Genomic DNA, 264,505 nt, shown 5'->3' with positions numbered 1-264,505 from the left:
CCCCTTCTTGATGAGGGCAGAAGGACAGCACCATATGTCCCTACCAAAGGACAGTGAGAAGATTGTCACGTGCAGACGTGACCTCAGCCCACTGGGCTCAGCGCATTCTGCTTCAGGGAGGATCTGTCACATGTGGACAAGTGCCTGCTATACTGGGCTTCTTCCCACCCAAGGAACTCAGGTCCAGGCAGACAACCTCTCAGCAGGGTCAGGACCTCCAAAGCCTGCGAAGCTGCTGCTCTGACCAGGCCAAGGAGGAGTCCTGCCCTAGGCTACTCCCAGGCCCTCCTCCCACGGCACACCTGTTACCCCCAGCCTCACCTGAAAGCTCTGAGACAAGCTCCTCTGCTCAGAACCAAGATCCTCAGTTACTCCAGCCTCTGCTCAATGCCGGAAGCAAGCAGGGATTCCAGAGTACGCACATGCCATAGTAGGGTCTGACTCCATTGATAACCCCTCTGAGCTGTCCTGGGCCCACTAGTCACACCTGAGCCTAGGCACATGCTATCCCATGGTATTGCACCTTCAGTGCCACCCACAGGAACCAGCTTTGGCCAACTCATGTGGAAAAGGGTTGTTGTAGGGACCAATCAAGGGCTCACTGGGTTATCAGGCTGGAGGACCAGGCTGGGAACTAGTAAGATCTTGGGGAGGGAGCATAACTGGATCTCACTAGGGGAAACTATGCCAGGACCTGCCACCTATGGATGGACACAGCTGGAGTCCTTCAGCCTGGCAGTCCTCAGTGCCTCTTCTGAAGCCTGGCCTCATCCCTGCACATTTGCAGTCCTGGGGGGAAGGGCCCACTGGACAAGCCTCACTAACAATGTCACTCTGGCCCAGGAGCTGGGAGAAGGATTAGCCCCATGTGGTCTCCCACGGTGGGAGGAGGTGGGCTCTCCCCTTCCCTGGGGGTTCTCCAGCATAGGAAGGGTGTTCAGATACTGGGCCTCCGGTGTGGCCCCCTTCACAACCCCTAGGGCTCCGCATTGCTCTGTGGACCACATTGTCAGGGTTGCAATCTCCCTAGCCCACCTGAAGGAAGGCAGGTCACTCTTAGGACTTGGTCAGCACCATACCTGCACACTGTCCTCTAGATGGTGATGGCTAGTGACCGTGTCTTGTCTAGTCCCAGACCTGAGTCCCTCCACCAAGCCAAGCAAAGTGTCTGCTGAGGTCCCATTATTTTGTGTTTCTGATTTTGTGTCGTATTTGGTAACTGGCTCACAGACTCGGGCCTCATTAATCTTTGACCCTCCAGCAATATGGCCACTCTCAGAGCCATCAAATGGGGGACTTCTATGAATCCCTATTAAATTGGGATCTACATAAAAATTCCTATCTATAAATCCCTATTAAACCCAAGATTCCCTATTAAAATAATTGTTGGCACTGAACAAGGACACAGCTCTGTCCCCAGAGAACCCTTGGCATAGTGTGGGCCAGGTGGGGCCTGGGTAACCTGGAGATGCAGCCTCTCAATGGCTGTGTTGGGGAGGTCAGAGGACCAATACTCCCTGGGCCAGGCAGGCCGGACTGCCCTCTCAGTCCCAGATCCAGTGGCATCTCTTCTCTACCCATGCTCGGGGCTGGTGGGAAAACTGGAGTATAGATGTCTACGCTCATTTTGCTCCCGGCCTCTGTTCCTGCTCAGTCAGCCTGCCTGCTCCATTCTCTCTAAGCACTGAACCTGAACTTGGAATGGGGTTAGCATACTCCCTCTGCCCTGGCTCCATCTTCCCCACAACACCATGAAGCCTCTGGAGGGCTGCAGGGGGGACAGTGAGGTGGCAGTGGAAGGGGGTTTTCCCCTTGGAATCTGTCCAGTCACCTGATGCTCCTTGGAGAAGCAGAGGCCCCCTTTCTGGCTTTTGGGCCTGGCCAGCTGGCTGCTCACCTTAGGGTGAGGAATTCTCCCCCAGAAGAGCGATCCAGTTACACATTCCTGAGGCCTGAGTCATGCCTGGTTCTTGTTTAGGCCTCAAGAATGTGTTTATGCTACAGGGCTGGAGGGAAACTAGGGTCCAGGAGGGACCGCACAAGCAGCCATTCACTCCATGTCTGGCTGGCCCCAAGCCAAGGCCCTGTCAAGGAGGAGAAGACCTAGGCTGTGACCTCTGGAGCCACCGAGATGCTGCTGGGAGGGAGTCATAGACCCAGTGAGGGGAAGGCCTGATCCAAGCTGGAACAGAGGCTTTGCATTTTGGGGAACTAGGTTTAATTTGCTCCCACAGGAGGAAAATGGACAGGGGCCAATCCAAGAGGGCCTCCCCTGCAGTGCCCTGGGAAGGAGGTTGCTCCATCTTTACTTCCTGACACAGAAGACAACCTCCCAGAGGATGCAGGTTGTTGAGGTCCTGGTGGCTCCCCATCCCCCTCTGAGAATAACTGTGAGCTGAGCACCCCACTCCACCCTGCTCAGGGCTTCTCTCCACAGTTCTTATTTATGTCCAGCATGGGCCACTGCTGTTGAAGAGAAAGCCCCACACTTGGCTGCCATCACTGAGACCATATTCAGGGTCAGGCCCTGCACTGGGCCCTTCACACAGGATGGCAATATGCCCTGGCTGGCTGTGACAATCCTGGGTTACTGGGGCAACTTTTCAATAGCCTCCTTTCCCTCCCCAAAGTGTCCCACTCTGGAAGGTAATTATATATTTGCCTTAACTTTATAGGTGGCTTGATTCTTCCCTGACCCACCCTGAACCACCGTTGCCCACACCCTGAGGCCTATTCCTGGACAGAAAAACTGTTGCTCAAGTCAGATTGACCATCAGTGTGTTTTCTTCGAAACTAGCTCTTTGTACCCACCTCCTCTTAAGTTGCCTACAAAAAACCCTTGCTCTCTGTCACCATGTGCCCTTCCCTCCTGATTGCTCAGGTCGGCTTTGCGCCCCTCTCCAAGGCTCAATAAAGTTTGTTTGGTCTGTTGAGGTTGGTCCTCTCCTTGGTCTGTTTCTGTACTCTTTCCACTTTTGGTCCTAACAGTAGGCGTTCTTAAATTGTTTCATTTTTAGGTCCAACACTGCCCTTCAAAAGAGGCGCTTTTAGTAACCCCATTTTACTATAAAGAAATGCAGTTTAAGCCCAGTGCAGTGGTATATGCCTGTAAGCCCAGCAACTCGGGAGGCTGAGGCAAGGAGGATTATAAGTTCAAAGTGAGCCTCAATGATTTAGCAAGGCCCTAAGTAACTTAGCAACACCCCATCTCAAAATAAAAAATATAAAGGTCTGAGGATGTGGCTCAGTGGTTGAGTGCCCCTGGGTTCAATCCCTGGTACAAAAAAAAAAAAAAAAATTAAAAGAAAGAAAGAAATGCAGCTTAGATAAGTAGCTTGACCAAGGTCACACAATGACAAGTGGCAGATCTAGAAACTGTCAAGAACTCAGCTCTTGACTCCAATGCTCCTTTGTAACCACAAAACCACACTTCCCGACCTAAGACCCTTCACTGATGCTTTGAAGAACCAAGAAATCGGAATCCCTAAATACCAGAAAAATAACAAAGTCCTGTTGTTAGCTCTTTCCCTAGCCCCACCCTGTGGCCATCTTTGCCTTTTTCCTTTTCCGAGGGACAGTGTGTGCAACGATGGTTTGTGCGTCAGCAGCAACAGCATTATCATGCGATGCAGAAGCACTGTGTTCCTACTCTGTGCCAGGCATGGCACAGGGTGTCATTATCTGATCCCCACACTTGCTCTGCAATATGGGTGTTAGGGTCTTCCTTTCACACACAGGAAACTCCTCCAGGTCAGGCAGCTGGGAGGAGGCAGGACTGGGGTTAGAACTCAGAGATCCCAACTGTGTGACATGGGGTCAGTGCACTGCCGTCAGCGCTCTGCTGGAACTGAGAGATGGAAAGCTGTCTGGACTCCAAGGGATTGGCTTCCCAGGGGTGGGGGAACAGCAGAGATGATTATGGCTAAATCCACAGGCCCCAGAGTATGTCCTCCTATCACGAAGCAGGATAGCTTGCCTTTTGAGCTGATCTGGGCCATATACAGGTGTTCTTCATCATGCAGACACATCACCGGGAAGAGACCTTGGATAATTTCTTCATTTCTTTGGTGGGAAAGATAGACATCTTTCAGAACAGACCATGACTGTCTTGGAGCTTCAGAAAGAGCCATTTCTGAATCTCACTTCCCCACTCCCGCCAGTTTCCCTGCCGGAGAGCATCCCAGTGGAAATGCCTCTTCCCACCCCACACCAACCTCTGGGGAGGAGGGACAGGGCAAACACATTCCAGCATTCCAGATGTTCCCGGGAAAATGGTATTTGGGAAAAGGATGTTTGTTCAAAATTTACCAAAAATAGAGATCCCAAGAAGAGGAAAAGGCTATCTCTAAACCCAGTTAGGAAGCCATCTCTCAGGAAGGACTTTGTAAGTCACAGACATGTCACAAAGCGATTGGCCAATCACTTTGACAATAAAAACATAAAGTTTTGGCAGGTGGACAACCACCAAACCCAAAACAAAAGTAAACCACATTCCAGCTGAGCTCGGTGGCACATGCCTGTAATTCCAGTGACACCTGAGGCTGAGGCAGGAGGATCACAAGTTCAAAGCCAGCCTTAGCAAGGCACTAAGCAATTCAATGACATCCTGTCTCTAGAAAAAAAAAATGTGGCTCAGAGGTTAAGTGCCCCTGGGTTCAATCCCTGATACGCCCCCCAAAAAAGAGAGAGAAACTAAACCACATTCTAGTCCATAAGGATAAAATGTAGAGATGTAGAGAGCTCCTAAAATAATTTTTCAATAAATTCATCAAAACCTTGCTAGAAAACAGATAAGGAAAGCAGATAATTGACCAAAAATAAATAAATAAACATGGACTGTAATGGCTTGTTTTGTTAATCTCTTGCAATGTTATGTAATGTTTTGTTTTTTGATAGTTATATAAATTATAATTTGAAAATATCATCATTTCCTTTCAGATAATAGGATTTGCTCCACTGGGGTTTTCCTAAGCTGGTGTAGATCCACATCACCAGCCCTATCCAAATGGGGCACGTAAGCCAGGGGCAACCCGTTTGGAAGCAATCTGGTAAAATGTATCTAGGATATTGAACTAAAAAATTCTTGGAATTTCCTTAAGGAAATACTTTCGAGATTTAGACAGAAAATTATGTACAGAGATGATCAACAAAGAGAATATTGAATAGCAAAAAAAAAAAAAAAAAAATGAAGCCCATGTTCTGAAATAACCACTTTACGGTACACCTGCATGATTACACAGCCATTTAAAATAGTATAGGAAAAAGAACTATAAAATATTAGTTGACAAAAGTAGGTTACAAAGCAATACGATCCTCAGTTTGTGATGTTTCCCCCTCTGACGACTCTGTTGGGCATGGAATCTGGCACCCACCAGCTGAACACAGTGCACCAGCACCTGTCACCAGGAAACCAGCTTGAGTTCTCCAAGGGGCCAGGGCTGTTAGACATCCCAAACTGGGGCCCATGCAACTCAAACTCAGTCCCCTGGGCACGTTTAGTTCCTGGGAAGACTGCTGGAAGCTGGAAGCTCTTCCTTGGGTCCCAGGGTCTTTTCTAAAGAACCTGCTCCACACCATGGTGAAGAGGGCAGGGAGGGCCACCAAGTGTCTGCTGAAGCTGGGATGGCCACCAGCACAAAAGCCTCTGCAGAGGTCCTCAGGGGCAGGAGGGGCTGGAGTGGAGACAGCAGGGCACACCCTGCACAGCCTCTCTGGGAAGATGTGGCCTCCTGCAGGACCAAAGCACAGCCTGACCACTGGCCAGTTCCGCAGAGCGGCACTGGTGGCTTCTTGCCCTGCTTGACCTAACAAGCTCTTCAGACCTTTTGACTGACGTGCAGCACAGTGCCTCTCAGCCCTGGTGTCACAGCCGAGTGGAGAGCTGCAGCTCCAAACCTCAGTTCTCGTGTCCCATGGAAGAAAATTCAAAGTCAGACACAAAACCCAAGCAAGAGAACTTTATTCTGAGTGAGAGTACAGTAAACTCAAGTGAAAAGCACTGTCCAGAGGGAGAACCACAAAGGAAACTGTGCTGCTTCTAAATATACTGCTGTCTGATGTTTGAACTCAGGGGTATGCGACCGCTGAGCCACATCCTCAGCCCTCTTTTGTATTTTATTTAGAGACAGGGTCTCACTGAGTTGCTAAGTGCCCCACTTTTGCTGAGGCTGGCTCTGAATTCCCAACCCTCCTGCCTCAGCCTCCTGAGCCGCTGGGATTACAGGTATGTGCCACTGCGCCTGGCTCTATTTGCTCTTTACTGAGGCCGGAGCCACCATCTATTGCCCTTAGGGCTCTGCAGCAGAATATGACCTTGGGAGATGGCGGAGGATCTGTGGGTCTCTGCATCACCCCCTTATTCCAGAAGCTTCTTGGTCTTTCCATCTCCCCAGTTGCTGCTCCCTTGATGTGGCTCAGTGGTTAAGTGCACCTGGGTTCAATCCCTGATACCTCCCCCCCCCCCGAAAAAAAGGAGAGAGAAACTAAACCACATTCTAGTCCATAAGGATAACATGTAGAGATATAGAGAGCTCCTAAAATAATTTTTCAATAAATCCATCAAAACCTTGCTAGAAAACAGATAAGAAAAGCAGATAATTGACCAAAACAAAGACCCTCAAGCCTGATCATGGTCGCCAGTCCCCAGAGATTCACTCACTGCTCAGAATCTGGGAGCCCAGAGTTGGAAGCTGCCAATGGTACATAGCAGAAGTGACTACACAGGGCTGCAAGGGGTCAGAGGACAGCAGGGCATCAGGCACCTGTGCAGAGCCTTTGCAGTCCTGTGTGATCACTTCCGAGAGTTCTGGGCAGCCAGCACAGCCAGGGGCTCCTCTCCACCTGGCTCATTAAACCTAAGGGCCTGGTCCTCAGTGCCAGTGTCCCCCACCCAGCTTCCTCACCCCTCCCAACTCCTTCCTCCTGCTCTCCAGGACTTTGGGGCTTGTCCTCTTGTTCCCACCAGCTCATTCCACGTGCGTCATAGCAACTTCCTGGAACTGTATCTGCCTCCAGGCCCCCACTTCTCCAAACAACAAGAAGAGGGGTCCTTTACCATGGAGTGTGCCCCTCCTCTGCTTAGTCCCGCCATAGGTCCACATCGGAATCAGTTTCCTAGGGTGGCCGATACAAATGACCACCAACCGTGTAACTGAAAACAACAGAAACGTCTTCCTCACAGCTCTGGAGTCTGAATCAGGGCACTGGCAGGACCATGCTCCCTGGGGGCTCTGAGTAGGGTGCTTCCTGCCGTGTTGGAGGAGAGTGGCAGGCATGGGGTGAGCTGGGATGGAAACCAGAGGTAGGCCTGGGAGCCCACAGCCTCTGCTCTGTCCCCAGGGTTCCACAGCTTGCTGGAGAGATTGCTAAACCATGGCGACATCTCTATTTGTCTGTTCAGACTCCTGGCATCCAATCCAGGCCAGGAGCAGGGGGCTATTTGGATCCTGGAACAACAACTGGGACAGGAAGACGGAGGAGCTGTCACAGCCCCAGGTTGAATGAGGACAGCACAGGAGTCAACAAGTCCTACTCACTTCAGGGAAGTATGTCCCTACGAGTGATCCTGCAGCCAAGAGGCACCCGTGGCCCAGTGAGCTGCCTGGGCTCATGCCTGGTTTGGGTACACAGGTCTGCATCACCCCAATTGCCCAGGCCACTCAAGTCAAGCAAATGAGATTTAGATGATTTAAAATCAGATATGGACGTGCACCACACCAGGAGTCCCTGTCTGTCTGGGAGGTGCTGCTGGGATTGTGGACTGAGGCCAAAGGCATTTGAATGCTCTGGTGTTTTTGTAGTTGCTGTTGTTGTTTCAAGGAAAACATACTCATGATTTGCTTGTGTAATTAAAACAAAACAAAACAAAAAGGTGTGTATGTGTTTTTTTTTTTTAACAGATCAGACTTAAAAAAAAACTTACTGCAAAAATACCAACTGTTTTTAAAGAGACTCCTTTTCAGAAGTGGGAGGTGGGGAGGAAAAGGGCCTGGTTTAGAATCTCAGGTGCTGAGTGCTCTGGAATCAGAGCCGGCTCTGGTGGGCCTCGGTTTCCCCATCTGACCACAGGGAGCAGGCCTGAGAGTCTCCGGGGTCAGAGCTTGTTTCAGGGACAGCATTCTCTGAGAGGTCCGAAAGGGCTTGGGCTAAGCATTTGGGAGTGGCTCCAGAGCCTTGGGGCTATAGCAGTCTCACCCTGGGAGCCTTCTGGGCCGGTCAGCTAAGTTACACCAGGCTCCAGAAGGTTGTGGGGCACCCCAGCCTTAGTACACTCAGACCGAATGCTGGCCGTGTTGCCTGATTAATCACTTCTCTCTCCATCTTTGGGACTGAACAGCCATGATCTGTGGGTTTCATTAAGACAGAGATGGTTTGGTTAGGGATATTGACTCAGTGACCCTGCCCCTGGCACCAATCACTATGACAACAGCTCAAAAGGGTCCCAAGGGCCTAAGAATCCTGCTTCCACTGAGGGCGAGGTTGGCTGAGGTCAGACAAGGAGGGATTAATAGAGCCTGTTCTCATTAAGCCACAAGGTGCCATTATTACAAGTGGCAATGGCCCTACCAGGAGATACATCATGCTTTCAAGTCACAGAGAACCCAGCAAACTAAAAGAATGGCCTTAGCATGACCCAAAAAGTCACCCTGGAGCCCAGAATCAGAAGAGGAGGAGAAAGAGTAGAAGGAACCCAACGTCCAACCCAAATGCTTCCTCTTAAACACAGTAAAACCGAGCAGTAACAGTTCAGTCTTCAAATGATGATGTCAATTATGTTTATTAAATTAAAATCCTTATGGTACATGGGAGTCCGTGTCTGCATTTTGTAAAAACAACAACAAAAAACCTCACATATATGTATATACAGGGAAAATTTAGAAGAAAATATTTCAAAAGGTTAGCCATAATTATCTTCACAAAGGGAGATTGTGTAAATTTTTTCTTTTGGTTTATCTGTATTTTCTATAATGAACAAGTATTTCTCTTTTATTTTTTTTTATTTTTATTTTTTGGTACCAGGGATTGAACTCAGGGGCACACGACCACTGAGCCACATCCCCAGTCCTATTTTGTTATTTACAACAAAGTCTCACTGAGTTGCTTAGCCCCTTGCTATTGCTGAGGCTGGCTTTGAACTCGTGGTCCTCCTGCCTCAGCCTCCCAAGCTGCTGGGATTACAGGCGTATGTCAGCACTCCAGGCTCTCTTGTTATTTCTAAAAACCTTAATTTCCTTAAAAACTGGTGCAGAGCATTAGAGGTCTGTCATTCTTTCCCTCTGGAATCAAACTTTGCTTAACAAAACCCACAAGAAGGCACTGTGAGTAAACCAAGGAAACCCAGGTCTGAGCCAGGGCTTCGGAGCCTAGGCGCTGGCAAGCTGAACTCCAGGGTGGGGAGGGCTCAAACGCATGGTGCCTGTGGGCTGGGGTTCATGCTTGATGCTTCCTCCAAGTCACATTAAAGACACATTGATGATGTCGCATTTTATCCTGATAGAACTGGGAGCCACTGAAGAGCTTCAAGAAAGGAAGTGAGGTACTCACATTTGTGTTTTCAGAGCATGCTAGGCTAGTGCTCTACCGCTGAGCCACAACCCCAGTCCTAATTAATTAATTTTATTTAAACTTTTGGTGTTGACGATTGAACCCAGGGCCTCACACAGGCTAAGCAGGTGCTCTTCCATTGAACTCCGCCTCCAGCCCCCTTTTATGTTTTTCAAATGATTATTACAACAAGAACAAGTTCATGTGTGACAAAAACTATTAGCAGGAAGAGAGTTGTGGATCCAGAAAAAAAAAAAAAAAAAGAGAGAGAGAGAAGAAAATTGGGCTGTGAAAAGATAGGGTATCAGGGACAAGATATGTGTGCTGTTTTCTAACTGATAAATCTAATGCATTTCCCTTTAAGAGGAGCCATGGGAGAAATTCATTTCTGGCCTCTGTGCTGGAGAAAGCCAAGCCTTCTCTAAATTACGGGGTGGTTTGCATGTCATGGGTCTGCGTATATCATAAATAACTGCATTCTCCTCTTTGCCTTGGCCCCTGGGAAACTCTATGTATGCAATTCTACAGATAAATTTACCCTTGGATTTGCCTTCAATGCATACTTCAATTTGTCCAGAATTCCTTACTTATAGTATTTTGCCTTATTTGAATTTTCAAAAGTGGCATCAAATTATTTTTGGAATGAAGTGAAATATAATGAAAGATTTTTTTTAAGTCTGGGCTTGAAAAAACAAAAACTCAACAGTTCTTGAGCAGTTTCTTAAATCCTTATGATTGCTCATTCAGTAGATTTTTAAAAAACCAAATGACTGTTTTGGTGTAGTCATAATTATCCATGTTAAATACTGATTGAAAAAACTGGGAAGTCTATGATACCAGAAGCACAAGCCACAAAAGAAAAACTAGATAAACTTCAGTTAAATTTAAAACTTTAGTGCTTAAATAGACACCATCAAGAATGTGAAAAAAAAAATGGTCCACACAATGGAAGAAAATATTTGCAAATCATGTATCTGATAAGGGACTTATATCTAGAATACATAAGGAACTCTTACAACTCATTAGTAAAAAGACAACCTCATTTAAAAATGGGCAAAAGATCTAAATAGACATTTCTCCAAAGAAGATATGCAAATATCTCATAAGCACAAGAAAAGATGCTAAAGAGTGTCATCAGGGAGATGTCACTCTGATAAACATGGCTCTGATTAAAAAGACAAAGATATACAGGAGGGGAAGAGACAGGGAGCTCCAGATTCTTCTGATGGGAATGTTCAATGGTGGAAAATGGCCTAGCAGTTCCTCAGAAAGTTAAGCACTCGATTATCACATGACCCAGCGACACTACTAGGTGCACCTAAGAGAAATGAAAACCTATGTCCACACAAAAAATCATACATGAATGTTCATAATAAAAGAGGTGGAATCAACCCAATGTCCATCAAGTAAGGGATGGATAAACAAAAACATGGTGCGCTCATACAATGGAAAATTTTTTGGCCCCAGAAAGGAATGAAGTACTGAGACACGGTACAACACGGATGAACCAGGAAGCATTAACAAGGTGAAATAGTCAGAACTGCCCAAAGGCCACACATTACATGTTGTGTTTATATGACATGCCCAGAGGGGAAGTAGAGACAGGTCTCTATTTAGGACTGAGGGGTGGGGATGGGAGCGTGATAGCTAAGAAGTGTGGAGCTCCTTTCTGAGATGATGAAAAAGTTCTAACACTGGTTGTGGTGGCGAATGTGTAACAACTCTATGGATATAGTAAAACCCACTGAATCGTACACTTTAAATGGGTGAATTGCAGGGTATGTGGACTTGATCTCAATAAGGCTATTTAAGAAATCAACTGTAAGTTTATCCTACTGACCCACCTGTAGACTGGGACAGGGACCCCAGGTCTTTGTGTTGTCACCAGGTGGTTCTAATTCCAGCACAGTGACTTCTCAGTTCTCCTCAGACAAGGCACTGCAACTTCCTGTGAGGGAGACAGTGACACCTGATGCACATCGGGCTGCATCAGGCCTGGAAGGTGCCAGAACTCGGCAGGTACTGGCTATGCCGCTTCCCAGAGGACCTGCTATGATTTGAATGTGTCCACAAAAATTCATCTGTGGGAAACTTAATTCCCAAAGTTACCCATTAGTTATTTTTGGATGGAGAGCCTTTGAGAGCTAATTAGGACTAGATTAGGTCTTGAGGGTGGGGCCACCATGATCCCATTAGTGGCTTTATAAGAAGAGAAATGACACCCAAGCCAGCACACTTGCTCTGTCTCGTCATGTGAAGCCATGTAGGATGCAGTAAGAGAGTCAGATGACAAGCACATGATAGCACTTGCTCTTGGACTTCCCAGCCTCCAGAACTGTGAGCCAAATGAATATCTATTCTTTTTAGAACACCCAGTCTCGGGTGTTTTGTTATAGCAACAGAAAATAGACTAAATGCTTCTAAGACCTTGCCCTCAGAATGTGTGAAACTTCCCAAATAAACAGGGCCTGCAGATTTCCTTTTATAGGGTCTAGTTAATGTTTAAATATTTAAATAAAAATTCATCAGACTTTTCAGGTCTGAGAACTTCAGAAAAGTTTCCAGAAGGCAAGAGATGTAGCATAACTAAGGGCACCTCTGTCCTTGTTCCATAGGGAGCCTTGGGGCTGGTCAGAGAGATGGCTGTCCTTGTGTTCATGGTCATTTAAGTTTGAGTCTCAACTGTAGACTCAGTAGCTTTTTTGTCCACACCTGAACCCTGCTTCTCAACACCTGTTTTAAGGACTTTCCAGGGACAGCTCTGTGACTGGAGTTTTGTCATAAAATATCAGCAAGTCAGTGGCAGGTCCTTTCACAGATGAGGCTGTGGAACATGCCCAAGGTCACTCAGAGAGGAAGCATGCTGGGATTCAGGCCTGGCCTATCTGAGCAGAAGCCCATATGTTCTTTTTCCCAGACCAGTTCCCCCAATTTCCCCACATCAGAAGCCAAGAAGGTCACAGAGGAGGACAGACACTGCTCCCAAGTCGGGATTTCCGGGCTGTTCTTGGGCCTCCCCTGGTTGTGCTACCTGCCCGCCAGCGCCCAGCACCCCATATGGTCTGTTGAGGGCCACAGCCCCTGAGTGCTGGGTTCTCTGCAGTCCAGCCTCCTGCATGTGACTCTCTCTTGTGAAGTCCCACAGGAGAACAGGAGAAAGAAGTACGGATGTTCCCAGTTCCAAGCTGCAGTCTCTCTCTCAGGAGGCCTCACGTTGCCAAGAAAGATGAAACAGATGTCTTGGCAGTAGCTTCACATGCTTCCTGCCAGGCCAGGGAGAACTTGCCTTTGGTTTAATGCAGCCAACACAGACAAGTCCCAGCCCACATTAGTTACAGGAAATGCGCGCGCGCGCGCGCACACACACACACACACACACACACACACACACACACACACGAGCCTCTTAAACCTGGGAGGCCTGCAGCTCCCAGTAGGCTCTCTTCACCAGGATTTTGACGTCAACTATAGAAACATGTTGCTTCTGCCTGCTTGCTTCATACCTCCAGACTCTGTGACCCCCTAATTTCCCAGGTAGGTCACCCCCTGCTCCACATCATGTACCACTCCATGGCCTCCTGGCCTGGCAGCAAGGTCACCTCCCTTTCTGGGCTTATTCTTATCATACCCTAGGTACTCACTTCTTTTTAGGAGGAGGGGTGATAAAATACACAAAATACAAAATGTACCATTTTAAAGTGTACCATCCAGTGGTGCTTAGTACGTTCCCAATGTCGCACAACCGTCATCATTATCCTCTTCCAGAACAACACGTCACCCAAGAGGAAAGCTTACACCCACCAAGTGGTCACTTCCCATTCCTCCCTCCCCAGTCCCTGGCAACCACTCAGCTGCTCTCTTTGTCTTTGAATTTGCCTTTCTGGATATTTCATGAGCCTGGGTAATGTATACTATGTGGTCTTTTGAAACTGGCTTCGCTTCTTTTGCTCAACTTCATGTTTTCAAGGTTCATCTATGTTGCTGCATGTACTGATACTTCGTGGGCTGGAATTCAAATACTTTATGGCCAGATAACATTCCATTGTATTCCACTCCACATTTTGTTTGTTCATCCATCAGCTGATGGACATCCGGGTAGTTGCCACCTTTTAGCTATGGTGCATAGTGCCATTATGAACATTTCTGCACAAGTTTTGTTCAAATGCCTGTCTTTAATTATTTTGGTAATATATACCTAAAAGTAGAATTCCTGGTCATGTGGTAATTCTGATTAACCTTTTGAGGAAATAAAGAACTATTTGCCATACTGACTGTATCATTTTACATGCCTACCAGCACTGTATGAGAGTTGCAACTTCTCTAAATCTTCACCAACATTTATTTTACTTTTAATTTTAGCCATCCTGGTAAAATGAGTGGTAGCTCATATGGGTTTTGATCTGTATTTTCCTGAGTCTAATGATATTCATTGAGCATACTTTCATGTTTGTGGTCTCTTTGTGTATCTTCTTTGTAAAAATGTCCATGTAAGTCCTTTACTCACTTTGTAATTGGATTATTTGTCTTGTTGAATTGTAAGAGACTACTTCGTATACATTGAATGGTCTTGGCGCCCTTGTTCAAAATCAAGTGCCATAGTTGTACCAGTTTGTGTCTAGACTCTCACATCCATTCCACTGACCTATGAGTCTAGTCTTGTGCCAATACCACACTGTTTTCATTACTATAACTTTGTAGTAGTGTTTGAAATTGTGATGTGTGAGTCCCCCAATCCCCCAACTTTGTTCTTTTCAAAGGCTGCTTGGCTATTCAGGGTCTCTTGAAATTCCATATGGATTTTGGCATCAGCTTTTCTGTTTTTAAAAAAAGTTCATTGGGATTTTGATAGAGATGGCACTGATCTGTGTATCCATTTGGGGATTATTACCATTATAATAATATGGAGTCTTTTAAAGCATGAACATGGGATGTCTTTTCATCTCCTTAGGTATTTTTTAGTTTCTTTCAACAGTGCATAAAACACTGTTGTCAGTGTACAAGTCTTTTACTTCCTTAGGTAAATTAATTTCTAAGCATTTTATTTTTTGGAGGCTATTATAAATGGAATGACTTTCTCAATTTCCTTTTCCCAATGTGTATGAAAATGCAACTGATTTTTTTCTGTGGCTATTGCACCCTTCAGTTTTTTTTTTTTAAATTCATGTATTAGGTAGAATAGTTGTGTGTGTGTGTGTGTGTGTGTGTGTGTGTGTGTGTGTGTGTTTCTTTAGGATTGTCTACATATGAGCTCTAGTCATCTGTAATTAGAGGTGGTTTTACTGATTCTCTTACGATCTCTCTGGATGCCGGTTTTCTTTCTTACTAGCTCTGGCTAGGATTCTAGTTAATGTCAAGTAGAACTAGGGAGCGTAGGCATTTGGATCTTTTGGTCCTAGTGTGGCAGTGCTCTCTTGCCTCTCATTGGCTCATCTCCCATGGTCCCGAGAGTCCAGGTCTTACCCTTGCCCACTCTTCTGCTCTAGGGAAACTATTCTCCAGCCTTTGCCACACCCACACCCTATAGTCCCCACTTCTGCCTCCTATTTCCCAGTTGAATTTCCTGTCTTTCTAGCTAAGAGTTTTTTTTTTTTTTAAATTGTAGTTGGACACAATACCTTTATTTATTTTTATGTGGTACTGAGGATCGAACCCAGGGCCTTGCATGTGCTGGGCGAGTGCTCTACCGCTGAGCCACAACCCCAGCCCCTAGCTAAGAGTTTTTTAAGGAGCCCCTGAGTTAATACTAGTCAGTCAGCCTGTCTCCCCCTTAGCCTCCTCTTTCAGCCCTCAGCGCCAAGGGGGCAGGTGTGCCTCTCATAAATTCTAGGGTCCTGAAGTTCTGGGGTCTATGTTTGGAAGCCTAGAAGATCAGGCTTGCTGAGAATAATTGGGTCTTGGCCTGCCTGGCACAGGAAAAACAAATCTCCATATATTGCCAGCTGATTGATTGGCAGGACCCCAGGAAAACTGATGGCCATCCAAGAAACACAGGTGTCCAGGGCACCTGGCTCCGTGGCAGGTGGAGCCTGCTGACAAGCCATGGAAACTCTTATTTGTGGGCAGACCTTCCACTCCTCCCCCCACCCTGCTGCCCGTGGCCCTGAGGCACCTCTGTGAAGGCAATGACTTGAGACACACAAACATGGGTTTGGAGCACAAGCCCAGAGTCAGAAGACAGAATGATCCAGGAGGTGAGCAGCATCCCCCTGCTCCCTGCAAAGCCAGGCATACAGTGAGGCTCAAGGCGAGGAGACTTCTCTGGGATCCTGCACCTCTGTGAGGCAAGGCCAGAGTCTGCCAGCACCCTCAGCCAAGACCAGCACCAAGTGACTCCCAGAAGGATTTGACAAAACCCTCACCACAGCAGGACAATTTAACATCCTCAGAAATGATATTAGGTGGACCCAAAGCAAGTAAGGAAAGAGAATTCTGAGACACATAGTCAATGACTTTGAAACTATATATATTCTCCAAATAAGGTGTATATATATAAAATATCCATGGAACATTTGTAACTCTTGGTGTGTGTGGGTATGTGTATGTGTGGTTGCAAAGAAAATTTTCAAATTAGAGAAAGTAAAAGTTATACATTCCCATCCTCAAACCATATAATTCAGTGAAACTAGAAATGAATTACAAAAAGGTAGCAATAATAGTGGGAAAACTCTGGGAACAAAGATACAAACATACAAACATCAGTTGTACTCTAAACAGATTCTGTTTTGAACAAGAAGTAAAAACTTCAAATTTAGGCTTCTTCTTTTTTTTTTTTTTTAAGGAAGGGATTTTTTTTTAAATATTTGTTTATTTTTTATTTATTTATTTATTTTTAATATTTTTATTTCTTAGTTCTCGGCAGACACAACATCTTTGTTGGTATGTGGTGCTGAGGATCGAACCCGGGCCGCACGCATGCAAGGTAAGCGCGCTACCGCTTGAGCCACATCCCCAGCCCAGGAAGGGATTTTTTTAACACCTTTATTCTATTTATCATTTGTAATGTGGTGCTGAGGATTGAACTCAGGGTCTCACATGTGCTAGGCAAGCGCTCTACTGCTGAGCTATCACCCCAGCCCCAAATTTAGGCTTCTTGAAAATTAATAAACATGAGAACACCACATGATAAAATGTATGGGAGATGGCCCAAACTGAGCTCAGAGGAAAATTTGTAGCCCAAAGTGTTTTCTAAAATTAAACAAAAAAAAAAAAAAAAAAAAAAAAGGAAAGCAAATAAAAATTTGATATGAGTCTAAAAAAATGACTAAAAACAATTAAAAGGAGAAACAAATTTGATACAGTTCAAAAGAGTAACATATTGAATTAGAAAAAAATAGTAAAATAGATCCTTAAAAACCAAGCTAGCATAGAGAGAAAGGATGGGAGAGAAGGGGAGGAGTAGGGAGGATAGGAAGGGCAGAAGAATAGAATAGACAATATGATTGATGAATGTACATTCCATGTATGTATTATATGTCAAAATACATTCTGCTGTTATGTATGACTAAATAAATAAATAAATAAATAAATAAATAAATAAATAAATAAATAAATAAAAGACTAAAAAAAAAAAAAACAAGCTAGCTTTTTACAAAGACCAGCAGCATACATTTCTCACAAATACGAGTAGTAATCAAGAGATGAACAAATAACAACCTTAGAAATGAAAACTGAACTGACACCACAGATATAAACAATTTTCAAAGTTACAAGAGAATAAGATATATATTTGAAATCTGGATATGGTGGACAATTTCCTTGAAAAATAAATGACCAAAATTAACTTGAAAAGAGTCAGAAAAACATGAATCTAATACCCACAGGAGAAGCAGATAATTATTGATGAACTAGGAAGGGGTACGGCAGAGTGATGGACAGGTAAAGAAAAGGACCAGAGTGAGGCCAGGCCTGGGGAGCTGACAGGGGACCTTGTCCATCACTTCCCATTTTTGCCAAGGTCCCTCTGTTGCCCTGATCTCCACATGAGCCCAGGTACCCCATTCTGGGATTGGGGCTCCCAGGTCTCCTCCTTAAACTTAGGACCCTGGAGCCTCAGGTCTAGGTCTTCCAAAGCTGAGCTCCAAACCATCAATGCCAGGGGAGGGGCGGGGGAAGGATACCAGGAACAGGTGGAGGCAACAGCAGGTGTGGAGTAGGGGTCAGGATATGGCCTGTGCAAAGTTCCTTGCCTGTAGCTGGCAGCATAGTCACCGTCCTTATGTAACCATGGGACAAAACAAAACAAAGCTAAACAAAACACTTTCCCCTTCTTGGGCCACTGCCAGCAACAAGAGGGTCACTGTCCTGGGAGACAGAGCCAGGGGACCTTTACACCAGGAAAGGACCCTGCCCACTGCTCTAGCACCCTGTGAGAGCCCCAGGGCCTCAGGGACATGACCCTCACTCTGCCTCCTGAGAGCCACGCAGCAGCACTTCCCCTGTCCCAACAAGCCAAGGACTGGCACTGTCTGATCCGGGGGGCCTGAGGGGAACCTCAGCAGGACTGTGACTTTAAAGCCCACTGCAGGGGCCCAGGTGGAGCAGGGGGTCTCCTCCCTGGAAGGCCCTGGAGCTTCCTGAGGGCTTTGGGGAGCACCCTGGGTGTGCTCAAGGCTGCTCTCATCTTCATCCCAAATAGGGAGAGAAGGAGGGTGGGCTGCCAACGGCTGGCTTTGCTCAGCTGCGTGTCTCCCACCTCTGAGAGGCCCTGCTACCCTGCCACACGTCCTCCCCACCTGCCGGCCCAGGATAACTTCGGGGAGAGGAAAGAAGGGAATCACACGGAGGAGAGAGGTGCTTTCAAGGAAACAAGGCCTTGAAAGGAACCTCCCTTCTGGGGACCTCCTTTCCTCCAAGGGTGCCCCCAACTCCTTCCTCCATTTGCCCATCTTCAGGTGAGGTTTAGCTTTCCAGGTGGGGAACACCGTGGAAGGTGGCGCAGGGCCAACATCTCAGAGAGTCGTCCGGGTTAGGGAGCATCCTCCATGACTTATTTTAAGTAGATTTTTTAAGAGCGATTTTAGAGTGATTTCCTCAGGAAAATTTAACACAAAGTGGAGAGTTCCTGTATCCTCCTGTCCCCCACACAGGTCTAGCCTCCTGACCACTGACACCATGCACCAGAGAAGTACAGACATTACTGCCAATGAACCTACGTGGCACCTCACTATCATCCAGCCCAGTCCACACCAGAGTCCACACCAGTGTACACTCTAGGGCTTGCACCAATGCAATGACACGTATCCACAGAGAATTAAACAGGCAGTTTCTCTGACCTGAAAATCGCGTCCTCTGCCTGCTCATCCCTCCGTCTCACACTTGGCTACCATTCATCTTTCTACTGTCTCTGTGGTTTTACCTTTTCCATGGAGTCATACCATCCCCGGCCTTTCAGACTGGATCTTTCACTGACTAATGTGCACTCAAGGGCCCTCAATAACGTTTCATGACCTCATAGCTCATTTCTGTACGATGCTTCATAGTGTCCCACTGTCCAGCTGTGTGACAGCTCATCCAGCCATTCCCCTCCTGATGGATATCCTAGTTGCTTCCAAGTGTGGGCAATTATGAAGAGCTCTGCTGTGAACATCCACAACTCCTTTGGGTAAACACCAAGGAGCATGATTTCTGGATCTTCTGATAAATGTTCAGCTTTGGACTGAGCTTCCTTTTTCAATGGCTTTATTGAGTTGTCATGTAAATGCAATAAAGTCTCCCATTTTCAGTGTGCAGGTGGTGAGTTGGGGTGAGTACCTGTGGTCACATTCACATCATGCTCTATGGGTCTAAAGGTTTCCTGCTGCTGTCAGTCCCCTCGAAGTGCCTGCTCTCTGTCACTACAGCTTTGCTTCTTCCGAATTCCATATAAATGGGAGCCTACAGTCATGGCGTGGGGTCTGGCTTCTTTGCCCCACAGGCTTTTCAGATCCGCTCATGCTGGAGCCACCGGAAGTCTCCCCTTTCCTTGCTGAGGAGCACAGCACCATACATGGAGGCTCAGGTCTGTCTGCTGACCCACTCAAGGCTGTTGGGGTGGCTTCCTCTGGGCGGAGGGAATTGCTTTGTGGGCGGTCCTCCTGGGAGGAAGGGGTGAGGGCTCATTCGGGCCACGGAGAGCGGGAGTGGATGGGGGAGCTCCACAGAAGGGGCAGCTCCTGCCTCCTCAGCCAGCCGCCTCCCGCCTCCCTCCGCCACCTCCCTCCCCGCCTGGCCAGTTGCTCCGAACAAAAGGTCAGGGCCCCTGAGAGGGAGGGCAGTGTGTTTATTTCCGCATCTCCATGGTGCGGGAAAACTGCAGTGTGGGGAGAGCTGGGGGAGCTCCCGTGCCACAGCCCGCTGCTGACTCACCAGGGACCCTCACCACAATGGCGCCTTCCGGCACGTTCCAGCTGCCTCCTCCTGGCCCCTCCAGGGCCCCTCTTCACTTCCCAGGCCCCCCCGGGCTCCAGGCTCCTCAGGTCGGGCCCCTTGTTGGTCTCAAATGGTGTTTTGGCATGTGCCATTTCCCATGTCCCCTCCCCACCATGAGGCAGCAGAAGAAGGGCCTGTTACCACCCCCCACTACCCCCCCCCCCGCAGATGGACTCAGAAAAACTGAGTGACTGGCAGAAAATGACCTCTCATGGGAGGTGACCCTCCTCTCACCTACATCCACCCTCCATGGCAACCCCATTGGTTTCCCTCTCCACCCCAAAGTCTGTCCCTCCCTCCAGAATTTCTCAGGCACCACAGGCAACGCAGTGACAACTAAACATAATTTTAATTATTGACATGTAATGTACACAATGCACCAGGTACTGATCAAAGAACTTTCCAAATATTAGCTTGCCTAATAGGCAAATACAATCATCATTCCCATTTTACAGGAATACCAAGGCACAGAGAGGTTAAGGAACTGGCCCAGGGTCACACTGCTAGGAGGCCAGAGAGACAAGAGTTGGCTCACACTTTTAGCCACTGCATTCTACTGCCCATGAATTTGTTTGGTTGTTTCTCTTCTAGTCACTATTTTTTTCTAATGGTTTTATTGAGGTATGATTTATATACCATAAGATTCACTTTTTTAAGTGTACAATTAAATCATGTCAGTAAACTTACAGAATTGTTTAACTCTCACAACTGTCCAATTTGAGAACATTTCCATGGCTCCAGGAAAGATCCTCTGTGGCCATCTGCAGTCACTGTTGGTCCTGACCCTCAGTCTGAGGCATCCACTAATCTATGTTCTGCCTTGAGATTTGCCATGGACATTCGTGGACGTGGAAACAATAAGTGGTCTCTGAGTCCGGCTTATTTATTTAGCATGATGCTTTGCTGCTCATTCACGCTGTAGGAGGTGTCACCTCTTCAGTCCTTTTTTATGGCCAAATGACATTACGCTGTATGAACAGACTGCATGGTGTCCCCACTCCCCAGCTGATGGACCTTTTCCATTATTTCCACTTTGGGGCGTGGTAGGTAATGCTGCTGTGAACATCTCTGTACAAGCCTCGTGTGGGCACATACTTCCCTTTCTTTCTGGGCACATGCCTACGAGTGGAGTTGCTGGGTTGTATGATAAATTTATATCCAGCTTTTATGATAAACTGCCTGACTTCTTTCCAAGGTGCTGCAGCATTTTCTATTCCCACACTCAGGGGCTTTGCAGCCTGGGAGGTCCAGATTCAAACTCAGAGGGGACCTCATGAGAGTCCCAGAACCAGCCTGGGGAATGTAGCACGGCTGTCATGGGGCGGGGTGGGGCAGTGCATCAAACTCAGACTCTGCTCATGGATGTCTGAGAAACAGGTGGACAAGGAATCTACTTTCTGACCTACAAAACTGCCCTCTGGGACCAGAGAATTCAGGGGAAGTCCACAAAGTGCCATTAAGGCAAAAGAAAAACAGAAGTGCACAGTGGAGATGTCAAGGGTCTGCTCTCCAGAGGCAGGAAACCAGCTGAGAATGCGGGGCATAGGAGTTGTCCGAGGCCCTCAGGCTCTGGAAGCTCTGGGTTCCTGCCTCAAGAAACTTTTCTGATCTCCTTGGAGGGCGGTGAGAGATGAGGAGATGCAGAGGGGAAGCCCCAGGAGCCAGCTGCCTGGAACAGCCATCAGGCCACGTGAGACCAAGTCTCTGGGTGGCAGATGCTACCTGCCAGGGAAGACCCTCCCTGAGCTGCGCTGCCCTCCAGAAAGGGAGGAACACTGCTGCCCACTGTTAGCATGACAGCCCCAAGTGAGTCACTGATGCCCCAGGGGGTGGGAGGTCTGAAGAACAGGGCCAGGACAAGGGGCTTCCTACAGGGACCAGCATGGAGGCCATGGCTTTGCAGGATAGAAGGGGCAGCTGCCTTCCTTGCCTTAATGCCAACCACTCAGGGCAGGAGGTGAATGTCCACCACTCAGGGCAGGAGGCGGACATGAATTTAAGGAGACACTCTTCAACCTGAGTGACTGGCAACTCAGGTTGAAGATGGTCTCTTCAAATTCATGTCCACCTGGAACCTGTGAAGGTCTTGTACGGAAACAGGTCTCTCAGATGTGAATAAGGTAGTAAGCTCTGGATTAGGACGGGTCCTGATCCAATGAGGGGAATTTGGACACAGAGGCAATGGAGAGCCCTGTATGAAGTCAGAGACACACAGGGAGTCTGTCACACAAAGATGGAGGTAGAGACTGGAATGATGTAGCTATAAGCCAAGGAATGCAAGGGTTGCCAGCAGCCACCAGAAGCCAGAAAGACACTCTGGAGACCGTGGCCCTGAGAACACCTTGATCTTAGAGGTCTAAACTCCACAACTGTGAAAGAACATTCCTGTTGTTTACAGCCACTCTGTTATGGCAGCCCTTGGACACTGGTGCAGAGACCAAAAGCTGGGCTCAGGCTGCTACAACAAACCATACCTGCTGCAGGCAGCAAAGAGGGAAGAACAGGGGGCAGGGAGGGTGCATGGAGGACAAGGTGCCTCTTTTACTTGTCTCTGGGCAGGAGGCCTGAAGAACAGAACTGAGACAAGGGCTCTGCATGGCTCCTGGCAGGACCAGCTGTAACGGTGGAGCTTCCATCTCTGTGTCCTCCGCCATGCCAGGAACAGGCACTGCAGACAGTACTTCTGTCAGTATCAACTGTCTGCACAGGCCTAGTCCTTCTCTGGCCAGAGCTGCAGCTGCCAGGCCCCTCACCACCCCCGCCCTGCTTGTGCGGTATGGTTTGTACCCTCATCCTTCTTCTCCCAGCAGCTGGTATGCACACCAACTGTGACTGCCACCATGATGAGGCTCTTTTTTTTTGGACCAGGGATTGAACCCAGGGGCATTTACCTACTGAGCCATACCCCTAGCCCTTTTTATGTTTTATTTTAAGACAGGGTCTTGCTAAGTTGCTTGGGACCTCAGGACCTCACTAATTTTCTGAGGCTGGCTTTGAACTTGTGATCCTCCTGCCTTAGCTTCCCGAGTCACTGGGATTACAGATATGCACCACCACACCCGGCAACATGGTGCTTCTTGACCAGGAGGGCTGTCATGCTTTTCTCTGCCTTCCTAGGCCTCTTCCTTCCTGATTCCCTGCTTGACAGGACACAGTTCCTGCACACAGTTGGTGCCCACTGAATACGGTTTGAGGATGAGGAACCATAACACAACTGGCCAGCAAGGCTGGAGGGAGTTACCCCATCTTTATTAACAATCTGTTCAGAGGCCATGCTCTGAGTTGGCAGAGATGCATCAGGCCTCTAAGTTGCCTTTAGAGTCCGCTTACCAAGCCTCATGCCGAGCCCATAATTCCCATGCCAGAAGCTGCAGCCTCATCCTGAGAATGATGTCAGTTCTCACCAGTGGCCAGAGCATGGACAACAGGAGCCAGAGGCCAGCACACTGGGCAGGTGGAGGTCTGCACACTGTTTTCACCATGTCATAGCACAACATCCAGCATAGAGATCAGGGGCACCAGGCTGGAGGTTGAGCTAAAGCTGACCAGCCTCTGGTCATTCACCCCGCAGCCAGCTTGTCCTGGGCAGAGGGTCCCTCTGTGAGGAGGGACCAGCCACTAAAACATTTTTTAGGCACGGATAGGATTTTATAGTCACATAAGTCCGGGTAAAGGTCCTTGCTTGGCACTAGGGAGTGAGGGGACTTCACATAGCCCAGCTGGGCTGGAACCCAGATAGCTCCATGGTGACTCAGCCTGACTGCCGCTTCACCAGGATGCTGTGGTCTCCAGGAGAACCAACAGCCATTTATGACCACTCACGTGCCCCTTGGGCAGCTTCCCCTAGCCACAACGGCACAGAGCAGAGGATGGTTTGAACCCGGGGAGTTTGCAGTGAGCAGGACCATTTAAAGCTGGAACTGAAAACTTAAAGGGGTCTGTGCCTTAACTGTGCCTGCTCTGGGTGGCCAGCAGTCTACACACACACACACACACACACACACACACACACAGCACGGGAAAGTGCCTGCTGTCCAGCCAAAGCCACTATTCAGGATGTGCTCGGCTGGGTAGCTGGTGAGCTAGAGAACTGACCATGACCTTCCATGCCAGTTAAATCCACATAACTCAGGTGTCAGCTGGGCATGGAGGAACAGGGCGCCCAAGAGTGACTTGGCTATCTTGCCTCACCTGGCATGAGGGCTCCAGCGGTAGGACAGCCCTCGGGGTACAATGGGTGAGCTGAGGTCTGGTCACATCAAATCAACATGGTCATGAGACTGGAGCTTAATGGGTGGGCATCTCCAGCAGAGCCCAGGACACTGGCCTGGCTAGGTCCAGCCTGAAGACTGGGACTTTCCAGAACTGGCCTGAACTCATGGCTTCCTGAGAGAAACAATGCAGGGGAAAGGGAGCAGCAGGCCCAGCCACAGATGGCACATCCGGTACACGGGCTTGCAATGGCCTTCCAAGTAAACAAATGACACTGTCCCCATTTCAGCCTCTCAGTTTCTCTTCCACGGTGAATTCAGCTGCATGCTCTGGGGCTGAGCAGTCCTCCTCAGAATGGCCTGATGGTCTGTGGGAACCCAGACTCCCAACTCAATCTCGGCTGCAAGAGCCAAGCTCAAGGTGTGGGGGAGGGAGGTAGCGATGTCAGCCCACAGACTGTCCTGTGTGTGGAGTCCCTGGCTCCCCGGGAACCCGTTTCCAGGTGTCCAGTGGGTGTCACCCTGCAGCGTCTGCTGTTGAACCTCTGGGTCTCAGGGATGAAGCAGCAGCCTAGAACCTGAGCTCTAGCAGGAGAGCAGAGGCCAGAAGGGCTGTGTGACATTAGATGGTCCCAGCTTAGGGCTCTGCTGTGTGGGGGTGGGAGGTGAGGCCTGGAGAAGGAAGGGCTCCTCTTTCTACACAGGTCTTGGATGATCAGTTACTGGCCTAATGTCCTCACTGGGCTTGCACCTCTGGGTCCTTTGCCTCAGTTTACACAATGGGAAAGAAACAGAATCTTCCTCTTCCTTTTGCCCTACCTTAAGAAGAGGCAGCTGGGAGGATGAGGCAGAGCAACAGAAGGTGTGGGGTCCCACGAGGGAAGCTCGCCTGGTTGTCTCTTGCCATGAGTAACCCCCACATGCATCTCCTGCACCCTGACACCCCCCGCCACCTCCCATCAGTCCAGGGATGGAAAGGGACATCACTGGCACATTCCAGAATGAGGCACGCACACAGACTTTACTGGATGACTGGATGTCACCCACTGGCTTTAGGTCTTAGATGTATGGTGAGAACAAGCCACAGCTGGAACAGCCATGTCTCAGGGACACAGACCTCTGTAGAAGCATCTAGAAAATTCCAGGCCACTGAGGAGGCAGGGCGTGCAGTGGGCAAACCCACACTAAAGTGTCTGGCCAGATTCTGTCAGAGGCCCAAACCAGTGGACTGGTCCAATGGCCACTTTGCCAGCTACATCCTCTGCTCCTACACTACCAGTCACCCAGAAAAGGGGGGCGGGGAGATGGGGAAGGCTAAGGAGTTGATAGCCAGGATGCAGAGGAGAGGGCAGGGTTGCGAAGAGCCCAAAGGAGGGCTGGGGCCAGTACTGGCTGGGCAGACTCTCAGAGGAAGACCTGGCTACATGGTCTCAGGTCCTCAGAAGGCCTTCCTTCACAGCCAGCAGAGACTGTGGGGTACAGGGCTGGGCACGAACAGGTGAAGTGTGGAGGGTTTGAATGCCAGATGGAGAGGGAAAGATGAGCCAGGGTGGAAGCTGTTCTACAGCCAGCTCCTAGTCCCTGAGGAGAGACGCCCCTCTGACCAGGCAAGGCAGAACTCTGCCCAGTACCACCTACATCTTCTCACTGGGTGTTGACCTGCTCAAGGGCAGGCAGCTGATGAGGGCTGTGGTAAGACATATGACAGACCAGGCCCAGGGCTCCCAACCCAGCCCTGTGGTTCCTGCACAGGGCAGGAGCTGTGGATACTGGTCACACAATGGCAAACAACTGGCCCACGTCACCTGGGGCCTCCCCTGGGCTGGCTCTTGGGCCTGATCAGGAAAGGGTCACAGGCCTAGTCCTGACCCCTTCCAATGCCTCTGCCAGGCAGGACAGCACCAAGAAACAACAGTGGTTGCGTTTTGTTAAAAACTATTTTGTTTCATTAAAAACTAGCTCTGAATATGGAGAATATACATCCAAGAAAGACAATCTAATATTATTTGCTCCATGAAGCAACATTCGCTGAGTCTCCTGGGTGCTGCATCTTACCCAGCACTGTGTGCCCCCCTGTGGGTTCTGCGGGGCTGGGAGAACTCTGAGGCACTGGCCTGCCCTGGAACAAGGCTCCTCCCTAGGTTGGTGATTCTACTGGTGAAAGGCCACTGAACAAGTCCAGATCCTGAGGATAGGCAAGGCCTTGGAGCAGAAGCCTGAGAGCATCATGTTCCTTGGAGAGCAGGAGACGGCACTGGGAAGAAAGCCAACTCAAGTCCCAAGATCATGCAGAGGTCTAGGGGGTGTTGGCTCTGTGCCCAGAGGCCCAAGGAGGTCACTGCTGGCTAGACCCTTCCTGGGAAAGGAAGTAGAAGGAAAACTTGGGATCCAGCAGTCTTCTATATCCCAGAGAAGCAGGCTGGGCCCAGCTGCTCCCCTTAGGGCTGGTAACTAGGAGGCTCATGAGAGACTCATCAGGGCACTCTGGACAGCAGGGCTCTTCTGCTCAGTGTCCCTCTCCAGGCCCTGGCATGCTAAGCAGAGACTCTTGGGTGGCCTGGCATGGGTGCTCCCTCATCTCAGCCTGGGCCCAGTCAGGCCAGGTCTTCCTTTTGAGGCTGGGCTGGCAGAGCCAGTGGGCACAGGTGGGTAGGAGGTTTCCCTGTCCCATGGAACACCTCCCGGGGTCCCCTCACCTTTCACCTTGTCCTTAGTGAGCCAAGCAGCTCCATGTTTAGTCTCCCTTCCACACCCAGCTAGACTGACACTGTGGGCTTCAATACCCATAGTCACTTCCAGCCTGTATTCTGCAGGGATTCCACATCAAGCCCACAGCCCAGGAGAAAAAAGAATGATGTGGTCCTGGGGCCCAAGCCTGCACCTGTCCCAAGGGTGTCCTGGCTCCACACACATACGCCTCCACAGAGGGTGTGCAGGGCCAGGCAGCATGGAGTGGGGTCAGAAGAGGCTGGGAGAGGTCTGGGAAGGTGTGTCATGGTCCCGAATGTACTGCAAGATGTCCATCTCATCCATGGCTTGGATCTGCTGCTGCTGCTTCTGCTGCCCCACCATGCTCTCAGTTGCACCTGCTCTGGGGGGCACAGGTGGCTTGCTGGGCAATGCCGGCTTTGCTGCCACTGGTGGCTTAGGCTTAAGCTGGGGCTTGGGTTTGGGCTCAGCCCCCAGCTTCAGAATCTGGTCCAAGTCCTCTTCAACTCTAGGGAACCAAAGGAGCAGCCCTGAGCATAACGACCCCCTGTGAAGGCGGCAAGACCCCCAGGCAGCACCTCTCCACACAAGGGCACTGGGCAGCTGCCCAACCAGCCCATGACAGGCCTGGCTCCCCATCCCACCCCACCCCAGGGAGAAGCCAAAGGGCAGTACTCTTCCCTCCACCCCATAGCACAGGGAGCAGAGCCAGTCCCCCAGACACCTCCAGAGAATGCTCTTCAGGTGACCTCTCTCTAAGCCTGCTGGCCTATTCAGGGGATTTTCCCTCCAATCCTTTAGAAATAACCGTCCACTGGCAAGCCCTGCTCTGGGACCAGCACTTCAGACACATTATCCCTTTTGTCCTCAAAACACCACTCCAGGGAGGTGCACCCATGTGTCCACCTTGTAGAGGGGAAGCTAGAACCCAGGGGGCGGAAGGCCCAGCTAAGAGGATGTATATCCTCACCAGGATTTGTGTAAGGATCAAACAAGACCTTAGAGACCAGCATGCAGCCAAACTAAGTTCACCCAGAGAAAGAATAAACTGAGGGGCCTGAAGCTGTGGTGATGTGGGGTCTGCCTGCCTCTCTGTGGGCCACACAGGTGCTGAACAGGCCCAGTGAGGGCCCACCAAGACTCACTCATGGCTCACACCTCTGACTGTCCACGGTAAAGTGACAGTCATGGAGGACCATCTCTAGGTATGAATGGCAGGGAAAAAGGCCATTGCCCACCTCTGCTCTGGGCCTGGTGCAGGCTCCTGCTGCTGGCTCTTGGGAAAGGAACTCAATTCCCAGAGGCCAGATATACAATGGAGGACTCACTCGACCTGCCACCCACCTAGCACCATGCTGGGTGCCTGTTATGGCCAGGCAATTCCACATGTATTCAATTGTTTAATAATGTCAAAACAGTGTCTGGTGGCAGATATTGGCCTTATTTTATAGACATGAAAACGTAGGTGCAGAGAAGCACAGGGCCCTGCCTTGGTCTGCATAGCTATCCTGAGGACAGAGAACACTTGGCCCACATGTGGCTGGCTCTCTTGGGGGCATTCACCTTCCTGGGGCACCTCTACATGGATGCCCCTTCTCCAGCTTCAGAAAGAAGCTGCTCCTGTGTCCAACAGTTATCTCCACAGGCATCTTCGACCATGTTGACTTGGGTGAGGGGGACATAGGCACGGAAGAAAAAGGACCTGGGGTGCAGGTGAAACTGGCCTCTCCAAGCTTTGGTTCTCTATCTATAAAACTGGACCAGCAGCACTGCCCGTCAGGGTTGCCAGCACTATGCACAGAGGTGCTGGCTCTGCAGCGGCCGCTATTCCTTGTCCTGTGGCTCCTTTGGCTGGTAGCCTCAGGCCACTCCACCCTCCTGGTCTTTGGCGGCCCCATCTGTAAAGTAGGAATGCTCTCACTCTGCCAGCCTCACCAGGATTTGTGTAAGGATCAAACAAAATCCAGATGGAAAGTGCTTTATAAATCTAAAAAATACTGCAGGTGCCAGTCGACATTCACTGGGCACTGAAGAGAGCAAGCACAAAGCACAAAGGAGCAATGCCTAGGTTCCTTCGCCAGGGCACCCTGAAAGCCAGTCCAACAGGATTCACCAATTGCAAACATCCTGATGTCACTGAAGGCTGGGAAGTGCGTGGCCAGAGCAGGTGAGGAAAGCTTCCCAGGAAAGGGAGCAGGGCAGGCCCAGCATGAGGGGAGTTAGGGAGGGGAATCCTGGAGAAGGGCGTAGCAGAGAGCAAAGGTCTGGAGGTGGAAACGAACTGGCAGAGGAGCCAAGTAGGCCGACAGCGGAGGTTTCTTGCCCTGAGCAGCATATCCCAACCACCGAACCAAGAGTATCATCTGCTCAGACACCAAATGGGTTGGGTAGGGGCAGGAGCAGAGCAGAGGTGCCTTGATTAGAACTCTCTGGCACTGTATGGCCTGGCAGAGCCTGTGTGAGGGTGGAGGTGGCTGGCACAGCATCCCCAGAGGGGCTGCCGGCCAGGAACCTGCCATCCACAGAGCTTCTGGGGGAGAACTCCTGCAATGGGCAGAGACCTCTGGGAGGTAATTCTGAGCTTGCCCCAGATGAACAAAAAGTATCCTTCTGGTCCAAACCCAGATGGACCCACTAATGCCTCTCTATAGAGAGCAGCTGCACAGGGTTCAGGGAGATTTTGGGAGGTGTCACGGTATGGCTGCTTCTGGAAGTTTAGCTCAGTTGTGCCCCAGCTCCCTCCAAGCCAAAGCCCCTCCTTGGCTCCCCAGCATCAGCCACTGGTTCCCTTTACATTCTCCAGTGGAGGCCAAGGGTAACCAGGAAAAGCTGAGAGTGACTGAATTATATTAAAATAGGGGTCTTTAGGAAAACGAAGCAGCAGTTAAAAGCCCATGTCACATTTCAGGCAAAGCAGCTGCTATAGAACTAGTCTGAAGCTGGATTTGCTCTGTAGTGGGAGGCCATACAAAGGTACTGTAGTCATTCTTGGGATACAAGTGGCTGCTTAGGCTCCCTCTTTCCAAGCACCCTATTTCCATGGGGGCTCCCCGAGACACACTTAGGAACAGGTCTCACTAACACGAGGTTCAGTCCCACTCTCTTCCAGACCCAGCTTTGGTGGGGTCTTCTAGTGTGGGGTGAGGAAGTCCTAAAGTCCCTGAAGAGGACAGAACTTGGCTAAAGATCAAAACCAGAGGCCAGCCCTGATGTGTCTGCAGAACCGGAGGAACATAGACTCCTCAGTGCCAAACCCTGCTCGTGTCCCACCCTGTGCTGCCTGGGGATGGCTGAAGCTCAGGCTGCTGACGAAATGAATGGAGGGGTGAGAGCATCAATGAAGGGATGAAGTGGGGAGGGAATGGCTGCTGGAGAGCTTTGTTCTATAAGAAAGTCTAATTACGCCTGAGTAGGAACACAGCAGACACAAGAAGAATGAAATATGGCTCTTGCTCTCAAGAAGCGAATTCTTCATTACCAGATGTTGTTAGAGTGAAGGGAGGATGCAGGGCTCACATGCTGTGAGCAGGGATTCCCAAGGTGCTCTGCAGGCTGCTAAGAGACATGAAGGAAGGGTCCCAGGGACCAATGAGAAACATGACATGTCTGCCCAGATGACAGGCCTGCAGGAGTCCTGCCTAGCATTGACATTTCCCCAAATCACGTAGCCACAGAACCTTCTGAAGGTAGCCTAATAACACTCCACTCTACCATGCTTTGCCAAAATTAGACTGGTAAATATGGATTTATTTATTATTTATTTAGGTACAGGGGATTAAACTCAGGGGCATTCAACCACTGAGCCACATCCCCAGCCCCATTTTGTATTTTATTTAGAGACAGGGTCTTGCTGAGTTGCTTAGCACCTCACTTTTTGCTAAGGTTAGCTTTGAATTCATAATCCTCCTGTCTCAGCCTCCGGAGCTACTGGGATTACAGGTATGTGCCACCATACCTGGCTAATAATGGATTTAGAATAAACTACACTGGAGAGGTCCCACAAGAACTGCCCCTCTGCAATATATTCAGCCTGGCCCTGCTGCTCCCTAGGATGATCCAGTATTGGCTTCCCCGCTGCCTCAGTTTCCTCCCTGATGAAATAACAGTTATCCTGGTTCCTTTCACCCTGCTGGAATGTTAGAAGCGAGGACACAGGATGAAAGTGAACAGATGTCAGGGGCCTTGGGGAAATGTAAACACAAGAAGGCATCGCAGTGACTCAGGCTTGGCGGGCACTTAGAGGGCTATCTAATAGCCTGGGGCTCCTAACAAGGGGTGCAGATGACAGCCTCCTGGGACTACATGCCTCGGTGCCACATAAACTGTTCCTAGAAAGAGGCATCTCAGCTTCCTGTAAATGGCCAAGCACACCCTATATCCTGGGGTGCAGATGAGGATACTTGCTCAAGTCTGAGCATGCTGAGAACATGGCTACAGAGGCCCAGGGAGAACCCACAGCTCCTGCAGGGAGGTGAGCACCCAGCCTCCAAGTGTTCAGAGTTCCGGATGGAGTGCAGGCCAGGACAGAGGCAGGCAGAAGCTGCAGCTTCAGACAAGTGACCTCTCCCATGCTTGTTTTTGTGTAAAATGCAAAGAACAGTAGCTGCTTTGGGGGCTGTTGTGAAGATTAAATAAGTTGTAGAGTCTCCTACACTGCCGGACACACAACAAGTGCTCAGGAAACAGCAGCCATCATCCCTCTGATGGGACCCTCCCAGGGGATGGGCCATTGTAGGTATATCTGAGCTCTTCTCCCTCTGGGAGAGACACATGCTATGAAGTATCAATTTTATTTGTTCCCAAACCCATCTATGCCAGTTACACTTGCTCTTGAGTTATGTAATTTAATTATCATTCTTTACACATAATGGGATGTATGTGTGAAAGGAAACTGACTGGCTGAACACTGAAGTTCCCTCACCAGCTGAGCTGCCCTGGATGCAAATCCCATCCCTGCCTCTTGGTTATTCCCAGCCCGAAGGCCTTGAATAGGCCAGGATCCCTCCCCTTGGAGGCCAAGGCTGGCGAACTTTCCCACCCTGGGAGAGGTCGCTGGCTCAGAGCTCAGAAAAACCCCTGGGACAATGGTACCTGAACAGCTCTTCAGATGCAGATCTGAGGCCCCGGCCTGATGTGGGCCCTCCATTTTCACAGGCGGCTGGCAGCAGTAAGGGGTCACCCAGGGGGACGGCCCCACCAAGGTCAGGGTCATCAAACAGCTTCAGGGCTGTGGGGAAGGCAGCAGCAGAGTGGTCAGAGCAGCTCTGGCTCATCTTTAGCTGCTGGGGACAGAGTAGAGACACTGCTCCAGCCTCCTAGCCACCCAGGTGAGTGAGCAAGGAAACTAGAGAAAAGGGAGCAGGTGCACGCAAAAGGGTGAGGACAGCAGCCTCTGTGGGCCTAGGACACCCATCTGTCTCTGCCCCACTCCAGTTTCTAGTCCTGACTGGCTTCCCGCTGCTCTAGGTGAAACTTCCTCTTGACTCACCAGTCACGGTCCCAGGTCCAATACAGCTGGACCCCTCGGCTCACCCCACAGTCACAGTGTCTTCCAATGAGCTAGGACTGAGTGGCACTGCCAGCCAGGGGCGCTTGCTGCCATGGGGTCCCTGAAAGTCACTGTCCTGCTGAAGTCCCTGTCTGCAGGAAGCCTGCCTCCCCATCTGGGCTGCTCTCGGCTGCCCTTTGGGAGTGTCAACCGTGGCTTCTACTTGGAATGCCTTTCCTTGGCAGTCTGGCTAACTCCAGCCGACATTCAGGACCCAGCCTGGCTACAGGCCAGGCTGGTCACACTGCCACCCAGGAAGTCTTGCCTGCTGTTCCACGGGAACCAGTGTTTCTGCTCAGCCCTGGTACAGGCTCATGCTACTCTGCAATAGTCAGGTAATGTCCTGTCTCCCTGTGGGACCCTGAGAATGTGGGGACCGGTCTTATTCCTCAGTGTGTTTGGGGTTTGGACATCAGTGGGTGCTCACCAAGTACTGTCTGAATCAATGGGTGACATCCACTCCCTCCCCCTGGAGGAGAGGTCAGACAGGGACAGGCAAAGTCCCTAGGCTGCCAGCTCTGCATCGACCCTTCCAGTGGGGTCTATGCAGGTGACACAAAATGTTAAAATTAAAATCATGGGCTGGGGATGTGGCTCTAGCAGTAGTGCGCTCGCCTGGCATGTGTGTGGCCTGGGTTCGATCCTCAGCACCACATACAAAGACGTTGTGTCCGCCGAAAACTGAAAAATAAACATTAAAAAAATTCTTTCTCTCTCTCTCTCTTAAAAATAAAAAATAAAAAAATAAAATCATACAGTGTCGCACACACGTCCAAGGTGGGCCAGCAACCACCTTCCAGCCTAAGGGTGCCTAGAGGCCCAGTGCCCACATCTGTCTGCAGAGACAATGAAGGCACTTTTTCTCCAAGCAACAAAGAAACCTATCATTGTCCTCTTCCTCTGTAGAATGTTTAGAATAATGTACAGCCCAAGAGTGTTCTGGATTGTAGGGACACCAGGTATGAGGGTGGATTTCTCAAGCAGAAAATCTCCATGAGCTGATCCTGTATTCCATTGGAAGAGGATAAAGGAGACTTACATCCCACTCACAAAGGATATTTGGGATAGAGGTCAGCCATCAAGCAGATACCGAGAGCAAAGGGAACTCACACTAGGGTTTTACTTACAGTCCTGGGGTGTGTTCTTCAAGGGGCTCCGAGGGGACAGTTTCCTGCTTGGGCCAAAGAGTTCCTCATCAGGGTCCACCTCCTCATCAAAGATGGTGAGCCGGGGTGAGGGCTTGGGCTTCACCGTCACCTGGGGGCCTTTCTTGGACTTCTTGGAGCTGGAGAATTGCAGACAATACACAAGGTAAGGACTAACTTGTGAGAGCCCCAATGGCCTCCTAGATGCACCTAGGCACTGGGCCCACAGTCTGAGACATACGGAGACACACCAGGCACTGGGCTTGCTGGAAGCTGAGGCCAGAAAAGACCAGGCCAGAAGGAAACCATGGGAATGCCAAAGCAGCCACGTCGAGCAATCCTGGCAGGCAGAGTAACTGAAGTGGCCTTTAAGTCAACAGACAGGTCCTCCTTCCCCAGGAGGGAGAAGTAGGCAGGCAGAGGGAGCTGGGAGGAGGCAGGTTTGCTTTACTATGATTGGACAACAAGTGGTGAGGCTCCTGCTACTGAAGCAGCCACACTTTGTGTTTGGTGTTGGGGACGGCAGGGAGAAACCAAGTGGCCATCTCAAGTAGATCCTGATGGTCAGATAGCTCCCAACTCTGAAGGCCCACTCGGGCCTCAGGCTGCTGCCTGCTCACAGGCCAGAGAACACGCTTTTGTTTCTGAGGTGGAGGCACCACTTGGGGACCAGGCCTAGAGAGTCATCCTCTATAGCCACCTGGAGATGGGTAAATATAGTATGAGACAGGGACCTGGGAGAGCAAAAAGCACCCTCAGAAAGCCTTTGTACCCCCGCCTCCATAAATGGGGTTCCAGCCACTATTCTAATGAATGCTGTGGTCCCACTGGACAGTCTTCTTCAGGAAGCACCTGAGACTCAGGGTCCCACATGGCTCTGCCCCCCTCAGGTCTGATTAAGCCTGGTTACTGATTGGCTGAGAAGGTCCCTCTAGGCCAACTTGTGGCAGGAGGGGCCCAGGATTTTCTGGGACATTGTAGTGCTTTATTTCTTGGTAAGAGGGATGGGCAGACATTCATGTGCTACATGCTCACAACTTATGCATGTCACCCACGTCATCCTAAGTGACACTAACAGTAAATAAACAAACTTGGTTCCATTTTAATGTTGACCCAAGCCCTTCGGCTGCTGCCCAACATAAGCCATTTTAAGATTTCGCAAACGAGAATGCACTTTTTACTGGAAACTGAAATCGTATGCGGCTATCTGCCTGGCGGGCAGTCCCACTGGACTGAGGTCACCCTCTGAGCTCAGGTTGGCAACACTATGTGGCAAAACTGTGCAGAGAGGCTGGCACTGCCCTAAACAGTGATGCAGACTAAACAGTGGCAGACAAAAATAACAGAACGCTACAGTGGCCAGGCACCGAGGTGACCATTCCCACGGTCGATTAGATAGTGATGGAGTGCAGGGACTCAGCCCAGGGTCTGTTTCAGAAAACCCCATCCTAGTCCCTGACTTTCTCATCCAGTATACAGGCCACTGGGGCATGCCTCCTCTCTGTGCCATCCGGAGGCCCTGTGGGGCTGGCACTGGGGGCGGGGGGAGGGACTCTCAATCCCAACAGCAAATACTTTCCAGAAACATGCTTTAGCTCCTCTTAAAACACGCAGTGGGAGGGCTCAGCTGCCCTTCATTCTCATCCATCAGGCACAGTCAGTGCAGTCTCACGACCCCTCAAAGTGGGTACCAATAGGGGCCAGGGACTCAAGGGAGATGGTCCCATCCCAGCCAAGATTCTGTGAGCAGAAATCCCAGGTGGAACCTGGAAACCAAGTTCAAGTTTCCTGTGGAATGAAATGGCTCTTCCCTGTCACCTCTGTCCCTTGATCACTCATTGCAACCATCCTTTGCTTGGTCTCTGTCCCTGGATCTGGTAGGGACTGCAGCAGTGAGACCCCCAGCCCAGCACACCTGCACCTGGTCAGGCAGTTCCAGAAGTGCAGCCTGAGTGTGCTGTGGCTGCAGCAGCAGCAGCTTCATGTTCCATGTTCCCCATGGCCCCTTCCCTGCTTCCTGGGATCAAACCTGCATCCTACGCAGCTAATGGCCCCATGGGGCAGGAACAGTGGTTTCCATCAACCAGCAATGGGAGAAAGCTCAGGGGTGTGGGTGTGTGTGTGTGTGTGTGTGTGTGTGTGTGTGTGTCTGTGTGCATGCACGCACGTGTGTCATGTCTGAAGTACTGAGAGAAGGAGCATTCTGGAAGTTCTCTGGAGAAGTCAGGTGGGTTTCAACAATTTCCTTCTCACACCTGTTTCTGGCCCTGTCAGCATGAACGACTTTCCTTCTAGGGGGTTTCCCTCTCAAACTGTTCACACCTGTGTCTTTCTCCCTAGAGACGTTTGTGAACTTTTGTTACCTAAGATAAGGCAAACAAACGGCGTGGGGGGCTGCTCAGTCAGGCACTCTGCCCCACCCCACCCATTGGGCTTCCTGTCCCCCAACACTTCAGACCCCACCAAGGGGAGACAAAGGGCATCAGGAAACATGAAGCTTTGGAGCCTAAAAGCCTCATGGTTCTGATTGGCTCTGGGGATGTAGCAGTGGGCCTGGTCCAGAGAGATGCTCAATGAATACTAGATGGAAGGGTGGATAGGTGGAAGGGGAGAAAGGGAGGGAGGAGGAGGCAGCTACCATCTGGGTGGTTGGACAGTTGACGGATGGAAGGAAGGAGGAGAGGAAAACAGGCAGGCAGACAGCACATCTCTAATTCAGACTTGTTTCTGCTTATTCCCCAGGGATGAGGGGAAAGCAAGTGAGGAGAGATGAGTTCCCAGCATCCATCTTAGCACTCATGTTTGGAAGGCCCCCCACTCCATTGCTTCCCTGAAGATCTCTTAGTCAACCAATGGGTCTTCCTGCCAGCCCGTCAGTCACCCTACCCATCAGCAACCTACCCCTCCCCTTGGAGAGCCTCCTATGACTAGCACTCACGCAGCACCTCCCTCATGCAGCCACCTGTGCTAGGCGATGTGGACAGACATGAATAAGACCTACCACTGTGCCCAGAAGCCCAGGGATGAGCACAGATACACTGATCACTACCAAACAGGGGATACAGTATGTCACAGCCAGAGCAGAGGGAGGAGGGGTTCTTGGAGGAGGCGGTAGAGAGGTGGGCAGTGACCTCAGAGCCACTGCAAGTCGCCCTGTGTCTGCAGGAGCCCAACTTGGACATGACCAGGAAGCCAGGTCTCTAAGTGACAAGGAACCCCTCAGGTTTGCAGCACAGCGAGGGGAAGGGCAGCAAGCCTGGTTCTTCATGGAGCCTTTGCTCATGACCCACAGAGAAAACAACCAGCCCGAGGTTGCAGAGCAGTGCGGGAGGCAGGCGAGGCCAGAGAGCTCCACAGGCCAAACATGACCACAGAGCGGATGGTGAACGTGAGCCTGTGCAGAGGGAGCTGTCTGTGCGGCTGCTGGGCCTTGCCCTCCCTGATGGCTGGCTGGGTCGGTAATTCCATCAGTGACGTGAGTCACTCAGTCTCTGAGCCCTTCCTTCTCTCACTCCCTGGTGATCTTCCCCCTCCTCTTCCTCCTCCTCCTCCACTCCTACATCAGTGTTCACCTAGCTGTTGGCAGATGCACCTCCCAGCACTGCAACACCACCCGGCAGCCCACCTGGCACTGACGGGCGACAAATCCCTCACTGATGTGACAAAGGATGCCTCTTCTCTTCCTTGACAGATTAGATTCTTGTCACCAGGGATGGGGCCCAGAGGCATCAAACAGAGAGGTCTTCAGAGAATGGGAGTGAAGCTCCTGGCATCCTGGTGAACATTCCCAGGTCACAGGGGCCACCGGAAAGACAGTCTGGCTGCGTACAAGGCACACAAGGCAGGCAGGGCTGCTGTGTAAGCACCTGTGTGTTGCACGCGCAGACGCCAGCTTTCCTGCTGTGTGCCTGACAGCAGACAGATGCCCAGCCCAGGCTGCAACCTGCAGGCAGGCGTGCAGTGCAGCACCCAGGAGTGAGGGGCAGCAGCTGCTGTGGCTGACAGCTCCAGAGCTCTGACTGGCCAAGAAGCGTCCTACTCCCTGTGGCTCAGGCACTTCTGTGATAGTGACTGACACATGAGAATGTCCTCCCCTCTGGTTACCCAGGGGGCCAGTGGCGCCATTCCAGATTCAGCCTCCTTACTTTGATGGACCAGTGCTGGGTACCAGCTGCCCAGGCCCCTGTACCAGGGAGTGGTAGAGGATCTTCCAGACAAAGCCAGCACAACTGGGTCCGAACAGAAGGAGACGAGTCCCTTCCACCGCCAGACCCACCACAGGGCCCTTACCTTCAAAGCCAGGATGATGCCTAACCATATAGGCAAATCAACCTCCTTTCCAATGATGCAAATTTTCTGCTTTAAAATAAAGAACTTCTCATATTTTCATCTTACACTCTGTTTTTGGCTTCATCGTGCTGGTGAAATGAACTTCTGCAATTCATTCTAGCCCAGCGCTATCTGCTGTGGCACCAGCACAAGGCATCCCTGGAGAGCAGTGTCAGGGAGCATCTCCCCACCCCACACACATACCTGATGGCCAGGACACCTCCCTGGGCTTTCTCAGGACTGGATGGGAGGATGAGCAGAGGTGAAAACATTGTGCCTCTGGCAGGGGACAGACAGCTCTGTGCAAATGCCATGGTGGTCAGTGCCTGGCAGGGTGGCAGTGCCCAACAGCTGGGCAGCAGGTGCACAGAGAGAGGAGGGGCTGAGGGGAGTCGGCACATCCTGAGGGGCCTGGGGGTTTCTGGCCTTTGCTGTGGGAGAAGCAGCCGAAGGGCTTGCAGGAGAACCTGTGTGTGACCCAGACCGGCACATAATGTGCTTTTTCATTTGTTAAAGGGAGCAACTGACACAGAAACACCTGGAGTTCATGTGCAGGTGAGCAGAGGGCTAGGCCAGAGGCCCCAGATCGCAGACTCTGCTTGACAATGTCCAGGTTCACTTACATTCTCCACCCAGCAGACTATGGTCTTGGCCATAACAGGGAAAAGGGTCTACTGCAGGGAGCCACCCTGGACACCATCATTGCTATGGTACCCAGGGTCATCCTTTCAATAACTAAAGTCTGACTTTCCAGATCCCTCCAGGGCTAATCCCTACCCTGGGGTACAGGGCCCCAGCAACAAGTCCCCCTTCTTGGGTTGTGGGTGATACCATTTCACCTTCTCTGCATAAGGACCAGCACTGTCCCTCACCCATCATACACCACCAGAAAACCAGGGTGTTTCTGCTGTGGGGGGCTCTGCAACCCTCTGCCCTAAGGCAAGCACTCAAATCATCCACAGAGATTGAGTTTACAAAGGGACAAAGGCCAAGCCACAAGTAAAAGTAGAACTCAGATTCACAGCCTGCAGCAGCCAGCCCAGGATGCCAAACCACAACTTCTGCAAGAGTCAAGTCTTGACCAATAATCGTCCACGTCCCTAAGTGTCACCTCCATTTCTAGTTCAGTAGGAGAAGCCAGAGAAAGCCAAACATGCTCCCCTAATCGATCAGGTAGGATGTAGGATGTCCTGCTTCTACTTCCTTATGTCAATAATCCCAGTGAGGGCACACAAAGCCTTCTTGTGTCCATGATGAAGCTGGCCACTCCCCTGCCAGCTTAAAGAGATTTTGGTAAATGCAGGTGATGGTGGCCAACTCCTCCCTGGCTACCATAAATTGAGCAAATACCCTATGCTGGCTCTCATTTGGGGGGCTCTTCATTTCTATCCGATGATAACCCTCCCCAAGCACCCAAAATGTGACATGATGTGGGCAGGGAGCTGGCTGCCCTGCTGTGCAGGATACCAATCACCCACATCATCAAAGTGCAGAGTGAACAGATGAGGGCTGAGAACTCGGTACCTGGCACAGATGGGGGTCTCAGTAAGGGATGAAGGAAAAAGTCCTGGGCCCACAGTCAGGGGACTCCCATCCTGCTCTCAGCCTGCTCCTGTGTGATCTTGGGAACCTCAGATTTAACGACTCTACCATGCTAAGAATGTTTCAACTTGGGTAGAGGCTCAGACAGGAGGATGGCAGACATGAATTCCAAGATCCCATACGGAAGGAGTGAAACACCATTAATGCCAGCAAGGCCCTTCTTCTCAGGTACAGAGGCTAGGATCCTGGCAATGCTGCCACCTCCAGGTATATGATGCACCTGGCAGTGGGCAAAGCCATGGCGAGTCACACAGTGCTGATAGGAAATGAGAAAGCTGCCTCCTGCACTGTACTGTTGTGAACACACACGCGGATCCCTTCAGAGTGAACCTGAGTAGTGATGCCATTTTACAAAGAACTTCCCTTTCATCCTTTAACCCCTGGCTTGGACTTCAGCCCAACTTTATAAAGATGAACCTGCAGTTCTGAGAAGGTCAGCCACCTGCCCAGTGCCTCCATCCAGCTGGGATTTGAACTTAGGACTGTCTGCTTCTAACCCGGTTTGGGGTTCACACATCCTGGGGTCCCAGTGTTCCCAGAGGCTTACAAACCATGCTCTAAGGAGCCCTGGCTTCTGCGAAGCTACCTAGGGCCACCTCTGAATGTGGGGCTGAGGCCCAAAGATCCAGCCCCCACTCCTGTCTGAACTGAAGCAATCCTACTTTGGTCTGTTTTATACATCAGGAGATTTCAGTAGGAGGCTTTCCTTGAACCATAGATTTTGCTACTGAAGCAAAAAAGGCAGAAACCACTGTTCCATCTGTGGTCCCCATGAGTCCCTTCATGCAGGCCAGACTGGGAGGAGTACTTGGACGGGAAATACAGTTCTGCAGTGGGGTCAGGCCAAAGAGGGCTGCATGTCCTACCACCATCTATCCTAGCTGGCGACCCAATTCTGGGTTCACAAAATCTGACTATTCCAATAACTTAAGAAAATGGCAAAGAAAGCATGCAAACACACAGAAGTACCTTTTCGAAATACGGGGACTACTCTGTGACCTTAGGGGTCTGTGGAAATAGAGAGAGCCACTGGAATTCTTTATTCTTATATAGGGGCACACAAGAGAAGGTTCCATGGAACATTCTATCCCCAAAAGGGCAAAGGGGTAGGATTACAAAGAAACAGGTGAGTACAATCAACCCACCAGGTAACACCTACTCCCGGAGCCATGCCTCATTATCTGAGGGGAGGTAAAGCCTAAATTATTGCGGGGAGCAATAATTGTTCAGTATCTCTTGCTCAGGACTTAAGGGCGTGTATTTCCAGAACGGCTCCCGAAAATCTCTTGCCTCCTGCATTCCTTACCTGCATGGGGTCTGGCCAGGGTACTGCCAGGTGCCATGGGGGCACAGTGCAAGCTAAGGTCCCACCAGCCCTGGCTCATGCCTCCCCTGCCCTGATAATCAAGGAAGAGCACAGGCAGAAGGGAAAATCCAAGAGGAGCACAAGGAGGTGAGGAGCAGAGTCAAGGAAGGGCTGCCCTGAACGTGGGACCCCTCCTAGGTACCCTGGGGGCTGCAGGCACTCAATGAGGTTGATTTCTGGGCTTCTGTAACATGAGCTCACAGAGGACTCACCTCAATGGCTGTTCTGCCCAGATCCCAGGGGGCTGAGAATCTACATCTCTAAGTAGCTCTAGGTTGGACATAGTCCCCAGCTGGCTATCTGTTCTAGAAGACCTGGATACCTGGGCTCAAGGCCCTAGTCCAGGAGAGATGGTAGCTATTTAGCAAGAGGCCCTCAAGGGAGACAGGTCCAGGGCCCCTCAGGGGGTAGGGCTAAGGCCATGTTGTCCTTAAAGTGGGGACACAGGAATCATGGCTCACTTTGGGGGTCCGCTTAAGTTCTGAATGCAGGGCCAGGAAATCTGTGACACTTACAGTATGCCAGGGGCATTCTAAACCAAATAGTCTTCCCAGAGCAGTGATTTCATCCTAATACAAGAAGTAAAATATTATTTTTATATTGAAACACCTGTAGTTATTTTATGAAAAATACAACAAAATCTCTATAAAAATTATGATGGAAAAGCACTCCAAAGAAACACGCAGTTTCACCACTGGAGGCCATAGCATGGGACCCCCACCTTGAGAGTCTTGGATGGCCTGGGGTTAGCTTGGTGGTATAGTGCTTGCCTAGCTAGCAAGCTCAAGAATCTGGGTTCCAGCCTTGCACCATAAAAAAAAAAAAAAAAAAAAAAAAAAAGTCTGGGAGGATATTTGCCTCTCAGGGTGTACAGAGGCAGCCTGACCCAAGAGCACCTGAATCCTCAGGGACCTAGGACCTGCAACAGGCTCCCTGTGACTGGGCACTGGGCTAGGAGAGATGGGAGGAAGCAGTCTTGCAGTGGGAGGGGTTTGTAAAAGCAGAGCCCCCCCACCAACCACAGAGGGAACTTAACTGTCAAAGAGCCCTTTGCTGGAGCCTCTTTGCTAAAGCTTTGGGGACCTTGAGCTGGACTCTGGACCTAGGGGAAATGCTTGAGCAGACACAGCTCTGTACATGCAAAACTTTCTCAAGCTACTACCTATCACAGCAAAAGCCCAGGAAGAGACCACAGCTTCTACCTGCAGGGTCTGGCAGTGTTCTACAGCACATGGCCTGAGGGACAAGCAGCACACAACTGGAAAAGTGGATTCACTGACCTGGAAAGACCTACACACACTGAAAAACCAAACTATGGAAAGGCACAGGTACCACCCCACTGCTGGGTAACAAGATGTGAATGCTCAGAAGTGTACACCTCCACAGGGAAGGACTTCTTCCTGTGTTCTCCATTTTTCTCTACTAGTTGCATCTTATTTGAGTCACAGTGAAAAATGTTCCTAGCAAGTTTTTCTAGTAGAATGCAGACCATAATGGCATAACTTCATTTTTCCTAGAACCATGAAGAAGCTAAACAGAGTGTTAAATATGAAAACTATGTTCGACATGGAGAGGCAATCAAAATAGACACTGAGTGCAAAAACAGAGTATAAAACGGCACGTGCTCCCTGTCTGTGGTTATGAGGGTGCACAGGGTCAGGGACGGAGAACTGTCCCAGGAAGAAAGGGCAGTGGTAGCGTCAGATGGGCTAGGGTGAGGGCTTTTTCTGTCCTACTGTCTCTCTAAAAGCACAATAACGCCCTTCTTCCTAATCAGAGGCAGGCTGAAAAGACAAAGAAAAGCACTTGTCAGACCCCAGCTTTGTGCTGGCGACTCCCACCCTCCCAGGCGGCTCTAGGTGGAGCCACAGCGCCCCACAGCGGCCTCGGCAGGGAAGGACCGAGGCCGGGTGCATGGAAACGTGGCTGCTTCAGGAAGGCAGAGCCAGGCCCAGATTGGAGCTTGGTTTGGGGTGTGGGCACAGCCTGGAGGCCAGGGCTGCTGTGTGTGCAAAGGAACTGAGGGCATAGCATAGAGAAAGATTTTTGTAGAACATAAGTTGCCTGCAAAGGACAGATTGTTCTCCACCAAAGGTGAGACAGGTAGCCCTCTAAGACCACCCACAGGAACCCCTGGGTGTCCACAAGAGGCACAGTGGGAAACCTAATCTCAAGGCTCAGTTCTGCCACATACCAGGCTCTTGTCAAATCCCTGATTAGCTCTGACCTCAATTTCCCTATTTGTGAAAGGGGACAATCCTAGGGCCCTACCTTCTAAGCATACCAACTAAAGACAAGACTATAGGTGGCCTCTTGTCCTGGCTCTACCATTTGTGGGCCTTATGAGTGTGGATGAGCAACTTGACTTTGAACTTCAGTTTCCTAATATGCAAAATGAAGTCAATGCCAGTATCAGCCTCCCAGAGCTCTACTTCCTGCACTGTGCCCAAGGCAGATCCTGACAGCAGTTTGATGCATCATGACCTTTTCAAAAACTGAAACAGAATAGGAACCATCAGAACACAATACCCTTAGTAAGGTTTCATATGAATTCTTCAAACTTTTGTTTCCATTTTATAAGAAATATGTATATCCTGGGTCATGACATACAACATCATTTTTTACTGGGGGCAAAAAGATTCAGAAAAGCTGACTCTAAGACAGGATGAGCTAATGCAAGCAAATGCTAACTAGCTCAGCTTTCAGCATTTAATAAGCTCCAAAAAATGTTACTTATTCTCGACAGAGGTGATAACACCAATTAGTGTCACAAGGTTCTTAAAGGAAAAACTGGCAGGAGAGGGGATTCCTCTTAGGTGCTAAGCTTTCCTAGGGTTTGAGAGCCAGGACCCTGGAATGCAGAGCTGGGGACAGGGGATTCTGGGCCTGCTGACACATCCCCCTAGTGAGCTGTTAATGGAGCAAGTAGGAAGTTCAAGGCAGCATTTACTAACCCCAAAGAGCATTTTCCTACCCAAAAAAGGAGCCTCTTTGCTAAGTGTGTCCTCCAGCCAAAGGCTGGCAGAAACCACAGTCTATCTCAGTTTGGCACTACATGTAGTTACTCAGAACAACAGAGAGTAAGTTCAAACAACGCCTTATCCATACCAAAATAGAGCCTAAGAAGGGCTTCTAGCTAGGCCAGGCTGATAAGCAGTGGCTATTATAGACTTCTGGCATAATCCACACTGCCCTGAACTTCCAGGACAAGGCTGGCTGGAGGGTCACTAAGGAGAGAGACCACTGCTTCTGCTGTGGCTTCCTGAGTACAGGGCGCTTTTCTAAGTGTGCATCCTCATGCTCCAGCAGCCCACTGCTCACACATCCCACTGGGGCAGAGGGGCAGAGTTATTAGGGGCTCATTCTCCATGCTGAGGTTGGATTTGCCTAAGTCTGATTTCTCCCTGGCTCTAGTTCCTTTCTGGAGCAGGTCCTAAAAGACAGGGCTCCCTCCTCTCCAGACTGAGGTCTTTAGTAAATCCCTAAGACATGCTCATCATGGACGGCAGAAGGGCACCCTGGTCTTGGATCTGATTCCACAGAAAGCGGGGGATGACAACAGCGAAGGCTAACGTCTACATGACTCATTTAATCTTCTTGAGAGCCCTGAGAGGTAGGGACTATCATGAGCCCCTTTTCACTGGGGAGAACTGAAGAGAAGAGGTAAATGGTCAGGGGCACATGTCTGGTAAGTGGCAAAGGCAGGATTTCAAGCCCTCCAGAGACCAGGACTTCAAACTCGGCTCCAACTCTGGTACCAGTCTTTGCCAGCTGCCCGACCTCAGGCAGCTCAGTTTCTTTAATCTCTATAATAGGATACTGCCAGCTGCTCACAAGGCAGGGAGACAATGAGACAAAGTACATGAAGTACAAAGTACAATGCCCAGCACATAGTAGGTCCTCAGAAAATGTGAATTTCACTTTGCTTGGACCAAAGAGAAAAAGCAAGAGCCGTGGGGGTAGCTGAGTGTCCTAGCTCCCAAGCCTCAGGAAGCCATCCCTCTGGTTGGGATGACCTGTGTCACCAGACAGGCCCTGGAGCAGATGTCTGAACAGTGTTCCCTCCCCCGACTCCCAGCATAGGACGATACATGTACTAGGGGCTCAGGAGCAGCTCGCTGATTGGCTGAAGGTAGTCAGAGGGCCAGGAAAGAAAAAGGGTCGCCTGGCTGGCCTGCCTCTTCATCTCCAGCCAGAGTGTGTGCACATGTGTGCGTGTGTGTGCTGGGGAAAAGGACACTGTCCACTGGCTGAGGCACCCATGTGCGCTCTATCTCCTACATCACACATAGCATTTGTGGTCACAAGTCCCCTCCAACCACACGATTCACAGGAACCTCCGCAGAGCCAAGGGCAATCCTCTGACTTCACAGATGGTGAGGAAGGCCCAGGGAGGTGCAGTCATAGCACCAGGCACTTGGCTAGAAGGAGAGCCCAGGCCCTGGTGGCAGGAGGCCGGGTCCAGCAGCCTGGGCTACCAAGCTGTCTTGGGGGCAGCTCGCCAGGCCTTGGTATAAAGGCAGGGGGCACCCAGTGACAAGGGGGTAGTAGGCAAGGGTACCTGAGCCTAGCCCCGAAGATGTGGGTGCATGAAGAGTGAGCAGAGAGTTCAGTGGACTAAACAAAGGGGAATGAAAGGAATGGAAGGAGACAGGAACAGCAAACAGTGGAATGAACCTGACATGACTTCCCTGTGTTCATATATGAATCCACCACAGTGAATGACCATCATGTACACCCACAAGACTGGGGCCCTAATTAGAATAAGATATACTCCATGTTTGTAAAAATATGTCAAAGTTGACTCAACTGCCATGTATAAATAAAAAGAAAGAAAAAAAGAAAAAAGGTGAACAGAGAGCCAGATCCCTGGAACATACTGGGCCAAGGCCCTGTGGCCCCCCAAGCCTGTGAGTGAGTGACCTGGGAAGCTCAGGGTCTTCTCAGACTCCAGAAAAGAGGGAGGGAATGGCTGTCTCCACCAAGCCTAGAACAAGCCAAGGGGGTCCTTCTGACAACAGGAGACTTACCGCATAATGCCCAACGGATCCAATGCCTCCTCCTCTTCCTCCTCCTCTTCCAAGGACTTTTCTGCATCCTTAAGGGCCAGGATGGGTGGGCCCTCACCTGCCACTAGGTCCTGCTGCTTGAAGAAATCAAAAGCTTCCTCATCGTCCCTTGGCTGACTGGCTGTGTCATCTAGAACAGAGGAATCTCTGCTGGCGAGACCTCCAGTCCCTGGGGATCTGGTGCCTGTGGGAGAAAGCAGAACAGGAGCTTGAAGCCCACCCCAGAGCTAGAGATCACTGCACTCCCTCATGCCAGGATCTGAGGCCTGGGGCATCCCACAGCTCCCTGGAACCAAGTTCCGTCTGAACAGAATGACGGGTCTATGTGGATGGGAGGCAGCAATCATCTGGGGGGCAATCAGGGGCCTACTGCAGCTCTCCAGGGATGCCTGGCATGGTACAGTCACAGGGGGAGCTTCAGAGCAAGACCAAGGTGGTGGTTCCTGAATAGCCCAAAGCCTGTCAGCAGGGCAGGACTGGCTGAGCCCACATCCCCTGGGCTGGGGTACGTTCCACCAGCCAGTGTATAGCATAGTTCTAGAACCATCTTGCAGTGTGGGACATGGCAAGGGGCTCTGCCAATCCAACCAGAGAGGCTTCACAGAGCTGGAGCAATCAGACTATGACCTCGATGAGCACAAAGAGTGAGCATGTAGAAGATTCCAGAACAAACAGTATCACTCCATTACAATCTGATTTAGATCTCAAAGTGTGGCCCATAGACAGGTGTCCAGGATGAGGGACATTCAGAAAGGGAGAGCAAACATCCTGAAACATCCACTGCAAGTTGGCACCCGGCAGCATCTGCGGGTGGCATTTGTGAAAGTACACGTCTGCGAAGGCTGGGAATAAAAAAGCTAGTCCTCCCCTGCGGAGAGTCTGAGAAGCGTGGGTCTGACTACTTTGTTTGTATCTATCTAAATAGTGACTGAGTAGTTTATCTTTCAGAGCCTTCACTTTTTAAAATATCTCCCTGTAGGTAAAAAAAAAAAAAAAAAAAGAGTATTTTTTAATGCCTATATAGGAGTGGTGATGATCATATTGTATATTCTGCTCTTTTCTTTAGACATCCAAAAGCCCATGTCCCTTCAATTTCATGTAACAAGCATCTGACATGTGAATACACAAACCCCGTGAGACATTATTTTACAGAAGAGGAACCAGGCACGGCAGCAAGGGAATTGGACCACCTATCCTATCTCTCCATAAGAGGGGTGGGGACACCTGAACCTCTCCTCCAGCTGCAGTCACCCCTCATACAGGCCAGGCGAGAAGAAAGGATTTTGGCTTTGGAGCAAATGGAGCAGGCAAAACCCCAGACCCTTGAGCAGGGCACAGAAATAGAATAGAAACCTGGGTTCTGCGACCCTGTCTTGTCTGAGTCCTTCTGTGCACTTGCTGGTTTTGCTTCTGTCCCTGACCCTTATTTTTTAAAAATTGGTTTATTTACTGTCGACCTTTTTTTGAAAAATTCCCTTGTGTCCTATGGAATTAGGAGACGTACCGTAGTTAAGCCACTGACCTGAAGAGGGATAGTCAGGTAAGAGGCCAGCCCTCCCAGTGGGCCTGCCCTGTCCTCAGGGATCAGGGAACAATTCCTGCCTTCAGGCCATGGGGTGGGAGCTGACAGGGTGTGCTGGGGTGGGGTATCATCTTAGCCACCACTTCCTGTGTGGTTGGTAGGCTCTGTTCTAAGTACTGTATGTGTTAGCCCACTCAACACATGACCACTTGTCAGCTGGTCACCTCCCCACCTTACAGATAAGAAAACTAAAAGGAGAGCGAAGGGCTGGGGCACAGACTGACAGTGCTCAAGGTCTCCTTGCTGAAGGCAAGGGTGCTGGGTCACAAGCCTCTCTGTGGGGGCAGAGGCAAAGAGGTAGTGTCCCAAGGGTCCTGCTCACCAGCCTAGCTGTGGAAGCACAGTTTACCCTCTATGTCACAGTCCCTAGGCCTGGCTGGCAGGAGGTGGAGGGTGTATGTATAGGGGTGTTCAGGGAGGAGCTGGCCAGGAAGCCTTGGGGGGCGCACTAGGGGAAACACACAGTGTGAGCTCATCCGGCACCCTGGCGGTCAGTCCCTCAAGAGCTGGCTCTCTTGTTCACCATTCAGTGAGATGTCAGTGAGGTCTACCCGCCTCAACAGCCTGGTCAAAGCTTCCAGGCTGGGGAGGGCAGCTGGGGACTGGTTCCTGCTCCGCCCAGGCAGCAAGGCCAGGTTCTGGGCCAGGGGGACTTCAGGAATGTTGGACAGAGCCTTAGGTACCTAAGAACTCTAGCAGCTCTGGGCTGCCTGCCAGCTGGGCATCCTTCGAGACGCAGCGCAGAATGTCATTGAACATGGCTGTCCTTTCCCGGATGTCAGATTCCCCAACAAATAGCACCTTTCTGGGCAGTGGTGGCAGGTTAGCCTCTGGATAACGACTGCTCAGTTTCTGGTAAAAATCCTCAATTTCACTGTACTTTTTGGAGACCTGGAATGAGAGGAGCATGAAGTTTCATGAGTGAAGAGCAGGAGGGGAGAGGTCTTCTTGCCCCCAAACCAGAGTCCCAAAAGGAGCGCGCCTGAGTACGCCTGGGGCAGGCCTGCCTGTCGCTCTCCCACAGCTTCCCCACCTCAGGCTCTGGTCCCTTAAGAAAATCCTAGAGGCCCAAAGGAAAGCTGCAGCCATGGTGGGATTCCAGGTACTGCAGCAGGTCTAAGTAAAGACAATTGATACAGGGACCCTTCCCCGGCCTGCAAGAGACCACTGCCTCCGCCTCATCCTGGGCTTTCTGTTGCATTAGCTGGTGATCTCAGCAGCTGGAAGACTGTCCGGTAATCTCCCAGAAACACCATGAGTCACCTTTTCTCAGCACAGATCTCTTGTTGGCTGTCTCTTGTACGTCAGCAGCAGCCTTCCCTTCCAGCAGGGCCAATCCTAAGCCACAGTGGAACCAGGCACTGCTGAAACAGGTTCTCGGCACCGCCATCAGGACCTCTCAGCTTGCCAGGACCTGAGTGAAGCTCTTGCTGAAGGTGGTCCCAAGTGCCATCTGAGTCCCTGAGGGTGGTGCTCAGCGTCCTGCAGGGCTCCAGGTTGACCACCTCTTCTTCCTCCTCAGCCTCTCCCTATTACTCCCAGGCAGCTTAATCATCTACTCATTCAATTATCAAGCTCTTGCTGTGTGTTTGCTCCACATGGAATATTCCAGCTGGCTCAGGTCTCATACGGGTGAACCGTTGCAGCATAGAGGGTGTGGTGCCATTGTTGTAGTCTGTACAGTCAAGTGTGAGCTACGAGAAAAGTCACCTGTCCTATGCCACAGCCTCTACCAACAGCCCCCACATTGCTGGATTCCTCAGTGCTTCCCAGAGGCTGGGACTGTCTCCCTGATGAGCCTGTAGCATGTGCACCCCTAGCCTTGGCCTGTCCCCTTAGCACTCTCTGGAACATGCTGGCAAGCAAGGGACAGGGACAATCCCATTCACTTGGGCTCAGGAGGTCTGGTGGTCCCCTGCACTGGATATGTCTGGGTCACTCAGCATCCTAGTTTTAAGATTCTAAATACCAGAGATGGCTGGGGGTTTCAGAACCTCCCAAGTGGGGAGTCACCTGGGATAGGTGTCAGCAGCTGTTAGTACAAAAATCTGGTTCTAGAGCTTTCCTGAGAATATCCTCTCAAAGAGTGACTGGCCCTGACCCACATTGTTTGGAGGAATTGGTGACTCCAGACAAGAAGGCAGAGAAGGCAGCAGTGGGGGCCGAGCGCCCCCTGCTGGCCCGAGTCCTCCATGTGGGCTGGGCCCACGGACCCACCAATCTAGAGAGCATGAGAGGATGGGAGTTCTAAGGATGAGCTCCCAGACCATCAAAGGCCCATAGCCATCAGTGACCTGCCCCAACCACAAAAGGAGAACAAGGGAGAGGAACTGAGAGCAGAGGGAGCTGAGACGAGAACTCATGTACGTGATGCACCCCGTGCACAGGCCATCACCGGGCAGATGGTAACAGAGCCCACGGCCCCTGAACCTGTGCACATGCCCGCACCATGCTTACACACAGGGGTTTGCCAACCCTTGAACATCCTACCAGTCCTGAAGGCTGGTTTTACTTCATGGTTAGCAATTAAACATATCTATACTTTAAAAAAAAAATGTGTCTTTTTAGGGAGTAGATGCTGAATGCTCATTAATTCTTTTATCTAAATCATGTAGCTCCAGAGAGATTTCAGGTTTGGGGCATGCAATTTTGGGCTACACCCCACCCCAGATCATCCCACAGGGAGGAAAGGAGTTCTGCTTTGCTTCTGCAGGTACTTCAAAATGTCTGAGAAGTACCTGCCAATGTGCTCTGGGACCATGCAGGGTATGAGCATCACTGGACAAAGTAGCACTGGTGTGGCATGTGGAATTGTTACAGACATCTTCACATACGCCCTGCATGTGAGGTGGGCCCGCAGCACAGGACAGAGCACAATGACCTGGTGCCTCTCAAGGGTTCCCACAGTGCAGCTGCTCCCTCCTGTCCAGCAACACAATCTCAAAATGTTCTCTCTTTCTGCTTTTGTCCCTGAAGATATGGGTGTGTTGAACCCCATCCTGAATAAAGCGTGATTACCAGGAGCTGAAAACAGCCCTGCAGAGCAGAGTCACTCTTGGAACAATGCAGACATAACCAGCAGTTCACATTCTACCTGGGTTCTCACCAAGAGTGGGTCTAAGCAGCAGTCACACGAAAAACAGCACTGCTATTTTAGGCTCTTCTCATGATGTTACTGAATGTTCCTTGAAGAAAGATTGTGCCATATATTTCTCTTAGAATTTGGTCTTTATAAATAGGTCTTCAAAGCTATAAAATTCGTTGTTTCCCTTTTTTCCTTGGCTGCCAGGAGATTCAGAACCAACTTGTGAGCAAGTCTGCAGCAGGTTGCTTCTCTCTGGACTGCAGGGCTCTAGCTCATTTTACCCTGTCCTAAAATCCTGTAGCCTATCTTTCCTGGTTGCCAGGTCCAGACCCTTTTTATAAGAGACCAAAGGGTAAAGAATAAACAAATGAACATGTGAATTCACCCCTTCTTGAAACTTTCTTCCCTTAGCTCTGATGACCCCACCAGAGTCTTTCAGTTTTGACTGTAGACTTTTCCCTCTCCTTGACTCTCCCTGACCTGTGGGGGTCCCCAGGATCTCTTCCTCAGCCTTTCTCTGCACCTTCCACTTCTCCTGTTCTCCATGCAACTTCATCTACTCCCAGACTTTTAACCTCACCTCCAAGTGGATGAATCTAAAACCTGCATCTTAGGCCCAACGATGGCCCAAGCTTGCGCTTCCTGTACCATCCAGGGAAGGAGCCTGGGTCTGTGCAGACAAAGCAGGACTGAAACCCTCCCCACCCCACTCCCCACTCTCACAGCCCCCCATGTCTCCCACCACTCTGTCCTCACAGTGATGCCCACACACGTGCAAGTTTGTCTCCCTAGACTGTGCACTTTTGATTCACCCTTGTGCCCACCTGTGACATAGCCTGGCACTCCAGCTCCAGAGCAAGAATTGGATGGAGAAGTGCCCACACCCCGATTCTACTTGCACCCTGGTGTTTCTGCCCATCTTGACTCTAGGTACCCTTGGAACATTCTGGCTATGGTCCCCTGCTTACCAAGAACTGGACAACATCCTCAGGCCTGTGCTTGGCTGATTTGAATGCAGCCAGCCGAGTCACCACCAAGATCTGGTACTCCACATGGCCGGACATCATCTTGCCCCGCACCTCCTGGTGCTGGGGCACGGTCAGGTCAAGGCCCGTGTGGACATTCTGGACTTGCCTACCAAAGGAAAAGAAGGCAAGCCAAGTTCAGTTTAAGTTAGCTACTTCTTCACCACTGAAATGCAGGCAGACCTGGCAATGGCCGGGGGGCCTGGGGGCCTGGCTGCTCCGCTGGCCACCTTCTGCAGTCACTGCTCCAGGCCACCTGCCATGCCACATACCAACTCCTCACACAGTCTGCTTCCCAGGACCAGGCCTGGTCCTGCCTCTGGTATAGACATTTGTTCCTAGCAGGAAACAGGGAAGGATTAGGCTCACAGAAAATCATGAAGAGTTAAGCATCTGACACACTCAGCATGTGCTGAACTTGAACAGATGGCATCCTGGAGCTCTGTGCAGACCAGGGAAGGAGCCTGGGTCTGTGAACCTGGACAGACTCATACCTCTTCCATCAGTGAGAAGGCAGGGGGGTGGCTACCATGCCTACCGAGCTGGGGAATGAGAGTGATGCTAAAGATGGCCAGTGAGGCACTGACCAGGCCAACCTCCACAGCTGGACAGCCAGGATCTCCCACTGGAGGCTGAGAAGGAACTAGCTAAACTACAGCTCTTGGAGAGTTTTCAATGGTATTGGGACACCAGGGTCTGTTTGGGAGCAAAGAAGCCACGAGGGTTCTCTCAAAGGGAGAACAGACATGAGGACATTCCTCATCCTGCAGACCTGTGTCACAGACCTGTGTAGACAAACGCACCCCACACAAACACCTCTGGCAGGTACACTCTTGCTGTGCACCAGGCAGGCCCTTCAGAATGTAGGCTGCGGCTCCAGGCCTGGACTGGTTTCTGGAGCTTAAACTGCTTGGTCTTGCCCTTCACTTCTGGAATTACTCCCCAGTCCATCAAACATCCATCCCCTGGGACTCGTTCCAAATGGATTCCTTGCGTCCCCACAGGGTAAACATGTTGGCCTTTTCACCAACACGAGGTAGCCATCAACAACTGGGAGACCAACTGTGATATGCTGCTCGTAGTGTGTGCATACCCAGTGACCATACCGATGGGCACACATGAAGAACACACTCATGTGCTGTGCACACGGATAAGCACAAGTCCCTCCTGAAGGCCCAGCTGACCTGACTCCGGGGAGGTGTCAAAGTGCAGTGAAGGCAGAGGGATGCTCTGAGAAAAACTGGCCACCAATCAGCCCTCTCCTTCTTTTGCCAGTGGTCAAATCACGGTGTCCTCTGCCTGACGCTGAGCAGACTATGTGTGCTCGTGGCATCTCTCTGCTACTGTCACAGGACAGGAAGGAAAGGAGACTGGAGGCTAAGGTGAGTGGGACAACAGCAGCGAGACCCCCAGCAGGTGAACTGTGCTAAGTCACTTCCACCTCCCATGGCCCCACAGTAGTGTGACTGCTCAAATACACCTTCAAGACAGGGAAATGGGAACCAAGGGAGGGGCGTGTGAGCTCTTGGTGGGTCCAGGCAGGGCCAGGGTTCAATCCTGAGAGTCGTACTAGAGCCTCCGTGGCCTCTTGGGGCATAATGAAGAAATGAGGCACCATTTCCTTAGGATCATGATGAAAAGGAAGCACAGGTGGATGGGAGGGACAAAGGGGAGGGTCTCACAGCTAGAAAGAAGACTGGAGGGGACCTCAGGACAAATCTCATCTCCCCTCCCTGCCCTCTAGTCCCCCAAATGCCAGAATCTCCCGTGGGCTGGGCTCCCTGGAAGTGTCCCAGGTCTGAGAGCACCAGGATGCCTGGCCCTCACTGGCTGAGCTTCCCACTCCACTGCTGGAATCCCTTCGCCCCAGGCCTCGGCTCCCCTGCCTTCTCACCTAGGGCTGACCTGGCCTAGAAAAAGACCATGTTTCCAGTTTTCTAGTTGTCTGACTCCTTTGCCCCGGTGCCCTGGAAGCTCAACGTGATTGGCACAAACATACTGCCTAGTCCTGCTTGAAACTCATGGCCACTAACTTCAAGCTGCAGCAGTGGCTCTGGTAATCCTACCTCACCTTATATGTAAGTTCTCAAAGTGTGGTTCCTGGACCAGCATCGGCATCACCTGAGAACTCGTGAGATAGGCATGTACAGGTTGCTGACTCAGGAGCCTGGGATGGGCCGGAGATCTTCCCTTGTTGAGAGCCTGATGCACCTGGGCGTAATTCACTCACTCTCCATTCCTATGCCCCAAGGAAAACTTTCTTTATATAGACCAGGCAGGAAATATTTCAGGCTTTTTAGGCCCCTTGATCTCAGCTGTAGTTGTTCAACTCTGCCTTTGGAGCATGAAAGTAGCTATAGACCACACCTTCACAAAGAGAATGTGTTCTCATAGAACCCTAAGTCACAAAAGCAAGTGTGAGCAGGACATGGCCCACAGACATAATGTGCCCCCCTGCATCCTAGACCAAGCTGCTCAAATTGGAATATGCCTGTAAGGCCCCTGGCGATGGTCTTAACATGCCAATTCTGAGTCCAAGCCCCTAGGGTGAACTCCAGCTGATGCTAATGCTGCTCTGTGCTGCTGCTCCAGGGACCAGCCCTTGAATAGCAAGACATTACGCCTAAATCCTCCTTCTGAGCAAACCCCCAACACCCACTACCCCCTGATGACGCTTGCTGTTTCCTACTACACTGAGGAAATGAAGCAATCAGAAGACCCACCACTGGGCCTGCTCCCTCTTGGGGCAATGGCCAACCTGGCAGCTCCTCCTAAGACAGGCCTCTCCACGGGCTGTGGACCTGGCCCACACCTACTCAGGAATGCGGCTTCTGCACTTGGCCCTCTTTTCTGCACCACAATGCTCTCTCCTTATGGGATCATCTGCTTGGCAGGCAGCCATACTCTTGCTTCCCCTATAACAAAAGTTGTCCTTTGACCCCGCTTTATTCTCCCTCCAGCTCTCTCTCCCCTTTCCAGCCAAACTCAAGAGAGTGACTTATATTCCCTCTCCTGTTTACCTTGAACCAATTCCAACAGAAATGTTGTCCTCATGATGTCCACCTGAACTGCCCTTGCCCACATCACTTGTGACCTCAGTGCTGTTATATTTGAAGGTGAGTTCTCACTTCAACTGGATGGTTCCACAGTGCCCTCCTTAGACCTCCTTCTTCCCAAGGTACCCTCCCAAGGCGATGTGACTAGGTTCAAGGCTTTAAATACCATTCAGAGCAATGACATCCAATTCCTTTCTACAATCCAAACTCTCCTTTCAAGGCCATCCTCCTTCCAACCACCTTCCTGACATCTTCACTTGACTGTCAACAAGCTCCTCAAAATTAACCTGCCAGGCAAGTGCTGATTCCCTCTACCCCTAAACCTGCCCCTGAGGTCTTCCCATCCAGTAAACAGCAACCTCATTCTCTCGGCATCTGAGGACAAAAGGTTTGCAGCTGGTCTTGCCTCCTCATTCTTGTCCTCCTCACACCACACACTGAATCATCAGCAAACCTGAAACAATCTCCTCGACACATCCAGAATCTACACGTCTCCACCCCAACATGCTGGACCAACCCAGCACCTGCTCTCCATGCATTCTTGGGGAAACTGCAGCGGATGCTAATGCTGTTCTGCAGCTGCCCACTGAAGGCTCTGCAGACCACATCAGCACAGCAGCCATGGGATCCCTGTGAACCAGGTCAGCTCACACTTGCATCCTATCAAGCTCAGAGTGAAGTCCCTGGCCTTTCCACCCACCTGTTCATCACATCACCTGCTCCCTGCACTCCAGCCACACTGGCCTCACAAGACTGGCTCCTCCGTCCTCTCTGCCTGAGTACCCACTTTGTCAAGATTTCTTTCCTATAGCTCTTTCACTCCGAGAGCCTAGCTGAGACCTACCCAGCTGTGTCTATCAGAAAGATGGCATTTGACCACACCAAATAAAAGAGCATTCATTCCTATCGCTGTCTACCCCATCATTTTATTTCCCTTCCCAGGCACGTCTCATCGCTGCCATATTCTGTATCTGCCTGTGGTTCACCTGCCCCCACTAAAGAACCATGGGCAGGACCTTGTTCTGTTCACCACTGTATCCTAGAATCTGGACAGGTCCCCGACACAGGACAGGCCCCCAGCACCTACTGGCTGAATTAATGCAAGGATGCACGTGGAGATGGTGGTGGGGGGAAGCTGGGCTGGGAACATGAGCTGCCCCCAAGGGAAAGGCCACCTTCATTGCTGGACTAAGGCATTTGGACATATTCTGCAGGCAAGTTCTTTGGGCCTGCCGGTACCTGCTGGAAGGAGGGAATGAGCAGGATTCTCCATCAGCAGCACCTCATGCCTGTTAACACACCATGTGTGTGGGGAGTGGAGAGTAGGCAGTGAGGAAAGCTCCCTTCCCAAGTACCCAGCCCCAAAGTCACACTCTATAAGTCTACACAGTGCAACTCAAGGAATCTGCTGATGTGCTCTTACCTGTTTCTCCAATTTGCAGAAAAGGAAACTGAGACTCAGAAAGAGGAGACTTTCTAGGCAATAGGGCAACCTCTTCTGCCAACCTAGATGCAACCTGCAGCCTCACTACCAAGCAGAGACCAACGGGTTCCAACCCCAAGGCTCACAGAAAGAATTCTATTCTTTTCAGACTTGAAGTCACGGGTAGCTTGGGTTACAGCTGGAATGTTAACGTTTGGATTGGGCCACACATTCATGTACATGACAAACTGCTCTCTTAGCCCAAGATTTTGTGTTACAGCACAGGTGTGGTATATATGAAAATCCCCAAGTGCATCACTGCGGCTCTTTAAAGGGGGGAAAGAGTAAAACCACGTTCCTCCCAGTCTTTCCAGGATCTATCCTGGCGGGTCCTCTAGGTCTGACCCAGGGTGGACTCATCAGAGGCCTCTGTTGCAACTTCACCCTGAGCTCCCTCCTTGGCAGCTGCTCCTAGTCTCTTCCACCGGGTTAGAGCGTTCCATGGCAACCGGCACGCACAGCTGTCCCAGCACCTGCCACCTGGTGCGGGTCTGTCCAGTAGGGCCCGGTGTCCAAGCCCAACCTGGCCCGCAGGGAGCGCCGGAAAGTGGGGAACTCGATCTTCAGGCCCCAAAGAAAAGAACCCAAGTGGGAAGAAAAGGGGAGCTCCTCTGGGGAGCCTGCACGGACCGGCAGGGCGCCGGCCTTCCTCTGGGTCTTGGGTGAATTCTTTACCCACTGGGTGCCTCAGTTTCCTCATCTGCAAAAAGGAGACACTCGATAGCACGCCACCTCTCACGCGCGGCGGCTGGGCCTGCAGGAACCGCCCGGGGCGCCGCGGTGGCGGCCTGCGCCTGCCCCTCCGCCCCGCGCACCCGGCTGGGCTCTGCGGGAGGCGCGGGACGGAGTCTGGCTCACCTGGAGGTGACGAGCACCGCCGGGGACTGCATGACTGCGGCGGCTGCGGGCGGGCGGGCGCGCGATCACGCGATCCGGCGGCGCCGACGTCGCTGCGTCCCCGCTCCGCGCTCCCGGCGCCGCGCCGCCTCTCCGCTGCCCCCTGGCGGCCGTGGCCAAGTTCGGTGGAGCCTCCGTGGCCCGGGGCCCGAAGCGATCTACCCTGCGACTCTGACTCCCGGGTCCTGCAACCACCTAGAAACACTTATCCCAGGGCCTGGCGTGGTGACATTTGATCGGTGCATTGTGTGGCGCTAATGCTTAGCCCCTGAAGAGACGGGACTGCTGTTTCTACTGCTGGCCCCTCTTTTTCCCTCCTGGTGTTAGGTATTCATTGAACCAGTCAACAGAAATCTACTGGGCTGGGACGTCCCGCTGTGGAGACCCGGGGCGGGGGGGGGGAGGGGGACGACTGCAGAGCCAACACCACGGTGGGTGTGTCACAGGCCTGCTGCCTCTTCCCTTTCCCTCCCTGTCCTGGAGGCGCTCTTCCTCCTACTGCCGGCTCACACCCTGTACCCACAGGCACTCTGTCGCACTGAGGAGCTTCAGAGAGACACTGTCTGGGGGTTAGCGGAGCCTGGGGAACCCGTAGCCTGACTCTCATGGCTGCCTTTAGGTCCCCAGCTGGGGGCCGGGGCAATGGGGTACCAGGAACAGTTTTCCTCAGAAGGTGGCTTAGGTGGCCTGCAGAAGGGAACAGACATACTGGGGTAGATTCACCTCTCCTGAGAAGCAGAAGTCCTGTTACCTGCCAAAGTGGCCCAGGAAGAGAATGGCTAATTCTGGAAGCAGGCTCAGGGGTAAAGTGCAAACCGAGGCCCTTATCCTGTTGCAGGTACAAAAGTCACAGAAGCTGGGGTTTAGCCATTCCAGAATTCACCATCGGGTGTCCTTGACCTAGCTGACAGACCACTACCATCCTGTCAACATCAATGTTATCTGTACTTTAGTAAAGAAATCCCACAGTAAAACATTTTGAAAAAATGACTTTTCCCAGTGTGTCTTTTGAATAAGGGTTCAAATGCCTTACTGTTTTTTTTTTTCCCCAGATTTGTTAACAGACAAGATAGCAATAATGGAGAGAAGGATGGTCAAGTAAATAAGAGTTCTGAGGGGGACCGGTGAGGCTGCAGGGAAGAGGCTAGAGGCTGGGGAGCCACAGCCTGCTGTCTGCTCATTGGCCTGTCTGCAAGGTAGTTTCGTGGCAGCGAATTGCCTCCATGTCTTATTTAAAATGACACACCCTCTTTTAGAGGAAGGGAGCTTGGGGCTTGGTAGAAAACAGCCTGGGCTTAGCATTCTGGGAATCTGGGTGTGGTGCCCACAGTGCAGCAATCACCACTGCATGTTTACCCAAGACACATGATGTGCTGGGGACTGAGAATCTGCAGTGAATAAGACACATTTTCTGGCTTCACAGGGCTTCTTTGCCTTCTTTCCTTGGGAAGGAAAAGGATCAGAAAAGGCTTTCTAAAGGAGCAAAATCCAAGAAGAAATAAAAATGGCAGGGCTTGTGTAGGGTTATCTACAAAGCCCTAGAGATAAGAAAGAATGTGTTAGGGAATGAGCAGAGGCGGCAAGAAGAGGCTGGGGCCTGGAGAGCCTGGTGCACCAGGTTTGAGGCTCTGCATGGATCCCGAGGCCAACACAAAGCCATCTGAGGGTGGCAGACATAGGAGTAGTCTGGCCAGCTAAGCTAAGGGTGGTGACTTGGAGCATGTTATGCTCAAGGTGAGAAGATAAGAAGAGCTGTAGAACAATCCAGACTGAAGATAGTGATGGCATGAGCTAGGGTGAGGGCTGCTCAGGAGGAGAAGAGGGGACAGGTTCTGGAGAAACCTAGAAGATGGAGTTGGTCAAGACCAGAAAATTAAATGGATAGGAGCCAGAGGAGTAGAGATGCACTATGGTTTGCTTCCTGGGAATGGCTGGACAGTGGTGTCATTCTCTGGGCAGGGCACTTGCCCAAGGAACATAATTATGGTAGATGATGAGTCTGTTTTGGACAAGTGGTGTTTGAGGGTCTGGCAATGTGGAAGTGATTGAGTTTATGGGTATAGGCCTCAGGAGGCAGAGCAGGGCTGGAGGTTCTGATGTGGGGGTCCTGGGTAGAAAGGAGTCTGGGGTTGGGATGAGCCCACTTAGTGAGAATCCATAAAGAGAAAGTTCAGAAGGGTCTAGGAAAGCAGAGGTAGAGACTGCAAAGGAGGGGACTCCCCATGGATGTGCAGCTGGTAGCATGTCCATCATCAATGCCTTGTGAATAAAGGAGGGGACTCACCCCTGGTCTGGTCTGAGTTTGCCAAGTGTGCAGGACGGGGGCCTACGCACACTGGTGCCTGCCAAGAATACAAGTCTTCCCATGAAAGTGACCCCATCCCTGATAGCAATCCCATTTTCTGCCTCCGTGGGTCCTGCCTGTCCCTGAGTGGCTCCAGTCCATAATTGTCTACAATGCATGGAATGTGGGCTCTAAATCTGATATTTTCTGCTTCCTGCTTGACTCGAGAAGGCCCTTCCATGGCTGCAGTTGTGATAACACAAACCACATTGCAAAAGATTTCCTCTTCCTCTCTTTCCCACTGCCCTGGGAGGAATGCTCCCCACTTGTCTCCACCAGGGGAAGTCACTGGCCTCAGAGTCAGTGTGGTCAGTAGAGATAACCACAGTAGTGGTGATCTGAACTCTGGCCATGCCAAGCACTGACATTGTCCTTGTTTAACGTGTGGTGGGTCTTCTTGGAGTCTGCTGATTTATTTCTGTTCCCTAATGTGATGCTTGAGAGGTTCTAGGGATCTAAGCACCTCCACACGGACCAGTGCCACCACCCTGCCTGTCACTCAGCCGTTACTCATGCCAGGCCTGGGGGCTGCAGAAAGAATTAGAGGCTTATCTAGGGGCGCTCTTAGATGACTCAGGGACAGTTGGAGATTTCAACAGAGAAGCAGACCCAGGGGACTGTGGGTGCCCTATGAAGATGGAGGGCACATAGTAACCTAGGTTTGGAGTACACGTGGAATTCTTCCAGCAGGCGGTAGTGTTAAATGCCAGTCATGAAAAGTGGGTGTTCTCTCTTTGAACCTTGGTTTTCTTCTTAAAGATTTGGGTACAACAGAAACTTTTAATTCATATCATTGCTGCAAATTAAGTGAGATCCAATGTGATTGAAATGAGGTGAAGTACGTGGCAGGCAGTGTCGATCAGCTATGCAAAAGCTACCTATAGTTGGCCTCCTTCCTCTTGCTTTTATAGCCGTAGATGCTGGAAAGGTAAAACACATTCCCTTTGTGATTAGAAAAGGCCATCTGATACATCTCCGGTATGTACGTAGAAGTCCCTGTGGAAGGTTTATCTTGCTAGGAGAAAACTCTTTGTCCCTTTCCTCTCTTCTCCCTGGAAAGAGGATTAATGCTGGATACAAAGCAGCCATCTTGGGAGCATGAGGCACAAACATGAGTTTGGAGTTTACACATTGAGGATAGAAGAGCCTAGAACCTGATGGCATATGAACTAGCATATCAGACCTGGACTCTTTCTCTAGACTTCTTACATGAGTATCTAAACACTCTAAGCAGGATTTCCTGTAGTGGATTCCTTGTTGATACAGTTGTGAAGTACTTTTATAACACCTGGCATAAAAACTGCTTCCTGTGGGGTAGGGATGATTGAGGAGGAGGAAGAGAAGAGATAAAGTGTGTTATAGGCAGTGGTGCAAAACCAGGTGTCTTGAGAGAGACAGAACATTTTGGGGACCTGGGGAGGAGGCCTACAGGGGGTCACTGGGAGAGCAAGTGGCAGAGGCCATCAGAAGCCTGTGATGGAAGGGCCTTCTGTGCTATGCAAAAATTTAATGGACTCACAGAACAAAGGGAAAAGCATGTTTCAGGAGGCGGACCGGGGCGTGATTAGCAACGGCAAATGCTCAGTCCATCAAGGAAGGTAAGAAGGTACCGAAGGAAATGCAGTTGGGTCGTAGTTAGAGTGGTCAGACAGACTTTATTCTGGACTATTGCATGAGAGACGGGGACCATAATACAGAACTGAACTCCACTCCTCATACAGCATGGGGGAGGAGTTATAGCCAACTAACAGGGTGGGAGCAGTGGATGGAAAATACCAAGAAACATCAGAAGTTCAGGGGATCCTGATTAAACCAAATTGACAGGATTCTTGCTGAAAACCAGCTGGGTGACGAGACATGACTTAGCAGGAACCTGGTTAGATGTGGAAAGTGGAGGTTCTTGCTAAACTCTCTTAACAGGGATCTTGCTAAAACTGGGTGTTATGGTTTGGACGGTAGGTGCTCCCCCACCCCCCACCCCCCAAATCTCCTGTGCTAATGCAGGAATGTTCAGGGTGAAATGACTAGATCATGAGAGCTGTGACCTAATCAGTGGACTATCCATTGGTGGATTAATAATTTGAAAGGACTGCTGTAGAGGAGGGCAAGGGTCGGCAGATGGGCTGTGCCTAGAGGATGTGGGTCACTGGAGCCGCGTCCCCTCCCTTCCCCTCTACTTCCTGGCCATTTTGAACAGAGCAGCTTCCCTCTGCCAGGGCCCTCCACCATGATGTTCCGCCTCAGATCGGCTCCAGAGCCATGGAGTCAGCAGACCATGGAACGAAACTCTGAAATTGTGAGCCCAAATAAAGTCTGTCTCCTCTACGTTGTTCTTGTCAGGTATTTTGGTCATAGTGACAAAAACCTAACACACACGTTGGGTTTTACAAAGAAGTACACAGATGGGCATAGGAGGTGGTTCTGGGTCCTAACTAAAGGCTGGTTAAGCTAAGAACCTTTATCAGAGAGAAGAGTCTCCTCTGGCCTGGAGGAGGTTGGAGTCCCTGTGGGTCAGGAGGAGACTGGAAAGGAGAGGGGAACACGGGAGCCAGGCACCCACTTCCACAAGCTGCACTCGGAGCCCAGGAGATAAACAGAGGCTTTGAAATGATAGAGGAAGAATCCATGCTCATGGTCGAAAATCTAGAAACTAGTTAGAGAGATAGATCACCTCTCAATGGCCATTAACATTCTGTCGTTACTTCCATCCTGACAGTTTTTCTCTGCCTGTACGTATGATGTATCTCTTCTTTTAAAGAATAATGAATCTTAGTGGATATGCTATTTTATAACTTCTTTTTAAATTTATTAACCTGTGAATGTCTTTCCATGTTCAATTACCTCCCAGACCATAATTTTATGGGTGCGGATACCATGATGGATTTACATAGTCCTTAAACAACATGTACACGAGGAGAAGGCTGCACATGTGTGCAGAGAGGAGCAGGGTGGCCTCTGAGATGCTGGGAGGAAGGCTTGGGGTACAAGTGCCGTTTGGAAGCCTGTTTTGTCAATCTTTGCACATCGTTAATGTTGAGTAGCACAAGGTCTGGGGAGGGGGAGACAAGAGACACGGGACACAGAGCTTCATTTCTTTGCATAGTAAAGTCCAAAATTTGGGGTTGACTGCTGCTAACTGCAGAGCTCAGGGAGAGGGGTGTGGCGGGAAGACAGACACCAGCGGCGGGAAGACTGAGGATCTCAATTCCTACTCTGCTCTGTAGTGCTCTCTCCCCCAGAGTGCTGGCTGGCACCTCTGGCCTGCAATGACCTGCTGTGACATAAAGAAGGAAATGGTGTCCAGTGTGGGGTGCAGCATGCCCAGAGCCCCACAGTCCCCGGAAGTGACAAAGTCAGCAGGGATCAGCACAGGCTCAGGACTTCTCAGGAATCATGCGTGGGCAGAGCCCTCAGCCCTGTAGTTCGGCGGCTGTGGAAGCTGCTCGGCTGTTTTCTACATACTTCCCCCCATGCTTCAGCAGCTCGGGTTCATTTCTAGAATCCTGTAAAAGGTGGTCAGTGAAAAATGATCTGTTGTTTTACAAGTACATTTATATCTTCACAAGTGAGGCTGAACATGTTTCCACCTGTTTGGTGGTCTTGTATTTTTTCTTTGTGATTCTCCTGATTTCCTTTGTATATTAAAAAAAAAATCGCCCATTTGCCTTTTTCTTGTTGATTTGTAAGAATGCTTTGCCTATGAAAGGTACTAACCTTTTGGGATAGATGCTATTTCATTTGTCTTTTCCCTCCCTTCAGTTTTCATCTTGAAAAGGTTCCAAACTCACAGAAAGCCCAAAGAGTTATCAGGAGACATCATTTTTATCTCACAGGTGGGGTCTCTGCTGAGAGTGGCCACAGGAAGTAGGTTAGGCAGCCCTTGGGGGTTGGGGACAAAGCAGCACTGGGCAGAACAATCACAGCAGAGGCAGCAGCCCACCACAGGGGCAGCTCTTGGGCTGGGGTGGCCCTTCTAGCTGGGTCTGAATTGGAACAAGGGTCAGCCTCTCAGCCCCCACATCACCAGTCACCACATGGGCTACTCTAGGAGGGCCTGCCTGGGGTTAGACAGCTAACCTCTGCTTTTGGAGGACTGAGTAGAACTGCAGGCCCTAAGTCCCTGGAGGTGGGGGCATCAGCACTTTGGTCCTGGAGCATCTCTTCCCTGGAGCCAGGAGCTGGGTTGCATACCACACGCACCCTGCACAGTCCTGCCCTGTCTGCTTTACCCCCACCCATCCAGTTTCTGCATTTTTTTTTTCCTGAAACATTGAAGAGTTAGTTGTAGACATGACACTTTGTTCTGAACACTTCAGCATGTACCTCCTTGGGAAAAGAGCATCTGCCTGCATAATCAACAAAAATGCCCATACTCTGAAAGGTGACATGGATACACTCTATCTAATGCTCACTAATACTGCACTTTCCCCAGCTGAACCAACAGTGTCTTTTATTTGTAATTCCATCCCCTCCCTTTTCACCCCTAATCAAAAATTTAATTGGAAGTTCTGCTTTTTACTTCATTATCATGTCCCTTTAGTCCTCTTTATTTTAATTCTGTTCCCCAGGCATTTTCATCTTTGATCACACTGACATCTCTGAAGAGTCCAAGTCTTCCGAGTGTGGACATTACCCTTGGTAGTTTTGATAATGAAATTATACTTAGAACTAAGTATTCCTTACCCAGTCTCAATAAATATTCACATATTTCCTTCAAATCTGCTCATCATAGTTTCATTTTCTGGGGTCATTTGATTCACTAGAAATTAAGTTTTGCTTAAAGTCATAAGGGTAAATGTTTTCCCTAAATAGTTAATCAAGTACACAGCATCATTCATCACTAACTTTTATTGAACAATTTGTTCTTTTCCTTCATGATGTTGTCACCAGTATTTCATTCTAAATACTTTCAACCATTTTTATGGGCTTCTGGATTTTCTATTCTTTTCTAGAATCTGTCATTTCTGTTTCATTTGTGTCGGGAAGAATGAGTTTAGTCTTAATTTTATCCTGAAAATGAAGACCTCCAAGAAGCATTTATTGTCTTACCATGTAAAACATGAGTCAAAGAACAAGGAAGAGAGGGATTCCTGAGGACATTTACGCACCACAGACACAGTGACTGGTGGACAGACAAGCCCCTTAGAGTGGCTTACCTTTGGTGCGGATGACTGAGAATCTGTCTCTTCCCCACCTTCTACTCTGCCCGGGCTGTGTTGGGCATCCTGCATCAGGGTATCTTTCCTCACCAGGCATGAAAATTTAAATCAATCTTATAGCAGGAAACAGTCATCCACTGTGAGGTTGTATCATAGTTTATTTTGTCCTTAGTGTATTAAATGCCATTTTGGTCATTTACCATTTTTGCTATTACCCCCAGTTTTTGAAAATCCTTATATATTTAAAATTCTTGACTTACTCAAGTAGATCTATAAATTGAATTAAATTTCTATAAGTGAAATTTCCAGGTCGAAGGATTTCCTTTTCTCAAACACTGATGCTGTCAAACTGCTGCACGTGTCTATGAATTTATGCTCCTGGTATAGAGAAGTGCCCATCTTCCCATCCACTCATCAATAAATAGGTCTTTTCTTTTTCAGTTTTGCCAACTTAAGAGGTAAACAAAGTGCTACCTCATAGTTCTTTTAGCATGCAGTTTACTGATAACTTCTTGGGTTTTGATTCTATTTCCCAGGGGTTTTATTAATTTCCAGATTTGTGTCCATGGCCATCAAGAGAGACATTTGGATTAGAGGCCTATAGCTCTTTATCCTAGACAGTAATGGAGTCTGGGAGGACAGAACCCTTAGGGTTGGGTCTGCTGACTAGGAAATTGCCAGAATTGTCATGTCCTGGGGTGAAGTCACAAGTCAGCACCCCCATCCTCTGCAAGGCAGCCTCAGAGACCACCTTCTATAGGCAAACTGTATGGATGACTTTGCCATGTGGGCCCAAAGACTTGAGACCGCCTGCCCAACTCGACTAGATCCAATAAGCCCTGTGATGCTCCTCTTCATACTCTGTTGCAGAACCCAAGAGACCTTTTGGTCCCAGTTGGTTGTGAGGTCTCATCCTGGATTTTCTGGTCCCTCCAACCGTGCTCCTGGCCTTGGCCTGTCAGACCCTATTTCCCCAGGCTGAAGATAGGTTGTCCCCTTAATCATTGTGCATCTAGAATAGAAACCCTGATATCTTTCCCTGGCCAAGGTCAATGGACTGGACATTCCAAAGTATTGCATACTCTGCTTTTATTCTTAAATTTAAAAAAAATCATGTGTGTCCATAAAGGTCTCCAAGAGACTTTAATGAAAACACAACTCCAGACTATTGAAAATATTGGTATTCATGATGGGCAAGTCCACAGAGGGGAGATGCCATAAAGACAGTGGCCATCAGAGGAGACCAGATGGGCAGATTATTAACTAGTCTTCTAATTATTAAACCAGGATTTACCCAGATAACAATAAAAGTCACCATTAAATGAGCTATTACATGTTTAGAGACTGAATTTCCTGTATTATTTGGCACACTCAATAAGCAGGCATTCCTGTTCTCACTCACAGATGTGAAGATGGGAGACACAGGTTAATTAGCTCCATCAAGATCACAAGCTAGTGCACAGCAAGGTGGTGCAGAAGCCCAGACTTCACCATGACCCCATGTAGTAGTCTTTTTCCTGACTTCGACACAGACATGTGGTTACCTCACTTCCCAGGATGCCTTGCAGCACCAGGTAGGCTTGATCACTGCAGAGTCCAGAGTGGGAGGCACTGGTAGAAACCAATCCAAGATCAGGGTTTTAGTAATCTCAGAGGCAGGGGGTTCGGCCACACAGTGATGCTGTTATGATCTGTGACCAGCAGGTGGCAGTGTCTGCCAGCCTGCTACCATATGTCCCTAAACCAAAGGCTCTGAGATGTCCCATGAAAGGCTCATGGGAAAGAATCTACCCTTCTCTTTTCTCTGTTGCCCTCCGTCCCCTTTACCCCCTTCCCATACCCAGTGGCCTGGGGGACAGGGCAGGCCACGCCCAGTGGCCTGGGGCCAGGGCTACACTGACCCTGGTGTGGATGCCAGAGCTGTTGCTGGGGGTAACCTGAGCAGTAGTAGCTATGAGTTGAGCATGAGAAATTCTTGGATCTTTCAGAAGCCCGGCCCTAGGAGCTGAGGCCCAGGCTGCTGGAATCTCATCTCTGTTGCTGCAGGTCTTTCTGGGGGAGATGTTTACAGCTTATCTCAGGACTGAGGACACTCTCATCTCAGCACTAAGGGGAGGCCAGCATCTCCAGATGCTGGGAAGGCAGGAAGATGCCTCTGTGGGTGATTGTTACCATTTTCCCTCTCTTACCCTCCCAGGAGACCTATCCCAGGGCCCTGGGTCCTCCCCTGCAACCCTCTCTCCAGCTGAGTCAGAAAGTTCAGAGGCTATGATGGGTCCAGACAGAGGACACATTCCTGGTCCCATCCTCACACTCTCTCCACCTTTTACTGGCAGGTTCTCAGTGAACATCTGATTGTTAGCCTCACGGTCCACATGGGGTCTAAAGCCAGGAAGGGTGAGGGACATGCCTTGGACAGAGTTTGAATTAAGATCTCTTGACTTTCCAGAGCATCATTTTTTATGTTCCAAGTTATTGCATGGCTGCAAGGGCACAAGCACCCCCAAGAGTGGACAGGGCAGAGGCTGACCCTCGTCATGCCTCATCTGTGGGAAACCCTGCACAGAAACCCTCTGGGGAGCAAGAAAGCAAAGGCCCAGCTCACAGCAGGGACCCTGATCCTAGATGGTTGTGATGCCAGATGACAGGCTGTTGGTCACTTTTCTTCATCAGGACTAAGCATCTTCATGTAGACAATGTGAGCTGCAGAATAGGTCAACTCTGAGGGACCTCTGCCTTTCTTGTCATCATACATAAGTTCCAGGTGAATGGGTGAGGCAGGACACCCTGTGCAAGGCAGAGCAGACTGCAGCTCGGGCTGCTCCCATACCCAAAGGTCACAGCGGATGGGGCTCTAACCGGCAGGATCCAAGACTAACCTCCCAAGTGGCATCAACTGTCGAGACATATGACTAACCAGTCAGGGTCACACTAGGTGAACTGGGCACAAAATTATGACACACACACAGAGAAATACCTTTTTTTTTGGGGGGGGGGGTTCTGTGATGGCCCTTCTGACCCAGCTCCCACAAAGGAGGCAAGGCAGACAAGAAAGATAGGGAACATGCCTCAAACCCGGGTTTTATTAATGGAGGAGCTAATCCAGGGAACATTCTATCCAAAAAAAAGGGCAAAAGGGTAGGATTACAACAAACAGGTGGGTGTAATTCAACCCCCTGGGGTGACGCCCACTCCCAGAGCTGCACCTTTCTGATCCCAGTGGAGGTAGGGTCCACTTGCGTTGCAGCATGCAATAGCAGTCCTGGACCTCTTTACTCAGGACTTAAAGGTGTGTGCATAGCCCCTGTTCAGGGCGCCTCCGATGCTGTGTAACTCTCCAGAGCAAAGATGCCTCTGAGAGATGTGACTCTTGCAGGTGCAGCCTAAGAACGGCCTCACATTCAGTGCTAGTCTTTTGATATGCAAAACAGCCTGCGTGGATATTTGTTATGATTCAGACACTTCGTGGAAAGTTGATCTAAACAACCCAAAAGATTCTTTCCCATCCTGGGATTCACACTGAACCAGGGACTTGGTGTTCAAAGAAAACCAACAGCTCCTGCAGGGAAAGGATGAGCAGTGAAGTGCTCCGAGGGAAGGACATGGGACCAGAGGTGCTCTGCACCTCAGTTAAGAAACCACACGCCAACCAGGTTGCTTTCCCTGGTCTGTTCTAGAGCCAATCTCACCTCTCCTCTCTGAAGGAGACCACTGGAGGCTGGGGTCTGTGGTTGGGGCTGCCTAAGGCAGATGAAGATCAACAGAACTTTCAGTCCCTGTGGGCTCCCCATCTTCTATGAACTCTGCACCTGCCATCTGCCTTTGGGCCACATTAACTCCTCTCCAGCAACTGCTGGGACAACCCAGAAAATGAGGATTTTCCCTTCCTAGAGTGCTTAGCATCAAGGAAACAACAACAACAACAACAAAAACCCAAAACAGACTGTTTTCCATGGCAGGTGTCATGAGCTCCCAGCTGACAGCAGTGGCAGAAAGGAGTCCCTTGGGGATACTTTCATAATCTTACCTGAACCAGAGAGTTCCTTTCTCTAAGAATCTTCTAGAGAGCCAGACATGGAAGGCAGGAACACTCGATCCACGGAGCTTGAGGGAAATGGTCAGCAGACCAAAGCTCTTCACAATCCTTTCCCATCAAAACAAAGAAAGTCCAGGGTTGGGCAGACTCCAGGCTCTGCCACTCACCAGATGACTGTGGACAAGGTGTTGAGCTTCTTGGTGACTCTTTCTCTATGAGATGGAAATGAGAATGCCTACCACACAGGATAGAGCAGCTGTGACAATGAAATAACAGGAGGTATATAAAACAATGGGCAGATAACAAAGAGCTGGTATCATTACTTAAGCAGGAGAAAAGGAAGCCAGGTATGGCCCAAATCTATGTCTCCCTCCTCTCTGGGCGCAGCTCCAGTGTGCTGCTCTCTGTTGATCAAAAACCTCCCCGGCCCTGGTTTCCCATCAAGTTACTTGGAACCACTTGACAGGATCTTCTACATTGGTGTGCTGCTCTCAGTCTCCTTGCCACCCTAAACTTCCATGAATTTGTCCTGTGCGTTGATGAATTCACAACACATGGAGTACCTGGTAATAAGAAGGAATGAATGGAGGGATGGGTGGATGAATGAATGGTTGATTTCCCTCAAGGTATGGCTCAAGAAACACAGGTGGGAGAGATTAAGTCTTGCTCCACACACAGCTGGTGGACTGGTTCCAGCAGCATCCACCGCCCATCTGTAGTCTGCTCCAAAGGTTTCCAGTGCATGGAACATGCTTCTTTCTCAGCCAGTCTCCCCTGGCTCTCAGAACAGCCTGGGGGTGGGGAACAAGGCTACTGAGCCTCTTCTGTGGCAGCCTGTTATCCCTAACCACACAAACTTTAAATTTTACAGATAAGGAAATTCAGCCTGAAAGAAGCTAAGTGGCCTGCTTCTACAGAGTACAGAAAGGGATGCCAACCCACCCCTATTTCCTGAGTACCAAAGTGAGCTCAGGGTAGGGTATCTTGTAATCAACAAGCATTTGTCACCCACTATGCCAAGATTGTGCCAGGACCCCCAATTTTCTCCTTTCTACAGCTGAGGAAATTGAAGCCAAGAACAAGGTGAGGGTCTTGCTGTTTAGAGAACAAAGCCAGATTTGGAACCAGGATTCACTGACCCCAGCTCAGAGCTTTGAGGATGTTTGCTCAAATAATAGTGGAGTTGATATGTATGATACTCAAAACCTCAATAGTAGCAGAAAGCAAGTGGAGAATCCAGCATTGGCCTTAGCAGCAAGACACCCTGCAGGTGTGTGTGTGTGTGTGTGTGTGTGTGTGTGAGAGAGAGAGAGAGAGAGAGAGAGAGAGAGAGAGAGAGAGAAAAGAATGGATTCTGCCAAAGAGTCTATGTGGGTTCCTGCACTGCTACATTCTACTGGCACTAAGAAAGGGACACCCATAAATACCTGTTGCCTACTCTCCAAGCTCAGTCCCAAGGGCATGGTGGACCTGGTGATCCCCACACCCACACCCATATTCTTAGATATTCACTTTTCAGCAGAAGGAAAACCTTCAAGTCCATTATGCTGATCTTGGCCAGAGGTCCTCCCTTCCCTGGGACCCTTTCACGCTAATATCAGGCATTTCTCTTCCTCCCATCAGATCAGCCTTGGGGTCTGCAACTATTGACTCTCCAAGTCCCAAACTGAGTGCTGAGTAGTTCAGAGGCCCAGGTTGAGCCGGTGGTACTGTGTCTCTGGCATGGTCTGGATGGCAGTGCCTGAAGAATTCCCTGTCGATGCAAAGGAACTCTGGAGTCTGGACAGCAGTTGGCCCAGGAGATGCCCTGGCTGGGTCTCTTCCATGGGGCAGAGTGGATGGCAGCCAGGCAAGCGTGGGATCCACGCTGCTTTTGCTGAGAAAGAGTCTTGATTACCCAGAGTTATTATGACGCACCACCCTGATCTAATTTCAAGTTCAGTAGCAATAACAATTTTTTTTAAATTTATTTTTATGTGGTGCTGAGGATCGAACCCAGTGCCTTGCACGTGCTAGGCCAGCGTTCTACCACTGAGCCAAAACCCCAGCCCAGTAGCAATAGTAATTTTAAAGGAAAAGGACCTTTTTGGGGGGATCTGTCCCGCCAAGGCCCTCTAGTCCACAATTCATCCAGCTGGACATCCCTGAACTGAGTATTCACCGCGGTGACCTCCCTTCTCTGTGCCTCCCCTCTTCAGGACCCAAGTGTCCTGCCACTCACACGAGTGAGCACTGGGTTTGGCCGTCACTAGGCACCCTCTCCACCCACCCCGGCTGCGTGCCATAGCAGCAGCAGGGAAATGAAGGTTCGGAGCACCACCCCAGTGCTCTGCGCTGCCTGCCCTCCCGGCTTCTGGCCGCGAGAGAACATACCCTTATAGAGTCTCCATTCCGGTCAGACCCTGAAGAAATGTGGCCGCCGGCTCCCCAGAAGGCGGGAGGAAGGTTGCCACTTGGAAGACTCCTTGCATAAGTCCCCGCATCACCGCCCCTCTCCCCGATGCCCCCGTAATTCCCTAAGTCCTGTAAGAGCTTGGCTCCCGCGTTAGCGCAAATTCAGTTCCCAAGATATTCCTTTCCGACGGTGCATGCCCATCTCATCTGTCTTTCTGGACTGTCCTAGTCACTCGCCTTCTCCTCCTCTCCTATAGGTAGGTCCCTTCCCTTGCCCTGGCCTCCGGCTCCGATTGTTGGGGCTATGGCAGGGTAGGGGGCAACTGAACCGGGGATCCAAAAGGAGCCTTTGCGGCTGCCCTGGGCGCCCTTGTGGCCTTTCTGTGAGCCTTGGCTACAGGGTTCGGCGCAAACTGGACGGGAGGGGCCGAACCCTTCCGCGGCCCCACCTCTGGCGTCCCGGGCACTCGCGGCTCACGGAATAGGAGTGGGGAGGGGGCGGGTGTTTCTCCGCGGAGAAGTGGGGAAGAATCTGGGACAGTTCGCGCCACGCCCATAGCCTGGAACCTAGGAGCGTGCGTTTGTCCGGGGCGCAGCACCCGCCGGGCAGAGTGGGGTCGTCTTGCAGTGGGGAGGAGAGGCGGGGCCCTGGGTAGTGGCGGGAGCCTGGGGCCGGTAACACTCATTTGGCGAGGGTGGTAGAGAAGCGCTGCGGTTGCGGGAGGTGGCTCCTGCCCTGGATCCACAATAGGCCCGAGTTGGGGGCGCAGCGCTGCCAGTAGAGTGTTCAGCAGGGGGCGCTGCTCCGGGCTTTGGGCGGGGGTGGGGTGGGAGAGGAGGGGGGGCCGCGGCTCGCCGCGCACACTTCCCCCATTATTAAACACTATGTTCAAAAGGCGCCGGGGGACTTCCCGGAGCCACGGAACCCGCGCCGCCCTCCCGACCGGCCCACGGAGTCCATGGACCTGAGCGCCGCCGCCGCACTGTGCCTCTGGCTGCTGAGTGCCTGCCGCCCCCGCGAAGGGCTGGAAGCGGCGGCTGTGCTGCGAGTGGCGGGGGCAGGGCAGACCTGGAGCCCGGGGGGCGGCGGCGCGGACGGACGGACCCTCGCCCCGGCCACGGGCGCCTCGGCTGTCCAGGCCGCGGTGGTTCCGGGGGCCCGAGCGGCGCGGCGCGCCGCGGGCTCCAGCTTCAGGAACGGCTCAGTGGTGCCGCACCACTTCATGATGTCGCTTTACAGGAGTCTGGCCGGGAGGGCTCCCGCTGGGGCAGCCTCCACCTGGGGCCACGACCATGCCGACACAATCACCGGCTTCGTAGACCTGGCGACCCAAGGTACTTACGCCTCTTCTGCGTCAGCCCATCCCGTGCGATCCTGGGCTGAGATCAACCCCGGAGCCATACTCCTGCTCCATTCCATGTGGGGCTGAGGTCCCGCAAGTCCCAGCTTCAGGTGTTAGAGAAAAACTTCGCTGCTGTGGTCAACGCACCCAAACCCGCTGCGTCTGGACTGTGGCGCGAGTCGCTGCAGCTGGTCAGGCCAGCCCCAGAGGGCTGAGCGGGTCCTTCTACTGAGCTGCACTGGCCTTGCCGGCTGGTAGGTCCCCTCGAAGAAAGCAGGCTGAGTCCAAGATCTGCTTCTTGGGGAAGGGTCTAGAGTGGCCTTGGCCAGGACACTTCGGAGAAGAAAGGGAAGGATTGGGACTTTGAGGCTACTGCCAAGAGGGACTGCGCAGCGATGACAGGGGTGGCTGCTTCCCTGGAGCAATCTGCAGCTCCCAATATCATTGGGGGTGCACAAATTCGAGGGTTCCATGGGCAGAGGCAGGTATCAAACTGGAGAGACTGGTGGCATATCCAGGTATGAGGAGGGCCTTTCAGCAGGCTGCATCTGGTGGTAGTGGTTCCAGTGTGGGAAGTGAGTATCTATAGGTGCCTGTGTTCTGTGCTGGGCCCTTGGGAGAGCCAGAGGTCCAGGACTCTGGTTGTGTTGGGAGGGAAGTCGTGCAGGAATGCAGGCCTCTCTGTCCAAGTGCCCCACCTTACCCTCTGCTGGGCCCTCCAAAGGTAAGTGGGTGAGATCGTGTGGTGGTTGCTGTTTGTCATCTGGATTTTATTAATCTCCATTGAAGTCATTAAAGTAGACAGATAGGGAAAATTTAACTAATTTCAGGCGGAAATGCAAGTAATTTTGGCTTTAATTCTGTCCAGCCAGAGACTTAGCAAGGAAGGCAGGAGGGAAAGGCAGGCAAATAGGACTGGATAAGGGCTGCTGTTCTGAGACTTGGGAGCCACTGACAGTCTGCACACCTTAGGCACAGATTGCTTTATTTTGGGTACCTGGAAATCCTGGGACAAAGTGACCCTATAGGTCCATTTGAACTGACAAGCTTTGGCTGAGAGCCTGACATAGCCTCTGCACTGGGTACTAGGATTGTAGGATAGAAAACCCCAGTCCTGGGGTACCAGGCGAGGAAGGCAATCACTCCCTCCTGAGGGGAGTGCCCAGGCTGCCGAAGAGGAGGCATTTTTAGGCCCTGAATGAGCAGAAGCACCAGACTTTCTAAAGTCAGGCTACCTCTACTCTGAAGTAGAGGGAGACAAATCCTTTCCTGGGAAGCTCTGCTTGGCTAGCAAGACCTGAGACCACCTCTTCTCTGCTTCAGGGGGAAATGCAGTGGCAGGGCTGGAAAAGTAGGGTGAGGCCAAGGGCTGCAGAGGAAACTCAGATCAATTATTCCGAAAGCCCTAGGGAGGAAGCAGGGGCTGGAGCTCCTGCCAGTGCCTTTTCTGCTCCTCTTTTTGTCTCCTTTACCTTAACTTGGAGCAGACTGCTTGAGGTCCCCAGAGACCAGGGACAACACCCCGAGTTTGGATTTAAGGCATCAGAGCCTGGTGGTGTTCATGGTTGATGAGCAAATTCCCAATAGTGGAGGGAGTCTGCAGTCTCTCCTAGTTTGGGGCAAAATGAAACCATATGATCCCCTTCAAAGAGAGCTCCTTATCCACTGCTTGGTGGAATTTAACCCCCACCCGAACCCAAAAAGAAAAAAGTGCCCATGACCAGAAATAAAATCCCAAGCCTAAGTCACAACACAGATAGAGAATAAACCTACTAAGGGTGCTCTTTGTGAAGATGGAACTCAGGGGGCCACTGCCCTAACTATAGCAAGGCTGTTCAGCTGCCCCCCAAATTTTGGAGAAGTTCCCTCTGCTTATTCCTTTGCTGCCTTTTGCCCTCCTTCAGAAGCTGCAGGAGCACTAGGAGGAACCAAGCCTAGGGTCCAGATGGTGATCAGCCGTGCGAGACCCTCCCTGGGAGAGCCTTTCTCTGGGCTTCGGTTAGTTCCCCCTTCGACCCAATGAGGAATTTGGACTAGAGGGTCTCTACCGCGGAGCTGCATGTTCCCCTGTTGGACCACTCGCAGAGCCTAGCCTGCATGGGAGACCGTGGTCGGCCGAGGTGTCCAGCCTGGGTTAGGGGTGAGAAGTAGCAGAAGAGGAAAGTGTTTTCAGGGGACTTGGAACTTTCTGTTTTCGCAGAGCCGGGATTTGCGGCTGTCCTGCGAGCTCAGCAGGGCTGTAAGGAGCAATTACCACACAGCGCAGGACCTCAGTAAGGAAAGCATGACTTCTAAGGAGCCCACCTTGCCTCCCGTTCCTTACTGCCCAGAAGTCTGGCCTCCAACCCTGTTACTACAAATCTATGACTTCAAGGCATGCTGCATAGCTGCTGTGGCCTTAAATCTTGGTTCTGGGTGCGGTGGCACGCTTCTGCCCACAAGGCTCAGTGATTATAAGGGTGTCCGTGGTTGTTCCAGCGGCCCTATGAACCAAAAACTCAGACAGGACCAAGGCTCGAAGCTCTGGGCCAGGCTGGACGCATTCCCGCTGGGGCCCAGTGCGGGGGCGGGCTCCGACTCCAAAGGGCCTTAATCCTGCTTCAAGGGCGGCGGCGCCAGGTGCAGTTCGGAGCCTCCGGGGCGGGGAGCAGGCTTCCTTCTCAATTCGCTCTGTTTCTGTCGGTACCCCTGCAGACGATTCGGCAGCCGAGACTGGTCAGAGCTTCCTGTTCGATGTGTCCAGCCTTCCAGATGCCGACGAGGTGGTGCGTGCCGAGCTCCGCGTGCTGCGCCGCGAATCTTCAGAGCCAGGCCTTGGCAGAGGGACTTCGCCGCCGCTGCTGCTTTTATCCACGTGTCCGGGAGCATCCCGTTCACCAAGCCAGCTGCACTCCCGTGCAGCTGAGCTCCTGGACGGCCGGCGGTGGGAGGTGTTCGACGTGGCTGACGCCGTGCGGCACCACCGCCAGGAGCCCCGCGCCACCCGCGCGCTCTGCCTCTTGCTCCGCGCAGTGGTCGGTCCCGCCCGGAGTCCAATGGCACTGCGGCTGCTGGGCTTCGGCTGGCGGGGCGGAGGCGGCGCTGCGGCTGAGGAGCGCGCGCTGCTAGTCGTCTCCTCCCGTACGCACAGGAAGGAGAGCCTGTTCCGAGAGATACGCGCCCAGGCCCGCGCACTCGGGGCCGCTCTGGTCGCAGAGTCGCCGCCCGACCCGGGACCCGGCAATGGGCCATCGAGGATAGTCATGGGCGGCCGCAGGCGGCGGCGGACGGCGCTGGCTGGGGCGCGGGCCGCGCAGGGCAGCGGCGGGGGCATGGGCCGGGGCCACGGGCGCAGGGGCCGGAGCCGTTGTAGCCGCAAACCGCTCCACGTGGATTTCAAGGAGCTAGGCTGGGATGACTGGATCATCGCGCCGCTGGACTACGAGGCTTACCATTGCGAGGGCGTTTGCGACTTCCCGCTGCGCTCGCACCTCGAGCCCACCAACCACGCCATCATTCAGACGCTGCTCAACTCCATGGCGCCAGACGCGGCGCCGGCTTCCTGCTGCGTGCCCGCACGCCTCAGCCCCATCAGCATCCTTTACATCGACGCCGCCAACAACGTGGTCTACAAGCAGTACGAGGACATGGTGGTGGAGGCCTGCGGCTGCAGGTAGCATGCGGCCCGGGGAAGGGGCAGACGCGCCGCCAAGGACTCCTGCTGAAGAGCAGCTTCGGGCCGGGTCTGTCACCGAGCCCGAGTGCGCGCCGGACTCTGACGCCGTGTCTACCTGAAGGAGCGCACAAGTTCACACTCAACACCCACACACTCCTTCACTCACGAACACATATGCAGTGCACAGCAGCATCCGAAAGCCTTGGGGAGAGGGAGACTGCCGCTACTGAATGTCACAGCCATGTGTAGTTTGTAAGCAGATCGCTGTAGCGCCCATTGTCCCCTTTTGGGAGAGGAGGGAGTTTGTGTTTATGTTTCGGTAATCCCCACTAAAACCCGGGTAGAAACGGGTTAAGACTGGGGGTTCCACAATGGACGGCCTAAAGGGGCACTGAGTGTTTTTGTCTTCTTTTTGTTTCTGGCCCTGTGGGGGGCGTGGCTCCGCTGGGTGGCTGTGTACCTGGTGTTGCACCCTGGGGCCCCCTGAAGGGTTGCGGATGCCCTTCCTAGAGGTTTGTGTTGCTTGAGGCCATTTACTCTCAGAAAGCACCGCTGCAAAAGGTATCCTCTCCCTTTAACTTTTAAAATTTAATGTGGCGGTGCCTCAGTTTTGAAAGGGCAGTTTTGTCTGAAAGAATGTGTGGTGGGAGCGGCCCAGATCCCTGCAAAGGTCAGCACCGCCCCCCCCTTTTTTTATCAATTCCAATTGAGTGTGATTTAGAAAGTGGAAAGACTTTTTCTCTTTGGGGGAAAATGAAACAGGGGAGAGGTTCTAAACTGCAAAGTTGAAGCCCATGTGACAATGGGAGGGGTGAGATGGGATGTGTCAGGTTTGGAGACTCTGCACCTACTCAGAAGGAGGCAGTAGCAGTGTCTTAGGGCCTTGAGAAAGCGGGGACAGCTGCTGCTCTTCCAAGAGACGTTCCAGGAGGGTTTCCTAAGAAGTTGGCGAAGATGTTGTCAGGGCTTGAGTTTCCTGGGGCCTGCTCTAGCGGAGGACGATGGTTTGTCTGCCAAGTAGGCGCAGCCCCCTTCAAATAGCATAACCAGAGTGGGCCGGGGTGTCCTGGCGCTTAATGATCCAGCCTGCGTGGACTTACACATGCTTTCTCGGTGTTGCTGAAGTTTTTGGCAGGGTGATAGTAATGGGAAGTGAAGCCACACAAAAGTGCTTTTGTCATATTTAAACTCACAGCCCAGACCTTCAGAGCAGGAGGAAGGTCACCTCCTCTGCTCCATGGTTGGTTCCCCTGTGGTTCCTTCTGGAAGGCAGGGCCCTGGTGTGGGCGGAGCAGAGGTGCCAGATTGTCTCCTGGTTCCTGAATTTTGCCTAGAAAAGTTATTGATGGTAGGATGTTTTTTTATGTAAAAGTGAGCTCCAACGTGCCAGCCTTCATTGTGTCTGTAATTTGTTCATGCCCAGAAGTTCTTTGTGTCTTTTTGTCAATGGTCAGGAGAGAAAGAGAAGCTGGCCTCCACTTGCCAGGGGCTCCCAGGGCTGCTTTGGAACACCTGGATTCCTCCTGATACTGTTGTTTAACGTTGTGCTGGCTTTCCTTTTTAGGGGCCTTGGTTAGGCATTAATTCTGCTCTTGTCTTGGATGCTCTTGTCCAGGAAAGTTTATATACATTTTAATTCTTAGTGGTTCTATTTTACTCTCTTGATGAAGAGGAAAGACTAACAAATTAGATATCACTGATTTAGTTAAAGGTCCCACCTGCATCTTTTTTATTCTGTAAAATTCCCCCCAAGGGGGAAAACCCACATATAACTTATTCTTAAAATTAAGATTGTTCCCCTCTTGCAATGTGAATTTACATGCTGCGACAGTGTGCATAGCCATAAATAACCAGAAAATACAGAGTTTCTTCAGATTAAAAAGAAAAAAAGTCAGAAGTGGCCACTCTGGTACAATCGTATTTTATCTTTTTGACTAGCAAATATGGTGCCCAGATTCATGGATTTTTTTCCAGGGAAACTTTCCTCTTTTGTTTTAAATGATAATTTTAATAGTGATTGCTCTTATATCTTTCATTATGAAGATTAAAAAATTGCACAAAAGTATAACAGGTTATAGTATTAGAAGATTTAGAAAGGAAGGTAATTAAAAAATCACATTTCAGTATTATTTTGAGGAAATTTTAGGGTGTTTAATATCTTTGGACAAAAGCAAACATTTTGATACTTTTTTTAGTGACTAGGGAAAAAAATCTTTGGGGTAAGAAATGTCTTAATGTAACCTGTGCTTTTTATGGTAGGGAAAAAGGTGTCCATCTCCTCTGTCTTCGTGCTGCTGACCTCCTTCTAACAGCATGTGTCTGGGGTGATGTAGGAAGTCAGTGTCTCCTTGGGTCTTTCCAGACTGCACCATGGGGAGAGGTGTTGTCCTTAGACAGCACAGTTCTTTCCATGACCTCTGAGGCCCCAGGGTGCTCCTTGGTTTACTGATAGAGGGAATGTCTGCTGGGTCTCTCCTGAAGCTCTGTGGAACCACCATGGTTCAGGGTGCCCACCAGTCTTCAGCTCTGCCCAGCCTTCTGTCTCCTCAGAGTCCATTCTCTAGAGGTTGTGTTTCCCTGTGTACAAATGACAGTAAAAGAGCCACCATATGTGGGGTGGTCAGTTTTCTGCTGCTAGGATGTGGTTAAATTAGCTTTGCCAAGATGTGGAGAAAAGCATTCTGTTAGTGCATTTGGGAGCACCCTGTGCCATCTGTCCTGTAGGTGGTGGGGAATAGGCTGGGTCACCAGCATAAAACCCAGTTGCTCTGCTTGAGTCCCCAGCTGGAATCTCCAGACATCACTGTGGGGAACTGGGATCAAGTGTGTCAGAACCATGAATGAAAGTTCTCCTCTCCATCTGAAGTCACCAAAGTGTCCTTACTAAAGTAAACAGAATTTTCCACTTTGTTGGGGAAAATTGTGCACTGCTAGTAGAGATCATTTGTGCAACTATTTCTTGTGGATGAACAGGGTCTGACATCCTTGCTCAGGGAGCCAGGGGTGCTGCTGCTGGGTCTGCCAAACACCAAGACAAGTCTGGTTTTTAAAACCAGAATTTTTGTATTAAGGGAGACCCCTGTATTGGCAGGTGAACACTTCCACTGCTGGTTTTATGGAATTCAGGCTTTCCAAGGGAGCTGCACTGGGTCTTGTGGAGGTGGCGGGCTTTGTGGTCTTAGCCTGGGGAAGCCAGGATAGAGCTGTGCTCATTTGTTACACAGGATAATTTCCTGGCATTTGAGTGCTTCAGAGGAAGAGAAAGAGAAGAGGTATAGATTGCATGAGGGTAAAAACCCCTGGAAGGCTTGTGAGGAGATTCTCCCCTGACAGAGCACATGGTGTACACAAGGGCAGAAGCTTGGCCTTGTGTCCTGAGGAGGGTTCTGTAACCCTGTGGAAGGAGCAGGGAGCAATCCAAGTCCTACAGGTTCTTATCCTGTCAGCAGTCTCACTCTACTCATAGCAGAAAATAACTGGGACCGATTTTCTTCTTAAAGCAGAGCAAAACTTAAAGGGAGCAAAACTGCAGCTTGTGCACAGAGCTCTCCCCTTGCTTGAGTCTGGTCTCCTGAAAACTGAGTGTAAGAAAGAAAAAGCTTTGCAGCTGTCCCAGGGCTTTGCTGGTTCTCCAGAGAACCCATCCCCTCCGGATACAGACCTCCCCCAATGGCTTAGGGCCAGATGGCCTAGGCAGGTGGACTGAGGGAACCAGGCTTTGAAAGCAGCAGTCTGTCCAGGGAGAGGAGGACCTGCTTTTGCCCCTCAGGAAGTGTCTGGATTGGGAAGGGAAGAGAGGACGTGGAGCAGTGAATCCAGCAGTTATAGAACTTTGGGAGTGAGTAGGAAGTCACCAGACCCCTGTGGGGGCCGGCATGTCCAAGTGGTGCTAGAGTCAGGGCCCACTATGGGCTTCTGCACCCCAGAAGTCAACTATCTCCCCAGTATGGCCTGTGTCTGCCTGATAGGAAGATACTCCAACACTAGGGATCTATAGGGTATCTCCTGAGAGGCCTGAGGCAAGTCATGGGCAGTCACCTCTGCTTGAGCTTCAACTTCTGCCCCTGAAAATGAGGACCTCTGGGCTGGAGATGTCGCCCAGTGGTAGAGTGCTTGCTTAGCACGTGTCAGGCCCTGGGAGGGTGGAGGAAGGACCTCTCCAGCCCAGAGAGCCTAGATTGTACGTCCAAAAATCCTATTCAGATGATTCCAAGGTATAGCAAATGCTAATACTCCTGGAAAAGGTTTCCTCCTGACCCCAATCATAGAGCCACATCTCACAAGTTTCACAGCTCTTCCTTGTGCCGGTGAGTGTATGCCCTCTTTCCCAACTCCTAGCCTCTGTGGGTACTTCACAGATGTTGCTTCAATTTCTACCTGGGGCAAAGCAGGTGCAGGGGAGGCCAGGACCTCAGGGTAGGGCCCGGCTTCCCCCAGACTGATAGCTTTCTTGTGCCCCCCTGGTTGAGGGGCACTGCTAACCCACTTGAATAGCACCTGTGCCACATAAGGTGGGTTGGATCACAGACAGAGAACTGGAAAAATGCTCCAACTAGCTATAGGTGCCTCTGTTGGGGGAGTAGAGGGAAGGGTTGGGGAGGGGGGAGAGGATGTGGACCAGTGAAACCAGTAGTGAAAAAACTTTAGGAGTGAGTGGAAAGTCACCATATCTATGTGTGGACTGGAATGTCCAAGTGCCAGAGTCAGTGACCATGGTGGGTGTGACAGCCCAAACAGATGCCTGGGACTGTCCTAGAGTCCCTGGGCAAGGCAATAGTCTTGTCTTGGGGTGGGCTGTTCCCTACCTGGCCCTACTCCATCTTCACACACCTCACTGTCATGCTTGTCTGCCTCTAAAGTCCCTCTTCATCTTTCTAGGGGAGTGACTCTGGGGGCAGGTGGCAGAAGACCTTTTCATGACCTGGAAGGTGGTGGTGGAGTTGAACTTGAGGAGCACTAGGAGGAAGGGAGGTGTCAGAAAGATGGTCTTTTTTTTTTTTTTTTTTTGGTCTTTCCACAATGTCAAAGTTTATTGAATAACAATTCACAAGGTACACCAATCAATTTCATCATCTTTAATTCACTGAATACTCATGGTTCACTTGGTGCCATGACCATGGAAATCATGGGTAAATGGTTCATTTTGAATTTTTCAGACACTCAGCCTTTTGCACTTGGAGTCACATAACCATTTATGTTGGAGCTAAGGTTTCTTCTGTTGCTGTTTGGGTCTTTGATCTGTGCCCAGAGCACAGAGCTGCATGAACAGTTCTCACATACAGTGAGAACTGGAGTGAGGTTCTGGTGAAGGAAGGCCATCTTCTTTCTCATGAGGGCCATCATCCCAACCTGAGGAATCACCTGCATGGACATAGACTTCAGAGAGAGAGTCTGGAAATTGGTCTTTTAAATCAGTGAGGTTGACTAAGGGCTGTGAACCCTGAGTGTCAGTCAGAGATGTGCTCTGTTCAAGATGCGCACGGGCCCAGCTTTACCAGTGCTCAACTGCTGCGGTGCTATGCTGAGACTTGGCAACCAGGCTTTCAGCCAGACAGAATTTGGGTTGGTGCATCATGGCAGCTACAGCAATTCTATCAGAGCAAGACAGCATGGGCAGTCGAGGGGTGTGAGGTCATTGAAAAAGTTAGTCTATTTTCAATACTTGCTTACCATTGCTGAAAAAGTTCAAATTCATGCTCAGAGTAGCAAACTCAGCCAGTGATCTGCTTCCTCCTGCCCTTGCAGACTTCGTTCAGCATCTGTGCATGGTGTGCTTGCCTCTGTGTGACAAAGAAAGGACTAGTTTCTCTCACATGCATCCCCTTCATTGGCAAGAGGGTTGCAGCTTCCACAGAAACTTCTGAGAGATGAGTTTCTGCACAAGCAGGTGAGTTTGTAGGTTGAAGGTGTAAGAAGCATATTTTGCTCTTGACAGGTAAACTTCCTTCTCTGATAGGGACTCTGGATTCAGAGAGAGCTGCCTGAGAGAAGTTGAGGTGCAGAAACTTTTTTTTTTTTCCCAAGGGATGCTGAACTAAGTTGTCTGGAAAAACAAGGAAAGGCTGGTGGTCAGGGGTGGTGCAGACCTTTGGGAGGAGGCTGACAGTTTTGCTTTTATCTTTGTTTCACCACCTTTGGAGTTGGCAGACAGGAGTGGGGCAGTGGTGGCAGGAGAAGTGGCCAGGCAGGTCATGGGCATGCAGCTGTCTTGGCAGTTTTGTCCACACTGCACCATTGGACCAGCAGTGGCAATAGTCACACTTAGTTCCTGGGTCTAGAGTTGGGTGAATGGCTTGTTCTTTCTGTAGGTCCCTGGACACTTGCCATAACCTAGAACCACCGCTGGCCATTTTGGGGGCTAAGATGTGCACATGGCTGACCCAGAGAGGACTTCTGGTAAGGCTTGTTTCTAAAAGTCATGCTGAATTAGAAGTAAACATAAGTGGATCAGATGCACACAGGCAAAATTCCCTTGAGGACACTCCCTGGGACACTGGATGGGGAGGGGCAGCCTAGACCAGTGAACTGCTTGATGGTAGTTGGTAGTAACAGGTTTGGGGAAGCCTGACAGCTCTTGGGTGCTCAAGCCAGCTATAGGCTGTCCTCACTGGGTTTCTCAGTGGGCCAAGTCTGAGAGGCAGTGCCAAGTATGTTGAAGACCTTTCCTTATGGCACTTTTTTTTTTTAATCCCTCAGTGTTTGAAGGCTGCCAAGGCCAGAAAATGGTGCTCTGTCCTGGGTTCCCCTTTGACTCTAGGTGAGCAGGCTGTCTCGGGAAAGGGGTGCCCTGTAAGCAGGGCTTATTTTCTAGCAACTTATGTTTCTGGATCAGGGCCTGTCAGCATTCTATTTAGAAAATGATGATCCAGTTGGGGGAGAAAGCAAGCTCAGGATGAAACGTGTTTCCTGGCTGGGAATTGGGCAAGTGTTCTAAGCCAGGAGCAGTGACTCTGGAGATGAGAATTGTTCTGGTCTTCTCCACCTAAGCACCCTTAGAGTGATTTTATTTTTTTATATTTCACTGTATATTGTAGTGCAAATAGCTTTTATATTTTCTTTGACAGAGAATTATAATTGAGTCACTTTAGGTCTTTTAGCTGGAAGGTTTTTTTTCCTCCCCAAATGAGAAGGTAATTTTTTTAAAAAGGATTAACACATCATCTGCCCTTTCAGTAGATGACAATTGTAGAGTCTGATAAGTTTGGATTTTTTTTGGTTTTGTTTTGTGCATAAAGAAGTAGATCCTTTCACTGTGAAGGTAGCTGCTCAAACTCTAGCACCTGCTTCCAGAGCAAAGCTGTCTAAGTAGGCTCTGAGTGGGCAGCAAAATTCTGCACATGCTGAGTGGCCTACAGCTTCAAAAGCAAATTTAATCAGATTCCAATACTGTGATTTGAAGGAAATGGCGAAACTTGAAGTGACGGTAATGCCATCAAGGCTCAACTACACTTCATTCCCTCCACAGCTAAAGACAAAATTAATTATTTTTAGGGCAAGTCCCTTTCATTTTGCAGTGATACCTACTGTTTTTCAGCTTGGCTTGGGAGATGGGGGAGGGGGGGTCTAAAAACCCATTTGATGCAAACTGAAATCTTCTTTGTTGGCAATCTTCCAGCTCTGGTTTGGCCAGAGCAGGACTCTGAGGCTTGCAGGCTGCAGCCTGGTGTCTCCCTGCTGCCCAGCCTGGCTATGTGGGCAGCACTCACTGGCATCATGAAATGCTGTCTGTGGCTAGGCCAGCTACAGGGAATCCTTCAAGGGCAAGTATAAACCATGTGTATATGTATTCTCAAATTTAAATAGATTGTACATATCAGAATGTAAATGACCTGTAAAACAGCACTCTATTTTTCTTGATTATTACATAGCAGTATATATTTGTTAAACATGCTCGTATACTTGTTATTAACCATTTGATATTTTGTACAGATAAGTTGATTAAATATTTTATTCATAAAACTGCTCATGACTGGTCTTTAGGGAACAGTGCTTTGTCTTTTGTTATTCAGCCTCTCTGTGTTAGTCTAGTTCTCCTCTGCATCTTAGGACAGCAGCCAAGCATCTGGGCAATAGGAATAACTGCTTTGAAACAGGAGCAGTTACAAGGTAAGCCTGATGCTGCTAGTTTTTATGCTGATCACTGCCCCTTGAAACACTAGGGTCTCAGATTTGAATGGGGAATGGGGAGCCTCAGACATGCAGCTGCTGCCCCCTGTGAAACTGCATAGGATACTGTGTGCAGCCCCACACTGCATGATGTCACTGCACAGGAGGGTAAAAAAATCAAGCTTGGTGCAGGCAGAAGAGGCCAAAATGCAGTGGAAGTTTTTCTCTTTCGGAAATGAGCATTATAATTTGCATACTGAGTATTCATTCCAAACCCAGTTGGAATGGGAAGCCTTTGGGTTTGCATACACTTCAGGCTGCTGTAGGAGTGATCTTACTCCAGAAAGTTGCCTCTGCAGGTTGCACGGTCATCTTCCAAAGTCCTATGGCATTAGGTCCAATGAGAGCAGCTTTCTCTGCAAGGCCAATGACATATTTCAGAGAAACCAATAAAGTCTTATAGCAAAATTGATAGGCCTCTTTGTGACAAGGACAGAGATGCTGTGTGTTCAGTGATGTCATCTTGCATCCCTAAGTATCTCTCCTAGCAGGGCAGGGTAGGACCACCTTGCAGCCTTCCCTGGTTATTCTGGTGCCACCCGGGATTTTTCCTACAGATGCAGGAGAAAGCTATTTCACCTGTTTCTTAAATGTTCCTGGGAGAGGATTAGTGACAGAGCTGCAGATATGGAAAGCTGCTAGGGACTTGCCCTCATTAAGGACTTGTTACCAGCATTACCTCTTGGGGGAGACAGGGAATCTGTCAGTGTGACCCACCTTTCTCTCAGCGTATGGCAGTACCTGTCCTCTCGGAATCCAGTGTTCCCAGTCATGTTAATGTAAATGTCTTGGTCATGAGAGTCTCTTCCTCTGCTGAGATGGATCGTGAAACCTGCTCTCTTCCTGCTCCCTAATTTCATTACTACTAAATGAAGGAGAATTTTTCTTTGGAGGAAAAATTGTATTCTCTTTTTAACTAAGTCATTTGGCAGGCACAATAAATATGTAAGCTCTGGACTCTGCCAAGGGTAAAGTCTCATCATCTTTTTTTTTTTTTTTAAATAACAGTCCTTGGTCAATTTTTCATTTTCTTACCTTTTAGTCTCCACTTGACTTACCTCAGCATTCTGTGTAGAGGCTTCCACATTCAGTAGAGAAGGGGAAATTACAGGAAAAGAGGAAAGCCACAGTGGCATCTAAACATTTATTTGACTTTCCAAACATGGATGAGAGTAAGTTTGAAAGGCTCTGTAATGACTGATGGCTAAGAGACAGCCTAAGACCGACTGCTTCCTTCCTGGCCCTGTTGTTCCAGCTCTGCCTCTGATGCCTCATTATTTCCAAGCAGGTCGAGGTGAAGATGCCTCCAACAGCTGCCCTACTGAGGGTGGTGCCTGATGTGGTTATGGATGCAAGGCTCTCCTGTGGCCTCTCAGAAGGAACAGTGATCTGGGCAGAAACGTGTCCACTGGGATGTGTCACCAGTGCTCAGCCATCAACTTTGGGGCTGTGGGCGTCTGTAGAGTCCTAATCACATGCAGGTGTGCAGCCCTTCGGCAGTGGCCAGTAGGAGGAAACCCAGATGTTCTGCAGAGCCTGAGCAGGGTGGATTTGCAGAGGCGGGATTCTAGTCCCTCTGTGAGGGAGGGAGACCCTGCAGGTGCACCCACACCCCCTGGCTGTAATGGACGCCCAGTCACAGGGTCACATTCCCATCCCAGGGAAGAGGAATGTTCCCATAGACTTACCAGCAAGGAAACCTGTCCCAATGTGGAGAGGTCAGCACAGGCCCTTTTGCCAGAATGTTTGAGGAATGCAACACAAAATGAGAATGCTCTACTATCCTCAAGCACGGTCTCGTGTAAAGTTGCTATAATTCCCACTTGGGGTGCTACATGGGGCCAGCGCTCAACAAATAATAAGCCACATATTTGGTAGTTGCTAATACCCAAACCCCAGAGATTTTCTAATCATAGAAGAATGAAAGTAATAATTGCAGTCATACTGCACAAGATGAATCCACCATGAGGTGTAGGAGCCGTGCTTTCTTGTAGCTCCTTGGTGCCAGGAAAGAAGCAGTTGATGTGCTTGGATCTGTTTTACCCAGTTGTGCATTGCTCTGCCATGGAAATGCTTACAGGATAAAAGAGCAAGTGCATATGTCCAACACTTGCCCTGACATACCCAGTTGGAGGATGAGGAGGCCCTGAAATGTGCTTTCCTGATAATCTGACCGACTGTGAGGATGCACATTTCTTCAGAATTTGCCTATTAGGCATGGCTGAAACTTTAAGAAATTTAGATATCCAAATTATACAGTATTCCACGTGGCAGGCTCTATTCTCTAAGCTATGCCAGTGCAGAGGTAGTTAAGACACCGTCCATCTTCTAGAACTCTCATTAGAAGGATAGAAAGGAATATAGGTGGTGGGGGCAACAAGCAGACCAATAACAACATCATTTCTGCAACAAAGAGGAGTGTTTCCATGGAGCCAGGGCCAGAGCATCCTGGAGGCTCAGAGGGAAGGAGGGACTGCTCGAGGAGGCTGGAGCAGTTGGTATTTTGGGCCAAGTCTCATGGGTGAGGTAAAAGTGGGCAAAATTGAAGCCAAGGCAGTGATTCCCAAGGTTAAAGAGCACAGCAGATGTGTAGAGGGGCCAACTAGTGACTGTATCTGGTGAGGAGCATCAGGTGCCAAGGATGCATGGCAGAGGTGCTGAGCCTGTGACCAGCCTCCTTTTTTTTTCTTAAACTTTTTTTTTTCATTGTAGATAGACACAATACCTTTATTTTATTTGTTTATTTATCTGTGGTTCTGAGGATTGAACCCAGGGCCTCGCACATGGGAGGCAAGTGCTTTACCACTGAGCCACAACCCCAGTCCCCAGTCTCCTCCTCTTAACCCATTGCTGGATGCAGTTTTTGCCTTGGAGACCCTTTGTTGCAGCTTTTATTCTTTTAAAATGGCTTAGTTGTTACCAACTACCTGCTTTTTACTTCCTCTGCCAACCAGGCTTTCACTTGCCCTTCACATGACTCCCTTTCCCATCCCTCCACTTTCTCGAGCTTCCCCTTGTGGCCTCCAGGAGGCAGCCCAATGCAGAGGAAAGAAGGGCATGAAGTGAAGGTTCTGGAGTAGAGGCCTGAATTGGAATCCCAGAGCTCACCCACCAGCTGCCAGATCCTGAGCAAGGCACTTACCTTTGCACCTCAGGAGTGATCCGGAAACTGAGCACAGTCAGAGCATCCCACTGCAACAGTACAGGGATTCTTGATCTGGATTTGCTTTCCTCTATTCCAAACCCATCCAAGTTCTACCTTTTCTGGGAGTAGGGACAGCCTCTTCCCTCTCTCCCTAGGAGATTTCTCTTTATAAAACTGTGGCAACTGGGGGACTCTTGGGCCCTTGCCATGCTCTGAGACATCACCAGTAGTCTCACCAGGCATCATACTCAGGGACACCAAGCTTGCTCTGGAGATGTCTTTGTTATGGTTGGAGAGGCCAAACCCATGTCCACAGCCACTCTCCACCTAGCCAATGCGATCACTTACCTACATTTGCTTGGGGCACTGTCAGGAATCTCAGTCCTCTTGGGAAGCAATCAGAAGGACACCTAGACACTTCTGTCCTTGCCCCTCCTTCAGGAAAGCTTTGTTCAAAGCCTCAGAGATAAATCTGTCAGACAGTATACTTAGTCCCTGCCTCTGACCTCTCCTTCAGCCCTACCTCTAAGGGAAGGAGCAGCCCAAGTATGTCCTTACCTCTTTTCTCCTGCAAGAGAAGACGGCAAAAAAGAGAATGTCTCATGCTATCTAAGAAATGCTTTGCACCTTTTCTAAGTCAACTGTGAGAGCATCCTGGGCTATGTGGGGAGGCTGAGTGGCCTGAGGTCAGAAAGCAGAGCCAGGTGAGCAAGTGTCACCCCAATGGATGAGCCAAAAATGCTAAAACTACAAGAATCAAGTTACAGACTGGGAAAAACAGCCGAGACTGAGCTAGCATGGGGTCTTCCACTGCACTGAAGACAGGTTAGAGGAAAACAAGTTTATCATCCTTTCCCATTAGGTACAATTTCATAGAGTATCCACCATAAGCTGGCAAGGGGCCAAATGTCACATGCATGACCTCATTTTGTCCCCATTAAAAACAAAACAAAAATCTTCCCCCAAATGAAAACCTCAGATAAGTATTCATATTATCCCAGTTTCAGATGAGGAACTGGGGTTGGGGGATGGTTGGGGAGGTGTGAAGTCTTATGTAGCATCTAAGACCTAATAAACGACAGATTTGAGCCTAGGTCCCCATTTACTGTCATGAAGAAATTTGCTTTCTGGAAAATAAACAATGAGAGACAGATGCAGGAGAGAACATGTTGGTTTTTTTAAAAAAAATAATAACTGTTTTTATAAATTCAAAATCCACGTCAAAATTCCAAAATGAATTTCTAAGTAGAGAGAAAACATTATTTTCCCTTGAACCATTTGAGAGCTTACGGACATGGTACTCCATGGCCCCCAGATACTTCACTGAGTCCTCATTCTCTGACTTCTGCACAATATAATCACTGAAATTGGAAAAAAATTAATCATTATTTTACTTCCAGCTAATAATCTTCAGACCATGTTCAAGTTGTACAAATTGTCCCAGTATTTTATAATAAAAACATTCAATACAGACTCAGGTGTCGTGTCAGGTTATGTCTCTTTTAGTCTCTTATAGTCTGAGATTGCTTTTGTTTTAATATAATGTATGATGAAGAAAAATCAAGGCTTTTGAGGTCACTGGCTCTTCAGGCATTGAGTACAGAAGCGATGGCCAGAGGCTCTGGCAGTCTTGGACATAGGCCATTGGAGCTGCAGGGGACTGCCTCTGGAGCTTCTCTCATGACACTGTAAGTCAAGGCTCCAGCTGACACTTTTCATTCAGTATTTAGACAGCTTAGCTTTCTAAGAAGATTTCTGTTTTATTTATTTATTTTTGGTCCCACTTTACAACTGAGCTACATCCCCAGCCCCTTATTATTTTTTATTTTGAGACAGGGTCTCATTAAATTGCTTAGGGACTTGCTAACTTGCTGAGGCTGGCCTCAAACCTACAATCCTCCTGCTTTAGTCTCTCAAGTTGCTGGAATTACAGATTTGCACCAACACACCTGGCAGATGGTAAATCTTTGACAAAGATCATCCCTGTGGCTGCCTGAAACATATAGGCATAACTTCTAAAAAGGGGATTACATCCACTGTTGATTGATTTTTGTCTTCTATGTAATTCCTAATGAAAGACAGTGGACTTTATAATCCCCTGGAATCTGATTCTTCCTTCTTTAAAAGAAGCAACAAGAAAGTGGTTTTTTACTTTAATAATGAGACTTCAATCCCAATGTAACTTGGGCAAACTTCTTAAACTGTATACTCTCTCCCCAACACAGAAATCAGGCCAGACAAGGTCACAAAAACATTTATTTTGAAAATTCATTGGTGTTTAGATGATAAGCAGGAATTAAGAGCCCATATCTCTTTAAGCTCTAAAAATTAAAAATTATACAATTTTGTATGAGTAGACGTCTGAAATACAGGGTATTTAAAAAAAAAAAGGTGTGGATGTTACTTTTTAATACAGTAGGTCTGATTTACCAGTTCTTGTTTATGTGCAGTGATTTAGTGCTATTAGGGACCTACTGTATATAGGACTCAGAGCCACAAGTCCTAGCTTCTAATGTCAGCTTTCCAGAAGGCCCCATGCAGATGCTGATGAGGACTTGTGTGGAGCCCTGTGCCCACAGCAGGTGTATCTAAGGACTCTTCTCCTTGCAGTAATAACACTCCTTGTGTGGAGCTTGGATTTCCCCCCCTGCATCATTTGCTCCATTTGCTCTGATGCAGAAGCCAGGCCAAAGGACAGTAACTCATTCAACACTCACCACAGGGCTGGCAGCACACTGGAGCTGGATCTTTTATTAGGGGGCCTTAGGTTTTGAGAGGAAGGAGAGTTATCTCATTGTCCTTAAAGCATGATAATGCCCAGAGGGCTTTCCTTTAGAAGAAAACTGGAATGTTTCTGATTTGTCATCAACTGTCACTGCAACTGTGGGATTTCTTGGCTCCTAAGGTCTCAGGATACAGTTCTCAGCCAGAGAACCTGCTTCTGTCTACCAGACCTCCATGTGTCCAGAAAAGTTGAAATCACATAATTTAATGGCTTACTTTGGTTTGTTAGCAAAATAACCTATTCCCAACAAATAATGTTAATGCAAATGGAGAACCAATTTATGCTAATACTATACTCAGAATTTTAAAATGCCTTCCCCCAAATTATTTACTAGGAGATTTTCACAGAATTCACAGTAGTTAAGACCCTTATTCTCACGAATGGCTAGTGAAGTACTTGGCTCACTGTTGGTCTTCAACATAGAAGGAGCAACTGTACATGGGCCCATACAGATCTGACTGGGACAGTCCAGAGCCTCCCCTTGCTGGCTTAGGAGGTGAGGGGACTGCAGGGGGATCATCACCTGGAAAGTTAAGGCTCCACACACAGCTTGCTGGCTGCCCTGTGACAAGAGGTAGAGTTGGGATTCTTCAACGACTTTTCATCTGTTTAGTTGACCAGAATAATGTGGTGAACTTTATTCTTGGTCTAATGCAGGCAGATCACGATGTCACCCTAATGATCTCAGGTGAGACCTGTGCTAAGGTAGACTGGGCTCACTCTCACCTTCCATCCATGTTCACTGCAAATATCCACTGCTTATCACTTCCTGCATCCTTGTTGTGAACTCGTACACTTCACATAACTGGCCACACTCTTCATATTCACTGGTCTCTTCTATATTCTCACAATCACTTATTTATTTTCATTTCAGTATGTCTCTTACATTTTCATTTAAGTATTTCATAATTTCCTCCAGAAAAACCTGTTCTACAAGATAACTTAATTAAAGTCACCTAAATTTAGATTTTTCTTTTGTCTGCAAGAATCCCGCTGACTAAAATACATCACATGGTGCCACTGGACTCTTATGCAAAGGGGAGTCCTTGTGTGGATCACGGTGTTCCAGAGTCTTGGAAAGTGTACCATCGATGCTATGGAATGATTCACCACGTGTTCACTTCAGCTTTTAGACAGGGAGCTGGGAGTTTTTAAGCCAAGAAGTTCTCACTTTTTTCTTTTTAACATTAAAGATCAAAAGTAATATTTAATCTTTTAAGCATAGTTAATCTACTGCCTCCATGATCTGGCTGTAGGTGCTTGTTTCCTGCATAGTGTTTATATTTTGAACAGATTATCTTTCAGCCAGTTAGCAACCATGTCAGCTATTTCCTGGCTAAAATGGAGGATAAAAGCATGAGGTATTTTTTTCTCACAGAGTCGAATATCTCCTTCTGGAAAATCTTTCTTGATGTCTTCATAGTACTTTATTGGACACCAGCGATCTGTGGCACCATAGTAAAATGTAAGCTGAAAGACAAGATAGCATCCAGTGTTAGGAAAACTTTTCTACCCAACACAGATGTGACACAGGACAGTTTTACTCTATCAACCCTAATCTGAATATGGGACATGTGAGACTGCTTTTATGGAAGTGCTGGTCTTCACTCATTCTGTAGTATACCAGAGGGTAAATTATTAGCAACCAACTCTTAAGGAGCAGACTTACTTTGAATCCCTTCACAGAGATTTTTCTGGTTGTCACTTGGGCTCCAGTTTTGAATGCTGCAGAGGACCTGTGGCTTATACATTTACTACTTAATTTACTATTCACACTCTCACTTTAACCAGTTCTGTGCAATCCAAAACCCCTAAAAAGAAAACTTGTTTTCCCCTGTCAATTGGCAGGATATGAATTTCTTTTGCTTCCTAGAGAATAGGAGAGCCGAGCAGTTGCCTGGTTCTTCCTCCTGGCTTCTAATAGCTCTAAGAGCTCATTCTTATTGTTCTAGACTTGCCACTACTGTGGCTAGTCATGGAAGCATACATTTCCCAGGATCTCTCAGCAATCACTCTGTTATAGCTTCATCTTGAAAAACTGCTAAAAGTACAAGCTGTCCACCTACCAACATGGCTAAAAACTTCAGGTTCTCTCTAGATCACCTTCTACCTTTACTACCAGGAAGTCTTGAAAACTATAGTCAGGAAACAGCATACATGGTAGTCACATGCAGGATTGTTCAGCGTATCCCCAGAGCATGACACTGTGAAGTCTAAAAGTCCAGACGTGGGTTGGTGCCGAGCAGGTGTGCTCTGGTGGATGCCTTTGAATGAAGATGCCGAGTATGGAAAAAGCCACACTGAGACCCTCCCACTAGTACATGCTTCTCGGGAGAGTCCTTTAAAAACTGTAAGATGGAAGAGGAAGCCAGAGGAAAGCAAGGTAGAAAAGACCTCTCCTCACAAAGTTCCCTTGACAAGAACATCACTCTACACCTCCTGTTGCTTTCTAATTGGCATTTTGGGGACAATTTCCATGAAGAAGCTAATATTTTCAGTGAGACAATTAAAACTTGAACTATTCCCATCAAGATACACCTTGATGAGCCATCAGCCCTTCTCTCTTGCATAGGGTGCTGTATAGTTGAGTGGGGTTATAAGCATGGATTATAGGGACCCTACACCCATACCTCAGGGTGTCAAGAAACAAACCACATCCATGGGGCCTATAGTGTCCATGGCAGGTTATGAAAAGTGTTGTCAGTGTTTAATACAGGTAATAGTGAAGATTCTAGACTCCCCCATGTTCACCTGAATTTCCTTCTCCATTCTCCACGGCTGATAACTGTTTAGAGTGGGCTCTGTTTAGTTAAATCCCTAATTGATGGAGGGGTTAAGGTTTTTTAATTTTTTTTTTTTTTTTACTAAGAGGGGGGGGGAGAGAGAGAGAGAGAGAGAGAGAGAGAGAGAGAGAGAGAATTTTAATATTTATTTTTTAGTTCTCCGCAGACACAACATCTTCGTTTTGCATGTGGTGCTGAGGATCAAACCCGGGCTGCACGCATGCCAGGCAATCGCGCTACCGCTTGAGCCACATCCCCAGCCCAAAAAAATTTGTTTTGTTTTGTTTCAAAAGTTCTTCAGGCTAAATTCGCTGAAGGGCTCTCTATGAAAATCTTGGCTTACAAGTAAAACACGTGGTTATCTAATGCCTTTAAAAACACTGGCTCGAGATACTTCCTGTTCCTTATAGATTGTAAATCACGAGCCATAGATCTGCCCAGCAACTCTACACTGTAACCCTAAACAGGAAAATGAAAAAGTATGGAGTGTGTGGAGGCAGTGGTGGGGGATGGGGAAGGACAGGTGAAGTAGAAGGGAAGGGAACGAACTGGAAACCAGGACACAGTGGCTAAGAGTGCACACGGTTACCCTACAGGCATTTAAACATGAACAGCTGGTGGAAACTGAGGCTGATACAGAGACCCTGTGCTGCGTGCTTTCCTTATATTGCCTCTTTGCACCCTTTCAACAGTGCTCTGAGGGTGGTATCTTATCCCTATTTTACAGAAAAGGAAACTGAGGCTTAGTGGGATTAACTTGCTCAAGTTCAAGCAATGAATGAGCTATAAAGTTGGGTTATAAAACACACAGCCTGAAGACTGGGAGGTCCTAAACTGGCTATGAAAACTAATGAGTGTAATAATTGCTGACAGGAGCAAACCCATCTACCTGTCCTTTAAGCCTTCTCAACACCTGTGTAGCTCCTTTCCGTGGGCACTGAGTGTCATGGTGCCACATGTCACAGGGTAATAACAGCTATAAAAATACTGCAATTGTTAACTAAGAATCTTAGACTATTAGCAGGATATTTATATTCAAAGGTTTAGAACATTAATTATTTCCTATGGTTTATTTCTCCTTAGCATTTGTTTCAATACTCATGAGAGTTGATAAAATACATATTATTGAAATAGAGATTTGTTCCCAAATTGTTGTCATGTTAAGTAAGTAATTTTTTTCTACTAACACAAAATTTAATTTTCTCAGTTCTTCTAGATTTTGGTTTCCCAGGACTGTACTTTTGCTGTTCTTCTTGTGTTTTCTACAGGAAAGTAAAATTATGGTTACTACAGTCTCTGAGCTCTTAGATGTATTTTCCTTTAACGCCTCCTTCTCCTCCTGTAAGTTGCTAACCTCTTGCCATGTAGAAGCAACATTTTTTCCATCTCAGGTTTTGTTTTTGTTTGTTTATTTTGGTCTATGAACTTTTGGTCAGTGAACTGCTAAAGATGACAGATTCAAAATTTCACAAAAATGACTCATTCCACATTTGGTACTGGGCTAAGTGGCTGAAATTTAGAAGTGAGGGACACAGAAGCTCAAAGACCAGGGGAGAGAACAGGTCTGTACCAATGGGCCCTCCAATACAACAGGCAGACAAGAGGCAGGGACAAAGCAGGAAAAAGGAATTCTGCCCCAAGGAAGTCGCAAAACCTTGAATACGTACTTGGAGTTACTGACTTTCATGCGTTACTAATAGAGAATTTAATACTAATAGAACAAAGAAATATTAGAAACCATAGTATGATTTGGCTAGTAACTAACAAAATCCATTCAATGACATATTAACACCTTAACATATTAACAATGAAAAAAGTCACACCAAAATCTCTCTCTGTTCAACAGGCTAATGGGGCCATAGTTCTTATAGGAATGGCAAGTCCAATAAAAGGATAGTTTTTCAAAGTTTAATAAGTGTGTGTGTGTGAACACATTTTTTTTTCTTTTTTTAACCTTGTGGATAAACTGAATTTTAGAAGCTTTGTAGATCATAATTCACCATGTAGCCAAATTTGGCATAAACTAAGCTTCACTCCTTCAGTCTTTGGCAGTTTGTTCCATGATTCAGCATAGATTGGAGCAGAGTGGGAAGTGGCATTTCTGGAGTGAAAGTACTGCTCATAATGCTCTTATATCACAGTACAGTGAGATAATTTTATTTACACTAGGGTAGAGTGATTTGTGAAACTAGTCAGTCATTATGTGGGACAGGGAGAGGGCATGGTGGGCCGGTGCGGTGTTAAGACCTGGGCTAGGGCCATACCCACCCAGACTGGAACCTTGGTTCTGCATTAATTACCACTGTGAACTTGAACTAGTTGCTCAGCCTACCTGTCCTTTTGTTCATCTGTAAAGTGGGGATTAAAACAGCTACCTTGTGGGCTAGTGGTGAGATCGGGAGACTAAACACAGGAAGAGGTTTACACACAGTAGGCACTATTAAAGGGTGGCTGCATGACAGATGAGGACAAAGGGACCTTCCAGACACAGACTGTGTGCTGGTGGGGTGGGGCAGGGAATCTGTTTACATTCTGCTCCATACTGGGAACTGTATCATGATTTTCAATTAGTCTTTGAGAAAATATATTTTCTTCTGATAAGCTACTTTTGACATAAGGCAGGCTCAGAAAAACAAATATTAAATATTTTCTAAACCTAAAGCAAAAGTGTGTGTGTGTGTGTGTGTGTGTGTGTGTGTGTGTGTATTTCCAGAAATTATGAAGAAAGAGATTGAATGGAAGATTAGTCATCAACCTAATAAACAGAGAGTACATTCCGTGTCCTCACACTGACACTAAGACTCGGCTCATGGAGTAGATTCTTTAAATCTATTTAAAAAAATAAAACCGACATTTCCTTGTAAGTAAGATCTTGCACCCAGGTATAGTGTCAATTGGGTATCTTTGGTTGCAAATCTTCCAAAGTGTAGGAAGGCACCTGCACGCCTGAGCTGCATAAGACACCCTTTCTGGCACACTATAAGGATCTGTAGCTCCCAGGGTGCTGAGTTAGCAGGCTGCTGCTAGGGTCATGTGTTGATTTCTTTAGAGTGTCTTGAGCTACCATGTGTAGGGTGGGATAAACAGCTGGTTGGCTCTGGCAAAAGTGATCAGAGGATGTTGCAGATGCTCCGTGAGAAGCGTGGTCTCCTTTCTCTGACTTTGAGAGGTCAAGAAAAAGGATTTTATTCTACCTTCTCCGCTTTTACTTTCCTTCTCTGGAATAGCTCCCACAAGACCAAGCTTTTTGTTTGTTTTTTAAAGAAGCAAAAGGTCAAATACAAAGCAGCTAGTTGCTTACCAAGGCATGAACACATATCAGGAGGCCTATGTTAGTCAGCTTCCTATCACTGTAACAAAACCCAAGATAACCAACTTATAAAGAGAAAAGGTTTATTGTGGCTGACAGTTTCTAGTCCACCATCAATTGGTCCTGTTGCTTTGGGCCTGTGATAGGCAGCATATCATGGCAGGGATCATGTGGTAAAGGAAGCTGACCACCTCATGGCAGCTGGGAAGTGAAGAGATAGGAAGGGGCTAGATTCTCAGTATTGTCTGGGAGGGCATACCACCCCATGATCTAAGATCTCCTGGTAGGCCCCATCTTTTATTTAAAGTTCTGTCACCTCCTAATTGCACCAATGTGGGGACCAAGCCTTTAACACATGGGGTTTGGAGGAACTTCTAGGCCCAAACTAAGGCAGACCCCTATTTCCCAGCTAGATCTCTGTCCTGCCTTCACTCCCTGTTTTCATCCCTTCCAGCTTTCCAGGCTGGAAGGTACTGACTCTAGGTCTTCCAGTGTAGAGAGAATAGGCTGGATGACGGCAGCAGGCTTCTGCTTCCATTTCCCACTAGAACACAAGACAATCAGGCCTTGACCTTGTGACATTAAATGAAACCTATTCTGTAGCACAAGCATCTCCTTTATTTCTTCTTACCTCTTCAGGAACACAAGTAGCTATAATGCTTTACAATTTCACTGTGGTCTTTCTGAACAAGAAAGGAAAATTATTAAGGACATTTAATTTTCAATTTAACTAATTTTCTTTCTTCCTTTTATCCCTACCTGATTCAGTTACCATTTTTGAGAAAATAAGAATTAAAATCTCAAAGAAGAGAGAGGGGAAAACATAACCCTTCCCAGTCATGGAAGCCTGCTTCCCTCTGCAGGCACTAGGGAACAGGGGAACAGAGGTCCCATTAGGGCCCTGCCTGGACCACCTTGTGGTGGCTCTGGTGACCAGAGGATGACACAGATGCTCAGTGAGGAGCTCTGTCTCCTCTGCTTGACTTTGAGAGGTCGAGGGAAATGATGCCATTCCCACCTTCTCCACATTTCCAAAGGCATGCAGAGCGAGGCTCCTTCCCTCTTGTTTGGCTACTGTGAATAGGGCCAGAAATCACTTCCCCTTGTCAAGGAAGTCATGGAGCCACTTAGTGATATTAGCTTTACCATATCCTTACCTGAGACTAAAGCTGATCCAAGGTGTCTACTCACCTCTGCCGAGGCAACTGAGTACAAAGTATTGGGAGTCAAAAATGAATCCTCCTGTATTTCTGTTCCTCACTGGTTATATGCCTCAGGAAAGTGGTAGATGTGCTGGAATGTTCTACTTAACTAACTGAGAAATCACTCAGTTCAGCTCATCAAGTTCTCTGCATTAGGGTACTGGGCTGAGTGCTACTGTGTTTCTTCTTGTCAAGGTTCCTGTAGACAGCTCCCTTAGGTATTGAAGTGGGAGCAGTGGCTATGAAACAGAATGAGACTGGGCATTCCAGGGTCTCTTGGCCAATTCTTAACATCACTCACATCTTTCATTACACAATGAAAATATCTGGGAAGGGAGTATGTATGGGAAGGAAAAGTTCAGCAACTAGTCTTTTTCTAAAGTACTCATAGGTATACACAGGCTATAACTTAATAGAAAATAACAAACATTCATTAAGTACTTATTATGTGCCAGATACTAAGTCTGAATTACAGTATTAAATGATTTTATTGATGGAAAAATGAGGGAAAGTGAGGTTCAGTAACTTAAGCAAGCTCTCATAACTGAGTGGCAGAGCTGGAGTTTGAGTCTAGGTTGTGGCACTGAGGACTCTCATGGACTCTGCTCTCCAACACACTTACCTCCTTTCACGCAGGCTCCCCTGGAGTGCTCAAGGGTATGTTAATACAGTTGTCTCAAATGAAGCTCTCAAGGTCAAAATGATCAAGATAAAAACAAACCTATCTGCTTCCAGGATGATTATAACATTCTGGACAGGCTTCAAATTAAACAGGCAGAACTAACACAATCTGTTTCAGACTAAGGCTTGGCGGAAAGGCAGTCCTGGTTAGCGGGTCCACGGAACACTTCCTATGCTCCACCAAGCAGGACACGTGCATGTCAGAAGGATTTGCATGGCCATTCTGTAAGCAATGGCATGCAGGTTCTTCCCAAAGGCAGCATGCACCTCTGGCTAAGGAGGATGGGGAGAGAACCACTATAGAGGGCTCCTGTTTCTGAGGACACTTTACCCTTTCCTAGGCTACACTGTGGCTCTGGCTTGGCACTCTGGGGCAGGGGCCGCACTTCCTTGAAGGTAGCCCCTCCACCTCTTCTCACCTTCATGCAAAAGCTACACCCCATGTGTCCTCTTGAAGAAAAATTTCAGACTCCTATGCAGTGACAGTGATGCTCAGATTCAGTCTGGAAGTAGCACACACCAGCTGTTTCCATAAGCCTGGGCCAAAGATGGTCACGGCAGTTTAGAATTTCCCTCCTAAGTGAGTTTTAAATGAAAACTTAAGTTTATGACTAAGTACTAAAAATGCACTTTTCTCGGAAGGAGACATGTATCCCTTTTGGTTTATAACAATGACAGAACAAGGGAATGCTGACCTCCTAGTTGTCTTGGACACACTAGGTGCCTTATAAAGGAGAGTAGGCCCCAGAGGCTCTCAGACACATGGGGATTAGAGTGGTGAAAATGTACAGTTGATTCTCTTCCCTTGGTTTATTCCATCTTGGTTCTCTCATCTACGTTCCTTCTCCCTCCATTCCCATCTTATTCGTTGGCTCCTCTTACCCCCAAACCATATGTTGGGTTCCCCAAGGATCAGTCTTTTGATCTTGTCTCTCCCTACAATGCATATTTCCATCTTGTCTCTCCCTACAATGCACATTTCCATGCTCATGGCTTCATCTAAAGGCTTAACATGTCCAAATCTAAATCCAGCCCAGGCTCCTCTTTTTAGCTTCATTCCATATACCCAGCTATCTGCAGACATGTATTCACTTGGCTGGACTATGATCTCAAACCCAAGCACCAAATTAATTACTCTCAACCACCTCCCACAACTCGGGGCTGCTTCTTCTGTGTTCCTTCGTTATTGCCCAATCCAGACACAAAGAAATAATCTTAGATTCCTCTGTCACATTCTGTTTTAATTAAGTGACTTTGATTCTACCTCCTAAATCTTTCTATCCCTAAACTCACTGCCTTCATTCTTGTAAAAGCCTTGTAAATAGTCTTCCCACCTCCAATTTCATTATTTCCCAATATTTTGCCACACGTTTTCCCCCAAATACTCTTACTCATTTGTTCATCTCACCACATCCTGAGGGCTAACTAACATGCACTGGCTGTTCATAGCTGATACATTTCTGATTGGTAAGGGACTATGTCATGTAGTTGTCAAATATTCAGAATATTACCCTGATTGTTACTTCCTTGCTTGAACCCTCCAATGGCTCCCCAACAACTTGATCTCTTTAGTGCAGTACATCATGCCTTGTTCTCAGACCAGTGCTAAGTCACCATGTCATGCCACCTAACCTTTTCTAGTTTCTCCAATGCAGGGCTTCTTCACCTGGGGTCTACAGACCTACGTATGTCCATGACTTGTGGGTCAGGATCATGTAAACTTGAGGAAAAATTATATCTTAATTTTAATTAAACTTTACCATTTGGCATTTCCCTTAGTTACAAATAGAAGCAACAAACTGGTATTAGTAATGCCTATATTTAGTAACCTATAAAAATTTTGGATATTTTAAAATCACAGTAAACTTGTAGATAACTAAGAATTTAATTAAACTTTTCAGTACAAATTTGCCACAGCAATTCTATTATATTTTGTTATTCAATGTGTTAATAAATATGCACACATTACTATATCACAGATCAGTTTTTAAAATATTTTGATAATTATATTTTGGTATAATTGTCTTCTTTTGTAACCTCCTGTATTTATTTTATGTCCTTAAAAACATTATTCTTAGAAGAGGTTCATATATTTTATGTGAGAGAGCCAAAGAGATCATTGTTACAAAAAATTTTAGAATCTATACTCCAAAGGATTCCCAATTGATGTCTCACACCATCCATCTCCATCCATCTATGTAGCATATGTTTATTGATTTTTTTTTAAAATCAAGTACTATGAATCCCAAAATGAGGATAACATAGTTCCTAACCTCAAGGTGAAAGACAGAGGACCATTTAAATACTGTCTGACAAATGCAATATTATCAATTTATATATGTAGCCATGAGAGTCAAAGGGAAGACCATCTTACCAAAACCAGGGCTGGGGAAGGCCTCTTGGAGATGACAATGTAGCCAAGTTATTTATTATGATTATTATTTGTTCTTTTTAGATATACATGACAGTAGAGTGTACTTTGGCCTACTGAACATATATGGAATATAACTTATTCTAGTTAGAATCCTATTCTTGTGGTTATATGTGATGTGGAGTTACTCTAGTCGTCTATTCATATACAAGAAGAGGAAGGTTATGTCCAATTAATTCTACTGGCTTTTCTAATTTCCCTCTTCCTCCCTCCCCTTTGTTTCCCTTTGTCTAATTTAATGGACTTTTATTTTTCCCCTCCCCATGTGGAACCAAGTTTTAAAGTACAAGCAGGATTTAGTCAGGTGAATACATAACAATCCATGATGCCATAAACCATGGTATACTCTTCTGGAAACAACTATAAGTATGATATATTGGCTTCAGGAAAGGAAAGTAAGTATTGAGCACTGAAGCACTGCAAATAAACAAAATTGTCCGATAATGGGTATAAAGTATGTAGACCTTAGAAGGAAGAAAATCGGCTCAGTAGATTTTTTTGGAATTAAAAAGGCCAGTTTTTCTCAAGAATATAAAAATCCCTCTTCATGAGGACAATAAAAATCCAGTGTTGCAAAATTTGAATTTATAACCAACGCCCGCTGATTATGGCATGCCAGTTTTCTATTGAAGGAGGAGAAAGAATCAGAAAGCCACCTGCATGATACAGTAGAGACACTGTACCTTTCTAACTTTCCTGTGGCTTTCTGGCTATGTGGCACAAAGTTACATATTTCCAAACTATTTTTAGTTGAATAACTGAGATATATGGAATGATTTTTGCAACAATGTGTGGCTCAAAACCTCTTCCCATTGGATATCCCTGGATACGTATGAAGTTCCTAAATGCCTTTGTTTGGGTGGAAATGAGATAGCATATCTTTTCACCAGAATACCTAAAATTGGGATATTTCAAATCTCAGGTGTTGGTTTTCAAGTTTGACTAATTATCAGGGTGTTTGGAAGGCAGGAGGCAACGCCTACTCTCTTCCTGGAACTATGCATCCTGTTAACTTTCCTTATTTCTCAAGCATACCGGGACATGTTATGTTGATTTGACTTTTATCAATATTAAATTACAGCATGCTTCCTCTTTTTCATTACAGAAACAAAAAAAAAATCGCAATAAACTTCCTGTGTCTTTGTACCAAGTTTCGCTCAGAAATTGGAATTATATTATTTGAGTGGAGAGCTCAAATTTAGCTCCCAGAAAGCATAATTAATGAATTGCAAGGTAGTTGTGAATCATTAAACTAAACAATGCTCTGTTTCCCCAAATTCTACAAATGCATTTAACACCGCCTTAGAAACAAAAGTATTCTCTGGAGTTGGAAAAGTGTATTTCTGTATTGTGTGTTAGCACTAACCTTGAAATGTTATCTACCATTATACCCCCGTATTTCTCCCATAACAGTTTCAGTAAACTTACATCCCTGACACAGTTACCATGAACAGACCTCTATCTGGGAATGATTACACATGCATATGGATTTAACTTAACACAGGAATAAGTTAGCACCTTTCTTTGACCTCTTTCTGAGCACAACATACAAAGAGAATCCAGAACTGATGAATATCTTATAGCAGCTGGCTTCCACAGGTGGTAAGACAAGCTCTGACACAGGATGGGTCTAGTCATTTGGCAAGTGTGAGGTTTGGAAGTGAGCATCTGCCAGTCTTGTTATTAAGTGGGAGTCGAATTGTTTTTATGAACTTCCAACCTGGAGAACTTAAATGTATTTTTGAAGCAGGCTCACTTACAATTTAGCTGAAAAATAAAATACTGTTTTCTTATATTTTTGCATTCCTCAATGACTGGAAGTAGTTATATAGGGTTCTCCTGAGGGCCCCAACTTCTCCATTTGATTAGTGAAGGCTTGCTTCTGGTTCAAACTTTCTCTCTCTAGACAACTGCTACTTAAGAAATACAATGACCACTATGTCCATAAGACAAACCCAGATTGTCTTCTCTATGAGTGAATATTTTCACTATTCTGAAAATATTTTTTAAAGAATATCTTCATTCTAGCTCTAGGAAATTACATTGGGAGGTTAAAGAAATATGGGGGAAGACTGTAGGCAAGTGTAGGCCAAATATCTCTGTTTATGAAGAGACTCTAAACTCAGCAGAGTATCTAAAATTTGACTTGCAGGGTCTGGACCCAATAAGAGATGGCCATTCAGCAGAGAGTATTTTAGTGCTCCCAGCAGATGCCATTATTTGGCACCAACTGTAAAGCTCTAGATTAGTGCTGACAACAAAAGATAAAGCAAGGCACATATGCAATTTAAAAGATTTCTAATAACTGTGTTAAAAAAGTATAAAGGAATGGATAGAATTTTATTTTAATCTAGTATATCTAAAATATTATCATTTCAACATGTAATCCATATAAAATATTAGTGAAATATTTTCTTTTTTCAAGTAATAAGTATTGAAATTCAATGTGTTTGTTACTCTTACAGCACATCTCAACTCTGACTAGTCACAAAAAACCACATGTGGTATATAGCTATCATAAACAGCATACCTCTGGGCTACAGGGCTACAGGTGTTGCTTACTTGCTAAGCCTGCACGAAGCCCTGGGTTTGATCCTCAGCACTGTGGACAATACAAAAATAAAGTGCAGATGTATTCTATTCAGGATGGACAGACAGACAAATGTTGCCATAGTAGTGCTACAGCCACATACATTCAAGGATATTGAGACATTCTAAACCAGGGTGATCTTCTAGTTTTAGAGACTAGTGTTTCAAAATGTGTGCAAGAGTCTAGTATTTTCAGGAATAATTTGCAAATGCTGAATATTTTAGAAAACTATTTTTTTGTGCCAGAATGAGACCATCTACTGTAATGTGCTGAAGAACCTGAAAGACAGGCTTACTGGTCACTGGATGACGTGTCACATTAGTTTTTTTTTCCAGTTTTATTATGCTTCAACATAACTCATTTATTCCATAAATATTATTGAAACTTCTCAGTTCATTGTTAAAACAGAAAAATATTGATTATAAAAGTAGATTCAACAAAAACAGGTAGCAAAATATATTTAAATAACTATGCAATCAGCTTTACTTACTCTGTGCAACTCTCAAGGATAACATCAACTTGAACTAGAAGTAGGACTCTGTCTGAATCTACAAACTCTCAAGGTTTTGCAGATTCTTCCCAATTCTAACCTTTCGTGATCAGCCATAAAGTAATTACCTTAGGTAAATGTTCCTTTATGATTTCATCATCTCTCTTCACCACCTGCATCATTTCTTGGCCTCCAAGGTAGGCAGCATTAGCTACATTTATAAAATAAAAAAGTCAAACACTTAGAATATGGAGAGCAACACAAATATCAAATTAATTTTAATCAATTCATCTACCTCCCTTTTTTATAAACCAAATGTGCTATCTGATGTGACATACTTGTGAGTCTAAGAGAGGCACATGAGACAAGTGACATGCAGAGTCTCTGGAAACAAGAGCACATGCTTCTAAAGAACCTTCTCTTAACCCTGCTTGGATTCTCAAAAGTAAAGTTTAGTTGTCCAACAGTTTAATATTAGATATCACAATAGACACATGTAATTGTACCTGACAATTTGCACTATTGTGATTTAAGGACCAGAAGCACAAATTGTTACAGATAAATCCTGTACACCAGGGAAACTGCATATGATAACTAACATGAAATGGTGATTTTTTTTTTAAAGGAAAAAAACTAAAAAAGAATGCTCATTTTTAAAGATAGACTTATAGGATCTCTAAGAGTATTCAATGAGGATACATTCCATTATACTGGTTGAAAAAGCAGCAAAATAACCCTCACTTTCAAGATGTCTTTGACATCTGTTCTCCTGTCTTTAAATATCTGCAATTACTGATGAGAAGTTCAGTGTCAGTTTGATTCGCTTTTCTTTGAAGGTATTTGCATGTGTGTGTGTGTGTGTGTGCGCGCGCGTGCGCACACAACTCTGAAGTGTTTAAGACCTTCTGCATATCAGTCATGAAAGATTCTCAATCTTTATGATGATGTATCATGATGTGGGTCATTTTCAATTTACTGCAAACTTCAGTGTTATTGATAAGTGTTTCCTCTTAGTTTTCATTTTTCTCACTTACTTGCTCTTCTCTTTCCTGTTTTAATACATAACTTTTGTTGCTGTTCTATAATTGGTTCTTCACCTCACTTTCATCTTTTGCCCTTTCTAATGAAGTTTTAATTTGGACAATGTGTGTGCTGTGCAAGACAGCAGGATTGGGGTGACTGATGATGAATCTGTTTGCAGAGGCCTTCTCAGGCTCATCTTCCTTCTCGCACTTGAACTTCTGAGTCTCAACTTGAGGGAGACAGGCTCTTTTGTAACTGTGTAGACCATCTTCTCAGCCAGTGCTATACAGTGTATTTCACATGATGAATGATAGAGATGTTCTGTACCTGCTGCTTATTACATGTGGCTGCTGCACTTCAAATGTGGCTAGTGGGACAAAGAACTATATTTCTAATGTAATTATAATTAATTTTACCTTCAACAGCTGCATTTGACAGTGGCTTCTGTACTAGACAGCAGGGCTGTGAGTGCTTGTTCCCTATACTTTGCTTCATCAGCCTCTCCTACTCTTGCTCACTCTCTTTCATAAATTCACTGAAATTTCTTGTTAGCTAAGGACTTCCCTGTCATTCTCTTATCATCCTCAAGGATTCCTTTGATATAATTTTTATCAAATGAAGGCAAGTATTTGTGATTAATTGGCTTTTCTTCAAAGAGAAGTCTTTGCTTTTTCTAAAGTAATAAATCACTTTTTTAAGAAATAATTTATTAACTTCTTTAATTCCCACAGTGATCCTAAAAACATCTACATGATATTAATTATTGGGTTAGCCAGTTTCTTTGTTCACAATGGGGCACTTACTATGTCTTAAGTACAGGAGACGAAAAGAGATAATCCCTATCCCAAAGAATTTACACGTAAGTGGTTTTTATTTATTTTATGCCATGTGTTTAATAGCAAGCTGCTTCCTCCATTTAAACATCTTAAATATAGCCATTATATAATTCCTAAAGTGAGATTTTAATCATTCTTGTCCATCTGTGATATTAGCATAAATACACATAGGGGTAAATAGTCTCCATTTCCTTGGCCTAATCTAAATCAAGACAGGCTGTTTAGTCACAGATTTACAGTAAGGATGTGTAATGCAAGACTCTAAAGTCCTACTTCCAAAGTCGGTACTCCACATTACTGTAATATAATCCAAGGAATTGATAATAACCAAATAAAACAATAGGTTAATAAATTATGGTCCATCCCCCTCAATTAATTCAACACATAACTTACTAAAAATTATGCTAAAGAATATATAATGTCAAATACATATTTAAGTATAACAGTAGTTGGAAAAAAGCAGATTACAAACTGATAAAGTATGATCCTATTGTAAATAAAAGACAGATATGTGGTACAGATATATGAAATGATGAACAATAAAATAATAATAGTGGTTCTTTCTAGTTGATGGAATCCATGTTCTCCCTTTTCTTCTCCCTCTCCTCCCTCCCTTCCAACTGGTAATGGTATTCTTCCTGCAAATACAAGATCTATAATGCATCTATTCAGGAAAAGTATTTACTTGTGTTCTTCTTCTAGCCTTGACATTTTTTTATTAGTTCTATTCAGTTATACATGACAGCAGAAAGATATTCAATTCATTGTACACAAATGGAGCAGAATTTTTCACTTCTCTGGTTGAGCATGAAGTAGAGTCACACAATTCATGCACTCATACATGTACCTAGAGTAATGATGTCTGTCTCATTTTGAGAGTGCAGGTTTTGTCCCTGGATATGAGATACCCTGTTCATTCACAGGTGGGTAGAAAGCTTTCCCTTATAGATGCAATCAGAATGATGAGCTTCTTTCCTGTTAACAGCAGGCCCTGCTGTACAGCAATCCACTTTCCAGCTCTCCTGTGTAATGTGGCTATCATTGAGTGTGACATAGATAGGCTAGTCTCAGCTAAGATTCTCATTTTTCGACACAATGTTAGAAAGACACTTATCTGCAGTGAAGGCCCCATTTATCCAAGATAGGTGGATATAACTCATTCCCCTACCTTCCCTGCAGATATAGTGGGTCTGATTTCTTTTTTGTTACCAAGGGGCTGAGTCCCATATTACAAGAAGTGAAAGCACAATACTTTCTTATATGTGACAGAAGAACCTTAGGAGCAGTCCTAATTAGTCCAAGAGTGACTTATATAGTACACCTTTTCTTCTAGGTAGAAGTTCCTCATTGCAATTCTGGGTGCTTGAAATTCAACACAAAACACTCTGACCATGAGCAAAATGTTACTCTGTAATTATAAACGGTAGATTTACTTTTACCTTTCCAGATCCATTACAGAAATTCCAGTTGACCAGTGATGTTCATAATCAAATCAATTGGTTTCATATATATATATATATATATATATATATATATATAATACGAAGTATAAAATGTAGAGTAACATACCCTTCCTATAAAAATGTCTTTTTTTAGCCTTCCTATAAAAATGCCAATATAGATAGTATAGAACCTACAAAAGAATTATATTACAAAAGCTAAATCCTAAATCAACTGTGTTAAATTTGGTACTTGTTTCCCTTTGGGGGGATGTCCTATGGTAACGGAGGCCTTCAATTTACATTCTAACTAGGTAAGTAGCAATGAGTACTTACATCAGACACTCTCCAACTTTTAGTAAGGCCACATTCATTTAAAGCACTGAGGGCTATAAATGCAATGGAAAGGTCACCTGGGAACTGTTAGGTAATGCCAGATAAGGTTCTGATGTGGGGTGTGGGAAGCTTAACTTTGGTGCATGGCTGCCATGTGAGATGCCTCCAAGGCCCCACATCTATATATTTGAAGTGTACTGTGTTATAGCATTAAATGTGTGGTTTTAATACCTCATACTTGGCATTTTTAAAATAAATTTTTGTAAGTCAAGAAATAATTAAACTTCAATCACTGTTAGTAAAAGATTTCTGATTTTAAGCTGTTTATAAAACATAATCTTCCTCATAAAATTTGAGATATGTTTTAAGTTTCTATGAAACAAAAGTGTCTTCAGAGATGAAAAAGTGGAATCTGTTAATGAAGATTGCTGAATTTTAGATAGAAGCCATGCTGTTGCTTCCAAAAATCTCAACTGAATTGTAATCTCAAATGGAAATGACCCCAGCTTGGCACAATGGTACACACCTATAATCCCAGAGGCCTGGGAGGCTGAGGCAGGAGGATTGCAAGTTCAAAGCCAAATTAGCAAGGCCCTAAGCAATTTAGTGGGACCTTCTCTCTAAATAAAATATTTTTAAAAGGGCTGGGATATGGCTCAGTGGTTAAGTGATTAAACATCCCCAGTACCAAAAAAAAAAAAAAAAAAAAAAAAGCGGGGGGGGGGGGGGGGGAGGGGAAGAATGACCTCACATAGTTCCTCCATTTCTGAACAAAATGGAGTGATAGAAAATGGATTTGATTTCCTCTCTAAAACTAGAGCAACAAATAAAATATATGAAGAAGAAAAGATTTTCAAGACACTGGATATTGGGCAAAGAACCTAGAGAAAACTGAAAATGATGAGGTGACTGTTATAATCATCTTAGCTTGTTGTTTGTGTTGAAAAGTCTTCAGGCTGCAGTACAGGAAGGAGGAATACATGCAAAATTTGGTAATCTCCCCAAGTTGAGGAGAGCATGAGTCTTTTTTTTTATATTCTACATTTTATGATGCACTGACATCTTGGTGGCCTTGCTGACCAGGGGGAGATTACCTCTCTCAGGGATAGTTAGTTCTTTGATTTCCCTGCGAACTTGCCTTTCACATGCAAGCCAACCAATCCAAAGTCCATACTCCTTGTTACTTAGAAAACAAGCCAGCAAGTCAGTGTTTTCCCTGTTCTAAATAACCCCAGGGCCAAGTACCAGACAATTAGGGACTATCTCAAAAGTCTAGAGCTTGGCAAAATTATTCAAATTAGCTATCTTAAACTTGCCTCACCCACTCCTTTTCTTGGAACCCCTAGGCCATGTTCACCTATGTTCCTTCTGCTTTCTGACCCAATGAGGTGCTTACCTGTCTAACCCTGCCTCATGTAGCATGTCCCCCTGCTCTCCTGAAAACTGTAAGTAACTAGCTTCTCTTTCAACACAGTTTGTTTTCATGTCTGTCACTTAAACATACCTGATTAAAACAAATTCCAGGTACATTTTAAAACAAGGAGACAGGACTGACAGTCTAGGGAGGTGAATGCTTTGGTTTTTGACAAGGCAAAATAGTGGGAGGAGAGATCTACCATGAATGAGGAAAGCTCCAGAGATCTGCAGAGGGTTACCATTTAGTTTCAGCTAAGTTTTGATCAATATAATCATATGAGAAATAACCAGAAACTGGGGGAAGCATATGTTGATCAGTATTACCTTTAATAGTCCCAAACTGGAAATGACCCAAACACCATCAACACACAATAAATACACTGAAGTGTAATTCAACCAATGGCAAAGTACAGTATAATTAAATGAAAAAACCACAGGCAACAAAACAGGTGTACATCACACTCTGCTGCATGAAAGAAGCCAGATACAAAAGGACAAACAAGTGACACAGAGTTCAAAACTAGGCAAAACTAAATAGTATCAGTAGATGTCAAGAGAGTAACTACATTTGGAGATGGTGTAAGAGGGCTTAAAGGGGCTTAAAGGGGGCTTCTCAGAGCCAGGCAGTGGACCTTGAGTTGGGTGGTAGTTAAGGGAACACTGTACTGATATAATTCATGGGGTACTTTTATAGTTAAACATTTTTCTGTCATTTCTTAATTAAAAACTTAAAATTCAAAGAACTTGTAGAGATTTTTAACACTTTTTAAAACAAAAGTTTCATCAGGAAATGCGCCCAATCCCTTTATTATGACTCTTATTTTTTTTTTCTTGGTAATTTCCCTCTAAGTATACTCTCCCCTCCACCCATACCCCCCACACTTAACCAGAACACGAGTTTATTTTCCAGTAATTGCTCTTAGGAAGCCATCTTTGTCATTCCTCAGAAATGCTCTTAATGCAGCACAGTGGTCAGAAATAATAATACCAAATAGAAGTGTAATTTCCTAAGTGGAAAACACATTTCTCTTGGCAATAACTGTCAACAGCATTCCTGGAAACCCAGCAGAATTCAGAGTTTCAAGCACCATAGTGAAGGAAATGTTTAGTACCAGGAATAATGGAAACAAAAACATGAAAGAAAGAATGATTCAGAAGAATGTTAATTGTTTACTTTAGTTGCATTAAAAATAAAAATACAAGGGCCGGGGTTGTGGCTCATCGGTAAAGTGCTCATTTAGCACGTGCGAGGCCCTGGGTTCAATCTTCAACACCACAAAAAAAAAATAATAATAAATACATAAAACAAAGGTATTGTGTCCAACCACAACTAAAAATACATATTAAAAATAAATAAAAATACAGGTATGAAAAAAGGACTCGCTGAGGAGTCAATCTATTTTATTGGCTACCACCATCTTCTGAAATCTACTTAATGTTCAAATATTACTTTGGGACTTCAACTTATAGTAGAAGGGCTAAACGGTTTGAAATATCTGAGTGGGGGTTAAAGTTGGAAGACCAGTAGAACATTAATTTCATAGTTCAAATGTTATCAATGAGTTTTCCAAGTGCACATAATCTATAGCAGAAGGCTGCCTTCTGTTTAATACTGTCACTTATACTGGTGCCATTTTGTCAGTTTGGAAAAATACCAAGTCACCTTCAAGTCCAAGCTTACTTATCTTCTCTATTATTTATACAGGTAAAATGATCTCTCTTTCAAAGAACCACACACATTCTGCATCTATTTTTACGAGAGCCCTTACTGTGTTAAATTAAACATTTTCCACATTTGTTTCTCCTAGTGCACTGTCAGTAACTTAAGGGCAGAACCTATATTTCATTCATTATTTCTACCATGCTTGACAATTTGGTTTATGGCATGTCTTTGGAAAGAAGGTTATTAACTGAAATAAATTGGAATGGACTGAGGGAGGAGGTAGCGTGGGGCTACTAGTTTTGGAGGGTGAGGAGGATAAGTCTACCGCCTCATTTGAAGTGGTCCAAGAACTGAGATCACAATGGATGCCAAAAGTGGAGGCCGAAGCACACCAACATTGATAGGCCAAGCTGACAGGTGTTGGTATACAAGTGGGATAAATAATCACAGGATAGAGGGCAGGTCCAGGAGTTTCTGTTGAGACAAGTCAGAAACTAGGCTACATAAGCACTAGTTAGATAGCATCCAGGGACAATAGAGAGGCAAATAAAATCACAAGTAATGATCAAATGGAAGGTTTTAAAGAGATGCACGAATAGCTTTCTGAAGCAGAACTTGGAGTTGAGAAGAAATTGTCCTGCTATTTTGGGAGTATATGGTCTAGTGCCACTGGGTGATTCCACAGAATACTATGACTTTGTCACCATAGTGGGGAGAAAAGGTTAATTGGTGCTGAAGCAAAGGGAATTACTGGATACAGGCATAGTGTAATTAGGGCAGGTGAGTCATGGAGACAGGAAATCTACCATGTGTGGTATACACACTGCAGTGTAAAGTGTGATGGTTACTCCTCATCTATTCTGTCTGAACTATTACTTTTATCACTTTAAGTCTTTAAAGGGACCGACAGAGTCTTATGTCCAAAATAAATCACGATATTTATAAGGAAAAATGATTCTTTTAAAAAATGTATTCCTTATAAGATTTGGTGGATAGAAAAAAGGTTTAGTACATTTATCTCCGTGATGATGGAAGGGTGGCTGGGAAGGGAAGTCACTAATAACAACTAATACAGGTGAAACAGTAACATGTTCTATTTTAAACTCCCCTTAAAATAAAAAAAAATATATAATAATAACCATGGGAACTGAAATGGGCTCTCCCATGAACAGATACATTCAGACATCTTTGCAGAAGGCCAGCAACAATTAAGAAATACACTTGTAGACCCTAGTCTGAGGTTTTACCTTGCCAAGGGTTATAAACTCTGAAGACATTTTGGATAAACATGGCTGTGGTAGATTTTAGTCATGGTGGACAGGAAATGGAGTTAACTGCCTTAGTGAGGTGTTTGGTAGGTGATTAAATACATGAGAGATGAGTCTTAAGACTATCTTGTAGGAGGCTGTAGTAGATAATGATGTAATGATCCAAAAGCCAATAAAAAAATTCTTCATTTCCCTTGACTTCCTCTAACAAGAGATGAGGAAAGTCAATGTGTGACTTCTCTATATCCCTTTTAGGGAGTGATGTGACAGTTTTGGCTTTTAATCTAGAGGAGGAAAATCCTGGGAAGGACTTCTCCTTCTTAATAACCCAAAGGCTAATTAGGAATAGACCTTTTGCTTTTTTACCTCTCCCCAACTCTTTTTGTTTTCTATTGGAATGTCAAATAGGAGGCCTAGGGAGCCATCATATAAGCATGAGATGATGAGCATTGGAAAAAGGTCTACATGCTAAGGCCAACAGAGTGGAAATGTACCAATAACCCACAGCCCTGATGGCATCGTGTGGATGATTTTTACTTCATCTTACTACATCTCAATTTCTTGGTGCATGAGAAAAACCGACCTCTCTGTTTTGGCCACTGTTAACTATAGTCAAATTCATAGTTTTCTGTTAACTATAGTCAAATTCATCCCAGCTGATAAAAATAAAGATAGTGCCTTTGAATTTTCTGAGTGTTTTTGTCTGAAGCACAGGGGTTGTTATGCTTAATTTCCATGGGATTCTGGCAATGGAGTGGGGGAGAAAGGTGGCATCATACGACATCTGCACAAATCTAGGGATTTCAAGAGAAAGAAGTTGTAGTGGCTGACTGAAAAGAGCCTTTCAAGGGTAGGCCCTCCTTGCACATCTTCTGACTATCCCTGAGGGTAACAAGATTTGGGGGTTACAGGGGAGTTAGGAAGGCTGGAGACAAGCAGGTCTGCATGGTAGCAAAGTCTGGGATTGAGGTCAGATTATGAGACTTAAGTATTCTGGAGACCTAAGAAGTTTCCACTCTATGAGAATCCATGCACCACTGCCAGCAGAGTAAGGTGGGGTATTCAAAGAGCCATAAAACAGGAGGTTCTGTCAAAAGATTTAGCAGGGCTACATAGGCTCAGAAACTAGGATGAAGCCATTTAACAAGGGGAATTTCTTTAGCGGTTCTTTAGTTTTTCCAGGTTGTTTTCCATATTTAGTAATGATGCCAAATGTGGCTTTTAACAATGTAGAAATCAGAACTAAGAGAAATTCTCCCATTGTAAAATTTCTGTGTAATATGGAAAAATGTTAATTATTCATTTGATTTATTATGTGTTTCTTTGTAAGCCAGGATTCTGGTTATTATGATCATCCATTTAGTCTGCAAATTGATAACTCACACAAGTGACAGTGCATTCACCCAAAAGAAAAATGCAACCCAAGATACCATATTTTTTTTAATAATACAACTTTTTAGACTGAAAGATAATTTTAAAATCTAAGATTTCTTCAGAAAAATACAGTAGGATATTCACAGGCCCATTTGTTTCTAAAAGGGAGATGATATCCTCACATCAGATTTAATCATTCTTGGCCCTAAATCCAAACACTACAAAAGCCAAAAACGCCTTGTTTTCCCCTTTATTCCTGAATTTGAGGTAGAACTTATAAGAATCGTTAAAAACTGCAGTTGGGTTTTATTTTTACAAGCTGCTCACACAAGTGAAAGAATAGGTAGCAAGGGGGTTTCTTCTTAATAAAAAAAAATTAATGTGTTTGAGTTAAAAATACTCTAAGAAATTTGTGATTCTTCAGTGAATCTTGTGTTGTCAGCTCATTAAATAGTTCAGTTCATTAGATGTCATTGTAAATATTTTAAAAAGTTACTTTGATATTGATTAAAGAAAGGAAAAATGTGAAAGTTTCTTTTGCAAGAACATATTCAACAAAGTAACCCAGCAGGAATTCTTTATTTCTCTGTGCTATGTTTTTCTAGTTAGGTAACTGAAAGGAATTAAAACATCAATTTAGCCTAATTAAAAGAACTTAGAATATTTTTAAAAAGTTAATTATTTGACCTGTGAAACTGCTGAGCTAAAATATATCTTCTTTTAGCCTTGATCAGAAAATCCAATTTAGTTGTCTGAGAGGAAAGTCCACTTCTCATGAGATGGAAGAACATCTACTCTAAAGAAAATATGGAGTAGCAAACATTCCATACTTGAAATAAAGGAGGAAAATATCCACGAATGTTCTTTAAAAATAACATTTAAAACAATCTAGTTATATAGATACCACTGGTGAACACTGGTAGTGTTTATAATGCATGCTAACTGGATTAGGGTTACTCTTCTCTGAATGCTGGGTAGGAAACGATGTTTCACACACACCGGAGAAGAACACTAATGCCACAGCACACCAGTCTCCATGAAGGGATGCTCCATCTTTGCCAAAGGGTAGTAGCATTTAAAATACTTGAATATTTTGATTCCTTGAATTTTTCAGAGCTTACAACAACAACAACAACAATGTGAGTATATAAACTAAAGGATACAGAAGAATAGTTTTTATCTAGATAGGGCAGGATTTATTATCCACTACTTGGACTAGAGAACTTCCTCCATTTGTTTCCGTGTGATTTCTCCTGAAGCACAGACATTACATAATGTGCAAACACTGCAAGGCCTGTACAAGTCAAGCTGGCAAGTTAAGGGTCATTGTCTAGATGACAGTCAAGTCAGAGAGAAGGAGACCTGCAGGGGGAATATCCAGCTAGACCAGACAGTACCGCTTCTTTCCCCTTGGCAACCTTTCTCTTCATGAAACCTGAAATCATGCCACCAATTCATGTGACTATATGAATATTGGTTACCTTCACCATATGTGGGGCATAGGCTCTGACAGAGCCCACTAATCATCTACAAGGGTATCAGGTCTTCTATTTTGAGCTCTCTCTCAGCTGGGACCTTCTTCCATTTGTAGTAAGCAAGCCAATAGGAGTTGTATAAGGATGGTAAAGGCATGTCTGGACAAAGCTTGCTTCTGTGAGGGTTGTTGCCAAGAGGAGGCAGAGCGACAGGGGATCCAGAGGAGACAGGTGAGAAGAGGTGCCTAGGATATTTGAGACTCTTAGTTAATGATCAGCTTGGGGACACTATTAAGAGACTGAACTAAGTATCCAAGTAGGGAATGAACTGAGAACCCAAAAAAGAAAGAGGACAAGTAATTCTTATCTCCTTTCTCTTTACCCAGTTACACAGACTGGGTAGGTAATGGGAATAAAATGGAGGCTACTGAACTAATGAATACTTGGATATCAGAAGGCCATATCTAGAGCCAATGAGTTAGAAGACTAGAGAAGGAAAGGATGGAAGATGAGGGCTATTCATTTTCAAGTTTATTTGTTGGAATGAGATGAAAATGTTCAGTCTGGTTTATAGTACATTTTGCATGTGGCATAACTCTACTATGGTTGTGTGGGAAAGGAAGTCCAGATTCCTCAAGCAACAATGTGGCTGGAAGGCTCTGGTTGTGGTGAATGTGTCCTGTGTCTAACCTGCCTTCTCCCTGTTTCCTGAATTTGGGGCTGCTAGAAGACGTAATTGGAGGTCAATCACTGCAGTTAAAAGGAAGACTCCTTTCTTTCAAGTGTAGTTTTTGGGGCCTGCTTCTCTAACAGGCATTTATAACTTGGAAAAATACCTTTTTATCAACACCTTTTTAAATAAAAAATAAGTATTTGACTATATGTTATATGTATAATATATTCATAAGTATATAATTGTAATTCATTTTACCTAGACTTTTCATTTGTAAATAAAGAAACAAATACACATTTCTTATATCCCATGTCCTAATTTGGGCTTAGAAAATATTTCCAAGGAGGCATAAGGAAAGCATGGTAGCTGCCTTGGAATGTGCTCTTAGTCCTAGGGCTGTGGGTCCTCAACCTTCTCGTGTCTCAAGGATAAAGAACACCTAATTTAGGCAGTCAGAATGAAGAAAACACCTATCCTAGGGAGGAAAATGAAGTCCCCAGCTGAAGAATACTTTTATTTTTATTTAGTTTTTGGTACTGGGGATTGAACCTGGTGTTTAATCACTAAGCCACATCCCCAGGCCCCCTCCTTTTTAAAAAAATTTATTTAGAGACAGGGTCTTGCTTAGGACCTCACTAAGTTGCTGAGGCTGGCTTTGAACCCATAATCCTCCTGCCTTAGCCTCCTGAACTTCTGGGATTATAGGCATGTGCCACCAGGTCTGGTGAATGCTTTTATTTTTAATTTAATTCTTATTTAAGATAATTTTAGAGTCACATGCAAGTTTTGAGAAATATATGTACCCTTTACTCAGTTTCCCCTAAAGATTACATCTTGCAACACTACAGTATAGTATTACAACAAAGACACTGACACTTATACAGTCAAAATAAAAAAAAATAATTCCATCACTGCAAGGATCTCTCTTGTTGCCCTTTTATAAACCTGCTCATTTCCATCCTTGCCCTCTTTCCATCCTTAACACTTGGCAACCATTAATTTATTTTCCAAATCTGTAATTTTATAATTTTCTGAATGTTATTACATGGAGTCATACCTATGTAAATACCTATGTAAATTTGGGGATTTTTCCCCCACTAAACATAATACTCTAGAGACAGATTACACATTTGTGTGTGTGTTAAGAGCTAGTTCCTTTTTATTGTTGAGTAGCTTTCTGTGGTATGGCTACATCAGACTTTGTTTAGCTTTGTTACAGACATCAGGTTGTTTCCAGTTTTGGGTTATTATGGTCTTTGTGTAAACATAATTCTCATTCATCAGGGATGAATGTCTGTAAATGCAATTGCTAGGTTCAATGGTAGTTGCACATTTAGTGTTTTAAGAAACAAGCTGTTTTTTCCCTAAGTAGTATATAATTTTATATTATAGAAGCAGAGTACGAGTGATTCAATCTTGCTGCATCCTCACTGGAGTCTGCTGTTGCTATTTTTCATTTCAACTCTTCTGATAGGTATATAATGATATTTCATTGTGATCTTAATTTGCATTTTCATAATGACTAATGACGTTGAATAACTTCTCATGTGCTTACTTGGCATCTGAATAACCTCTTTAGTAAAATGTATGTTCATGTCTTTAATCCGTTTTCTAAGTGGATTGTTTGGATTTTTATTACAAGGCACATTACTGATCTGAAAATATGAAATATGAAACTTTGAGCATAGAAGTTTCAGATTTGGGAGAGTTATAGATTTTGAATTTTTGGATCAGGAATGCTCAACCTGTACAGTCTATGCAAATATTTCCCCAAATCCAAAAACCTCATATATCTGAAATACTTTTGGTACCAAAAAAAATGCTGGGGGTAGGAGGAGAGGAATCTTAAGGGGAATTAAGATGATCTTATTGAAGAACATATAGAAAATTTCACATACGTTTGCCAGAATTTCAAATGTTGCTTTCCATTTGGTCTCAAATAATTTCCAAAGATGAACTGGCCCTGAGAGATCACCTAGTGTAATTCTTAATTTGATCAACAACAGAACCAAAGAGGGAAAGTGACTAAATTGAGGCCACAGATTCAGTCTAGGCTGACCCAGTTTGTGTGTGTGTTAGCATCCACATATCAGAGAGAACATCTGAGGGTTTCTGGTCCCAGGCAGTGCTGTTCCCACACACCATACAACCCCTTGTCTGTAAACAGGAGCAAAAGGTGAGGAGTTAGACCAGAGAGTCTTCTTTAAGGGACATCTCCAACTTCAACCTCTGGCAGTTTCTATGACTATCCCCAGCCTTGCTTTCCCTCTCCCTCTCTCATCTTTTTGTCACTACTATGTTAAGGCTATAATAAAGAATGGGAGTTGGAGAGAGGAGAGAAAAAAATCCACAAATATAGAATATATATTAAGCCTTGTATCTGTGATGACTGTTGATAGATACATATTTGGAAAACACCTCACATATTAAGTGTAGCTGCACAGCTGGACAGGGACCGTGGTTAGTTAATCACTGTGCATGTGATTCTGTGGCATTCTCAACACAGGAGATGATGCTAAACTTTTTTCAGGAGTCCTGCCTTTACCATCAACTAGGGCAAAAAGACAACTGCAGCAGCTACAGTGAAAGACACACTACCTGGCTCTGAACACTGTGGTGTGATGATTAATCCTTTTAGAATTTAAGCTCCCACAACAAGATTTAATGGAGGAAAATAAAAGCATAACCTGTCTACTCCACTGGAATAGTGGGCCTGGTTTTCTTAGGCTGTTTTTGCAAAACACTAAACCAACAAGGCAAACCCTGGGCTCCTAGGAGGACTCAACACATGCTACGCACTACACACAGAACTGCTTCGAGACTGGAGAATCAGAAGCATAGGTAAAATTAAAGTTTGATGAGGCTTTTCTACCCATTTGCATTACAGAACTCCCTTCACTCACTCCTGTTTCTAATTTATTTATCTCTGGTTTTAAACCTTTGGGGGGGGGGAATCCAACAAACAACTGCTTGCTTGATATTCATCCTCTGCCTAAGATTTATGTGTAAATATTTCCTTATTCAACAATAACATATACCTTTTAAAATGTGCTTACCAAGGCAGAACGGTTGTAATATATTCGTCTGTAAAAATTCAGTCTTCAGGTTCATTACTTGAAGGCCCATTCTGATTATCAAGGACTTGATTTTCTCAGGACATGGTTTAAGTAATAAGTAGCCAGTGACATAGAGAGCATATCGAAACCAGCACAGAAATGGAGTGGCAATCCTGCCATTGGGTGACTCAGCCATTCGCTCAATGGTTGGGAATAGCAGAAAGGTGTGAATGACCTAAAATAAACAAACACACTTTGATGAGAGGTTTTCTTAAGGGATAACTCATTCCTTTATTGTTTCTCTACACAATAATGACAAATGACTAGATTAGAATATGATTAGACTCCCCTTCAGATTGAGAAGAACCCCCACCTATTGCTTTCCCTCTCAATTCATAACCAGTTTGGACAGGATCTAAGGATGTCTCTTGGGATGTTGGGGTTAATTTTCAGGGAGGGGGGATTTGGAGTTGATTATTCAGTTTGTTTGGCTTTTCACTTGTTAGGATGGAGTAGCAACTTCTAAACTCTTACACATGGACCTGGAAAGCAGAAGTCCTATTAACATTTTTGTTCATGTCTCTTGGTGCAGGGGTGCCTGTATTTTGGTTGGCTCTATTATCTTGATGTCATATGGTATGGCATGCATATATTCTGCTTAGGAGACAATTCCAATTTTTTTTTGGTGCCTTCCGTAAAATTTTATTTTTTATTTGCCTTTTTAGTTATACATGACAGTAGAGTCAATGTTGACATATTTATACAAATGTGGAGAATATCTTAATCTAATTAGGATACCAGTCTCATGAATGTGTATGATGTGGAGATTCACTGTGGTGTATTCATATATGTACATAGGAAAGTTAGTCAGATTCATTCCACTGTCTTTCCTATTTCTTCCCTCACTTCCCTTCATTCCCTTTTATCTAATCCACTGAACATCTACCCCACCCTTGTGTGTTAGCATCCACATATCAGAGAGAACATCTGACCAAAGTATTTGTACCAGTTATTACCCAGCAGTAGCACATGCCCACCAACAGTGTGTCCAATGTACAAAGATTTCAATTTCCCTACATCTTCACCAACACTTATAATCTTGTGCTTTAAAATAGTCATCCTAACATGTGTTAGTTGATATAGCATTGTGGTTTTAGTTGGCATGTCCCCGATGATTAGCAATGTCAAGTACCTTTTCATATACCTGAGTGGCCACTGGTATGTTTTCTTTGAAGAAATATCTATTCAAGTCCTTTGCCCATTTTTATATTGGGTTCAGATATTTTTTCTTTTTAATACTCATTATCCTGTGTCTTATTTAAGAAATTCTTCTCTAACCCCAAATCATGAAGATACTAGTTTTTCATTTAAAATGTTTTTTAACTCAACTAAAAGTGGATCAAGGACCTAGGAATTAGACCAGAAACCCTATGCCTAATAGAAGAAAAAGTAGGCCCAAATCTCCATCATGTTGGATTAGGCCCTGACTTCCTTAATAAGGCTCCTAAAGCGCAAATAAACAAAATCAAGAATCAATAAATGGAATGGATTCAAACTAAAAAGCTTCTCAGCAAAAGAAACAATCAATGAAGTAAAGAGAGAGTCTACAGAATGGGAGCAAATTTCTACCACACACACATCAGATAGAGCACTAATCTCCAGGATATATGAAGAACTCAAAAAACTTAACATCAAAAACAAAAAACAAACAACCCAATCAATAAATGGGCTAAGGAAAAGAACAGATACTTCTCAGAATAAGATACACAATTGATCAACAAATATATGAAAAAATGTTCAACATCTCTAGTAATAAGAGAAATGCAAATCAAAACTACTCTAAGATTTAATCTTACTCTAGTCAGAATGGCAATTATCAAGAATACAAATAACAATAAGTATTGGTGAGGATGTGGGGGGAAAAGCACACTCATACATTGTTGGTGGGACTGCAAATTGGTGCAACCAATCTGGAAAGTAGTATGGAGATTCCTTAAAAAAACCTGGAATGAAACCATCATTTGACCCAGCTATCCCACTCCTCAGTTTATACCTAAAGGACTTAAAAACAGCATACTACAGTGACGCAGCCACATCAATGTTTATAGCAGCACAATTAACAACAGCCAAACTAAGGAACCAACCTAGATGCCCTTAAACAGATGAATAGATAAAGAAACTGTAGTATATATACACAATGGAATATTACTCAGCGATAAAAGAGAATAAAATTATGGCATTTGCAGGTAAATGGACAGAGTTGGAGAATATCATGCTAAGCGAAGTAAGCCAATCCCCCAAAACCAAAGGCTGAATGTTTTTTCTAATAAGTGGATGCTAATCCATAATGGGGGGGCATGGGATGAGTGGAAGAATTTTGGATTGAGCAGAGAGGAAGGTGGGGAGGGGAGGGGAGATGGGAGTAGGAAAGATGGTGGAACGAGACAGACATCATTACTCTAGATACATGTATGATTGCACCAATGGTGTGATCCTACTTTGTGTATAACCACAGAAGTGATAAATTGTGCTCCATCTGTGTAAAATGAATCGAAGAGCATTCTGCTGTCTTGTATAACTGATTAGAACAAATAAATAAATAAAAAATTTAAAAAATAGAATGTTTCTTTAATAAATTAGTGTTACCTACAATGTAGGTTTAAACCTTTGGCTATATTTAGCTTCAGTTGTGATCTGGTGCCTTTGATATCAGATATCAGAGATTTCATTTACCAATTCTGTTATGCATTTACACTCCTCCTTCTTTTTTTAAATAATTATTTTTTAGTTGTAGTTGGAAACAATATCTTTATTTTATTTATCTTTATATGGTGCTGAGGATTGAACCTAGGGCCTCACATGTGCTAGGCCAGCGCTCTACCATTGAGCCACCACCCCAGCCCTACACTCCTCCTTCTGAAAGAAGTAAATGCTTCTCCCGTAGTCCCTGAGAGTAAAGGTGGATTTCATGTCTTTTTCATCTGCTGCTGTACACAGGCCTTTTTCATAGTAGCCTGTTTGATGGCAATGCCCAAATGTCGAATCCTATAAGATATTCCCTGTGATTCTGCCTTCATGTATCTCTTTAATAGAAAACAGGGCCTTGAGGGTCAAAACTGTGGAGGACTTTTTTCTTTCCAGCCATATTTCTTGTTTTTCCTTGGTCATATCACTCAGCTAAGTGCTCAGCTATTTCCTGTAGACTTTTTCCTTTTCTCTCAACAAGAATTGAGATATTTTAGCTATTTCTTTTTTTGGTTATAATAATCTGACCTCCACTGGATTTCCTCCTCTATCACATAATAAGAACATATTGTTCCTTGAACACCTGTATGACCTTGATGATGAGTGAAAAACATTTTTGGGAGGAGGAAGCAACATTTTCAGACAGTTTTTAAATGTTAGATTGACAATAATGCAGTGCAAATGCTTCTAATGTGTTTTTGGAATAAATGCAGGATTTCAGTCAGAATATGAAAGCGAGATTTTGCTACTCTGGCATCTTCTCAAGTAAAGAGCAGAAGAGGGGGTGCTGGATTGATTGAACTATGATTCATAAATGCTTCATGCGGCATGCAATGGGTACTTGTGATGGAGATGTCATAGGCTTCAGTAAGTCAGCAATGACAGACTCCAAAAGCCACAAATCAGAGCCAGTTGCCTGAATTGTCTTGGGCTTAAGAAATTGCTCATTCTGGATGCCACTTTCATCATAAACTCCAACTCAGGGCATTCCAACACAGAGAAGGAAAGATCAGCTCTGGAAAGCCAGCACTTTTCTAATGGCTGATCAATTTCTTTTTCCCCTTCTAGCATAACAAAGGGATACAACATTCCTGATTCACTGGTAATCACTACGATACTGAGGACACAGATAAGCAGAGTATATAGCACAACCATCATAACTAGTCATTTTCAGGTACAGGAACTATAAGCAATGAACACAGCAGCTTTCCAGGTCTCCAGAGCTCTGGAGCAGAAATCTTCCCACTGTTACATTGAGGTACAGTGGTTATACCACTATTTCACCTTTGCCTGTTGTCCAAAGATATTTATTTTTTCAGGACTGCTATCAATAGCTCAAATTCATGTTGACTGCTGTCACTTTTAGAGTTGTACCCTATGCCGTTCAGACTGGCAAAATTTAAGAAGTCTAATAATACTAAACATTGAAGAAGATGTAGATCAAGAGGAACTCTAGAACACCACCACATTTATAAAATATTACACTTCTCTCTTCTGTTTTTTAAAGTATAGTTACCTTAGTATATGTCTGGAGCTCACACAGAAAGTGTGATATTATATTATCTAATGTTAACAGTACAACTTAAGGATCTGATATTTTACTTGGATACTTAACAGCGTGCGTGAAGAGTCTGAGAGGAAAAAAGAATGAAAAATCTTTCTGTACTCAGGGTAGTGCTATAAACAACCACTTATTTTCCACCTTCAAATTCAGAGTTCTATCTCTTTAAGTTAATTTTAATATTATGAGTCCTTTTATTCTTGAAAGTGCTATAGATGTTCTGTTGGACTTCAAAAGACTTGATGGATTTCAAACGGGTGGTTTATGTGAAGACGTAGCTGGTAGAAAAAGGAAGGGCTTCTCACTACCCTGCTGAGGGCTCCTAGGTGAAGGGCTAAGGAGGCTACCTCTCCATCCTGCAGGAAGAGCTTTCCCTATAGGCCAGGGAGTAGATTTCTTGCTAGCAGCTGAGGCAGCAACAAAGAAAACTATGAAGCTGACTTCTCAACTGTGGCTGTGTCCTGGTTTGTCAGTCCCACCTGGAGCTACAGGAACAAGATCTGGTAAGGAAGCCAGGTCAGCCAGTTTACAGTTGCTGCAGAGTCCCGGGCAGCCAATATTCCTGAGCAATATCTTGAAAAGCCTGATGGTTTTGCCTTTCACATTTAGGTCCATAATCAACCTGAAACTTATTTCCACGTATGCTATGAAATATGGGTCTCATTTAATATTTTACCATATGGAAACCCAATTGTCCTAGCACGATTAACTGCAAAGGCTGACCTTTCCTTGCTTTTCTGAATGATACTCATGTTGTAAATCCTGTATATGTGTGAATGGACCCAAGTTAGGGATGTTTAATTTGTCCCACTAGCCTAGTTATTCTAACTCTGTGCCAAGATCACAATGTCATATTTACTAAAGCTTCATATATATTTTGACAGTTGGTAGGGTAAGTTTATTTCATCATCTTCTTCAAGAATGCCATGGAGTCCAGTGTGGTGGTATGCACCTGTAACCACAGCTACTCTAGAGGTTGAAGCAGAGGACTGCAAAGTTGAGGCCAGTCTAGGTAACTTAGCAAGACCCTGTTCAAAATGAAACTTAAAAAAGGGTTGGGGATGTAGCTCAGCAGTGGAGTGCTTGCTCAGCATGCACAAGGACCTGGATTTAATTCCTAGTGTCTCTCTCTCTCTCTCTCTCTCTCACACACACACACACACACACACACACGCGCGCGCGCGCGCGCGCGAATGCCTTAGATATTTCTGGCTCTCTGCATATTTGTGAACACTTCAGCAGTGGCTATCCAAATTCTACAAGCTTCTTGTGATTCTGGTTGGGACTGTCTATCCTAAATTCAGTAATACCTGAGTTTTCTAGTACATGAACACAGGACAGTTCTCCCTCTACTGTAAATCTTCCTTAATGTCTGTAAAAGACATTTTAGACAAGGACCTATAGTCATCCTGCTCCACTTTTGTTAGGTTTTCAAGATTTTATTATTTATTTTAAGATTATTTTAAGGGTATCCAAAAGTTTCACTTCCTAAATGGTGGTTGGTGATATAAGACAAATAATATTTACATGCTGAATTTGTGTCAAGCATACTTACTCAAGTGTCTTTCTAGATCTAATAACTTGTTTGGAGATCTCTTGGATTTTCTAAGTACACACCCATATCATCCACAAATAATGACAATGTTGTTTCTTCCTTTAAAATCCGTGTCTTTTATTTCTTTTACTTACTGATTGGCCCAAACCTTAAGTAAAATACTGAACGGAATAATTCTTTTTTATTTTTATTTTTGTAGTTGTAGATACAGAATGCCTTTATTTTATTTTATTTTTTTTTAATGTGGTGCTGAGGATCGAGCCCAGTGCCTCATGCATGCTAGGCAAGCACTCTGCCACTGAGCCCCAGCCCCAGCCCTTGGAATAATTCTTATTCTCAATCTCAAAGGAAAAATTTTCAGCATCATCACTTGAATTAGCCAGTAAATTAGATTTAGAATTGTCAGATTATAATTTTTTTTCCTCTATTCCCAATTTGAAAATTACTTTTTGAAATCCTAAATGGATGTTAGTTTCATCAAATGCTTTTTCTGTATATCTGGAGATGATAATGTGATTTTTCCACTTTCATTTATTAACGTGATAAACTACCATACTGACTTTCTAATGTGAAAGTAAACTTCCACTCTTGAGATAAACATACGCTGGTCATTGTACTAGTTTTATGAATGTTACTATATTTGGTTTCCTAATATTTTGTATAAGATTTTTGTACATTAATGAGTAAGCCTGTTCTGTAGATTTCCTTTCTCATATTATTTTTTTCTAGGTTTTGGATACAAAAATTTTGCTATTTTGAAAAAACTAAGTGAGGAAGCATGACTCCCTTTTCCATTATCCTGAATATTTAGTAAAATAACAAAATTGTTTATTTTCTGAATATTTGGTGGAACTCACCAGTGAAGCATCTGGGCTTCGAATTTTATTTTTAGAAAGAGTTTTGACTACGGATTTATTTAATTTCTTTAATAGTCTTCTTGCACCTGTTTTGGTGTTATCTTTTTTTATAGATTTATCCATTTTATTTAAATTTACAACTTATGGCATAAATTTATTTATAATATCCTGCTATTATACTTTAATTTATGTACTACCAGTAGTGATGATGTTACCACTTTCAAAATATTTTATGAATATGAAGTGACTCTTCATTTCTAGGAATGTTTTCTCCTTAGGGTTTATTTTATTTAATGTTAACAGTTTTCTTTTGGTGAGAATTTGCAAGATACATCCTTTTCTATTCTTCTACTTTCTACATTGCTATCACCTTATGTTTATAGGATATAGTTGGATTTCTCCATAAAATCTCATATTTGTCTTTTAATATAATTTAGTACATTAGATGCATTTCCATCTAAAGTCATTGCTTATATTTGAGGTCTAAATCTAAGATGTAAATCTCAAACCTTATTCTGCACTTTAAGTTTTTCACACTCCCATATTATTATTTTTTATTCTTTCTCCTCTTTCTTTCTTTTTCCTCTTCCTTTGCCTCCCCTCTTTCTTTCTTCTTTTTTTCACAGTACTGGAGACTGCATTTATGGCACTGTACCTCTGGGCTTCATCCCTGGCCATTTTTTTTTTTTTCATTTTGTACAACCATTTAATAGTAACGAAACTATTCATTTAAACATGGTTTTTAACTGTTCAAAGCCATCATCTGGATTTATCTATGTGAATCCACTATTAATATGATTTCTAGACCGGTGATAACTTGAAATATTTGTGTTTATTAAAAGGTAAAACTGCATTAATGATTTTATTAATTAAAATTTTAAGCATGTAAATAAAATTAAGGCACGGGACATTTTTGAAAGCAAAATAGTATATGAGAACATTATATAAATATCATGAAAGGCTTATACATAATGACTGAACATGCTTCCTTCTGAAGGGTGTGCTTTTAGTGTGTCTGATTCTTTTTTTTATTTTTTTTATTGGTTGTTCACAACATTACAAAGCTCTTGACATATCATATTTCATACATTAGACTGAAGTGGGTTATGAACCCCCAATTTTACCCCAAATGCAGATTGCAGAATCACGTCGGTTACACATCCACAATTTTACATAATGCCCTATTAGTAATTGTTGTATTCTGCTACCTATAGATCCTATCCCCTACTATCCCCCCTCCCCTCCCTTCCCATCTTCTCTCTCTACCCCATCTACTGTAATTCATTTCATTCCTTGTTTATTTTCCCATTCCCCTCACAACCTCTTATATGTAATTTTGTATAGCAATGAGGGACTCCCTTCATTTCCATGCAATTTCCCTTTTCTCTCCCTTTCCCTCCCATCTCATGTCTCTGTTTAATGTTAATCTTTTCTTCCTGCTCTTCCTCCCTGCTCTGTTCATAGTTGCTCTCATTATATCAAAGAAGACATTTGGTATTTGTTTTTTAGGGATTGTCTAGCTTCACTAAGCATAATCTGCTCTAGTGCCATCCATTTCCCTGCAAATTCTATGATTTTGTCATTTTTTATTGCTGCATAGTACTCCATTGTGTATAGATGCCACATTTTTTTTTATCCATTCATCTATTGAAGGGCATCTGGGTTGGTTCCACAGTCTAGCTATTGTGAATTGTGCTGCTATGAACATCGATGTGGCAGTATCCCTGTAGCATGCTCTTTTAAGGTCTTCAGGGAATAGTCCGAGAAGGGCAATAGCTGAGTCAAATGGTGGTTCCATTCCCAGCTTTCCCAGGAATCTCCATACTGCTTTCCAAATTGGCCGCACCAATTTGCAGTCCCACCAGCAATGTACAAGTGTACCCTTTTCTCCACATCCTCGCCAGCACTTGTTGTTGTTTGACTTCATAATGGCTGCCAATTTTACTGGAGTGAGATGGTATCTTAGGGTGGTATTGATTTGCATTTCTCTGACTGCTAGAGATGGTGAGCATTTTTTCATGTACGTGTTGATTGATTGTATGTCCTCCTCTGAGAAGTGTCTGTTCAGGTCCTTGACCCATTTGTTGATTGGGTTATTTGTTATCTTATTGTCTAATTTTTTGAGTTCTTTGTATACTCTGGATATTAGGGCTCTATCTGAAGTGTGAGGAGTAAAAATTTGTTCCCAGGATGTAGGCTCCCTATTTACCTCTCTTATTGTTTCTCTTGCTGAGAAAAAACTTTTTAGTTTAAGTAAGTCCCATTTGCTGATTCTTGTTATTAACTCTTGTGCTATGGGTGTCCTATTAAGGAATTTGGAGCCAGACCCCACAATATGTAGATCGGAGTCAACTTTTTCTTCTATCAGACGCAGAGTCTCTGATTTGATATCAAGCTCCTTGATCCATTTTGAGTTAACTTTTGTGCATGGCGAGAGAAAGGGATTCAGTTTCATTTTGTTGCATATGGATTTCCAGTTTTCCCAACACCATTTGTTGAAGATGCTATCCTTCCTCCATTGCATGCTTTTAGCCCCTTTATCAAATATAAGATAGTTGTAACTTTGTGGATTAGTCTCTGTGTCCTCTATTCTATACCATTGGTCCACCCGCCTGTTACGGTACCAGTACCATGCTGTTTTTGTCACTATTGCTCTGTAATATAGTTTGAAATCTGGTATCGCTATACCACCTGATTCACACTTCCTGCTTAGAATTGCTTTTTGCTATTCTGGGTCTTTTATTTTTCCATATGAATTTCATGATTGCTTTATCTATTTCTACAAGAAATGCCGTTGGGATTTTGATTGGCATTGCATTAAACCTATAGAGAACTTTGGGTAATATCGCCATTTTGATAATGTTAGTTCTGCCTATCCATGAACAGGGTATATTTTTCCATCTTCTAAGATCTTCTTCTACTTCTCTCTTTAGGGTTCTGTAGTTTTCATTGTATAGGTCTTTCACCTCTTTTGTTAGGTTGATTCCCAAGTATTTTATTTTTTTTGAGGATATTGTGAATGGAGTGTTTTTCCTCATTTCCGTTTCAGAAGTTTTGTCGCTGATATACAGAAATGCCTTTGATTTATGCGTGTTGATTTTATATCCTGCCACTTTGCTGAATTCATTTATTAGTTCTAGTAGTTTCTTTGTAGACCCTTTTGGGTCTTCTAGGTACAGAATCATGTCATCTGCAAATAGTGATAATTGAAGTTCTTCTTTTCCTATTTTTATGCCTTTAATTTCTTTCGTCTGTCTAATTGCTCTGGCCAGTGTTTCGAGAACTATATTGAATAGAAGTGGTGATAGAGGGCATCCCTGTCTTGTTCCAGATTTTAGAGGGAATGCCTTTAACTTTTGTCCATTCAGAATGATGCTAGCCTGAGGCTTAGCATAGATAGCTTTTACAATGTCGAGGTAAGTTCCTGTTATCCCTAGTTTTTCTAATGTTTTGAACATAAAGGGATGCTGTACTTTGTCGAATGCTTTCTCTGCGTCTATCGAGATGATCATATGGTTCTTATCTTTAAGTCTATTGATGTGGTGAATAACATTTATTGATTTCCGTATATTGAACCGTCCTTGCATCCCAGGGATGAATCCTACTTGATCATGGTGCACAATTTTTTTGATGTGTTTTTGTATTCGATCCGCCAGAATTTTATTGAGGATTTTTGCATCTACGTTCATTAGAGATATTGGTCTGTAGTTTTCTTTCTTTGAGGTGTCTTTGTCTGGTTTCAGAATTAGGGTGATGTTGGCCTCATAGAATGAATTTGGAAGAGCTCCCTCTTTTTCTATTTCCTGAAATAACTTGAAAAGTATTGGTATTAATTCTTCTTTAAAGGTTTTGTAAAACTCCGCTGTATACCCATCCAGTCCTGGGCTTTTCTTGGTTGGTAGTCTTTTGATGGCTTCTTCAATTTCATCCATTGATATTGATCTGTTCAAATTGTGTGTATCCTCCTGACTCAGTCTGGGCAAATCATATGACTTAAGAAATTTATCGATGTCTTCACTATCTTCTATTTTATTGGAATACAGGTTGTCAAAATAATTTCTAATTGTCTTCTGTATTTCTGTAGCATCTGTTGTGATATTGCCATCCCGTATGTTAGTTATTTGAGTTCTCTCTCTTCTTCTCTTCGTTAGCATGGCTAAAGGTCTGTCGATCTTATTTATTTTTTCGAAGAACCAACTTTTAGTTTTGTTAATTTTTTCAATAGTTTCTTTTGTTTCAATTTCATTGATTTCCACTCTGATTTTAATTATTTTTGCCTTGTGCTACATTTGCTGTTGTTTTGCTCTTCCTTTTCTAGGGCTTTGAGATGAAGTGTGAGCTCATTTATTTGTTGGTTTTTTCTTTTTTTGAGGAATGACCACCAGGCGATGAATTTTCCTCTTAAAACTGCTTTCATTGTGTCCCATAGATTCCGATATGTTGTGTCTGTATTTTCATTTATCTCTAAGAATTTTTTGATTTCCTCCTTTATGTCTTCTGTAACCCATTGATCATTCAGTAACATATTGTTCATTTTCCATGTGATGTAGGATTTTTCCTTCCTTCTTTTATCATTGATTTCCAGTTTCATTCCATTATGATCAGATAAAATGCATGGTATTATCTCCACCCCTTTATATTTACTGAGGGTTGCCCTATGGCATAATATATGGTCTATTTTTGAGAAGGATCCATGTGCTGCTGAGAAAAAAGTATATCCATTTGATGATGTTTGATATATTCTATATATGTCAGTTAAGTCTAGGTTATTGATTGTGATATTGAGTTCTATAGTTTCTTTATTCAACTTTTGTTTGGAGGATCTGTCCAATGGTGACAGAGGTGTGTTGAAGTCACCCATAATTATTGTGTTGTGGTCTATTTGATTCTTGAACTTGAGGAGAATTTGGTTTATGAATGTCGCAGCACCATTATTTGGTGCATAAATATTGATAATTGTTATGTCTTATTGGTGAATAGTTCCTTTTAACAGTATATAATGTCCTTCCTTATCCCTTTTGATTAACTTAGTCTTGAAGTCGATTTTATTCGATATGAGAATGGCCACCCCTGCTTGCTTATGAGGACCGTGTGCGTGGTATATTTTTTCCCAACCTTTTACCTTGAGCCTGTGTATGTCTTTTCCAATCAGATGTGTCTCCTGGAGGCAGCATATTGTTGGATTTGTTTTTTTAATCCATGTTACCAGCCTATGTCGCTTTCTTGGAGAGTTTAAGCCATTAGCGTTTAGAGTTACTATTGATATATGGTTTGTACTTCCATCCATGTTTGATTATTTATCCTTTTTAAAAAAAATTTAGTTTGTTTCTCCATGATTATCTTTCCCCTCGCCCTCTGTCTTTACTGAGTCACTTCCCACTGATGGTTTGGTTATTGTTTTTCATTTGTTCCTCATGTAGTGTTTTGCTCAAAATGCTTTGGCATGCTGGTTTTCTGGCTGCAAATTCTTTTAACTTTTGTTTATCATGAAAGATTTTTATTTCGTTGTCATACCTGAAGCTTAATTTTGCTGGATACAGAATTCTTGGTTGGCATCCATTGTCTTTCAGTGTTTGAAATACATTGTTCCATGACCTTCTTGCTTTCAGTGTCTGTGATGAAAAATCCGTTGTTAACCTTATTTGTTTACCCCTGAATGTAATCCGTCTCCTTTCTCTTGTAGCTTTTAATATTTTCTCTTTGTTCTGTATATTGGATATCTTCATAAAAATGTGTCTTGGCGTTGGTCTACTGTGATTTTGTGTGCTCGGTGTCCTGTTTGCATCTTCAATTTGTATATCTGTTTCCTTTTTTATTTCTGGAAAGTTTTCTGTAATTATTTCATTCAGCAGGTTACTCATTCCCTTGGTTTGAATCTCTGTACTTTCTTCTATCCCGATGACTCGTAAGTTTGGTTTTTTTATGTTATCCCATAACTCTTGGGTGTTTTTCTCGTGATTTTTTACCAGCCTATCTGAGTTGGCTAGACTCTTTTCAAGATGATATATTTTGTCTTCATTATCTGATGTTCTGGCTTCTACTTGCTCCACTCTGTTAGTGATACTCTCAATTGAGTTTTTAATTTGGTTTATCGTTTCCTTCATTTCTAGAATTATTGTTTATTTTTTATAATCTCTATCTCCTGATAGAGATGCTTAACTTCTTCTTTTATCTGTTTATGTAATTCATTCTCAATGTGTTCTTTCGCTGCTTGAATTTGCTGTCTTGTATCCTCTTTAAGGTTCCATTCCATCTGTCTGAGGTGTTCCTTGAGTTCTTTATATGACCATTTTTCTGATGACTCTAGGTCCTCCTGAATATTTAGGCTGTCCTGCATTGTTTGTACTCGTTTTCTTCCTTGCTTTTTGAAGCTGCTCATGTTACTTCTTGTTCTGTTTGACTGATGAATTACTGTTTACTCGTATAAATTTATTAGATGCTTGGGAGGAAAGGTATTAGAAGGGAAGGTAAGAAGTCACTAAAGAGAATGAGAGTAAGCAGGTAGAATTCAAGGAAGGGGGGATAAGATAATTGAAAAGAAATGAAAAGACAAAAGAAGAAAAAAAATAGGAAATAAAAAAAGAAAAAAAATTTAAAAAAAATAATAAAAAAAATTAAAATTAGAAGAAAAATAATTAAAAAAATTGTAAAAAAAAATTTAAAAAAACAACAAGAAAGAAAAATGAAAATGAAAGAAAAACCCAAATCAAAAAAAAAAAAAGAGAGAAAAGAAAAAAAGAAAATAAAACAACTAATAAATGCAGTCTTAGAGTTTGATTAACTTCTCTTCCAGTAGGTGGCGCTGTGCCCACCAGGCCAAGTTTCTCCTGTCAATACGCAGGTACCAATCACTGTGCAGCAGCTCCTCCCAGACTGGGCGAGTCTCCAATCCTGAGTGCCTAGTGCCTCCTCTTGTGTCTAGTCACTTCCCACTTTTCCTCTAGCCAGGCCCTCTCACGGGTGCCGCTCACCACAATACTGGCTACACGCCAGGTCTGCTGCTCCCGGGAGCCCTGTTTTCATGAACGACTGGGCACACTCTTCCAGTTTGCCATTCCCTCAGACCCTAAGTTTGTAGAGCTTGGGGCAGAGAATCCTCCGCGAATTTTACTTGCCCTCCGGTAGCCACGCCTCCGGTAGCTGGTGCAAGAGATCTCAGCTGTCAGCACTGGTGGGAGTGGTAGTTCCGTGACGCGGGTCCCGCACCACCTCTGATTCCCTCGGTCTGGCTATCGTGCTCACGGGAGAGCTGGGAGGGGCCCTTACGGGAGAGCTGGGAGGGGCCCTTAAGGTTTCCCCGATGTGTGGAGAGGGAAGGCTAGGGAATTACACACCTGTAGCCGCAGGTTTCAATGAACTTATCTCCTCCGCCCCAGTCTGATGACGTCAGTTCTCTGCCATGGTGGTATCTCTTGCAAATGGTGACAGTTCGTTTCCCTTTGCCGGGCAACCAATGCAACGGGTGGGTCCTTACTGTCTCTCCCAAGCCCCGTTTCAAACCTGTGGCCACTACCTATGAAGGCTCGGTAGGCATTTACCTCCGTAGGATCAGAAGGGCTGACCAGGTGTTTCAGCCAGATGGATTAGTGCTGAGTCACAGCTGTTTGTCTGCGGGAAGCAGGCGAACGGGAGCTTGAATTCAGCCAATCCGGGCTCAGTGTGTGTTCTGAGAGGCCCAGACTGTTCGCCCCAGATCCACGTCAGCTCAGCATTGCCTAGTGATCCTGAGCAAACAGATTTAGGTTATTTACCACTCCCTATGCCTGCACAGCTGAAGAGGTCAGGGACTTGATCTCTCTGCGCCCGCCGCCATGTTGGCTCCATTCAAGCGTGTCTGATTCTTTAAACCTCAATTTATTTGGACATTATGTGGTGAGGTGACAACTGGCAGTCTGTCACAAACAGGAACATAAACCTTCTCCTGACAGATACTTTGAATGATGTATTAATATGCTAAAATCATAAAAACCTCTTCCAAAGTCACAGTGGTATACATTCTTTTCAACAAGACAATGTTTGTCATCATCATTGATGGCATACAGCTTCTTCAGATCCTCTTCCCTTCCACAGAAGAATTCAATCACAAATAGCACTATACAACTAGTGACTCAGTATAAAATAAATTCTTCCAAATATGCCTAATGTGATCCATCCTTTATAAACACTAGGAAATGTATACCATCAACTTGGCTGACAAACAGTCCCAATGCCTAAGAGGCTTAACACTCATCTCTCAGTCATGGCTGCATAACCTCCTTGGACACTTTTATCTTTTATTTTGAGTCAGGATCTTACTAAGTTGCTGATGCTGGCCTCATACTTGTGATTCTCTTGACTCCATCCTCCCAAGTGGCTGGGATCAAGGTGTGCACTACTATGTCTAGGTTATTTTTTCTTCTTTCTTACTATTTTTTGAATAGAATGATATAAAATATATGCAAATCTGTAAACGTGACAAACCCTGATCATCTTAGTAAGATGATCATCTTCACATGATCATCTTAGTAAGATGGAGAAAAAGCATCTGACAAAATTCAACATTTTTTCATGATAGAAACTCTCATCAACAAATTAGGTATAGAAGGAATGCATCTCATACCAAGGCCATCCATGACAAGCCTACTGCTAACATCATATTCAATGGTGAAAAGTTAAATTTTTCCTCGACATCAGGAGTGAGACAAAGATGCCCACTCTCACTGCTTCTACTTAACATAATAATAGTAGTTGCAGCCAAAACGAACAGGAGAAAGAAATGAAAGGCACTAAAATTAGGGGGAAAAAAGAAATTAAATTGTTCCTGTTTGCAGATGAAATGATCTTATATAGAAAGAAACCTAATGACTCCACCAAGAATAAACAAATTCTGTAAAGTTTTAGGATACAAAAATCAGTACCATTTCTATACACTAACAACTACCCAGAGAAGAAATCAAGAGAATAATTTCAGTTATAAAAGCTTATGAAAAATAAACTAATAAAATACTTTAGAATAAACTTAACCAAGGAGGCAAAAGACCTGTAGACTGAAAATGATAAAACACTGATGAAAGAAACTGAGGAAGATGCAAATAAATTGAAAGATGTTACTCTGTGTTCATGGATTGAAAAAATTAATATTGTTAAAATATATACTACCTAAAGCAATCTACAGATTCAATGTAATTCCTATCAAAACTTCAATGACATTTTCACAGAAATATAACTACTCTAAAATATGCACAGATTTTAGATACAAATAGCCAAAATAATCTTGAACAAAAAGATTGAAGCTGGAAGCATCAACTACCTGACTTCAAAAATATACTACATGAGCCAGAGGTTTAGTTGGCAGAGCACTTGCCAAGCATGTGTGAGGCCCTGGGTTTGATGGCAAGCACTGCAAAAGAAAACAAAACAAAACAAAACAAAACAAAAAAAAAAAAACCCAAACACTACAAAGCTCTAGTAATCAAAACAGCCAGATACTGGCATGAAAAATAGACACATAGACAAACAGAACAAAATATAGCACCCTCTACACATTTACAGTCAATTGATTTTCAAGAAAGGTGCTAAGAACACACAATGGAAAAAGAACAGTCTCTTCAATAAATAATGTTGGAGAAAACAGATATGCTCATGCAGAAGAATGAAATTAAACCCTTATCCTGCAATATATGCAAAACTGTAAAACATAAAAGACATAAAATTGTAAAACTACTAGAAGAAAACATAAGGTTTTCAGTTCTGTGAAATTGTGTAAACAATGATTTTTTGAATATGATCCCCAAAGAGACAACGAAAACAAAAAGAGACAAATGGGATTATTAAATGGGATTACATCAAACAAGGAAATAATCAACAGAATGGAGAGACAATTTACCAAATATAAGAAAATATTTACAAATCACACATCTGACAAGGGGTTAATATCCAAAATACATAAGAAATTCAAACAAGTCAAAAGCAAGAAACAAGTAACTCTCATCATTGGATACGATGTTAGCAGTGGATTAAAAATGGGCACAGGACCTGAATAGATACTTCTCAAAAAGACACACCAACAGCCAACAGATACATAAGAAAATGCTCAACTTCATTAATCATCAATGAAATGCAATATTAAAGCACAATGAGATACCACCTCATTTCTGTTAGAATGGCTATTATCAATAAGAGGAAAGATAAGTGCTGGCTACAATGTAGAGAAAACCTGCTTTCTAGAGAAGATATTCAAAACCAGAACTCTTAGGTACTATAAAATTCTTTATTAGGAAAGTAAAACTAAATTATATACTGTTATACTCTATTTCTGAATGCAGATAATATGCTAAAACATATTACAAACATTTTACATAGGAAAGTTAGAAATTAATATTCTTGTTTTTTTTTTCCACTTGGCAAATAGTTATCCAGTATAATCAATTAATTAAAACAATCTGTTTGCCAAGAAGTCTGATCATTTAGTCTGGTATGGTAACTCATTCCTCATTTTAATTTTGAGTTGATTCACTTCAAAATGAAGGGCTTCCTTATTATGTTTATGAAAATGTCCTCAAAGATTTAGAGAATATAGATGGATAATTCAGTTACTGTCAAACTAAAAAATGTACCACACAGATTCCATGTTAGTTATGTAACCAATAATACATAAGGAACTTTAGACTGATCAAATCAGCTGGCAGAAACAGGAAGAAATCCATTACTTTTATAAATGATCCTTTACTGTGACCCATGTTAAACAAAACTGCATGCAAGCGAAACTAAACATACATGAGCAACCACAGGGCTATATCTGGTTGATCTATATCAATAACAAATTGAGAATTAAAGTGCACTCTGAAATCATAGGAATGGACCAAAACAATAAGGAAGTTCTAATATGTACTCTGAATGCCTCATTGCCTCGCAAAAATACAAAACCAAAGACTGTTTATCACAACTAATAAGTTTTCGATAGTTTTCCTCTCTTGCCTTTGTAGAACAACAATTATAACCTGTTAGGTGAAACTTATACTTTTCTTAAATATCATAATGATAATTTCAATAAAATTTATAGTCTAAATTTTATAGTATAAGTCAAAGTAATATGAAATTCCTTTATTTTTTATATAGAAACCTACTAGCAAAAATAAAAAAAAAATCACTCAGGTCAAGGAAGTATACCTAATTTTGTAACACAGCTGTGCAGAGAAGGTTTCCAAATCTTTGTACATGACAAAATATTTTCTTATATTACTGTCTCATAAAAAAAGAACTTCTAGGCTGGCCAATTTATTCTATTCTAAGAAAACATTTTCACATATTTCACATTCTCATTAGAAATCTGCCACAGTCAACTTTTGATAATGAAGCACAACAATGTCTTCAACAGTACAGGAAAGTAAATATGCACATTGGGACTTTTTATATTGGATAGACTTATGGGGATTAGTGACAATATTCTGGTGCTCGTATTTCTTGAATTTATTACTATTATTAATCATTCTTCAGAATGGAAGGTAAGAAACAACTTGAGGTGTGGCCATAAGGTAAAGAGTATGATGTTACAGTGTAGTTTGTATGTATGTTTCATTACATAAAATTTTTTAAAAAGGCAAAATAAACTGAAAAAAAATCCTTTATAAACTTCACTGTATAGTTAGCTTATTATAGAGGCATCCATTTTCCTGGGAGAAAAACAATGCCTATATGTTAGGACCAAGTGAAGCCACAACAAATTGTACCTCAACCTCTTCAAAAGAACAGCATCACTGCTATCGTACCTATTTATTTATTAGGTTGGATTGCCTGCTTCAGTAAAGGCCCTGTTTCCCACTCTACAGGCTGAAAATGTAGCACACAGTTTTTCTTCTTAAATGATTGCCAACAGTGTTAAAGCATGTCTTAACAAACATATAACATAATTCAGACAGCCATCAAAGACAAAGTTGCTAACAGTCAAAGTCTAGATCTAGAAATAATCCCAGTTTACCTCTTCTCCTCATACGGTCAGGTATTCCTCTCCTTAGTATCAGACTGAAAACACAAGTCTATTTGGCTTATTTAATAAGTATGCAGTTTATAAGCTGCAAATGCCATTATATTTTAATCACTGAGAGCTTGCTTTTTGAGATATTATATTCTGTCTTTAAAATTTCATATGTAAGATAGGAATATACTCCACAGTAGGGAAGTACTTAGAAAGACAGTAATAATGATTATTTAATATTCTCTAGGCACTACATTAATACTCTACACTTATGATCATCTTATTTGTTATACTTGTTATCCTATTTAATAAAAACAACAACCCTCTAAAGTTTCCTTTTTTTTCATAGATGAGAAACCTGAGGTTCAGCTATGAAGTAACAAAGATGAGTCCTGAACTTCAGAACCCATGTCATTAACCATTAAATATGCTATACACAAGAATTTCTTTGTAATAGTTATTGTTTGGAGATAAAATTTCTTATGTTTGAACGAATAACTATCATTATTGTTAAACATGGGCTGTCTTTACAAGTATCTCGAATCATTTTGCCTCAGAAATAACTAAGCCCATCTTCTAAGAAATAAAGCATTAAATCTTTCAACTATTGATTACTGGAACAAAAATTATGCTGTTTCAATATGTTCTGGTTATTATGGTATTCAAGAAACATATTACTTTTACCATTTTCCATTCATTTGAACGATACTCAGATCTCCTGGGGCAGAAATTTTACTACATTTTAATTATCTGAATGTAAAAAGTCCTTTCAAGTATTTAATCTACACACCAAGATTGCTAATTACCAAGACTGCTTGCATATTTGCAGAGATCTTTATATAACTTATGATTACACAAATATTTGAAACTTTCAAAAAATTTTTCTACATCCTCATTCTCCTCCAGCTTTTATCATTTTATGTACTTTACATTTCCTTAATTTTGAATGCAAAATGCTCTTCTCTCAGCTTGAGATCTCTTGGAATCCACTTTATTTTGAGTCTTTCTGATTCAGAGTTCACTCAGAAAATATCAATTTCATAGGTTCACTGAAGATTATTCTTTACAAGCTGCTTTGTAGCCTAATAATCTCTCATGGAGACAGTGTTCTCTGTAGACTCAGAATTCAGTGAATGATGACAACTGCACACCCCCTCTCACATCTATAGCTACAAAATTCTCACATTAACTACTGTGGCCTTTTTCATGATTCCCAATGGCAAAGCTATACAGAACATGAAAGGATGATGATGTTGACCAAGAAACACAAACTTTTCGACCAAGAGAGTGACAAAATGGAGAGTCCCATAGTCAGAGGCATATACTCAGCCCAAAGCACCAGACAGTGAAGGATTTCTGCCATAGAAGCTGTCACAGAACACTCTCAACTTCTTAGATATCAACTGGAAGGCACACAGTATAGCTTTCTAGCTGCATTTTATATGGAAAAAAGTAAATCCATCAGTTAGGACAGTAAGGCCCCAGGAGAGAGACTACAACTCGGCAACATAGTTAACTCAGAGGCCAAAGGTAAGGCCCAAGCAACTACAGAAAGTACACCTATTCCCAGTAGCCTGTTTCAAGAGTAGGATCTGTTTTATTCAGTTGAGGGAAAAATTAAAGATGTGTCCAGCTTCATGAGGTCAGCATCCCTCCTGGTGGCGATAACCCGGTCCTGCCACTGCCTCTCTCAACTCAGAGCTCTCGGCTGCTACAGAGCTTGGAAGACCTGCCTTCCCTGACAGGACTGGACAGCATTCCTGACATCCTGGAGGCACTGTCACTGGTCCTCAAGAATACTTGGCGTATAAATAGGACAGACTACTGGTTTATCAATCAAAAATGCTGGTGTAAGTCCCAGGTAGCCTTGGGCTGGGAGGTGTTGGTGGCATCAACAAACAGGGGTCTGAGGCCACCAACTTCTCTAGTCCTGGGTGGGGGGTGGGAGGGGGCTGTGTTCTGTGGCCACAGACTTCACCAGGGGAGATCTCCAGGGCAATTCCTGGAGTCATCTCTTGGAAGCCACCAACTGGGGCCAGTAAGGATAGGGCGTGGTATAACTTGAGGGGTGCCTGAGGAAAAAGGGGAGGGCTTCCGAGGCTGCAAGTGCCCTCTGTACTGCAATACCTCAGGTTCTTCAAAGTGTCAGTGTACATCTGAAAAATTAAAAAAAGAAGCCTAATTCTAAGTGGTCACTAGCACCTGAGGAGCAGTTGATCATTTTGTAACAGAAGACAATGATTTTAAGTAATACCAACTGAGCTCGTTCTTATATCTTGTTAAATTTCTCACAATACTCTGGGAGAAAAAAGAAAAATAAAGCAGACCTAATCTTTCAAGTCTCTCAAAGCCACCTCTATATCACTATAGCTAATGGTCAATTCTCAGTCCTCATGTAATGTGAATTTATGAAATATCCAACAGAGTAAATCACTCTGTTCTTGATGTATTATTTCACTTGGCTCCAAGGATACTACATTGACTGGGGCTTCCTCTCACTTTTTCAGTTTCTCCTTTTCAATTGCCTTTGACAACTGACACCCCAGACTTAAAAAATTCTTATTTATTTACTTTAGTGTGTGCGTCGGGGGGAGGTATGCTAAGAATCAAATCTAGGGCCTTGAAACCAGGGCCTTATACATGCCAGGCAAGCCCTCTATTACTGAGTTCTACCTCTAGCATTTTTAAAAAAGTGACTTCCTACTCTCCATTTCTACTTGCAATGCCTAAACATCTCAATTTTAGTATTCCAAAATGAAACATTTGATCTATCCTAAAGCTAATCTACTCAGTCTTTCTTAATTCAGTTGATAGTTAGCCTAAAACTTTACAGTCATCCTTAGTCCTCCCTTTCGTTCACATTCCACATTTAATCAATTAGGAAATTCTTTGGTTTTCTTTTCAACATATTTGCCGAATCAGATTCCTTTTTTGATAACCTCAACTGTTACCTCTATGGTCTACTTCATATGCACCCCATCATCTCTCACCTGAATTATTGCAATGCCCTCATCACTGGCCTCCCTGCATTCTTGTTCTCTTACAGTCTATTTCAAACACAGCAATGAGAATGTTCCTCTTAAAATCCAAGTCATATATCACTCTTCTGCTTAGAGTGAAAACAAAGACTTTTTAGACAACTTTCCTATTATTCCACACTATTCGTTTGCTCCAGCCAACCTGGCCTCCTTGCTGTTCCTCAAACATAAGCATATTCTTGGCTTAAAGCCTTTGTGATAACTATTTCTGAACCTGGAATCCCTGTCCCCTAGACAGGCACATAGCTAATTCCCCCTGCTGCAAATCATTTCTCAAAGAGGCCTACTGACCAACTAGCTTAATATGAAAGTCAGGTTGAAGGATTAGCATTGGTCAAATATGGAACAAATTTATCTCCAAAATAATTAATTACAATAATGATACATCTTTAATAAATCAAATTCACAAGTCCATGCTGATAAATATATACATATATACATATACACATACATAAATACATACAATGTGGGGGAAAGTAGGGCTTATAGAAGACTGGGACAACTGGTCCCCCATGGAGAGCATGCTACAGTTGGAAATTAGTTTTGCAATCATCATGGCAAAGATCTGATTAGGTAAGGACAGACAATGGATGTTAAATACAGGAGAAAATTTTGATAAAAAGAAGGATGCTGCCATGATCTTAAAAGTGTCTCCCCAGAGATTATTAATTGCTAGGAAAAAAGTAACAACTCTACAGTGGAGAAATTTTGGATACCTTGATTGGGTGATCAAAAGTAACATCACCAATGAGCAGCAGCTGAACATTATGTACCCACAGGTGTAACCCTGAGAAGGACACAGTATCACTTCTGTGGTAATTCAGACAGCCTCAGTTTAATCAAAAGGAAACATGAGACAAATGCAAGATTAAGAATGTTCTTTTTCTACTTGCCCACCCCCCCCAAGGGACTATATTCTTCAAAATGTCAGTTTCATGAAAAAACAAAGAAATGCTGTTGAGATGTTTCAGACCAAGGGAGAATACAGAGACATGAAAATTAAATGTGATACTTGATTTTAGATGGGGTCTCATACTCAGGGACAGGGGATCAAGGGCTTTAGTGGGTCAAACAACAAAATTGAAATACGGAGACAAACTAAAGTATTACATCAATATTAAGTTTATTGAAGTTGATAACTGTTCTGTGGTTAAAAGAGAATAACCCTATTCTTGCAAACTATACTCATAAGAATGTATTTAGGGATGAAAGATACATTCAACTCAACCCCAGACAGTTCACAAATGTGCATGCACATGTGCGCGCATACACACACACACACACACACAAAGTGGAGGAAGAGGAAGAGCACAAAGAGGGCAACAAGAGTGTAAAGAGAGCAAATGAGGTAGATTATTAACAGTAAGTATATCTGGGTAAAGTGTATATTGTGTTCTTTGCACTATTCTTATTCTTGCAACTGTAAGTTTGAAATGACTTCCAAATAAAATGTTGAAAGATCACTTGCAGTCCACCACTGCCCTCTATCCCCCAGGCAAGGCACTTCCAAACACCTTTATCTTGCTTCATTCTTTCCATCAAGGCAGTATATTAATTTACTAATTTTTTATGCCTATCCCCATCTTTCCTTCCTAACCTCTAACTCTGCAGAGCTGGGGCTGAGTTTTCTTGTTTTGTTCACAGATACACCCAAGTCCTTCACAGGTGCTCAGTAAAAGACACAGAACAGAGTAAACTAAATGAAAGAAAGTATGGCTGAGAGGCAGCCAGTTCCCCAGGACACCTTCTTCATTCAGCACTCCCAAGCATCTCCTCTGCAACCCCAGCATAGCCTCAAGGATTATTCTGTGTAAAAATTGAAAGAGATTCAGGACCTGAGTAACTGGGCAGAAAAAGAGACAGGGGGAAGGGACATCCTAAGAAGGGGGAATAAGTGAAATCCAAATGCTAACTAGCTGAGATATTTGCTTTAGAGATGCTGCCCTTGGACAAGAAGTTTAAAGATTTTTTCCCCCATATCAAAATACCAATGGCATTCTGCACAGAACTAGGAGAAAAAAGTCCTAAAGTTCATTTGGAAGAATAAAAGACCCAGAAGATACAGAGCAATTCGAAACCAAAAAAGCAATGTTGGAGGTATCACAATACCTGACCTCAAATTTTACTTCAGAGATACGGTAACAAAAATTGCATGGTACTGGCATAAAAAACACATAGAGCGATGGTACAGAATAGAAAGCACAGAGACGAACCCACACATCTACAGTCATTTGATCCTTGACAAATGTGCTAAAAACATGCATTGGGGGAAAACTGCCTCTTTAACAAATGGTGCTGGGAAAACTGTTATGCACATGTAGAAGACTCAGACTAATTCAAAATGGATCAAGGATCTCAGAATTAAGACCAGAAACTGTGCAACTCCTAGAAGAAAACATAGGGTCTACACTCCAGCATATATGCACAGGCAACAACTTTCTCAATAGGACCCCTAAAGATCAGGAAATAATGCCAAGAGTTAATGCTTGGGATGGTATCAAATTTAAAAACTTCTGTACAACAAAGGAAACTATTTGGAATGTGAAAAGAGAACATACAGAATGGGAGAAAAATTTTGCTAGCTACTCTTCTGACAGAAGATCAATATCTAGAATGTACAAAGAATTCAAAAAACACTAAAAAAATCAAATAATCCATTTAATAAGTGGGAAAATGAATTAAAGACTTTTCTCAAAATAAAAATACAAATGGCCAACAAATACATGAAAAAATGTTCAACATCATTAGCAATTAGGGAAATGCAAATTAAAACTACATTGAGATTTCATCTCTTATCAGTCAGAATGGCAGTCGTTAAAAAATACAAATAACAATAAATGCTGGAGAGGATATGGAGAAAAGGGAATACTTCAACACTGTTGATGGGATTGTAAATTAATACAACCATTGTGGAAATCAGCATGGAGGTTTCTCAACAGATGAGGCATGGAAACATCACATGACCTGGCTATACCACTCCTTGGAATTTATCCTAAAGAATTAAAGTCATCATACTACAGTGACACATGCATACCCATGTTTTCAGCAGCACAATTCAGAATAGTCAAACTATGATACTAGCATAGGTGTTCATCAATGGATGAATGGATAAAAAAAATGCGATACACACACACACACACACACACACACTTTTATTCAGCCATAAAGAAAAATGAAATTATTTAATTTGCAGGAAAATGGATGAAACTAGAGGCCATTATATTAAGCAAAACAAGCCAAACTCAGAAGGTCAAGGGTTGTATATTTTCTCTTACATGTGGAAGCTAGAGGGGAAAAAGGAAAGGAAAGCTAGGGGGAGAAGCTCCTAAATATCAAAGGGAGATCCGTAGAAGAAAGCGGACAGGTGTGGAAAATGGGGAAGCGGGGAGAGTCCTGGAGGGAGTTCTGTGGAGTCATATTGGCCAAATAATATTGTTACATTGAGTGAATGTACAAATATGTAAAAAGTACCATCAACATGTACAGCTATAAAGCGACAATGAAAAATGTGGAAAGAGAAAAAAGGTGTTTTTTTTTTTTCCTTTAGAAACTTAATGGCTCTAGAAAAAAATACATCAGAATGAATAGAGGCAATGTAAGACAAAACTCCCAAAATTTGCTATCCCAAGAGAGTTCCATGAAATAAAAGATAATATAAAAAGGAAGCAAAAAACAAGGAATTCCTTAGAAACTATTCGCATGAATGCTGAAATAAAAAGTTTAATTAGATGAATCAGAAGATAAATTTGGGGAAATATCCCACATTTCTTATCGTATAGAAATAAAAAACAAAAGAGATGGACTATAGAAGATAAATGAAGAGAATAATTTATGAAAGCATAACACATGAATAATAATAAAACGAGAGAAAAAACATAAGAAGTTCTTAGTAAGTCCTCCAGTTTCCAGCTTAAAAACAATAACAGTTCAAGTTAATATCAGCATAAAATATAACACTGGGGATAAACTGAAAGTTCTAAGACTCTACCGGGGAAAAACCAATTCTTACATACAGTAAAAAACTCAAAAAGACACAATTCTCAATAGCAGGGCTGGCAGAATGTGAAGCTGGGCAAAAGCTGGTCATGGTGTGCATGAAGTAGACTACCTTGACAGAGGGCAATCTCCCAACCAAAAGCAGTTAGAAAAGTTGGAAAAATACTGTTTAAAAGTCCTTTAAAAACACCAAAGGCAAAGAGAATTTGAAGGGACAAAATCCCAGGAAAAGAAGAAACTCGGAAAGGAGTGTAAAGTAGTTTTTCTTAGATATTTTCTGATTTTAATGTAGTAGCTAAGAAACTGAGAAACTGAAGAAGTTTCTGGAAATCTATGGGGCTCAAGAAACAAAACTTGTGGGTTGTGCCCATTAAAGGGAAGGTGCCATAGGTTTTCAGGACTGTTGGCTTCAGTCTTTTATCTACTCATCAGCACGCCTTCCTGATACCTGACAATCTTGCTTCTTAATACAAGTAATCTGGCCTGGAATGTCAGACCTCAAAGTGACCACATTTTATTCTTGTGATGTATCTTTCATTTAGTGCCTGCTAGGTTTTTTCCACTTCAGGGAATTTTTTGGTGGTCTGCATTGCATATTGTTCACAGATTTTCCATACAAGCAAGATGCGAATGTAAAACAACCTCATACACACCAGATAACCATATTAGAAAGCCTTTCCTCCCTTGATGATCACATTCATATTTCTCATCTCCAGAAAAAGACAAATAGAAGCTTCTGGCTGGAACAAATAATAGCCACAAAAAGGCAATTTCAAAGAATTTTGTTCATCTGTTTCCACTCTCCTCTTTGTTATCTCTTCTGTAACAATTATGATCCATCCACGGAGAATTCATGAATTTGTTCTTTTATGAACAAGGCTCATGTGCAGCAATGTATAAGTTATAATTTTCAGAACAGCCACCAGTTGCAAGGAAATTTACAAATGAGGCATTCTGCCTTAGCATGGCCTACTCACTCACATTGTAAAGACCCTTAATATCCTATCACTATGAACCTCATACCTGGGTGAGATTTGAATATGGCATACTTTAAATAAGGCCTGCTTCAGCCTAGTAGTAGAATGAATGATGCCAATCTCCACCTTTGATTTCTTGTTTGTTTGTTTGAGATAGGGGTCTTCTGTGTATGTTGCCCAGGCTGGCTTCGCATTTATGATTCTCCTGCCTCAGCCTCTCAAGTAGCTGGGATTATCCACCTATGATTTTGTTAATAAAGCTGGAAACACCAAGAGGCAGGCTCAAAAGGCTTACATATCAACAACCTTACTTACTCTTTTGAGGGGGAGGAATCATTGCAAATAAAGGATCGCAAGGAAGGCCAATAGCCTACCTAATGGAGAAGAGGAGAATCTCATGTAGGGAAGCAAAGGCAGGGAGGAAAGAGTGGCAGGGTGAGGAGTCAGGCTAATTGCTATTACCAAAGATGTTGATACTGACTTTGTACCACCGTTGGTCTTAGGGGTGGATTTTCCTGCAGAGAAATTATGCAGTTGACACTGTACTTTTACTTTTCTCTTCACTTGTTACCTACTGATGTATTACAAATTACTAAAACCTAAAATAAAACATATTTATTATCTCAGAGATTCTTCAGGCCAAGAGTTAAGACCTAGCTTGAGGAGGTCCTCTGCTTATGGTATGAAAAGCACATACATACAACCATATACTTACTATCTGTCACCTTTACTGTATTTTGTTGGTTAGAAGCAAGTAATAGGTCAAACCTACACTCATGGAGGAGACTACAAACAAGCAACATTAGGTAGGAGGTAGGGACTATGGGAGGCAACCCTGCAGTCTACCCATTATATTTTTTCCTCTTACATATAGCAATATTTTGAACAAATGTTTGTGTTGTGCAATTTAAGAAATCCTCACTCTAAGGCCATAACAATATTCTTCAATTCTATCTTCCAGAACCTGATTAATATTGCCCCCTTGGATGTAGCTTGCTGCTGTCACCTGCTATTGACCTGTACCCTCTTTTCCTGTCAAACACGACAGCTGTTTCCTTAAAGTCAATACAGGTAGTTAGGATATTGAATGAACAGAAGTCAGTGGCACTTGTGAACCAGTAAAAATTTCACCCAGCAGCATCTGCTGAAGTGAAAACGACATATAGTTTAATTTAATTCAATAAAAAAGGAATAGATGTCTTCCTTTGGGGATGGGGAAGGAATATATAAAATTATATCCTAGACTTGCAGGGGTACAAATAAGAGCAGCTCCTGTCCTGTGGCTATAATAAAAATTAGATTGCAGCCACAAGACACAACAGAAAAGCTAATAAATAGGATGTTTCCAATATTTTAATAATAGTATTTTTAGACATGAGTATTTTCCTTATTTTTGAGAATATTTTCTTAATATAGATTACAAGGAAAAGAATTATCAGGGCCAAAGAGTATCAACACACATTATAAGAATCATTTTTTTCTGATCACATGTGATCATTAAAAAAACAGTAGTAGAAACAATATAGTCTTCACTCCAATGCAACTATTACTCCTAGACACTAGGAATAACAACTATAGCTACCTGGTGTTTACTTTCCAGTCTGATATACAAAAGGATACACATGTGACACAACTTTCTCTTTTAAACTCTATAAAAGGACCAGTTAATAACTGTTGGGGTTCATTCATCAAACATTTTTAAGTACTACATAGTTAATAAGCAGACATCATTAAGTACTAGCATCTACTAGTTTATTAAGCACTGTGTCACACATTGTACTAGGTAAACTTTTAAAAATATATTTATTTATTTATTTTTAGTTGTCGTTGAACACAATACCTTTATTTTATTTATTTATTTTTATGTGGTATTGAGAATCGAACCCAGGGCCCTGCATGTGCCAGAGGAGCTCTCCACCACAGGGCCACAATCCCAGCCCAACTTTTTAAAATATATTTTAATAGCTTGTTCTTCATCAAATTACCTATTCATATCCTGTGCATCTTTACCTGAGAACTTGCTGTTCTTTTTATGGATTTCTACAAATTCTTTGTAATAAGAGGTTCACCTTTCTGCCTGGTGGTTGAGAAGATGTGTTTTGGAGTCAAATGCATGGGTTCAAATCCTAGTACTGCTACTTACTGGCTTTACTTACCTAAAGCTGATGAATCTACTTACTTTTATACATGAGTTTCTCTCATGTATAAAACAGAATAATAATAGCCTCCTCAAAGAGTTGTTGAAAGGATTAAATAACATTCTTAAATATAATAATAAATAAATAATAATTATATAATAAATAATAATTATAGTGATATTTATTAAATAACTTGAATTTTAATTTCTATAAACATTCACAATTATGTGCCTTAAATAACATTTAATATTCTAATAAATAATAATGTAAATACAGCTTCTTTATTAAATAAAATATCAAGGGGGGTACTATGTTATTTTCTCTGGTCTAAGAATAGAAACTTGAGTGATAAGTTAATTAGTTTTAAAAGAACACTTGTAAATCATGAACTCTTAAGCCAAATATCTCTAAAACAAAATGCAATGATCAAGCTATAGTTTTCTTTAAGCGAATTTCATATGGTTTTAAGAATTATAAAATCAATTATAAAATTGAATTATAGGGCTGGGAATGTGGCTCAAGCGGTAGCGCGCTCGCCTGGCACGAGTGCGGCCGGGTTTGATCCTCTGCACCACATACAAACAAAGACGTTGTATCTGCCGAAAACTAAAAAATAAACATTAAAAAATTCTCTCTCTCTCTAAAAACAACTGAATTATAAAATCAATTATAAAATTGAATTATAAAATTATAAAATTTTATAATTGAATTATAAAATCAATTTGTCGTGTATAGTATACAAATCTCTCTGGACACTAATTCAAAGGTATCTTTGCTTTTTAATTTTTTTTACTATTTTCTACCTTCCTAGAATGTGCAAATATCTTAACCTTTATAGTCGGGAAAAAAAACTTTAGAGTAGTATTTTTTACAATGAAAATTTCTTTTTTAAAAAATATTTTAATTGTAGATGGACACAATGCCTTTATTTTACTTATTTTCATGTGGTGCTGAGGATCGAACCCAGTGCCTCATACGTGTGAGGCAAGCACTCTAACACTGAGCTACAACTCATCCCTAAAATAGTATCTTGCAAATTAATTGTAAAGACATTTTGGGGACAAGGAAAATCTGAATATGAGGAAAAGATTACAAAATATTAGTAGCTATGTCACTTTGGATGGAGGGTATTTGGAAGTTCATTATACAATTATTTTTATTTGTTTGAAATTTTTCATAATAACATTTTATTAAAAAATCTTTTTCTTTTTTGTTTCAAAAATTTCATGGTAAAATTTTAAATCATCAATTTAAAAACATGTTTTTTTCTTTTTCCTTTCCCTCAATATTAGCTTATATAGCTATGTGTTTTCCTGAGATGGATTGCTGCTGAATGTACTTTTAAACTCCTTTAATTCACTTAGGACATGCCTAAATTTCCCATTCTTACACCAAGCCAGACATGAGTGATTAACTAAAGCCTCACACAAAATATATGGGTGATTTCCTTCATCAGGATTATATTCTTGAAATTTGTTACGATGCCACAGCATTGGTGTTTGTTGGAATACAGAGGGCCACTTTCAAGGCACAAGATTGAGAACTTCTACACAAAAGAGCAGAGCTTATTCTTCATGGTAAAGGAAACAATCAAAGAACATGAAAAGAGAGCCTACAGAATAGCAGAACATCTTTGCCACCTGCACTTCAGATGGAGCATTCATTTCCAGGATATATAAAGAATTCAAAAAACTTAACACCAAAAAACTCCCCACAAATAACCCAATGAATAAATGGGGTAAGGAATTGAACAGACACTTCACAGAAGAAATAAGAATGGTCAATAAATATATGAAAAAACGTTCAACATCTCTAGTAATTAGAGAAATGTAAATTAAAACTATACTGAGATTCCATCTCATTCTAGTCAGAATGCAATTATCAAGCATACAAGTAACAATAAATGTTGGCAAGGATGTGGGGAAAGAGGTACATTCATACATTGCTAGTGGGACTGCAAATTGGTGCAACCACTCTGGAAAGCAGCATGGATATTCCTCAGAAAACTTGGAATGGAACCACCATTTGACCCAGTTATCCCACTCGTCAATATATATCCAAAGGATTTAAAATCAGCATACTACAGTGATGCAGCCACATCAATGTTTATGGAAGTTCAATTCACAATAGCTAAGGTATGAAACCAACCTAAGTGCCCTTCAATAGATGAATGGATGAAGAAAATGTGATACATATATACAATGGAGTATTAAAATAAAGAAGAATGACTTTATAACATTTGCCAGCATATGAATGGATCTGGAGACAATCATGTTAAGTGAAATAAGTCAGTCCCCCCAAAACCAAACGTCAAATGTTTTCTCTGATATGTAGACACTAACCCACAATAAGGGGAGGGGGAATAAGGGGAAGAATAGAAGTTGAGTAGACAATGGGAAATGAAGGGAAGGAAGGGGGATAGGAAAAGGAAAGACAGTGGAATGAATCTGACATAATTTTCCCATGAACATATATAAAAACAAAATGCAATGATCAAGCTATAGTTTTCTTTAAGCCAATTTCATATGGTTTTAAGAAGCCATACAGTGAATCCACCATCATGTACATCCATAAGAATGGGATCCTAACTAGAATAAGATATATTCCATGCTTGTATAATTATATCAGAATGAATTCTGTGTCACATATAACCAAAAAGAACCAATTCACTTTTAAAATGGAAGTTAAAAAAAGAAACAGAGCTTAAATCAGCTTCCACTGGCAGACCTGACTGCTTAAATCTTGGAGCTTCAGACTTCAAAAATAAGAATAAAATACAGTACAGTCCCATCCCAGGTTTGAACCATATAAGAAAATGAGAAAATACATCTTGATAATGCTGTTACACTGAACAAGCTGAAATCCTGTGCTTGTGAAAAAGGTTGCAGGGGGAAAGAGAGTACTTTAATAGAGAAAGACCTCTTCTTCAGAGGACCTGATTAGTATTCTTCCTGCTTCTAGAAATGACATGAGAATACAGAACGGTCACATCATAGAAAGACGAAGGACAGATTTAATTGTCCATAGCATTTCAATGTGATCTAAGTTTTAAGCTTTCAAAAAGCTTGGGTCATAGGTTCTCAACTTGAGCATGTATCAGAACAACCTCGACTAGTTAAAACACTGGTGGGCTCCACGCCCTGAACTTCCCATGTAGTACATCAGGGTAGGCCTAAGAATTTGCATTTCTCAAAAGATCCCAGGTGATGCTGATATTGCTTAGAGATGTGCTGGCTTAGATATTGGAACCAGTGCCTAGTGTCATGTATTCTATTATCTTCATAATACTCCTGGGCTAGGAACAGGTGGTAGTAAGATATGTGAAGCAGTAAGTGTGTAAGGCTTCTTCTGGCCAGTGGTTGCTTTTCTTCACTTTTGCCTAGCCTCTCTTTACATATATCTCACTAATGCCCAAGAGTTGAGAGGATGGGGGGGGGGAATTTTCTATATCTGACAGTATATCATGGATACACAAATATTAAAATGGCTCAATATTTAAGTCTGAAAAGTGCTCAGAAATTCTCAGATGAAATGCATTAAAGTACTAAGTATTAACATGCATGAAGAATGTTGTATTATAATCCCCTGTTTTTACTTTCTTGCAGCTTTCCAAAAAATTAGCCCTTTGTGGTAAAATTTTCCATGCTTGGTTTCAGCCCAAAGGTAATTTTTTTGCAAAGTTTGAGAAAAATATATTAAAAAGTTTTTGAGTTATGAAAAGATGAAAAAAAGCCCACATAATTTTTCCACTTTGAAAGCAATTTCAGGATTTTAAAAAATATGCAGATAACTAAAAAGTGGATGAAGTTGAAAAGTTGAAACTTTCCACTGTTTAGTTTTCAGCAAGGTAATCTACTGGTAATTCAGAAAAGATAATGTGTGCATATACACACAAAGAGATAAATATACATATATAAATGAATTTGTAAGTCATTGGCAAATGGTATCTCACAATATCCAATACAAACTTTCCTCTAAGTAGGAGATTTACTGTTTTCTGAAATGGAAGGTCTTTCACAAATCAGAGTAGTTAGTTGTTGATTGTCTGATTTCTGTGGTTTTTACATATCAGGGTTCATTAATGGGTCACATGGGGACAAATGTCAAATGACTATACATTATATTTGCAGAATCCTCCAATTTTCTTCACACTTTAACGTGTCCCTCTATCTGCAGCTCAATTCTAGGATTCTGATCCACTGTCTTTTTCCATTCAACTTCTTTCCTTGGCTTAGGCCTCAAGGCCAACTCCCTTTGTCTCCTCAGCTCTATGTCACTCACAGGTAATCTCATTGCTCCCAGTTCTCTCCAAACTCTCCCCAGAACATTCACCTGAATCCCTCCTTGTGTATGTGAAGAACTCAAATATTAAAGAACCAACAATAGAAATCTTAAATTTAGGCTAAATAGGTTTTAGTAGTTTGTAAAAGTAACTTGCTCTAGCCATGTACAATTCTAACATTCCTAAGTAACTCACTTGGAAAGCAGATAATGGGAAAGTGAGAGAAAGAAATAGACTCCTTTTTTGTCACTTATTAGTAATTGACATATGGGTTAGACATCAAACTCCCTGGAACTTCAGTCTCATTTCTTAGATGGAAAAAATAAAGTTGTTAAATGGCCTTGTTACATGTGAACATGTTTTGTAAATTTCAAACAAATGTTTGGTATGATTATTGTTAGTAATGGCAATAACATCTATTTTCTGAAAACTGATTCAGGCTTCTAGACTGAAATGGAAACCAAGTATAAGCTGCACATCCTCCACTCCCAGGAAAAACATTTTTGCAAGGATGCAAAGGTTAAGAAATACCCAATTTTTCCTAGTTTTCAGGTGCACAGGCTTAAAGGTCAAATACAATGAAAACTGCTCCAACAAATGTTCCTATTTCTTTTTTATTTTTAACATCTCTCTCTGCATGGGTATTCCCCTCAGCTTATGTTAAATTGTCTTCTACTTATAGGGAAAAAATGCTCCTTGATCAGCTTCTTCTTTAACTTATCATCTTCTCTTCTCCCCTAACTGGTCAGTTCCTAGATGACTATCATCTAATGTCCTGCAACCTCCTCCTCTCATTATTTCACTAATTGTTCTCTTCAAGATCACTGATGACACTTCAATTACTTATGCCAGATGTCTAAAGTTCTCATCCTCCTTAACCTTCACTGTACTCAAAGTTACCTCCCCCACCCTGTTATCTATTGCTATTTAATATAGTATCTACACACTTATGGTTTAAAACCACTTTCTCATGATTCTGTGGGTCAGGAATTGAAACAGGTTCATCTGGATGGTTTTTCTGCTCCAAACAGTGGTGGGCCGGGGTCATTCACTCAGCTGCATTCAGTGGAGGAGGAGATGGGATGGAATGGGATCTAATGGGTTGGGATAGGATGAGATAGGATGGGAGGTCCAAGAAAATTTCACTCCTAACTCTTGTATCTCATGATCTTCCATGTGTGGCCAGCTTGGGCTTTTTCACACCATGGAGATCACAGGGCAGTTGGATGTCTTACATGGCAGCTGCTTCTGAGAGGGAAGAAACAGAAGTTCTCAGACTTTTTAAGGGAAGGGCTTGGAAGTACCATAATGTCATTTCCACTGCATCCTATTAGTGAAAGTAGGTCAGATGCCCAACCTAAATTCAAAGAAGAAAGAAACTTCACTTCTTGAGAGAGGAATGGCAAAGAATCCATGGTCATCTTTAATTCTCCATGTGACTGTATCTTTCTTGGCATCTTCCTTTCTCTTCTGTTTTTGTACTATAATTAATCTAGATTAAAAGTTTTCAGGGCTGGGGTTATATCTCAGTGGTAGAGTACTTGCCTAGCATGCATGAGGCACTGGATTTGATCCCTGACACCACATAAAAATAAATAAATAGGTAAACAAACAAACAAAGATAGTGTCCATCTAGAACTAAAAACTATTAAAAAAGTTTTCAAACTTTTAAAATCTTGACTCAAATAAAATATTCTTCTATACTGTAATCTAGGAACACACACTTATAAAATATAAACGAATGTTTTGCAATATATGCCTTTATTGCAATGTAAATGTATTCTATTCTATTCTGTTTTTTTAAAATGATGTTTTATCATTCACAAACATATGCTTCCCTTCTCTGGGGAAGATTATATTTCATACCTCATTGATAGAAGATTCAGTCATGTAACTTGCTGTGTCCAATGCTCAGCCATGTCCAGACAGAGGTTTTAAAACACCGAGTTAGGTTCACTATTTCCTTTCCTTTCTCAGCTGCAGTTGTGGTATTTTTTGAGTCTCTAAAACTTGAATATCTAAAACACTACAAAACACTTATTTGGGTGGATCTCAACAAAACAAACAACAACAACAACAAAGACTTCCATGGGATCAGAATATTCTAGCTAGAAGCTATTCATCCGTCTGGATTCTGGAGTAGACTGCTTTGAAAAACCTACATATGGGCAGCCTAACAGAAGGTAAACAGGGGAAGATGGCGGTGGGAAGTGAGTTAGCCGTTCCGTGCTCTGCGCCGCCGTGCCCGCAGCGTATGTTGCCGCGTCTTAAAAGATGAAGTAAAGATCATTAAAGGAGATCTGTCGACAAAGACTCAGCACCATGTCAAGAAAGGGGCCTAGGTGGAGTGAATCCTACATGACTCCAGCCAAGGTGGAGTGAGTCCATCACGACTTCAGCGCGAGCAGTAAGGCTGCAGCCCCCGAGCTGCCCGGCTCCCTCGGCCCCATCTCCTTCTCCTCTCTGCCTTTCCGCTTTGCTTCTCCCCCGCCGTCTCTCCTCCCACGCTCACTCCCTAAATCTAGATCTCAATTTCTTTCCCCCACCCCGCCCGCTCTCCCGCGGGCCCAGTACCCGGCCCGCGTGGGCCCCGAGGCGCTGCCTCCCCTCCCCGGGGGTCCCGAAGACCACAGCTGGGCCGCCACCGCACCGCCGCCGCTTCCCGCGGAGCACCATAGAGCAGACTCTTCACCACGCGAGTGAGCTGCCGAGTTAAATGGAACAGCTGATGAGTGACAATTTAAAATCTAAGTGATCCAACATGGCGGCGTACGCGGAGAGATCAAGTCTCTAACCCCTTCAGCTGCGTGAGCATAGGGAGAAGTAAACTGTCAAAATACTGTTCGCTCAGGACCACTAGGCACTGTTGAGCTGAAGGGGATTCCGGGCGAACAGTCTGCCCCTCTCAGAACACACCAAGCCCGGATTGGGCTGCATTCTAGTTCTGGTTCGCCTGCTTCTCGTGATTCAGCACTAATGATCCCGCTGAAATAACTAGTCGGCCCACCTGAACTCACAGAGGTAAAAGCCAACTGAGAACGATAGTCAGACCCAGGGTATCCCTCTGCTGACAACAGAGGTCCCTTGCACCAGCTACCAGGGGAGTTGCTACCTGAGGGCAAACAAATTCGCTGGGGGTCCTTAGCCCCAAGCCCTACAAACTTAGGGTCTGAGGGAGGCAAACAGAAAGGGTGTGCCCAGGCATCCATGGAAACAGGGCTCCCAGGAGCAGCAGACCCAGCGTGTAGCCAGTATTGTGGTGAACGTCACAGGTGAGTGGGGCCTGGCTTGAGGAACCACAAGAGAAGGCCCTAGGCACTCTGCATTGGAGACACGCACAGTCTGGGAAGAAGAGCTGAGGCACAGTGATTGGTTCCCACCCATCAAGAAGAGAAGCCTGGCCCAGTTCCCACCTACTGGAAGAGAAGTTAATTGAGCTCTATGACTGCATTTATTATTATTATTTTTTTTTTTAAATGACAATTAATAGTATTTTTTAAATTTTATTTTCACTTTTTGTTGTTGATGTTGTTGTTCTTCAACTTTCTTATTAATGGTTTCAATTTTTTTAATTCTTTTTATTCTATTATTATTACTGTTATTTTTTAAACTTTAATTTCCATTTGTTTAATCATGATTTTTGTTTTTGGTTTTAAATTTTTATTTTTCCGATTTTTCTTTCTGTCTTTTCACTTTTTTTCTTTTGTCTTTTCATTTCTTTTCAATTTTCTTATTCCCCTTTCTTGAATTCTACCTGCCTACACTCACTCTCTTTAGTGACTTCTTCCCTTCCCTTCTAATACCTCTCCTCCCAAGCATCAAATAAATTTATAAGAGTAAACAGTAACTCAGCAGTCAAACAGAACAAGAAGTATCATGAGCATAAAAAAGCAAGGAAGAAAAGGAGTACAAACAATGAAGGACAGCCTAAATATTCAGGAGGACCTGGAGTCATCAGAAAAATGGCCATATAAAGAACTCAAGGAACACCTTAGACAGATGGAAAGGAACCTTAAAGATCACATTGAAAATGAATTACATAAACAGATAAAAGAAGAAGTTAAGCATCTCTATCAGGAGATAGAGATTATAAAAAATAATCAAACAATAATTCTAGAAATGAAGGAAACGATAAACCAAATTAAAAACTCAATCGAGAGTATCACTAACAGAGTGGAGCAAGTAGAAGCCAGAAGGTCAGATAATGAAGACAAAATATATCATCTTGAAAAGAGTCTAGCCAACTCAGATAGGCTGGTAAAAAATCACGAGAAAACATCCAAGAGATTTGGGATAACTTAAAAAAACCAAACTTACGAGTCATCGGGATAGAGGAAGGCACAGAGATTCATGCCAAGGGAATGAGTAACTTGCTGAATGAAATAATTACAGAAAACTTTCCAGAAATAAAAAAGGAAACAGATATACAAATTGTAGATGCATACAGGACACCGAGCACACAAAATCACAGTAGACCAACGCCAAGACACATTGTTATGAAGATAGCCAATATACAGAACAAAGAGAAAATATTAAAAGCTACAAGAGAAAAGAGGCAGATTACATTTAGGGGTAAACCAATAAGGTTAACAACGGATTTTTCATCACAGACGCTGAAAGCGAGAAGATCCTCGAACAACGTATTTCAAACACTGAAAGACAATGGATGCCAACCAAGAATTCTGTATCCAGCAAAATTAAGCTTCAGATACGACAACGAAATAAAAATCTTTCATGATAAACAAAAGCTAAAAGAATTTGTAGCCAGAAAACCAGCATTGCAAAGCGTCTTGAGCAAAACTCTACACGAGGAAGAAATGAAAAACAATAACCAAAACCATCAGCGGGAAGTGCCTCTGTAAAGACAGAGGACGGGGGGAAAGCTAATCATGGAGAAACAAACTAAACTAGAAAAAAAAAAAGAGATAAATAATCAAACATGGCAGGAAGTACAAACCATATATCAATAGTAACTCTAAACGCTAATGGCTTAAACTCTCCAAGAAAGCGACATAGGCTGGTAACATGGATTAAAAAAACAAATCCAACAATATGCTGCCTCCAGGAGACACATCTGATTGGAAAAGACATACATAGGCTCAAGGTAAAAGGTTGGGAAAAAATATACCATGCACACGGTCCTCGTAAGCAAGCAGGGGTGGCCATTCTCATATCGAATAAAATCGACTTCAAGACTAAGTTAATCAAAAGGGATAAGGAAGGTCATTATATACTGTTAAAAGGAACCATTCACCAAGAAGACATAACAATTATCAATATTTATGCACCAAATAATGGCGCTGCGACGTTCATAAAACAAACTCTCCTCAAGTTCAAGAATCAAATAGACCACAACACAATAATCATGGGTGACTTCAACACACCTCTCTCACCATTGGACAGATCCTCCAAACAAAAGTTGAATAAAGAAACTATTGACCTCAATATCACAATCAATAACCTAGACATAACTGACATATATAGAATATATCAACCATCATCAAGTGGATATACTTTTTTCTCAGCAGCACATGGATCCTTCTCAAAAATAGACCATATATTATGCCATAGGGAAACCCTCAGTAAATATAAAGGGGTGGAGATAATACCATGCACTTTATCAGATCATAATGGAATGAAACTGGAAATCAATGATAAAAGAAGGAAGGAAAAATCCTACATCACATGGACAATGAACAATACGTTACTGAATGATCAATGGGTTACAGAAGACATAAAGGAGGAAATCAAAAAATTCTTAGAGATAAATGAAAATACAGACACAACATATCGGAATCTATGGGACACAATGAAAGCAGTTTTAAGAGGAAAATTCATCGCCTGCAGGTCATTCCTCAAAAAAAGGAAAAACCAACAAATAAATGAGCTCACACTTCATCTCAAAGCCCTAGAAAAGGAAGAGCAAAACAACAGCAAATGTAGCAGAAGGCAAGAAATAATTAAAATCAGAGTGAAAATCAATGAAATTGAAACAAAAGAAACTATTGAAAAAATTAACAAAACTAAAAGTTGGTTCTTTGAAAAAATAAATAAGATCGACAGACCCTTAGCCATGCTCACGAAGAGAAGAAGAGAGAGAACTCAAATAACTAACATACGGGATGAAAAAGGCAATATCACAACAGATGCTACAGAAATACAGAAGACAATTAGAAATTATTTTGAAAACCTATATTCCAATAAAATAGAAGATAGTGAAGACATTGATAAATTCCTTAAGTCATATGATTTGCCCAGACTGAGTCAGGAGGATACACACAATTTAAACAGACCAATTTCAATGGATGAAATAGAAGAAGCAATCAAAAGACTAACAACCAAGAAAAGCCCAGGACCAGATGGGTATACAGCGGAGTTTTACTAAACCTTTAAAAAAGAATTAATACCAATACTTTTCAAGTTATTTCAGGAAATAGAAAAAGAGGGAGCTCTGCCAAATTCATTCTATGAGGCCAACATCACCCTGATTCTGAAACCAGACAAAGACACCTCAAAGAAAGAAAACTACAGACCAATATCTCTGATGAACCTAGATGCAAAAATCCTCAATAAAATTCTGGCGAATCGGATACAAAGGCACATCAAAAAAATTGTGCACCATGATCAAGTAGGATTCATCCCTGGGATGCAAGGATGGTTCAATATACGGAAATCAATAAATGTTATTCACCACATCAATAGACTTAAAGATAAGAACCATATGATCATCTCGATAGATGCAGAAAAAGCATTCGATAAAGGTCAGCATCCCTTTATGTTCAAAACATTAGAAAAACTAGGGATAACCGGAATTTACCTCGACATTGTAAAAGCTATCTATGCTAAGCCTCAGGCTAGCATCATTCTGAATGGAGAAAAATTGAAGGCATTCCCTCTAAAATCTAGAACAAGACAGGGATGCCTCCTATCACCACTTCTATTCAATATAGTTCTCGAAACACTGGCCAGAGCAATTAGACAGACGAAAGAAATTAAAGGCATAAAAATAGGAAAAGAAGAACTTAAATTATCACTATTTGCGGATGACATGATTCTGTACCTAGAAGACCTAAAAGAGTCTACAAAAAAACGACTAGAACTAATAAATGAATTCAGCAAAGTGGCAGGATATAAAATCAACACACATAAATCAAAGGCATTTCTGTATATCAGAGACAAAACTTCTGAAGCGGAAATGAGGAAAAACACTCCATTCACAATATCCTCAAAAAAAATAAAATACTTGGGAATCAACCTAACAAAAGAGGTGAAAGACCTATACAATGAAAACTACAGAACCCTAAAGAGAGAAATAGAAGAGGATCTTAGAAGATGGAAAAATATACCTTGTTCATGGATAGGCAGAACTAACATCATCAAAATGGCGATATTACCAAAAGTTCTCTATAGGTTTAATGCAATGCCAATCAAAATCCCAATGGCATTTCTTGTAGAAATAGATAAAGCAATCGTGAAATTCATATGGAAAAATAAAAGACCCAGAATAGCAAAAACAATTCTAAGCAGGAAGTGTGAATCAGGTGGTATAGCGATACCAGATTTCAAACTATATTACAGAGCAATAGTAATAAAAACAGCATGGTACTGGTACCAGAACAGGCGGGTGGACCAATGGTACAGAATAGAGGACACAGAGACTAATCCACAAAGCTACAACTATCTTATATTTGATAAAGGAGCTAAAAACATGCAATGGAGAAAGGATAGCATCTTCAACAAATGGTGTTGGGAAAACTGGAAATCCATATGCAACAAAATGAAACTGAATCCCCTCCTCTCGCCATGCACAAAAGTCAACTCAAAGTGGATCAAGGAGCTAGATATCAAATCAGAGACTCTCCATCTGATAGAAGAAAAAGTTGGCTCCGATCTACATATTGTGGGGTCAGGCTCCAAATTCCTTAATAGGACACCCATAGCACAAGAGTTAATAACAAGAATCAACAAATGGGACTTTCTTAAACTGAAAAGTTTTTTCTCAGCAAGAGAAACAATAAGAGAGGTAAACAGGGAGCCTACATCCTGGGAACAAATTTTTACTCCTCACACTTCAGATAGAGCCCTAATATCCAGAGTATACAAAGAACTCAAAAAATTAGACAATAAGATAACAAATAACCCAATCAACAAATGGGCCAAGGACATGAACAAACACTTCACAGAGGAGGACACACAATCAATCAACAAGTACATGAAAAAATGCTCATCATCTCTAGCAGTCAAGGAAATGCAAATCAAAACCACCCTAAGATACCACCTCACCCCAGTAAGATTGGCAGCCATGATGAAGTCAAACAACAATGAGTGCTGGCGAGGATGTGGGGAAAAGGGTACTCTTGTACACTGCTGGTGGGACTGCAAACGGGTGCGGCCAATTTGGAAAGCAGAATGGAGATTTCTGGGAAAGCTGGGAATGGAACCACCATTTGACCCAGCTATTGCCCTTCTCGGACTATTTCCTGAAGACCTTAAAAGAGCACACTACACGGATACTGCCACATCGATGTTCATAGCAGCACAATTCACAATTGCTAGACTGTGGAATCAACCCAGATGCCCTTCAATAGATGAATGGATAAAAAAAATGTGGCATTTATACACCATGGAGTATTACGCAGCACTAAAAAATGACAAAATCACGGAATTTGCACGGAAATGGATGGCACTAGAGCAGATTATGCATAGTGAAGCTAGACAATCCCTAAAAAACAAATACCAAATGTCTTCTTTGATATAATGAGAGCAACTAAGAACAGAACAGGGAGAAAGAGCAGGAAGAAAAGATTAACATTAAACAGAGACATGAGGTGGGAGGGAAAGGGAGAAAAAAAGGGAAATCACATGGAAATGGAGGGAGACCCTCATTGCTATACAAAATTACATATAAGAGGTTATGAGGGGAATGGGATAACAAACATGGAGGGAAATGAATTACAGTAGATGGGGTAGAGAGAGAAGATGGGAGGGGAGGGGAGGGGGGATAGCAGAGGATAGGAAAGGTAGCAGAATACAACAGTCACTAATATGGCAGTATGTAAAAATGTGATATGTAACCGATGTGATTCTGCAATCTGTATTTGGAGTAAAAATGGGAGTTCATAACCCACTTGATTCTAATGTATGAAATATGATATGTCAAGAGCTTTGTAATGTTGTGAACAACCAATAAAAACAAAAAAGAAGGTAAACAGGAAACAAACCTTTGTTGTTAAAGTCACTGACACTATGTCTTTGTGTCACAGTCTATTTTTGTCTTGACTGATCCATTGTTTGCAACCTAATGAAGGAATTTAGCATTCACTAATGAATTGCGGGTCTTAACTCGGAAAACCACTATCCTTTCTGCCTTTTTCTGTTTCTTCTTCATTTCATTTGTCCTTCATGACAAATGAAAGTGTTCCCTTCTTGAAACACATTTAAAAACTATTATACTTTCTGCCTCGTTCTGTTTCCTCTTCCTTTACCTTCATAACAAATGAAAATGTTCCTCCAATATACACATCTATGACCTATTTCTTTTCTCTCTTAACAATCTCCCTTGGCAATTTTATCCCATACAGTCTTCATGGTTTCTCATTTGGACTAGTAAACATGTCTCTTGCCTGCTTGTTTGCTTTCATTCTACATTATTTCTATCTCCTTTTCATTCTCCCTTCTCTGAGAGATTAACTTACCTGCATGACTATCATCATCAGAAATCCTCCATGCTTTCTTGCTGTCCAGAAAGTGAGTCTAGATCCCCTGGCCCAGCTTTCTTGTCCCTCTATCCACCTCCATCAGCCTGGGTTCACCCAATCAGACCACCCACTGGTCTCCTCATGTGCTCGGTGATAAAAACCAGTTCTCTTTCTTTATAGTGTTCCACTGCTTAGAATGCATAGAAACCCCCCACTCCTCCTCATGAAATGCTGTACTTCCATGTTCTACTCCATCTTCATTACCCCTGTTCAAATACATTGGTTTTGGACAAATACTTTGTTCAAAAAGACTCTTCCATGAAGCCTTTTCTTATCTTCCTAGTTGGAAGTCTCCTCTCTTCTTGAAATATCCAGAACCTCACAGTGCTTCCCCATTTTGCCTTCCATTTCTTATCACTCAATCAAGGAACAGGACATGGACAACAGTTACTCCCCCCCAGATCGTGACTGTTTAACACAATAGTGACTTCATGAGTGTCACTCACAAACATGTCTGACTGCAGACATGAAGGTTAGCAGAGCAGTGCAGCACACTCCAGTCTCCATTGTCTCCTTGTTGGCAGAATACGTGGGTTTGTTTTTTACCCATGTAGACAGGATGGCTCCTGAAATAACATACACACGACCTATATATGTTACCTCTAAGTAGTTGTTTAAGCTTCTCAGCTGCAGTTGTGGTATATTTTGTGTATCTAAAATACTACAAAACACTTATTTGGGGGAATCTCAACAGAAACAACAACAACAACAACAAACAAGACTGAGTGATATTTTAAACAGTTTTTTTTTTTTTGGTGTGTGTGTGTGTGTGTGTGTGTGTGTGTGTGTGGTGCTGGGGACTGAACCCAGGGCTTTATGCATGCGAGGCAAACACTCTACCAACTGAGCTATATCCCCAGCCCATACACAGATTTTTATACAATTGGACAAAACAATCTTGCACTTAAAGGAGTCAGTTTAAGCAATTCAGAAGTTTCACTCAGAAGATAACTTGCTAAGCAGGCAGACAAAAGAAGCTCTATGTTATTGTGTGTTTTCCCTCAAGAAGGCCAAATAATTTAAAAACTAAAGTTTACAAAGTACATGCTATCTCTGGAAGAAGAGGAATGGTTATCATTAAATGATATATAATTCTTAGAGGAAAATAATTTAATTATTTGAGGTCTACCCCCAACTCAGTGCAATGCCCAGGCAACTCCCAATCTTGAATTTTATGCAAATGATTTATTGGCAAAATCAGATGGCACATTTTTAACAGAGGGCTGAGGATCAGAGAAAGTAGATTCCTGATAGTGAGGATAAGACTAATACTTTTTTATTTCCATGTCATCAGTCTCCTTTCTCTCTCAATTGCTAGAGCTTTTACTGGCCTCATACTCCTCAAGCTACAACATAACACGTCACATAAATCTCTTCATGTGCACTGTAGAGCCACACCATCATATCAGCACGTGCTGCTATCATTGAGAGCCATGAGATATTTTCTTAGGCTGTCTCTATACCCACAGCTAATGTATATGTACCTCACCCCAGGATTCAGAGTGAGCCAAGGCTGAATCCTGGCAAGGTACCTTTCTCTCACTTCTCACCTATGAAATGAAAGATGTGGCTAGATAGTCTCTAAAGCCCACTTCAGCTCCACGATTCTATGAGTCCAGAGACAATTGTGCTTATTATTATGACAGCTACTTATGCAAGAGTTTTCAATTAACTATTTTCTTTTAAGATTCTCTATTCTGAATAATATCAAAATGACTGAAAATATTCTATATGTCTGTGGCAAACTTGCCTAAAGAAACAAATAAAAAATATAAACATCATATTAAAATATAGGTCAGACAACATATCACAAATATGCAATAAGTCTCTTAAAATGATTTAAGACCAAGGTTGCCTATGATAAGTTATAAAAATATTAAAATGAACTGAACCAAAATAATACCAAATAAACCAGCTACTCAACTACAAATATGACCTCGAAATCTTATGGGAGTCAAAAATTCCCGTAAAAATAACAGAAGAGATGAAAACACAAGTTTCTTATTATCACACTTCATATGTTATAAAACATAACAGCTAACTTATTTTTGGCAAGATGATTAGGGATTGCAACACTCTGGCTTACACAAGCTCACTTGATTGTCAAATGCATCTCAAATGGAGCGTGTCATGCTAACTTTAGGCACGCAGGCACTGTGTTGTCTTAGAGTAGCCCAAAGACACTGATATTTCAACACTTCAGTGGGGATCACACCACTAAAATAAACTGGCCCAGGTGTTTGGGGTTGGGGTTGCAAAAAATGTGGTTAACTGAAACCAGATAAAACTTCTGAATTAAAAAAAATCATAAGATGCCTCCCAAAGTGCCTTTTATGAATAATTTATTACACAGATTATTTTCTAGCATACACGCTTTTAATGAAGATAAAAAAGTTTCACAATCTCTGCAAACTCTACGATCACAGTGTGAGCTATGTCTCTACAAATAAGACTAGGTTAAGCTTGTGGTTCATCTTTTTTTGCCTTTTCTCCAATATTCTTTTAAAAAAATTGTTATTTAGTTATTTATTTTTGGTGCTGGGGATTGAACCCAGGGCTTTGCACAATGCTCTACCACTGAGCCACACCCATAGTCCCATTCAATACCACTCTTGCATGGGCAAAATACATGAAAATAAGACAATATAAAGTTAGGGAGTTGAAGAAGCTATAACAATGTATATAACTTTAAGATGCACTATTGTACTTCTGTCTCAACAGACACTGAAAAGGCAAGCCCCCCAAATGAGAAGGATTCAAAATGAATGTGTTAAATAATCATTTTCAGTGTACACAAGAGAAACCAAATATTACATATAGAATGGATCTGGAGCAAGCAAACAAAAAACACAGACCTGTGATTAAGTTAACAGACTCTGATAAGCTCAGAAATGAGCATTTTTTTCTTTACATTTATAGAATGGTAAATTATTACTATTTTAAATATTAAAGAAAAAATTTAAAAATTTAAATGTTTTTAAAGCTTTAGAAACATCTGAACAACTAATAACCAAAAATTATATTTCATATCAGTTTGCTTGGCAGGACCAAGTCACTGCCTTTAGTAGAAAATCAATTCAGTACTTCAATTTATAGATACCACACGAGTGAAATCCTAATTGTACAGTGGTGGGATAGGCAGCTTCTGACATGGCTTCCAAGGTGCCTCCCATCCTGGAATGCAGGCCTTTGTGTAATTTCCTCTCCTTACATGTGGCTGCACCTAGTGACTTGATTCTAACAAAAAGAATAGAGCAAAAGTGATATAATGTCACTTCTGTAGGTTACAGGTTACAGACTATGACTTTTATCTTGCCAGCAGAGTCTGTCTGTCTCTTCTCCCAGGTTTACAAAGATGAAGCAAGCTAGAGAGGCTAAAGTTAAGGAGGGTAGCTCCCCCCTTCCACCCACAGCTGCCAGTGATGAACCAAGATTCTCAGTCCAGCAATTTTCAGGGAACTGAGTCTTGCCAGCAAACCACATGAGTGAGCTTGGAAGCAGATTCATCTCAAGTTTTCAGAAGACAATGCACCCCTGGAAGACAACTTAATTACAAACTTGTGAGAGACCCTACAACAGAGGATCCAGCTAAGTGTGGCAAGAATTCTGAATAGAAACTGTGAGAGACTAAATGTGTTTTACACTACTAAGTTTGGGGCAATTTGACATATAGCAGTAGGTAACCAATACAGTAGTTAACCTATTGACTGAGCTGTTGATTCTAGTGTCATTTCTATAACAGTAACAGATAAGACCTATTTGAAAGTTTTAAGTTCCAGCTATCATTGCTAATACTTTATATAATTTTCACAAGAATCCTTTGAAGAACATATTATTATCCCATTTTACAGATAAGGAAACTGAGTTAGAAACTTAATAACTTGTCTAAGGTCACACAGACAAAATATGACAGCAAGTATTTGAACCTGGGTGTTCTTGCTCTAGGAACAGAGCTCATAGCACTTACGAAAGCAGAACCACCAAGAGGAAGGCCTGGACCTCTGAAGATAGTACCCACACAATATAGTTCTAGAGGAAATTTCAAAAGCACAGTAGAGGTTAGTAGTCAAGCAAAATACTAAAAGCAGAAATAAAGAGTGCTTTCTTATTTTAAAACACCTTATCTGGGAGTTGGGGGGGGGAGAACAGAGCAGAGCAATAATACAATAAATAAAGTACAAGCTTGAATTTACATTTAGAGATGAAAAATATGTTTTTTAATACCCAACAAGAGAAAATTAAAAAAAAACCCACTTAGTATTAAAAACCATAGTCAGGGAGGTTATAATTAATACCTTTTCCAGGCAATGATGAATAAATGAGTGTGTCAAGCTGGTGGGAAAAAGAACAAATGCATAGTGAGCTCCAAGAACCTACTGGAGATATTTTATCACATGTAGTGAAAAGAAGGGAAAAAGTCAAAATCTTAGGACAGAGAACTACAAGGCAGCAATTTTCATGAGCGTTGGTTAGGCTTTGTCCTCCATGACTGTCCAGGCTCTCTTTCCTCAAATTGTCTTATTCAGTGGGATGTCTTCAAAACATGTCACAGTATCTGACACATGGTGACGCTTAATATAAGTTTATTGAATGAAGAAATAAGTTATCTTATGGATTGCATCCATTCAATGGGTCATTTTAATGGTACATTTTAGTGAAAGTACAGTTTTTGTTTTAAGTCTTATGTAGTGCTTTTGCTTTCCTGGGCATTGTTAATATGTCTTCCTGACTCCAGTACCTCACTTAATATCTGATACACAGTAACATTAAATATTTGTGAATAAAAGAACAAATGTGTGTCTCAAAAAGCCTGGCAAGGGCTGGGGTTGTGGCTCAGCGGTAGAGCGCTTGCCTAAGCATGTGCGAGGCCCTGGGCTCGATCCTCAACACTACATAAAAAATAAATAAATAAAACAAATGTATTGTTTTCCAACTACAACTTAAAAATAAATATTAAAAAACCTGGCAAACTACAGAAGATGTGGATTTATGACTAAATAAAGACCTAGTGTTCCATAAGGACAGCTGTTTACCTACCAATGAGGATAATACATTTTTTGCTTCTAAAAGGAGACATGAATATTTGCAAAATACCCTCCCAATACAGAGCTTTCTATTTCTTGGATGGTAACTACTTTTAAATATCCCTTTATAAAATACAGCAAGTTAAATACAACATCAGAATTCTAGACAACTCTAGATTCAAAGGCATTCATTGAGAAAATTCCATTTCCCTCTATTATTTTTTTTAAACTATGGGAATTTCATGAACATATACTTACCTAGGCCCACAGTAATGGGAAGTGAAGATGAAGGAAGCCATCAAGTATCCCTCTCTCCATTAACCAAGAGACAAAGTGCTGAGGAGAATGTATACAGTGCACAATAAGGTGTGGACAGTCACCTCCTAAGGCATACTTACTGGAAGCTCAGGGGCACGCTTCAAGATCTGAAGAGCAATGTAGCTGCCTATTGAATGGCCAATGAGCATAAGCTTTACTTCCTTTGGCACATGGGTTCTCAGGAAAGCTAGTTTGTGTTCTATCTGACCATGTAGTCCATAGATGTCCTTAATTTCTTGAGCATTTGCATCTAAAAGCAAAATCAGGAACATGCTTTCATTCAATAAGTAAACATACTAAACTGGAAAAATCTTTAAAAAATACTGATCATTTATCAAAAGGCTACAGTGTATTAGGTAATTAAATAATATCAATCAATCCTCACAACAATCTTGAGAGGGAAATATTATCATTTTCATTTTCCAGATGAAAATATCAACACTGTAGGTATCATGTAACAGAGGGACAGTCACAGACTAAGTAGAAGAGGTGAGACTCCAGTTTGGGTCTTTTTGTCCTCAAAGCCCATGATCTTTCAACTATTCCACGAACTACTGTAGTTTAGGTAAGTGATTCTTAAATTTGAGCATGCATGCATCAGAATTCCCTGAAGGGTCTTGTAAAACAGATTGCTGGGTCCTACCACCAGAGTTTCTGAGTCAGTAGGTCTGGGTTTGGGCCCAAGAATTTGCATCTCTAAGTTTCTAGGAGATGCTGATGTGCTGATTTCAAGACCACACATTGAGAACCTCCAGTTTAGGTTAGTTTTTATTATTAATAAACAACCAAGAAAGTCCTACACTGCCTTAATATTTTAGATAATCTTTGTTTAAAGAACTCAGACTCGAAAGATCCAGGTAGGAATGTTGTAAATTGTTTCTTTTAACCAGTACATCTTTTGACTTGCTTGAACTAACTTTCTTTTCTGTCACAAATGAACTATTTTTCAGATTCTTCAAGATGTAATGAAAAACTACCCCTACCTTCGAGAAGATCACAGTCCAAGAAGAAGAAATATACATAAAAACGCAATTATAAAAACCTCAAGAAATGATCTGAAGCATTTGGGAAAAGAATAGGGTTTTAATGGATCATGATAAAAGGTAATCCTCCTTTGGATTCATAAAAAGTAAGGCACCCTTAAGTTACCTAAGATAAATACTAGACAACATTCTTTGTTACATGCTCATTACTATAAATGTACAAATTTAATTATAATTTGAATGCAAGCAGAACAGTCTAAATTTAACTACATATTTAATTATATATACATACACACATATATACATGTCTAGCTACACACTGAACACAAATACATAACTTTAACTATATATTTTCATATAGCATTTAAGGTCTTCCATGACCACAGTACTGATATGATTACAGCACTACCTGAGCCTTTTGCTAAGACTGCATCTGTAGACCATAACTCTCTACATCTCACACAAGAATTTTCTTAACTACTGAACTCTTCCTTTCTGTTCTACAAAGCTATATCTTTACAATAATTGTAATCAAACAACTTATATGTGGAATTAAAAAGGCTAATGACAGAACTTCATATTGAAAAAATGCTTTGAGCAAGAGGAATATTCGGTTTATTTCTTAGGTAAGTTCTTTATAAGACACAAAACCATACCATGTATTGTTCATCTTACATAAATAATGAAGAATATAAAAAGAACCATTATATATTTACTCTAAATTTATGATAGCATAACTGGAAATTATCTACAAAGAAGACAAAACCTTTTAATGTATTATTTTACTTCATTTATTTTTATTGATAAAAATATCAAAGTATATGGCAGTGTTATCTGTCAATTGTGAGTAAAAAAATTGAACTGTTATATAATTGTAGAAACTATTAAACTTTTATGTTTTTAAAAATTTCTCAAAATATTAAAACAATGCTTAAATATACTGTTCCCAGGTATTTGACCTCTAATGTATAGGGAAAACTATCCTTCACTTCTTTATTATTCAAATGGGGCACAGAATCACCAAAGGATGCTCTGTGTTCATGGGAAACACCAAGGAAGCAGCTGGATGAGAACCATGGTCCCTAATTCTTTATGCTTACTTAATTCACAGATCTGAAAGGCCTTCTTTTCACAACTGACTCAAGTTTGCTAAGCTGATATGAAAGTTTACTCATACTTTAGGCTCATCTGTTCTGGGTACCCTAAATATTCTGTAAGTTCCTTGTATCAAAACTAATTCTGAAGGTATGCAACATGTGGAGAGGATGTAGATAGGCACTCTATTTAAAACTGCTATCTTAATAATAAAAAGCTGTAAATTCCAAGCATACATCTTAAAAATATTTTTAAATTATTATTTTCTAAACAGATGGTGAAATCAAGGGTCCTCAAATTACGCTTTCTACTTGACTAACACCAGTGATCTGCTAAAGACTTCACAGAAGAAGTGGGGAAACAGGAGAGAGATTCAGCACGAATATACTGTTATAGACTTAGGAAACAGAGCAAGAAGCACAGAAGTGTGAGATGAGATTTCAAAACAGCCATGAGTTCTGGGGCTATCTGTGGTTACTGGGAGAGGTGGAACAAAAAGGAAGACTGTGACTAATCAAGAAGGGCATGAACGATCATACCGATCACACCAAGGAGTCTGCTCTCATTTTCTGAGCAGTGAGAAGACCTCTAAGGACTGTGAGCCTGCAGCAGCATGGTCTGGTCGGTGATATTGGACAGAACTGCCACGTTGACACTCCCTAGTCCTTCCCTCTGTCCTGAGACTCTAACACTGCACTTGATTTTGACTTCTTCCCTTGTCCTGTCTCTTGGTTTTGCTACTTCTTTCCACCCAGAGACCTACTTTCATTCCTACTGACTGTGAGCCCTGAGACTGGACTGACTGACTATTCCTGCTTAGGGCTCATCTAGTCAGTCCATCTTTCCTCATGTCTCTGCTTGTCTAGTCCCAGCAAGAAAGAAAGCTCTACAGGTTTTTCTCTCTTTCTTTCCATTTGGGAGACTGTAGTGGCAGTAGTTGATAACATTTTAGATAATGCATTATTCAAATTCATCACTAATTAAAAGATTTTTTGAGATATTTTTAGGTAATGTTTTTAATCTGTTAAACTGAACCAGTATGATTTCTAGCTTCTATTTTGTACTTCTTGAACAAATAACTTAAAATTGTTGGTAATGATTCTAGTAAATTAAAGCCAAAAAAAAAAAAACCAGTTATACTTCTAATTCCTCAAATTTTCTTTTCACTTTTTTCTTTTTGAATCATCCCTTCTGACATTGGTGAACATCTGTTCTCTCAATTATAGTCAATTTGTGACTGTGATAATGTGGTGCAACTAGAATATTATTTCCAACTGTGCATAATTTTAACACGTGCTAATATGAAGCAAAACATACTGTTGCCATCTGATGTGTCATTATGGCTTTCTCTCAATACATATTTTTCACACCGTACTTTGGGTGTCAGAAAACTTGTACCTTAGGACAATAATCTTGGATGGCGAATATAATATATCTGTCCTGTCTACACAAAGCAACCTTCTAGAGCATACACTTTCAAACACAACGTTCAACATGTAAAACAGGTGAAAGCACAACTGTTCTGCTCAAATGGGCATTGGTAAGGCCTAGGCTCAGACTTCACAGAACTTTTGAGCTACCCAGAATCACTGTCCTAAAAGTAAAGACTGGCATGTCATCTCCTTCTACTCCCCTGCAATACCACACATGATAATCTAGTTGGCTGTCAATAAATTCTTCATGGTGACGAGTTGTCTTTTCACCCTCTCTAGACACCACAGCCTCCTTTGGCCCATGGTGGCCCTCTGGGCTAATGCCTCTAGATGGCACTGTTCTCATGAAATAGCAAAGAACCCAGGCTCCAATTACTAAGTTATTAACAGAGCAGCTCAAACAGCAATAAGCATACTCGAAGATGCAAATAAGATGTTGATTTAGAACAAGAATTAAAGACATGTCCTAGAAATGAAAACATACAACACATAGTTTCTATTGGTTTTGTTCATCAGTATCCAATGGGGCAGACAGAGGTCAATGATTCTGAAAGCGTGGTCCCAGGATTAGCAGCATCCGTATTACTTGGAAGCTTGTTGGAAATACAAATTCTTACATTCCCACAGATCTATTGAATCAACACCCTTGGGGGTGGCCATTTATGTCTTAATAGATTCTCTAGGTAATTCTGATGCATGCCAAAGTTTCAGAACCCTTGATCTATGGCAATCCTTCCAGTCTGTTTAGACTTTCAAAACTGCTATTCATGTTTTGTTCAAATGTTTGCATTCTGTCTTTAGCATGAGTTCTAATGGTAAATGTGATTGGCTGTTGCTCTGATTAAGGAATTTGATACATAAATTTTCTCTCCAATGCATGGCCTTTCTCACCAAAGTAAAACTGTAGGAATAAGACATAATCACCACTCACCATTAAAAAGTTGACACAGCAAAAGGATAGGAATAAACCCTTCCCAGTACCTTGTAGTATTCCCACTTCTTCCTACTTCCCAGTCTTTGGATTATCTCTTTTCTTGACTAGTTCAGAAAATAGGCCAGAACACCTGGTAGATTTTTGAAGATTGGCACATCAAATAAACCTGTTTTCTAGGAAAAATTATTCTTTTCTTTCCTCTAGTGCTAGGGATCCAAACAAAGGCCTCAGATGCTAGGCAAGAACTCTACCACTGAAGAAATTTTTTTTGTTGGTGCATATTAATTACACAAATCGGTGGGCTTCATTGTGGTATATTGGTACATGAATATAACATAATTTGATCAATTTCACTCTCTAATACCTCCCCTAACCTTTTCCTCTTCCTTTCCCCCACTCCCCTTCCAGAAAAATTCTCTCAATAGCTATTTTCTAAATACAAGACTACAAAAAACATATTATAAACAGATCAGAATTTCCTGATAAAGGAAGAGCTATGTATGATAATAAAGCCCCAATTTGGGGCATATATAAACGTATATTTGAAAATATTTCATAGCAGAATAAGTACATGTTACATTTTATTCACTTTCAGTTACGTTTGAAAGAGAACTTTGGTAGAGGCAAGCACTTTACCAACAGAGCTATATTCCCAGCCATGAAAGAGAAATTTTAAATCAAGGTTGCAATTTGTATATTCAGTTTCATTACTCTGTTAAAAATCAAGTTAGATAATCACTATTCATTTACCTTTCAAAATATGCCCTTAAAACAAAACATGTCCTGATTCTAATGGAGAGTGTTACTAATTTTAAATTCTAATTTTTCATTGCTGCTAAATAGAAAAGCAACTGATTTTTATATATTAACCTTGCATCCTTGATATGGCAACAACCAAGAGTTTTCTGTTGTTGTTGTGGACTCTTAGGGATTTCCTACACAGAAAGTCATATCTTCTGCAAATTCAAAGTTTTATTTCTTTTTCCCCAATCTGCTTATCTTTTAATTCCCTTTTTTGTCTTACTACATTAGCTAGGAATTGCAACCCAGTGATGAATATGAGTGGTGGGAAGGGACATCTTGTCTTGTTCCCTATCTTAGGAGGAAGCGTTTGGTTTCTTACCATAAAGTATAATGTTATCCATTTGTGTACAATATGTCAAAATGCATTCTACTGTCATGTATAACTAATTGGAATTTTAAAAATATGATAGTTTTTACAAATATTCTTTATCAATTTGAGTAAGTTTCCCTCTATAACTAGTTTCTGAGATTTTTTTAAAAATAATAAGTATTTTTTTAACTGTGTTTTCTATATCAATTGATAGGTACAATTAAAAAATTTTTCTTTACATTTCAGCTTGGGAAGTTTCTATTGACCTATTTTCAGACTCACTTATTCTTTCCGAAGATACATCTAGTCTACTGGTGATCTCTTTGTAAAATCTTTTGTTCTTTATTGCAGTATTTCTTAGTATTTTTTTTTTTTTTTTTGGAAATTTCTTAAGAGTCTCCAACCCTGGCTTGCTTTAGCCATTCTTTCTAACATGCTATTCTTTCCACCGGAGTCCTATACTCTATTAACAGTAGTTATTTTAAATTTTGTGATAATTTCAAAATTGGTAATAAGCACAGACCTGAGTTTAGCTCCATGCTTTCTTTATTTAGTCAGACTGGTTTATCTTGACTTTTACAATGCCTTGTAATTTTTGTTGTTGTTGTTTAAAACCAGACATGATGTATTAGGTAACAGGAACTAAGTTAAAAAGATTTTTTTTTTATGTGAGGCTTTGTTAATTAATGAATGGCTAGAAGTTGGGTTGTATTTAATGTTTACTGTACTTGTAGATGCCAGAGACTTCAGTTTCCTCTAAGTTCCTGTTTTCTATCCTTTGTCATCATTGGCTTTCCCTAAGAACTCCTCCTTAAACAAACTCTGTGTCTTGTGACTTTTGTAGTTGCAATACACTTTCATTATAAATTTCTCTTTCAACAGAAGTTGTTGAGGTAGTGATAAAATATGGAAGAGAAAAGTATCTTATAACCTATAATTAAAGCTCAGTCTCTACGTGGGCCTGAAAACCTGTACTGTGATCTTCCAAAGAGCCTGTCACCTTTTCCCCCACCTCCAGGACAGAGAAAGCCTTCCTCAGGAACACTGGCTAAGTGTCCTTCCTCAGGTTAGATAAGGGTCTGGCAAAAGGGAAGCCTTTGTTGTTGAGAATGCTCTGGGCATCCTGCAAAATTCTTCTCCATGGGTCAAAAACTTTGCAGAAATCTTCCTCAGATATTCAAAAAATAATCTAATGGAGTTTCTGGAGGTAACACCCAGGAAAATGTGGGTGGGTGTCAAGAGGAGCCCTATGGGAGTTTCTCACGTTCACCTCCAATAATTCATCAAAATCACTATTGCATATTCTATCAGATTATGGCTCTCTGATCCTCCACTTCAGGTATTCTCTTCTCTCCAAATTCCAGGTGGGAATTTGTCCTGTGACCTCAATTCTCTGCCAGATCTAAGAAAAATCACTGGATTTCATTTTTTTAAGCTTTTCTCTTATTGTGAGGATGAAAGTGACAAATTCCAAGTTCTACATGTCAGAGACAATCATTCGACACTGAAAGTTTTCTTGGTACATAATATATGCCCACTTATTTTTTGGACAGGTAATAAAGAATAAATAAATTTTGAAAAAATACCCTCAGAATAAAAATGTAACCATTTTATTAAGGCTTAAGATATACACTTTATCATGACATTGTCATAGGGAAGAAAGCATTAAAATTCACTTATTAGACAATTCTTAAGATACTTATTTCAGCCTGGAAAAAACTCCTCAGCTACTGTAGAGAAAGTGTTAAAGGCACTGGGAAATCTCATTTCTCTGCCAAGCTGCTAATGCTTGTTTGATTTGAGGTTGAGAAAATTTAAACATAATTAAAGAAAAAATTATAAAGCTACAGCATTCTTTTTCCAACCTTTATATTAAGGAAAACTATTTGTTTTACTTCCTTGTTTAGTTTTGAATTGCTTAAATTTTTAAATAATAAGCACATATAACTTTTTGATACAAAAATATTATTAAAAATTTCCATTTTGAAAATAAATTGTACAATGTTAGTCATTAAAACTAACAGATTAGCTATAAAATAAAAAAGTTAAGAACCATATTTAACTAGATGAATTGATACTGTTTATAGGATCTGAAACACTTACCCAAACTAACAATAGATTAATAAACCAAGCTTTAGAAGCTGTTCAAAAATGTTCAGCATGTAATCATATTTACTACATCATATTTACTCCCTGGCCTGGGAGATCACTTCTTTAGAGACCATGCCTTTTATTTTTCCTCTACTTCTCCTCCTATCTCAACTTTGGAAATATGTGATCAATAAATATATAGTGAATTAAAAAAAAGAAGGAAAGTCATATGTAGACTATTTGATCTACCCAAATTCTTACAGAGAATTCCTGCATAAGATTTAAAGTGTCTCTAAAAATCCTAAAATTACCAAAATGTGGCTTACACAGGGGTTCTCATTGGTAAAACTTTTTTGGGGGGAGGGGAGTGTAGCAATTATTTATTACTTTAAAAGTCAGTTCTCTCTTTTGTAAGACTGTTAGGTTAAATTAATCTTAATTATATAACTAAAAAAACAAATACAGAAGTTTATCAATAAATTTTTTGGTCTGACTTGGTTATCTGTTGTGTTATTAAAAAAACCATTCCCACAACATAGTAACTTAATAAAACAATAATAACATTTATTTTGCTCATACACTTGTAATCTGATTAAAGCACATCAAAGTCACCTGTTACATATAGTGGCGCAAAATGTAGGGGATGAAATCGTTGGTAAAACTCTTAATCTTTGCGGCTTTCTAGAAACAGGAATACTCATTCACTGTAAAGGAAACTAAATGTTAACAAGGACATACCTTCTGATGCTGTAAGAATCTTCGTGTCTTTGGGGGCCAAGGCATGCCCGGCATGACTGATAGTCCAAACTGGAAAGCATCTGTTTGTCAAAGAGTACAAAGCTTTTGCAAATGGCACATAAAAAGAAGAAAAACCCGGGTTACCTAGGAAAGAGACAAAGACCTTAGATTAATCAAACTCTTGTAAGAAGATGCAGACTAGAAAGGAAAGGTCAAGTTCTCTTCACACTGTGCTCTACAAAATCCTGCAATTTTATACCTATACTTTAATTTTTAATATCCTTTCTACCTTAAGTCTGGGAATAACCACTCAGAAAATTCTGTTCCTGCTTTTCTCCAACTATTTCAAGTAAATTCTCCCTATTCCTCAATACACTAACTGGAATCACTAAACACAAACCAAGTGCTTAAACCCAAACACTGAGAGTCATTCTTGGTTTCTCCCTGTCCTTCACATCCAGCTTACCAATAAGTTCTGCCAAGTTAGCTTCCAAAATGCATCTCAAATTTGCCCATCTCTCTCCATTAGTGATCATCACTTCCCAGGTTTCCTACAACAGCATCCTAACAGGTCTGTCGGCTCTTGTCCCCTTGGAATCCATTCTTCAGGAAACCATAGAGATATATTTTCAAATCTCATCCTTTTTAAACACCCTTGAGTGGCTTCCCACTGTCATTTGGATAAAGTCTGAAATCACTAACACTGCCTATAAGACCCTTCAAGGTTTGACTGGCTCATTTATTAAGCTGCATGAAAACTAAACAAACTGGCCAGTCAAATCAGGGTTACTATCCCACACAAAGAGAACATTAAGGAATACTCAGTGTTGACTTGTCATTATCACAAGTACTTATGCTGCAAACTGATGTATTATCTTTGAAGGACACAAACTAATACATATTTTTTTGTGTGTATTCAGAAAGTATTTTTGACATACTTCTGATATAGAGAAATTGAATAAATAAATTATCTTTTTAAAAAGATTCAATCTAACACATGTGCATTGGAAAACGACAGTGAAATGGGGTTTTCATCTTGCAATTGTCTGGTTCATCTTCACAGTTACTAGTCCATTGCTATCACTATCTATTTCTCCATTCAATTTATTGATTTCTTCTTGTTAGGTTTTCTCCACCTTACTTGAGTGCACTGATATAAAAAGCCACAGACAAACTTCACTGATTTTTTTCTCAACTGTTCATATCTTTCAGTTTCCTGGTTAGGCAGCACAGCAAGGTACATAGATTCTAAGCCAGGTGTAGTAGAGCACGCTTGTGGAAGGCTAAGGTTGGAGGATCACTAGAGTCCAGGAGTTCTTGACTAACCTGGGCAATATGGTAAGAACCTATCTCAAAAAAAGGAGCTGGGGGGGGCGGGGTTATGGCTCAGTGGTAAAGCACTTGTCTAGCATGCATGAGGCACTGGATTTGATCCCTGGCACCACTTAAAAAAATAAACAAATAAAATAAAGCTATTATGCTCATCTACAGCCAAAAAAAATTTTTTTTAAAAAAGGGCTGGGGATATACCTTAGTTGGTAGAGTGCTTGCCTTGCATGCACAAAACCCTGGGTTTAATCCCCAGCACCATAAAAAAACAAAACAAACAGACAAAAAAAAAAAAAAAAACCCAAAAAAACCAAAACGGAGCTGGGCACCATGGCACACACTTGTAATCCCCTATAATGGCCTCATAGGCAGTGTTAGTGATTTGGGGGATGGAAGCAGGAGGATCACAACTATGAGGCCAGCTTCAGCAACTTAGTGACTCTATGTCAAAAATTTAAAAAGATGCTGGGGATGTAACTCAGGAATCAAGTTCTATCCCCAGCAAAGACTGGAGCCAGAGTGCCTGGTTTGGAGTCCTGGCTTCCCCACTTACGAACTATGTGAACTTTGGCAAGTTATTTAACCTCTCTGTGTCCTATTTCTTCATCTATGAAATGGAGATAATAGTCATACTACTTTGTGTAATGACCAAATGAATTAATTCAACATTGCCTGCAACATAATATGTGCTACATAAATATTAGCAATTCAAACTTGTAAACCAATGTATAGCCATACTGTCAGTTTGCATTTGTTGCATTCTAACCTAGTGCTCCAATTGTTCCAAGTTCCAAATTTCTTTTTGTGATGGTACTATTGTCATTTTTGTCAAATAGGTAAAAACTTCCTCAAATACAGTTATGTACTCTTAGCTAAGGGAGATGGAAGAGGGGAAGGGTATACTAGCACAGGGGTTGTGCAAATAAGATGCATGTGGGTGGCACTGCTTCATGTTTTATAAATATAAATTTTCAATAAGTTTGGAATATTTTTAAGTATAAAGTGCAAAGTAGCAATCCAACTTCTTTCCTAGTAGCTAGCCAAGTGCCCCAAGATCATTTATTATATAACTCTTTGCATTGATTTGAAATGTCTTTTGAGCCAATACAAAAATTTTGATGTCAGCTTGCTAATTCTGATTCCAAATAATCCTGTTTATTTTTGCTTTTCTCCTCTGCCAGTACCATCCTGTCTTAATTATACACTGTGTTTTTAATGTCTCAGTAATTGGTAGGGCAAACCCCTTTTCTTTATTTTTCTCTTTCTAAATTTTCAAGGCTGGTCTCATAAACTTTAGGATTAGCTTCACTAATTTTTAAAAATCTCTTTGGGATTGTTATTAAAATTTCATTTATTTATACATTATTTTAAAAAGATTTAATATTTTATATCACTGGGTATAATCTAGGAGTGTGTTCTACCCCATATTCAAATGTTTTGTACTGTGGTGAAGTTCTACAGACTTCCTCATATGGCTAGAAACTACTAAAAGCTAACATTTTTTAAGTGCAGTAAGTTACTGCATGCAGTATTTAAAGGTTTTACATCCACTAACTTAATTAATTACACTTTGAACGAGATAGTAACAAGGTACCAAGAGGTTAAATAACTTGCCCAAGGCCACATAGATGGCTAGTGTTCAATAAATATATGATCACTGAAAGAACAGATGAAAGAAAATAATAATGTTGAATTAAAAAAATACACAAATGACCTGGTCTAGGATATTCTGTATATATGTAGTTTTAATTAGTCTTATAATAGCTCTATAAAGTAGGTGGCATCAGAGACAGTGAATAAACAACCACTTATACCAATATGTGGCACACAGTAAGAGCTCAATAAATTGTACCTATTATTATTATTAAAATTAAAAACTGATTTAACATTAAGAAGATAGTAAAGATAACAACTACATAATTTAGATGCAACATCTACAATGTCAGGATATATAAAAACCAATGAGTACTAGATAATAGAACAGCTATGAAATAAATTTTTCTCCCTCTCTCTGGGAATAAGTTTGAGTTTTTTCCCTTACTAACCATAAGGACTTAAGAAAACCCCCTTAATGTTCTGAGCCATTATTTCATCATCATCAAGTAAATGATGATGCCTATGACTACATGCTCATTCACTCTATTTGGCATTATAGCTTCTCTTGCATTTTCTTTAGGCCATCAATTATTTTTTGAGCATTTATCATATGAAAGCCACCAAGCAAGGCACAAGACAGATAATCTGAGGAAAGACAACACTAAGCAAAGGCTCTCAAGAAATAAAGAACATGGAAAAAAAAAAAAAGAAAGAAAAGAAAGTACATGGCTCCTAAAGCAACAGAAGAGAGTCCAATTCTTGGTTCTTCTTTTCTATATCTAATGTATGGATTGCATTCAGTGGGGCTACACCACTGAGCTACATCGCAAGCCCTTTTCAAATTTTGAGACAGGTTCTCAAGAAGTTGCCTGGGCTGGCCTCAAACTTGTGATACTTCTGCCTTAGTCTTCCAACGTGCTGGGATCACAGGTGTGTCACTATGCTCAATGGTAATCTGACTTTTGATCTAAGTAATACTGGAAGAGTGAGTATAGCAGGGTTAAGGCATGAGCAGATTTACATTTAAAAATATTTTTCTGGGGGCTGGGGTTGTGGCTCAGTGGTAGAGCACTCACCTTGCACGTGCAAGACCCTGGGTTCGATCCTCAGCACCACATACAAAAAATAAATAAATAAACAAGTGAACAAAAATTTGAAAAATATTTTTCTGTATCCAAAGAATAATTAGGAAATATTATGAAAATTTTTGCAGCATAAATTTAGAACAGATGAATGAAGTGGATAACTCTCTATCATGCTCACTCAAAAAGAAACAGAATAGTCCTATTATCAAAGAAATTAAAATTTTAGTTAATAATTTTCCCACAAAGAAAATCCAGGTCTGTATGGATTCACTGGTGAATTCTATCAAATACTTAAGGAAGAAATAATACCAAATCTATAAAACTCTCCCAGAAAATGGACAAGGAAGGAAATTTTCCAGTTCTTTGTATCAGGACAACATCACTTTCATACCAAAACCAGGCAAAGACATTACAAAAAAAAAAAAAAAAAAAAGAAAAAGAAGAAGAAAAATATATACCAATGGCCCCATGAAGATAGCTAGAAAAACCCTAGGAAAATTTTACTAAACTGAGTCCATCAAAATGTAAAAAAATATATAATGTATGGAAATTAATTACAGTGAATTAATGTGTGAATTATTATAATAAAAATCATAAAGTTAAAAAAATACATCATGACTCAGTAGAGTTTTTCACAGGAAAATATAATTGGTTTTGTACTGAAAAATTAATTACTATTATGCACACTTACAAACTGAAAGGAAAACCATAATAGGATCCTTTTAATATACCCAGGAAAATGGAAGTTATTTCTTCATGAATATACTTAACAATGTGGCATGTATAATTATAAATGTGCCATACAATGAAGGGAACTTCATGAAATAAAATGAAGAATTCCTGATCTGTAAGTTAATCAATTGCAGCAGAGCACCAGAAATACATCTATGTGTGATGTTGCATATTTTATATAATCCATGCATCAACATTAAAAATTCAATCATGCTAAAAATCAGATAGAATTATTTTTGTTAAATCACTATCATATGAAAACATGATGGCTAATAAACAAAGAAAACATTTCATAGAGGTGTGGCAGGCAGTTAATTTAAAAATTTGATATTTGCTGAATGATACTAAATGAGTCAGGGGCAGAAGAAGTGGTGGGTGTGGTGCAAGCATGGAAATCCAGGCTCCTGCCTTTAGCAGGCACCAGCTATTCAGCTTCAAAGTTTCCCCTTTCTTGTGTATCCTTTCAGATATTTCATGTATTACCTTTTCACATTTTATATACAAATGACAGTGATGCACACAGTTCTGATCCTTGCTTTTTTTCTTTTGCTATAAATTAAAATTGTTCCACAACAGTACATTAAGTGTTTTTTCTCTTTCTTTTCTACTTTTTTTTTTTTTAACTGTATGGATATAACTCTGAAATGATTAAGATCCATCTGATAAGGAGTTAATACCCAAAATACTGAAGGAACTCATACAACTAACAGGTATTTAAGAAAATGTTCAACACCATCACCTATCAGAGAAATGCAAATTATAACCAAAATGAGATATCTCCTTACATCTGCTAGAAGAGCTATTAGCAAAAAGACAAAAGACAAATTCTGGTGAGGATATAGAGAAAAGAGAAACTTTGCACACATTAGTGGGAATGTAAATTAGTATAGGCATTATGAAAAATGGAGGTTCCTCCAAAAACTAAAAATAGAACTAGCTAAGACCCAACCTCCCACTTCTAGGATGGAAACAAAACCTGTATCTTGAAGAGACATTTGTTCTCCTATGTTAATTGCAGCACTATTCCCAAGACATGGAAACAACTTCAGTGTCCATGAAATGAAGACTGGATAAAGAAAATGTGGTATATATTCACAATTGAATACTACTCAGCCTTCAAAAAAGGAAGAAATACTGCCATTTGTGACAACATGGTAAACCAAGAGGACATTATAGTAAATTAAATAAGCCAGGCACATAAAGACAAATACTTCATAATCTCACTTATATACAGGATTTTAAAAAGTCAAATTCACAGAAGCAGAGAGCAGAATGCTGGTTACCAGGGTGGGAAGTAAAAGAGTTGGGGAGATGCTGGCCAAGAACACAAAAGTTCAGTAGGACAGGCAAATAAGTTGAAAGGATCATACATCACAGTAACTACAATTGATAACAATGTAACCTTGAAAATTACTAGGAGATTTCAAGTATTCTCAGCACAAAAATAGTATGTGCAGTAACTCATATATTAATTACCTTGGTTTAGCCATTTTGCAATGTATACATGTTTCAAACTATTGTGTATACCATAAGTATATACAGATATGTAAATTTTGTTAATTAAAATATATATGCAGAGTAGGGAATAATCAGTGTGTAGTTGAAACTGAGGCTAGACACAAGTAAAAGGGAAGAGTTATCCAAGAGAATGGGTATTTCTCCAGTTCCATTATTTCCTTTTACAAGTGTGGAATATATAACATCTATTCCCTTGAAGGCCTTGGGGAATGCAATGCGAAATTCCTAATGAAGGTGTGTTCATGGATAGGCAGAACTAACATCATCAAAATGGCGATATTACCAAAAGTTCTCTATAGGTTTAATGCAATGCCAATCAAAATCCCAATGGCATTTCTTGTAGAAATAGATAAAGCAATCGTGAAATTCATATGGAAAAATAAAAGACCCAGAATAGCAAAAACAATTCTAAGCAGGAAGTGTGAATCAGGTGGTATAGCGATACCAGATTTCAAACTATATTACAGAGCAATAGTAATAAAAACAGCATGGTACTGGTACCAGAACAGGCGGGTGGACCAATGGTACAGAATAGAGGACACAGAGACTAATCCACAAAGCTACAACTATCTTATATTTGATAAAGGAGCTAAAAACATGCAATGGAGAAAGGATAGCATCTTCAACAAATGGTGTTGAGAAAACTGGAAATCCATATGCAACAAAATGAAACTGAATCCCCTCCTCTCGCCATGCACAAAAGTCAACTCAAAGTGGATCAAGGAGCTAGATATCAAATCAGAGACTCTCCATCTGATAGAAGAAAAAGTTGGCTCCGATCTACATATTGTGGGGTCAGGCTCCAAATTCCTTAATAGGACACCCATAGCACAAGAGTTAATAACAAGAATCAACAAATGGGACTTTCTTAAACTGAAAAGTTTTTTCTCAGCAAGAGAAACCATAAGAGAGGTAAATAGGGAGCCTACATCCTGGGAACAAATTTTTACTCCTCACACTTCAGATAGAGCCCTAATATCCAGAGTATACAAAGAACTCAAAAAATTAGACAATAAGATAACAAATAACCCAATCAACAAATGGGCCAAGGACATGAACAAACACTTCACAGAGGAGGACACACAATCAATCAACAAGTACATGAACAAATGCTCATCATCTCTAGCAGTCAAGGAAATGCAAATCAAAACCACCCTAAGATACCACCTCACCCCAGTAAGATTGGCAGCCATGATGAAGTCAAACAACAATGAGTGCTGGCGAGGATGTGGGGAAAAGGGTACTCTTGTACACTGCTGGTGGGACTGCAAACGGGTGCGGCCAATTTGGAAAGCAGTATGGAGATTTCTGGGAAAGCTGGGAATGGAACCACCATTTGACCCAGCTATTGCCCTTCTCGGACTATTTCCTGAAGACCTTAAAAGAGCACACTACACGGATACTGCCACATCGATGTTCATAGCAGCACAATTCACAATTGCTAGACTGTGGAATCAACCCAGATGCCCTTCAATAGATGAATGGATAAAAAAAATGTGGCATTTATACACCACGGAGTATTACACAGCACTAAAAAATGACAAAATCATGGAATTTGCAGGGAAATGGATGGCACTAGAGCAGATTATGCTTAGTGAAGCTAGACAATCCCTAAAAAAGCAAATACCAAATGTCTTCTTTGATATAATGAGAGCAACTAAGAACAGAACAGGGAGGAAGAGCAGGAAGAAAAGATTAACATTAAACAGAGACATGAGGTGGGAGGGAAAGGGAGAAAAAAAGGGAAATCACATGGAAATGGAGGGAGACCCTCATTGTTATACAAAATTACATATAAGAGGTTATGAGGGGAATGGGATAACAAACATGGAGGGAAATGAATTACAGTAGATGGGGTAGAGAGAGAAGATGGGAGGGGAGGGGAGGGGGGATAGTAGAGGATAGGAAAGGTAGCAGAATACAACAGTTACTAATATGGCAGTATGTAAAAATGTGATGTGTAACCGATGTGATTCTGCAATCTGTATTTGGGGTAAAAATGGGAGTTCATAACCCACTTGATTCTAATGTATGAAATATGATATGTCAAGAGCTTTGTAATGTTGTGAAAAAACAATAAAAAAAAAAACAATGTAAAATCTAAAAAAAAAAAAAAAGTAGCCATGGCTTGTTGTAATTCTCTGTATCCAGTGTACCTAGCAGCACTGGGCTGGACACATGACAATCATTTACAATAAGTTTTTTCAAAATGAATACATGACCAAAAACATGATGATCCAATTTATAGCAGAGATAGAAATGGAACACACAATATAAGATGTTTAAATATGATTGCATGCTTCATACTTCACCATTTAAATGTTATGACTTATGTCATACTTTACAAACCATGAACTAAACTTCCTGGTTAAAAAACCACAAAGAAAATTACACGGGCTTTGCTTATGCAACTAAACAAGAGCTATCCACCCCCTCTCCATCCCCTACTCCCTGTCTCTCTCTTTCTCTCTCAGATCTCTAGAAATAGGAATGTTGAAAAACATTCCAGTACAAAAAGGCAAGTAAATACTTTTAAAATCAAATGTTTGTATCAAAATGTGCTATAAACACACACCCAAAGAACACATAATAGTAAAATGCTCAAGCAAAGTACAACAGAGACTATGATTATAATATCTAGACCCTGACAGTCAACGAATTCCATTTAAGCACTGTACTTATAGACTATGCCTTCCAGTTAACTTTACAGGGGACAAAACTATCATATATCAAATTAGCATGACTCACCATTTATATAGAAGGTTATCATGTGTAAACTTTGGGCTCTTTTACAGAGCCTTGTCTGCTAGATCTCTAATTACTGGATTCATAGAACAAGACACTTCATTTGATTCTATATTACCAACTGAAAATTACATGATTTAGTATGTTCTACAGTGAGTTATTAAATTGCCTCTTTTACTCAGTTCAACTATTTAAAATAAGTCCAAATACATTGTTGTTTAACAGAATTTCTAGATCCAAGGTTCACTAGAAAAGATAAAACTAAATTAAAAGTTCTTCAATCTGCTTTTCAGGATCTGGCTGGCAGTGGGTTAAAGTTTAGGTTCATTTTCATTTTATAGGATATACAACCACTTCCCTCTAAAGGTGAGTTACCACTAGCTAGTATAGCATAGAAATGGCCTCCAGGAACACTCTTCCTACCCACTCTCCCAACTTACTGGGCTTGATGACACAAATATCACACTACATGCAAAAACTGCCTGCATAAGACCTGGTATTGGTAACTGTTCTGATATTTGCAAAAGTTATATGTGAGGTTTTTTCCAGGTTCACTGATATAGTATTTTAAACATCCTTATTAACTGAGCTTTTCTTTAAAGAGTTTAATTATAGAAAAATGCCATTACAAATCTGTTTGGTCTATGCAACTTGGTTATAACAATATTATGAGGACTCTAATACATATTTTTAAAGATAATAAATAGTTTCTCGAATGACTTGACAGCCAGTTGATAATGAGAAGTGAATCATAGGAGCACATCAAAATAAGATAATTTTTTTTTGTTTATGTGACACTAAAACCTGACACTGATAATGTAAAACTCATAACATGTCACTATAGTGAGGACAGTAATGACTCACCTGGTGGATGAGGGATGTCAGCTCAAAGAACATTTCAGTTGTCACAAACAAGAAAACTTGAATTGCCTTAAAATTTTCAAGTTATGTGTAAAAGAAAATTGATGGAGATTTTTTCAATTTTATCAACAATACTAAAACTTTGCATGACATTTTCAAGAGTTATAAAGCTGATTATTAATTAAATTAACTATTTTTAAACTGATAACAAAAAAACAAATGTTGGCCACAGATGCTAGAGGAAAGATGAGAATATAAATCTATTCTTTTTTTAATTGTAATATGGAGAGGAGAGCAAAAAATATGCAGGCCAAAAAGTATACAGGGAAAAAAGAAGCGACTCAGGTAGTTAATTAATTATGAAAATTCTATGTTAATTTTCTGCATTTTTAATGTATATGCTATTAAATTTATAGTTGATTTTTTTCTTCTAAATACTGTTCATTTTCAAGCCGAGTGAATAAAAAAAAAAAAAAGAAAAGAAAGAGAAATAGTGATGGCTATCTGTATAAAGTCTTCTCATCCAGATTTTTCTACTTACCAGGAATAATGAAAATAAGCAGTTTAGGTCTGTTGACATTTTGATCATTAAAGAGGTCATCCCAGGGACCACATTTTAGAACCTGTGTTTCAACTCCACCACACAGAACAAATTCCTCATGTACAGGGATTTCTTCCTTGATTTCTGAGTCCATTTCTAAATAAAGGGAGAAAAGCAGCAAAATGTAAAACTTTGAGCCAAAAATAATTAACTGAAGAATTAAAAAGACAATTTTCAAAATACCAAGAAGGAAATGCTACAGTGTATATAGAAGACTAGCCAGCTATTCTTCTGGGGGTGATATACTGGGAAATGAACCCAGGGGTGTGCTCTATCACTGAACTATATCCCCAATCCCTGCTGCCTTTTAAATTTTTTGAAATAGGATCTCATTAAATTGAAGCTGGCCTCAAACTTGTGATCCTTCTGCCTTAACTTCTTGAGTCTATGGTATTGTAGGTAAGTGCCACCATGTGGTACACCCAAGAGCTACTCTCGATTCTAGGAATGAAAGATAAAATACACATAGATGGTAATAATGAAAACAGCCTTTGGGAAGCAATCTAGCAGCACTAGTCTATACCCATTAAAGGCATATACTTCAATTTAGTCATTTTGAGGAACTGATTCTAAAAAAATATCAAAAATACTTTTTAAAACTAATGCATGGGGGACTGTGGCTGTCGCTCAGTGGTTAGTGCACTTGCCTGGCATGTGTGAAGCACTGGGTTTGGTCCTCAGCACCACATACAAACAAATAAATAAAATAAGGATCTATCAACAATTAAAAAAATTAAAAAAAAACCTAATGCATGGAATGCTATTTATTATGGTGAAAAGCTGAAGATCCTATATAGTCATTAATGAAGGAATGGATAAGTGAATTATGATAATCCATTTTGCTGATACTAAAAATTCTATCGACTCAATTTTAGGAATGATTAAACAAGCTGTAGTTCAATATTATGACCAAATGTTACATTCCATCAAGACTGCTATGAAGCTGCTTATAATTTATCCATTTACTTTCTAACATTTTTAAGATTTCACTTCTCCAGTTTGATGTTCTGTTGTCGCTACTATTCTCTTTGTTTATGCCTTTACTATTTTTACTGTCAGCTTAGGGAATTTAGGGAGTAGGAAGAAATAATATACATTCTAATCTCCATGTTTAACCAGAAGTCATACACTCTTTTTTCTTAAATAACAATACTAAGAAAAATGAAAAATCCTTACTTAAAAAGTGGGGACCACTCTTTATTCAAAATATATTGATTAAATAAACAAATCTATCATTCAACTTTTGGTATGAATTGACTTTTAATTCTCTAATAAATGTCACTGTAGCCCAGTCTCCAAAACTATCTTAAACAGAGTGTTTCTATAAAGGTCTTCTGACATTTACCATGTATTAGAAACAATATTAGATGGAGCTGTGAAACAAAGTATTAAATTAGAACTGACTGTGAAGACACACACCACACTTTCACCAGAGGAGAATTCTAGTTATTAAAAATACATTCAACTTATAAATATTTGAGACTATAATATCTTGGGAGTTTGATTAGCCACCAAACTAATGAAAATCCAAGTAGATATGAAATTTAAGTATAGTATATAAAAATTGGAAAACAAGCAGTTGCAATTCTAAAACATTTCAAATAAAATAGAACAGAGAAGCATGGAATTAACATGTATTTCTAAAGAATCTTTTACTTTCCTTCACTATTATATTTCTGACTCCTACGCAGCTATGTATAAGAAGAAAATGAAAACTCAAAAAAATGAGAGTTTGAATTCTTGCTTACCTAAGAATCCAAAGTAATTCAGTTCTGCAAGCAAGTATCAGATTAACAAAGAAAAATGTGTTACAATTATATATTGAAAAAGGGTGATGGTTCCACCTTCAGCCTCAGCCTATAAATGATCTTGAAGGAAATAAATCTGGTAAGCATCAAGATCTAGGTACGGCGAAAATCAAGTGTGAACATAACTTGTGCAATCTAGGCAGACCTGTTTTCTTAAATGCAGGTGTTCATTTGTAGATATGTAGAACATATAACAATGTTAGAAACCAATGGGTTTCTAACTTTACGTGGTAAGAGAATTTTTTTTCCAATTGTATGCAAACCTAGACAATATTTAAAAGAGAAAACCAGTATCAGATGGGTATAAATCTTAAGAGATTCAAATCTATAAAATTTGTTATTATAGTATTTATAATGTAAATATTTATAATAACAAGTCTTTATACTATAGCTAGACAATAACCTTACAACTGAACTAATGAACAAAAATAAGTGGAGTATGGGGCTGGGGATGTGGCTTAAGCGGTAGCACGCTCGCCTGGCATGCGTGTGGCCCGGGTTCGATCCTCAGCACCAAACAAAGAATAACTAAAAAACCATTTTTTAGTTATTCCTTCATTAATAACTAAAAAATGAATATTAGAATTTCTCTCTCTCTCTCTCTCTAAAAAGTTTATAAAAAAATAAGGAGTTGTAAGTATATTTGATTCAGGCTTCAGCATACATATGCAAATAATGCCTACATTTTATTTTAGGTACTAGAATTGCTTTAGGTACTAGAATTACCAATGCTAATTAAAAACAAAAACCAAAAAACTCGTGTTGCTATTTCCAGATAGTCTTCAATTAAATTACATTTAACTTAGTAAGATAGTTTTCTTCCAATGCTTAATAATAATAATAACTTGTATTATTTATTACATAAGTGGATAAGAGCTTCTAACTCCTCAAATTGCTAATGCATAAAAAAACAATATAAGAAAATAAACAAAAAGTCAATGGCTCTATTTCAAGTTTTTTTTTTTTTTAGTGGCCTAATAGCTAATATCAATATGTTAGTTATATTCATTCAATGTTGAGTATACAAATAACAGAGGTGAGTCTGAGAGTTGTTTTTAATTAGAGGTACTTTTTTTGTTTAAAATATACATAAAATTAAGTTTGAATCTGCATTAGCAAAGGCAGAGGCAGACTAGCTTGCTTCCAAATAATCTCCATGGAGGACAATTAGAAAAGCCAGAGGAAATATTTTTTAAAATTTGTTCAAAAAATCAGTAACCACTATAAGAATTGTGTAAGACATATAACAAGTGATAAAAGGGGAAACAGAAAATGCAATTAATATAAAACTAAGAGGATAACAGAGAAATGAGACAGAACAAAGATTATGACCTATCAAGACATGCAGAATACAAATAAAAGCACAAGTACAGAAAAATTTAGTCTTGAGATATATACATATTAGGAAAAAAGATGGAAATCAAGGATCTAGGTAAAGGAATATGAAAAAGCAGACAAATTCAAGTAAATAAAGTAGAAAAAAGATAATGATGAAGAGTAGAAATCAATAAGCCAGGGACAAAGGTTTATATTAGAAAGCACTACTGAACCCAAAATTCTGTTCTTTGGAAAGACCTATAAATAAGTAAGCCCGTGAAGAGACCTATCAAGGAAAAAGAAAGCCCAAATAATCAATGTTACAGGTGAAAAAAGGACATCTCTCCAGATTCAAAAAGGTGATAAAATAATATGAGCCTGGGGATGTAGTTTAGTGGCACAGAATGTACAAGGATCTGGGTTCAATCCCTAGCACCATTCCCCTCCCTTCAAAAGGAATATTTTAAAGAACTTATGCCATTAAATTTAGCATGGAAAACTTCTAAGAAAAACAGATACCAAAAGACTAGAAGAATCTTAATAGATCTATGTCTATTCAAAACACAGAATTCATAATTCTTGATAAAATGAAAGAATCAATACTTCAATGAAAAAATAACACCAATCTTGTATGTCCAGAGAATAGAAAAGAACTGCTTCTCAATTCATTTTATGAATCCAGCAAACTTTGATATCAATACCTAACAAGGATAATATAAGAAAAGAAAATTATAGGCCAATCTCCCTCATGGGTATAAATGCAAAAACTACTCAGAATATTAGCATATCAAACCTAGTAATATATAAAATACATGACAGCCAAATTGTGTATATATCAGAAACAAAATGTTGTTTAAATATTAATTTTTTATTATTGACTATATTAATTGAATAAAGGAGAGAAAGCACATAATCACCTCAATCTGCACAGAAGTATATTTGATAAAAACCCAATATCATGAAACCCAATAGTCACTCTTAAAAAAGAAACATCTTCTTTTATAAAATATAAATATAAAATACATTTGTAAATATAAAGTATATATAAAACTTATAGCAAACATATTATTAAAAGTGAAATACTGAATGCCTTTCTGAGTTTGGGGTCAAGAAACAGAGGTCTGCTACCAACACTTCTAACTCTAAATTGTATTTGAGGTCTTAAGCCAATGCAACCAGACATGAAAAAGAAATAAGGGTATGTGAATTGGATAGGAAGAAAATGTCATTCTTCACAACATGGTTACATAAGAGAAAATCCAAAAGAATAAATATACACTATTTGAATGAATAAGTGGATGCAACATGGTCTTTAGATAAAAAAAAATTACTAAAAACCAAATACATTTCTATATACTAGCAATGAGCAACTAGAAAGTGAAACTTTTTTTTGAAAAGACACCACTTATAACTACATGAAAAAAATCCAATACTTACAAACAAATCTAACAAAAAGAGTTATAAGATTTACACAGAAAGCTTTACAATTTCCTTGAATTTCTCTAATTACTAGAGATCTTGAACTTTTTTTCTGTATTTGTTGATTGATTATATTTCTTCTGTGAGGTGTCTGTTCAGTTTCATAGCCCATTCGTTGATTGGATTATTTGATTGCTTTTTTTGGTGTTAAGTTTTTTGAGTTGTTTATATATCCTGGAGATAAATGCTCTATTTGAGGAGTGACACAGCCACATAAATGTTTATAGCAGCTCAACTCACAATAGCTAAACTATGGAACCAATCTAGGTGCCCTTCAACAGAAAAATGGATAAAATGTGGTATATATACAAAATGAAGTATTACTCAGCCTTAAAGAAGAATGAAATTATGGCATTTGCCGGTAAATGGATGGGACTGGAGAATATCATGCTAAGTGAAATAACCCAATTCTCCCAAACCAAAGGCTGAATGTTTTTTCTGATATGTGGACACTAATTCACAATGGGGGGTGCTAGGGAAGAATAAAAGTACTTTGGATTAGGTAGAGGGGAGTGAAGAGAGGAGGGGGATATATTAGGAAGGACAATAGAAAAAACTGGACATTATTACCCTATGTGCATATATGACTACACAACCAGTGTGATTCTATATCATGTGCAACCAGAAAAATGAGAAGTTATACTCCATTTAGGTATGATGTGTCAAAATGCATTCTACTGTCATGTATAACTAATTAAAACAAATTTTAAAAAATGAATGAAATTGATAAACTGTCAAGGAAAAACACATGAAAACACAAGTTGCTAAAATCAAGAATGAAACAGGTTACTGCTGAAGACCCTGCAATACCATTACTGATACCAAAACCAGACAAGGACAGGACAAAAACAAACTAAACAAACAAAACCACCAATACCTCTCTTACAAAATATTAGTAAACAGAACCCAGCAACATATAAAACAAATATTATACCACAATCAAGTGAAATTTACTCCAGGAATGTTCAACATTCAGGAATCAATGAATGTCACAATAGCTAAGCTGTGGAACCAACCTAGATGCATTTCAAAAGATGAATGGATAAAGAAACTGTGGTATATATACACAATGGAATATTACTCAGCATTAAAAGAGAATAAAATTATGGCATTTACAGGTAAATGGATGGAATTGGAGAATGTCATGCTAAGCGATGTAAGTCAATCCAAAAAAAAAAAAAACCAAAGGCTAATGTTCTCTCTGATAAGTGGATGCTGATCCATGTGGGAGGGGCATGGGAAAAATAAAGGAATTTGGGGAAGTGGGGAGAGGGGGCACAGGGGTAGTAGGTAAGATGGTGGAATGAGATAGCACCATTACCCTGGGTACATGTGTGATTGCACAAATGGTGGGACTCTGCATTGTGTACAACCAGAGAAATGAAAAGTTGTGCTCCATTTGTGTACAATGAAATGAAATGCATTCTGCTGTGAAAAATAACCAATTAGAAAAAAAAATCAATGAATGTAACTCACCATATCAATAAGCTAAAGTCATATCAATTGACTAACTGCACACTTACCATGTGACCCAGCATTTTACTCTTGGGCTTTTATCCCAGAGAAATAAAAACTTTATGTTGATTCAAAAACCTTCAAACAAAGGTCCATGGCATCTCAAATCATCATATTCCAAAAATGCATACAACCCAATTGTCTTTCAATGAGTGAATGGTTAAACTCAGTGTAGGATCCCTGAATGCTACTCAGCAGCAACAACAAAAATGATTGATACAAATAACTTGGATGGAATGGAAAGCAATTATATTGAGTTAAAGAAAAAACAAAAGCCAAAAGCCAGTTTTAAAAAGTCATGTATTTATGATTCCATTTATACAACTTTCTTGAAATGATATTTTTTTAGAGATGGAGAGATTGGAGTAGGACTAGATGGTTCTATAAAGCAGCAGATATAAAGTCTTGTGCTAATGAAATAATTCTGTATCTTGCTTTATTATTATAATAATTATAAAAGCTACATGTGTGATAAAATTGCATAGAACTGTGTACACACACAAATGAGTGCTTATAAAATTGGTGAAATTTCAATTAACTGTATATTACACCAATGTCAATCTCAATTACCTGGTTTTAATATTGTTTTGTTGTCATTCAAAATGTTACCATTGGGGAAGCTTGGCTGAGAAGGGATGGGGACTTTCTTGTACAGTTTTTTTGCAACCTCTATAAAATCTATAATAATTATTCAAAACAAAAAAAATAAAACCACAAAACTTAATTATGCATTTATTTAACTGCAAACTGTTTAAGTGGTATGACAAAGAAAAATCAGGAATACCACACAGCTCCATATAAACTTCAAAACATACAGTTGCAAGTCAACATATAATATAAATGCATAAACAGAATACCTTTAAGGTCACTGTAACTATTTGTATCTACTCCATCTTACTCCAAAATAACCTGTTAATGGAAGTAACTGTTTTCTATATCCTGATTGACAGATAATTTCCCCACTTGCAACAAACCACTTTCTTTTTGTAGTTCTTTTCATTTGCAAAGTACATTCAAATCCTTTCTCATTTAAACAAAGCCTACAAAGTAGAGAGTGCAATCAACAGAGTGAGAAATTGAAGGTCAAGTTTTTTCAAGGTCGTTTAATGGCAAAATCAATTTTATAGTCTTTGGACTCCTATTACACTATTTTTCCAGCTACATATTATGTCAAAAATTTTATGTACTATTTAAGATCAAAGAACAAATTACATAATGTTGTAGGGGAAAGTCCAAGAGAGAATAAGTATGATATGTGTTAGACCAAGATTCTATCTGGTGTTCTAAGCCTCTGCTAGATAAGTGGATACATGAACAGCAATTTTACAACTTTTTTTCCTCTTACACCTTTTACATTCACTTTTTTTTCTTATACCTTTTCAACTTTCTCTAATTTTGCTATTTGAATAAGTGCTGCATGAGAGTTCTCAAATCTGTACAAGTGGGTCAGAAAACCAAACTTAGATGATGAATATAAAATCCATTACTACTGTTGAGGAAATATAAAAACTAAGGCATACATTACACTCAGGATGGATTTGCTAAATTATCTTGACTTTAAAAGATGTTTTCCATAATTCTTTTATTGCTTCTAATTCACCAATTATTACATCAAATTTGTAAGCACTTTTTTTTTTTTTTAAATGTGCCAGAAAACAGCTTTCAGCCTCTTGACATCAAGGACAAGAATTTCAAAAGTTTGAAGACTACTGGACTTGCATGTTAAATACTCATTAAAGCAGTATATTAATTTCCCTTTGCTCAAAGTATAAAGTAGACTTCAAAATTAAGTGCTTGATCCTAAGGATATTATAGTAATTTTACAAGTAAGGAAATGCTGAGAGGTTATGGATCTTTTTATGGAAAGAAAATCACCTAATCTAAAAGCCTTAGTTGTAAAAATACAAGATATTAAAATGTAAAATTTCAGAAAAGTACCTGCTGTGTTGCCTTTATCGTCCCCTAACATCCTACATGCTGGGAAGCCAGGCTTCAGGGTCTTCAAGCCTTTCACTTTTAGGTTAAAAAAAATGGAAAACACCTAACAGACAACTCAGATATTCTTACTCATAGTTTCAGAAAGAAGTTGAAAGTAAACCTTTTGCACAAAGACTGGAGCTTGTTCTAAATTCTGCTTCTTTTGTTATATATTTCTCTTTTCTGATAGGAATGTGACCTTAGAACTTCAGAAGGGATATTATAAACTCTCCAGAACTGGCAGACAGGACACAAAACAGATGTCCAGTAACTACGTGTGAGGAACAAATGAATTAACGAATCAAGGAACAAAGGGTCCCGATCTGCATGCTGTCTTGGGTGGGGAAAAACTCCCCGAGGTGAGTACACAGTGGGCCTTAAGTGTGAACAGAAAGCGGTGTGCGCACTAGATGCTCGCTGCAAATCACACCCCGGACCTGACTCTGAGCCCTCCGGGCCGCGTCTTGCGGGCCAGGTGCCCAACGTCCAGGCCCCTACTTCCCACCGTGGGCTGCATTTAGCAGTCCAAAAGGTGCGTCCTCTAGCTCTGGGGAGCCGCGATAAGCCGGCAGCCCCGGGGCCTCCCGCTCCAGGAAGCTCATGACCGCAGAGGTGTCTCAGCACCGTTAATTCCGGCTCAGTGGAAGGTCCGGCCAAGGGCCGCGAGGCCTCTGTGAGGAGCTGCAGGGAGAACAGGGCCCCGAGCCAGCCCGCCTGATTTCCTGAAAGTCAGCGAAGCCTGGAGAGCTGCACCTCACCTGTCTGCCCACAAGGTCCCCGCTGAAGTTCCTGGGGAGGCGTGCTTGGACCGGAAGTTCCGCCTTATGACGTCACTGCATTGCGCCGCGCTCCGCTCTCGAGGCGCTTACGCGTTTACGGCGCGCTGCGGGCGGGCGGTGGGATGTTGCTGTTCCTGGCGTGGAGCCCGGTGTTAAGATGCCGCTAAACTACGTGGAGTGGGAGCGGTGTCCTTTTCTCTTTCGTTTGAATTTTATCTGCCTCCTGTTGCCTCTCATCCTTGATATACTCCTGCCTTCCTTTCTGTCTCATTTTTTCTCTATTTTTTCCCTTTTGTTTCCTCTGTCCATTTCTCGCTTCCTGCATCACTGGTTGCATCTCTTCCCTTCAGGAACACAGGAAAGTTGACTCTCGGCTGACCTTGTATATTAACATTAGCGTGGCCAGCCTCAGATGCGCTACACTTTAGTGTTGTATACTATTTCAAAGATACTTTGAACTAACCACCTCCAAACTCCATGAAGACAGAGGTTATGTCTGTGCGACTTGTATGCCCAGCACCTGCTACTCATCAGGTGATCAGCATATGTCTGACCAAATATGCGCTATTGTGAATATGACAGTCTTGTAGCCAGGGAAGAAGCAGAGAAGTAGACTAGCGAGTCCTCAATGATTCTCACACTTAGAAAAGGACCTTTGCTCCTTTTAAATTAAACATCTCAGTGGTCCACACTACCATCCAATCAGCTGTTGAAAGTAGACTGGTAACTCTTCCTCACACTCAGAGGTAATAATATTTAATGAGTTCAGGGAAAAAAAAAAACCCACTCCCTGTGCTAAGAGCTTTTCATGAATTAGCTCATTTTTTAAATCCTCAGAGCATTCCTATGAGGTTAGTATTAACAAGTGACATAGGGTCTGGAAGTAAAGCAAATACATAAAATAAATTATTGATTACATTACATTATAATGACATTACATGATATGTCCAAGGTGGTGTCCCTTGTTACTAATACTTGGTTCAATATGTGTATCAAATTCTCGTGAACATGGCTCATTTGTATGAGCATTTTTTTATCCTTGCATATGTATTTGTGATACATTGCTTTGGGTGATTTATGTTTCTGATTTCATTAAGCCTGTGGCAGAATTAACCACAGAGGTTCAGTCTTAAACAAAAAAATCTTTCCAGACCCTATGGCAATTCAGTATTATTCATGTTTACCCATAGTGCAAAAGGGGTGTTGAGAAATTAAGTAATTCTTCAAGATCATTTGGCAGAGCCAGACTCTCTTATGTTACATAACACAGTCACACACAAGCATTACTCTTGAATAACATATCATTACCTCTATTGTGGTTCAAACACCTAAACTACTTGCAGCCACTTCTCCCCATCTTCTCTCTTTCCTTGTAATTTTTGGAATGTCCATGTTCTTTATAGTAAAGTTGTTATACTTTTTCACACACTGTTTCCTCTGCCTGGATTGCTGTTTGCCCTTCCCTCCCCAGTGTGCCCTTCTCCACTAATTTACTCTAACACATGATTCAAGATTCATTTTCAAACGGTGGTTCCTGATGCCACCAGGTATGGTAAGGTTTCCTCCTTTATACTTATGTATTATCGTTTATATTTTTCTGTTAAGATACTTATTTGTCTGTCTCCTTCACTAGACTGTGAGATCCTGGAAAACATGTACCTTTTTGTTCTTTCACTTTGTATTTTCTAGGTCTAGATAGAATGTGATATATGGCAGGCATGCTGTAAGTCTGTGTTTAAATGACTACACTCAGAACTGTTGATCTCCGACTCCAAGGGCAGGAATTCTTCCATACCTCGTTACAGTATGGAAATGGGATCTGAAAAACTGTTAGGAGCTGAAGAAAATTTTCTCTCCATCTCTTGACTTAAATTTTCTCTGGGCATCTGTTTCATCATTCTTTGATTCCCAGGCTACATGACAGAATATGGTTCTGCAATTATTGCATTGATGGAGTTATTAATGCTATTCAGATAGTTTCTAGACACATGGTAAGATTGATCTTGTTTTACAGTTGGGTGTTTGGAGTTAAGGGAGGAGTGACAAGATAGGAGAAGTTCTGGCCAATGAGGTATGAAGAGAAATGGTGGGTAACTTCTAGGCTGAGCAGTTGATTTTTGTGTTGAGTCCTCTGACACTTCACATTTTCATTTGATGGGGTGATGGCAACATTCAAGATAGTGTCTGTGCCAACAGCCTGTGTCCTTGAGTAGCTATTTCTGCCAGAATATATTCAGTATGTGATGACATGTTATGAAAAAGAAGTAACCTTTTTTGTTTAAAGTTCTCAAGATTGTTCGAAACTATAGTACAATAGAATCTGACCAGATTGTTGCAGAGGGAAAGCCACACACTGGTTCTTTTTTACCACTCTTTCAATTTTTATTCTAAATATCCAGAAGAGAATATCTCATTGGTCTAGTGTAGGTCTGAGGTACAGCAATTGTCCAATCATCAGTGACAAGTGCTAGTGGTTGTATTGGCCCTCTGCTAACATGGGTAAGATGATCATAGTTAATGGAGCAGACATTCCACAAAGATGTCTGTCAGAAGCACAAATGGCATAAAAGTAGACCCTTGTTTACTGATCTTAAATGACATGTTTACCTTTTACATAAAAATTTTAGACTCTCATTGCTTGTTCATTTTTACTGACTGTTACATTTCAAGCACTCTTCCAGACTGCAGACACAAAGGCAATCCAAACAAAAAAAGTCTCTAATCTCACAAATATAATACAAGCAAATTAAACAGATTAATAAATTATGATGGCATAAGGGGAACTGAAAGGCAATGTTAAAGATAATGAAAAGTGTATTTTTCTTATTTGTGCATTTACAAGTAGAGATAATTCTAAATGTTTTTCAGTGTATAATTGTTTAATGCAAAATCCACAAAATGGAATTGCTGTTCCCTGAGATCCTCATGAATTCTTTTCTCAAACACTTTTTGTCAAGAAAACAGATCCACATAATGTGTCATCTTAAAACATAAATTAAAACTTAAGATATGTTTTTTTAAATTTATAAAAAGTGTACTTTTTTAGGGCTGGGGTTGTGGCTCAGTGGTAGAGCGCTTGCCTTGTATGCGTGAGGCACTGGGTTTGATCCTCAACATCACATAAAAATAAATAAATAAAATAAAGATATTGTGTCCCTCTACAACTAAAAAATTTTTTAAAATGTACCATTTTAATCTTTAAAAAAATCTAAGGAGAGTAAAGATAATACCTAAACATTGACAAAACTATATTTAACTTCCTTATTATGACTAAACTGATCCTCCTGACTATTAATAATGCAGAAAACCTAACAAAAGTCAGAAAAATTTGATCAGTGAGAGTCAAAGATTCTTGCAAAAGTTCTGCTCATGGATTATACTGCCTTCATAGAGGCATTTGACTTACTAAAAAACTGAACAATAATAATAATAGCAGCAAAAACAGGCAAACACCAACACCAAACACCAACTTTTAGGTGTCCTTGCCATCCAAAACGATTCAAACTATAAACACACATGTATTTGCATATGTAATTGCATGTGTGTATATATATGCACACACGTGTATGTAGATGTATAAATGCATGTATGTTTGCATGTATATGAGACTAAGATAATATTGTATTTAATACTTTTAAGATAATTCCCCATATGTAGTATAACTACAATTCCAAATGTTTTCTTTTAACTCATTCTGTGGATCCTTGGTCCCCATCAAGGAGCACACCATAAAGAAGCTTTTATTGTCTGGGCAGGGTATAATTAGGATTAAAAAATATGGGATATGTAGTTCAACTATCTCTATAAATTAAGAACAAAGTACAAATTGGAATAAGGTACAGATGACTACTCCTTTAGAGTACAGTATGTTCCCATTTTATTGGATTCCTCAGAAACTAATAGCTCCATTCAGCAAGGTTTTTGTAGGCTAATAATACTGCTACAGAACTTTTACAAATCATTCCTTTTTAACTTTTAATGGAGACTTTTTATTCTCCAGTAAAAACAAGAATAGAGTTTTTCATAGAACAAAATTCCTTCTCATATTATCCATGTGACTGGTCTACTAAAAGGTGGCTCTCCAAAGATGTCCACATCCTAATCTGTGGTACATTACATGACAAAAGGATACTACATTACATAACGAAAGGATGTTGCATATGTGGTTAGAATGTGTTAAGGATCTTCAGATGGGGAGGTGTTCTGGATTATTTAGGTGAGATGAATATGATCAGTAGGGTGAATGTAAGGGGAAGGGAGGAGTACCCCCATCCCAGAAGATACTACAACATTGGGAGCAGGGAAGAGAAGGAAATCTGAAGGTTCAAACATCAATCATGGTCAGAGTGGGATTGGAAGATGTTCTACTGCTCTCTTGAAGGTGAAGGAAGGGGCCACAAGCCCAGGAATGCTGAAAAAAATAAGAAATGTGACTTCTCTAGAGCCTTCAGAAGGAAAATTGACTTGCCAAGACCTTTATTTCAGCCCATAGAAATTGGAGTATTGGAAATTCTGGCCTCCAGAACAGTAAGGTAATACATTTATGTTGTTTTAAGCCACTTAATTTGTGGCAAGTAGTTGCAGCAGCCATAAGACATGAATATATCAAATTAAATGAAGACTCAGACCATTTCTGTTTAGAAAATGAGCTAACAATATTAGGTAGGGAGATTTCAGGCTTCAGAGTACTAGTTGCTGCCAAATTATTGCTTTGGTTTCTATGCTACATGTTTGATTTCTTAGATTCAAAGAACTGTAAAAGCCTTGTGTTTGCCTGTCTTTTCACAGTCTATCTCCTAATCACCAAAATGTAGTCATATTATTAGCACAGAGTTCAAATTCACCCATCAATTCCATTTTCATTCATGTTTATGTGTAGAATTCTTAATTGAAGTTGATAAAATGAATCCAAAATTTAGGTGAAATGTGGAATTTCAGTATTTTTAAAGCATTCCAATTTTTAGTTCTGGAGTCATCCATTTTTATAATATTTTAGGAAGTCTAAGGAACAATATTTATTTTCTTTTTTTCCCCAAATGTCAACTGAGATATCAACTCCAAAGAATGGAGTGGGGTGGGGTTGTTGAGTAGATATGTTAACTTTTTGGCAGCCCACATCTGACCCTTTTCCTGTGTTTAGAGAATGCCCCATGGTATGAGTCCTATGACTTCCTCCACTTTGTGCTGGGCCTGGTTGGAGATAACTCCTTCTATTCAAGGAGGTGAGATTATCCCAGGTAGAACTGTACTGATGCTGTCAATGAGCTCATCAAGTACCAAGTTGATAGTTCTTTTTTTTTTTTTTTTGAAGAATGATTTTTTTTTAAAGAGAGAGTGAGAGAGGAGAGAGAGTGAGAGAGAGAGAATTTTTAATATTTATTTTTCAGTTCTCGGCGGACACAACATCTTTGTTGGTATGTGGTGCTAAGGATCGAACCCAGGCCGCACACATGCGAGGCGAGCGCGCTACCGCTTGAGCCACATCCCCAGCCCCAAGTTGATAGTTCTTAAGAAGAGCGGGTGGGGTTCAGTGAATTGTATTGGGAGGGCTTTGACTGCGGGAATCTTGAGTCCTGCCTCAAAAGAGAAAGTTGCATTATGGATGAAGAGATTTAATTAACAAAATGTATTCAGTGGTCTGAAGCAGCATGATCTAGTGATGAAAAATTGACTCATCTAAGCTCTCTACAACCCAGACTGGTGTCACCCTTACTTCAAATGTTTCCAGCGGGGTTGTGCAGTTTCTCTGCAGAATCCCCCTGAGCTCCTTCATCCTTCATCCTTCATCCTTCAACATGCTTTTCTAAACCTCTTTGCACTTACATAATCTATACTCTCTGCCTAAAATGTTATTTCCTTCTCAGATAACCATACCCCAGTTAGCCTATAAAAATCCTTATGCATTTTTTTAACACTCAAATATCACTATACTTAGCTTTGCAGGTTGACTAAGGCTTCTGGTCTCTAAAGATACTTTGAACGTATCTATTGTCTACCATGTACTACATCTGCACTATGTTTTTTTTTATTGATTGTTCAAAACATTACAGAGCTCATGATATATCATCTTTCATACATTTGACTCAATTGGGTTTTGAACTCCCATTTTTACCCCAAATACAGATTGCAGAATCACATCTGTTACACACTCACATTTTTACATAATGGCATATTAGTGACTGTTGTATTCTGCTACCATTCCTATCCCCTACTATCCCCCCTCCCCTCCCCTCCCCTCCCATCTTCCCTCTCTACCTCCTCTGCTGTTGTTCAATTTTCTCCCCCTTTTTTCCCTCCCCCTTGCCCCTCACAACCTCTTATAATTTTGTGTATCATTGAAGGTCTCCTACCATTTCCATATGCTTTCCCTTCTCTCTCCCTTTCTCTCCCCCCATTCGTCTTTGTTTACTGTTAGTCTTTTCCTCATGCTCTTCCTTCCTGTTCTGATCTTAGTTGCTCTCTTTATATCAAAGAAGACATTTGGCATTTGTTTTTTAGGGCTTGGCTAGCTTCACTTAGCATAATCTGCTCTAATGCCATCCATTTCCCTGCAAATTCTATGATTTGTCATTTCTTAGTGCTGCATAATACTCCATTGTGTATAGATGCCACATTTTTTTTTATCCATTCATCTATTGAAGGGCATCTAGGTTGGTTCCACAGTCTAGCTATTGTGAATTGCATTTGCACTATGTTTGCATGATGATCTTTGTTTGCTTGTTTGAAGGAACATGTAAAAATAAATTCCAGACATTGTATTATTTTAACCATAAATACTTTAGTATGAATCTCTAACAGCCAAAGAGTTCAAAATAATGCCATTATCACGCCTCACAAAATTAACTCTAACATCTTCTAATATCCAGTGCATATTCAATTTCTCAAAAATCAACTTGACTGACTATACCCTCCTGGTTCTACTCTGGGGCTTCTTGGCCAACAATACGTATTTTTGTTTTACTATTGGAGTACTTTAATGTTTTTATTAATCTCATCATAGAATATATATTAGGCTTTTTTAGATAGCACAGCAACGATACATTTAAAACAGAAAACAGAATAGATATATAAATCTATTTTTATTACTATAACAAATACCCAAGACTAGATATTTCATGAAGAAAAGAGGTTTATTTAGTTCAGTTTTTGAGGTTGACAGTACAAGATTGGGAGGTTACATCTGATTAGCCCCCCATGAGAACCCCTCTGTTGTATCACAATAAAGTACAGAAGAGAGGGAAATGGCTGCATGTGTAAGAGGCTAATGCATGAGGTAGCTTCACTTTATAACAACTCGCTCTCTCCAGAACTGACTGGGGTCCTGCAAACAATACATTAATCACTTGAGGGAATCCCTTCCACCTTCGGTGGGGGGGGGGAGACCAAGCCTCCATCACATGAACTTTTGGGGGGGGGATCACATTCAAAGCATAGTAATGAAGAGTCAAATTTCAACACTGTGGTCTTAGGTTCATTAAGTAAGGCACTCTTCTGATTCAGGTCCTAGCCTTTTGGGGGAAATATCTATTTTGCCTATCAGTGGGCCCCGAAGAACACCCAAACAACAGTTTTTGGTGTAATAGCCTCCTGGGGTTGGAGCAAAATTCTCCCAGTGGGACTATCTCTCAAGGGATACATCCACAGGGTAATGATCAAATCAAATTAAACTAAAAAGAGAAACAAGCAAAAATCCAACAAGCTGGAATATATTTTCCACTTACAATGTTCCTTTCCATGGTGAAGTACCTTAATTAGTGTAGCATTCCTGGCCTCTCAATCCCTTCCTCACTCTGCCCCAGGGAATGAACATAGAGTGGATTGCCTGATACATAAAGCTTGGAAGAATAAACTGTGAGTTTTTGAATCATGTTTTTTTTCCCCTTCTTTGAGCTTGCTTCCCACAGGGAGTGGGAGGTCTTTGCTTTTCCACAATATAAGAATAACCTGAACAAGACACCCCACTCTGTAGTAGACCACTCCTGTGACTGTGTGGGTAAGTCTGCCTACTTATGAGACTCACTATGCAGGCCCGTTGGACCTTCATATTACCTGTGGACTTAATATAGCCTTTCTCAGAAACAAGATGGACATTTTGGTATCCACATGCTTTATTCCTATTCTTATTTCTCGTTTTTTTTCCCCCAGGGGATGAAGGATATTATCCTGAGGATCTTCTCAAAAATGTAAAAATAAAATATTGTCTTAATATTCTGCTATATTCTCTTTGCTAATATTTTATATATGATTTTATACTAATTTTTTGAAGCAGGATTAATTTTGTCTACCTTTTAGGGGTTTTGTTATCAAAAGTATACTAGATTCATAGAAAGAATTTAAGTGTTTTCCTTTTAATTATCTGCACTCTGGAAAATTTTTAAATTGTATTGGATTATAAATAATGTACATTTCCTAAAGATTATTCTTTTATTCGTGTTCTCGGAGTTGAACAAAGTAGTCACTTCTAAATCTTTAAGTTTCCTCTGTGGTCATTTCATTATCATTTCTAATTTCTGTACTCTTAGACTATCTCCCATTTCTTCACTTGATCAGATGACCTTAGGTTTTATGTTTGTATATTAAGGGTTTTTTTTTTGTAGAAGGAATGCTTATATTCACCTATTAGCTCCACAAGCATCTCATTTTAAATTCTTTATTGAATATCTATTTATGATTGGTTTCTTCTGATTTACTTGGGATTCTTTTTTTTCTAACTTGACACTTATTTGTGAATGTAAATTTTCCATCTGTGAATTTTCCTCTGAATTTTGCTTTGCTTGTATCCCATGTTTCTTATGTAATGAGGAGAAAACACTCATTTGTAAGCAAGCAAATTTGTTGCTTTAGTTATTGTCCTGTGAAGGAGATAATTAATTGAGGGATCTATTCTTTGGGTAAATATGTTTTCAGGGAGTCAGTCTCTCTCTTCTCTCCACTCCCCTCCTTTTTTCTCTCACTCTCTCCCTTCCCCTTCCCCCTCCCTTTCCCCCTTCTCCCCTCTCCCCTTCCTGATCACCATGTCTTGAATTCATGACCTCCCTGCCTCAGTCTCCTGAGTTGCTAGCATTACAGGTATACCATTGCACACAGTTTGTTTTCAGTTATTCCCAATAATCTTGTGACATTTTCAATGACAGATTGTATTTTGTGTACTGCTGACATCAAGCTTGACCATCTGGCTCATTTTGTATAATGGAATGTTAATAGAGAGTCCATTGTGGACTTCTACCATTGTGGGATTCTGCCACTTCTCTTTTTCTGTGCCCCAAATCAGCATCTTCCAGATTGGGTTGTTCCTTTCTTCTGGGTCCCCTCATGAAGAAAATGTGGAGTAGAGGTATAGCTAACCAGTGAAGGACATGTAATGGAGCAAGAAATAAACCTTTGTTGTTGTAAATTGATGTTTGGGGGGTTGTTTGTTATTGCAGTCTAAACTAGCAAAACTGATACAGTATGGATAGAATATATAGTTATATATTCATTGTATCTATCTTTATCTACTATATCACATTATTAATACACATAAGATATATCATGTACACCTCAATAGGATGTAGTGACATCTTTTGAACAACTAATGTGTAAGTACATTTTATAAAACTTGAAACATAATTTTTGTTGTTTAAATTATTGTTATAAAATTCATAGTTGTGTCTTTGCTTTAATCATTGTGGACGTAGTTATGAGTTGTTTGATGCCAGGTCTTTGGTAAAAACCATTCTCCCTTTCAGACCATTTTTCTTCTTCCTCCTCTCTTCCTCTTCTTCCTCCTTTTTTCCTCCTCCGCCTCCTTCTTTTGTCATAGAGATAGAACTGAACACAGGGGTGTTTTACCACTGAGCTACATTCCCAGCCCTTTTCATCTTTTATTTTGAGACTGAGTCTAAGTTGCTGAGGGCCTCACTAAATTGCTATGGCTGGTCTTGAACTTGTGATCCTCTTGCCTCAGTGTTCTGTTGCTGAGATTACAGGCTTGTGCCTCCATACTTAATTTTTTTTAAAGGAAACCCCACTGCTATATACATGTCAGCTTTGGGATAGGGTTCCAGAAATTCAATCATATGAGAAAAGGACACTGTCTCTTCTTGTTTATAATTTTTAAAATCTGATATTATTACTCCTTATAATCAGTGGAAATAATGCATCTTTATAAATGTTGCTTTTTACAGAGGAGATACATAGTTTCCTGTAACTATCAGATGTGCAGAAGGGATGAAATATGAAGATAATTTTTAAAAATTCTTCTAAGTAAGGAAAAGAAAATATTTTGGCCTTTTTTGGAAATTATAATTAAGAAGTCAGGTAATAGTTAAAGATTCTAAAGTGAGTGCCATATTTTGACAAAACATAAGAGCTGTGTCTTTGATTTGGCAAGTACTCATAATTTTACAAGTGTTTTAACATTATGTCTTAGAGAAAGATCTAAGCAAAATTTTATCAGATGCCAAAAATATTTGGAAATAGTGTTTTAGTTTAGTACCTCCTATATGGTTGTTATTTTATATGATGAAACTGGCATAAGTGAAAATTTGGTTAATTTTCTAACTTTGTTTTTATTCCCTATATTGTAGTACAAATCTGAGTTTTAATAGGCTAATCTCTGAGGAATCAAATATTCCTAGGAAAAAGTAATCTGCAGAGGAACTGCAACTAAGGACCATATGATTTATATTATTAGTACTTTCCATGTAACAATTCTACACATTGTTACCATTAGCAACACTGTTTCAATCATGAATATCACCAAGTTCAGAAGAAAACATTTCTGAATCTTCTCTATTAGACCATGATCAAGAGGAAAAATACAAGACTGAGTTTCCCTTTAGTGTTATGTCTGACATTTTTAAATAGACTCATTTTCTGTGGTTTCATGTGACCTATTCCATTTGTCACTAGATGGCAAGGAGGCCTGTCTCTCATTAGCACTTCCACTAGTACTTGAGAAAAATATTCTGGAAGAAAAAAAAAAAGATTTCAATCCACCCCCACTCCCACCCTGCTGGATTTGGAGGCATTTGATTTTTTAGAAACTTTACAAATATCATCTTTAATTTTAGTTTAATACTCCTAAACATATGATGTTATGAGATATAACTAACATACTATCCACCTAGAACTATATTTCTCTTTGATACTAAAGATGGTTTTGATTAAAAAATTGTCTTTATATTACATTAAGGGTGAGATAGGATTTAACTGTGTGTGAGGAAGAAGACCAATCTGTAAAAGAAAAAACAATAGGTCAGAGTTAAAGCTTACTTTAAATTTTTTACTTTAATTTTTGATAAACATGTATTAATTATACATTTTAGTGGTGTTGATAAATGCATGCTGTATGAAAAGTGTATTGAAATTCCCTACTGAAATCAGTTACTTTTCTATCCATTTAATTTTCCCCTTTCTTTCTGTTTATCTGAGTCCCTGCAATCACTGTAGGCACTCTGCAGATTTGGAGCATGTCATACTGAGTGGGTTTGTAGTGTGTATATGTGTTTGCAAGAAAGTCCCAGTTATTTGACTTTCTCCTTCCTTTTCCTCTCATCATCAGAGATGTTCTTAGCATCAGTTAGTGATTCTTTACTGGAGCGAACCATTGGGATAAAACATAACTCCCTTTGAACCATTGTGGGTATATTCTAGGGTAAGCGTTAAAAGATCTTCCAGTTGTGAAAATTAGATGATGTCACTTTCTTTTTTTTTTAAATCATGTATAGTTCCATAACCATAATGAAATCAAATTAGAAATCAATAACAAAAGAAAACAGGAAATTTTTACTGAGTATAGTGGTTTATGCCTGTAATTCCAGTGACTGAAGAGGCTGAGGTAAGATGATCACAAATTTGAGGCCAATCTTGGCAACTTAGTGAGCCCTTGTCTTAAAATAAAACATTTTAAAAGGCTGGGGATGTAACTCAGTGGTAGAGTGTCCTGGGCTCAATCTTCATCACAAAAGGAAGAGAGACAGAGAGAGAGAGACAGGTAGAGAGACAGACAGACACAGACAGACACAGAGAGAGAGAGAGAGAGAGAGAGAGAGAGAAAGAGAGAGAGAGAGGAAAAACTGAAAACACTTGGACATTGAACAATGTACTTTGAAACAATAATAGATCAAAAAAGAAATTTCAAAGGAAATATAAAAATACATATAACTTAAGAAAAATGAAAACACAATATATTAAAATTTGTGGAAGACTGTTAAAGCAGCACCAAGAGGGAAATTTATAGCACTTAAACACTTCCATTAAAAATAGGTAAAATCTCAGTTTAAATAAGTTATGTTTGTATTTCAAGAAACAATAAAAAGAACTAAATGAGCAGGCAGAAGAAAAAAACAACAACAAAGTTAAGAGCATAAATCAATGAGGCTAAAAATTCATTTTAAATGATTCTATTTAATTTTGGTTTACAAATGCTTATTTTTAAATAAAGAAAAATGCAGAAAAAATGGGTTAATTGAAATATATCAATAAAATTGATAGCTATTAGGTAAGTCATAGAAAAATAAAAGAAAAAAAATAAGGAGACACCAATCATCAATATCAAGAATCAAATATAGGATATCAATATAGGGTCTCCATTTATTGAGTGAATAATAAAAAATACTGTAAAATTTTACAGTCATAAAATAGGCACCTTAGAATAAATAATCAATTCTTTGAAAATTACAATCTAACAAACTCAAATAAAATAAATGACCTGAATAGTCCTACAACCAAATATGATATCTATACATAATGGAGTATTACTCAGCCATAAAGAAGACTAACATTATGACATTTTCTGGTAAATGAATGGAAATGGAGACAATCATGTTAAATGAAATAAGCCTGTCTCAAAGAATCAAAGATGTAATTTTCTCTGATATTTGGAAATTAATCTAAAATAAGGGGATGTAGGGATAAAAAGGGCGGGGGAAGGGAAAAAAAGGGAGAGAGAATTTCATCAAAATAAAGGAAAGAGTAGACAGAGGGGATTAGGAGGAAGAAGAAGGGAAGGTAAAAGGGAAGAGCAGAAGAACGAATCTGACTGAATTTTCATATGTGCATGCATAGATGTGTTATGTGAGTCCCAATATCAGCTGTATCCACAGGAAACTAATTTTTAAAAATGTAAGCTGGGGGGCTGGGGATGTGGCTCAAGCGGTAGCGCGCTCGCCTGGCATGCGTGCGGCCCGGGTTCGATCCTCCAGCACCACATACACATACAAACAAAGATGTTGTGTCCACCAATAACTAATAAATAAATAAATATTTAAAAAAAATGTAAGCTGTATGGGCTGGGGTTGTGGCTCAGTGGTAGAGCGCTCGCTTGGCACATGTAAGGCCCTGGTTTGATCCTCAGCACCACATAAAAATAAATAAAACAAAGGTATTGTATTTTAAAAAAAGTATACTGTAAATGAATTGAAAAGGGATAAGTGGAGTGAAGGGAGAGAAACTGGAGATTGTATTGGAGCCCCCTGAGTTCCACACCTTTGTGATAACCTTTGTGATAGTTACATGTAACTAAAAAATAATAAACAGAAAGTTGCACTCATATAGTAAAATAAGCTTCACATTGATTGACTCAAATAGTCAGATTTGCTTATGTATATTCAGAATGACAAGAGAAAATATTAATTTCAATTTATAAGTCTTCAAAAAGTACATTGTGGGTCACATAATAAACAGCCCTATATTATACTGTTAGATGTACAAAATGTACCAAATACAAAAGAACAGCAATAACAACAACAACAACAACAACAAACTCCTAATCTAAAAAGTGATTATAGCAAAGTTTCAGGATATAAGGTTAGTATGTAAACTTAATTTTTTTTCTTTAATTTTTATTGTTGGTTGTTCAAAACATTACAAAGCTCTTGACATATCATATTTCACACTTTGATTCAAGTGGGTTATGAACTCCCATTTTTACCCCATATACAGAATGCAGCATCATATTGGTTACACATCCACTATTTTACATATTGCTATACTAGTGTCTGTTGTATTCTGCTGCCTTTTCTATCCTCTACTATACCTCATCCCCTCCCCTCCCCTCCCATCTTCTCTTTCTACCCCATCTACTGTAATTCATTTCTCCCCCTTGTTTTTTCCTTTCCCCTCACTTCCTCTTGTATGTAATTTTGTATAACCACGAGAGTCTCCTTCCATTTCCATGCAATTTCCCTTCTCTCTCCTTTTCCCTCCCACCTCTCGATCCTGTTTAATGTTAATCTTCTTCTCATGCTCTTCCTCCCAACTCTGTTCTCAGTTACGCTCCTTATATAAAAGAAAACATTTGGCATTTGTTTTTTAGGGATTGGCTAGCTTCACTTAGCATAATCTGCTCTAATGCCATCCATTTCCCTGCAAATTCTATGATTTTGTCATTTTTTAATGCAGAGTAATACTCCATTGTGTATAAATGCCACATTTTTTTTATCCTTTCGTCCATTGAAGGGCATCTAGGTTGGTTCCACAGTCTTGCTATTGTGAATTGTGCTGCTATGAACATCAATGTAGCAGTGTCCCTGTAGCATACTCTTTTTAGGTCTTTAGGGAATAGTCCGAGAAGGGCAATAGCTGGGTCAAATGGTGGTTCCATTCCCAGCTTTCCCAGGAATCTCCATACTGCTTTCCAAATTGGCCGCACTGGTTTGCAGTCCCACCAGCAATGTACAAGAGTACCCTTTTCCCCACATCCTCGCCAACACTTGTTGTTATTTGACTTCATAATGGCTGCCAATCTTACTGGAGTGAGATGGTATCTTAGGGTGGTTTTGATTTGCATTTCTCGGACTGCTAGACATGGTGAGCATTTTTTCATGTACTTGTTGATTGATTGTATGTCCTCCTCTGAGAAGTGTCTGTTCAGGTCCTTGGCCCATTTGTTGATTGGGTTATTTGTTTTCTTATTGTCTAATTTTTTGAGTTCTTTGTATACTCTGGATATTAGGGCTCTATCTGAGGTGTGAGGAGTAAAAATTGTTCCCATGATGTAGGCTCCCTATTTACCTCTCTTATTGTTTCTTTTGCTGAGAAAAAACTTTTTAGTTTGAGTAAGTCCCATTTGTTAATTCTAGTTATTAACTCTTGTGCCAAGGGTGTCCTATTGAGGAATTTGGAGCCCGACCCCACAGTATGTAGATCGTAGCCAACTTTTTCTTCTATCAGACGTCGTGTCCCTGATTTGATATCAAGCTTCCTGATCCATTTTGAGTTAACTTTTGTGCATGGTGAGAGAAAGGGATTCAGTTTCATTTTGTTGCATATGGATTTCCAGTTTTCCCAGCACCATTTGTTTTTTTTAAAAATTTATTTATTCATTTATTTTTATTGGTTGTTCACAACATTACAAAGCTCTTGACATATCATATTTCATACATTAGATTCAAGTGGGTTATGAACTCCCAGTTTTTACCCTAAACGCAAATTGCAGAATCACGTCGGTTACACATCCACAATTTTACATAATGCCCTATTAGTAATTGTTGTATTCTGCTACCTTTCCTATCCGCTACTATCCCCCCTCCCCTTCCCTCACATCTTCTCTCTCTACCCCATCTACTGTAATTCATTTCTCTCCTTGTTTATTTTCCCATTCCCCTCACAACCTCTTATATGTAATTTTGTATAGCAATGAGGGTCTCCCTCCATTTCCATGCAATTTCCCTTTTCTCTCCCTTTCCCTCCCACCTCATGTCTCTGTTTAATGTTAATCTTTTCTTCCTGCTCTTCCTCCCTACTCTGTTCATAGTTGCTCTCATTATATCAAAGAAGACATTTGGTATTTGTTTTTTAGGGATTGGCTAGCTTCACTAAGCATAATCTGCTCTAGTGCCATCCATTTCCCTGCAAATTCCATGATTTTCTCATTTTTTAATGCTGCGTAATACTCCATGGTGTATAAATGCCACATTTTTTTCTCCATTCATCTATTGAAGGGCATCTGGGTTGGTTCCACAGTCTAGCTATTGTGAATTGTGCTGCTATGAACATGGATGTGGCAGTATCCCTGTAGTATGCTCTTTTAAGGTCTTCAGGGAATAGTCCGAGAAAGACAATAGCTGGGTCAAATGGTGGTTCCATTCCCAACTTTCCCAGGAATCTCCATACTGCTTTCCAAATTGGTCGCACCAATTTGCAGTCCCACCAGCAATGTACAAGTGTACCCTTTTCTTCACATCCTCGCCAGCACTTGTTGTTTGACTTCATAGTGGCTGCCAATCTTACTGGAGTGAGATGGTATCTTAGGGTGGTTTTGATTTGCATTTCTCTGACTGCTAGACATGGTGAGCATTTTTTCATGTACTTGTTGATTGATTGTATATCCTCCTCTGAGAAGTGTGTTTTCAGGTCCTTGGCCCATTTGTTGATTGGGTTATTTGTTATCTTATTGTCTAATTTTTTGAGTTCTTTGTATACTCTGGATATTAGGGCTCTATCTGAAGTGTGAGGAGTAAAAATTTGTTCCCATGATGTAGGCTCCCTATTTACCTCTCTTATTGTTTCTTTTGCTGAGAAAAAACTTTTTAGTTTAAGTAAGTCCCATTTGTTGATTCATGTTGTTAACTTTTGCCAGCACCATTTGTTGAAGATGCTATCCTTCCTCCATTTCATGCTTTTAGCCCCTTTATCAAATATAAGATAGTTGTAGTTTTGTGGATTGGTTTCTGTGTCCTCTATTCTGTACCATTGGTCCACCCGCCTGTTTTGGTACCAGTACCATGCTGTTTTTGTTACTATAGCTCTGTAGTATAGTTTGAGGTCTGGTATCGCTATACTGCCTGATTCACACTTCCTGATTAGAGTTGTTTTTGCTATTCTGGGTCTTTTATTTTTCCATGTGAATTTCATGATTGCTTTATCTATTTCTACAAGAAATGCCATTGGGATTTTGATTGGCATTGCATTAAACCTATAGAGAACTTTTGGTAATATCGCCATTTTGATGATGTTAGTTCTGCCTATCCATGAACAGGGTATATTTTTCCATCTTCTAAGATCCTCTTCTATTTCTCTCTTTAGGGTTCTGTAGTTTTCATTGTATAAGTCTTTCACCTCTTTTGTTAGGTTGATTCCCAAGTATTTTATTCTTTTTGAGGATATTGTGAATGGAGTGGTTGTCCTCATTTCCATTTCAGAGGATTTGTCACTGATATACAGGAATGCCTTTGATTTATGCGTGTTGATTTTATATCCTGCCACTTTGCTGAATTCATTTATTAGCTCTAATAGTTTCTTTGTAGACCCTTTTGGGTCTGCTAGGTATAGAATCATGTCATCTGCAAATAGTGATAATTTAAGTTCTTCTTTTCCTATTTTTATGCCTTTAATTTCTTTTGTCTGTCTAATTGCTCTGGCCAGTGTTTCGAAAACTATGTTGAACAGAAGTGGTCAGAGAGGGTATCCCTGTCTTGTACCAGATTTTAGAGGGAATGCCTTCAATTTTTCTCCATTCAGAATGATGCTAGCCTGAGGCTTAGCATAGATTGCTTTTACAATATTGAGGTAAGTTCCTGTTATCCCCATTTTTCTAGAGTTTTGAACATAAAGGGATGCTGTACTTTGTCGAATGCTTTTTCTGCATCTATCGAGATGATCATATGGTTCTTATCTTTAAGTCTATTGATGTGGTGAATAACATTTATTGATTTCCATATATCGAACCAGACTTGCATCCCAGGGATGAATCCTACTTGATCATGGTGTATAATTTTTTTGATATGTTTTTGTATCCGATTTGCCAGAATTTTATTGAGGATTTTTGCATCTAGGTTCATTAGAGATATTGGTCTGTAGTTTTCTTTCTTTGAAGTGTCTTTGTCTGGTTTAGGAATCAGGGTGATGTTGGCCTCGTAGAATGAATTTGGAAGTTCTCCCTATTTTTATATTTCCTGAAATAGCTTGAAAAGTATTGGTATTAGTTACTCTTTAAAGGTTTTGTAAAACTCTGCTGTATACCCATCCGGTCCTGGGCTTTTCTTAGTTGGTAGTCTTTTGATGGTTTTTTCTATTTCCTCCATTTATATTGGTCTGTTTAGGTTGTCTATATCCTCCTGACTCAATCTGGGCAGATCATATGACTTAAGAAATTTATCGATGCCTTCACTATCTTCTATTTTACTGGAGTATAAGGATTCAAAATAATTTCTGATTATCTTCTGTATTTCTGAAGTGTCTGTTGTGATATTGCCTTTTTCATCCCGTATGCTAGTAATTTGAGTTCTCTCTCTTCTTCTCTTCGTTAGCATGGCTAAGGGTCTGTCATTCTTATTTATTTTTTCAAAGAACCAACTTTTAGTTTTGTCAATTTTTTCAATTGTTTCTTTTGTTTTGATTTCATTAATTTCAGCTCTGATTTTAATTATTTCTTGCCTTCTACTTCTTTTGCTGTTGTTTTGCTCTTGTTTTTCTAGGATTTTGAGATGAAGTATGCGATCATTTATTTGTTGTTTTTTTCTTTTTTTAAGGAATGAACTCCAAGCAATGAATTTTCCTCTTAGAACTGCTTTCAATGTGTCCCATAGATTCCGATATGTTGTGTCTGTGTTTTCATTTATCTCTAAGAATTTTTTAATTTCCTCCTTGAAGTCTTCTATAACCCATTGATCATTCAGTAACCTATTGTTCATTCTCCAACTGATGCATGATTTTTCCTTCCTTCTTTTATTGTTGATTTTCAGTTTCATTCCATTATGATCAGATAAGATGCATGGTATTATCTCTACTCCTTTATACTGTCTAAGAGTTGCCCTGTGCCATAATATATGATCTATTTTTGAGAAGGATCCATGTGTTGCTGAGAAAAAAAGTGTAACTGCTTGATGTTGGGTGGTATATTCTACATATGTCAATTAAGTCTAGGTTATTAATTGTGTTATTGAGTTCTATAGTTTCTTTATTCAACTTTTGTTTGGAAGATCTGTCCAATGGTGAGAGAGGTGTGTTGAAGTCTCCCATAATTATTGTATGGTGGTCTATTAGACTCTTGAACTTGAGAAGAGTTTGTTTGATGAACATAGCTGCACCATTGTTTGGGGCATATATATTTATGATTGTTATGTCTTGTTGGTGTATGGTTCCCTTGAGCAGTATGTAGTGTCCCTCTTTATCCCTTTTGATTAACTTTGGCTTGAAATCTATTTTATTTGATATGAGTATGGACACTCCTGCTTGTTTCCGAAGTCCAAATGAGTGATATGATTTTTCCCAACCTTTCACCTTCAGTCTACGTATGTCTTTTCCTATCAAAAGCATCTCCTGTAGGCAGTATATTGTTGGGTCTTTTTTTGTGATCCATTCTACTAGCCTATGTCTCTTAATTGGTGAGTTTAAACATTTAGAGTTATTATTGAGATATGGGTTGTTCTTCCAGCCATATTTGTTTATTTATGTTACTTAACATGGTTTGTTTTTCCTCTTTGATTATTTTTCCCCCTTTACTGTACTACCTCCCACTGTTGGTTTTCATTGTTATTTTCCATTTCCTCTTCCTGTAATGTTTTGCCGAGGATGTTTTGAAGAGATGGTTTTCTAGCTGCAAATTCTTTTAACTTTTGCTTATTGTGGAAGGTTTTAATTTCATCTTCCATCCTGAAGCTTAATTTCTCTGGATACACAATTCTTGGTTGGAACCCATTTTCTTTCAGCATTTGAAATATGTTATTCCAGGATCTTCTAGCTTTCAGAGTCTGTGTTGAAAGATCAGCTGTTATCCTGATTGGTTTACCCCTAAATGTAATCTGCTTCCTTTCTCTTGTAGCTTTTAAAATTCTCTCCTTATTCTGTATGTTGGGCATCTTCATTATAATGTGTCTAGGTGTGGATCTCTTATGATTTTGCACGTTCAGCATCCTGTAGGCTTCTAGGATTTGGGATTCTGTCTCATTCTTCAAGTCTGGGAAGTTTTCTCATATTATTTCATTGAACAGATTGCTTGTTCCTTTGGTTTGGACCTCTATACCTTCCTGTATCCCAATGACTCTTAAGTTTGGTCTCTTTATGTTATCCCATATTTCTTGGATGTTCTGCTCATGGTTTCTTAGCAGTCTTGCTGAGCTGTCTATGTTCTTTTCAAGTTGAAATACTTTGTCTTCATTGTCTGATGTTCTATCTTCTAAGTGTTTTACTCTGCTGGTAGTATTCTCAATTGAGTTTTTAAGTTGGTTTATTGCTTCCTGCATTTCTAGGATTTCTGTTTGTTTTTTATAACCTCTATCTCCCTGTATAGTTGATCTTTTGCTTCTTGGATTTGTTTATGTAATTCATTGTCGAAGTGATCTCTCATTGTCTGATTTTGCTGTCTAATGTCTTCCTTGAGACTCCAGATCATCTGAAGCATGTATATCCTCAGTTCTTTATCTGACATTCCATCTGCTGCAGATATTACCTCTTCTAACGTTGAGTTGACCTGCATTGCTTGTGGTCCTTTCTTTCCTTGTCTTTTCATACTGCTCCCGTTTCTTTCTACTTGGTGAAACTGTTGTGTTATTGAATTTTCCCCCTATATATTTGTATTGCTCTTGTATATTTGCAAAGTCTCCCTCGCAGGCGCGGGCGGTGGCTCTGCCCCTCCTCCAATTGGTGCAGTGTGCCTACCACGCCAGCAGGCCGCTGGGCCTGTTCTGCCGGTCGGTAGCAGGTCCGCCTACCTTGCAGGCGCGGGCAGCGGCTCTGCCCCTCCATGGGCCCCTCTGCAGGCTGCTAGGCCTGTACTGCCAGTCGGTCGTAGGTCCGCCTACCTTGCAGGCGCGGGCGGCGGCTCTGCCCCTCTACGGGCCACTGGGCCTATTCTGTCAGTGGTCGCAGGTCCACCTACCTTGCAGGCACGGGCGGCGGCTCTGCCCCTCCGCGGGCCACTGGCCTGTTCTGTCTGTCGGTTGCAGGTCTGCCTACCTTGCTGGCGTGGGCGGCGGCTCCAGATGATGTCACTTTCATCCTTAGCACTGCTGATCAAATCAGCTGATCATAGTGTGTGCACCTGTAGCCCCAAATACTCAGGATGCTGAGGCAGGAAGATCCCTTGAGCCCAGGAGATTGAGGCTAGCCTGGGTAATAGAATGAGACCCTATCTTAAAAAGCAAATGAAATTGCTTATCTACTGCCTCTCTTGTACAGGGTGAAACCTAGGCTGTTCTATTCAGCATCTAATGTCTTCATGGTCTGACTCTAATCTCCCATTCTGGTCTCATCTCTCCATCCAGGAGTCAAACTATTTTGACTCTCTCCATTTGTGAGGACAGGGCTCTTTATCAACAGGGAAGGCTAATTAATTGTTCTTGCTTCTTTTGTTTTAGCTCAAATGCTTCTTTTTCCACAAAGCCTTTGTTGCCTACCTCAGCCACCCTCTGCTATTCCCTCTGTACATCATGCCCCTGTTGATGCACATAGCTAATTTATTGTCAGTTCAGCATTCACTCTCTCCTACTTCCCTCATGAAAGAGTCCTGATTTTATTCAGAGTGTCAGTTTGCCTAATTCCAAATCTTCTTGTGGTCAAATGACCAAGCTCTGAACAATGAAACATAAATGGATGCTGTGTAGGACTTTGAAAAATTTCTCTCAAAAGAACAGGTAGCTGCCACTGGCTATTTTTGTCTTTATCTCATTATTTCTTCAAAATCGCCTAAATGTGGATGCATTGAATAGAGCTCCAGCAATCATTTTGGACTGTGAGGCTTCCTTTGAGAATAAACAACATACATTAGAGATGGTAGGGTAGAAAAATAAAAGAGTCCTGAGACTTAACACTGTGAGGCTGCCATTCCGGCTTTTGACTATGTATGTATGAATTTCTTTCACTTGAGACATAGAGGCTATTTATTTTAACCTGCCCTTATTTGGATTTTCTCTTATGTGTACCAGCTCTGATCTTGACTAACACATCTGAATTGTAGCAATTACTAAAGTGTATAATATTGATTTATTCTTTACATGTCTTTCTCACTGTATGGTTTCCCTGTAGGAGTGCTGGGGCTATCATCCTTTGTTATGAGATAATGAGAATATCATACTGAGTCCTGACAATGTGTCCCTCTTGAATCCATGGGGGAAAGGTAGAGAGGTTAACATGGAGTCTTACCAAAAGGCCAATCTTGGTATCTGTTATCTCTAGAAGAAGTGAAGTCGTCAAATAAGACCAGAGCGACTGTAAGGTGGGCCTCAGTTGATAAAACATTTGGGCAGTTCACACTCTCTGAGCACAAGTTTTGGGGATCTAGGTTTCTACAAGGATACTTTTAGATGAGAAGTGTTCAAAGATTCTTTACCTACCCCCTGCAGGCAGAATGGATCTCTCTAATGTATCACAAAATGATAACAAGTCATAATTTTAAGTCAATTTATTCTAGGTACAGTCTACTCTCTCTGTGCATTTGATAATATTTTAGCTTTATCTAAGCATTGTTCAGGAGAACCAGTGCAAGGGCCTGTGTCCTTCTTTGGCCTGAGGGTATGTATGTTAGTCAGCATCCAGCTAGCAGCAAGAAGGAACCAGGGACCATAGAATAAGAGGGAACTCAAGAGAATTGAGTGAGTCAAGGTCCAGTGACCCCTTACATCAAGAACTCCCATTTCCAGTGCAAGAGGCTCCATTAAGGAATGCCCACTTACCCTTCATATGAACACAAATGATGTTAGTTCTGGAAGGGTTCATTTGTTCAACTCATCTGTCCACTCACAACACTTTACTTGGGCATCAGATTTTTCAGTTTTAACTCTTTGCCCCACCTCTTTCCATTCTGTGTCCATGGAATATCCAACTAGAGACCATCTTCTGCTTTATTTCCCCCAGAATACTTGTTTGTGCAATTTTGCCCCCGGAATCATCAGGAAAAATGATCCAAAACATGGAAATGGACAAAAGAGATTGATGAGTGACTTTTCCATGAAGTGCTGACTATTTTCTCATATACACTAGGGAATTAACTGATTGTAAACAGGTGTGTGCCTTTGACTTGTTTCCTATCAACTTTTTGTAGAGATATAAGTTAACTTGTAAAAAGATGATCATAATGCATATGATTATTGTCCATAGCAATGCAAATGAATTTTGTCTTGTAGAGAATAAGTTAATTTTTGTACTAGAGAAAGGAGAAGCCTACACATTAATGTTTCATTGAGCTGTAGAATATTAATACATTTAATATCTATTAGCAAGTTGATTCCAGCACTCCAAAGATATTTAGTTACATATATATTATATATACTTGTATTTTATGGAAAATTTTACAAAATTTTTCCCATTATTTCAAATGGCTATAAAATTAGTTGTAAATGGACAGGAATTTGGTTAATTGTTTCAAGTACTATTTTTTTAATCATGAGACATTTTATTCAATAAAATGCTTTTACTCCTTTTGACTTTGTATTGTAGGACAAGGTGTACTTATAAATCTACCAAGCAGTTTGTCCAGATTCATGTGTATAGAGAGGCTGGACATGAGCAATGTTGATGGAATTAGCATGATTATGGGAACAGACGAAAACATCACTTCTGTCTACTGATCATGACCATGCTGAGCACTATAAAGCACCTCAGGGATTTTATTAGAAAGGGATAAAAATCAAGGTCCTTTTAGGATAGTTAAATAGTCTATGGAAAATATTGGAAGTTCTGAGCACTGGACTAATCAAAAGTGAGGAAGGGTTTTACTGCTCAGGCAGAAATTCTAAGAAGGAACAGTGCAAGATAAAGCAGATAAGCTAAATGAAGGCCTTTGAAATTTATCCTACAGGCAAGTGAGGTCCTACTGGTGATTCGAGACTGAAGTAATGGATCTGGAAGACTAATATGACAATGACATGTCAGAAAAATTGGATTTGGAGGTGGTTGATGGGGGTGAGTGGTGTTGCATACAAAGGCAGCCCTAAGAACTCCTAGATGGAAAGCGAAAGAAGGGCATAGGAAATTTTTCAAAGATTTATTTATCTTTGGATAGAAAATGAAAGAGTGTGATATTAAAGATGACTTCAAAACTTTGAACCTTAGAAGTTTGGAACAATTAGATAGGTGGTGTCACTGAAAAGGAGGACAGACAGAATTTCTCATTGGGGAGGTTTTTCAGTGTAAGGCACTTATGACAATATCATATGGTATTCTTTTTTTAAAAAATGTCAAATGTCTTCTTTGATATAAGGGGAGTAACCAAGGACAGGGTAGAGACGAAGAGCTGGAGAAGAAGAATAACATTAAACAGGGATGATAGGCGGGAGGGAAAGTGAGAGTTAAGGGAAATTGCATGGAACTGGAAGGTGAGCCTCAGAGTTATACACAATTACATATAAGAGGAAAGGAGGAGTAGGAGAAAAATTATATAAGTGGAAGAAACGATTTATAGTAGAGGGGATGGAGAGAGAGTAGGGGAGGGGAGGGGAGGGGAGGGGTGAGGGGACAGTGGAGAATGGGATAGACAGCAGAATACATCAGTCACTAGAAAGGCAATTTGTAAATCAATGGAAATGTAACTGATGTGACACAGCAATCTGTATACGGGGTAAAAATGGGAGTTCATAACCCACTTGAATCAATCTGTGAAATATGGTATAATAAGAACTATGTAATGTTTTGAACAACCAACAATAAAATAATTAAAAAAAAATTCAGTTCATCTCATTTCATTGTCCAATAATCTGTGAGACAGGTATGGCAATTAAGTAACCATTTCTCTTATAGAATAATAAACTGAAGCTCAAGGATGTTAAATGACAAAGTGATTTATGCAAACTTCAGAAAGGTGGCCCAACTGAGATTGGATACAAAAGGCAGCCTTGTGGTTTTGACCAAAGAAGTGGGGAAAACACTATGTGAGCATGGATTCAGGACAATGGGTGAGTGCTCAGAGAAGAAGTGATAGGGCCCCATGAGATAGTGTTCAAGAAGGGATAGGGCCTCGAGGGTATGGTCAGCCCTCTTCTCCATGTGAGAGGTGAGTACCAGGGACATGAAATAATTAGACATTGAAGGTCCAGGTGTCTGGAACTTGGGTCTATTGTTAACCCAAATCAGAAGTATGGTCTTACCTTTTAAAAATGGACATATTATAAGATATAATGTATTGATTATTCTTTATTCAGATTATTTTGGGGAATATTATCATATCTAGTATAAGGACTTTCCCTCCTTTCCCTTTAATGAAGGGAAATTTATTTGTTTAAGCAAGATGAAGGATGTGGAGTAGCGTAAGGTGTAAAGGTGGAGATGTATGTGAGAAAGCTGTGGTAAGACTTTCCTGGGAGCTTTCCTTCACCCTCCATATGACTCTCATGATATGGAAGAGATGCTACTGTTATGGCCATCTTATTTGATACCTTCTAGGAATGCATGTTCTCATCTCCCCATTCTCCACAGGTTAGGGAGAAATGAGAGTACTGCAAGAAGTAGAATTCATTAACTCTCCCTCCGATATTTTCTATCTCTGGTAGTTAGTGTCCAAGAGTTACAGAAGGGGTACATTTTATGAAGGCTATAACTTTTCCTCCTTCCAAAGTTAATGGGGTTTTGATAGAGATTCCTACTACTTGGGTTAGTTTCTATATGGAATTAAAGTGAGTCTCCATCATCTAAGTGACTATTAAAAGTCCAACATATTTGACATATAATAGTGAGGAAGGTAGAAGGCAGGTCCTATAGACTTTACCATTCTAATATAGAAAGAATGAGAGTGACCTGTCCAGAACAGTTCTGAAATTCAGCGAGGTAAGTTTTGTAGTTTCTTAATTAAGGCTCTGTGCTGTGGAGAGGAGTTGACCTCCAGGGCTCTTCGCTCCCTCTGTGTTCTTCATTCTGCCCTCCAAATTGCCTTTCCTTTTCTGTAAGAAATAGCCTTACATTTGGAGCTGAGCCATTCACAGGCAGCACACTGTTCTGCATTATTCTTTGATATGTAGAACAGCAGTTTTTAGCCTATGCTGAAACTGAGTTACTCCATTTTATAAAGCAGCAGTTTTCCATAAGCTACTTCATTTTGTGCCAAGGTAGAATGACTCCACATCTTGTATGTACAAGGAAACAGCCACCATCTGCCTGGTACCACCATAAGCCACAAATTGATAAATAACTTATATATGCCAACTTATCAAACTAAATCAAGATATATTGGACACATGGACATTCCAAATTATGTCAGTAACACCAGACATGGGAGCTTATCAACCTCACCAGATGAGAACCTTTTACTTGAGACCCATAACAGAAGCCCCCCAAGAATGAATATGGCAGCACCTTAACCCTATCATCTGATCACTCATCATGAGTCTTGCCCAGGAAAACCACCACCGTGATGGACTTCTGATTTCTTGTCCCCATCAGGCTTCAGCAGAGTGTAGTTTCTTCTACTTGTTATGACCATGTATGATATCCAAGCACACCTGGAGCTAACACTCTGAAATTGAAATTGCCATCAGTCTAGATCCTCTGCTTTGACATCTCTGTGGACATCTCTCTGTGTTAAAATCTTTATCTGACCACCTACCATGACGCTTGGACTCTGAATTCATCTTTCTCTTCCTGTGCTCTTGGCATAACATCCTGTAAACTTGAGGCTATTTTAACCAGTCTTTCTATGACCTGTTTATATATATCTATTATTGTGTGAAATATGTGTGCCTGGAGTGTTGTAGACATTTGAAATTAAGATTGGAATAAAAGAACTTGTGACTGCCTGGCTTATGACTATCAGGTGAGCTGCAAGTGTTCAGTGAACTGCCACTTGCCGCAGCCCGCTGGCTGCAGCAAAATAACCGGGGGTGATGAACAACTTGTGTACATTTGATACAGCAGGAGTGGGAGCCGTTTATTGTAGGACAGGAGGGGTATATATACATTCCACACAGCTTATCTTAATTAACATAAACTAGATACAGCAGTCAACCAATAAGGAATCTCCACACTTAATGGCTCGCTGGCGTTACTTCACAAACCACTCCCTCTGGCAAAATGCCAGGCGCCATCTTGACTTGTTTACAGACTCTAACAGCCACTGATGAATGTGGTATAGCCTGTAAATTTATTGTTTTGCAATAAATTCTAACATTGTATAAAGACACAAATGTGTTTGGTCTGTGTCAGTGACACAACTTGTATACCACAATAGCTCTGCATTAGACTAATGTCACATTCAAAAATCCCAACTTTGGGTCCTGGGAGACAGCAGCATGCTGGTGCCCTTAAGATTCTTAGCAGACTCTATAGTTTCATTTCTGTTGTTATTGTTTTAATTGTGCTATTTTTAAAAAAGCTTTTATTCGGAAATATTTCAAACTTATAAAATGTTTCCAAAAGTAAAAATAGTACAAAGAATACCCTTTATCATTGTAACTCAGATCTGCCTTTCATGTGAGTTTCCTGAGCTGCTGTAAAAAAATCACAAAAACCCCGGTGACTTAGAGTGACTATAATTCATTTCTGTCACAGTTCTGGAGGTTAAATGCCCCAAATCCAGAACTGTCCTCTTCTAAAGGCCCTCAAGAACAATCTGTCCATTCTTTCCTGGCTTCTGATCTTACCTGCAACCTCTGTCACTCCTTGGTTTGAAGATGCACCTCTCCGATCTCTGCCTCTTTCTCACATGGCTGTTCTCTTCCATGCTCACAGGAGAACTGTCAACTTCATAAGTGACAGTCAATACAATACTTTCATTTATTCGGCCATCTACATTCTAGTTTTATTAATTGATAAAATAGTCTCCTTGAGAGCACTTTATCCCTCCAAAACTAGATCTAAGTCCAGGAGTAGATACTGCATTTTGTCATATCTTTTTAGCTTCCTTAATCTGGACAACTTTTGTGATCTTTATTTTTTATAACACTGAGGTTTTGAAGATTACAGACTGCCTTCTATCCGTTTTTAAAATTACTACATTCCTCATTTTGTATTTGTCTATTTCCTCCTGATTAATCTGAGGTTAAGAATTTCAACTGAAATACCAGCTAAGTGACACATCCTGCTCAGGGAATCTTATGGAGGTACACAGTGCACATCTGTCCCTCATCATGGTATTAATTTTGATCACTTGGTTAAGGTATTGCCCAATTTTATAATGCTTGTAATTATTGCTTTTTTCTCCCTTCCACTTAAGAGCATCTTGTAAACATATAAATATCCTACACCTTATCAAAATTTCTTCTGGAGCTTACCATCCATTGATAATTATTTACCATGGTGGCTATAAAATAGTGATGTTCTAACCCAGGACTCCCTTGATAGTTACCAGTAGGTCCCTGACATTCTTCTGTAAACAAGAGGCCTTCCCTCTCCCTTATCTATTTATGCATTATTGTAATAGATGCTATGGAATCCTGTTTTTTTAATGGTTTAGAATTACTGCAGTTAATTATTTGGGAACTCAACTTGTCATATATTTGGTTGGTGTGAGTCCCTGAAAGCCAACTTCTGTGTCTTTGTGACACTTCCACAATATTCATTAGCATTTTCTGACTTACTGATTTACCAGCTGTTCAGGCTTATCTTGGTATGTGTCCTGGAGTCAATAATTTCTCCAAGGAGCCCTGTTTCTTTTTAGTTGGGAATAGTATTAGAGACCAAGAGATGGATGCTAAAGTATATTCATTGCAACTGGGGTATCTTTATTTCTTGGTCCTTTAAGTGGAAGGGAGCTAGGAAATACATGCATGTCTGTACACACATCTAAACACATACATATGGAGATAAATATACAAATGCATATTTTTAAAATTGCAACTAAAAAGCTGATACTTCCAATTCCAACATCCACAGATGATTTTTGCCTTCCCCTTTCCACATTTGCAGTTCTCTTCCTCCATATTAAGAATACTGTTTCCCAACAACATTGTTACATTTACTCAATCCTATAATATACTTAGGATAGTTTCAAATTGTTTAGTGCACCATTGCAATAAGCAAACTTACAGCAAAGAGTTAAGGATTCTTTTGCATTTCTCCCCTTCTCTCTCTATGCGCTTTTCTTTCCTAGACTAAAAGAATACAATCTAACACTGTGTTCATTGTTAGATTGATTCTCTTCTCCCCCAACACCCACTCACTGTGCTTATGGTGTTCATTTGAAATATAAAGAGCTTCATTTGTGGCCCCCCTTTTAAGTATTCCTGTCCCATTCCTATTTTTTTAATTTAATTTATTTTTTGAATTTGTAGGATAATGATGTTTTCAAAGTCTCAGAAATTTCACTCCCTGTTTTATACCTTGCACTCCATTTCCTCTGCTTGTAATTGGTAACTGATTTCACTGTTTTCTGATTAATCTACTTGTTTTTATTTTGTGTAATAAATAGTTGTATGTGTGTTTTTTCATTTTCTTTGCATCCTACATAAAGTTTTATGAACATGCTCTTTCTTACTCTCTGCATATGTGTGCAAGTATTTTTAATATATTCTATATACTCTTTACTACTTTCCATTTTCCTTTAGTATGTCCTTTAGTAAATCACTCCATAACAGTTCATAGAGATCTCCTCATTCTTTTTTGTGTTCTATGGTTGCATTATACTTCATTTTGTGTAAGCATCATAGTTTATTCACCCAATCTCCTATGCTTGGACATATAGGTAATTTCCAAGTACAAATGAAAAGTATACCATAAATAGCTTTGTACATATGAATTCTTGTGTTTGCAAATTCCTAGCAGGAGAATTTCTCTGTTGAAGGGTAAGCACACATGTAGTTGTGATATTGTGCCAAAAATACCATTTATTTGGGCTTTTTTCCATTTTGCAGTTCTACCCAGTGATGCAGAAAAGTGCCTGCTTCCTTCCCACAGCCTCACTAACAGGGCATTGCTGTACTTTTGGTGTATGTGTGGTACTAGGGATTGAACCCCGGGTGCTCTACCACTGAGCTACATTCCCAGCCCTATTTTTTATTTTGGTACAGGGTCTTGCTAAGTTGCCAAGGCTGACCTGGAATTTGCCATTCTCTTTCCTAGGTCTCCAGAATAGCTGGGATTACAGGCATGTGTCACCACACCCTATCCATTACATTTTTAAAATGTTTTCCAGTCTATAGGGTAAGAAATGCACCTCAGCATAGTTTTAATTTACTTTATATTGTTATAAGTGAAGTTAAATATCTTTTCATATGCTTTAAGGCATTTTTGTGTGTTTGAATTGTCTGGTTTTATGCATTTTTTTCTATGGATTTTTAGCCTTTTTTCTTCTTGAATGTTAAACATTCTTTCAAATAAGAGATATTAGCTCTTTATCTGTGATATTTGTTACAGACATTTTCTCAGCTTTTTTGCCTCTGGATTTCTGGCTATAGTTAGAAAACCTTTTTCTACATTGAAGTTAAAGTAGATCTTACTCATGTTTTCTTCTAGTACTTCTGTAGGTTTATTTAGGTGACTTCAGTATTCCTAAGGCGTTTTCTTTTAGTTTTTGTTTTCTTCTGAAAGCTTCTGACTTATCTTGTTAGCTTAGCTGTCCATTTTTTGAAAAATTTTTCAAAAGTTGATGGATCTTTATTTTATTCATTTATTTATATGTAGTTCTGACAATCGAACCCAGTGCCTCACACATGCTAGGCAAGTGCTCTACCACTGAGCCACAACCCCATCCCGTAACTGTCCATTTTTAAAAAATCATGGATGATGATGTTTTTAGTGATTTAATTATGGCAAGCATTACACAAGGATGTACATATCAAATCATGTTATGCAATATATTCAATCTTCAGCAAATATTTTAAAATGAAAAATTATATGAAATGAGATTAAATGAGCTTAAAAATAAAAGTATTTTGTCCAGCAATTTTAGTGGCCTTTATAGGAAGAATTCTTCAGAGTTCTGAGTCTATATTGCTACTGGATTTAGAAAAAAGTTAATTTCTCTCTGTAGCCCTTGAAGAAGACAATATATTTTAGCTACTCATTTCATAAATGTATCTTCTTACAATAACATATTAATTCTTTTGGAAATTTGCTTTTGGCTGATCATGCATAAAAGAGATCTTTTATGGCCAAAAATGCATCAAGTTTTCACATAGTGAATTTTTTACTTATCAGCAATATAATAGAAGAAAACAAAACTCAGATTTTTGAAAAATCTCCCTTTCTAGTCCAATAATATGTTTTTGGACCTGATCTAGTACAATTGTTGTTTTGGGCATTGAAAATTTGAAGTCCACAAGACATTGCTCTGAGCAGGTCTATATATCAGTGCAAAGGTTTTATGCAGGCTCCATCCAAGAACAGCTTAGTTTTCTATCAGCTGATTTTGGGTCTTCTACTGTCCAAACTTCACTATAAATTTACTTATGTTGTGGATTTTGTAAAAGGTTTTAGATGAGCTGTTGGTTTAAAACAAACGTGGATGGGACTTTTACCAGATCAAACTACAGGAAAAGATACTTTTGAATCATTGTAATTTTAATATTAAGTGGGGAAAGCTGAAAATATAGTTTAAAAAAGGAAAGCCAAAGGGGAAAGTTCCAACAAAATTCTCCTAAAATTCCAATCTATAATTGGGCTCCTCAATTCCCACCCCCCTCCTTTTTAATATACTGTGGATTTAACCCAGAGATGCTTTATCACTGAGTTATATTCCAGCCTTTTTTTTTATTTTTTGAGACAGGGTGTCACTAACTTTCTGAGGCTGGCCTTGAACTTGCAATTCTAGTGCTAGCTAGCTTCAGCAGCATACTAAAAAATTGAACTTGCAATCCTTCTGTCTCAGTCTTCTGAGTCTTTGGGATTCAGGCATGCACTACTGTGCTGAGCTCTCTCTTTAACTTATTTGCTAGTTTCTAGTAGCTTCATGGGCTTAATTGCTAGCACTTTGCCAAGTGTTTGCTTAATACATATTTGTAAACTGAAATAATAATGAAACTGTAGCAATCATTATATGAGGACATATTGGCAAATCTCTTAAATTTGAAATGGTTTTAGATGGTCATTGGTTACCATAAAATTTTATAATTTTAATAGATTTTAATATGGAGCAATGACTGGTCAAGTCTTTGGTTCTTAGGTGAGAAAGTTAGATGATAACTTTATAGTTAGCTAGTATTGTAGAAAGCATAGCCTGCAGTGCTAGGTTACTTTAAAATTAAGTCTAAGAATGTGAAATATTTGAAGGCCAAAGTTATGGATCATAATCAAAGGAAACTAAGGATATAGAAATTACATGATGTCTGATATATCTGTGGAAACTTAGAAACTCTGTTTTTGCTCTGGCTCATGGTGGGTTTCAGATTGTGTCTATAGACACGCTCCTGTCTGAAACTCACAGCAGTCTTATTTGATCAGAAGGCTCAGAAAGATCCTCTCCCTTTAAGGGGTTAGGATTCTGAATCTGAGAAGAGTTAATTGACCTAAGGTTTTTCTAGCATTATTGCCATCTGAAACTCGGACCTCTCTACATTCTTCTCTGAATGTTCTTTCTCACTGTGACATCTGGAGAAAATAAAAGAGCATAACAATAAATAAAAAGGAAAATGAATTAAATATCATAAGTTGTTATAAATGATAGGCTTTTATTAAGAATATTTTAAAATGTAACAAATTTAGTGAACATAAGAATGGACTTTCTGGATGGGTGATAACTGTGTTTGAAAAGTTCAGAGATGAGGTGAAAATGAGTTTCCTGCAATGATAGAGCCCTGGGAGTAAACGGTAAATGTAAACGACTGTCCTGGGTGGATTTTCATCTTTCTAAAGTCATCTTTAGCATATGCTGCCATATGTAATGAATCTATATGTAATGAATCGCTGATCCTTTTGATATGGGTCTTGAAAATCAAGATTGGGTCCTCATTCCCCTGGTTTGGTGTTGAAGACTAAACACCCGAGGAACACCTAAGCAAGAAAACAAGTTTAATTTAGGGGATAAACAGAAACAGACTTCTCTGGAGAGGAGAAGGGACCCAGAGCTGATTCTGTGGGAGTGGGGGTGTCTGGCCCTTTTATAGATTTTAGGTTTCCTTTCTTCTCATGCCTCCTCCTCCTCTTATCTTGCCTTTGTAACCAAAAGAAAGAGCAGGAAAGAGCATCCCAGGTGTTAGCAACCAGTTGATGGGGAAGTGCTATCTACCTATTTCCTTTTTTAAAAAATTTTTTGATAATCATGTCTCACTTTCAGAGTCTTCTAGGAGTTTTCCTAGGGGAGGTTTCTTTTTTCTAATACCAAGTGGATTGATGGTAGTGCTCTTGATAACCAATGTAAGAATTTCTTCTTACTTGGAAACCTGGACCAATATCATTACCGACTATGGGGGTAGAAGTCCTTTCCAAGGTCCTGATACAGCAATATGTTTTTTTATTCTTTGAACCAGAAAGAAAATGAACAAGTAGAAGTTTTCTAGAGGTGAAAATGAGAGTCCTTTACATGACTGTGCTTCTCTTGCCAGGCAGAAGAGGGCTATGCATCTAGAACTGTAGAACAGAATTTACTATTTTTACTTTTTATATCTTAAGAAATTACTATAGAAATTCAGCCATTCTGTCTCTACTTCATTTGCATCTGTATGTGCAAAATCCTTAAAGTATACTATGAAAAGTCAGTTAAATGCACCAGCAATTAAATCAGTATTTTTAAAAATTGTTTCTTGTATAGTAAAGACTCTTAAACCCTGATGAAATGGTTAGCTCATATTCCCAAGATATAATTTAGGGATTGCATCAGACCATAAGAGCTCTTAGTAAATCCCACTTGAATTTTATAGCATCATGGTCTATCTGTGTTATCAGAGTTCTTAAAGTGAAAGTTACTAGGAGTAAGGCCTAGTGAGAGAAGCCACAGCAAGTTGCCATTTTCTTTGGATTCCTCAAGGTTAAGAGAGCTTTGCATTTTCCCTGGGGCTGAGGCTAAAGCCAGATCCAAAGTTGACACATAGGCAAACTCCTTCGAACACAGAAAGGGTTTTAGGAAGCTAAATTATGGCTGGAAAAAATTAGTAATGATAAATCAAGACCTTAAATACAAGTTAAATCCCATCTAAGACATGGGGTCTAAAAGATACTTTCTTGAGCAGTATCATCTTGACCCCTCCCTTTTCTGGGCTTGACTGCTCCGTGTGTGTTTTCTTTCTGCCAGTTGCAGAGGCTTTGTGTATGAACTTAGGTCCCATTTACTAATGTCAGTCTTCAAGATCCAGCCCTCCTGAGGCCTTTGTGAGGCCAACAAGAGGATGGAAAGGAGGTACCTTGGCATAAAGCTCTCTGCTCAGGTGTCTTTCCAGGCTGTGTTCTAATGTCCACACTAGCTGCAGAACAACCTTCCCAAAGCACAAATCCAATCATGTGACATGTAGTTAAGACTCTTCTGAGACTCTGCTCCAGCACTTTTCAAATAGTTTGCACTCAGGCCTCCATATTTTTGCTTATGTGGTTTCTTTTGCCTTGACAAACAAATAAGCAAATCAACTTACTTAGCTTTTGTGGTTCTATTCTCAAAACTTTTCTTCTATAAAGATCTTGATGATATGCCACCCTCACCTGTTCTCTTCTGAGTGTGCCCAGAGAACAGTGCTCACTGATAGATTCTAAGATTCATATACAGGTGTGTGTGCACATGCACATGCATTTTAAAGGTATTCTGAGCTTCCCACATGTTGTACATGAGGGCCAGCTCTTAGAAAATGATGAATCAGTTAACAACAGTCCCAGAGGAACAACCAGGTTTTTCTTGATTTGAAAGTTTTCTTTATGAAAGAGAATGTTAAAAGTATCCTAAGTTCAAAGGAGTTTCATTTTGCCCCAACTCCCTAAAGTGGAGATTAAACATGCTGAAGGCAAGAAGAGTCAGTGAGATGGCACAGGAGTTCCAGACACTGCAGAAGCTGAGGTCACTGGAAAGGTGGGTTCATATTCTTTGTACAGCTTTATGTGACATTTTTATTCTCTAAAAGAGAAACCACAAGGAAAGTTGGTAGAGTTGATATTCGGCAGTCTCATCTCTGTCTACTCCTGAGATGAAAGGGACTGCCCTATTAAGATGGTTCATCCCATTAGTTAGAAAACTTGACTGAGCAAGGTGATCTTTGCCAGTCTTGTGCTAGGCTCTAGAGATACAGGTGGCAGGGAAGTGAGTGGCTTGTGCATGGCACAGTGTCCAGTGACAGATGCTGATGCTCCCAAGGATTCCATGCCTCTGTGCTCTTTTACTTATTCTTCTTATTTATTTTTTTGTAACTTCACCTGTGAACTGTGGACACTGATGATTTTGCCTCTATTCCAGATCTTTCCCTGAGTCCCAGAGTTGTATATACAATGTCATTTTTTCATTTCCCTCTGGGTGTTTCTCAAGCATCCCAAATGTAACATACTCATGGCTTACCTGGGTATCTTTCCCCCAGTGCCTGTTTTTCTCTTCTTGGTTCCAGTAAATGTTACCACCTGACACTTATACTCCAAATCCTGAAATCATCAACTGAAAAGAGGGTTTGTTGATTTCCTACCCTGGGCCTTGGGCTGAAAGAATACTTTTACTTATTTATTTATTTATTTGTAGTTGTAGTTGGACATAATACTTTTACTTTATTTACTTATGTTTATGTGGTGCTGAGGATCGAATCCAGGGCCTCACCCATGCTAGGTGAGCGCTCTATCGCTGAGCCACAACACCAGCCCCTGAAAGAATACTTTCATATGTATGGTCTGATCTTTGCCTTTTTCTTCATATCAACCCTTCACTTCACTTTCCCATGCCCAACCTGACTTCAATCTGATCAATTTGATTACTATTTTCCCCTCCTCTCCATACCTAGTGTCCAGATTCAAGTTTTCACTTTTGCTCTTAGGATATCTTCCTCTCCCCCATGCTCCTAGAGTATTTTCTGAAGTCTCACAGGGCCTCCCTTTCCTACGGAATAAAGTCTTAACTTGCCACCCAATGCCCTACATATCCTGTTCCTTGCTGGGGCTCCTTCTCATCTCTGCCTTTCCCCAAAATGTTGATCTCCAGCACTTAAAAAAAATTAGGCCCCAGTCTTTTCTACCATGGTATTCTTGCTTGAGGCCTTGATCTTGGAGAGACTTTCTCCTGTTCTCTACTATTTGAAATTCTACACAGGTTTGAAGGTCCAGCTCCATCCCCTCTCTTCTAATTTCCCCATGTCTCCTTAGACTGCAGTCAGTATTTCCTCTCCTGTTCTTCCAGAAGAAGGCTTTCTTTGTGTTGTGGGTCAAAGTGTTGGAGGAGGCAGGCTCTATCTAAAGTCATTCTGTGTGGTTCCACTTCTGATTTCAAATATGATGATGCATGATTGATCATAAGTGAATGACATTGGCTTACAATGCCCTGAATCTGTGGATGGAGATGCACTTAAGAGAGCTTTGCTGCTTACTTCAGTTAAAAAGGAAAAAGTTGTTTGGAACACATAAGTGTCCTGTGAAAACCAAACCAAACCAAAACTCATGCCAAGTGTGGTAGAATCATTGTGGGAGTTTGAAAGAAAAGACAGGAGTAGCTACCTAGGTTAATGACATTTAGCTAGGGAGGAGTAGAGTGGATTAACTATGGTATCATAATATCAAAGTGTGCTTCTAAATGTTTGGTGCCACTTGTTGGGGTATGTTAGGTAATTTTCCCACTTTGCTGCAGCTGTGAAATAATTTGGTAATGATTAGTGTACACAATCATGAAGGCCTGAGGGCAGAAATGGCTGAAGGTAGTGTTAGAACTTCATCTAGAGTCAGATGAAGTTTATTCCAGGGCAAAAGTCAGCAAACTGAGAGAACATGAAACTGCCCATAATTTAGGCCAAAGCAACAATGAAACTGTTGTTTTCTCAGTTATAGTTTGTCTCTTGGATCATATGGAAAATCAACCTTTGATTTTTTCATAAAGCAGTGCACACTAAAGTAATACTGACATTTGGAGCCATTTATGGAATGAAAAATAAAAGCATCTACTAAGCTGCTGGTGCCATAGAAACGGGCAAGTGCTTCTCACCTGAGGTTGTTGCTTAGTTCTGAGGCCAGGAGACCATTTCCCCAGCCACACTGCCCAGGTAGTTGCTCTCTTACTTCTGGACTCCCATAGCCACATGGGACATTTATCAATTACAGCATTTTTTCAGACTGACTGTGTTAATGGTGTTCTGTTTTCCCTTTAGACTGTATGTCCCTTATAGATCTTCAGGCTGTTTTTCAAATGTTTTTACATTTGCTCAACAATGAAATACCAAGTTTTGTTTTGCCTTTGGCTAATTACCTTACTTAATGAGGAAAGAGCAGAATGAGAACCTGGGGAAAGAATGTGAGCTATTTCAGCTGGAGTTTTCCCATGTCAGAAAGGAGCAAGAGGAGCTGTGGACATCACACAAATGAAGCTTGAGGGTCCTTTCTAAGGGGCAAACATCTGCTGGGGATCTCTCTGAGAAGAAAAGATGCCAACTGGTTGAAGTGAGCCAGGGTTTCACATAAGAGTGCTCTTTAAACCACATAGTTCCAAAGGTTTGGAGGCAGAGGGGAGGTAGGGTAATGTTGGGACATATGGTAGAGGTACCATGCATGAAGGAAGAGCCTGGGTATAATGCAAAGGTTCCATACCCACTTCCCACCCAACAGGATCTCATGGGGTCTGAAGCCCCTGTGTTTCATGCAAGCACCACCAGCCACCAATGGGCGACTTGAATGTCTATGCATATTTCACCATCTTGATGGGCATTAGAGAGCCCTGCCCTCCCAGGCTTGGAGAGAAGCTCTGGAAGCCAATGAGAAAAAGATTGGGAAGTGCACTTTGTATTAGCATGCCCTATATTCCACCAGGAAATATTATGTTCATTGAGCAGGGTCCCTTGTTGAAAGGCTGGAAAGGGCCATACATTGTCAATAATTAGTTTTTTTGAGTCTCAATCCTCTCTGAGAATGAGGCTTAAAGGGATGGTTGAAAGAAATCAGTCTTGAGGCTCAGACATTGGATGGGACACCTTGACCAGCAGATAAGGGTAAAAAATTCACTAGTTTCCTAAAGGAAGAGCAGAGGAGGATAAAGGAGGACAGCAGGAAACTGGAGTTTTGGAGTTGGAAAGACAAATGGAAAAGAGTAGGAAATCCTCCCCTACCTCAGTTGGTTCCCAGCTGGTCTTGGCCTAGAAAAGGAGTAGGTTGGACCAGAGACCTTGCCTGCTTTGCCTGATGTTGGAGCCTCGCCCAGGTGATGGGTCTGGGAGCAGTGACAAAACTTGAGTTAATAATGGTCTGTCTCTCCACTGAGAACTAGAGTCAAGCTTATAAAGAGAGTTGGTGGATAGGGGGTTGTGCCAGAGAAAACAGACGAATGAAAATGAACATAGGAACATAGATTAAAAAAAAAAGAGTGTGGGCATAAATGGCAAGACATGTGAAAGCCATATTGGGGAAGTAGATTATGCTGTGCAAAGAAGACTGTTCTCTGCAAGGCCAGCATTAGTCTCCAAAGTACACCCCACTTTTTCCTCCTTAAATAATCAGCCATTGAAACAGGGTTTCTCAGCCTCAGTACAGCTGACATTTGGGGCCAGATAGTTCTTCCCTGTGGGGACTGTCCTGTGCATTGCAGGACATTTGTCAGCATCCCTGGCCTTTATCCATTAGATTCCAGTAGCCCCCTCTCCCCTGTTGTGACAACTTAAAATATTTCTAGGCACTGCTACACGTCTAGGAGGGGTATAAAATCCCTCCAACCAAGATTTTCTAACTTAAATGTTTCTGGAGGGGGGATGTTTTTTTTGCTCAACTATTTCCTGATCTTGGTTTTTAATTTTTTATTTCTGTAATTTTTTGTTTTGTTTTTGGTGCTAGGGATTGAATTCATGGACTAAATTTTAGAATGTCAATTTACATATAATTTGTCTATCTATTCAACCAAGTTTCCTCCTGAATAAAGTACTGCTGGTAACAAGAGATGATATTTTCCAAATCAGACAAGGTTTGGGCAAATGGTAGATAAACCATGTCTTATTTAACAGTACAGCTGGCACGTTGGCAGCATCAGCATGGAGGCAGCATAAAGGCTTGCTTGATGCACTGGGTTTGAAGTCAGAAAACCTGTAGTCTTGTCTCTGTCCATATGTGTGGGCTCTGGAGATTCAGCCTTTCCTAAACCTCCAAATGAGTATAATGTGATCAGATAGTATGTAATTACTGGTAATGCATTTTTAGTTTTTCATTTTTATGAGCCTAGAAACACCTGTAAAAAGTTGCTACTAGGAAGCTTCTTGGAAAATAGTTTGCCTCTGTCAAAATAGTAATACTTCATGAGCTACATCAAACACAGGTGGGATTAATTTCTACTAATGAGCCTATACAGATAAATAGGTATTTTTTAAAAATCCAAAGGAAAGAGTAAAATAGAGGTAGGGACCCTTCAAATAGATCAGTTTGATGAATCACATGAATAATTGCATAAATGCTTATGAGGAATACAAAAATAAATGACTGAAGCATAAAAATATGTAGAAAAATACAAAACTTTGTAAAAAGGCTGAAACTGTCCTACTTCATGGGAAATGCTCTAAAAGTGAAACTGTCGGGGACACCATGAACAGAAGCTAAGCACACAGCAGCTGAGCATCACCCTTAGCCTTGAGCTATGGAGGTGTGGAACTCGCTTCTGCTTGGAGCAGAAAGCAAATGGACCCCACCTTTGCTTGGCAAGGAATTACAGCTCTGGGAGTGGGCGTCACCCAATGGGACTGGGCTACACCCTACTGAAACCCAATTCCTTGCCTCATAAGTAGGGCTTCAGGCATGTCTCTCTCTCTCTCTCTCTCTCTCTCTCTCTCCCTCTCTCTCCCTCCCCCCCTCTCTCTTCCTCTCCCCCTCTCTCCCCCCAACCTCTCCCTTGCCTTCCTTGTGGGAGCTGGGACTGAGGAGCTGTCACTGAACCCAATGTCTGTGTCATTTGTTCATGCCAGTGCACTTCACCTGGAGTGGCCCTGACTGATTTAGTCATTGTTGCAGCAGATGAAACATTACAAGAAAGGTAGATGAAAGCAGTACAAGGTCAGTAGATCATTAAGCAAGTTGGTTATATGCTAATTGACTTTAGAGAACTTGAATTTGGGCCAGCTGGACTTAGTTAAATTGTTTTCTTAGACAACTGCACTGCTTTATTGATTCTAGGGTTAGAAGATGAGTTTGGGGAGTAAAATGAAAAAGAATTTAGACAGATATATGAAAATCAAAATAAGGCAGTATCAAAGGACAGGTTTCTGTCTAAAGACTATGTCCTGTAGACACAGCCCTTAGTAAAACTGAGGCATGACCAAGATATCTTAGCTGAGTGTTGTCTCAGTATGTTTTCTGTTGCTATAACAGGATATTTGAGACTTGGTACTTTATAAAGAAAAAAGGTTTATTTAGTTTTGGTTCTGGAAGTCCAAGAGCATGGTGCCAGACTCTGCTCTGCTTCTGGTGGGGGCCACGTATTGCTGTATGCTTGGTGGGAAAGCAGAAGGGGAAATAGGAATGTGTTGAAGAGAAGAGACAAAGGAGCTGACCTACTTTATAACAGCTTTCTCTTGCAAGAGATAATCATTTCCTGTATTACCTAATCTAGTCTCTAGAGAAATACATTAACTCTTCTTACAGTCTCACCTTGCAGCAGCACTACATTAGCAACAAGATTTGACATGAGAGTTTTGGGGAAAAACCACAACCAAATCATAACAGCCTCCCCCAACCAATCTCTCTTCCTTTGCCACTCACCAGCTTCTAATTCTGATTTTTTAATTTTTTCTAACATTACTAATCTCATCCTGAGGTTATTTGTTTATCTGCTTAGTGTCTGCCCTCCCACTGCAACATATACACACACACACACACACACACACACACACACACACACACACAATATAAACCCTTTAATTCCTACTGTCTTCTCCAGGGCTTTTCTTTCCTGCCCTGTAAAAATTGTGATTTGCCTGTTATAAGCATAATCATTCAAAATTTGTCCTTTTGTGCCTGGATAATTTAACTTAGTATAATAAATTTAAGGCTCATTCATGTTGTAGCATGTATCAGAACTTTATTCTTTTTTATGGCTGAATAATATTCCATATATGTGTCTTGTGTGTGTGTGTGTGTGTGTGTGCATGTACCATGTTTTAAAAGTCCATTCATGTATTCATGAACATGTATTGCTTCCTCCTTTTGTCTATTGTAAATAATGCTACTGTGGTACTATAGACATTTACATTTAAGTATGTAAATGTTTTCACTTCTATGGGTTGTTACCTGTAAGTGGAATTTCTGGGCCAATATGATACTGCCTTTAATACTGCCTTATTTTGCTATGTTTACATTTTTGAGAAACAACCAACTATTTCCCAGAGTTGTGGTGCCATTCCACTAGCAATGCATGAAGGTTCTGATTTCTACACATCTTCACCATTTTTCCCTTTCTGGACTCCAAAGATAATCTCTTGCCGTTTCTAGGAAGCAAAAGAATATTCTCAGAGTACATACAAGTACCTATGGAAAGACTTGATATCCAATTTCAGGTACTGTTTCTTTCAGAGTAGATTTAAAGTGTGTAGAATTGGCTGATGTAGTGACTTAATCAGTATAAAAGTTTAAAGACAGGCTTGATAGCTGTGATTCACATGATTTCACTACATTCACATTTTCATATAAGTGATATCAACCCGGAAGAAATGGTTTGGAAGGGAAGAGATGGAAAAATATTTAAACAAGCCATTAGTCCTGCCAACTCAACACTAGGGCATCTTGACCACAAATTTGGAACTACAAGAAACAAGTCATAAACCTCTGAACTCTGGGAGTAATTACATCTGGCATGAGAAGAGGCAGGGCAGACAGAGCCCCTTAAGCCAGCTACGGTTGATGCTTGGGCTGTGTTTCCAGCCTCTCCGAGAAGAGGGTAAACAGAGCCCAGGAGCCTGTGCAGACATTTTCAGCAGGAAGGGAACAGGAAAGTGTTACTTACAGGTAATGGGAAAGGACGGCACTGGAGTCAAATGCTGCCAAGGACAGCTTTGCACATGCTGCAGTCTGAAAGGGGAGGAGGAGGAGGAGGGACCAAGCTTTGAGTCTTAGAGCTGCCAGACTGGAAATGAACGTGGATGTGAAACTGGAGTGGGAGAATCCACAGGTTCTGTTCTACAAATTGGTACTTTTCTCACTTTAATGTGCTTTGGAGTAACTTGGGAATCTTGTTAAAATGCAGATTCTGGCAAAGTCAGTGTAGGATGGGAATGAGAATCTACATTTCTAAAAAGCTCACAGGCAATATGAGGCTGCTCAACCCCACTGGAGGATCGAGGCTATAAATAAAATCAAGGTAGAGAACTTAAGAAGAAAGAAATGAAGAAGGATGAGGAGGTCATAAATCCCAGGACCTTACCTCCCTGTCATGCTATGGAACCATTTCCAGGGAAAGCCCTTTGGATTATTTGACAATTTAATCTCCCTAGTTGGTCCACAACCAAATTTCATCTTGTAACATCCATTTACTTCTAGAGACCATTTACTTGAATCTGTGTGATAAAGAGTGATGCAGAGTGTTGGTGTGAGTCATTCTTTGTTTTCTGGAGGGAAACACCATGGCTTCAGAGTTGTGAAACCTTCATGTCAGAGACTTCAAGCACCAGCTGGAGAGGAGAAGCTGCATATAATCTAAGTGAGCACACATAATACATAAGGCATCCTTGGGAATGCCTAGAAATATGATTTTGGGGGTCAATCTGATGAGAATTAGAGAAATATATGGCTTCCCAAGAAATTCCATGTGTGCTGCTCCTTAACAATTAGGTCTTTTTTTGTATGTGCATGTTTAAAGTTTTATAAACTAGAGACATATGGCCTTCGAAATTGCAGATGCTGCTTCTGCTCTTTGGGCATTGCTTCTGTGGTGCATTAATGTCTCGTGGGTCACAGTGTCCTAATAATTCCAGTGCTACATAAAAAAGTAGCCCGAACTGAGTGGTGGATTGAGAAAAAGTGGAGGTTAATTGGGTACCACCACCAACTAGCTAATTAAAGATGACATGGGTATTCAATGTCTCATGAAAATTGGAGGTATCACATGACCCCTGAATATTTATCAAGCACTTGGTTTTTCCATCCTTTCTAACCCATGTTTAGCACACATATGCTCTACTTCTGTTTTATCTGTTCCTTATTTGATACCTATTTCTTTTTTTTTAAGAGAGAGAGAGAGAGAGGGGGGTCAGAGAGAGAGAGAGAGAGAGAATTTTAATATTTTATTTATTTTTTCTTAGTTCTCGGTGGACACAACATCTTTGTTGGTATGTGGTGCTGAGGATCGAACCCGGGCCGCACGCATGCCAGGCGAGCGCGCTACCGCTTGAGCCACATCCCCAGCCCTGATACCTATTTCTATACTTACTTTCATCCATCTTTTTTTCATTTGTTTGTCCAATGTTGTATGTAGAATTGAATAATCTTTTTTGGGGGGGTGGCTACCAAGGATTAACTCAGGGGCACTCAGCCACTGAGCCACATGCCCAGCCCTATTTTGTATTTTATTTAGAGACAGAGTCTCACTGAGTTGCTTAGTGCCTCACTTTTTCTGAGGCTGGCTTTGAACTTGTGATCCTCCTGCCTCAGCCTCCCGAACCGCTGGGATTACAGGCATACACCACCGCATCCAGCCAATCATCTTTTTAAATAGGCACATTTACTACTTTCCCTAAGGTGCTTTGCAAAATATTTGAGAAGCAACCAAGGAGACATTTTAAGTGCAATCAAAGACTCCTTTCCTAAATTGAGATTTCTCTTCATTATTTGGAGCCTCAGACAGGATGGCCGGGGAAGTCACCAACATTCTTTCCCATCAAGGCCTGAGAAAGCCCACATGTCGAATACCAGAAGAGTTGGCTCATCTGACAGCAAGATGGAAGTTCCTTGGAGGCCATTCTGGCAGAAGACTTACAGGAAAGCATGATTGCTCAGAAATTGTCTCATTGTTGTAAATGGCACCTGATACCTACTGAACACACCTGTACCCTTGAGGTGTGGAAAGTGGAACCCCCACTCAGTTACATGTTAATTCTCTATAGAGTGGTAACAACAATTGAGATCAAAATTGGAAACCAATAAAGCCTGTCTTCTGTAGTTTGTGCCATCCCCATGTAATTAATGGGAAAGAGCAAAAACTTAAATTGCCCTCATAAAATGAAAATAGTCATTGGGATAAACTTTATTTCCCTCATTTAATGGGAATCATTAGGCTTTTGTTTTACATGGAAAAGGGGGATCAAAGGCATTAAAGACCAATAATTTAAAGTCAAAACAATGTTTTATTACTTTTTCATAATTAAAATAGATCAAGGACTTTTCAGAGTTCAGAAACAAAACTGAAATTTTTAAGAAGATGTAGCATGAAAGGGAAGAAAGTTAAAACACTGAAATGTCTGTACCTAAAATAATAGCTCATCCCTGCCCCCCAACTCTTATGTTTGATAGAAAAACAGAGATGAATCATTTTCATTAGCTAAGCATATTCTAATGTTCTATTAGCTAAATGGAAATCTTATTATAGTCCCTGGTGGAATAATTTAAGCTAGTATTCTTTATGTAGCTCTGCATATAAATATCTAACTTCAGAGTTTTAACCAAGATCCAAATCAAACAAAATTAGTTAATTTCATCTTTCAGTAAGACATTGTTCAACTAACACACAGGTGTGCTCTTTGGAAAGAAGCCAGGCAGAAAATACTTGAAACTGAGTACAGAGAAATTACCAGAATTTACTAAAGAGCACAGGTTATAGTTTTAATTACTTAAAGAGCAATTTTTTCAGATATCCAGGAGGGGTTTTAATCTCAGCTGAAAATGTTTGGATAGATTCCATTTTACTTTATTCTTATTCTAGAACTTAAATCTTTTTGTGTTTTATTTCCTCCCCAGAGTAACATATTGCTTTTTGGGTCATGCCAATAAATACAAAGTTCTTATGGGTTGAAATATGGGCAAACAAGAAACACTCACTGTTTAGGTACTCATGATTCATATGTCTAAAATACTTAGGATAAATGATACCCATACCCCTTTGTTCTGCAGATGGAGCTGAAAATCTCTAAAGATTAGGTTTTCTTGCAGAGCTTCCAATAATAATACTTGATTACACAAAGAATTGATGTAGTAATAGTTTCAGATAATAATAATGCTTAGAACTTAAGCATTTGTCCCTATCCAAGAGTTTTAACTATTTAATCCTCATAAAACCCCCATGTAGCTGAAGTTAGAAAGCAGTACACTGTTCACACTTCATAGTCTTGAACTCTAACCACTAAAGTGTGTTTGCACCCTCCTGGACTACTTGGATCCAGCTGGGTTGGATGAATTCTGAAAAATGCTTCCTTCAGCATTTCATTTTGTCTCAAATAAACCATGAAGCTGGCAGAAGGCTACTCTTTTTTTAAAAAAAATATTATTTTTCATGATAAATGTTAGCTCAATTATTTTAACTTTACAAAAAATATCTTGTGAGTTCCTTTTGTAATCCACATGGAATGCTATTCTAAGGCCTCTTCCTTCTAATCTTGGGATACTACTTAGGTTAACTTTATTAGTTATCCCAGAAAGTTCTTTTGCTTAAAAGTCTAGAAATAAGAAGAAATTAGAAGATTTAAAATCATTAAACATTATCCAGATAGAAGAGTTTGAAATTATTTCCCCCCAGATTTAAGAGGTAAATAAAATATTTTAAAAACAAAATTGAAGTTATTACTTGATTTTTAAAAAGTGGTTTGAGAATAGAATGCAATCATTGCACTTAAAATCTATTGCCCTTTTCTCTGAATTTAAAGTTCTGGTTAAGCTTTGGTTTAGGGAATTCCAAGGAGTAGTTATTCTATCAGAATAACTGTGATAGAGTAACTATTATAACAAATGAGTTGCAACATTGTAGTGACATAGCACAGCAAAAGTTTCTCCCTTGTGCTGCCCATCCACTGTGAGTCAGCCAAGGGGTGAGTGGGAGAGGAGCCTCTGTTCCTGGGATCTGGCTGGTGGATGCTCCTTGCCTCTTGGCTACACCCATTTAGAACACTCCACTTTTACTGATGCAAAAATGAGTGCATCAGAATCAGGACTGATCTTCTATGACTGAATCTAAAAGTGACAAGTATCATTTCTTTTCTTTTTCTTTTTTTTTTATTGGTTGTTCAAAACATTACAAAGCTCTTGACATATCATATTTCATACATTAGATTCAAGGGGGTTATGAACTCCCATTTTTACCCCAAATACAGATTGCAGAATCACATCGGTTACACATCCACATTTTTACATAATGCCATATTAGTGGCTGTTGTATTCTGCTACCTTTCCTATCCTCTACTATCCTCCCTCCCCTCCCCTCCCATCTTCTCTGTCTACCCCATCTACTGTAATTTATTTCTCTCCTTGTTTATTTCCCCATTCCCCTCACAACTTCTTATATGTAATTTTGTATAACAATGAGGGTCTCCCTCCATTTCCATGCAATTTCCCTTTTCTCTCCCTTTCCCTCCCACCTCATGTCTCTGTTTAATGTTAATCTTTTCTTCCTGCTCTTCCTCCCTGCTCTATTCTTAGTTGCTCTCATTATATCAAAGAAGACATTTGGTATTTGTTTTTTAGGGATTGGCTAAATTCACTAAGCATAATCTGCTCTAGTGCCATCCATTTCCCTGCAAATTCCATGATTTTGTCATTTTTTAATGCTGCGTAATACTCCATGGTGTATAAATGCCACATTTTTTTTATCCATTCATTTATTGAAGGGCATCTGGGTTGGTTCCACAGTCTAGCTATTGTGAATTGTGCTGCTATGAACATGGATGTGGCAGTATCCCTGTAGTACGCTCTTTTAAGGTCTTCAGGGAATAGTCCGAGAAGGGCAATAGCTGGGTCAAATGGTGGTTCCATTCCCAACTTTCCCAGGAATCTCCATACTGCTTTCCAAATTGGCCACACCAGTTTGCAGTCCCACCAGCAATGCACAAGAGTACCCTTTTCCCCACATCCTCGCCAGCACTTGTTGTTGTTTGACTTCATCATGGCTGCCAATCTTACTGGAGTGAGATGGTATCTTAGGGTGGTTTTGATTTGCATTTCTCTGCTAGAGATGGTGAGCATTTTTTCATGTACTTGTTGATTGATTGTATGTCCTCCTCTGAGAAGTGTCTGTTCAGGTCCTTGGCCCATTTGTTGATTGGGTTATTTGTTATCTTATTGTCTAATTTTTTGAGTTCTTTGTATACTCTGGATATTAGGGCTCTATCTGAAGTGTGAGGAGTAAAGATTTGTTCCCATGATGTAGGCTCCCTATTTACCTCTCTTATTGTTTCTCTTGCTGAGAAAAAACTTTTCAGTTTAAGTAAGTCCCATTTGTTGATTCTAGTTATTAACTCTTCTGCTATGGGTGTCCTATTGAGGAATTTGGAGCCCGACCCCACAGTATGTAGATCGTAGCCAACTTTTTCTTCTATCAGATGCAGAGTCTCTGATTTGATATCTAGCTCCTTGATCCACTTTGAGTTAACTTTTGTGCACGGCGAGAGGAGGGGATTCAGTTTCATTTTGTTGCATATGGATTTCCAGTTTTCCCAACACCATTTGTTGAAGATGCTATCCTTCCTCCATTTCATGCTTTTAGCTCCTTTATCAAATATAAGATAGTTGTAGCTTTGTGGATTAGTCTCTGTGTCCTCTATTCTATACCATTGGTCCACCCGCCTGTTTTGGTACCAGTACCATGCTGTTTTTGTTACTATTGCTCTGTAATATAGTTTGAAATCTGGTATCGCTATACTGCCTGATTCACACTTCCTGCTTAGAATTGCTTTTGCTATTCTGAGTCTTTTATTTTTCCGTATGAATTTCATGATTGTTTTATCTATTTCTACAAGAAATGCCACTGGGATTTTGATTGGCATTGCATTAAACCTATAGAGAGCTTTTGGTAATATCGCCATTTTGATGATGTTAGTTCTGCCTATCCATGAACAGGGTATATTTTTCCATCTTCTAAGATCTTCTTCTACTTCTCTTTTTAGGGTTCTGTAGTTTTCATTGTATAAATCTTTCACAACTTTTGTTAGGTTGATTCCCAAGTATTTTAGTTTTTTTGAGGATATTGTGAATGGAGTGTTTTTCCTCATTTCTGTTTCAGAAGTTTTGTCTCTGATATACAGAAATGCCTTTGATTTATGCATGTTGATTTTATATCCTGCAACTTTGCTGAATTCATTTATTAGTTCTAGTAGTTTTTTTGTAGACCCTTTTGGGTCTTCTAGGTATAGAATCATGTCGTCCGCAAATAGTGATAATTTAAGTTCTTCTTTTCCTATTTTTATGCCTTTAATTTCTTTCGTCTGTCTAATTGCTCTGGCCAGTGTTTCGAGAACTATATTGAATAGAAGTGGTGATAGAGGGCATCCCTGTCTTGTTCCAGATTTTAGAGGGAATGCCTTTAACTTTTGTCCATTCAGAATGATGCTAGCCTGAGGCTTAGCATAGATAGCTTTTACAATGTCGAGGAAAGTTCCTGTTATCCCTAGTTTTTCTAATGTTTTGAACATAAAGGGATGCTGACCTTTATCGAATGCTTTTTCTGCATCTATCGAGATGATCATATGGTTCTTATCTTTAAGTCTATTGATGTGGTGAATAACATTTATTGATTTCCGTATATTGAACCATCCTTGCATCCCAGGGATGAATCCTACTTGATCATGGTGCACAATTTTTTTGATGTGCCTTTGTATCCGATTCGCCAGAATTTTATTGAGGATTTTTGCATCTAGGTTCATCAGAGATATTGGTCTGTAGTTTTCTTTCTTTGAGGTGTCTTTGTCTGGTTTCAGAATCAGGGTGATGTTGGCCTCATAGAATGAATTTGGCAGAGCTCCCTCTTTTTCTATTTCCTGAAATAACTTGAAAAGTATTGGTATTAATTCTTTTTTAAAGGTTTAGTAAAACTCCGCTGTATACCCATCTGGTCCTGGGCTTTTCTTGGTTGTTAGTCTTTTGATTGCTTCTTCTATTTCATCCATTGAAATTGGTCTGTTTAAATTGTGTGTATCCTCCTGACTCAGTCTGGGCAAATCATATGACTTAAGGAATTTATCAATGTCTTCACTATCTTCTATTTTATTGGAATATAGGTTTTCAAAATAATTTCTAATTGTCTTCTGTATTTCTGTAGCATCTGTTGTGATATTGCCTTTTTCATCCCGTATGTTAGTTATTTGAGTTCTCTCTCTTCTTCTCTTCGTGAGCATGGCTAAGGGTCTGTCGATCTTATTTATTTTTTCAAAGAACCAACTTTTAGTTTTGTTAATTTTTTCAATAGTTTCTTTTGTTTCAATTTCATTGATTTTCACTCTGATTTTAATTATTTCTTGCCTTCTGCTACATTTGCTGTTGTTTTGCTCTTCCTTTTCTAGGGCTTTGAGATGAAGTGTGAGCTCATTTATTTGTTGGTTTTTCCTTTTTTAGAGGAATGACCTCCAGGCGATGAATTTCCCTCTTAAAACTGCTTTCATTGTGTCCCATAGATTCCGATATGTTGTGTCTGTATTTTCATTTATCTCTAAGAATTTTTTGATTTCCTCCTTTATGTCTTCTGTAACCCATTGATCATTCAGTAACATATTGTTAATTTTCCATGTGATGTAGGATTTTTCCTTCCTTCTTTTATTATTGATTTCCAGTTTCATTCCATTATGATCAGATAAAATGCATGGTATTATCTCCACCCCTTTATATTTACTGAGGGTTTCCCTATGGCATAATATATGGTCTATTTTTGAGAAGGATCCATGTGCTGCTGAGAAATAAGTATATCCACTTGATGATGGTTGATATATTCTATATATGTCAGTTAAGTCTAGGTTATTGATTGTGATATTGAGGTCAATAGTTTCTTTATTCAACTTTTGTTTGGAGGATCTGTCTAATGGTGAGAGAGGTGTGTTGAAGTCACCCATAATTATTGTGTTGTGGTCTATTTGATTCTTGAACTTGAGGAGAATTTGTTTTATGAACGTCGCAGTGCCATTATTTGGTGCATAAATATTGATAATTGTTATGTCTTGTTGGTGAATGGTTCCTTTTAACAGTATATAATGTCCTTCTTTATCCCTTTTGATTAACTTAGTCTTGAAGTCGATTTTATTCTATATGAGGATAGCCACCCCTGCTTGCTTACGAGGACCGTGTGTGTGGTATATTTTTTCCCAACCTTTCAACTTCAGCCTGTGTATGTCTTTTCCAATCAGATGTGTCTCCTGGAGGCAACATATTGTTGGATTTGTTTTTTTAATCCATGTTACCAGCCTATGTCGCTTTCTTGGAGAGTTTAAGCCATTAACGTTTAGAGTTACTATTGATTTATGGTTTGTACTGCCAGCCATGTTTGATTATTTATCTTTTTTTTATTTTAGTTTGTTTCTCCATGATTAGCTTTCCCCCCCGCCCTCTGTCATTACCGAGGCACTTCCCACTGATGGTTTTGGTTATTGTTTTTCACTTCTTCCTCATGTAGTGTTTTCCTCAAGATGCTTTGCAATGCTGGTTTTCTGGCTGCAAATTCTTTTAGCTTTTGTTTATCATGAAAGATTTTTATTTCATTGTCGTACCTGAAGCTTAATTTTGCTGGATACAGAATTCTTGGTTGGCATCCATTGTCTTTCAGTGTTTGAAATATGTTGTTCCAGGATCTTCTCGCTTTCAGCGTCTGTGATGAAAAATCCGTTGTTAACCTTATTGGTTTACCCCTGAATGTAATCTGCCTCCTTTCTCTTGTAGCTTTTAATATTTTCTCTTTGTTCTGTATATTGGATATCTTCATAACAATGTGTCTTGGCGTTGGTCTACTGTGATTTTGTGTGCTCGGTGTCCTGTATGCATCTACAATTTGTATATCCGTTTCCTTTTTTATTTCTGGAAAGTTTTCTGAAATTATTTCATTCAGCAGGTTACTCATTCACTTGGTTTGAATCTCTGTACCTTCCTCTATCCTGATGACTCATAAGTTTGGTTTTTTTATGTTATCCCATATCTCTTGGATGTTTTTCTCGTGATTTTTTACCAGCCTATCTGAGTTGGCTAGACTCTTTTCAAGATGATATATTTTGTCTTCATTATCTGATGTTCTGGCTTCTACTTGCTCCACTCTGTTAGTGATACTCTCAATTGAGTTTTTAATTTGGTTTATCGTTTCCTTCATTTCTAGAATTATTGTTTGATTTTTTTTATAATCTCTATCTCTGGATAAAGATGCTTAACTTCTTCTTTTATCTGTTTATGTAATTCATTTTCAATGTGTTCTTTCACTGTTTGGATTTGCTGTCTCGTATCCTCTTTAAGGTTCCATTCCATCTGTCTAAGGTGTTCCTTGAGTTCTTTATATGACCATTTTTCTGGTGACTCTAGGTCCTCCTGAATATTTAGGCTGTCCTTCATTGTTTGTACTCCTTTTCTTCCTTGCTTTTTTATGCTGCTCATGTTACTTCTTGTTCTGTTTGACTGCTGAGTTACTGTTTACTCTTATAAATTTATTTTATGCTTGGAGGAAAGATATTAGAAGGGAAGGGAAGAAGTCACTAAAGAGAATGAGAGTAGGCAAGTAGAATTCAAGGAAGGGGGAATAAGAAAATTGAAAAGAAATGAAAAGACAAAAGAAAAAAATAGAAAATAAAGAAAGAAATTTTTTTAAAAAAATAATAATGATAATAAATAAATGAAAATTAAATTTTTTTTAAAAAAATAATAATAAAATAAAAAATTAAAAAAAATAAAAACATTTAAAAAAGTTAAAGAACAACAACAACAAAAAATGAAAATGAAAGAAAAAAAACCCAAATTAAAATAATAATAATAATAATAAATGCAGTCATAGAGTTCAATTAACTTCTCTTCCAGTAGGTGGAGCTGTGCCCACTGGGCCAAGCTTGTAGGTGGGAACCCATCCCTGTGCATCATCTCTTCCTCCCAGACTGGGCGGGTCTCCAATCCTGAGTGTCTAGGGCCTTCTCTTATGTTTCCTCAAGCCAGGCCCCACTCACCTATGAAGCTAACCACAATATTGGCTACACGCCAGGTCTGCTGCTCCTGGGAGCCCTGTTTTCATAAACGCCTGGGCACACTCTCCCTGTTTGCCTCCCTCAGACCCTAAGTTTGTAGAGCTTGGGGCTGAGAACCCCCAGCGAATTTGCTTGCCCTCTGGTAGCCACGCCCCCGGTAGCTAGTTCAAGAGACCTCAGTTGTCAGCACTGGTGGGAGCGGTAGCCGGGAGTTCTGCATCACGAGTCCCGCGCCACTCCTGATTCCCTCTCTCTGGCTATCGTGCTCACGGCAGAGCTGGGAGGGACCCTTAAGGTTTCCCCGCTGTGTGGAGAGGGATGGCTGGGGGATTACACACCTGTCGCCGCCTGTGACATCAGTTCTCTGCCATGGTGGTATCCCATGCAAATGGTGACCGTTCGTTCCCTTTGCTGGGTGACCAATGCAACGGGTGGGTCCTGACTGTGTCTCCCAAGCCCCGTTTCAATCCTGTGGCCACTGCCTATGAAGGCTCGGTTGGCTTTTACCTCTGTAAGTTTAGAAGAGCCGACCAGTTATTTCAGCGGGATCGTTAGTGCTGAGTCACGAGAAGCAGGTGAACCGGAGCTTGAATGTAGCCGATCCGGGCTCAGTGTGTGTTCTGAGAGGCCCAAACTGTTGGCCCCAGATCCACATCAGCTCAGCATTGCCTAGTGATCCTGAGCAAACAGCATTTAGACAGTTTACGACTCCATATGCCCGCGCAGCTGGAGAGGTCAGAGACTTGATCTCTCCGTGCCCGCCGCCATGTTGCATCGACCGACAAGTATCATTTCTGACCAGAGTCCATTAGTCAAAAGGGCAAATGGAACATTGGTAGGCATTATTGCCCTTGCTACAGTTACTATGGACATTTATAATATTTTATGTATATATAATATTGTATATATAATATTCATTGCCTATTTATGTATGCATAAAGCACATGAGGCATAGTATTTTATATGTAACATAGCACATATTTCATATACATTGAATGTACTTTACTAGTGTTCATTTTATTATCAAAACTGAATGCAAAGGAAAAATGAACATTTCCCTTCTCATTTTCTTGATTGTTTCAGAAAATCAACCACATTAGAAATCTATTTGTCCAAGTAGATAACCCGAAGAACAGTCTGTCATATGAAGAGCTTATCTGTGTTCTTTGCACACTCCAGCACAGTGCACGCTATACCACTGAGGTCAGGTCACTGTGTACATTCCAGTGGCATTGAATACATGTCACTGTTGTGCAGCCATTGCCTCCATTATCCTGCCTTCGAATTACTGCAGTGTGGCTGCACCTACGCTCCAACACTAGAACTGCTCTTGCTGAGCCCCTGATTCCTGAATCCCATGCATTCAGGTCTGATCTGACCTCTTGGTGGAATGTGACCCTTGGTGCTACTGTTTCCTTTGAGAATGACAGCATGGTGGCTTTTCACTCGTGTTCCCCTCCAGCTATCTAGCCATATCCACCTTCCCTCACTGGATCCTCTTTCTCTGCCTTAGATACTGCAGCTTCTTAGGGCTCCATCTGTAGTTTTCTGCTCTTCACATCATATGCCAATTCTTCCCTGGTATTCTGGCCAGGTCCTATGGTGGAGGGCATAACAGGACACCCCTGTGCTGAGGCTGAATGTCCTGAGCTCAAGGTCTACTGCAGCTGAGCAAGGCTCCAGAGAGCATCATGCAACCACCCTTCCTCCTAAGGAGCTTCTAGGGTGTCCATCTCCTAAGAGCTGCAGGGAACTGAAGAGGTAGAAGAGCTGAGCAAGTTGGAGATTTGGAGACTGACAGCATAGACTAAGAGATAAGTTGATTTTGAAGTTCTTATGGAGCAGCAAAGAAATCCCTGAGCAATTCCAGGAAAAACAGATGCCTGTATGTGTGGGACAATGTGTTGTTCTCCCAGTTTCACACCATCCTCCAGACTCTCCTACATGGAAGCTTCAGCTTATAATCTACTATAGTCTTGTAATCTACTATATTATAAAGTGTGGTGGGATGGGGGAGTGTCTCTGTGTCCAGGGAAGCACAGTGTGGGTGAAGGATTCCAGTTCCCTGGAGGGAAAGAGAAGAGGCCTGAGGACAGGTTTAGACAAACCAAGAGGCTGGTGAAAGGTCTCTAGAAACCCACTTGGACAAAGATGGACACTAACACAGTTGTGCAATGACCAGGAATACAAAAACCCTGTCTCACCCTGGGTGCTCAGAGATCCTTCTAAAAAGAGATGGGCCTGGGAGAGCTTACTTCTGGGATTCGCTGATTCAGGGCTTCAGCTTGCAGAACCAATAACAGTCACCTAATGCCAGATCACTGAGGTCACACACTGCCTACTTTGGTAGTAACTGTTGTCATCTTAGTGAATCTTGAGGACTTATTATAGTTATAAATTGTTTTATGGTGAGGTACCAAAAGAACAAGGCAATAAAAACACCTGGGAATGACTTATGGTCCTCTCCAGGGAACTTCTTTCTCTTGACAGTTTCTTCTTTCCTTTGAACACCCTCAAGGTTTTCCCATATCTGGCAGATTAATTTCACATCTCTCCATGTTGCTGCCTTTGTATGCCTTTCTGTCATTTCACTATTTTCATGTGTCACTCATCTTTTAGCCCCATGTCTCAACCGTTGGACTGCATGCTCCCTATGGGCAGTATATCTAGTTCTAATGACTACTATGCTAACTGGCATATACAATGCCCTCAGGAATTTTTTGGATAAATGAATGAATAATGAATGAATGAAGATTTGAAGTGCCTGGTTCTCAGAGCCAATTTTGGAAGTCATTCCCTAACAATGGATACATAGTCTTGCTTGCTTATGTGTGAAGCCAGAAATGTTAAAGTGCAAAAGGAAAGCGACTGCCAAGAGAGACATAGGTGATTGCATAACTGACCACTTCAATAATGAGTTCACACTATTTCACCAGAAATCTATATGAAACATCATGATGACATAAAATACTGGACCCTCCCTGGGGATGACATTTGTGCAATGCATGACACACATAAGCATTGAGCTGAACTGGCTATGCTTTGTACTGTTCTGAATAATTTTACTACTAATTTTTCCTCATCATCTTATGGAGGGAATCTTGATAAAAGCATCCTTATCACCTAGAAAAATCACCATAAAACATTTAGGAAATGATTTATGGTTTTGATTAATGACTATGGCCAACATTGGTTCATTTGTCCTGGGTCAGACCAATACCCTGTCTGAAATAGACCCTGGGATTTAATAGCCCCACCCTGCAGTACCAAGGGATCAGCATGGTCGGTCCATAGATGGAGCAAACATTCAGCCTTTTAATTGCTATCAAACTAGTTGTTTTTTGTACTGTTAAAAAGCTGCTTTCCCATAGTCCTATGCTGACAGGGAATTTTGCCCATTTTCTACATAAAAGAAAGCTCCCAGCAAAGGGGAGAAGGCTTTCTGGTTGTGTGGCTGCTGGGGCAGAATGAGGAAATGATGGACAGAGAAAAAGGCTAAGTTCCACAGAGTGGAACTCTGTCACTGGGGCTGTGAGGTTGAGGATTTGTCCTGGAACAAGGGAAAGAAATAGACCCAGCTCCCTTAAGCTTAGCACCCCATGTTGGCTGCCTCAGGGCTGGGACAGCCTCATTGCTTTTGCCTTAAATTTCATTAGGCTGTTGACAAATAAACACATGGGAACTATCCACAGCTGGGCACTGATTGCATTTTCCTTCAAAGGCATGGCAGGCTCTGTGTTTTCTGTAAAAAATTATCCTAATCCCTCATTGACATCTAACCCACCTTCACATTTTCCAAAATTTCTTATTCATGTTTTTCAGAAGGTTTTGATTGCTGCTTTTTCTACATGACTTTGCACATATTGTTGACCTCTCTTTTTTTCTGTTCTGGAGTTTCTAGAGGCAGGATGACAGCAGAGCAGGCCTCCAGCATCCTCCCCCTTTTATTCCTTCCAGGGGTGCTTTACCACTGAGCTACACCCTCAGTCCTTTTTGACTTTTTATTATGAGACAGGATCTCACTAAGTTGCTGATGCTGGCCTCAAACTTGCAATCCTCCTGCCTCAGTCTTCCTAGTAGCTGGGATAACAGGCATGTGCCATGGTGCCCAGCTGCATCATCCTCCTTAAGGTAGAATTTGCCCCATTCTGTGTCCATTCACCCAGGAACCATTTCTGCAGCGGTGGGGCAAGTGCTCCTTTATCATTTATGTGTGGGAAATCAGAACCTTCTCAGTCATATTGTGAGCTCTCAGGCTATCTATTTGTGTATCTCTCACCCTCCCACTCTGCTGGCTCTGTCATGGGTCTCAGTCTACGTCTTTCCCTCATTGATTGAGGGTCTTGCAGCCTTATCTGTACACAATATAATAAACTAATTTTTCTCCTATGCATTTAGATTGGTCATATATTATCCCTAGAATTATGGGAAAATTGTCACTCAATTTTTCATGTCTTTGATTCAGATGAGCAATCTTGGTTGAAAATGGCTGATCAAAGTAGGAGTTGGCAACTGTCCAATGTCATCCTCATCCACAAGGATAGTGCCTGAGTTCCTTCCTGTATGCAGTGGAGGAACATTTACCAGGAAGTACTTGAAACTCAGGCATCATGGTCTCTCACTTGTGTCGGGCCCCCTTCTAATCTAATCTTATATTCTTTTTCTTCTCCCCCACTTTTATTTTAAGGTACTGGGAATTGAAACAAGGGACATTCTACCACTGAGCTCTCTCTCCCCTGCTCCTTTGTTTTAGTTTAAATTTTGGGACAATGTCAGCATGCTAAGTTGCCCAGGCTGGCCTAGAACTTATGATCATCCTGTCTCAGCCTCTCTAGTAGCTGGGATTATAGGCATGTGCCCCTGTGCCTGGTTAAGTCTTTTTTCTTAAAGGGATCTCCTTTTCCTTCCCAGCTGAAAAGGTTTCTAATGTCACTGTGCATCCAAGGAATAATGCTTAATACACAGTGACAATGGAATATTGCAATGAATAAAAATTTTTAAAAATTCCCCCACCTTTTTGTAGTATATGCTTTAATGGGGAAATGAAAACCATAAAGAAAAGACACTAACATATATAAAATATATGCATTCATATAATGTCTATGTGGCAAGGGAAAGCCATGGTGAGAAGCTGAAATAAGAGAGGATATGAAGGAAGCCAGTGGATATTTGAGGGTGAGGATTCTAGCAAGAGAAACAGCAAGTAGAAAAGTCCAAGAGTAAAATGTATTTTTTTTTAGAATTTACACACCATAAAATTTATAATCAGTGTTTTTGAATATATTCACAAGGTTGTTTAACCACCACTACTACCTAATTCCAAAACATTTTAATCACTCCAAGAAAAAGTGTTGTAATAACATTATTCACTAGAGCTAAAAAGTGATAACAATCCACAGGCATAATGAATGGATAAAGAAAATGTGATATAGCCATACATTGGAATATTATTTGGCAATGAAAAGAAAGGAAATACTGATACATGGTGCAACATAGATTCACCTTCAAATCACAGTGCTAATAAGACCACCAGAAAGGACCACATATTGCATGATTTTATTTATATAAAATATCCAGAAGGTGCAAATTCATAAAGTGGTTGCCTGGTACTAAGGAGGAAGAGAAGGTAGAGGGTGATGACTAAGAGGTGCAGGGTTTGTTTTTGCAGTAACAAAAACTGTGTTCTAAAATTGTGGTGATGGATGCACAATTCATACAATTGTATGAATTTGCTAAAAGCCCTTTAATTGTACAGGTCCAAGGTATGATATGTGTATTTCCAAATCTCTATAAAGATACTTAAAACAAAAGAAGCTCCATGGTATTATCATTCACTCACTCCCTATTCTTTCACCTTCTCCCAACCTCTGGCAGCAACTGATCTTTCTTTTTAAATCAAAAGTTTTAATTTTGATTCAATTTATCTACATATTTTTTCTTTTTGTACTTTAAATATGGCATCCCACTGCTATCTGGAAATGCTTTATGCCAAGAAATCAGCTGTTCATCTTATTAAATGCACAGAGTGTACATTTATTATTAAATTGTACATGATGAATCACTTTTGCTGCTTACTCTTTTTCTTTGGTTTTTGATAATTTGACTATAATGTGTATCTGTGTATATTAGAGTTTATCATGCTTGGAGTTCATTAAGTTTCTTGGATGTGTGGATTCATGTTTTCATCCTATTTGGGAAGTATTTTAGCCATTATTTCTTCAATTGCTCTTTCTGTCCATATCTGATGTATATTGTGACAGTGTTCCACATCTTTGAATATATATATATGTTCATTTTATTCACTTATTTGCCTTTCTGTTTCTTAGATTGAGTAAATTTAATTACTTTATTTTCAAGTTTGCTGATTCTTTCTTCTGCTTGTTTAAATCTGTAATTATGCCCCTCTAGTAAATTTTTAAACTTCAGTTCTGTACTTTTTAATCCTAGGATTTTTAGTTTGTTTTTTTTAAAAATAATTCCTATCTAAAACTTACTCCTCCTTCCTTTTTCTCTTCTTCCTCCTCCCCCCCTCCTTTTTCTTTCCTTAAGACATGATTTGTTTAGTTGTATTATTTATAATAATTGAATAGAAGTCTTTTGTCTAGTAAGTAAAATGCCTGGGCTTCTTCTGTTCACTGTTTTTATTCCCCACATGTATGGAGATATGTAGTTTCTTTGCACATCTTATAATATTTTGTTAAAAAACTGGAAAAATCAAATAATGGAATGTGGTAACTCTGGAAAGCATATTATCTCCCCTTCCTCTGGTTTGCTGTTGTTGCTATTTCTTTTTGTGGTTGTTTGCCTCTTTGGAGACTTTTATGAATTAATTCTGTAAAATCCATATTCTTTGTTGTGTGTAGCCACTGAATTCTCTGCCTGGTTGGCTGACATGTCAGTTAATAATTCTGATAGAGATTTCCTGAAGTGTCTGGAACCAATAATCCTTCCTGTCTTCACCTAGGGCACCTGTCTGTCTATGTGTTGGGAAATGTCTTCAACATTCCTCAGGTAGTTGCAAACTCTGCCTTCACTTCATGCTTTTCCAGAGCCCAAGGTGGGCCCAAGGTGAAAGTTTAGGCTTTCTCAGATATTTCCTTGTTATGTGCACAGTCTTACACATGGACATGGTCTTTTAGATTCCCAACAATATGTCATAACTTTTCAAAGCCCCTGTGGACAATTCTTCCTCAGCTTTTCTTTTCCAATGTTTTGATTAGCATATTGTTTCCCCCAGTCGTTAGCCACTGGCTTAAAACTGCAAAGTTAATATGTTGCCTCTAATTGTTTTTAATGAACACTCCCAGTGAAAAGTCTTTATGTACCTGGCAAGTTAGGAGAAGTCCAGTCAAATAACATCAGGTTTGCAAATGGGGTCTCTTAGGGAACTACCACACTGATCAAATAGTGTGGTAGTTCAAATCCTCCTGGATTCAGGCTTTGAACAAACTCTATCACCATCTGCCCCCTCCAATGGCTGCCAGGGTGATGTTTTATAGTGTGACTTTAGACTGTTGGTTTTCAGGGTTACCATGGAATTGAAGCATGTGTGATAGGAACAGAACAAGTTAAAATGCCTAAAAGCTCTCTGTTCTTTTCAGAATTTAGCCTTTTTTCCTGAATAAACACTCCCATGAATGCTGAAAGTACTTGGTTTATTTCCAGAGTTTTGAAAAAGTTGATTCCTATTATTTTTGCCTGTTTTCTCATTGCTTTTACAGCAGAGAGAATTTTCAGGGATCTTTACTCTGCCATTTTTTCTGAGGCCACTTTCTTTTCCTCGAGGGGGAAGATCAAGGGTGTGCCATAACTGAGACAGCAGGAGTGGTTGAGGTGGGAGAGGCACTGGGGGCTGGTGCACGTAGGAAGAGCCTTGAGACCTTTGCAAAGTATCTAGATTTTGCTCTGATGTGAGGATCCAGTGAAGATTTTTGAGTAGATGGTGACACAGTATGACTTGGGCTGTATCAAAGGTGCTCTGGCTACTAAGTAGAGACTAGAACAGGAAATCAGAGGAGGGAAAGAACAAAAACAGAACTCTCTCAAGTCCTTTCCCTGGCCTACAAGCCTCTGCATGATGTCTCTGATCAGCCCTCTGACCCCATATTTCACCCTCTGCCTGTTTTGAATTCTGCTCCAGCTGCACTGGGTGCCCTGCTTTTCCTCAGATCATGTCCCTGCCCTAGAGACTTTGCACATGCTGCTTCATCTGGCTGAAACACTCTTCTTACAGATGTTTGCATGGCTCACTCCCTTAAGATCTTTGTTCAAATGTCACTTTATCAAGGGACTTCCTTTAACATTTTATAGGAAAAGGCAACTTCCTCTTTCTACTTCTCATCTCCTTACCCTACTTCATGCTTCCTTAGAGCCCCTGTCACCACTTGAAGTTGTTACATATTTATCAGTTATCCTCACGTGTGCTAAATATTTGTGTAAATAAATCAAGGAGATCAGGGACTTGGGAGAAATGGAATTAGGAGAAATCTCTCCACTTGTGACCCTCACTCCTTGAGTGGTGGTGGAGAAGCCCGAGAGCCAGCAGAGGCTGGAGAAGTTGGGCACAGTGCAGGCCTGGCAGTCTCCAGAACATTCTGAGCAGTGCCTTGAGAGGAACAAATTACAAAAAAGATGATCCATCCTTTGGACAGACACAGCACAGGACCAGAGGGCAGGATCTGGCAAGCATCAAAAGGTTGCATTCCAGTTCAGTGAGCCCCCTCAGCTGGTCACTGTTATGCCTCCCACAAACTGCACAACCCTAAGTGGGAATTCAGTGACATTCATTACAACACTGGGTTATATTTTAGAAGAGATTTCAAGGGAACTGGTAGGAGGGCATGGTTCCCTATTCAACAATCATAGTACAAAATCCCATACATTAAGGTAAGCAGACATTGGCTCTGCTCTAAGTACCTAGCTTGGGTTTGTTGCTGTGGTTGACGGCATTGCCACCTCTTAGGTAATGAGCCCAAACTTACAAATGAAACATTCAAAAAGTTCTATGCTCAAAAGTTTACCTACTTATCTAAATATTTTTCATATCTCTGCTTTTCACAGTAAATGATGTAGGAAATTGTGTGTGGGGGGATACAGGTTTCAGAAATCACCTGTCAATGTCCGTTTTTTGGTTACACAGATTCTATCTGAAGCCCAAACTGCTTCTAATAAAAGGTGATTGCTTAGCTGTTATAATACTTACCACATTGATTTTTTTTGGTGTTACTGGGGGTTGAAGCCAGGACTTCACACATGCTAGGAATGTGTTCTACCATTGAACTACATCCCTAGCCTGCCCACCTTTTTAAAAAAATTTTGAGACAGGGTCTTACTAAGTTGCCATAGCTGGTCTTGAACTTGAGGTCCTCCTTCCCCAGCCTCTGGAGAGCTGGGATTGCAGGCATGTGCTTCTACAGCTGGTCACATTGGACATTTTGACTAGTGGGAATACCATTTCTCTTTGACCAGTATATCAGAAGGCTGTATGTCTACAGACCGTCAAGCAAGGAGGTGTGGTTTTGTAAGTGAAAAACCAAATAAACATATGTGATAAACCTCTAAGCAACACCTCCTGCCTCTAATCATGATGAATCAGTACACAGTTGTGAAGATTGCCAAGTTAACCTAATTTGAGACTCCTGTTCATGCTATGAAAACGAACTGCTTAATTACAGAGCTTTCTGGTATCAGCTTTGAGAGGCATTGGTTACAAGGTTCCAGGACTCTAGTTGGTGAGGGCTCAAGACTGAATCTCTCTGAAATTTCTAAGTCAGAGATGGTTTGCTCTCAGGGGAATGTTTATATGAACCTCAGCCCACCAATCTCATTCTGGATCCAGTAAGGGTTCCCTGGTGGGTCAGCTTCCTTCAAGGATCTGTCCTGGGCAGCCAACAACTTCTTCCCTCAACTCAGCTCACTGCTCAGCAGACCCTAGGAAGAGCAGCCATCTCTGATAAACAACCTTTGCATTTGCCAGATACTATTTAACTTTCTTTTTCCAGAGAACACAAAACATTTTTTTAGCTTTCTCTACAACAGGCAAGGCATGCAACTGAATTTGTCCAAGGGAATGTGAGCCAAAGTGGTGTGTGGCATTTCTGAGGTAAGGTATTCAAGGCCTGTTTGCCATATGCTTAAAATGGCATCATCCTGAGATAAAGGGACAGAAGATCCCTGACTTATTGAATAGAGGAATATTCTAAAGAAGATTGATTGGATCCACATAAGTTGATGTAAACAAGAAACAAACCTGTGTTGTGCTGAGCAGTGAGTCTATCGGATCATTTATTATTGAAGTTAGTTAAGATAATATTGACTGAATGGATCCAAGATTTGGTGGGCTAGAGGGAGACTGCATTCTGTGTCATTACGTGACCTGGGATTCAACTAGTGGGAATACCATTTCTCTGTGAGTGATTAGAAGACCCCCGACACCTGCTCTCATGCAGGAATCACAGCCACTGTGCCTGCACAGGTCTCCAGGCCTCAGTGTCAGTGCAGGACTCCCAGCCACTGGCCCACACAGGACCTCTGGGTGCCCGAGCAGGACCACCAGCATCAGCACTTATGCAGGACTCCTGGCCACCCACCCATGCAGGAATACCAGCCTCTGTTCCCACACAGGACACCTGACCGCTGCCCACGCACAGGACCTCCTGCTGCTATTTCCATGTGGACCCCTATCTACCAACATGGGGCTCCCCCAGTTGCCTCCATCTTGGGACACTGCAACCACTGCCATAGTCCCCTACAGGCAGTTGCCTGTACCTGGGGACACTGCACAGGGTCTAGAGACAGCCATCAGCCACAGCACTGCACACCACAGAGCTACATCTCTGAACATGCTGCCCATCGGCACTACCTGGCCCCACCCAACTCAACACTCCATCATTGAAAGCAGCTGCCTCCATCTTGGGACACCTTTGTTGCCATCTTTAGTTGGGGCAACTCCCAGATTGGGACATTGGATGGGGCTTAGAAGCAAAATCAAGGTACCCATAGTCCCCAACTCCTCTCTCTCCCTGGGAGCCACTAACCTGGCACAGTGCTCGCGGCTATGTGGCTGGTCCATAGCTCGAAAAACCTGGTTCTGAACTGCCCAACACAAAACAGCTCTCCCGGACAGTGCTAAGCCCGTAGAATGCAGCCGACAAGACCTCCAGAAAGAGAGGTTCCTGATTGGGAAATAGAAAGGGAGGGGGTGAGTGAGATACAATTTAGAGACTAAATTAGAGACCAGGAATTGTGAGATTTACAGGTGATATAAGGAGATAAAGCCAGGTGCCCAAATCACATAAGTAAGCCCAAAGGAGATCCTTGGGGTGCAGTCTCCCATTAGGGACCAGCAAGTGCTGTACCCCACCTCCAGGAGCTCCGCCCCCAAAACCAACCCTCCCACCCTAATAACCTTCACCATCCTGAGGGTGGAGATACCAGCAAACAACAAACAACCCCATCTATTGGATGAGAAGGGAAACAGATACTGATTTCCAACAATAATAATACTTGTATCATCCTTTGAGATTTTGTTTCTCTTTTTTCTCTCCCCTCCTGCCCTCACATCCCCAACATTTGTGAAACCAAGTACTTTTCATGAATTAGGCTACTGAGGACTAGGATGTCTAAAACTAAAAAGCTTCTTCTCAGCAAAAGAAATGATCAATGAGGTGAACTGAGAACCTACACAATGGGAGCAATTTTTTATAACATGCACATCAGATAGAGCACTAATTTCTAGGATGTATAAAGAACTCAAAAATCTTAACAACCCCCCCCAAAACAAATAACCTAGTCAAAAATGGGCCAAGGAACTGAACAGACACTTCTCAGAAAATTATATACAATCAATCAACAAATATATGAAAACATGTTCAACATCTCTAGCAATTAGAGAAATGCAAATCAAAATTACTCTTATCTCTTGGGGCTGGGGATGTGGCTCAAGCAGTAACGTGCTCGCCTAGCATGTGTGGGGTGCTGGGTTCAATCTTCAGCACCACATAAAAATAAAAAAATAAAGATGTTGTGTCCACCGAAAACTGAAAAATAAATATTAAAAGTTCTCTCTCTCTCTTTTAAAAAAAAGATTTTATCTCACTCCAGTCAGAATGGAAGATTTTAAGAATACAAACAATAAGTGTTGGCAAGAAGGCATATTCGTACATTGTTGGTGGGATGCAAATTGTTGCAACCAATTTGGAAAGCAGTATGGAGGTTCCTTGGAAAACTTGGAATGGAACCACCATTTGATCCAGATACCCCACTCCTCCATCTATACCCACAGGAACAACATACTACAGTGACACAGCCACATCAATGTTTATAGCAGCACAGTGTATAATAGCTAAATTGTGGAACCAACCTAGATGCCCTTCAGTAGATGAATGGATAAAGAAAATGTGGTATATATGCAAATGGAATATCATTCTATATTAAAAGAGAATAAAATCATGGCATTTACAGGTAAATGGAGTTGGAGAATATAATGCTAAGTGAAGTAAGCCAATCCCAAAAAATCAAATGCCAAATGTTTTCTCTGATATGTGGATGCTGATCCATAATAAGGATGGGGAGGGGGAGCATGGGAGGAATGGAGGAGCTTTAGAGAGAGCAAAGGGGAGGGAGGAGAAGGAAGGGGGCATGGGGGTAGGAAAGATGGTGGAATAAGATGGACATCATTATCCTAAGTATGAAGACACACATGGTGTGACTCTACTTTGTGTATAGCCAGCAATATGAAAAATTGTGCTCTATATGTGTACTATGAATTGAAATGCATTCTGCTATCATATATAACAAATTAGAATAAATAAATAAATACTTTTTTTAAAAAAAAGATAACATTGACTAATACAATGACTTTCTGAGATCCAGGAAGCAAAGTTAATTGGTTGTTTTTTGTGCTGGCTCTTTTCAAGCACACTTTAATTCGACTCCAGGGATTTTAAGGACTTGATAGGTCAGGCTCAAGAGAAGGCTCCTGTTAGAAGGGGCTTCCTGAGGTGCAGGCTTCCAGAAAATGGGAAAGTTACATGTTCTTCTCTCTAAGGAATTGCTTCTTTTTCCTTTCCTTGCCCTCAAGGAGGTTCTCAGGATTCTGCCCTGCCACTCAAGGAGAAAAGACCAGAGGTGGAGGAATTTCTTCTCTGATGCTGCTTTCCAAAGTCTCTGATATTCCTTACTGGTTCTCAGCTTCTTTAGTGACATTCATGTTCATTGCTGTTTTGCACACATGAGGAATTTTCTTGTTTATATAAATCCTACAAGAATGTGAAGGATATAGTTTTATAGTATTAACTTATATGGAATTTCTCCTTATAGTTAAATATTTTCCCCTTTCCTCTCCATTCAGCCAATTTAAGCAACCAGGCCGTTCTGTACTCAACCCATCAGGAAAGAGGAAAGCAGAAGGCAGAGAGAAGAGTCATCTCAACATGTGTTTCCAGAAGCTGATGCTCTTAGGGGAATAGCAGAAAGGTACGCACTTTGGCAAGAATAATACATTAGCAATGGTGTGTTTATATCATTGTATCACGTCAATGGGTCCATGATGACAGTTTGACCCATAATTGAGTCACATCAGTCAAGTGACCCTTACACAACTGCTGATATATAAAAGAATATGTGGTCAGCTTTCATCCTCTCATGTGTACACCTGTCTTTATTGAACACCTGCTGGGATCCCTGCTCCCTTCATAGAATCCACAATTGCATTCTTTCAGTGCACATCAGGAATGTTCCATGTCACTCTCCACCCCAGCCCTCGGGTGCCTGATCCTGTCTATCTTGCTCCTATAGTGAAGGCTGGGAAAAACAGTCAGGACCAAGAAGGCTCAGGATCAAGTAAAGAGGCTGATTGAGAGGGTCTAAGAACTACTGGGCAGAACTCATCTGGCCAGGCTGACCTTGGGACCCTGGTAAACTGGTCTATAAGGCACTTGCCTACACACCTAGAGATAGCATTGGCTGCTTGTGGAGGGCTGCACATGCCACATTGCCACCCCGAGGATTCTACAAAAGAAAGCTCAGCAAAGAAAAAAAACAGGCAACAATCAATGCAAACAAGAAGGTGCACGTCTGGTTCTGACCATTTCCTTCTGTCATGAAGTTAATCTGGAAATCACCATTAAGATGAATTTTGGGCCTACATAGTGTCCCTATCTTTGATTCTCATCTCCCTACTTCCACCTCTGCCCCAGTCTAGCAGCAGAGTTTTTGTTACTTTAGATGGTAGTAAGCTGATATAGAAGTGACCGTGAGCGAGAAGTGGTCATCTGCTCTGGTGCTGGAGTAACCTGGGAAGTAGGACAGAGCAGGTGTGAAAATAAACAGGTGGAGGAGAATGTGCATAGCTTCTCAGTCACTCTCCTCCTCAGGGTTTCTGGCTCCAGATGGCTGCTCTTGAGCCTTCATGTATGTGCCCACTCTGCATTTCACTAGGCACAAGCTTCCCTATTTCCTCATCAGAGCCTCACAACACCCTGAATTGGCTGGAGTGGAATAAAGTTTGGATGGCAGTGACAGTGGTAGCAGAGGGCCTACCACACATATCCCCTGACTTCCAGATCACTGTGGGACTGGGCGGGTTGGCCAGGACAGGTGAGCAGTTATATCCCTGACACTGTGAACCAGGTCTACAGCTGTTGTGGATTTGGAGCAGAGGGCAGCTGGGTGATACCTGGCTCTTTTCTATCCTGGAGCCTTAGCTGAAGTTCAGTGCCTCTGCATGGTTGTGGCCTTCTAGGGAAAGCCATGTCCTGTGGATTTAGGACACTGGGTAGGATCAAGGCTGCCTTCTCTGGGTGACCTTGAGCTGTGTGATAGGCCAGAAGGGTTAGAGTTGTGTCTGCCTTCTTTGCAAGACAATGGAGGCACAGTCACCACTGTGTGTGCACCCCTGATCCTGAGCCTGCCATGATTAATGCTGGTTCTAAATGCATACCTGGATGAATGCAAGTGTGAATGTCTCCCAATCCATAACAGATTTTCTAGATGCCATTCTACATGTACTATACTGTTCACCAGGGACTGTGTTCAGTGTCATTTATCCTCTCTATCCCTACTTCAGCCTAAACTTATCAAGTTCCCAAGTTGTGAGACCCATCTGTGTCTCCAACAGAATCAATTTTCTATGCTGTTTTAGAGACTGCAAAGGTGTGTGTTTCATGTTGTGTCATTATCATCTCTCTCTGCTTGCCATTTTTTAGCCCCTTCAACTGCACCAAGAACCAAGGATCACATTTTTTTAATATATGCTCTGTTCCATCATCACAGGGGCCACACAATGAGTCTTCTATACATGTGTGTCTAGTGAATGAATGGGGCATCTATTTTATGAGTAGATATAGGGAAGTAAGTCACTGGGAGCCATCTTGGGATAACGGAAAGCAGTTCTCAGTCACTGCTTTCTTAAGGCCAACTCATTGCTCACTTCTAATAGGGGAGGGAAACCTGTCCTATAGGCATGGATTTGGACCAGTCCACCTCAGGTCATGTGATCACCTCTGGACCAGCAACAATTGCTTGGACAAATAAGTTGATGTCTTGGACAAATCAAGAACCTGCTTTTGTGCTAGTGCTGGGGTGAATGCCTGAACTAAATGAGGGTTCTTTTAGAGTAGAGGAAAGGGGAAAGAGGTGCTAGGCAGGAAGCCATCCATTACAAATCCTTTTCCCACATGCAGCAGTGAGTTCCATTCAGTGAAGTCTGCTCTACAATCCTCAGGCACATGCAGTTCCCCCTGACTTTTTGAGACTACCCCTTGTCCATGAGGACATATTGTTCTGTTTTCTTAGAAGCAGTGCAGGCCCCACCAAATCTATTTCTGTATTTGCCCACTGGTAGGCTAAAGGGTTCAGTAATCATGCTTAGCAGTGTCCCCTATGATGTCAAGGATAAAGAGCAGGCTAAGAGTCCATCAATGCAGGACACCACATGTGCTTCATGTGGTGGTGGCAAGGGGTTTTGGGGGACAAGTTATAGCTTTATTCTGTCTACTAGAAAGAGGTACTGAGGCAGGGGGGCACTGTGATTTGAAGTCCAGGATCACAGACCTGTTGGAAGACCATCAACAACGTGGCTGACACCCTCTGGGAAGCAGCAGAGCATGGTTGTTAAGAGTGGGCTTTGGGGCTGGGGCTGGGGCTCAACAGTAGAGTGCTCGCCTTGCACAGATGAGGCCCTGGGCTCCATCCTCAGGCCCACATGAAAATAAATAAATAAAGTAAAGGTATTGTGTCCACCTACAACTAAGAACATTTTTTTTTTTAAAAAGTGGACTCTGGAGCCAGAATGCCTGGATTCCAAGTCTGTGTCTTTTCTTACCAGCTGAGTGGACTGGCCAAACTTTCCTTTGTTGTTGGTCCAGAATTTAAATTAAAAAAATTTTAAAAACCCAGTGGTAAAATATTTTAGTCATTGTAAGTATAGGGACAATTCAGTGGACTTTAGTTATATTCCCAGTGTTGTATAACCCTCACCACTGTCTATTTTCAGAAAGTTTTCATTACCCCAAACAGAAGCTGTACTCTTTAAGCAATCACTTCCATCTCTGAATATTCCTGCATTAGCAGAAGCTTTTGGGGGATACCTTGTATCCTCCAAACACAACATGCATATTGGATAGGATTTAGTACTGTGTCAGATGAGGGAATTGAGACCAGGAGAGACTTCATTAATTAACTCTGCAGAGACTTTAAAGTGAAGATGAGCAGGAAGAGTTTCATATTTTCATATTTCATATTTTCCCCTTGGATCTAACTCAGACTCTCTAACAGGACTTTGATACTTTGGCTTTGTATTACACAATTTAGCTTTGTATTATACAATTTAACTATTCCAAATCTTTATTGTTCTCATGACACACTTAACAATACCTTTGATTATCACTTTAAGTATATGACCTCCTTTTTTAAGGAAAGGAGGTCACTAGGCATGAGCTATTCTGGTGACCTGACTTCAACTCCTTACAAATACATCTCCACCCACATGAACAACCACACCACATTCCCTGTGGCCAGGCAGGTTGAGGCATGACCTCTCTCTGTCCTCTCTATCTCACACACTCTCTTTGCTTCTAAGATCTAGTACAGTTCAACTTTTCCTCATTCTTCATTATTTTCTTGTTGGTTATTTTTTCTCAGTCCATAAACATGCCCATATTTCTTGGGTTTCACACACACAAAACAATAAAACCCCACAAAAATAAATAACAACAACTCTAAAGCCCTCCTTTCTCATTGGGACTGCTTCAGCAAGCACCCAGTCTTCTTTCTCCCTTCTCACTCTAATGTTTTCAAGCATTGCTAATATCCTCCATTTCTTCAGTTCCCAAGAATTTCTTAAACTACAGCAGTCTGGTGTTCATCAATCTACTAAGACCACTCTTGTTAAGGTCACTTTAACTTTCTAATTTCCAGAACCAACCAATAACTTTTTCTCTCTGTCTCATGAGACTTATCTGCTGCGTTTGACCATGTTTCTCACTCACTTGTTTTGGGGGCTCAATTTCATTTATGATACTTCATTCTCTTGGTTATCCTGGATCTCTTTGCTTTTTCCTCCTTGGGTGTTTCCCATAAAGAAACATTCTTCAATTCTTCTGTAGTTCTGTTCCAGGCCATTTTTTAAAACTATAAACATATATTGTGGGCAACTTCATCCAGTCCTTTGGTTTTAGCTACTGACTGTGCAATGATGTCTGCAGTTTACTCTACCTCTGAACTTCAGGCTGCAATTACAACTGAACATTTTTCCTTAGATGTGCCTTGGGCATCTCAAGTCAACATACACAAATGTTCATTATCTTATCCTATAAACCTCCCTTTTATTAGTTGATGAAACCACCATTCCTTTGTGGCTCAAATTAGAATCCTGTGTATGTCCTCAATTCTTTTCCCTCAGTGTTAACAGCAGTTGGTCTTCAATTATTCTTTTCTCTCTCAAAGTTTTTGAGTCCAGTTCACTTTTCATCATGTCTCACCTGGATTATGGAAGTCACCTCTTTATTGGTCTCCCTATGTCCAGTCTCTTCACAGAAACTTTATTCTCTCCCTTGAAAGGAAAATACTTAAAAAAAAGATTGTGGAAATTTGATTATATTACTCTTCTGTTTGAATCTTGTCCTTGTTCCCAGATGTCTATATAAACCATGCATTATATAGGCTGGAACAATGCCCTCCCTATTTCTCTTTTGGCTCAACTAGTTTGAATCTTCTGTCTTCATGATCTGATCATTTATGACTTACACCCATTTCAGGCATCATATCCCCTAGGAAGCCATCTTTCACCCAAGCTGGGTTACAGAATCCTCCTAGGGCTTAGCTTGTTTGATTTGCCATTTATACCTTAACTATTTGCTTTCCTATACTGTGAATTTCCTGAAAAGAGGTCTGTCTTATTTATCTCTGTTCTACAACATTCAACTGAGAATCTATTATATAATAGATAATAAATGTTTGATGAATAAGTAAATGACATGACAAA

The 264,505-nt window shown here is 41.8% G+C and overlaps 3 protein-coding genes across 8 annotated transcripts; 1 reads left to right on the top strand and 2 right to left on the bottom strand.

The window, feature by feature from the left end:
• Positions 1-24,007: 24,007 nt before the first annotated feature.
• Positions 24,008-57,149, bottom strand: HS1BP3 (HCLS1 binding protein 3). The gene is made up of 7 exons (XM_081264356.1): positions 57,019-57,149; positions 51,565-51,730; positions 48,195-48,402; positions 45,891-46,113; positions 33,546-33,703; positions 31,962-32,097; positions 24,008-27,378 (listed from the first exon to the last, which is right to left on the bottom strand). The coding sequence occupies exons 1-7, from the start codon at positions 57,048-57,050 to the stop codon at positions 27,120-27,122; spliced, it is 1,182 nt and encodes a 393-aa protein (XP_081120482.1). The 5' UTR covers positions 57,051-57,149; the 3' UTR covers positions 24,008-27,119.
• Positions 57,150-71,949: 14,800 nt separating this feature from the next.
• On the top strand, positions 71,950-75,989 carry GDF7 (growth differentiation factor 7; the record flags this gene model as incomplete). 2 transcript variants are annotated; one of them, XM_081265236.1, is made up of 2 exons in its annotated part: positions 71,950-72,325; positions 75,040-75,989. In XM_081265236.1, the coding sequence occupies 2 exons, from the start codon at positions 71,950-71,952 to the stop codon at positions 75,987-75,989; spliced, it is 1,326 nt and encodes a 441-aa protein (XP_081121362.1). The 2 variants fall into 2 exon arrangements, with proteins under 2 accessions (XP_081121362.1, XP_081121361.1); XM_081265235.1 differs by having other exon boundaries at positions 75,028-75,989.
• Positions 75,990-89,559: 13,570 nt separating this feature from the next.
• On the bottom strand, positions 89,560-194,098 carry LDAH (lipid droplet associated hydrolase). 5 transcript variants are annotated; one of them, XR_014018444.1, is made up of 8 exons: positions 194,042-194,098; positions 185,128-185,283; positions 174,721-174,864; positions 166,413-166,582; positions 118,131-118,365; positions 103,700-103,782; positions 92,836-92,901; positions 91,525-91,554 (listed from the first exon to the last, which is right to left on the bottom strand). XR_014018444.1 is itself a non-coding variant. In XM_081263994.1 (7 exons), the coding sequence occupies exons 2-7, from the start codon at positions 185,279-185,281 to the stop codon at positions 91,363-91,365; spliced, it is 978 nt and encodes a 325-aa protein (XP_081120120.1). In that variant the 5' UTR covers positions 185,282-185,283; positions 194,042-194,098; the 3' UTR covers positions 89,560-91,362. The 5 variants fall into 5 exon arrangements, 4 of the variants coding, with proteins under 4 accessions (XP_081120120.1, XP_081120123.1, XP_081120122.1 ...); XM_081263994.1 differs by lacking the exon at positions 92,836-92,901 and having other exon boundaries at positions 89,560-91,554; XM_081263996.1 differs by lacking the exons at positions 91,525-91,554; positions 92,836-92,901; positions 103,700-103,782; positions 118,131-118,365 and adding exons at positions 161,417-161,556; positions 166,273-166,324 and having other exon boundaries at positions 166,409-166,582.
• Positions 194,099-264,505: the final 70,407 nt, after the last annotated feature.

This window comes from Spermophilus citellus (genome assembly GCF_964194105.1).
Source record: "Spermophilus citellus genome assembly, chromosome: 13".
Lineage (NCBI taxonomy): Eukaryota > Metazoa > Chordata > Mammalia > Rodentia > Sciuridae > Spermophilus > Spermophilus citellus.
The sequence above is the reverse complement of the archived record's forward strand: the minus strand, read 5'-3'. Positions and strand labels throughout refer to the sequence as shown.

What these genes read in the sequence shown, in the direction of transcription:
- HS1BP3 (XM_081264356.1), bottom strand. Translation starts at nt 57,050, where the DNA reads ATGCAGTCCCCGGCGGTGCTCGTCACCTCCAG. An exon ending in AGAGCTGCTAGAGTTCTTAG is followed by an intron (nt 46,114 to 48,194) that starts GTACCTAAGGCT and finishes TTTCTCCCACAG; the next exon opens with GCACCAGATCCCCAGGGACT. An exon ending in GCATCTGAAGAGCTGTTCAG is followed by an intron (nt 27,379 to 31,961) that starts GTACCATTGTCC and finishes TTGGTTCCCTAG; the next exon opens with AGTTGAAGAGGACTTGGACC.
- LDAH (XM_081263994.1), bottom strand. Translation starts at nt 185,281, where the DNA reads ATGGACTCAGAAATCAAGGAAGAAATCCCTGTACATGAGGAATTTGTT. An exon ending in GCTTATTTTCATTATTCCTG is followed by an intron (nt 174,865 to 185,127) that starts GTAAGTAGAAAA and finishes TCTCTTTCCTAG; the next exon opens with GTAACCCGGGTTTTTCTTCT. An exon ending in GATTCTTACAGCATCAGAAG is followed by an intron (nt 166,583 to 174,720) that starts GTATGTCCTTGT and finishes TTTTGCTTTTAG; the next exon opens with ATGCAAATGCTCAAGAAATT.